At 37.9% G+C, this 275,824-nt stretch overlaps 33 protein-coding genes, 4 long non-coding RNA genes, 1 other non-coding gene and 3 pseudogenes across 51 annotated transcripts; 27 read left to right on the top strand and 14 right to left on the bottom strand.

Moving 5' to 3' along the window:
* Positions 1 to 4,414: 4,414 nt before the first annotated feature.
* LOC145909186 (uncharacterized) lies at positions 4,415 to 5,123 on the top strand. The gene is made up of 3 exons (XR_014403116.1): positions 4,415 to 4,597; positions 4,782 to 4,943; positions 5,029 to 5,123. It is a non-coding gene; the product is annotated as an uncharacterized LOC145909186 (long non-coding RNA).
* A 676-nt stretch (positions 5,124 to 5,799) lies between these two features.
* On the top strand, positions 5,800 to 7,232 carry LOC145909233 (uncharacterized). The gene is made up of 3 exons (XR_014403125.1): positions 5,800 to 5,949; positions 6,662 to 6,773; positions 7,097 to 7,232. It is a non-coding gene; the product is annotated as an uncharacterized LOC145909233 (long non-coding RNA).
* A 2,905-nt stretch (positions 7,233 to 10,137) lies between these two features.
* On the top strand, positions 10,138 to 15,063 carry LOC145909084 (chymotrypsinogen A-like). Its single transcript, XM_082996405.1, has 9 exons — positions 10,138 to 10,266; positions 11,040 to 11,203; positions 11,477 to 11,577; positions 11,985 to 12,118; positions 12,544 to 12,662; positions 12,973 to 13,167; positions 13,324 to 13,424; positions 14,001 to 14,119; positions 14,303 to 15,063. Exons 1-9 carry the CDS (start codon positions 10,168 to 10,170, stop codon positions 14,561 to 14,563), a joined length of 1,293 nt encoding a protein of 430 aa, XP_082852531.1. The 5' UTR covers positions 10,138 to 10,167; the 3' UTR covers positions 14,564 to 15,063.
* An 11,496-nt stretch (positions 15,064 to 26,559) lies between these two features.
* Positions 26,560 to 30,619, top strand: LOC145909103 (uncharacterized). 5 transcript variants are annotated; one of them, XR_014403087.1, is made up of 7 exons: positions 26,560 to 26,784; positions 27,080 to 27,242; positions 27,875 to 28,062; positions 28,427 to 28,595; positions 28,929 to 29,123; positions 29,208 to 29,292; positions 29,852 to 30,619. It is a non-coding gene; the product is annotated as an uncharacterized LOC145909103 (long non-coding RNA). The 5 variants fall into 5 exon arrangements; XR_014403088.1 differs by having other exon boundaries at positions 26,560 to 26,793; positions 27,103 to 27,242; XR_014403090.1 differs by having other exon boundaries at positions 26,560 to 26,793; positions 27,875 to 28,043.
* A 2,871-nt stretch (positions 30,620 to 33,490) lies between these two features.
* Positions 33,491 to 35,238, top strand: LOC145908825 (transgelin-2-like). Its single transcript, XM_082996149.1, has 4 exons — positions 33,491 to 33,617; positions 34,086 to 34,175; positions 34,248 to 34,334; positions 34,411 to 35,238. Exons 1-4 carry the CDS (start codon positions 33,531 to 33,533, stop codon positions 34,501 to 34,503), a joined length of 357 nt encoding a protein of 118 aa, XP_082852275.1. The 5' UTR covers positions 33,491 to 33,530; the 3' UTR covers positions 34,504 to 35,238.
* Positions 35,239 to 35,442: 204 nt separating this feature from the next.
* Positions 35,443 to 37,518, top strand: LOC145908067 (uncharacterized). The gene is made up of 4 exons (XM_082995242.1): positions 35,443 to 36,028; positions 36,239 to 36,485; positions 36,629 to 36,728; positions 36,890 to 37,518. Exons 1-4 carry the CDS (start codon positions 35,647 to 35,649, stop codon positions 36,977 to 36,979), a joined length of 819 nt encoding a protein of 272 aa, XP_082851368.1. The 5' UTR covers positions 35,443 to 35,646; the 3' UTR covers positions 36,980 to 37,518.
* Positions 37,519 to 37,547: 29 nt separating this feature from the next.
* LOC145908066 (alpha-(1,3)-fucosyltransferase 7-like) lies at positions 37,548 to 42,172 on the top strand. Of its 2 annotated transcripts, none has more exons than XM_082995239.1 (8): positions 37,548 to 37,652; positions 37,815 to 38,767; positions 38,878 to 38,958; positions 39,312 to 39,413; positions 39,532 to 39,605; positions 39,770 to 39,886; positions 40,313 to 40,783; positions 41,365 to 42,172. In XM_082995239.1, exons 2-8 carry the CDS (start codon positions 38,606 to 38,608, stop codon positions 41,639 to 41,641), a joined length of 1,284 nt encoding a protein of 427 aa, XP_082851365.1. In that variant the 5' UTR covers positions 37,548 to 37,652; positions 37,815 to 38,605; the 3' UTR covers positions 41,642 to 42,172. The 2 variants fall into 2 exon arrangements, with proteins under 2 accessions (XP_082851365.1, XP_082851367.1); XM_082995241.1 differs by lacking the exon at positions 37,548 to 37,652 and having other exon boundaries at positions 37,895 to 38,086; positions 38,579 to 38,767.
* A 9,968-nt stretch (positions 42,173 to 52,140) lies between these two features.
* Positions 52,141 to 79,564, top strand: LOC145907928 (uncharacterized; annotated as a pseudogene). The gene is made up of 28 exons (XR_014402905.1): positions 52,141 to 52,311; positions 54,732 to 54,890; positions 63,800 to 63,950; positions 64,358 to 64,531; positions 64,857 to 64,957; positions 65,164 to 65,324; positions 65,619 to 65,734; positions 66,219 to 66,320; positions 67,280 to 67,430; positions 68,995 to 69,109; positions 69,760 to 69,850; positions 70,002 to 70,067; positions 70,369 to 70,486; positions 70,869 to 71,029; positions 71,287 to 71,423; positions 71,938 to 72,056; positions 72,121 to 72,246; positions 72,554 to 72,700; positions 73,295 to 73,496; positions 74,091 to 74,293; positions 74,669 to 74,772; positions 75,055 to 75,171; positions 75,434 to 75,598; positions 76,109 to 76,292; positions 76,814 to 76,980; positions 77,254 to 77,406; positions 77,766 to 77,953; positions 78,286 to 79,564. The product of XR_014402905.1 is annotated as an uncharacterized LOC145907928 (transcript).
* On the top strand, positions 55,901 to 59,316 carry LOC145907929 (delta-1-pyrroline-5-carboxylate synthase-like). The gene has a single exon (XM_082995048.1). It carries the CDS (start codon positions 56,450 to 56,452, stop codon positions 58,811 to 58,813), a length of 2,364 nt encoding a protein of 787 aa, XP_082851174.1. The 5' UTR covers positions 55,901 to 56,449; the 3' UTR covers positions 58,814 to 59,316.
* A 166-nt stretch (positions 79,565 to 79,730) lies between the features above and the next one.
* Positions 79,731 to 84,439, bottom strand: LOC145907930 (sialin-like). Its single transcript, XM_082995049.1, has 11 exons — positions 84,257 to 84,439; positions 83,968 to 84,084; positions 82,893 to 82,985; positions 82,513 to 82,746; positions 82,026 to 82,200; positions 81,609 to 81,880; positions 81,268 to 81,429; positions 80,975 to 81,098; positions 80,686 to 80,819; positions 80,370 to 80,490; positions 79,731 to 80,152 (listed from the first exon to the last, which is right to left on the bottom strand). The coding sequence occupies exons 1-11, from the start codon at positions 84,395 to 84,397 to the stop codon at positions 80,079 to 80,081; spliced, it is 1,647 nt and encodes a 548-aa protein (XP_082851175.1). The 5' UTR covers positions 84,398 to 84,439; the 3' UTR covers positions 79,731 to 80,078.
* Positions 84,440 to 85,093: 654 nt separating this feature from the next.
* On the bottom strand, positions 85,094 to 89,653 carry LOC145908351 (GDP-fucose protein O-fucosyltransferase 4-like). The gene is made up of 9 exons (XM_082995610.1): positions 89,420 to 89,653; positions 89,178 to 89,307; positions 88,903 to 89,075; positions 88,615 to 88,799; positions 88,227 to 88,429; positions 87,490 to 87,645; positions 86,976 to 87,187; positions 86,229 to 86,359; positions 85,094 to 86,004 (listed from the first exon to the last, which is right to left on the bottom strand). Exons 1-9 carry the CDS (start codon positions 89,447 to 89,449, stop codon positions 85,845 to 85,847), a joined length of 1,380 nt encoding a protein of 459 aa, XP_082851736.1. The 5' UTR covers positions 89,450 to 89,653; the 3' UTR covers positions 85,094 to 85,844.
* A 615-nt stretch (positions 89,654 to 90,268) lies between these two features.
* LOC145908114 (ATP synthase F(0) complex subunit C2, mitochondrial-like) lies at positions 90,269 to 92,235 on the top strand. The gene is made up of 5 exons (XM_082995301.1): positions 90,269 to 90,387; positions 90,896 to 90,937; positions 91,199 to 91,246; positions 91,596 to 91,741; positions 91,931 to 92,235. Exons 2-5 carry the CDS (start codon positions 90,899 to 90,901, stop codon positions 92,043 to 92,045), a joined length of 348 nt encoding a protein of 115 aa, XP_082851427.1. The 5' UTR covers positions 90,269 to 90,387; positions 90,896 to 90,898; the 3' UTR covers positions 92,046 to 92,235.
* A 433-nt stretch (positions 92,236 to 92,668) lies between these two features.
* Positions 92,669 to 93,462, bottom strand: LOC145909094 (histone deacetylase complex subunit SAP30L-like). The gene is made up of 2 exons (XM_082996416.1): positions 93,262 to 93,462; positions 92,669 to 93,076 (listed from the first exon to the last, which is right to left on the bottom strand). Exons 1-2 carry the CDS (start codon positions 93,387 to 93,389, stop codon positions 92,824 to 92,826), a joined length of 381 nt encoding a protein of 126 aa, XP_082852542.1. The 5' UTR covers positions 93,390 to 93,462; the 3' UTR covers positions 92,669 to 92,823.
* A 101-nt stretch (positions 93,463 to 93,563) lies between these two features.
* On the top strand, positions 93,564 to 94,853 carry LOC145909098 (N-alpha-acetyltransferase 38-B, NatC auxiliary subunit-like). Its single transcript, XM_082996418.1, has 2 exons — positions 93,564 to 94,427; positions 94,662 to 94,853. Exon 1 carries the CDS (start codon positions 94,096 to 94,098, stop codon positions 94,357 to 94,359), a length of 264 nt encoding a protein of 87 aa, XP_082852544.1. The 5' UTR covers positions 93,564 to 94,095; the 3' UTR covers positions 94,360 to 94,427; positions 94,662 to 94,853.
* Positions 94,854 to 95,081: 228 nt separating this feature from the next.
* Positions 95,082 to 98,211, bottom strand: LOC145908829 (tetraspanin-31-like; annotated as a pseudogene). The gene is made up of 7 exons (XR_014403038.1): positions 97,718 to 98,211; positions 97,535 to 97,613; positions 97,290 to 97,382; positions 96,740 to 96,897; positions 96,341 to 96,469; positions 96,044 to 96,196; positions 95,082 to 95,707 (listed from the first exon to the last, which is right to left on the bottom strand). The product of XR_014403038.1 is annotated as a tetraspanin-31-like (transcript).
* A 178-nt stretch (positions 98,212 to 98,389) lies between these two features.
* LOC145909091 (tetraspanin-13-like) lies at positions 98,390 to 101,257 on the bottom strand. The gene is made up of 7 exons (XM_082996412.1): positions 101,118 to 101,257; positions 100,958 to 101,036; positions 100,704 to 100,792; positions 100,417 to 100,497; positions 100,143 to 100,271; positions 99,854 to 100,006; positions 98,390 to 99,436 (listed from the first exon to the last, which is right to left on the bottom strand). Exons 1-7 carry the CDS (start codon positions 101,175 to 101,177, stop codon positions 99,362 to 99,364), a joined length of 666 nt encoding a protein of 221 aa, XP_082852538.1. The 5' UTR covers positions 101,178 to 101,257; the 3' UTR covers positions 98,390 to 99,361.
* Positions 101,258 to 116,134: 14,877 nt separating this feature from the next.
* Positions 116,135 to 118,469, top strand: LOC145909109 (uncharacterized). Its single transcript, XR_014403101.1, has 5 exons — positions 116,135 to 116,210; positions 116,443 to 116,554; positions 116,602 to 116,677; positions 116,833 to 117,266; positions 117,840 to 118,469. It is a non-coding gene; the product is annotated as an uncharacterized LOC145909109 (long non-coding RNA).
* A 5,374-nt stretch (positions 118,470 to 123,843) lies between these two features.
* On the top strand, positions 123,844 to 124,912 carry LOC145908037 (transmembrane protein 60-like). The gene is made up of 4 exons (XM_082995203.1): positions 123,844 to 124,008; positions 124,133 to 124,237; positions 124,338 to 124,409; positions 124,492 to 124,912. The coding sequence occupies exons 1-4, from the start codon at positions 123,919 to 123,921 to the stop codon at positions 124,624 to 124,626; spliced, it is 402 nt and encodes a 133-aa protein (XP_082851329.1). The 5' UTR covers positions 123,844 to 123,918; the 3' UTR covers positions 124,627 to 124,912.
* Positions 124,732 to 130,425, top strand: LOC145908035 (carnitine O-palmitoyltransferase 2, mitochondrial-like). Its single transcript, XM_082995200.1, has 13 exons — positions 124,732 to 125,060; positions 125,115 to 125,218; positions 125,495 to 125,637; positions 125,705 to 125,868; positions 125,989 to 126,119; positions 126,328 to 126,477; positions 126,814 to 126,999; positions 127,247 to 127,470; positions 127,957 to 128,110; positions 128,460 to 128,592; positions 128,782 to 128,920; positions 129,214 to 129,333; positions 129,552 to 130,425. The coding sequence occupies exons 1-13, from the start codon at positions 125,022 to 125,024 to the stop codon at positions 129,884 to 129,886; spliced, it is 2,022 nt and encodes a 673-aa protein (XP_082851326.1). The 5' UTR covers positions 124,732 to 125,021; the 3' UTR covers positions 129,887 to 130,425.
* A 138-nt stretch (positions 130,426 to 130,563) lies between these two features.
* LOC145908036 (uncharacterized) lies at positions 130,564 to 132,525 on the bottom strand. Its single transcript, XM_082995202.1, has 2 exons — positions 132,488 to 132,525; positions 130,564 to 132,457 (listed from the first exon to the last, which is right to left on the bottom strand). The coding sequence occupies exons 1-2, from the start codon at positions 132,502 to 132,504 to the stop codon at positions 130,600 to 130,602; spliced, it is 1,875 nt and encodes a 624-aa protein (XP_082851328.1). The 5' UTR covers positions 132,505 to 132,525; the 3' UTR covers positions 130,564 to 130,599.
* A 1,185-nt stretch (positions 132,526 to 133,710) lies between these two features.
* LOC145908661 (uncharacterized) lies at positions 133,711 to 135,678 on the bottom strand. Its single transcript, XM_082995980.1, has one exon. The coding sequence runs from the start codon at positions 135,653 to 135,655 to the stop codon at positions 133,784 to 133,786; it is 1,872 nt and encodes a 623-aa protein (XP_082852106.1). The 5' UTR covers positions 135,656 to 135,678; the 3' UTR covers positions 133,711 to 133,783.
* Positions 135,679 to 137,742: 2,064 nt separating this feature from the next.
* Positions 137,743 to 144,003, top strand: LOC145908678 (adhesion G-protein coupled receptor G1-like). The gene is made up of 14 exons (XM_082996000.1): positions 137,743 to 137,906; positions 138,577 to 139,094; positions 139,152 to 139,277; positions 139,508 to 139,569; positions 139,627 to 139,753; positions 140,206 to 140,418; positions 140,631 to 140,750; positions 141,127 to 141,258; positions 141,670 to 141,779; positions 142,145 to 142,352; positions 142,550 to 142,679; positions 142,917 to 143,077; positions 143,309 to 143,479; positions 143,728 to 144,003. The coding sequence occupies exons 1-14, from the start codon at positions 137,747 to 137,749 to the stop codon at positions 143,851 to 143,853; spliced, it is 2,364 nt and encodes a 787-aa protein (XP_082852126.1). The 5' UTR covers positions 137,743 to 137,746; the 3' UTR covers positions 143,854 to 144,003.
* A 7,208-nt stretch (positions 144,004 to 151,211) lies between these two features.
* Positions 151,212 to 168,165, top strand: LOC145908362 (uncharacterized). The gene is made up of 4 exons (XM_082995625.1): positions 151,212 to 151,333; positions 157,385 to 157,802; positions 165,582 to 165,769; positions 166,976 to 168,165. The coding sequence occupies exons 1-4, from the start codon at positions 151,325 to 151,327 to the stop codon at positions 167,618 to 167,620; spliced, it is 1,260 nt and encodes a 419-aa protein (XP_082851751.1). The 5' UTR covers positions 151,212 to 151,324; the 3' UTR covers positions 167,621 to 168,165.
* A 1,631-nt stretch (positions 168,166 to 169,796) lies between these two features.
* On the top strand, positions 169,797 to 182,065 carry LOC145908828 (uncharacterized; annotated as a pseudogene). Its single transcript, XR_014403037.1, has 37 exons — positions 169,797 to 169,851; positions 170,297 to 170,391; positions 170,455 to 170,623; positions 170,817 to 170,984; positions 171,188 to 171,336; positions 171,845 to 171,977; positions 172,201 to 172,268; positions 172,435 to 172,512; positions 172,756 to 172,876; positions 173,329 to 173,484; positions 173,580 to 173,739; positions 173,913 to 174,037; positions 174,105 to 174,175; positions 174,336 to 174,456; positions 174,529 to 174,648; positions 174,926 to 175,069; positions 175,352 to 175,504; positions 175,840 to 176,001; positions 176,224 to 176,336; positions 176,616 to 176,704; positions 176,778 to 176,902; positions 177,130 to 177,282; positions 177,467 to 177,679; positions 178,025 to 178,186; positions 178,419 to 178,531; positions 178,743 to 178,842; positions 179,137 to 179,268; positions 179,864 to 180,043; positions 180,122 to 180,197; positions 180,265 to 180,398; positions 180,461 to 180,570; positions 180,634 to 180,849; positions 180,932 to 181,061; positions 181,132 to 181,278; positions 181,396 to 181,512; positions 181,602 to 181,747; positions 181,978 to 182,065. The product of XR_014403037.1 is annotated as an uncharacterized LOC145908828 (transcript).
* A 2,725-nt stretch (positions 182,066 to 184,790) lies between these two features.
* LOC145908085 (uncharacterized) lies at positions 184,791 to 199,395 on the top strand. Of its 2 annotated transcripts, none has more exons than XM_082995262.1 (38): positions 184,791 to 184,922; positions 185,385 to 185,479; positions 185,545 to 185,713; positions 185,904 to 186,071; positions 186,275 to 186,423; positions 186,933 to 187,065; positions 187,292 to 187,359; positions 187,526 to 187,603; positions 187,841 to 187,961; positions 188,448 to 188,603; positions 188,700 to 188,859; positions 189,033 to 189,157; positions 189,225 to 189,325; positions 189,482 to 189,602; positions 189,676 to 189,795; positions 190,073 to 190,216; positions 190,502 to 190,654; positions 190,993 to 191,154; positions 191,376 to 191,488; positions 191,768 to 191,856; positions 191,930 to 192,054; positions 192,287 to 192,439; positions 192,624 to 192,836; positions 193,182 to 193,343; positions 193,576 to 193,688; positions 193,858 to 193,957; positions 194,251 to 194,382; positions 194,976 to 195,155; positions 195,234 to 195,309; positions 195,377 to 195,510; positions 195,574 to 195,683; positions 195,747 to 195,968; positions 196,051 to 196,180; positions 196,252 to 196,398; positions 196,516 to 196,632; positions 196,722 to 196,866; positions 198,672 to 198,718; positions 198,999 to 199,395. In XM_082995262.1, the coding sequence occupies exons 1-38, from the start codon at positions 184,868 to 184,870 to the stop codon at positions 199,340 to 199,342; spliced, it is 5,130 nt and encodes a 1,709-aa protein (XP_082851388.1). In that variant the 5' UTR covers positions 184,791 to 184,867; the 3' UTR covers positions 199,343 to 199,395. The 2 variants fall into 2 exon arrangements, with proteins under 2 accessions (XP_082851388.1, XP_082851389.1); XM_082995263.1 differs by having other exon boundaries at positions 193,576 to 193,692; positions 193,862 to 193,957.
* Positions 199,396 to 200,619: 1,224 nt separating this feature from the next.
* Positions 200,620 to 203,158, bottom strand: LOC145908481 (serotransferrin-like). Its single transcript, XM_082995776.1, has 8 exons — positions 203,030 to 203,158; positions 202,707 to 202,858; positions 202,550 to 202,646; positions 202,211 to 202,369; positions 201,897 to 202,068; positions 201,661 to 201,768; positions 201,399 to 201,522; positions 200,620 to 201,216 (listed from the first exon to the last, which is right to left on the bottom strand). The coding sequence occupies exons 1-8, from the start codon at positions 203,067 to 203,069 to the stop codon at positions 201,037 to 201,039; spliced, it is 1,032 nt and encodes a 343-aa protein (XP_082851902.1). The 5' UTR covers positions 203,070 to 203,158; the 3' UTR covers positions 200,620 to 201,036.
* Positions 203,159 to 203,759: 601 nt separating this feature from the next.
* LOC145908783 (uncharacterized) lies at positions 203,760 to 205,901 on the bottom strand. 2 transcript variants are annotated; one of them, XM_082996114.1, is made up of 5 exons: positions 205,710 to 205,901; positions 205,458 to 205,613; positions 205,179 to 205,376; positions 204,675 to 205,016; positions 203,760 to 204,344 (listed from the first exon to the last, which is right to left on the bottom strand). In XM_082996114.1, the coding sequence occupies exons 1-5, from the start codon at positions 205,877 to 205,879 to the stop codon at positions 203,831 to 203,833; spliced, it is 1,380 nt and encodes a 459-aa protein (XP_082852240.1). In that variant the 5' UTR covers positions 205,880 to 205,901; the 3' UTR covers positions 203,760 to 203,830. The 2 variants fall into 2 exon arrangements, with proteins under 2 accessions (XP_082852240.1, XP_082852242.1); XM_082996116.1 differs by having other exon boundaries at positions 203,760 to 204,341.
* A 1,687-nt stretch (positions 205,902 to 207,588) lies between these two features.
* Positions 207,589 to 211,123, top strand: LOC145908161 (E3 ubiquitin-protein ligase RAD18-like). Its single transcript, XM_082995360.1, has 12 exons — positions 207,589 to 207,771; positions 207,838 to 207,919; positions 208,177 to 208,238; positions 208,295 to 208,365; positions 208,591 to 208,648; positions 208,798 to 209,131; positions 209,432 to 209,564; positions 209,626 to 209,739; positions 209,995 to 210,190; positions 210,407 to 210,476; positions 210,534 to 210,629; positions 210,741 to 211,123. Exons 1-12 carry the CDS (start codon positions 207,742 to 207,744, stop codon positions 210,905 to 210,907), a joined length of 1,413 nt encoding a protein of 470 aa, XP_082851486.1. The 5' UTR covers positions 207,589 to 207,741; the 3' UTR covers positions 210,908 to 211,123.
* Positions 211,124 to 211,323: 200 nt separating this feature from the next.
* Positions 211,324 to 212,289, bottom strand: LOC145908162 (transmembrane protein 11, mitochondrial-like). Its single transcript, XM_082995361.1, has 2 exons — positions 211,996 to 212,289; positions 211,324 to 211,878 (listed from the first exon to the last, which is right to left on the bottom strand). Exons 1-2 carry the CDS (start codon positions 212,198 to 212,200, stop codon positions 211,493 to 211,495), a joined length of 591 nt encoding a protein of 196 aa, XP_082851487.1. The 5' UTR covers positions 212,201 to 212,289; the 3' UTR covers positions 211,324 to 211,492.
* Positions 212,290 to 212,821: 532 nt separating this feature from the next.
* LOC145908452 (ankyrin repeat domain-containing protein 53-like) lies at positions 212,822 to 214,874 on the top strand. Its single transcript, XM_082995734.1, has one exon. The coding sequence runs from the start codon at positions 212,909 to 212,911 to the stop codon at positions 214,280 to 214,282; it is 1,374 nt and encodes a 457-aa protein (XP_082851860.1). The 5' UTR covers positions 212,822 to 212,908; the 3' UTR covers positions 214,283 to 214,874.
* Positions 214,875 to 214,991: 117 nt separating this feature from the next.
* LOC145908827 (E3 ubiquitin-protein ligase DCST1-like) lies at positions 214,992 to 221,288 on the top strand. Its single transcript, XM_082996151.1, is given in 14 exon segments — positions 214,992 to 215,109; positions 215,228 to 215,437; positions 215,872 to 216,047; positions 216,309 to 216,474; positions 217,013 to 217,156; positions 217,298 to 217,422; positions 217,693 to 217,847; positions 218,345 to 218,444; positions 218,498 to 218,593; positions 218,859 to 219,003; positions 219,208 to 219,309; positions 219,797 to 220,053; positions 220,493 to 220,684; positions 221,163 to 221,288. Coding segments are annotated over 14 exon segments (2,112 nt in total).
* A 66-nt stretch (positions 221,289 to 221,354) lies between these two features.
* On the bottom strand, positions 221,355 to 224,662 carry LOC145909297 (heterogeneous nuclear ribonucleoprotein A1-like). The gene is made up of 12 exons (XM_082996688.1): positions 224,597 to 224,662; positions 224,300 to 224,491; positions 224,164 to 224,241; positions 223,846 to 223,933; positions 223,654 to 223,776; positions 223,332 to 223,418; positions 223,232 to 223,270; positions 222,984 to 223,121; positions 222,830 to 222,865; positions 222,521 to 222,655; positions 222,217 to 222,356; positions 221,355 to 221,830 (listed from the first exon to the last, which is right to left on the bottom strand). Exons 1-11 carry the CDS (start codon positions 224,600 to 224,602, stop codon positions 222,244 to 222,246), a joined length of 1,035 nt encoding a protein of 344 aa, XP_082852814.1. The 5' UTR covers positions 224,603 to 224,662; the 3' UTR covers positions 221,355 to 221,830; positions 222,217 to 222,243.
* LOC145909819 (small nucleolar RNA SNORD31) lies at positions 223,492 to 223,559 on the bottom strand. Its single transcript, XR_014403184.1, has one exon. It is a non-coding gene; the product is annotated as a small nucleolar RNA SNORD31 (small nucleolar RNA).
* Positions 224,663 to 225,083: 421 nt separating the features above from the next.
* Positions 225,084 to 227,955, top strand: LOC145908177 (chromobox protein homolog 3-like). 2 transcript variants are annotated; one of them, XM_082995386.1, is made up of 5 exons: positions 225,084 to 225,220; positions 225,657 to 225,802; positions 225,944 to 226,050; positions 226,399 to 226,558; positions 227,369 to 227,955. In XM_082995386.1, exons 1-5 carry the CDS (start codon positions 225,215 to 225,217, stop codon positions 227,493 to 227,495), a joined length of 546 nt encoding a protein of 181 aa, XP_082851512.1. In that variant the 5' UTR covers positions 225,084 to 225,214; the 3' UTR covers positions 227,496 to 227,955. The 2 variants fall into 2 exon arrangements, with proteins under 2 accessions (XP_082851512.1, XP_082851513.1); XM_082995387.1 differs by lacking the exon at positions 225,084 to 225,220 and adding an exon at positions 225,408 to 225,461.
* A 7,989-nt stretch (positions 227,956 to 235,944) lies between these two features.
* LOC145908392 (charged multivesicular body protein 5-like) lies at positions 235,945 to 239,465 on the top strand. Its single transcript, XM_082995667.1, has 6 exons — positions 235,945 to 236,101; positions 237,145 to 237,296; positions 237,564 to 237,729; positions 237,921 to 238,029; positions 238,516 to 238,628; positions 238,886 to 239,465. The coding sequence occupies exons 1-6, from the start codon at positions 236,033 to 236,035 to the stop codon at positions 238,931 to 238,933; spliced, it is 657 nt and encodes a 218-aa protein (XP_082851793.1). The 5' UTR covers positions 235,945 to 236,032; the 3' UTR covers positions 238,934 to 239,465.
* A 1,675-nt stretch (positions 239,466 to 241,140) lies between these two features.
* On the top strand, positions 241,141 to 249,977 carry LOC145909236 (uncharacterized). Of its 2 annotated transcripts, XM_082996568.1 has the most exons (13): positions 241,141 to 241,405; positions 241,652 to 241,756; positions 241,913 to 241,996; positions 242,505 to 242,668; positions 243,762 to 243,857; positions 244,191 to 244,317; positions 246,071 to 246,145; positions 246,357 to 246,548; positions 247,175 to 247,276; positions 247,469 to 247,615; positions 247,856 to 247,921; positions 248,516 to 248,654; positions 248,962 to 249,101. In XM_082996568.1, the coding sequence occupies exons 1-12, from the start codon at positions 241,265 to 241,267 to the stop codon at positions 248,627 to 248,629; spliced, it is 1,413 nt and encodes a 470-aa protein (XP_082852694.1). In that variant the 5' UTR covers positions 241,141 to 241,264; the 3' UTR covers positions 248,630 to 248,654; positions 248,962 to 249,101. The 2 variants fall into 2 exon arrangements, with proteins under 2 accessions (XP_082852694.1, XP_082852693.1); XM_082996567.1 differs by lacking the exon at positions 248,516 to 248,654 and having other exon boundaries at positions 248,962 to 249,977.
* Positions 249,978 to 250,777: 800 nt separating this feature from the next.
* On the top strand, positions 250,778 to 255,079 carry LOC145908072 (tumor necrosis factor alpha-induced protein 8-like). The gene has a single exon (XM_082995246.1). The coding sequence runs from the start codon at positions 252,177 to 252,179 to the stop codon at positions 252,735 to 252,737; it is 561 nt and encodes a 186-aa protein (XP_082851372.1). The 5' UTR covers positions 250,778 to 252,176; the 3' UTR covers positions 252,738 to 255,079.
* Positions 255,080 to 256,133: 1,054 nt separating this feature from the next.
* LOC145908718 (coiled-coil domain-containing protein 43-like) lies at positions 256,134 to 259,013 on the top strand. Of its 2 annotated transcripts, none has more exons than XM_082996045.1 (8): positions 256,134 to 256,224; positions 256,683 to 256,856; positions 257,000 to 257,081; positions 257,188 to 257,265; positions 257,420 to 257,507; positions 257,638 to 257,675; positions 257,780 to 257,892; positions 258,362 to 259,013. In XM_082996045.1, exons 2-8 carry the CDS (start codon positions 256,683 to 256,685, stop codon positions 258,446 to 258,448), a joined length of 660 nt encoding a protein of 219 aa, XP_082852171.1. In that variant the 5' UTR covers positions 256,134 to 256,224; the 3' UTR covers positions 258,449 to 259,013. The 2 variants fall into 2 exon arrangements, with proteins under 2 accessions (XP_082852171.1, XP_082852170.1); XM_082996044.1 differs by lacking the exon at positions 256,134 to 256,224 and adding an exon at positions 256,235 to 256,370.
* Positions 259,014 to 259,285: 272 nt separating this feature from the next.
* LOC145907922 (GTP-binding protein 4-like) lies at positions 259,286 to 263,926 on the bottom strand. Its single transcript, XM_082995039.1, has 15 exons — positions 263,781 to 263,926; positions 263,167 to 263,337; positions 263,006 to 263,109; positions 262,674 to 262,809; positions 262,445 to 262,546; positions 262,221 to 262,313; positions 261,776 to 261,967; positions 261,598 to 261,718; positions 261,307 to 261,452; positions 260,986 to 261,160; positions 260,425 to 260,591; positions 260,224 to 260,322; positions 259,963 to 260,070; positions 259,700 to 259,831; positions 259,286 to 259,502 (listed from the first exon to the last, which is right to left on the bottom strand). The coding sequence occupies exons 1-15, from the start codon at positions 263,826 to 263,828 to the stop codon at positions 259,350 to 259,352; spliced, it is 1,947 nt and encodes a 648-aa protein (XP_082851165.1). The 5' UTR covers positions 263,829 to 263,926; the 3' UTR covers positions 259,286 to 259,349.
* A 1,135-nt stretch (positions 263,927 to 265,061) lies between these two features.
* Positions 265,062 to 267,145, top strand: LOC145908621 (uncharacterized). Its single transcript, XM_082995938.1, has one exon. It carries the CDS (start codon positions 265,084 to 265,086, stop codon positions 266,878 to 266,880), a length of 1,797 nt encoding a protein of 598 aa, XP_082852064.1. The 5' UTR covers positions 265,062 to 265,083; the 3' UTR covers positions 266,881 to 267,145.
* A 218-nt stretch (positions 267,146 to 267,363) lies between these two features.
* Positions 267,364 to 269,794, bottom strand: LOC145908042 (nascent polypeptide-associated complex subunit alpha-like). The gene is made up of 8 exons (XM_082995209.1): positions 269,672 to 269,794; positions 269,537 to 269,561; positions 269,310 to 269,464; positions 268,940 to 269,011; positions 268,735 to 268,881; positions 268,427 to 268,546; positions 268,066 to 268,188; positions 267,364 to 267,702 (listed from the first exon to the last, which is right to left on the bottom strand). Exons 1-8 carry the CDS (start codon positions 269,711 to 269,713, stop codon positions 267,688 to 267,690), a joined length of 699 nt encoding a protein of 232 aa, XP_082851335.1. The 5' UTR covers positions 269,714 to 269,794; the 3' UTR covers positions 267,364 to 267,687.
* Positions 269,795 to 275,824: the final 6,030 nt, after the last annotated feature.

The following is a 275,824-nucleotide window of genomic DNA, read 5'->3' as shown; positions in this document are numbered from 1 at the left end:
CCACCATAACTAATGTATTTGATGAAGTTTTGCAACAACTTGGTCATTCTGAGCACGCAAAAGGAGAGAATTTAGAAAACCTCAAGTTGCCACTTAGCCAAATGGCATATGACGGCATGGTTCGTAAAACCGTTGTGTTCACACATGATGACCTTCAAAAAGTAGGTTTAGAAGATGTAAAAGTACAGGATGTAGTGTTCAAAATGGCAAAGTTCTCCCGGTTTCCCAGTCGTAGAGTCTTTGATGGGAGAGATGCTCTCTTCTACTACCTTCATCAAGTTCTGCAGGAAATGTTTGGTGCATACTACATTTCTATGTTCATGTCAGATGAAGAATTCGATCAAATCGTGGACGATTTGATTAATGAACCCCATTGGGCAATGGTTCGTCGTTTTGTGTGTGGCCTTTTGCTCGGACACAAACCAGGTATGTGCAGTGCATTGGAAAGTTTGTGCTTTAATGACCATTATTTTTATTTTACAATTTTCAATCTAAGCCTCTGGAAGTGGACGTAGTGAAGCCAGTTCAGAATCTGATCCTGTCAATAGTGCTGTCATCGGTACGACAATTTCCAAGATGCATAAAATCCGTCAGTACTATATTTATTTGGTATTTGTGTATTAAAAATGTGTTTATGTTATCTTTTTTTTTTTTGCTGACAAATACTATATATCGTGACTCATTGTTTTACAGCCTGCAGAGAAGGTTTGGCTTCAACAAATGTAAAATCTACTTCATCAAAAACATTAGATGGCGCAACAAATTCCAAGGCCCAACTTTCAAAACAGTCGCCAGAAAATGGTGGTAAATGTTTTTGAAGCGGAAAACTATTTGAGTGAAACATAACCAACAACAATGCTTTCATTTTTAAACTGTGCTGCACAAGATTTGACAGTGTATTATGTGTTAAAGCATGGTTGTGTTGTACTTTGAACTGAATATCAAAATGCCAATTAACAACCAGAAACAGGATTTAATGCCCATTGAAAGTTCATGACACATGTCGCAGCATGCAATTTCACAACGATTGGCATTTTTGGATGGAATTTGTCTATGTTGCAATTTTTTATGCACACCACTCAAAAACCCCTTACAGGTTGAGAACCACTGGAACAATTATTTAAAATTTTACTAGAATTTCAACCAATGTTTGTACGCTGTTTCATCAAGGCACTTGTAAACAGATGGTATCCCAGTATATCTTGTTTATGATTTGTAATACATATGTTTCTACAGCTGGTGAAACTTCCACTGCTGCAGCTGAACTTGAGGCAACCAGAATACCTCAAATAGATGGTGGTGAACTAGGACATGTGAAAAGTAAGTTCTGTCCTATATACGCACGTTGCTTAACTGATTTTTAGTGCAAGTAACGAAGTATACCATTTTTACAACACAAACTGGAGTGTAATGTTGCCACCATGTTTTGCATTCATATATTCCTTGGTATTTATTATAATCAATGTTTTACATAAACCTGTGGTTTAAGGCACATAAATTAATTGTTAAATGGTGTGAATATTACAACACTTCACTAAAGTCTACAAAAAATGGAAATAAATGATATATATATATGCTATACTATATATTTCAACACATTGTTTTAAAGATTTCAGGGATGGTTTGGCTTCAAGAAATATTGAATCGTCTTCATCCAAAACATTAGGTGGCGCAACAACTTCCAAGGCCCAACATTCAAAACAGTCGCTGGATAATGGTGATAAATATATACAAAGCAGATAACATAACATAACAACAATCCTTTCTTTTTTAAACTGGGCTGCACAAGATTTGACAGTGTATTATGTGTTACTGCATTATTATGCTTGACTTGATAAACTCAGTATTTTTGTTTAGTTTCTTCCAATTCTGCCACAAAAAAAAAAACAGGTTTTTTTGCAAGACTTTTTTCAAGACGTTCAAAGAAACATCCAAAACATGCAGGAAAAGGTTAAATTTTAAAATTTTTGAATTTTGTTTCCCTGCTTTTCGGCAGTGACATCGCAGCCAATCTGGGTGTTTCTATTTTGTTGAACTCTCATAGCTGGAAGAACTACGGTTCCTAATGACTAGGCTTATGAGTTCAAACTCCAGTGCTTTTTTATATCTTGAGCTATCAGTAAAAGAAGCTTTACCGGGCTTGGCTGTGATGCCGCTGTTACTTGGTGTGTAACGTTTTAGTGTTGTAAGCATGCCACAGTAGCTCAATCCATTTGTTGTGTTAATCTAAACAATCATGTATTGTTCATGTAAATTTAACACCTGTTTCTACAGCTGGTGAAGCCTCCACTGCTGCAGCTGAACTTGAGGCAACCAGAATACATCAAATAGATGGCGGTGAGCTGGGACATGTAAAAAGTAAGTTCAGCCCTATACACACACGCTGCTTAATTGATTTTTAGTGCAAGTACTGAAGTATACCATTTTTGTAACACAAAAATTCTTTGGTATTTATTATATCCATTGTTTTGCATAAACCTGTGGTTTTGGGCACTTAAGTTAATTGTCAAATGGTATGAATATTACAACATTTCACATATGTAAACATTTTGAGAGCTGCAGACAGGGTGTACATGCACTGTTTCGACCTATGATGTCTCATCAGTGCAGCTGTTGACTGTGGCACTGTGCTAGCTTTTACACTACCAGGCACACTGATTTCCACTTTGTGGTACCTTTCAATCCATTGGGTACCCTATACTGGGTACCAAACAACATAGACAAACCACCAGTGGTTAGGAAAATCAATGTGCCTGCTTGTGTAAAAGCTAGCACAGTGCCACAGTCAACAGCTGCACTTACGAGACCTCATAGGCCGAAACAGTGCGTGTACACCCTGTCTACAGCTCTCAATTATTATGGCTTTTTTTAAACATTTTGCTGTTGCTGTACTTGAAGCAGTCAGTAAAAATATTCATAGATCTCAATGGCTCCAAAAATGCCTCTTTTTTGATTTGCTTTTAAAATGGACTCCCGTTGTGGTTTTAAGCAGTGATTAGCCTATGAATGCAGCATAGCTGAATTAAATCCCCTTTTCCCAGTAAAGCAGGATGCACAACTCAAAGAGTAGTTTTATAAAGTTAAAACCTGTTTGAAAGGTCACTTCAAAATCCACTGGAAAACCAAATATGACATTCGTGTTGTGCATCCCTGCTGTAAAGTCCAACTGGCGAACTCCCACAGACAGAGCAGTGGCCTGGATTGCCCAGGTCCAGCTTGGTTGTTAAGCCACTGTAACCTGATTTATTTATTGTCAAAATTATCAAGTAAGGCCTTTGCATTGGGTTAACCCTTACAGTGTACATAAGTGCCATTAATTTGCAGTTGTTACCTTGATTGTTTTTTGCAGGTGATGGAAGTGATTCCAGTCTAAAAACCTTGCCATCAACCTCAGTCAAGACTGACTCCAGTGATCCAGCATCCTCCACACTTAACAATGAGGAACAAATGCATGGTAGTTAGTTACATTAAAAACAATCATTTCCTTTTTCTCATCTAAACATAATAAAATCATTCTGCTGTAATAATTGTAACCAGCAAAGTAATACAAGGCATTTAGGTGTAAAAAGCTGGGACAAAAAAACTATTGGCAAAGTTAAGATGCTGCTGTTATTTGACATATTTGTTTTGTTGCACTTGTCTGCATTGACAGGCCCTGAACGATTTGCAAAACCATGTTTACAATTTGTTACACAACGTTGCTTTACGCGAAAAGCTTGCTGTTAAACTTTCACATACTTTCCACTACAAGTTACCATTATATTGGGTAAACGGGCATCGTGGTTTCGAAAGTCTCACATCTCATTACGCATCTAATATACGCAGGTTATATTTGTGGAAAACGCACATTGGGAGTTTGAATAATTCTCCCATCCAAATACATGGCTTCTATTTTTGCCGTAAATGTTGATCTTGTTATTTTCAGACAAACGTGCGAAAAAGTTTTTGAAGAAACTTTCGAAATACCTGCGGGAAGAAAGGCCCAATGGATTCTATTTACGTAAATACGAGTTACGAGGTTAGTATTTATTTCCAGTCTGTGTGATGCGTGTTTGTAAACGTAACTGTTACGTCACAGTAAGTGTTGTGACGTCGCAATTCCATTGTTCTTATAGAAGAGAATGGAATAAAAATGTTCAGGTTGAAAGTTTTAAAGGAAGGTCGCATATTTTTTGTCGGATAAAGTTTATGTTTTTCTTCCAGTAATTTAATGTTTTTGTATTTGATTAATTTGTTGGATCTTGTCTTGTTTAAATCCGATTAAAAGTGAAGAAATCTTGTTTGAAGTTTGCAATAAAAAGTTTTAGTGATTTAATAAAACTTCCGCCATGTTTGTTTTAATAAACTTGTCCCTGTTTCAGATTTCCTCGTAGATTTACAGGAAGTTGACGAAATAGTTAGAGATGAAATCGCCCTCTCTTGTCCTCTGGTGTTGAATTTATACGGAATCCCACTGAAGATTTCGGATGTTTTCGCTCTCGCGGATTTCCTCCCACGGATTCGAGAACCCGGTTTGAGGCTGGGGTTGAGGAAATGCGAACTAAATTCCGAAACTTTAAACATGATCTGTGAAGCGATTATGAAGATGGGATCCAAGGTTGGTTTTCATTATTTTGAGAATAAATATTTGTTTAAATCCATGATATTTTTATAAAACTTACTTTTTTTAATCAAAAGTGAAAACATGGAGTTAATTTTAATCCGGTTTTAAGAAAAAAAATTCTGTTTCAAAAAAAAAGTTTGAAACAAAGATTTCCGACCAATCTTTATATTTTAAATAGTTGGGAAATCTCGACCTGAGTTACAACAAGTTTGAACGAAAAAATGTTGGAAATATTTGTCGGATTCTCCCTAAAGTGTATGAGTTGTTGCTGGATGGATGCGGATTCGATTCCGAATCTATTCGAGTCTTGGAAGAAGAGATTAAAAAACTGGAAAACCCGGTAAGAATTTGTTTAATTTATATTTGCATTAAAACATGGTTTTGTTAATTTTGATGAAATTAAAAGTTTTGTGATTTTTTTTCAGCCGATAGTTTCGGGTTTGAGTTATCAGTAAATATTCCTTCCTCGCATCCGATGAAGACTCCAGTGGTCCGGATTGAAACAAAACACGAGACTTCCAGAATTATTTGTGTTTTTTTGCGATTTGTTCAAAATAAATGTTTTTTACTGCAAATAAAATTGCTACGAAATACATAAAGTGAAATATGTCTGGAGCAGAAAGTGAGACGAAAGCTTTCCGACATTTTTATTCCAGTTATCAGAAGAAAGAATACCAGGGGTTGTTTGTGGAATAGAATGTTGTCATGTAGGAACGTAACAGACGGATCTACTTGGTCTTGGAATAAAATTAAAACTTCTACTGTCCCAAAATATCTGATTTTCAAATGTGTTGGTTTTAAATGCAAGAAATCTCATTGCAAATGAAGAGTGAAACTCCCACAAACTGACAACGTCCATGAATCAAGTTCCAAGAGAATATGTTGGTTAATGAAGTAAGTGTATGTCTCGTGTTGGTCTGTTGTACACAAATACTTATTTGCAGTTTAGTTGTGCTCTGTTTAAAAGTTGGTTGCTGGGTTTATTTTAAATGAATCTTCGAGTCAATCCAAATAAAAACAATCCTAGAAAAAATTTTATTCAAAATCTGAATAAAACACACTTAATGAGAACAATCTTATCGGCTCCAAAAACATCACTAATCCACGCAATGAATTGTTGCTGGAAGAAGTCCTGGTCATCATGCTGACCTCAAACTAAATTAATTTGTAACTTTTGTCAACAGAAATCATATTAAGTGAGTTGCAGACTGGACGACTGGGTCAATGTGATGATCTGTTAGGTCTCATCAGTGCAGCTTGATGTTGGCTCGTGATAATCTTTCTCGCCAAACAACCAGTCGAAGATTTTCACAAAATCTGGTTGCAAACCTCCAAAGACAATCAAGGTGAAACCCCATGTCCATGTAAAAGCTAAAACCAGTGGTGCTGTCGGGCTCCATCTCACAGTAAATTATATATATATGCAAAGCTTGTGAATTTTTCTGCAAAATATAGCTAAATTTGTTTGCAAATTTCTAACTTATACCAGTGGTTCTTAACCAGTGTCAGTGCAGCAGGAGTCAGCAACGTTTTAAACATTACATGTTTGTTTTTTAATTATGTATGTGCAAACCAGAGTATATTGCCCTTATCTTGTTACCACTGTGTTGCCACCACCTCATTACCTATATCATTATATAAATTTTATTGTGTAAATTGGGTAATTCTTCGACATTTATCTTTTTAACGTATCTTTGCAACCCAAGCCAATCCCGAACGCATGTAAAAGTACTGAAGTATGAACTAAATCACTTGGCATGTCATGAATATTAAATTAATGTGCCAGGGGTTGCCGACCCCTTCATAGAGCGTTGCCAGGGAGTCTTCCACAACCTCTAAATACTCACTCTAAGTGATTTATAAACCCCTATTTTTCAAAAAAAATTTTGTGTAGTTTACAATATGAGCATGGATATATGCAAAACAGTAGAAGCAAGTAACAACCTGGTTATATGGAAAACACATTGTGACTTTCACCCCGTACTTTAATCTTGGCAGGATCAGATTTACCAAAACATCAAAGAGGTCAATGACTTTTCTGACTGCTTTATATTCCAGGACAAAGAGGTCTAGAGTCACTGAATTAAATGATTGACCAACACAACGGATCCCAGGAAATTTTGATCTGAAAAAGAGGTCGCAAGCAAAAAGTTGGGTTGCCCCACAAGCGGTATTTAACTTTGTTGTATGTAAATTTCAATGAAAGAAATACTGAAAACTTATGTGATACTTTTTCCTTGGTATTGATATTGCTATATTATCACAAGTGTGTGTAACTATGCCTATATAACATTATTTTGCTGAATAAACTTTACAACAGTAATTTCTTGTAGCATTATTAGACAACTATTTTTTTTGTTTTATTACATTAAAACCATGTTATGGTTGGCTGTCATAATTATGCATTTGTTTGAGATTTGCCAAGTTTCAGTGGTACTCTAGTTGCGGGTCGACAGTGGTCCCAAAACCTTTCATTTTACATTTATCCACCAGGTTGCACTGAAGAATAAAACATCACCAAGGCAACATCAAGAATATTCAAATCCCTGCGTGGTCAAAACAAACACACAAAAAAAGAATGTCATGACCTCTAATTTTCACAAGGTCATCAACAACATGCCTGCCCTACATTGAATCCTTGTAGTTGGTGCAAAAAAGGTTAGATTGACTTTGTTAACAAAGAAAGAGCAAACACATTTTTGATTTTATGTTGACCCCTACATATGTTAAGTGGAATTTAATAAAAGTATGTGCTGGATTGCTCTTTATGTAGACTAAAACATATTTGATGAAACAAAGCAGTTTAGATTAAAAAGGTCTGACTGTAGTTGTTGTTTCTCGAATTTATTGACAAAAGCAAAAGAACCATAAAGAAAAACGTCTTTATCTAAAACTCATTTACAAACATTGGTGCTTTTAATTGCAAAGTCATTAAATACCAGTGTTGTTTTTGCAGAGTCATAGCGATGCCAACCTGAGGATTGGAAAATAACGACTGGAAATAATGGAGTTATTGTAAACACCAATACTTCTCTGCAATCCTGGGTAAAAAACACCCAAATTGTAATATTAGAAGTTAAACACACTCCGATAGAATGCAATCTTACTCATAACAGAAAATGACAATGAAAGATGACAAACATACGGTAAGCAGTATTGCTTTTAATCAATGCAAAAAGTTTTGCATAAATGATATTTTATAAATTGTCTGAGACAAGGTTATGTTGTTTTTATAGTTGACCTTCCCCACCATTGATATAAGTCATTGTTATTTAATTGTTACAAAATAATGAAGTATTGATGAATAATATGATTGATTATATTTTAACCCAGTTTAAAAACTAACAAAAAGTTGTTAAAATCTGCAACTTGTTTGTCAAAAATGACAACAGGTTAAAATGATTTAAGTGTTACAACGTCAAACCGAAGAAACACTTTTAAGTTAGTTAATGGTGACATTCTGTGCAAGTGTGCAAGATATGTAATATTCACATAACATCAAGAAAACTAATTTACTTTTATGATTTCAACAGGTTTCCACACATTGGAGACATCTACTAACATGCTGTAAACCCCAAACTTGACATTACGTTCTTACAGCTTCACATTGTGTTAAATTCAGCTCAAATGTAAGTGTTTCTTGTGTGCAATCTGTTTCATAAAGAGCATTGATTTGCTGATATTTTCTTGATAAACTTTTGAAACAACAAATAGTATTATTAAGCTGTTTCCATGGTGACAGGTTAACCAGTGAGACCAGCGATCGGGGCCTGGGGTGGGTGGTTACAGGTTACTACAAATGAAAGGATTCACATGACCTATTTATTGAAGAGGAAAACCTCACTATGTGATCATTCCCAACTATACTGTTGCAAATCATTTAAGTGAAAAGTCCATGGGGACAATGTCGTTCTACACAAGATCTCACTTTTTCTAAATTTGAATATTCTCCCATATAATCAGTATGTCAGCTTGGATTTTAGTACAGAATCCCAATTTAATTCAAATGTAATCCATGTACTTTTCTGTCCCATTACTAACCTATTTCTATGTTTGCAGTTGATTTGTGCAGTCAGCATGTTTGCCTCTTGGACAAAACCAGTTTTTGTCACAATATGAGTATGGAATATCTGGTTGGGGAATGCGGGGTGCAGGAAGTTTTCTATGTTTCTGGATATAATTGTTTATTGGAATAATGCTAAAAGGTGAAATAATACAAAGCACATGTTACTTGAAAACTTTTCGGTGTGGTACAAACTTACCCTATTTCTTTTATCTTTATGTATTAACACTGCACATGATACGAGTGACATCCATGACAACAGTAATGAAAGTGAAAATCGTATTTCATTTTTACAAAAATAAACTAATCACAATTTCCAATAAATTGCCACCAGTGGCGCCAGTGAGCATATTCGTCCATGAGAATTGCAGTCGCCTACTTGGCTGTTTGAACCTGACAATGTTTACTGCAGTAAGAGTGGAAATTTTCTTTTTCCACTTTAGTTACTGTATGGTTAAATCGAGTCATTCTTGCTTATCTAAAAATATTTCCACAAATAATTTCCAATCTTGTTTTTCAGAACGACGGCACTAACAGTGGGGGTTCTTGTCATGCGTTGACCTTAACATAAACCATCACACAATCTGGGATATCACAAGTTGGGGCATCGGTTGTGGAAACGTAAACAAACCTGGGATTTACATGAAGGTGTCAAGCTTTGTTCGATCTTATCAGATTCTTGGTAAATATTACCAACATTATTGATTGAGACTGCACCGGTTTGTGTGTTTTTTTTATATTTTTCATGTGATTTAAACAGTTTTATAGTTTCAAAAACCAACAAGGCATTTAATTGACCAGGATGAAATAATTTTTAACAAATCATTGTTTACAAGGTTTGTAATTGCGCCCTAAAAACTACTTCTGAACATTTCTAAATAATATAACAAAGTACAGTGCAAAGACAGGGAGGCCAAGTTGTCTAAAGTACTGCGACCTGAACACAGCGCGTTTATTATGTACTGTACTTTTTTAAGATGGGCAAAGTTGACCAAAACAGCACAAAATATTTGTTCACACCTGTAACAATTGCTAACCTTGAATGAAAAAGCTTTCATGCTTTCCATTTACTAAATATAGTGAAGGCATTTGTAATACTCAGGAAGAAACAAACCATGTAAAACCAGTTAGTTTAATGCATTCTTTTTCAAATGTACTTTTACCTGAAATGCCGTGTACTTCAGATGTATTTGTGATAAACTCTACCGCCGCACCAACTGAACTATCGAAGGATGTGGCAAACCATCTAACAAGTTTATAAAAGTGCAATTTATCGTATCCGACAATATTAAACCAAACTAAAGTAGTTTTTATAAGACAATATTTTTTTCAAACAAATCTCACATAAATATTTCATTTAACAACAGGTTTTGGACGACGAGGTGGCTGAGTGGTTAAGGCGATGGATCGCTAATCCATTATGCTCTGCACGCATTTCCTGTGCCGAAAGTTCACTAGCATTTATATTACCAGGAAATTTATGGAACAATGCGACGTATGAATGGATTCGAAAATGACGCACTTCAAAACGTTTATTGTTGTTATTTTGCTTGCACGAGTCCGGAGGGGTTTAAACATTTCCCTTGCCTCAAACCTAGCTGTGAGTTGCGGTTCAGTGGCGGTATACGGTATTGTTCAATAGTTTTGTAAATTAATCACGTTAGTTATCTGACTATACATAGTTAGTTATCTGACTTAATCTTGCATGCCTCGTGTTATTACGCTAGTAAATTATTCGCCCGACATAGAAAACATATTTACACGGCATAGAAAAGCAGCGATGTAACGACCGTTAATAGCTTGATAAGCAAACTATCACCCAAACATATCTTTTAGTGGGAAGAAACTCAAACCACCTCCGTAGCGGTACAGTCCGGCGGGGTTACTACAGGTCACTAGTGTCACAACACGGGGCATGCAAGATTAAGTTAGATAACTAACAATGTACTTCACAAAAACATTATTTTGGCATGACCAAACCATTTTCAAAAAGAATCAGCAAGAATTAAAAGTTCGTATGTTTTAGTGCCTTCTTTTGGCTCATCCGCTAGACGGCGCTGTCAAGCCATTCTAATTTAAATATGCCATTGGTCGGTGGGAAAGGTTACAATAAATTGAACGAACTTTCAACTTACTGTAGCAAGTTCTGTAATAAATCCGGAGTCGGTATTTCATAAGCTTTTTAATTGATATATTCATATGTATATATATCGCCTATGCTTTAAACATAAGTATAGCTTATTCAAGTAGAATGTGTTTCTGTTGGGTTTATTGCTATCAGGAGATTATGATATTACAAACTATCATACTGTAAAACATTGAATTGAATAAACTTGCTGGTTGTAATGGTTTCGCTTTGTATGTAACACACAGCTAATCATCAAGAACGGACCAACTGGAAATGAATGGAGTGCAAGGCCCTTTTGTCGTCTGGGCAGGGCAAGATTAAGCAGAGGGACTAAGTTTCAAATCATTATTCGTATTCACACCATATCCATCATGATATATTACAACGGAGCTCTTACCTACGTCTTACCGTAAGCTTACGTTATTTTGTTATTGTAGTGCAGAATAAATACGTATTGACTATGCTTAAATGTTGGGTCGAAAAAGTAATGCATTTGTAACTAGAACAGAATGGATAATGCTTCCTACGAAAAGATAACTGGCTTTGTGATGTGTAAAGACAATTTATATTCAATACTTCTAATACTAATTGCTGAAGATTCAACAATGTTAACTTGTTCGGTAAAAGTTTGAGATTTCAAACAGATTTTCATGTAATTGTGTTGTTTCTCTCTGCTGTTTAGAATTACGAAAAGATTGCCTTCCATTGGAGAAACCAACCACATTGCTGTTTACAACTCGCAAAGGACGGAACATTTTCGGCTTTTAGCTGACCAAGATTTAGGTTAGCTGTGCTAAGTTTTTCACAATTTATTACAGGGATGCACAACTCGGTCAAGCGTGTCATTTGTGTTGTAAACTTTATGATCAAAACTCATAAAAAGTTTTTTTTTTTACAATATTACAACCTAAAAATTACGAGAGGGATTTGAACGCTTGTATCGCTATGCCATGAAACATTTTTATTTATGTAGAGTGTACGTCGTATATCCCCATATGACTTCAAATACTAAAAAACCGTAAGGCAATATGCACACAATACACAGTTGTTAGGAATATATGTTTTGCCCTGTGGGCATCATCAGTTCCCTGAAAGTAAACACAGCAATAACATGATGTAAAAAACGTCTCATCAACATCCAGGCTGATTGTGTTGTTTAAAGCCAGTGCTTTGTGTTCGTATATTCCCAGGTAGCAAACTCCAAGAAGAATCTTGCGGCGAAGTCACCACCGATATTCCTGTTCCGGCTTTCTGTCCTGAGGTCAAAGACGGGTTGAGAATAGTGGAAGGGGTCTACGCTAACCCCGGGAGTCAGTCGTGGCAGGTAAATGATTTTATGGGAGATTTGCAAAGTTATGTTGAAACGTACAATTATAGGAGAGCTCAATTTAAATCCATGTCTTATATTCGTTGTCAGTCAGATGCCGGCTTTCATAAAAGCTTGCTTCCATGTGCACGTGTGTCTGTAACAGTGCTGGTATTTAATGATTGCTTTTTCTCTATATCTGTTATCCTTTTTTTACTTTTTCGGCCGCTTGGCATGACCAATTGCCAAAAACCACACTACACACATTGAATACAGATGATAATATTTCTCTTGTAACTACTTTTGTATATTTCGGTGCTGACTAATAACCCACAAACCCATAATTCCCCCTACTAGTAAATTTTTCACCGGTTAAAACCACTATAAGCTTAATATCGTCGTGTTTACATCAAGTGTTCGAGGTATTTTTGTCATTCTAACAGGTTTCCATACGTAAGAAGTATCCATTAAGAGGCCGCACCCCTCACTCTTGCGGAGGAACTCTCATCAACAGATGTTACGTCCTCACAGCCGCACATTGTGTCGAATCCAGTTCGAAATCGTGAGTAATTTCCGAAGTTCTTTCGTGATGGAATAAATTAGCACAAAGTTCCAGACAGATCCAGGCTCGTAAAAAGTTTGCATTTCGGTGCACGTTGTGAGAATTTGGTGTCGATTTTAAGTTTGATTTCCTACGACAAGGTTTTCCACTTGGGGTCCACAGACCTCCTATGAACAATAATGCTTTCAGCTATCAAGTTCATTTTGTACATAAGGATATCACGAAATAAGGTCTTAAAAAATTTCATTGTTGGTATGAAGTGCCATAGAGTTAAAACAAATTACCATGGGAACCATTTCCATGGTTACAGGTTCACCAATGAGACGATCGTTCGGGTGGGCGATTACTACAACCGTGACGAACTCCAATTCAGCCAATCAGAGGGCGTAGAGGATTCACGTGACCTAGATATTGAAGAGGTTTACAGACATCCTTACTACTCGTATCATTCGAGTCCAACCAACGACTTGGCGTTGATTAAATTGAGACAATGCGTTTCATTCAAGTAAGATAAATTCACAAGGGACCTGGTACATTCCAAATTAGAATGCATTGCCTTGGTTTTTACACAACGTAAACGTAATACGCCCGAAGCAAGGAGTTATTAAATATCATGTGGAGATATCAGTGTTTCATTTTAAACTTATTTCTATGGTTGCAGTCGATTTGTGCGACCAGCATGTCTGCCTCTCGGGCAAAACCAGTTTTCGTCACAATCTCGATGTGGAATATCTGGGTGGGGGGCGCATGGTCCCAGACACTGTAAGTTTTTTATGTTTTTCTGTGCAAGAGTCGCTTTATCAGATGTTTATCGACAGTTACGTCATTAGATACGGGTTTTTGAATAAAACGGTAAAAACTGGAATGCTGTACTTTTTTTCAAACACGTTTCAAAATTGCCTTTCCATCCGCCTGCCAGCCTATGAATGTAGGCGATGCATTCGATACAGCTTATAATCATGTAGTACAGCACTGATGATAAAAAAACATGTTGTGTTTCAAATGTCTGTTTAACAATTTAGGTTTTGGCTTCTAATTCAAGGTTATTCACTTCAGTATTTTGCACCTAGACAAGGGTTTTTGAAAACTTCAAGTTTCTTTTCCCAAATCCTTCCACAAACCGATATGGAAGCATCTCTAACACCTGCGCGTTATGAATTAACTTCTGTATTCTGTCGGTACAATTTCATAGTACAGCGCATTCAATCTACGGTCGGCATATATAACATTTGTCAGTTACAACAACGAACACTGTGATGCGGTGTTGACGAAACTTGCAAAAGTATTGCCAACCACAACCTCTAAGAATCACATCACAACATGCTTGTTGTTCGGCAGTTAACCCCATGGATTATCCACCCTGCCTCCAGCAGGCGCCAGTGAGCATATTTCCAAATGAGAATTGCAGCCGACTGCTCGGTGTTGACTACCTTAAGCACTCCATGATATGCGCTGCGGTGAGAACAACAATTTTTAATACCCATGCTGCCTTTTAAAGTTAATTTACCAAACACCTCTTGCGTTCCTGTTTAGTTTAGAATGCAACGTTTTGTAATTTGTTTGTTGTTGAAAAAAAAAAAAAAGTTTCTAACTTAGAAATCGCATTTTTTTTATAAACTATTGGCACTTTTGTATTCCAGAAAGATGGCACTGATACGTGTCGGGGTGACAGTGGGGGTCCTTTGGCATGTTTACACCCCAACACGACACGTCACACTATCTGGGGTATCACAAGTTGGGGAATCGGTTGTGGAAACGTAAACAAACCTGGGATTTACACGAGGGTATCAAGCTATGTTCGTTGGCTTTACCTCAAAATGCGACTGAGACCAACTGATGAACAGTTTATGAGCGACGTTCGATCTTTCCGAGTGCTTGACAAATATTGCCAACATTACTGATTGTGTCTGTGTGCGTTTGTACTCGTGTATTTGACTTTCATCCAAAGATTTTTAAATGTGCTTTACAAACTACTTTTTTAGTAATCTGTTCTTCGTGGCACAATTTAACGTAACTTTTACTGACACTGAGGAAACCGTGCTGGAAAGCAGATAAAACATCGGTAAATAAAAGTGTACGTTTAATTGTGCCAGAAGAACAGATTAATTAAAACATGTTATGCTTGACAGCTACAACGACATAATATTTACCGAATAAAACCGAACTCTTAAGTCCTGTTTTGTTTGCATTTCGTGTTATACATGTTTAAGCCACAACCGTGATGAAATGAGATCAAAATCAAAGTTATTTGCAAAGGATCCACTTTCTATTCACGTGTGTTCAAAATTTATTGACAAAAGCTTTGTGGTTGAAGATTGGATCAACACGATCTTCTTGTCTGCATTGACACAACTAAACCTGTGTGCACTAACTAACGTCGTTTCGTTGTAATGTTCCTTTTCCGGCAACTGTTCTCTGAATATATGTGGGGAATTTTTGTTGAAACCGACGCGCGTGATGTTGTCAGGATGCACTGACGCGCTAGAGCGCAACTTGACAGACGACCTTCACATATACGTAGGGCAGTGTTTCCCAACCTGTGGTACGAGACGGCATTCTAGGTGGTACGCGAGCACCTTTTCGCAATTTACGGATATTGTTCGAATTGAAAAAACCGTAAATGATCCCAAAATGTTCGTTACTTCTTCCCCAAAGTGGTACGCAACCACAAAAAGGTTGGTAATCACTGACGTAGGGGATCTCTACAAACGTAATCAGACTACACTTTATGCTCTTGCGTGACAAGGCGTGATCGTCCCATTCCGAAGTGCAGCTTGCGATGTGATTTTGCCGGTTAACTAACCAGGAAATCTTCCACTTTGTGGTTCTTTGCATTTGACGTCGATTCGTTAGGGACCAAACTAGGTAGGAACTAATGGTGACGAACCACAGCAGAGATTACATCATGGCCAAGCAAAGCAACTGGGAACCAATAGTGTTGGGTCGGGACGTGATGCTATTTCACCACAAATTGGTTGTTAAAAGAGTTCTGTTTTTGTTGCTATACCTCCAGCAGGTTTAGTCATTCATAGCTTTAACACCCACTGGTAAGCTGATTTCCACATCCTGGCGCCTACGTTAGAAATCGCCCACTATGTTCATCAGCTACAGGTGCTATTGCATATGTTTTCTAACTCTTCCACTGTAGATGTTCTGCAATGACGCATCACAACTAAACTGCCTTACAATTAAAAGTAAACGTAATTTCCGTGTTTTGCACGGGCGCACACAGGTTGACGGATATTTACCACCACAGGTAATTGGAAATACCACACAGGTTAACGGAGCCGTACGTGTTGATGGAGTTAAATAGCAAAAGGTAAATATATCTCTTCTAATATCAACTTTATTATACTCAGACGGTAAAGTATTTTTCGTGGGTTTTGTATTTGTCTGAATCAACACTGTTGATTACCAGTTCAGTAAAGTCATATAATATGAAATCCGTATCTATCTAGTCTGTTACGGTTTATTCGCTGTCATAGGTCGACAAAATAAGCCATGTTTAATTTGTTTCTAAATAAGGCAGGTAACTTGAGGCAGTTGATCACACAGATTACATGTGTGATCAACTATACTGTACTTGCAATACAAAGCTACACCTGCTAATCCAAGAATGGCCGAACAACAAACAGAAAGTTCCACCATTTCAACGCAAGATGCCAAACGGCGGAAACAAACGTTTTTGCTTGCCTGCAATCTTCAATACTGGCTTGAGTAAATCAACCATAGTGTTGCTTACTTTGCCTGGCACTGCTTACTGTAGTGACCAAATATGTGTACTTTAGTTTTTTTCTGTTAACTGCAATACATTAGTTTACTTTTATGTTCATGACATGAGTATGTGTGTTTTAAATACATGCATAAGTATATGTGTGTTTATTTACCAAAGTGTATGAGTATTTCCAACTGTGTGACAAAAACTGAAGCAGAAACAATTTACATCCTTGTTGCATCATAACTGCATACACATTTACACACAGCTTGTATATATGTGTGATATATATCTATACTGTACTTGCGATACGAAGCTAACTGCTAATCCAAGAATGGCCGAACAACAAACAGAAGGAGAAAGCTCACAAAACATTGTTGCCGAGGTAAGCTTGTTGTTCTTGAATATTGAGATTTGCTGTATTGGTGGTAGGGGTTGGAGAAAATCATTTGTGAGTGACAGATTTTATTTGCACGTAACAAAACGCATGTGGGCACTTTAGAAACAGTTTTTTGGTTTCAGAATATTTCAACGACCATGCTGTCTTTTTGGACGATTAATATTAGTGTGTTTGGTAACTTTTGTTAGTTCCATTCCAGAATCTACACCTACATACTGGTGACGTACATCACCATCAGACTGTGGAAGAACATCACCATCAGACTGTGGAAGAACATCACCATCATCAGAATGTGGAAGAACATCACCATCACGCCCATTTTCATGAATCAACCATTACAGAATCAGAAGATAAACGAGGTAGGGAGTTTTACTAGGGAAGGTTGGAATACAAATGCTTGAAATCAAGTCGAAACCCAACAGATTTGGCATTTATATTCGACCAATTGGAGATGACAAAATTATTAGCTTAAATGCGACTCATTTAATGATATCTGTGTCTTGCCCCAGCAACAACATAGAATCGGATTGACCATATTATGTGACTAAGACAGTTAGACTCTGATTAAATGACGTGGAAATCATTACATTAAATTGTCACTACACAAGTTCATGTAAATCGTTGGCTTTTATGTAATGAGTTTATGTAATTTCCGAAATTATCAAGCACCTAAAACTCCATTGCGGAGCATGGGTCAGACGCAGCGCTGTGAACTTTGCTGTCTTATTTAAGTCCTGATCTTCTGGGGCGTGTTCTTAACGATAACTAATTTGACTCCGTGAACAGAATGCGTTTACGAATTATAACACACGCGTCATATCAATGGAATTTAATACTGGGTCCTTAAGAGAGAGCGACTGAGCAAGAGCAATTAACATGTATACCATTGAGATAGAGACTGTCTAAGTTCCAGTTGCGGTAGTTGTTGGGGGCTGTGGGCGTGCATGTCTTGGTTGTCACAACACCGACCTTTGCCTTTTAAGGAAAGTCATATTTCGATTGAAATAAGAATGTGTCTGACTTCAGCATTTAAGACGAAAGCATTCTGTCCGTGACCTTTTTTGCGTGAAAGGTGTAAAAAAGTTTTCAGATACTTTTATGTGTTTAGTAATTTGTGTTTGGATCCAGATGCTCGGGAGCTCTCACTTCCCTTGTAGAATCATGATGATATGCGATCATTTTTGTTTACTTGAACGAATAGTGCACTTTACAGCTTGTCAGAATAATGCATTTGACAGGTTTCGCAAACTGTGTGTGCCGCGAAAAATTAATGAAAGAGTTTCGACGGAGATATGAAACCATTCTTCACATGCGTTTATATGTTACCACTGCAAACGTTTTGATAATGTGGCATCAAACCATGAATTGTTTTAATAGTTTGCTCACAACTCTTAACCTCGTGACATCACAAATAACCTACGTAACCATTTTACAAACCATTTGAGTACAAGTGTTGGAATATTTTGGTAGCTGTGACAAGTGAAACTGTGCAAACATACGGGAAGTAAAAGTGTTTGTGAAAACGTTTAAATCAGTTGGTAGATACGACAGTACAGGGACAGCTATTTCCAATATGGATTACGGTGGACAGAAGATTCCAGTTTTCCGTATCTAGTGTTAAGCCAAACTGTCAAATGAAGCTACGGTGCCTGTAAGTCCAAGGCATTTTCATGCCGATCACATGGACTTAGAAAGTGAGGAATTTTCTTCACGCTTGTTTGGCCAACATGTAAAACAAACACTGTTGCTAAAACACCTACGTTTGTCTACGATGAAGCTTTTTTTGCCGACTGTGGAACGGAAACACTCTCATACAATCGCTGAAAGTTCTTCCTCTGAAAAAACAGAAAATATACAACTTTGTAAAATAACATGACTTGTGTCTCATGTTTTGCTGAGTGATTATGATTTCGATTGAGAAACAGAACTAGTAGAAAGTTTCAACAATGATGAATAATATCACTCACATTAATTAACTTGGCTAGTGTAGTGAACACGCATATGTATTTTTAATATGTATTTTTATAATGTACGTTGTATTACTTGCCGATGTTATGTTTGTGCAAATTTTATACCCTGGAGCGTTTACTCGCGCATTCACGTAACTCTAAACGACCATTTAAAACTTTCACGACCATCGCTCTAAAACAATTAACTCGCTTGCGACCCCGATAAAAACGTGTCAGTGTCTCCGCCTTGTCTGGACGCAGTTACGAATACGAAAGAAAGTTGCAAGCGGGTTTAAAAAGCGATGTAATGCATTGTCTAAAAACCAGTCACCAGTAACCAGTCAACTATTCATTCGAACCAGATTACTCTAACAACTCAACTCAATGCCATTCTGACTATTTCGATACCAAACGTTTAAATTGATAACTGAACTCTTGGATTTGCTGTTTGATGACTGTCAAGTTTTTGCCATCTCAATAAAAGATTGTTATGCTGAAATGGTGTCAGATCTATACGGAGTTTTCTAAAATAGAACACGCATCTACAAATTGGTGCAAAAGCAATAAAAAAGCGGGTTGGAACTGTGGCATTAACAGTAGGCTGCTACACAACATGACTTACTCATGCTTTTAGGATGCGATTTGTCAGTTATAGCAGGATTGAAACATCACCGTCGTTATGAACATTGACTTCCGTCAGACACCATGTTGGCTGCAGGTCCCGTCACCGATGGTGTTCTTGGACCAGAAATTTTTTGTAATTCATAAGTCTTTGATTATTCTGCAGTTATAGCCTCAAGATTAAACCGCCTTTTCAGCTCAATTTTATACAGCACCCGTTACCGCGTAACTACCTGACTTTAAACGCCCAAAACTCTACTTAAAAACTGCCTAAAGCTGGTTCAAATTCGTCCAAGCAGGGACTACTAACTTAGTCCAACAACGGAACATGTGCTCAAACGTAAAATTGAACCCCATGCATCACTGATTGCTTTGTGGCGTCCTTCTTTTGTGACAGAGGATTAAATACAAGGTGCAAATTTTCCGCCGCCAAACATATTTTCACAGAAAAACCAATATGCGTCCTTCAGCTGTTTTTTTAAGCTCCATTAAGTATACTGCATTGTGGGTAAAAATCCAACCAATCAGGGAGTCACAACTCGAAATTTGCCTGCTACAACTAAATATACTCTGTGATGTTTGTGGATGTCATCTGAAATTATGTTTGTTCCTACTCCTACGAAGCAAAGTAGTTCCATAAATTGACGTCAAATAAGAGTTAGATCAACTAAAACTTTGTAAATAAGCAGTTGAAATGAAAATATAATGATACATTATACGGTTGGCTAAAAAACTAACAGCAGACAATTTTCTTCCCGTTTTTGTACTTGGGGATTTTATCATTTTTCTGTGGCATTTGACGTTATCATTACAATATAATTTGACAGATAAACACTAATCCTTAATTTGTGTTTTGGTTATGCAGCATGCTGCACTAAAATTAAACCAGCCAAACATAGATGCTAGAGCTCACTGTTTTGTGTAAAAACCACAGTAACATGGATTTATTATCTGAAAAACCTGTTTAAAATTTGCAGAAGAAAAGTTGCAACAGGCAGTTAATGAAATCAAAAAGTATCAGCTTGAAAATCTTGATCCTGATGTTGTCCCTTACAGTGAAGAGTTGCAAAAGGTTGAAATACCAGAGGTTCAACCAACACTGATAGATACTGATATTTACAAAGGATTTGATACTCAAAAGGAAAATGAGTTTCAGCCATCTACAAGGAAGGGGGGCAAAGCTCGATTTGTTGGTGAACACATCAAATTTCCCCAACTAGTTTCAAGCTTTAAAGAACACAAAAAGCAAGGCTTATTTCTAGCTTTCCTTGGACCGGCTGGATGCGGCAAAACCACTCTTTCAAAGAGATTATGCAGGCAACTAGAAACAGAAGATCACTTAGTGCTTCATCTTCGGTTCATGTATTTAAACTACGGCGATAGAAAGCTTACTTTGCAGGAGCTTCTGCTGGATAACCAGTTCAACCATGCTTCACAGGAAACACTCAGTTTGGTTTTCCAGTGGATGATAAAGAACCCAGAAAAGTGTGCTTTTATTTTTGATGGATTAGATCAGGCAACCTGGACACTAGAAAACATGGCACCTGTAAGTGAGAAGTATTACACTCCCTTGCCAGTACAACAGCTGGTTGCCAACCTTTGCAGCAGGCAATTTTTTCCAAAATCTAAATTGATTTTTACGTCTCGACCCCACTCATTACTATCAATACCATTAGGACTCCGACCTAAACCAACAATTTATGTCAGTGATCTTTCTCCTGAAGATGCAAAGGCATTGTTTTTTGGTTATGCAGGTGATAAAGCAAATGAACTGTGGAACAAACTTGCAACTAAATCTCCGCAATTGCTCGATTTATGCCGCAATCCAATGCTTTTACAATTTATTGTTTATGCTGGGTTATTTGGTGAGGTACACAGTATTTCCACCATAACTAATGTATTTGATGAAGTTTTGCAACAACTTGGTCACTCTGAGCATGCAAAAGGAGAGAAATTAGAAAACCTCAAATTGCCACTTAGCCAAATGGCATATGAAGGAATGGTTCGCAAAACCGTTGTGTTCACACATGATGACCTTCAAAAAGTAGGTTTAGAAGATGTAAAAGTACAGGATGTAGTGTTCAAAATGGCAAAGTTCTCCCGGTTTCCCAGTCGTAGAGTCTTTGATGGGAGAGATGTTCTCTTCTACTACCTTCATCAAGTTCTGCAGGAAATGTTTGGTGCATACTACATTTCTATGTTCATGTCAGATGAAGAATTTGATCAAATCGAGGACGATTTGATTAATGAACCCCATTGGGCAATGGTTCGTCGTTTTGTGTGTGGCCTTTTGCTCGGACACAAACCAGGTATGTGCAGCACATTGGAAAGTTTGTCCTTTAATGACCATTATTTTTATTTTATAATTTTCAATCAAAGCATCTGGAAGTGGACATAGTGAAACCAGTTCAGAATCTGGTCCTGTCAATAGTGCTGTCAGCGGTACGACAATTTCCAAGATGCATAAAATCTGTCAGTACTATATTTATTTGGTATTTGTGTATTAAAAATGTGTTTCTGTTATCTTTTTTGCTGACAAAACTTCGCTGTTTACATAGCATTGAACTTAAATATAACTGATAGAAAAAGAAAGATATATGCTATACTATATATTGTGACTTGTTGTTTTACAGCTTGCAGAGGAGGTTTGGCTTCAACAAATGTAAAATCTACTTCATCCAAAACATTAGGTGGCGCAACAAATTCCAAGGCCCAACTTTCAAAACAGTCGGCGGAAAATGGTGGTAAATGTTTTTGAAGCAGAAAACTATTTGAGTGAAACATAACCAACTACAATGCCTACATTTTTAAACTGTGCTGCACAAGATTTGACAGTGTATTGTGTGTTAAAGCATGGTTGTGTTGTACTTTGAACTGAATATCAAAATGCCAAATAACAACCAGAAACAGGATTTAATGCCCATTGAAAGTTCATGACACATGCCACAGCATGCAATTTCACACGATTGGCATTTTTGGATGGAATTTGTCTATGTTGCAATTTTTTATGCACACCACTTAAAAGCCCTTACAGGTTGAGAACCACTGGAACAATTATTTAAAATTTTACTAGAATTTCAGCAAATGTTTGTACTCTGTTTTATCAAGGCACTGGCAAACAGATGGTATCCCAGTATATCTTGTTAATGATTTGTAATACATATGTTTCTACAGCTGGTGAAACCTCCACTGCTGCAGCTGAACTTGAGGCAACCAGAATACATCAAATAGATGGTGGTGAACTAGGACATGTAAAAAGTAAGTTCTGCCCTATATACGCACGTTGCTTAACTGATTTTTAGTGCAAGAAACGAAGTATAACATTTTTACAACACAAACTGGAGTGTAATGTTGCCACCATGTTTTGCATTCATATATTCGTTGGTATTTGTTATAATCATTGTTTTACATATAAACCTGTGGTTTAAGGCACATAAATTAATTGTTAAATGGTATGAATATTACAACACTTCACTAAAGTCTATAAAAAAATAGAAATGAATGATATAATATATATGCTATACTATATATTTCAACACATTGTTTTAAAGCTTTCAGGGATGGTTTGGCTTCAAGAAATATCGAATCGTCTTCATCCAAAACATTTGATGGCGCAACAACTTCCAAGGCCCAACATCCGAAACAGTCGCTGGATAATGGTGATAAATATATACAAAGCAGATAACATAACAACAATCCTTTCTTTTTTAAACTGCGCTGCACAAGATTTGACAGTGTATTATGTGTTACTGCATTATTATGCTTAACTTGATAAACTCAGTATTTTTGTTTAGTTTCTTCCCATTCTGCCACAAGGAAACGTACAGGTTTTTTTGCGAGACTTTTTTCAAGACGTTCAAAGAAACATCCAAAACATGCAGGAAAAGGTTAAATTTTCAAATTATTGAGTTTTATTTTCCTGCTTCTTGGCAGTGACATCGCAGCCAAACTGGGTGTTTCCATTTTTTATTACTTTCATAGCTTGCTTGGTAGAACTATGATTCCTAATGACCAGAGTTATGAGTTCAAACTCCAGTGCTTTTTTATATCTTGAGCTATCAGGAAAAGAAGCTTTACCAGGCTTGGCTGTGATGCCGCTGTTACTTGGTGTGTAACGTTTTAGTGCTGTAAGCATGCCACAGTAGCTCAATCCATTTGTTGTGTTAATCTAAACAATCATGTATTGTTAATGTAAATTTAACACCTGTTTCTACAGCTGGTGAAACCTCAACTGCTGCAGCTAAACTTGAGGCAACCAGAATACCTCAAATAGATGGTGGTGAACTAGGACATTTAAAAAGTAAGTACTGCCCTATACGCACATGCTGCTTAATTGATTTTTAGTACTGAAATATACCATTTTTGTAACACAAAAATTCTTTGGTATTTATTATATCCATTGTTTTGCATAAACCTGTGGTTTTGGGCACTTAAGTTAATTGTCAAATGGTATGAATATTACAACATTTCACATATGTAGACATTTTGAGAGCTGCAGACAGGGTGTACATGCACTGTTTTGACCTATGATGTCTCATCAGTGCAGCTGTTGACTGTGGCACTGTGCTAGCTTTTACACTACCGGGCACTCTGAATTCCACTTTGTGGTACCTTTCTGTCAACGTCAATCCATTGGGTACCCTATACTGGGTACCAAACAACATAGACAAACCACCTGTGGTTTGGAAAATCAGTGTGACTGCTTTTGTAAAAGATAGCACAGTGCCACAGTCAACAGCTTCACTGATGAGACCTCATAGGCCAAAACAGTGCGTGTACACCCTGTCTGCAGCTGTCAATTATTATGGCTTTTTTTAAACATTTTGCTGTTGCTGTACCTGAAGCAGTCAGTAAGAATATTTATAGATCTCAATGGCTCCAAAAATGCATCTTTTTTGATTTGCTTTTGAAATGGACTCCCGGTGTGGTTTAAAGCAGTGATTAGCCTATGAATACAGCATAGCTGAATTAAATCCCTTTTCCCAGTAAAGCAGGATGCACAACTCAAAGAGTAGTTTCATAAAGTTAAAACCTGTTTGCAAAGTCACTTCAAAATCCACTGGAGAACCAAATATGACATTCGTGTTGTGTATCCCTGCTGTAAAGTCTAACTGGCGAACTCCCACAGACAGAGCAGTGGCCTGGAATGCCCAGGTCCAGCTTGGTTGTTAAGCCACTGTAACCTAATTTATTTATTGTCAAAATTATTAAGTAAGGCCTTCGCATTGGGTTAACCCTTACAGTGTACATAAGTGCCATTAAATTGCAGTTATCACCTTGATTGTTTTTTGCAGGTGATGGAAGTGGTTCCAGTCCAGAAACCTTGCCATCAACCTCAGTCAAGACTGCTTCCAGTGATCCAGCATCCTCCACACTTAACAATGAGGAACAAATGCATGGTAGTCAGTTACATTAAAAACAATCTTTTCTTTTTTCTCATCTAAACATAAGAAAATCATTCTGCTGTAATAATTGTAACCAGCAAAGTAATACAAGGCATTTAGGTGTAAAAAGCTGGGACAAAGAAACTATTGCCAAAGTTAAGATGCTGCTGTAATGTAACATATTTGTTTTGTTGCACTTGTCTGCATTGACAGGCCCTGAACGATTTGCAAAACCATGTTTACAATTTGTTACACAACGTTGCTTTACGCGAAAAGCTTGCTGTTAAACTTTCACATACTTTCCACTACAAGTTACCATTATATTGGGTAAACGGGTATCGTGGTTTCGAAAGTCTCACATCTCATTACGCATCTAATATACGCAGGTTATATTTGTGGAAAACGCACATTGGGAGTTTAAATAATTCTCCCATCCAAATACATGGCTTCTATTTTTGCCGTAAATGTTGATCTTGTTATTTTCAGACAAACGTGCGATAAAGTTTTTGAAGAAACTTTCGAAATACCTGCGGGAAAAAAGGCCCAATGGATTGTATTTAAGTAGATACAAGTTACGAGGTTAGTATTTATTTCCAGTCTGTGTGATGCTTGTTTGTAAACGTAACTGTTACGTCACAGTAAGTATTGTGACGTTGCAATTCCATTGTTCTTATAGAAGAGAATGGAATAAAAATGTTTTGTTCAGGTTGAAAGTTTTAAAGGAAGGTCGCATATTTTTTGTCGGATAAAGTTTATGTTTTCCTTCCAGTAAGTTAATGTTTTTGTATTTGATTAATTTGTTGGATCTTGTCTTGTTTAAATCCGATTAAAAGTGAAGAAATCTTGTTTGAAGTTTGCAATAAAAAGTTTTAGTGATTTAATAAAACTTCCGCCATGTTTGTTTTAATAAACTTGTCCCTGTTTCAGATTTCCTCGTAGATTTACAGGAAGTTGACGAAATAGTTAGAGATGAAATCGCCCTCTCTTGTCCTCGGGTGTTGAATTTAAACCAAATCCCACTGAAGATTTCGGATGTTTTCGCTCTCGCGGATTTCCTCCCACGGATTCGAGAACCCGGTTTGCAGCTGTGGTTGATGAGATGCGGACTAAATTCCGAAACTTTAAACATGATCTGTGAAGCGATTATGAAGATGGGACCCAAGGTTGGTTTTCATTATTTTGAGAATAAATATTTGTTCAAATCCATGATATTTTTATGAAACTTTCTTTTTTTAATTAAAAGTGAAAACATGGAGTTAATTTTAATCCGGTTTTAAGAAAAAAAATCTGTTTTAAAAAAAGTTTGAAACAAAGATTTCCGACCAATCTTTCTATTTTAAATAGTTGAGATTTCTCGACCTGGGTAGAAACAAGTTTGAACGAAAAGATGTTGGAAATATTTGTCGGATTCTCCCTAAAGTGGATGAGGAGTTGGAGCTGTATGAATGCGGATTCGATTCCGAATCTATTCGAGTCTTGAGAGAAGAGATTAAAAAACTGAAAAACCCGGTAAGAATTTGTTTAATTTATATTTGCATTAAAACATGGTTTTGTTAATTTTGATGAAATTAAAAGTTTTGTGATTTTTTTTCAGCCGAAAGTTGTGGGTTTGGATAATCAGTAAATATTCCTTCCTCTCATCCGATGCAGACTCCAGTGGTCCGGATTGAAACAAGACGCGAGACTTTCATAATTATTTGTTTTTTTTGTGATTTGTTCAAAATAAATGTTTTTTACTGTAAATAAAATTGCTGCGAAATATTTAAAGTGAAATATGTCTGGAGCAGAAAGTGAGACGAAAGTTTTCCGACATTTTTATTCCAGTTTTCAGAAGAAAGAATACCAGGGGTTGTTTGTAGAATAGAATGTTGTCATGTAGGAACGTAACAGACGGATCTACTTGGTCTTGGAATAAAATTAAAACTTCAACTGTCCCAAAATATCGTATTTTTGAATGTATTGGTTTTAAATGCAAGAAATCTCATTGCAAATGAAGAGTGGAACTCCCACAAACTGACAACGTCCATGAATCAAGTTACAAGAGAATATGTTGGTTAGTGAAGTAAGTGTATGTCTTGTATTGGTCTGTTGTACACAAATACTTATTTTCGGTTTAGTTGCGCTGTGGAAAAGTTAGTTGCTGTGTTTATTTTTAATTAATTTCTTGAGTCAATCCAGATAAAAAAATCCTAGAATAAATTTTATTCAAAATCCGAACAAAAAAAATAATGAGAACAATCTTAATGGCTCCGAAAACATCACTAATCCACGCAATGAATTGTTGCTGAAAGAAGTCCTAGTCATCATGCTGACCCCAAACTAAATTAATTCGTAACTTTTGTCAACAGAAATCATATTAATTGAGTTGCAGACTGGACGACTGGGCCAATGTGATGATCTGTTAGATCACATCAGTGCAGCTTGGTGTTGGCTCTTGACAATCTTGCTCGCCAAACAACCAGGCGAAGATTTCCACAAAAAACTGGATGCAAACCTCCGAAGACAATCAAGGTGAAACCCCATGTCCATGTGAACGCTAAAACCAGTGGTGCCGTCGGGCTCCATGTCACAGTAAATTATATTTATATGCAAAGCTTGTAAATTTTTCTGCAAAAGATAGCTAAATTTTTTTGCGAATATCGAACTTAGACCAGTGGTTCTTAACCAGTGTCAGTGCAGCAGGGGTCAGCAACGTTTTAAACATTACATGTGTGTTTATAAATTATGTACGTGCAAACCAGAGTATGTTGTCCTTATCATGTTGCCACCACCTCATACTTATATCATTATATAAATTTTATTGTGTAAATTTTGTGCAATTCTTCAACATTTATCTTTTTGACGTATCTTTGCGAACGTAACGCATGGATAAGTACTGAAGTATGAACTGATAAATCACTTGGCATGCCATGAATATTGACCTCATGTGCCAGTGGTTGCCGACCCCTCAAAGAGTGTTGTCAGGGAGTCTGCCACAACCTCTAAATACTCACTCTAAGTGATTTATAAACCCCTATTTTACATAAAATGTTTGTGCAGTTTACAATATGAGCATGGATATATGAAAAACAGTAGAAGCAAGTAACAACCTGGTTATATGGAAAACACATTGGGACTTTCACCCCGTACTTTGATCTTGGCAGGACCAGATTTATCGAACATCAAAGAGGTCAATGACTTTTCTGACAGCTTTGTATGCCAGGACAAAGAGGTCTAGAGTCACTGAATTAGATAATTGACCAACACAACGAATCCCAGGAGATTTTGATCTGAAAAAGATGTCGCAAGCAAAAAGTTGGGTTCCCACAAGCGGTATTTAACTTTGTTGTAGGTAAATTTCAATGAACGATATACAGAAAACTTATGTGATGTGTTTACCTAGATGTTGATTTTGCTATATTATCACAAGTGTGATATCTAGGCATCTATGCCTAGATGCCATTATTTTGCTGCATAAACTTTTCTTATATTAACACAAGTATTAGCCTAATTTCTTGTAGCATTATAAAGACAGCAAATTTTTCTCGTTTCATTACATTAAAACCATGTTATATTTAGCTGTCATTATTATACTTTTGTTTGAGATTTGCCGAGTTTCGGTGGTACTCTATTTGCTGGTTTCCAGTGGTCACAAACCTTTGACAAAATATCATTGTTTTCATTTTTTTGGGAAAAATCCTTGTTTATTTATCCAGCAGGTTGCACTGAAGAGTAAAACATCACCAAGGCAACATCAAGAATATTCAAATCCCTGTGTGGTCAAAACAAACACACAAAAAAAAGAATGTCATGACCTCTAATTTTCACAAGGTCGCCAACAACATGCCTGCCCTACATTGAATCCTTGTAGTTGGTGCAAAAAAGGTTAGATTGACTTTGTTAATAAGGAAAGAGCAAACACATTTTTGATTTTATGTTGACCCCTACATTTGTTAAGTGGAATTTAATAAAAGTATGTGCTGGATGGCTCTTTATGCAGAATAGAACATATTAGATGAAACCAAGTAGTTTTGATTAAAAAGGTCTGACTGTAGTTGTTGTTTCACGAATTTATTGCAAGAAATACAAGAAAGAACTTAATGTTTACAAGTGTTCAAAAGCAAAATATCTAAGAAAAAAATGTTTTTTCTAAAACTGTTTTACAAACATGGACGCTTTTGATTGCAAAGTATTTAAATACTTGTGATGTTTTTGCAGAGTCATAGCGATCCCAACCTAGGGATTGGAAAATAACGACTGGAAATAATGGAGTTGTTGTAAACACAAATACTTCTCTGCAAGGACATCCTGGGTAAAAAACACCCAAATTGTAATATTAGAAGTTAAACACACTCCGATAGAATGCAATCTTACTCATAACAGAATATGACAATGAAAGATGACAAACATACGGTAAGCAGTATTGCTTTCCTTGCAATCAACCAAAAAAGTTATGCATAAATGCTATTTTATAAGTTGACGAAATTTTTATTCCAGTTTTCAGAAGAAAGAATACAATAGTGAAACTCCCACAAACTGACAACGTCCATAAACCAAGTTTCATCAGAATCTGCTGGTCGATGTAAGTGTATGTCTCTTATTACTCTGGTTTACAAAAGTGCGAATTTAAAATTTAGTTTTGCCCATTGAAAAAGTTAAGTCAGGGCCAGATAGTAAAAATGCTATGCCCATGGAATAAAATTTATCAGACATGGAGGCAAAAGCATTAAATAATACAAAACAATTCTCAGCACAAATGTTGATAAACATGTTCACCAAAACACATGTCCAGCAACCAATTTGGCCAGAATGTGTAGACCTGGACCATTTATTTGGCTGTAAATACAGCCAAGTTTCAGTTGCGTTTAGATGCAATTTTTTTTAACACCCATCAGCACCAAGTTACTACCTGACTTAAAACACCCCAAACCACACTGAACTGTCTGAAACATGCTTAACTTCACCCTAGCAGCAGTGCATACATGCTCATTTAACCAAAACATTGATCCCCAGTGCTTTATTATGTCATCTTTGTATTGTGACAAACAAGGTGGTCAATTCCTACAAACAAAACTTATTTTCATAGAAAATCAGATATGCAGCCTTAACAAAAGCTTCAACTAATCCAGATATTTTTGCAGATCTTCATCAAGATTAAAGTTGCTCATTTTCCATCTTGAATTCTGGATTTTTCTGCTTCAACCACGCATTTCTACAATAAACCACTTTCCTATTGCATGTTTGTTCTTAACTGCACTTTTCTCTGTAACATTGTAATTTGTGACATCAGTTAAATATCGTACCCCCCAGTTATGCATTTCCTTACATAAGCTAGCCTCAGCATTGATTTGGTGATGAAGTCCCCGAAGTTTTTTTAACCAATAAGAATAATTGTCCAGGGGTGGGTGGTTATCAAATCCATGTTAGCCTCCAATTCACCCAATCGGAGGATGCAAAAGCTTGGTATAACCTAATTATGGAAGAGATCACCCTTACTATTGAACCTATCTTTATAAACTGGGCAATCATTTGGGTAAAAATCTTCAGTTGTGGAAACATTTCATTCTGCACAAATTTTGGCATTTTTTAAAATAGAATGCTATGAAAGCAATAGGTCAGCTAGGATTTTATATCGCACAATCTCAAAATCAAAACATTTTCTTCACAATCCGATTGTATAGTGTATCTTGTTGGGGCATAACATTGTAAGCTTTTTCTACTTCTGTATGTGTAAGTTAGTTTTTTAGCTGTCTAAAATTCGAAAAGAAATCTCAGAAACAGCGGATTATGGCCACTGACTCGATAATCTTTGCGGTTTTATCAGTGCCCGTACCTTTCTATTTTATTTGTGTATTGTTCATCTGCGAGGTTGTTTTAGCGTGAAATGCACATGATTTAAATATAAATTTACCGTTCTCTAAGAGTAGTCACTACCACCCAGTTCTTATTAGAAGCGACCCTTTCGGATCTGCTTTAAACCGACGTGGCTGGAGATTGGTCAATGCAGGATGATGATGGAAAAGTGGTGACTCCGGAAGAGCCCATGGAAATGTGACGAGAAGATCACAAATGCAACAACTGCTAACTTGCACCCTTGAGACGGGCAAGTGTGTCAAACACTCCAGAAAAGTGTTTCTTAACTGGTGGGAAATTGTTGGGAAATAAAATAAAAAAGGTTAAGAACCACTGCTCCAAAACATATGTGAATCAGTGGCGTGGTATGACACGAGAAGAAGATTAGCTGTCGTTGGGTCATTGAATATAATTCTTTTGTAGGGAAATGTAAAAGGTACAAAATCAATCGATCACAAGCTTACTCTCATTTCTATCCGTTCCAGTTCATAAATATGAACAAGCTACATTTCGCTCAAAACATAATTTGTATAACTGCTCGGAAAGTAATGCGTATTGAATGCCCACATCGCATTGTCAATAAACAATAACAGCCGTTGAATTCTACAGCAACGGCACTGACATATGTGGGAATCGCATGTGTTGACCCCAACATGAACCTTAACACTATCTGGGACATCGGTTTTGGGAATAAAACCAACAAGGAATTTACACAAGAGTTTGCTTTGCCTTAAAAATGATGAAGGAAAAATGTCTGTATTTCTATGAAGAAAAGACGGAATTGCAATTGGTTGTGCATGGGTGCCAGTGTTAAGGTTGAATGAGCACAGATATACGAGTTGTTGCTATGGCGATTTTGAGTGTTCTTTTGGCAGTTTCTATGTGGTTTTGGGGAGTTTTAGTTAGCTAGTCAATGGATTTTGTTGTAACTGCTTAAAACAGCAGCAAAATATTGAGGTGAATTTTACGGAAAAAATAAACAACTGCATCAAATTCATATTGTACATTGTAACATACGTCAGAGAAACCATCAGTACTTATATTGCGCAATGTTTTGTGTGCAGCATTGCACAAGTATTGCGTAATCTATTTTGTTCAGCTTTGCACAAGCATTTACAAGCCCCGTTACCAGATACATTGAATATTTCGCAACTTCTGACCCAAGTGTAAACATAACCCTATAATGTGACCCACATGATTAACCGTCGATTGAGTAAAGTTATTCATTCAACATCCTGTTTACCACATAAAATCTTCTCCTGTGCTTATGTAACACTACACCTTTGTTCTTGTCAGATATTAACGCAAGTGATGTGTAACGGCTCGTGACTAAATCAACCAATAAGCTTCCGATAACCCAAGTTTAAATAGTCATGTACGCCTGTTAATTGGGCTTTTTAAAGCTCTCCATCCTGTGAGCTGATTGGTCAATAATGTCATGTGATATCATGAGCCGCTTGAAGTAGTATAATACAAGAACATAGGTGTGATGTGACCTAAGCATAGGAGAACATTTTATGTGGTAAACAGGATGTTGAATGAATCACTTTACTCGAGAACAGTCGATTGATTAATCATTTGGGTTACATTATGAGGTTATGTTTACACTTGGAAGTTGCGAAATATTCAATGCATGGTAACGGGGCTTGCAAATGCTTGTGCAAAGCTACAAATGAAATGGATTATGCATTACTTGTGCAATGCTGCACACAAAACATTACGCAATAAAAGTAATGGTTTCTCTGACGTATATGTTACAAGATTTACAGTCGTGATATTTTATAACAAATTAATAGCATTTCCTTATTCAAAACCTGCCTCAATGTTTTGTTACTTTTTTAAGCAAACAATACCCAACAAATTTCAACAACACCCAGCACCTTTCTGACTTAAAAAACTGGAAATAATTCTAAAACTGCCCAAAGCTCAATATCGCCTTAGCAACATTTTGTGTATCAGTGCTCATTCAACCTTAACACTGACACCCATGCATAACCCATATGTTAACCAGGTTTCGAAAAGGGTGTTTCCAGCCCCGGTCCTCCATTAAAATGCTTGTGTGAATTGCACGCCAACTTAGTCCATTTCAAACGTTTAGAAAGAAATAATTAACGAACAGTAATTTCCTATGTATTGCCACAGTGGATTGACATTAAATATCCCAAAATATTCTCGCATTCTTAGCTTATGTTTTATCACATTTCAAACGCCCGCATAAACTTCTAGATTACATCTTTCTGACGTCATAAACCACATGTGACCGATTTTAGCCAATCCCATCACGGTTGAGACATGTGACCGCTTTTAGCCAATCCCTTCACGGTCAAGTGCCACACCCGAAGCATTTTTTTGGGGAGAAATTGCGATGGTTTAGGTTGGGGCTTAGATTAGAGTTAGTGTTGGTCTAGAGTTGGGTTTAGCGCTGCCTGTAACCTTTAAATTTAATTTTATGCTTGACATGTTTCGTTAAGTGCGAAAAGCTTGGAGTTAACTAGTCGAAAAAGCCAAAGATAATCATGCTAATGCACACGTTACAAACACTACTGTGCTCTGATGCCACTTCATACATAATTAAACTGATGATTATTACTGATAATTACACATTTACCAGGCTTCGCATTGTCTGACTACTGTAATCACAGTTGTTGTGCATGCCATTCTGGAAATTCAAGCCAGGGATTAATGCAGCTACCTTATCTGTAGCAACCGACTCATTTGTACCTTTAGCCATACGCTAGATAGTAATGGCATTCTATAACCTGTAGTTTAGAGTTTTAATGTGATAAATTTCCGCATTTTGCTGTTGATCAGTTCTTCCTTTGCGAGGATGCTGTGTGTGTTGCACGTAATTTTATGCATGTTTCTTGCAGTATGAGCGTTTTGTTTTAGTATATATGTAAGAGCTTGTTTTTATTTGTAACAGGGGAAGTATTATTAAACATAACATCCTCAAACACTCTTGGTAAAATGGCAAGCGGCAATGAGATAGAAAAAGAAGTTCGGGAATGGATTGAATACAACACCAAATTAACTTGTCCAGAAGCAGGAGTTAAAGCAAGTTTTTTTTTTTTTCGTTGTTACAACAAAAGCCCAAATAAATTTTTACTGTCATTAGGGCAACTGGCATTATACCTACCAGGCCAGCCAACCAATGACTAGATATATGAATCTATTTGAAGAAGAAACTATTCATGTCCATGCACGTGAAATAGATTTTTTAATAATTTAATAAACTAGCCGACTTAATCCGTACAATATACAATTAATATTTTTGTTTGTATTTCATTTAAGGCCCCGCGACCTGCATGACGTAATAATACCAAGTTATGACATATTAATTAGCGTAACTTGTGAAACTACAAAGAATATTGTCTGGTATTCTCGTGAGATACATATTGTTGATGCTCCCGCTTTTGGTAGTTCGAATAGATTATGCTGGGTGCGGTTATATCCGGTCACGTGATATACTGTTTACTAAGGCATCACTTTACGTTCAATATGTTGTTAACACTACACTTGCAGGGAATACAAGCATGGCTCAAAGACGGGACAGTTTTATGTAAATTGATGAATGAATTGCAGCCAAACTCTGTCAAAGAAATCAGCACTGTGGTAAACGTTGTTCACGATGTGTTACTGTCATTTGCCACGTTTATAACGGCCAGTATTTTCTGTTTAATATAGGCAGTTTCTTTCCTGCAAATGAACAATATTAATGCATTTTTGGACGCTTGTGTAAAGTTTGGAGTGAATAAAGCAGATTTGTTCGAGGTATGTCCGTTTGCCTACTTGAGAAAAGTTTACGGTAAATGTGTAAGATTTCTAAACGAAGTGGTTACTTTTGCAGACAGCAGACTTGTACGAAGGCAAAAATATGCCCAAAGTATTTGCTGGAATTCAAAATTTACGTCAGACTGCCATAAAATGTGGTTACATATAATGGACACCAATGTATTTTTATGTCAGTCAGTCATTTGCTGTTGCTGTTTTTTCCTTTGTAGTAGAACAATACTCCGTTAACTAACTAACTTGGGTAAAAAATTCCATGTATTTTATACGTTTGCACTTGACTGCATCGATGTAATTAAACCCTGTTAGTTACCCATGATAAACGTCACAGATTCCCTATATTATGACCCTAAGGAGTTGCGGAAAAACAACCTACATAATAATACACCAAGTTAATCATACAATTTACTAATTGTGGGAGAATTGTATCATGTATACCAACACTTCCTCTACAAATAATCGCAATACCTAAAACTAGAATTTACCCAAAAACGATCTCGTGCATTTGCACAGCATATATACCCTTGTGTAGTTTTATCGTTCTTATTGTTGTAACCATTCAATTACTAATTTCAAAATCTCTTCGTCACGGTATATGCGCCATTTAGTCCGATAATCCTTCGTACGCAAATGTCATCAATCAAACTGTCAACTTATTGCACGATTTCAAGATTTAGATATTTTTCCTACGAAGCAAGACCATGAAGCAGCTCCGACCAATGTTTCGAACGACAATTTTTACATTTTATACTACATGCTGCCTGAAGTGCTTGAATTTGCTATATCTCAATTAATTCCATTGCCTTGTTCATTTTAACGTCATCGTTTATTCTGAGTATGTTCAAATGCCCAACTAATATTAACACAAACCAGTTATTAACCAGTACAGTTTGTCTGGAGTCAGTGGTTAAGTGTCACAGGTTTTGCTTGAGATTGAAAGTAACTTCACTACTAAAGCAAGAAAAGCTTGAAAAGGACCGTGTTTAAAATTATTGTAATGGGAAATCTGAGATTTCTATAGAGTTATTCATGCGCAGACGCTGCGCAATAAAGTGGAACGGTTTTTACGAAGAACAAGTTTGGATGCTGCCAGGATGACAATTGACAAAATCTCAGGTTTATATAAAATTTTAAGCAGTCAAGTCAGTCCCGCATCGATAGTGCACCATAATACAACCATAAACAAGTTTGCAAGAAAGGATTCGTTGGGATGAACATATACTTACTTTCATATCATACAATATTCGACCTTGATCATAAAGTTGTTTGGGTTTGCTAGAGTCCAAAAACAAACATGAAGTCATTACATTGTTTAAAAGTTTTATATAAATGTGGAATCCAATCATTGCCAAGGACATGTCATAGATTCAGTATTTGTCTGCCCACAACAGTTACAAGGACTGTCACCACCTGCAGGTATAAATCTGACAATTTTCACCCTTACGACCCACGTCTTTATTACGACGAAGAGCAAGAATGTGAAAGTCATGAGGAAAATACAAGGACAACTTATGCTGATTTGAAACCACTGTCTATTAACAATGATCTTGTCAAACTGCTTGCAGTAAGTTTGTCTCAAAATGAAGATGGAAATACTTGGAACAGAAACCCAACAAATTATATTCCCCATCGCAAATCTGATGATCTTTGGAACACAACTCCATGGCATTCTATTGGTAAACAATTTTGCTAGATTTTTTTGCATTAGTATTTAGATAAGAAAACAAACAATTTGTAGTGTCTTATCTTAAAAACTTAACTTTGAGTATGATATGCGGTGTTTACAAACAATGTACCATGCTTTGTGTGTATTTGTCTGATTAATGTGCAAGCTGCTAGCCAACCTCCATAATATAAAAATATAATGCAATTGTTATTAATTGTAGTGACAAGAAGCTATAGTACAAATTCCGAGAAACAAAAACAAGATGAACAAAGAGATACAGAAACCTCAACATCAAAACCTAAAGATGACGCCACTAGTACATCTGATGACCCTGAGGCAGACATGCATACCAAGACAAAGAGGGAACAACTTAAAATAATTTTTACTCAATATGGATCAATTGGAGTTGCTTTCCATATAGCCATGTCTCTGTGCTCATTGGGATTCTTTTATTTGTTGGTTTCTAGGTAAGATAGTTAGTATGAAATGCATTTTTGTGACTCTTAACACAACTTTAAAGTTTCTCGTGAATAGTTATAACTTTTCAAAACATGTTTGTATTTTTTTCAATTTATTTTGAGTGAACATAATGATCAATGAAATGTTGCAGTGGTATTGATATTGTTGCTCTCATGTCCAAAATTGGGATTGAAGTTTCTGATTTGTTGAGTGGTGCAAGCACCTTTGCCATTGCATACACAGTACACAAGGTAAGGAAATTTAAGCAACAAAAAACTTGTGATCTACATTCTGTCACAAATTGACAATAAAAATTGTGGTATGTTATTTTGTGGGTATGTTTGGTAGTAACCGAAGTATTTTTTAAATGTTCAATGTTTTAAACACTACTTTGTACTTGAATTATTTGCAGATTATAATGCCAGTCCGCATTAGCATAACAGTGGTATCTGTCCCAATGCTTGTTCGCTACTTGAGAAGAATTGGATTGTTCAAGAAATGAAGGAGTTTGAGTACCAGCTGATAATTTTAATATGAACAGCATTGCAGACCAATATATATTGCTTATAAAGCCTTGTTGGAATTGGTACCATTGTGATTTAGAATGTCAACTGTAACAAATTCTTTTTATGTTGCAATATTTTGTTGCCACAAGTGAATTATGCAGTTCCCATTATTGAGAAAATTTTTTTTTTTTTTTTTTGACCTGTTTTTACTGGATGTGTTGCAATTTCTTTTTTGGTGGGCATATGTATTTTATTGGACTTCACATCATTATCCTTGCAATAAAGGTATTGCTTTAAGGAAGTGTTAAATAAAGGTGAAACCATGCATGTTATACTTTTACCTGCTTTCTGTTGAAGATACACCACCAAATTCTTATCTTATTTCCAATCGTCTGGACACAAGTGGTCAGAAAATTGACTGTCCACATTAAAATTAAAACAAATCATTTTGTTTTATTTAAAACAAATCATTCTATTAGCTAAATCGATGGTTTCCAGTCAGGGCCAAAATCCATGCTCTTCAATGTACTAGCTTGCCATACAATGTTATCCACTAACTAAATCATTTTTTTTCCATTTGTGTTAAAACCTTGTCGTATTTTGTTTAGCAGGGTAAAAACGTTCGGCGAGTCGGGGAGTTGCAAATAGGTTGTTGACCTCACTAACCAGGTAAGATATTGTGAAGAATTGACATCGGTATCCATCGTCAAGACCTGTTACAAACAAATAGAACATTTTTTGTACACCTGCAACTATTGTGATACTTGTTGATATCGGGCGGAATTCACACATAATATGTTATTCTTACGGTACTTTTAAACACGGGTTTAGGCACGTTCTTCAAATGGATTGAAAGCAAATTCAATAAACCTCCTGACGGATTAAGCGAAGCGCCACTGAATTCGCTTCAAATGTTCATGTAAACCGGCTTAATAATGATTCAATGCTCTCAAAGTGAAAAGCGAAGAATCGCGTTTGTTTCTCGCATTTCCCATTGTATTATGCTAAGGAGGCTTGACGTCATATAGTGCGGAAGTCCGTTTGAGCTGGCAGGACTACACCATATTGCTGTGGTATGCACTGTTGCTGTTGTGAATAAAGCGGTAAGTCCGGTTGGCAAAAGATCACAGTCTACTATCCTAACTAACAATAAAAAAAATCAGCCATCTTCGGAGGATTATTATGTCACTATTATGACGTAACAAAGAAGAATGTCATACGTCTTTGTTGAATTGGGTAGGCTTGGTAGAAGCTTAACAGTCGTTTACTAGAAAGATGTTGAGTTTGCTTTGCACTAATTACTTGTTCGAACATTGTATTAGTGCTCTGTATTTCCCAGAATGGTGGATGCTATACCTGATATATTGTTGAGGATGAAATTGAGTGTTTATAAAAGTGTCATAACATGACAAAAGGTGGATCAGTATCCTGCCTTAAAACGTGACAAAAATTGTCTGAGGAGGCCAAAGTTAACTGATGTAGTATGCTTACAAAGTAATTTGAAGAAATTTTTACGCAAGTTTTGTCCAAAACAATAGGATTTTAATTTGTTTTCTGTTTGAATAAAATGCTATTACTAAATGATGTCTGTTTAGGTATTCCACATCCACAAATAAAGTAGAATGAAAATTCGTTGGACAAGATGGGTGTTTGTTACTGTGTTGTTCGTGGCATGTCTTGCCTTTCACAGACTGTGGGTGGATTTAAGTTGGCCACTGTTTACTCGTTCGAAAAATTCCTGGAAGAAAAATATTGGTTTATCAAACAGATCTAGAAGTATGCAGGCAAGTGTTAGCCGTGCTGGTGTGTTTACCAGTGTTGTTTACTAAGACATTACCCTAAAAACTTTTAACTTTCCGCCCTACAATACGATAACCCGTATTAATGTTTTTAGCTACCAGAAAAGTTGCCACCATTTAACGTTACAGATGTGGAAAAAAAATTGAAGATTGCTTTGGAAGCCTCCCGGAATAAAGTATGACAGTGGTTGTAATGTTTTCACTCAACAGTTTTGTGGTGAAATGCCACGTTATTGGTACCCAACAGAGCATATTAACAGTGTTTATAAAGTTTTTGTAGCCTTATACAAACCCAGCACAATAAAACCTACAGGCCAAGTACAATTCTTCAGGTGTCTTTTGTCCAATTGCAATAATGTCATAAGCTTGACGCTAGCGTTTCCCTGCGTGCTGTTTCATAAAACCGCAAGCTGATTCGTTATGTAAACTGGTCCTAGTTATTGACTTTCAGCTGTCATCATAACTTGCGATTGGCCTGAATTTAAATTGTATTCGTTCTTTTAAACGTAAGAATTCCATGTATTTTTAGATAATTATCATAAACTGGTACCCTCCGTTCGGGGACCTCGTGCAATTCGACTTCTTGCCTTATGAATGCGGGAATTGCCAAGTCACCTTGGACCGAAAAAAAGTAGGTATCATAATGCCAAACCACAAGCACGAATTGGGTTGCTGTATTCGTTGAGATATTAAGTTGTATGAACCAAATACAGTCTTAATTGCCACTGGCCACGTGTGTTATTTGCTAGATTGACGATCCAAACGCTAAGGCAGTCGTTTTCCATTTCAACGAACTTAAACTGTGGACAATGCCCCAAAAACGGTAAGTCAGTCTTATTATTATTTTTTTTGTCAAAAAATGTGACTACAGATGACCTTAAAAGTACGGAGGTGCCCAAGTTTGCTTTTAAATTCCTTCAGTTATAAATTGTCATTAAAATATTGCGCCACTATTTCACTGTTCATGGTTTATATTTTCATGCGCAGGCGACTCGACCAATATTATGTGTGGAGGGACAATGAATCGCCCCCAGCCCTTCTTCACTTAAGAAAAATGCAACTTGATGAGTATGACAATGTATTTAACATGACCATGAACTACAGGTATGAATTTTTCTGTTTTTTAAAAATATATATATATTGAGGAATCTGAATCTTACGCAGTAATCGCACGGCTGTTTTTTCCTTTATAGAAAGACACCGTTTCAAAATTACTGCCTCAACCACCAAAAGGTCCTATCATGTTTGAGTGTATAGATTGAACGCAAACCAATTTTTGTGGCTTTTCACAAACACCATACAAACGTTTTTTTACGTAGGCCGTAATCAGTCAGCTTTTTTGCGCAAGACAAATATATTTCGCTAAAATAAGCATCATAAGAAGTGTAAGTCGTCATTGTAATTGTAACAGAATAGGGATTGATTCCCAAAAGTTGCAAAGAATATATGGCAATTTCACATGAGCTGTGTGAAGTTTCTATATATCTGAGCTCATGTAGCGGAATTTTGAATCTAAACAATTTACCCTAGGAGAGATTCGGATATTTGCTCAACCGAATTCAGCATTCCGCGGATATGGGAGCGACGAGGCAGCGAACGCATGACTTTAAACCAGCTGGACGATTTTGTGAATCAAAAAACGGGGATTGCCCTATGGGTGGTTTCCAACTGCGGGTCAACCAAAGGCGCATTGGACAGAATGGAATACATGAAGGTGTTGAGACAGAGTGGCCTTCATGACATCACGCTTGCAGGGGCTTGCTTCGGAAGTCGCAAAAAAGCTATCGATTACTCCAAATACAAGTTCTACTTCGCGCTGGAGAACAACTGGAACTGCAGGGATTACATAACTGAAAAGTTTTACTATAACGGCCTTATAAGCGGTGCTGTACCTGTGGTGATTGGCCCGTCAAAAGCAGAATACGAAGCCATCGCCCCGCCGAATTCATTTATCTACGCATGGGACTTCCCCACCCCTGAAGCTCTCGTAAAGTACTTGAGGTAAAATTTTGTTTGAGAGTTTGCTGAGGTTGTAGTTTGTGCTGTTACGAACTTTTCCATTCGGCAAATAAGCGTTGACAAAAACCCAAAAAGTCTCGTGTCAAAGAAATTCCGAGCGACCACTTTAAAATCTTTAAAATTGGTTTTAAAAAATAAGTCGTTTTGTCGTTTTCGTGTTTTTACTTTCAATAGCGTTTTATTGTTCGTCCGAACATTGTTGATATTGGTGGCCAGTGTTAAGTACGATTCCCTTTGTTGCAAAACAATGGACACAGCAGAATGAGCGACAATGCGGCGTTTTGCTGTTACGGGACAATGCTCGAAAAGTGTTCTGTGGCGGTTAGAATGTCGCGTTTGCCCCCAAAAGCTGTGGATTTGGAAATATTTTAGTTTCCCACTTAATTTTTGCGTGATTTGAAGCCTCTTTCACAGAAAATAGTTGATGTTAATTATTATTCTTGCTGTTGTCGTACTATTCTTACGGGCTGTGGTTATCGTCACGCATGCATTAAGTACCAGGTAAACACAAGTACCTAATGTGTAATAGTAAACACAGTGTAACCATGCTCTTCCAAATGCAGGTATTTGGACGGAAACGACACCGCGTACAAAGAATATCTCAAATGGACCACTGTCGACTTGGGGGAACTACCTCGTCACACGCGACGAACAGACTGGTGTCAACTCTGCAGAATTCTTCACGGAATCAACGTTGACAACTTGTTTAACCCAGCCTACGAGTTGCGCTTTAAGGACATTCCCTTGTTCGGTCACCCGGGCAGACCACGTATTGTGACATCACTGTCGCGATGGTTCTACGATACAGAGAATCTGGAATGTTTGTATCCGAATTCGTGAATTGATTGTTTTACAAAGACACGAGTTTCATGCTGTGAATGATACGTTTATATTTTTTTTTATTGTTGTTGGTTTTGTGCCAACCCGTGCGGACGATTTCTGGACGAGGAATGATCCCTAGATGGCGTTCAACGAGTATTTGTTTTTTGCGATAAGCGGTCGCCTAAAAAGCTTGCGGTTGGAGATTGGCAACATTGTTTAAGAACGCGGCACATGTACAAAGAAGAACCTGTGATCGGGATTCCTGGCCAGGTTATTCAACAATTGGTTGCAATTTTTTTGGGGGGGTCAGGGGCAACTTGATTTCAGTGAACTGTGGAATTGTAAAATTGCTACAATATTCTTTATAGAAACAGGGAATTTCTCTGGTGTATTTAAACTTTATATCCGGTCAAGATTTTGCCTAATTTCTGACCTCGCCTTTGATTTAAACGTTCCACTGAATGTATCCGTGACCACTGTGCTATTCATATGGTGGCTGGAGATTACTTTGCAACTGTGTTTTTACAAATGAAAAATAAACAAAATTTCCTTCGGAAAGAAATTTCCCGCCACAAACCTCAAATTTAAAAACTATGAGTCCATGCGAAAAAAACGTTTTGATATCAACCGCTAGATGGGGTTACTGATCGGCAAAAAGTTGTATCGTTTGGTTCCACGTGTTACAAAAAATGTGTAAAACGGCGAATCTGGAACTTCATTGTTCAATTCAATGCAATATTGTCGTTCTTCAACACGAAACGAAAGTCAGCACGTGGGAAAATGAGTGTTGTTCGCTTGAAAGCAAGGAATTGTGAAAACATCACGCATGATGAATGTAGGGCAAAGTTAACAAAAGCGAATTTGTCAAATCGTGGATTCATTTCAAATATTTTGTGAATGAGGGGGCTTTCTGCAAGGTGCCGTGTTTAGAAACAACAATTTTTATCCTAAACGTGTGAAATTTAAAATACCCATCGAGCATTCGTCATCAACGCGTCACAATCTGCACGCGACACTTTCCAAAATAAAAATGCCGGTAAAGAAACTTAATAATCATTTGTTACGTAACAATCTTCAGCTTACAGTTTGAATAACACAAATAACGAAGACGTGACTAAAAGCCGTGCGTCGGCAGCGGAAACGTTTCCGAAATATTCTGATGTTTTGCGGGTATATATTGACCGATTCAAAGGCGTTTCTGGACATTGAGGTTTTCTACGGGGAAATAATTCACAGTTTGAGAATCCGGACACCTTTTTGCTGTGTGAAAATATTACAACATAGAAATATTTTGGCAAAAAATGACGTGAGTTTTGGTCACTTTAATATTTCATGGGAAATTGTTGCGATGAATTTATGGAGAACGATCGTCGCCGCTTTGTCATTGAAAAAAAAAATACGTTAGAAATTATTTTAACAATAAACGTATTGAAATTGTCTTTACCTTTAAACCCTGCATGAATTTCGCTTAATTCAATGCTTAAATTTTTGTTGAATCAAACTTGTTTTAATTGAGGTACGACTTAAATTACAAATAATAAAATCAATTGAATATTCTGTTGTTAAACAGCAAATACGTGTCTATTTTGTTACATTTCATTTGAAAAAAATATGTGTCTTATTTGTACAAAACGTTTTTTGCATGGCATTTTGTAACACTTGCATTTTTACACAGAATAGAACCTTTTAAACAGCGAAGTCGGTGAAGCAAAATTTACAACAAGTTTGGTAAACTGCTGCAAAAATGTGTTGCGACTTAAAGAAACGAAATGTCCTTTCTATGATGCTCGCTCTAGGTGTTGTCAACGTTTATGCGTTACGCAATGGAATCAACGTCGCCATCTTGGCCATGGTAAGTTTATGTTTAAATAAATTGTATAAAATTCTTAAGAATCCTGTGCTTGATTAGCGCAACCAAAAATGTTGAGGAAAAAATTGAGCACTATCAGTTTTTTTTATCCATCAAACTGTTTCATGAGCTACTGATAAGAGATTGTTTAAGATATTTTTGTTATCCTGAAAGATACATTCTTGTATGTCCGTTCCCAACTGCCAAACTCATTACTTGCTTTTCGTGGAAATCGTGTAACTTAATAACTTTTAACCAGTAATTTCAACGTCGTGTTAATTTCCAACAACGCTCAGCTTACACGGGTAATGTAATACTCGGAACGATCGTCTGCATACCTGATGTACATGACGTCATTGTGCACTACGTCATAGGTTCTAAACAAATGAATAACCGTCGAATCAGGAAATGACTCATGCCGGGTTCATCTATATAAGTATCGTTTTTCGGCAAAAATGCCAAAATTTCCACGGGGAAGTTTCTTAGACTTCCGGCGCAGGTTGAGATTCGGAATTGCGCAATCCACGCATATTTGTGTCCATTGGTTCACACGGCGTGAAAATATAAACATTTCCGCCACGACTGCGTGGTTGCCGTGACCAGAAAATGGACAACAAATTATGCCTGACACAGAATCCATTCACCTTTGCAATTAAAACTTTGTTAACATTCATTTATTGGAATCAAGAATTTTTGGCATTTTCACTCAAACACTTTTGTGAAAAAGTGAAAAATTTGAAATTTCTCGGAATGAGATGCAATATTATAAATTATTCGTTGCAGGTTAAGACCAATAAAGCTGGAAACGACACGAGCAACTCCACTGTCGGAAGCGTTTGTCACGTTACAAACAGAGTCGCGACTGTGGAGGTTCAGGTTGTTTCTGTTGTTCCAACTTTCCCAGTTTTTCCAACTGACGTCACTTACTAAACTCTCCGTTTTCACCAGGATGGTGAGTTCGATTGGGACATGCAAGCCCAAACCCTGGTACTCGCTTCTTATTTCTACGGATACTTGGTCGGAAACATACCTTCGGCGTATCTGCTCCGTCGATTTGGAATCCGGATGGTGTTCGGAATAAACGGGGTCGCGTCATCCGTCATCACAATTCTCATGCCTGCGTTGGCGAGATATGATTTATATCTTCTGGTCGTCGCCAGGATTCTGGTTGGATTCTTCCAGGTAAACTGTGTTCGGGATCAAACAGGTTGATGACGTGTTGAGAATATAGTTGCTTTATGACGGCACAAACTTGGAATTAAAAATACACTTTCAGCGCATGGTTGTTATGTTCCGACTCGTCAGACAAAGTGGTTTTGATCGACTGTTGGTACGAATGATTCGTTTTTATCGTAATAGAGTTATAAATAAATCTTGCCCATCATGACTCCGTCACTTATGGGATTGAAATGGTTGTTTATTGTGTTGCCCGTCTTTAATATCACCATTTTCTTCATTAGGGAATGATTTGCATTCAATTTCGCCCGAAGGCGATTAAAAACTGGATTCGACGAGTGCAAAATGTTTGTCATTAATATTGGCCTAATTTTGTCGCAGGCCGGGACTTTCCCTACTGTGATGCACGCTTTTAGCATCTGGACACCAAGAAATGAAAGAAGTCGTCACGTGTCGCTCGCGTTTTCTGGAATGTCGGTTGGAAACGTCATAATTATGATGGCGGGAGGTGTGATCACTAGCGCCCTCGGGTGGGAGGCAATCTTTTATTTGTCAGGTTGGTTTTTTCACCCGGGTTTTTACTAAGACTGTAAGGTTGTATTTATTTTAAATCGGACATGTTTACTGTTTGTAATATAGTTGGTCAATTTTCCTATTTCTTAAATTTTAAAACCTTTTCAAATATCTTTCGATTTCAACAGGTGCCGTCGGTCTGTTGTGGTCGATTGTGTGGATCGCAATCATCCGAAACACACCGGATGATCATCCCTGCATGAGCCAACAAGAAAAAGAATTCATCAATAAAAACATCGACACCACTAACCATCCCACAATTCCATGGAAAAGTCTGTTGACGTCACTTCCTGTGGTGATTATATTCGCTGCCCACGTGAGCGATAATTGGTCGACTTACAGCCTTACGGCTCTCGGTCCAATCTACATCAACAGGGTGCAGGGATTCGATGTGAAAGCGGTAAGTTTTTGCTCAACTGTGAATTAGATTGATGGCAGTCTTGTGAAATCTTCTGGGATCAACATTTTCTCTGCAGCTTTGTTAACGTGTTCACCGATCCTTTTTGGTTTGTCTTTATTCCCCAATTTGTTTTTGTCGTATTTCCAACAAAATGTTTAATTTATAAGAGTCAAAACATAACGACCACTCAAAGTCATAACCTCAGTCGAACCACCGTATAGAATAGAGTGTTAAGGGTTGAGGCGACCAAACCGGCAAAACCTGAAAATATACAGAGGACATAATAAGTCAATTTAATGCTTTATCAGAAGATACAAAATAAATGTAGAAGCAAAAAAGTAATAAAATATTCATTTTAAAAGTTAGTCCAGTGTTGCAGTCACAAGCTGCACTGATGCGACCAGAGGTCAAAAAAGTGCGCACTACTATCAGCAGCTCTTGTTTTATTGAGTTTTTTATCTTCTGCTCAATGTTCAATTCAGTGTTTCCAGATGGTTGACTCATTTTCTTTAAATTAATCATTCAAATTGTCGCAGTCCGGAGTTCTTTCTGCTCTCCCGTTTATCGTCCGCCTTGTGGTCACTATTTTGTGGGGAGGGGCAGCGGACGGCATTATAGGGAGATATCGCGCAGAAGGAGACGACGAGGAATCGCCACAAAAACTTGAAAAAGAAAAAAGGATGCGATTGATCGTGCGGAAAGTAAGATTTCTATGTTGCCTGCGTACACATTGATAGTCTAGTTTTTTCTAATTAAAACGATTTACAAACAGTCGTATCCGTAAAAAGTTTATCTTTTGCATTTGTAACTTGACTAATAAACACAGTATGTCTTCTTCAAAATTTGTTGACTTGAATCTTGCACATAAAATGTGCATGACGTAAGTGTGGACATTTCATCGAACAAGTTAACTTCTGTGTATTAACTGACGTCACTTCCGCATTATTTCCAGATATCATCGTCACTTCCGCTGACATTAGCAGGTGTAAGTTTATGTCTGGTCGCATTTCTTGGTTGCAACACTTGGCCTGTCATCATACTGCTCACCATATCTGTTGGAATACTAGGAATGACAAGTTAGTCATACTTTTAATCTTTGTTTCATGATTTTGTGATGCTTACAGTCAATATAACTTGTACTAAATTGATTTTGATGATGGCGTCCAAGTTTCTTTGATGTAAATGCAACCGAAACCCGACTGAATATTAACATAATTTACTTTTATTTCAGCGTCAGGCCACTTGGCTTCTTACCTCGACGTCACAGGGGATTACAGTAGCACGATATTCGCTCTAGCGAATACGCTTATATCAGCATTGGGCTTTCTATCGCCTCAAGTGGCCGGAGTTATGCTCCCAGATAACGTAAGTTTTTCCAAAAAGGTTTTAATCCATTGTTTAAAAACATTTATTATTTTGCACGAAAAACGCCCATGCGAATAAATAATATTTCAAAACAATCATTCCCGTCTTGAAACCCATAAATTTTCATATTCACAAAAATACATTTTGACGACAGAGTTTGGAAAACTGGAGAAAAGTTTTTCTTCTCGCGTCCGGAATTTCCTTCTTCGGTTCTTTGGTGTTCGGAATTTTCGGTACGACAGAACTTGAAGGTTGGGCGAGCTCCAAAACACAAGGTAACATACATGGATTTCTATGGTTTCTTGTGAGGTGCGAAAAACCCAATTTCTGACTGACGTCACACTCACAAACTTTTGAAATTTGGCTTCACACCTCAACCCAATCTGTAGTTATGAGGTCACAATACGCTTTGTAGTTGCTCTTTGCATTATAGATTACGAATTGTGAAGTTTATTTTAAAAAATGCACACCTGGTGTTTTTGGCTGGTGTTTTTGGCGGCTACAGATTATACAATAATTTTATTGGTTTGTGACGATTCAATCACATTTTTTAACGAAAAATTTCACCGAAACTCTTTTCAGATGATAAAGAACCACCCGTGCATATTGAACTTGACACAATGAAAGCTGAAAGCGCGGATTACAAACAAAAAAGTTTGACATCGGTCCTCGGAGCCTGAAATATCACTTAGAATATTAATTTTTGATATTCCTTTAAATTCACCTCAAGGTCGGGCGCAGTGGGCTGACCTCATGAATTTTAATATTCCTATTTTGTTTTATTTGCTTTTAGTTCATTTCTCAATGGCTGCAATGAATCATATTTTCCGATGTCAAAATTTTATTTGATTGTTTCGTGTTTGTTTTTGTGACAAGTGACCGAAAGATGTCCACGACTTTTACCTCCATGACGTTTGGCGAAGTGCAAAAATATAACAATACCAAGTTGGTATTTTGAACTGGTTACCGTATATTTTGATATTCTACCTTAAAGCCGCGAAACTCTTTAATTATGCATCGGAATCGTCGAATATTCTAATTTGTAATTTGCTAAAAGGAGGTTGGCAAGTTTTATTCACTCCACTTCAACTTTGAGTGGACTAGAAACAAGCCCGATTTAAAAATTTAACACCAGTCGGTGTGAAAGCCAAAATGAACAACTAAGGATTAGTTTCATCAACTCAGGAAAAATAAGGAAGGGATTCGATTTCAAAAGGAGATAACGCGCGTGATCGCATTGTGCAAATGATAATCAGCTTAGAAGTGACAGTGAGACCTCCATTTACGCCCGATGCACCGATCTAAATCGATGTTGGGTCCTTTTCTGCAAAGCAGCAACGATTTCTCTGCAATCACAACCGTGCTTCGATCTTTTTCATTCGTCTTGATGGACTTTTATTGCATGACTACATTCTCTGCGGAACTAAGTGATTTCGACGAGTTGAAATATAACAACACGACAGTGGAATTTTACAACCACCGCTCGAGAATGACGGCAATAGTTTACTCACGGAATTCACTTTGCTTCACATTCGACTCTTTTTATGTTTCATGCAAAGAGTCCGTCAGGACTGCTAAAGACGACGCAGCTCGAGGTTCTACAATTGTGCGTCGTTTGGAATTACCGAGCTCAGGAGAAATGGAAGCATATAAAAAGTTAATTCTGCGACCGTAAATTGCAAACATTGAAACAGATTGCCCTGATAGATAATTGATTAAGTGCATGGGCCGCAAGTGGGGTGAATCTTTCCCAGTCCGTCGAATGCGTAAAAGTTATACACACGTCTCTAGTTGAGTAAGCTCTACATTTCAAAGATATTGCCATGGGTGGGCGGTGTAACTATCAGCTAGTTCAGATAACAAGTTCTTCTTCGAACTATATCGTATAAATAAATTGTTACTGATGCTGCCAGGCATATTTTATTACATATATCGTATAAAGGTTAAATACATGCACAGAGAACAACTACTTCCGGTAAAACTATTTTATCTAACACATTGCTTTCTTGCGTTCACAATTCATTATCCTTTTATGTCATCGCACAGCAAGCGTTTATAATCAGACTTCTGGCGTTTCAATGGCACCATCTATTTTAAGCCTAACACAATAATCACGAACTTACTTTGTGACGCACCATTCACATTAACGCTTGACTGGCTTTTACCCCAAACCGCCATATATTTCGTGACGTCATTGTGCCCCAATAAAACTATCACCAATGTCGTGAGAAGTTGTGGACGACAACGCGTATGCAGACGTATTTACAAGTCTTCGGGACAGTGTTTTGTGTTGGTAGGTTCTGAAAGTGATTGTAATATGGGTCCCGATGGAGATTCACGGCGTGCTCAAATTCAACCAAATTCCTCTTTTGCACCTTGTGACGTTCAGGATCAAGTTGTTTTCAGATATTCCCAGCTTTGTGAATTGTTTAGTTGATTTTTTGAGTCCCTCATGGTCGGAAGTTTTTGGCTCGGTTTCGGTTCAAACATGTTTGGGAAATTCAACGCCTCGCGGTGTTCCAAAACCATAAATGGGTTCAGCAGCCCGTTCGATGCGTGTGACTTGCTACTAAGTCCTTAAGAAGGGTGGCAACCGAGGTGGTCTGGGAGCATTTGTGTCTTGCCTGGCGAGGGAAGTTGTGGCTTAAAAGGCGACAAATTGGATGTAAACAGTCGTCGCGCAAAGTTACGGTGAGTCAGAATTTTTGACAAGTGACGAGCGTCGACGAAGCGCGATCTCAGACTCTCGAACGTGAGCGTTTGTTTAAGGTGGATATACGGAAAAATTACTTCATCTGGTTGTGGGCAACTTTCTGTAGAGGAAAAATTATGAAGCATATAGCGTTTAATGGCAGTTACAGTCAAGGCAGCTTCAAATATGTTTTGTACTCAATTAAGATGTTTGTGACAACGTTTTAGAAAGTCGATTTAACAGCAGTTTGGTTATGTGTGTGTAGGTTGGTTATGTGTGTGTAGTTTGGTTATGTGTTTGTAGCTTGGTTATATGTGTGTAGTTTGGTTATGTGTGTGTAGTTTGGTTATGTGTATGTAACAATACAGATCAAAGTGTTGAGACTGATATCGTTAATGACCCAACTTTGTCATATATTGACTTGAAGAATCCATAAAACGAATTTCTACTCGGTCATTGTGTGGGTTGGGTTGAAACGATCCAGAACGAGCTCAAACTTCACTGTGGTTTGTCGCGTGAATGTACGCGTAAATTTCGTGGCAAAGAGAGTTGGAGACGAAATTTTGCGAACAGGAAGTTGAAACGAGATGCGGGTAAGCCGCAAACCATCCAATGTTTTTAAATCCTTGCAACATTACGTGGCGTTAATTGTAGTGCGACAGCTAGCATTAGTTTGTTAATATTCCTCATACTGATAATTGGTTTATTTAAAACATCGCGGCGACCATTTGTATATCTTGAATTGTGATAACATATTTGAAAAGATCATCAGGTTTACAGGTTTTAATGCCCAGATATTACAACCTAGCTAGATCTCGAAACGATGGCTGTGATTGTCAAATAAGCACCTGCGCAGTTGGGCGATCCTGCCAATCATGTCATTGCATGAAACATTATACTGCGTTGTGTCAAATATACATTTAAATTTGTTCGCTTGGTATTTACGGTATTGATTGAGGGTTGCAAAGGAAAAACAACAAGAAAATGGATAAATATGCCAGCGTTCAGAAAAAATACGCCTGGGAACGCCCATGGAATACGTCCTCTCCAGGGATATAGTTGACGCAACACATCGAGCGTGCGTCGCTTTGTTACGTGAAAATACTGCCTTTTTCTCGCGTTGGGCAATTGCAAAGCTCCTAAAAGGACGCACGCGCGCTCGCTGAAGCAATCTAGAATGCGTCCACTTGTGTGCCTGCGCCTTGTTGTGTGGCGCTGCACGAGGTTTCATGTTGGTAATTTGTGGAACAAGCAGCTAAACTTGCAAATATCGATTGGGCCGTAGAACAAGAGGTGGCAAGCATGCCAGATGACAAATTCCACCTTTTTTATGAGAGACTCTTGTCGGAAAATCAATTATTACTTCTGCGCGTAATTAAAGGCTGTTAATCAAAATGCTTTGCAGTAAGCCGTACTTGAGTTTTGCATTAGGGCTTGCAAATAATTTGAAATTGACATGCCTTTGCCTTTATATAGCCGGCTTAAAACGGGTTTAATTTTGAAATACAATTGGATAATCGGCCCCTTAGTAAAGCTACTTGTGTAATATTCAGGGATTAGATTTCGTCAGAATGTCGTTGTGCCTGCAGGTAGCATAGCTTTGTTTATTTATGTTTACAGCGTACACTTGTCTTTGCGAGTGCCACAAAGCTGTCTGCATTTAGACGGTCGTTGCTGTACAAACCGCCATCGTTTAACGGGCAAATTAAATGCGTTTGTAAACGTAACTTTTAAAACAAAGAAACCGTCCAGTAGCCCAAACCTGAAGTCATTGTGATTTCCATGACGTCATTGTGGGTTCTATGATGTCACTATGGCATCTCAGGCAAGTGAAGTTAAGTTCTTGGTTAACGCGGCTGGATGGTAGTATTGTTACACCAGGGTCCGAGTCTATTTTAATATTAGTTTTTGGAAGGTGCAAGGGGTTTGATTTTGTGTCTTGCTGTTACGTTTGGAAGTATTGTCGTCTGTGCCTGGCCGTTGTGTTGTGGCCTATTTCTATAAGTAAACAACTTGCTGCTTTGAATGCCACAAACTCTGTTGGCTTTGCGCTGGACTAAGTCCTATTGTTTTGCACTTCACCGTGCCGTATCAAAACAGTGTCACGCTTTCGTAAACACACAACGACTCTCCAGAAGCCCATAACATTATCACTTTATATGTGGCTTGACAATATGCCTGTGAACTTCTGGGAGTTGAGGTCATGGTAAAAAACAACAAGTTAAATTAGAAATCGAATGCTGATATTGCAAAAAGTGTATTACTTCAGAGCAGGAATTCTATTTATGTTGCCACCGTCTGTCCATGTAAGAGTTTGAAATGCCTTGCGTGTTTGTTACAGATATTGATTTTCCTAACATTTTGATGTTCGGTGTTTGTGGCACTTAAAAGATGGTTCAATTATCATAAGCATCATTAGAGGAACTAACTAGTGCCACTAAATTTACAATTGCAATAGTTATTTGTGATTAAAGGGATCAAAAACAGTAACAAATATACTGGTTGATTTCGTTCTAAAGTTCTGCACCTCTGTGACGTCACAATGCTTCAATGGAAGATATGGCGGTATTTTGTTGTTTTCTGGTTGACGAGTCTTCTGACTGCATCAGTCCAAGCTGTGAAGAACGATTCAGGTAAGATTTGACAACAATTGTGGTATCGCATGTCATTTTACGGGTGTTGGTGCGTTTATGGCGTTGTAAAACGATTGTTTAAGTGTGAGTAGTTCTTGGCGAAAGCCCTGGGCACAGCAGTTCACTTTGGCTCCGTGAAAGGTCGTTAATTTTGCAGCAGGTTATGACTCAAAGATATCCGGTGTACAAGGCGTGTGTCTACGGTGATAATTAGTTGCATTATGTTTGTTGGTGTTGGTAACTTGATAAAATTGGCATCTCGCTTTGTCACAACTTCTAATATTGACAATGTTCGTTTCGACTTGATTGCCGTGATTCAATTTAGGAACTGGCCAAGGAGTTTGACCCGAAACACCTTCATAACTTCCATAATGTCCAAAAGCAGTTTATAGTAATATAATTTAAATTAGTGTTTTTGATAATCTCCTGTTACGAAATGATTGGAACCAACAGAAAACAAGAAAAGTTCTGTGTCAATAAAAGTGACTATTAAGTGATTCCCAGTGCGCTGTATGAAAGATGGCATGCTTCGTGTAAAGTATTACAAATTCACGCCTATCCTATGCTCATAAATAAAACATGGCAAAGTTTGCGAAACAAATCGTCTCGAGAAAAGGTGCAAACGACTTAGAAGTGCGCCAACTTTACAAAAAAAAAATGCGTTTTGACGTTAAATGTTAACGTTATTTTAGAGAATTGTTTCATGTTTCCTATTTACATTTGTAAGAAAGATGTTACGCCCTGTGGTAAAGGATGTAAAATAAAAATAATTTCAGCCAAATGTTAATGTTTTCTGTAACATTGAAGACAGCATATAAACATGGTTCTACCATTACCTGTGAAAGCAGGATTCCTTGTTTTGACAAACAAGTTTAGTTAAGATCGCAACGTTTCTGATTATATCAAGTTTCCGATGCATGTTAAGATAAACGGAGAAATTTAATTTGTGCCTTTTGTCAGTTTATTTTGTTAAATTTTCAAACGATTACAATGCGACCGTTATCGTTGTCAGAACATGTATTGCTTATCAGATACTGTCATGAATCAACGCAAAAGTTTCATATTGACAAGAGAAAACAACTTTTGTAAAAACATTTTCCAGTGCATTGTTTGAATTAATGGCTTCGGATAACGCAGTACACGGAAAATGAACTGCGTTAAAATCTCAAACGGAAAGAGTCTGTCAATTTATTTAGTCGTGTGTTTAGTTTAGGGGTCCTTTGTGGTTTTGTTATTTCCGCTTGCCAAATTGGTGAACTATTATGCAGATTCATGATTATATCTGTCGCATCATACATGGGCTGGTAACGTTTTTCGCCCATGCCTGTTTGCAGTGGACATCAGCAAAAAAAAACACAGTACACCGAAAAAAACAACGCCTCAGTATTCGTATTTTTACCCTAACTGCTTTTGATGCTCAGTTATTTTAAACTGCAGAATAATGACCTCATCACAGTGCAGTTAAATCGTTGTTTTTAAATACTTTTACTTGTAAAAGAGCAATAAAACGCAATCACTCTTACATTGCAAAATTCAAGTCTAATTTAACTTTTTTTACTTCAAACACAAAAAAATAACCTTTGCTGCTGCATGGAGTGATGTTCTTCCAAAAAATCTAAATAACGCCCTGAGATTGTAGTCATTTCGCTCGCAAGCTGTTAAACTAATGTAATTTGAAGCCCCAATATCGCAATAATTACAGATCGTGTCGAGTAATTCGTGTTTAAATTATCTTAAAATCTACCCTCGTCAAGATCCACGCGTTTGGTATCTTGTTACGCTTGCAAACCAATCAATGCATCCAGAATATTTGCTCTTTCGGATTGCAAAAGCGTTACCTGTCTTGCGGATGACCTCTGTTACATTGTTTTGCAAAAAGTCATTGTGAAATGATCCTTGCAAAGATGCACAAAACATATCGACTGTAATGGCCACTTTTATGGAACAGGCCATGTTTTCCTAATTCCCCGATCAATGTAATGTCAGGGCGATCGAGTTTGATGAATCGTAGCACAAACGAATTTGTATCGATTTAATGTATTGGCTTCCTTGTACAATAATCTGTTATGGTTGGACAATTCACTTCTGTCTGAAGCGACCTCTATATTTTTGTAGTTGTCTTTTATCATTAGTGCTAATAATTAAATCTATGGCAGAAGGCCTGTATTTTTGTAAAAAAAATTCGATTTAAGTAGTTGTAAGGCAACAATGCAGTTAATTTAGGAACATAACTCTCGGTTTAGTAAATCTTTAAGACAAACATTCATCCCATTTTTTACCAATGGTTTTTACAGCAGCTATTTGGGGTACGTTGTTTGTCTTAGTGCATTGATTATATTTTTCCGAACATCGCGTGGTTCTTAACGATATGACGTAACAATGAACAGAACACTGTGAACAAACTACGTCTGTGTTTTCAGATCCGGAAACTTGTTCGCGTGTCGTGTGGCAATGCGAGTTCTGGGAGTTTCAATGCAGCAACGGATTATGCATCAACATGAGGAAATTCTGCGACGGGATTCCAGATTGTCCAAACAATGAAGACGAGATTCTCGCTACGGATCCAAGTAAGATGGACCGTAAATAATACTAAGCGCTGCAAGACGCCAACAACATAAACGCCAATGAATGCTGAATGCGTTTCGACACTTCCTCGTCACGTAAGATTGACAAATGAAATATTGTTGCCCCAACGTTGCCCTGATGCAACCCCTTACCCGTGTTTAGGTTTGCTTATTTACGTGCAACAATATACCTCCGCGCTTCCATAAAGGAGAACAGCTTCCAAGTTCATGACCCTTTAATTTTCTCAGTCGCCCTTTAAATACTCCATGTCCCCCTTTTTTTCAATTTTTTCATACAATACAATTAACAACGTATGAAGCGTGGCCAATGTACCTTGAATACTTGGAACGAAAATTACAATAACCATGTGAACTTGGGGGCTACCTTTATTCATCTGTGGTTTGTGGCAGAAAGTTCGACTTCCTGCTGTTTGCCCCCCTGCAGCTGTGAATAACTGCCGTTGACAGTCGGATAAGTTATTTCTAGAACTCCATTGATTGTGTTCCGGCTTGACGTGCTTGTGCACTGGTACTCGCCCACCATTGTCTTGCTCCTAATCTGCACGCAAGACATTGGGTTCTCTCTCCGACTTTGCTTGGACCGTAATCTACAAACAAGGCATGGGGGGCATATGATTTCCACGCCTGCCAAACACGGCCAAAATTGGCATGTGGATTATCAGTTTATTGTAATTTGTTTGTTTGCTTCAAAATTGCCATCAACAAAAGTAGGATTTTACCGATTGTTTTTCTCCGTTGAGTTGTTCTTCACGCAATTAAACCGCGTGTTTGTATGAGTTGTTGTGCGACTGCTTGACCTTGACAAGTTCCCATAGTTCTATTTGAAATGCGCAAACATGCGAGGGAGCTGTGGTTTTGACACGAACAGTTTATTCACACTCAATATTGCGTCATACAACCTTTTTCTCCTGCTAAGCGAACTTGCGAATACGTTGGACGCTTTTCAAGTGCTCATTCGATCGACTTCTGTTGCGTGACTTTCAGGATCAAAATATCAAGTCGAAAGTCGAATGTGATTTAAAGAATCGATTTTTTACTCGACTTTCAAAGTTTGTTTCGCGGTATGTGGGTGCAAGGTTGCAAACGTGTTGCTTTCAGCAGTGGAAGAGAAATTCTTCAGCGCACAAGTTTCAGCAGCGAAATTGAATGTTTTCACTACAGGGTTTCATAAATGTTAGGTCACGGCTTGTTGAAGGTTCAAGTGAGAGGGTAAAAAGCACTCACAAACTTTGCTTTCCGTCAAAACACTTCCACCAGCCGCGTCACGGTTGAACGCCCTCGCGTTTGTGACGTCACGTGTACACGCGTTCTCAGCTGATCGCGAGCCGGCGATTACGCGTCATGGTCTGATGGGTTCTCTTGTTGCTTGTTTTGTCAGCATGGGAAACTGGGGATGCTACCAAAGCTGTAGTAAATAATCTGTAAAGCAAGCAGTAAACGTATTGTTACAGTAAATTGTTAAGGTTTGGTGAATTTTTAATTGTGTCTCGCATGTATTTTAAGTTTTTGACTTTTACTATGTTAATGGCCACCTTTAATAGGTCTCGATAAGAATGGCTTTGTTAAGGTTATCACTGCTAAAAAGCAGTTTTTCCATATATGCATGGAGGCATGTGGCTTCAGTAAAGCTCCGATCTCAATCAACCAATGCACAAGAGTCAAGTTTGATGAAACAAACAAATGACTTTTTGGTTGATAAACATGACTCCAAGGTGTCAAAGTTTTTGACAAGAGGTGATCTACATAAAGCCGAAAGAATCGTTGTTAAGCTTGGTAGCGCTGTTCTTACAAGAAGTGACCAGGGTGGAATAGCCCTGGGTCGTCTCGCATCTATTGTGGAGCAAGTTGCTGAACTCCATTCACAAGGCAAAGAAGTCATGATTGTCACAAGTGGTGCTGTGGCCTTTGGTAAACAAAGACTCGGTCGGGAGCTTATGATGAGTCAAAGTGTGAGGGATACAATTAGAAATGGCAACTTGATGAGGTCAAATGCCAAGAAACAAGAAGTTGATTCAAGGTCGTGTGCTGCAGCCGGTCAAAGTGGTCTCATGTCTTTGTATGAATCTATGTTTGCCCAGTACAGTATTTCAACAGCTCAAGTATTGGTTTCCAAACGGGACTTGGACAGAGAACATCGGATGTACCTCCAGTCTACTTTAGATAATCTTCTCGAACTAGCAATTGTCCCAATTATCAACACAAACGATGCTGTTATACCTTTGCCAGATCCTGAAGTTGATGTTGATGGTGCGATTGCTATCACCGATAATGACAGTTTGTCTGCCCGGTTAGCGGTTCAAACTGGTACGGACTTGCTTGTTCTTATGTCTGATGTGGATGGACTTTATACCGCTCCTCCTGGTACAGAAAACTCGAAGCTCCTGCACACTTTTTCAACAAAAGACAGTTCAGAAAAAATTGAATTTGGCAAGAAATCATCAGTAGGCACTGGTGGAATGGATTCAAAACTACAGGCTGCAGTTTGGTCTTTGGAGCATGGAACTTCTGTTGTGATTTGCAATGGCTTCAGTAGAGGTTTGACATTGTTGGATATTGTCGCTGGCAGAAAAGTGGGCACTTTCTTCACAGAGGCTGAAGATGCAAGTGGTGACACTTTGAGTCAGGCTCATGATGCAAAAGAAGGTAGTCGGAAGTTGCAACAACTTACTGCTTCAGACCGCACAGATATTCTCATGAAGTTGGCTGATTTGTTGGAAGAAAATGAACAGGAGATAATGTCTGCAAACCATATTGATGTTTCCAATGCGAAGAAATCTGGTAATTTGTCCCAGTCATTAATGGATAGACTGGTGTTGTCACCGGCCAGACTCAGAGAGCTTGCTAAAGGTGTTCGACAAGTGGCTGAGAAAAGTTCTTCATCGGTTGGTAAAGTTTTATTTAGACGCAAACTAGCTGATAATCTCATCGCAGAACAAGTGTCGGTTCCTATTGGTGTGCTTCTTATCATATTTGAATCCAGACCTGATTGCCTTCCACAAATTGCATCACTTGCCATCGCTACTGGCAACGGAGTGCTGTTAAAGGGAGGCAGAGAAAGCCTGAACACAAATCGATGTTTATTTGATCTTGTCCAGCAAGCCCTAAGTCTTCACCATGCCCCAGAAGCTGCACAGCTTGTTGAAAGCAGAGACAAAGTGTCAAATCTTATTGAAGATGCTGCTGGCTCAATTGATCTAATTATTCCAAGAGGATCATCAGAAATGGTGCGTGGAATTCAAGAAATGGCTGCTGGCACATCAGTACCGGTTTTGGGCCACAGTGAAGGTATTTGTCATGTGTATGTGGATAGAGAATGCAGTGTTGACATGGCAACCAGAGTTGTTCAGGATGCTAAGTGCAATTACCCTGCTGCATGTAATGCTCTTGAAACTTTACTAATACACAAAGACCTTATCCATACATCGGTTTTTAAGCAAATCAATGATGTTTTGCAAGCGGAAGGGGTAAAAGTACATTTAGGACCAAAAATTGCTTCCAGGCTGTTGTTTTCTCCGACGGAACCCGCGAATTTAAAGAAAGAGTATTCAGCGCTTGAGTGTTCTGTAGAAATTGTTGATAACGTCGAGGATGCTGTGAGACATATTCACCAACACGGAAGTAGCCACACAGACACAATTGTCACAAGCAACGAAGAAAAAGCGAACTATTTCCTAAACAATGTTGACAGTGCTTGCGTTTTCCATAATGCCAGCACACGTTTTGCCGATGGTCAAAGGTTGGGCCTTGGTGCCGAAGTTGGTGTTAGCACCACTCGGATCCACGCTCGTGGCCCAGTCGGGTCCGAGGGGTTGCTCACGTATAAATGGATTGTTCGTGGTGATGGACACATAGTACGAGATTTTGCTGCTGATGGAACATTGCATTTTGATCACGTTGATCTTCAAATCAATGAGTAATTTGAAACAATAGCAGCCTTTTTTGACACACTGTAAACCTTGTTTCTGGTGGCTTTTATTTTGCTTGGGATTGCATTGGGCTCTTCAAAGCAATCATGCACAGCAGCCTTGCTAGTTTTGTTATTCTTGTCATTTTCTTGAAGCTTAAAGTTTAAGTTTTTTTGTATAATGTCTGTTTTTTATACAATGAACTATAAGTGTGTCTGAATCCAAAAATAAAATAGTTTTTTTTGTACTTGCACAGTAATGTACTGGCACATTTAAAATATTTTAAATGACTTCGTTTTTAATTTTTTTAAGACCTATTTGCTTGCAGAAAACACCAAACTAATTGGTTTTGTTGATGGTGCAATGATAAATAGACGAGAAAACTTTTAGTCTTTCCAAGATTTGCTTTCTGTATATGTTACCTTAACTATTGGTAAAACACGCCATTTGCTTTTGTAAATTTTTCTTATTTCCAATGATTTTGCAAAGTGAATATCTGCACTTCCAATGCAATACACCTCAGTGTGTGTTTGATTTTTTGGTGCTGCTATATGGAGTCATCACCAGCAAAATTGGCTGCAAAATTATGCAAAAAAATCAGCCAACCTCTGTATAATTTGGGGCATTGTGTAGGTCCAAAGTCAAATAAAAAACAGATTATATAATCAGCCATGCCAGCTTCAATGGCACAACAGACAACTTAAAGATTTGTTTGTGTAAAAAGTTTCATGGGTCACAGCTACTTTCCGGAGAATGTTGTTTCAAATCAACGTTTCTAATGGGACTCTAATCTAATCCACACCTACATCACCTACGTGACGCGTCGCATTCCTTGAAAAACCACAAGTGCGACGGCATGACGTCACCCTTGTTTTTCGCCCCATCATCGGCTCCACCCCGGCTAGCGATAGGGCCGAAGGGCCCGCCACCACAATAAGAGCCAAGACACCCATTCGAAACCGCATGAAGCAATTCGCGGCAGTCAGCAGCGCGAAAATAGCTCCTGATAAAACCGTGTGATTCCCAGTGGTATTGTCAGGCCGCCTTTGAACTTGCAAGCGTTGGGAGTTTAGCAGCTGCCTCAGCGGCCAGTGACGTTTAATATTAGGTACCTCTGCCAATCTGTGCGTAATTACCGCTGTTGTTCGTTTCGGGCCTGACATTTCCAAGCACCCACCGTGTAGGATGCATTTGAATTCATCTGAATAAACATGCGACGAAACATTCGAACGCCTCTTTGTAAAACAATTGCAAACAAAAAAATTTTCCTGGAGATATTGTAGGAATGTATTTGCCTAAACTTCACTTCAAACTTTACAACTTAACAATGTATATCCAGCGTATTGTATAGCAGTTTGCCAATGCAATTGCTGCTGTTGCGCCATCCAAGGATCCGAATTAAGAAGACAATCACTGCCTTCTCAGTACTTCAGGCATTTTAATGCTTGGTGTTGGTATCACAGTTCATTTGCTAACCATATGCTGAACGCCAGTGTTTAGATGTTTGTGTTGAAAATATTATGGAAACTCGAGCATTTGTGCCACAGAAAATTGGCGTTAATGATCACACCCCCAAGGCAAGAATGCAGGTTGGCAAATATCACCTTACACCCTGGTTTGAAACTATCAAACCAAGCACTGCGCCGATCCTTTGCACTAAGTATTGTTATGGCATTGATTTCGTTCTACCGTGATTGCGGTGATTAGAAAACAGATGGCGTTCTCACGGCCGGAGCCAAATTCGTGTTTGAAGCTTCCAAAATACCCCCAGGAGTTCTCTATGATAAACGTCCCACTGGACACCGCAATACCCAAGGGGATTTTTGGTTGTTTTTAAATGAAATGATCTATAAGAGATTTGCTCTAAGTCATCATGTCGGATGGACAGATTGTTGGTTATTTCTGCTCTGTCTGTCCCACCGGGAACTGTTTTATTTGTTACAATTGCAGGTTGATTTGTTGACTTTGTACATGGGGTCGAATGGCGGATGAGAGGATACGGAAGTTCCATTTCAGATAAAATACCACAGTGAACTTTATTCTTTAATAAATTTTTAAGCTAACCTATTGAAGCCAATACAAAGCATCCAAAACATACAACAATGCTTTGTTTTTTCAAGGAACATTCTTAAGCTTGTCATTTTCTTGGGATTTTTCCATTGTTTGTTGGTAAAACATTTTAACGAAGTTATGAGACTTAAATCTGTCTCTTGCAAAAAAGCTGATCAAGTTGCCCCGATTTTTGGAATCTATCCATAAGCGAGGAAACCCTTGTAAAATTCGTCACGTTTCACTGCTCTGCTGACGTCAGAATCGATACGCAATATAATGTCGTACACATTGTTGTATTGCGCTTTGGGAATAAAATATATAACCGTCATCCATGTTGTGACGTGCGTGGCTTACGTCACTGTGGTGTAAAATCGAAACTTTATCTGTGATGACGACAATCCTGTGATAACCTAGGAAAATACTTGTTCCTCTAATTGATGATAAGTTTCAAGTTGAAGTATGTAGGAAAGTTTTTATCAGTCGCTTGCTTTGAGTCAGCCGCTTTCTTGCTGTTATTCCCTGAATCCACACTACCAAGCAAGAACACATGGTTATTTTCAAGTCATTAAATGTTTAGCTTCAATCAAAAAACAAGTAAAAGTTTATCGCGAATGATCAGCTTCTTATTCTCCCTATTGAACTTTTCTACTATAGATAACATACCCGGTATTTATGTGTGATCATTACGATATACCAAGCGAAGAAAGTCGTTCATCATTGTGTTGTTATTGGTTACCCGGTCGGGTAAACGGAGGTTTGAAACGGCCAATTTGCAGTGAAAATGTCACCGAGCTATTACCTGTGTTTTGTAAATCTCCCAACAACGCCTAACCTCGCGGCTGCGGTCAGCGGAATCCATTAGTTTCGATTATGGGTGTTGTTTTTTGCCAAACAAAATTTCACTTCGGCAGGGCGACGTTTCTGTCTGTTTTTGTGAAATAATTAACGTAAAATCTTCATTAGAAATCTGCCTCTGCCGAAAAATCTGGTGCAATTTTTTCAAACCCTGACTTTGGCGATATATCGGTTTACATTTGATTGTGACAATATTTTGGATTGCAAAACTGTTTTTATGCGGGATTAACTCTTTTTCAGAACTGTGAAAAAAACTCGCGCCACCATCTTTGCAAAAGTAGACATCAAATTGTAACACTCTATAAGTAGTGTTTTGTGACTTTGAACATCTTTCAAGGTCAAAGATTCCGTCTTAAGGGAACCTTCAATGACATTAGTCATAGAAAACGAACTTTTGAACGACGAGTCACATTTCACATGAAATCCGTCCCTTGGGTCCAGAGAGTTATTTTTGTTGCATAGAAGATCGGACCACGGATGAAGTTGCAGTTTTGGGATCAGCTTTCTTCTTTGGGAATTGATTCAACTTCTACGTGATTTGTAATCGCTTGGGACAAACTTGTGCTTCCGGTCTGCGTTACGTTAAATGTTTTATGGGAATCCATTTAAACTGAATTTTCCTTTGGGAGATACAAGGAGTTATTATTTCCCAAAAGATCAGCGAACCCTCAGAAAAAAATGCAAATGAGATTTTCTAGACGTCGATGCGGCGTATTTTTAAACGTATATTTTCAATGCAAACAAGCCCTTTTTGACTGTAATTTTTTCCTTTATCGCAATTGGAAATAACCTGCATGTACTTGATAACCGACATCTGGTTGGCGTCCTTGTAGTGGTTTCCACTTCGACCACTTTGTGGCGAGAAACTGGTTTATCTGGCAAGTCTTCGAGGTATTTTATCTTCACGTCGGCGATTCTGGCTCCCGTTTATCGTTAATCTGCTTAACGTAATACAGCTTGACATAAAGTGGTTTTTGCCGACGTGAGATCGAGTTTACGTGGACACGAAGAGTTTGAACACAATTCTTGGGATTCATGACCTTTTCATTCGCCCGCTAACGTTTCCAGGGAAAAGTTGTTGTTTATCGAAGATAACGTTATCAAATTTGCGGCATTTGTTGAGAAAGTTATGCCTAAGGGAGTGGGTTTTCGTAAAAACCAGAACTAAGTGTTTGAGACAAACAATATATCCAATATAGCTGAAGTATAATTTACTTGCAAGCGTTTTAATCGTATCTCTATACAATCATTGTCAATGCGCAATGTAGAAAAAGTTATGTTCTTGAGAATGAAGTGGTTGTTGTTGTTTATCGGCCATAAAATATAATCCTGTATTTTCCGTTTTCCGAATTGAGTCGATTCCTTTAAACCCGCCAACTGCGTTCTTTCAAAACCTGTTGTTGTAACAAATAATCAGTTGGTGCCATTTCTCAAGTGTGCAAGATACTCAACACTGTTAGTTTGAGCCAACGAACAATAAGTGTTGTCGTTGCCTCTCTCCCCCCAAACGTCAACTGATCACGTGTTTACATGTCAAGCTTCAAGGTCAACGGGGTCACGCCATGTGTTTACTCGGCCTCATACGACCCGCTGAATGGCATCTGTGAATAGAAGGAGAGCGTGGCGTTCTAGTTTGCGTTTCGCTAAATTCCAGAGGCCCCATGTCTTTCTTCGCCTAATTGTTCTCTTTAACGATTCCTTGTATATAAAGCATCGTATTTACTTCCAAAACAACTTTTAATTCTGTTGAAAAAGGTTGATGCGAAAATTATTTTTAACTTGGAAATTTCTTTGAGGCATCGACATGATTAGCTTTGAGGATTTGTATTGCAGTACGGTTTACCGTGCTTACTCAGCACTAATATAAGCACAAATATATATATAAAAAAAACAGTTTCCAATACCACGTTATTCATCACAGTTAACTAGACTACGAGAGAGGTAATATCTGCCAATAATTTGCTTCTAAACCTTTCGCAAACACAAATGCGGAGGACTTGGAGATTTTGTCCAATTGTGACGGATGTGGGGATTGACAGCTTTGCAGACTTACTTGCGGATGTAACCACTTTCTTTACTTTTTGTCCGCAGATGCAAACGTAACAGGTGGAATTTCCTGCAACAACATCAGGAATGACGAAAACTTGTCTTGTTTTCTCCCACAACAATACGTGTGCGATGGAATGCATCACTGTCATGACATCCTCGACGAAGACTCGCTCGCCTGCAGGAATCAGAGCTCGTAAGTCCCGCAGAAGTTTGATGAAACTCCCGTTCAATCAACTTACCTGCAACATGTGCCGTGTTGTAAATTAGTTAAAACCATCACCTTTATCGGTGCAGGTCAATACAGCGTACACTACTGTTTGCAGCTCCCATTGAATATAATAACACTTTTTTGTATACATATAATTTGGCTGAAAGCCGAGTCGATAACAGTATTAGGTACAATACAGGCCATAGTGCGTTCCACGGTGGTTCGTGTCTGTTGTTTGTTGCCCAGTACTCAACACTTCGATATTGACCGAAAAGTACCACAAAGTGAAAGTCGCTGTAGATAAAAACTCCTATTAACCTCCATAATTTTCCAGTGTTTTAACAAGTGGAAATTAAATGTTTCGTTTTCGAAATGTCACAAATCTTTTGCAGCTACAAGTTATTGGCACACGAACATTACCGGAAGTACCTCCCAGAATGCCGTTTCTGCGCAAACTTTTTAGTGGAGCAGTGTCCCGGATGTGAAAGTCTGATCGCCTACACAGAGGGGAAATGGTTTTTCAATGGAACCGATGTGTCTCATTCTTGCGCGTCCAACATATTCAAGTAAGTTCTACCTTGGTCGGGGTTCGAACCCGCGACGGTGCAATGAAGCGAAACAATCATAATTTTCACTGAGCTGACAAGACTTAAAAGATCGAAACACTTTGTGCATGACTGGCTGAAGTAAGTGAAAGATAGTAATCTAAATTTTTGGATTTGAAAAACACATCTTATATGTGACGCAACAATCCCAAACAATTGGTTGAGTAAACACGGCCTATTGTCAACCGATTTCAGTACACCCAAAACATAAAGAGCATAAAATAAACTGGTATTCTGTTATTCGTTTTGCCAAATAGTTACTAGAGATGATTGTAATGTTTTGCAGATGTAACAGTGGCGAATGTTTGCCAGCTGAGAAGTTCTGTGACGGCACAATCGATTGTGCGGACGGAAGTGACGAAATAATTAGTCTGCCCTCAGAAAATGGTAAGAGTGACGTCGTTTCACCAACTTCGGGTATATTCACGTTTACTAAATATCCATACTTCATGCTGTATAAAGTTCTTGTATGTTGTGATGTGGGAAAGAAACGAACCAGAAAAGGTTTAACTCGAGACACAGGAGCTCTAAATAATTCACGACTTCATGTGAAACTTGTAATTTTTGATGAATAATTGCAGTATACATCCTAGGTATGATGTGCAGTAGTAAATGGAACAGACATACCGGCAAGTGCTTCTTACCCCAGCACTACATTTGCGACGGAATCGACCACTGTGAAGACAGGTTGGACGAATGTGGCGAACAATGCGAATATTCGTTCATCTGCGCCAACTCAAAGTGTATTCCCTCTGTAAGTTGATATGCGTTATATAACTGGGGCCCCAACCACTGTGAGTCATTTGTAACTGATAATTACAGAACATAAATTGGTCTTGGTTTCATTATGCCATCTGCTTCATGTGCGTAACATCATTATAAATCGGTTACAAACTTAATCAAGTCTTCGTATTAACCAGAGATGGTTTTAAATCCTATGTAACGAGTATTTTAGTTTGTATTCTAACAAAAATTTCATATGACGTAAGGATTTGTCCGTTGGGTCTTAACAGTTAAAACTTCTCATTACAATACGTTACTTCCCTAGTATCTAAGGAAAGACAACAGAGACGATTGCGGTGATTCCAGTGATGAGTGCTTGGATGATGGCCTTCCTCCAACCAGGTTTTATTGTTCCGATGGAACTTGTCTTGCTTATGAAAAGTAAATCACTTAACTTTGATTGTTGTGTTGTTTTTCCAATTTTTAATTTTATGCAAGGGTTTAACCTTCTTTTTGCATTAAACTGGTTGAAAGGTTTGGGTTTTCATATGGTTTGTAACAGATTTCCAACTTTTACGAACCGGTGACGAAATTATTCCTCACAAAATATTGTAACAACGCACTCCTAAAAAAAATGACCAGATATTAGGTGCACAGTTTCAATTGTGGTCGACCATGTTAGAGACTAATTCGTGTACGTATATTACCTTACTTTATGAATTGCCTTTTGATCAGTGCAACAGCAAGTGGGATATCGATGTAACATCCTCCCAAGTGAGCTTGCGACGCCCTGGCGACATTAATATGACGCAATAATGCGGCGCGACGCAGCGCGACGCAGCGCTTGGGGGCAACTAAATTATAAATTTTTAAATACTCTTTTAATTTGTGTTCTTTATCGGATTAAAAATCAGTCTCTTTTTAGATTTTGCGACGGTCGGATCGATTGTGCGGACGGAAGTGACGAAATACATCCTTCCCTGCTCAGCGGGACTTCCCCTATATCCAACACGTCATGTACTAACAGGTTTGACGTCATTCGTTTGTCATACTTATTGCTTGTTATATGGCACTCCATATATAACCTTGAAAATGTTTTCGTTTCTTCGTCGTTCCACTCGTGACCTTGAAAATGCTATTCTTAAAATCACGCGTTTTTAATATTTAGCGAGCTGCGTGCAATTAAATAGACGAGGAATATTTTTCACACAAACGGGCGTAAGTCTGCCATTACTCGTAAATAATTAATGATCATCAAGCACCCAAGGATTAGATCGTTCTAAACTCGATTTGTTCGATAAAAGCGGGCTTTGGGGGGGGGGGGGGGGTTTGCAAAAAAGTTCTGACATTTAGAACTTGTGGGGCCCGAGATAATGGATTTGTACGCGACCTTCTTACATCAACCATAACATCTAACCTGGGTTGCATTCCTTGGCGCGCAGCCGAGACATGGCGACTCCGCAGGGGCTTAAGTGTTACCTTGTCCTTCGTCCAATAAACGTAACAAACGCCATTTCAGTGTCGAGAAAGTGCATGGGCGTGATTATATAATCCCACACCTACTCATAACATAGGCATGTTTTTGATTTCGAATCCAATAGCGTCAGACGATTGTGACGTCACTTGTTGTCTGCGCCGAGGTGCGAGTGGCGTCGGGGAAGGTGTTGTTTTGCCCTAAAGAAGTTCGGGTTCCTTTTATAGTTCTCTGTACTTTATATCAGACGCTTAAATACAATTAGTGGAACCGTTATACCCATGGGACTTGCATTTCGTTATTCGAATCGATTGATTGGAATAAGATGGCAAACAAAATTAATTAACTGAAAAAATTACATTCATGTTGTTTTCCTTGTACAAAAACGCGTCCCCGCAAGCGTGATTGTGGAGATTATAAAGCATTAAGACTGAATACACAATCCACTCGTTCAGTTGTTTGTTGTTCTTACTGTGACGTAACAAAGCCGTGTGTCTTGTGTTTTGCTACAGAAGAAACGCCTTGAATCTGACATGTGTGCTTCCATCCGACCACGTGTGTGATGGTATACGCCACTGTAAAGACGACAGCGATGAGTGGGGATGCGGGAACCCGAAGTTTTTGAATTGTCGGAATGGTAGAGTTGTCACCAATGACCACGACGTGAGTTAGTTCAGTTTGTTTTAAACATAGCACCTTTGTTTGGTACAAAATGTTGTGTTTTTTTAAAAATATTTTGGTGTTGAGATGGAAGTACCAACCAGTGGTATTCAACTTGCGGTAAAACTAACCAGTTTAAAAAAAAGTAAAAAAAGAAAAAGATTAGCGCGGATCTTCCATTATGGACCACTTTTTAAGAGGCGTGTATTTTCAAGGTTGAAATCTGACGGTTTTCTTATATAACAAATATGCTCTCCATTATATCGTCGCTTCGTTGTAAAATTACCTTTGCTCAGATGTTTTTTTGTAGTTCTTCTATTTTTACATAAGAAAAAAAACTGTCCTCAATAATTTGTGCCCCTAAAAGCCCAGAAACACTTTTTTGTGGTTCTTACGTTAGTGGAATGTTGTGCGCCCATTGCGTGCAGGTGAATCGACCAGAAAAGAGGGGATTGTTTGGCAAATAAATGGGAAAAGTAACTCATTTGTCACAAACCCTAGGGTCCACTGTTTAAATATGTAACAACCGACCTTTTTACCTTTACGGGGAGATTAAAACAACAAAGTATTTGGGTGTCCTTAAACCGTCTCAGATGTACATTAATAATGTAGCATGGAGTTAATTGCTTGGCACAGGTGTCTACTTTCCAATACAAAGTTATATTTTTACATCCGAACAAAAATTAATCCAAATCATTAATCATGGATGTGTTTGTATGATTAGAATCGGAACAAGTTTGTATCGATGAAGTAAGCAAAGCAATATATTTGCTACATCGGTGGATAACACAGGTTTAAGCCGTCCCATTGTTACGTCATTTGCGCTAGCAATGCAATAGCTGGTGACTAATGGGAATATAAGGTCAAGGTTTCATTTTGCCCTGAAAGCTTTTTAAACACCTGCTTTTAATCGGGTTCCTTCTCATTCTGCAGCGCCCACACACAAACTAACCTAATAACTACTGTTTTGATCTTAGATTTGTTCAGTAATCCGAGCCCGACTCCTGTCTCCGCTTCCAAACAAGTTTAGGATCGATCGACGAAAATAAAATTTAGCTTAAGAAATGAATTCTTCCCCAAGTTTCCATTGAAACTCAGTTAAATTGCGTTCAGGCATTGTAATGTGACACTCACGTCTGCTAATCTCATTTGAATTGCTCTCAATCAGAAGTCTCTGTTCTATTACTTCCTGCACACATCTTCTGCATTTGAAAGCAATGCTTTGCGAATTTTGCGAAGACGCAACTTTTTACTTCCATTTATGACCTTGTTTTGCTTTTGAACACTTCCATAGACCTACTGTATATGGAGGCTGATGCTTTTTGGATCACAGTTCTTAAAAATGTTGGAATATTCTAAAAGTGAAAACAAAAATGATTATTTTGAATTTCATTTTAACGAACGTAACACGATTTATGTTCAAGTTGCCTTCTCGCAAAAAACAAAAATATTCTTAATGATTTATTTAAGTTGGCGAAATATTATCTTCTGACACTTGGAAATAAATGTAATAAAGTTCTTCTTTCTTTGCATTCACACTTATTCGTCCAGTTGCTTTTATCCACAGCGTTGCGATTTCTTGGATCAGTGTGGAGATTCTAGCGACGAATGTATTTCAAACTGCAGCAAGCACTTCACTTGCCTCAACAAAAAGTGCATCGCCTTTGCAAGATTCTGTGACGGTCAGTTCCTTAAACTATGCTTCCTTTATTGCGTAATAATCAAAACTGAACAATTCACTACAATCACAGAAACGTTCTTATTTCCAGGCTGAAATCTGTCAGTCTTGGTATAAATATTTTGTGATTGTGTTATAATTATACAAGGTAAAAATTTGTGGTATAATTATACATCTAAACAATTCACTACAACGCTTAGAATTTTGGCGGTCACAGCGATTAATATATGTCGTCAAAAGAGAATTTAATTTGATTGTATTCTGGTGTAGCTCCCCTAATAGTTTTAATGACGAAATTTGATTGTGATGTCGGTTTAGCTGATGTCACGTGCTTTGTCACCTAAGCGACTTTGACGACGCGCTTGTTTCATAGTCAGCTTTGATTGTTAAAAAACGCTGTGTTTGACAGAATTAAAAAAAAAACAATTACATTTATTATATTTCTATTAAACCATACCGGGAATTAGGAATTACTCGAGGATTTTTTTGGCTTTTGACGTCGTTTATGGAAACATGCAATTTCCAAGGTTAAGTCTGTTTGCTTGTTCAAATAGAATCATTCCAGATTGTGGACAATTTATAGAGACAACTTGCGACGGCAAGTATCATTGTCAACATAAAAATCATTATTACATGTTGGATTATTTCATGTAGGAGTTGACGATTGTGGGGACGGAAGTGACGAATGGGGAGAAGAAATGCTGGGGAAACATGGAAATCTTATGTGCGGGAATGCTTACAACAAGTAAGTACATTATATTATATTCTTATGCCAAGTAAATTGCCAGAAGAGCCTGTTTTGTGTGTATTGATAACATACCTGGCAACATCAGTAACAAATCGTATCTTCGTCTGTTTCAAATTAAATTCAACGGTGATGAATTTTTCACTTCTAGATGTTCGGGGAAATGTGTTCTTCCATACAAGTACATGTGTGATGGACTTGGTCACTGCACTAAGAGGTGGGGTCCCTTACTGCTGTGGCCTGCCCTTATTTACACTTTTGACATTGTTAGATATGCATTATCATGGGACTTTTTCTACCGGGAGTTTCACACATGTAGATTTCTTGGGATACAATATAAATGTAGATAACCCAACTGTATATTTTATTGTAAAAAGGTTTATTTTGTGTTAAAATGGTTGCAGGATCAAATTTAACATCAGAGATAATTATTTTTTTGTATGAAACACGATACCTACTCCTCATTGTAATTTTACACAGTTTGTTCGATTTTAATACTGTTCATTGTTACGTCACAGAGCCGATGAATGCCAGCGTGGTTGTAGCAAAACATTTGTATGTGATGATGGGCAGTGCATTGAGAGGGGGGAGTTTTGTGACGGGACGCCGCAATGTTTGGACGGAAGCGACGAAAAGGTGAATGTTTGTGTCAGACGTACACAGGCAATTAGTTATATATAATCAGGGACGTTGTTGTTTCTTTTAATATTTTTCCGTATTTTGAGGAAAACGTCTTAAAAAATACATCCTTCACCCTAATATTTTAACACAGCAGGAGCCATAATTTGCTCCTAACTTACAGTGTCTTAAAACCGCATGTACGGCCAAATAAACGATTAATGTCATAACACTTTATGGATACGAAAGCCCCTGCCTCGAACCCACGTTTATCGTGAAATACATCAGTGAAATACATTCCTTCCATTATTTGGAACTTTTACGACACCTTGGTTACTGGGTCATTCATCCATGTAGGACTCAAACACATCACGATTTTAAGCAACTTTGTACTTTCCAGACACTTGGAATAGGTTTTAAATGTCCTGTACCGGATAAAACCGGTGAACTCCGCACCTGCATCGCTCCTCAGTACATGCTGAACGACACCGTGAACGACTGCAAGTCTAACGTTGACGCTTGCGGAAGAAAAACAACCAACAAGACCGTTTACTGCTTCAGGTGGGGAATTTCCGGCCTCAGAACCTCTTTTTATTTATCATATTTATGGTAAGGTTTGTTTCCGAGGGTAAAATCTGTTGATTCCCATGTGAGACAAATTTATTTCGCTAAACATCAAAATACATTTCTGTAAAAAAAACAACGTAAAGGTAGTGAAGCAAACCTAGGAAAAAGCTTACCTCTATCTCAAAGCGAGCCTGGAAACATTTTTCGCACCCAACATTCACGGAGATTTGTAACCACTTGTCGATACACAGATGTTTGAATGATGAGATGTGGGTGTCGGGGGATCAAGTTTGCGACGGGATATTCGATTGTTCCGATTTGTCGGATGAGTGCATGTGTGAAAGCGGAAGACAAACAAAAGACGTTCCAAGCCTTTGTCAGTCCTTTGGTGAGTCGCGTTTGTTTTGTGCTGATCTGGCGTTGAAGCAATTACACTGAACAAGTCTGGGTGTTGATTTATTATTAAACGTTTACACAGGGCAACGGAAAATCAAAAAAATTTCCCATAAAATTACATGCTGTATACTAACTGTATACTAATTGACATCAACACACGGCGTGCCAAATTTAAACAACCAGATTCGGCCCGCAGGTCACACTTTGCCCGTATCTGGTTGTGCGGAATCACATAACCAATATCATCAAACTTGTCGTACTAATGTGTCAGGCAGACAAATAAAAACTTCTTGGCGTGCGGTTATTCAAGAGGTTTGAGACAGAACTCGATAACTCAGACGAAACATTGGTGTAGTATTAATATGTAAGCTCTACTCAGTAGTGAGAAGTACAAAATATAAAAATCCGCTACTTATAATCGAATAAATACGGAATTGAAACAGAGTTTGAGTATGGATGCCGTTTTTGATTTTATCTTATTGCAAATAATTTTTTTTTGCCTCAAGGAAACTCCCATGGAAGATGTTACAATGAACTGTTTTGTGGGGTTTGCGTGGCACCTAACAAAGTTTGTGACAACAATATCGACTGTCCGAATCGTTATGACGAAACCCACTGTATCCAGGTTTGTTGCAAATAAATACACGATTTTTTTTCTTAATCCACCCCCCAAAATTGTTTTTATTTAGAAAAAGAAGACTGAAATCACGAAGAAGAAGGATTTTAAATGTCCTTATCAGTCGATCGAGGCCGAAGAATGTGACGGGATTCCAGAATGTCTTTATAAGTTGATTGACGAATGCGATTACACCGAGGTCAGTTCGAACAAAATACATATATTTTATGGACGCCAGACTCGATAGTCGTTATGGCTTTATCACTGTTCATACATTTTATTTCGTGTGTTTAATCTTTATTTATTCATCCGCGTAATTGTTTTTTTTGCCCAAAATACAAATTATCTGATTTTGATTGGATCCGGAATTTGGATAACTTTGTATTTTTGAAACCTCTTTCATTGTTCAGTAAAATGTTATAATAATTCCTTTTAAAACTGAAGTGTTTTAGAATTCCCATAAAATCGATTATATCGTCATAACGAACTGATAAATTCGCTTTCAGGTGGAGGATGTCCGGGGAAATTCCCCACGCCGAGAATACAAGTGCGGTAACGAGACTTTGGCGATTTGCAAACAACTGGAATTCGATATAACCGGGGCTTTTTACAAATGTCCGGACGACGACACCGTATTCCTGGAGCCAGACAAAGTAAGATCACAATTCCAAATGTTGTATTTGTCAGTCCATAAAACAGAGGACTCAGGATTATTTATAATATTTTGTGCTAATCTGTTACTGAGTCTCCGTCAGCCATAGAGACAACAGGCGATTCAAAGACAACTAACTTTCTTTTGTCAGTTTACCACGTGTTTTCATAGAAACGGCAATATTTTTACATATACGGCAATTTATCCGCTGTCAAGGCAGAATTAGGAAAATCGCCGCCAATAATGCCGACTTTTTTAAATGTTTGCAATCACATGTGGATAAATCCGCTTTCTAACGATTGCTCAAATAATAATTTGTTGTCAAATACACTGCAATGAATATTACAGAACGTAAAATCCACCAAACTGTTGATATTATATGTTGCAATCAACAACCAAACGTTAATTGTGGACGCTTCTGTGTTCAACATAGGGTTATTAGTTGAGTTCGCTATCTTTGGCTTTAACAATTGTTTCCACGCAAGCAGTGTTAGTTGTATCCTGTTTATCGGTTCGCGTTTCAAACAACTTCATGTTGAGCCAAGCCAGGCTTTTAGTGGTGTTGCAGTCATTACATATTGTATTGTGTACACAGATATGCGACGGAATACAAGATTGCCGGCCGCACACGTCTCATCCATCTAATTGGTCCGAGCTTTCGCTGGATGAGCGGCAGTGCCCACAGAGAGTTCTTTGCTACCCAGGTCGACCGCTAGATGTCAGCAAAGTGTCGATCCACGTGTCGAGATTATGTGATGGGACTTCGGATTGTGAGAACGATGAAGATGAAGCAAAAGGTCGGCTTTAAAATAAATGCTTTTAAGTCCAAGAAACGTTTTCTTTTTCAATTCTCATTGTAACTGATCTTCTGGCAGAGTTTTGGAGTTTATTCACCAATTGCGACCAAACGGACAAAAAGTTTGTTTGATAAACATTACTGTTTGCCAGAAGGTTTGTTATACGATGAATTGCGGAAACACGTTTCTTAAAAAACTCCAAATTTCGTAGATAAATTTATCAGCTGATTCTCATATAGTTGACCTTCTAGGAAAAAATTATGGTAGAATGATTAAAACAACTTGTTTCGTTTGTTTGTCACAATCCACAGGCAAAACTTCCCGTCGCAAGACAGATTAAACATTGTTTTGATAAACCCATTTTTTTGCAACGATGTCTGCTGTTTCGTGAATTAGATTATGTCTGGCAGCATTAACGTCACAGTATTTTTTCTTTATGCACAAATCTACAACCCGAAATCTTTTAGTTCTAGGCTAGTCTTATTTTATTTAATTTAAACGGCAAGGTTATGCCATACGTTATATAACACCTACGGCGCCATCAAAATACACTTTCCACAAAATTTGTGACTCCAACACACGGTATTTTCACAGAACTCTGCGCTCACCGCGGTCTTCCGCGCTTTTACTGCGAGAAACGGGCGAGAGATGTGAATGTCACGGCCAAGGACGACCCTTTGTTTGTTCCACGATGTGCAATGTTCGATGGCGTGAGTGATTGTTGGGACGGAAGTGACGAATGCCCGATCGGTTCATTCAAGGAAAACGCGTTTTCGTCGATCCTGTACATGATCAAAGTACGTCTGGGATTCAAATTGTGTTAAACTAAAGTAATCTTACGACAGACGGTGATTCTCCGTGAGGAAATCACTTTCACATGGGCGCCTGACTCGATAACCTTCAAATGGTTTTATCGGTACCCATGTCATGTGTTTAATGTTCATCTGCTTGGTGGTTTCCGTGATATTATCTGATTGCATTTAGTTTCAAGTAATTCTTAACTCTTACATAACCTGCAGATATATTTAAAAAAACATTTATACATTGATCAAAACTTTTATTGTGTGAGCTGCATACAGATGGCCACTGTTTTAACCTTAACTCATCTGCCTGCATCTCATATAATTTATATTATTGACTCAATATTGCTCATATGGATTCTACCTTTTCAGAACAAGGGACTTCGGGTCCTGGTATGGATTATGGCTTTGGTCGCTTTGTGCGGAAACGCTGTAGTTATCTGGCATACTGCAAAAAGACTGGCCAAAATCAAAAGGTGTTGACCAGTTTCTTTATGTAATTATCTGATGTTTATGATCTGCTATATTCTCCATATTGCTAATGGAGACCATAGTTTTGATGCAATTGTGTTCTTCTATTGGAATCCAAGTTCTTTGTAAATATTTTGCTCGGTGGAATGCGGTTTATTGTCTGCAAGATTTGTCAATTAACTCCACAAGTCTAAAGCGTCCCGTTGTTTTGAAATTAACATAAACTTTTACTACCCCAAGTCATAAAGTTGATTGTTACGTGACTATATAACATTATTACGTCACAGATTGTCTCCCATGATGAGAACGAACCTTGTGTTGGTTTTGAATCTCGCCATCGCCGATTTTCTTATGGGATTTTATCTCCTCGTACTCGCCGTGCAAAACTCACTTACATCTGGGGAGTAAGTTACCTTCCTACACGTCACAATATTCCATTACGTGTCAGTGATTCTGGTGTTGAAATCTCAGGGAATTTGATATTATTTAATACACGTTAGATTACTGTTGCGACTAACCTCAGATTTTTTTTATACCTTATTCGATGTTAACATGCAGATCTACAACAAAACAAGTGTCTGCCATCTTACTTATTACTAATCACTGTTTATGTCCAATCACGCTGTACAAGTCATGGGCTAACAATGGGTTATTGTTGCGTCACAGATACTGTCAGAAGGATTACGTTTGGCGGACGAGTTCAACTTGTGAGTCGATCGGCACTCTTGCTATGATTTCTATTCAGTCGTCAGTGATGTTTTTGGTGATTCTCACTTCTTACCGCGTGGTGTCGCTACTGAGACCGTTTAGAGCGGATACAATGTATGCGAGGTGGGTGGTCATCACTAAGTTTTTACCAACACTGGGATTCGAACCCAGGTTATCCTGGGCAAGAATCCAGATCAGGTTCTCTAGTAGTGAAATTAGCGCCATTTTCATACGTTTCGTATTTTTAATCTACTTTATTCTTTAATAGTAAGTAGATACAGTGCTGCTGTTCTTGCTACCAGGTATAGTAATTAATAGGAATTGTTCTTCTGGCACTTAAGTTACGGTTAATAACCCTGAGGATGTTTCGCCGGATGGTGGATGAAACGTTGGTTTCAATAAACAGTGCCAGAAGAACAATTCCTATTAAGTAAGTATATATATTGAGGCCTTTGCGTGCTAATTATAGACACAGAAAGGAGTAACAGCTGATTAATATTTTACAGTAGGACAGAAATAATTTCCCCCATAAGCGCAGTATTTGCCACCAAACTCAGCTTTTATAACTATTGGTAAAAGTCTCTGTTTCTCGTCGCGCATCAAATATGTTTGATTAAAACGTAACCTCTGTAGGTACACGCTGGTCTTGGTCGCCCTCTCGTGGTTGCGGTACTTCCCCGTTTATCAACGTTCGAGGATTATTTCCGAACCGAAGCTTGGATCAAACCGACCGTTGAGTTTCTTCCAACTAATACACCCGACAAGGCAATGTTGATGACATTCACTGACAAATTGAAAAGCATCGCATCGGTAGACGGTGAGCTGGTGTTGCACCGATAACTACGGCAACTTCAGGTTGTTCGCAATCTGCTTCGGTTGCGAGTATTTGTGGAATATTTTCTACCTTTTCCCGTTTTTGTATTCTGTGGCATAAACTGAACAAATGGAGTTAATATAAGGTTCACTGGCATTGCAGCCAAGCTGGATCGGCCACGTTTCCCAAATATAAAGGACCTGCGCAGTGGGGCGATCCCACCTTTAATTGCAAAGCATGTGACACTACTGAGTTAAATTTTGACGATAAAAAGTTTATAGAATAGCTGATATCCCCTGTAGGCAGTGTCAGCGTTTCGGCTCTGGTCTCATCAGTGCAGCTAAGTGGTTGAGAACGATCCTGCAGGTTAACCAACCAAGCAGTAAACGTCGATACGTTAGGTGCCAAACTAGGTACAGTGGCACGGTCTTTAGCTCAAATTACTTCCACACCAGGTCCCTGTTTTTGCCGATTTTTGCGCCAAAACGGAAATGAAAATAAACACAAGCGTTTTTTTCGTCCAGGTCTTCACGGCGCTCTGCTGCCCACTCGTGGCGCACCCGGCACGTGGGAATCGATTCGCGAAATACTCGATAATTTTTATCGTCCCGACTGGCCGAAGCTCAATATCGAGGGTTACTTCGGTTACTATAGCAACAATGCGGTGTGCCTGCCCAAGCTCTTCGTTACCGTGAGTGAAATGAAAATTAATTTCCAGTCATTCACTTTTAAAATCCCACTTTTTACTTATGTTTATCTATAATTCTACAAAATCCTTTAAAAGCTATTTTTGCGATTGCGATCTATATTAGGCTGCAACGACATTATAATTACTAACCTAATTATCAGGTAAATCCTGTTTCCCATGTAAAGCGTTAAAGTGCCAGTTCATGCGTAAATTATTTCTGTTGTTAATATTTATTATTCATTACCAAAGTAACACCTGTTTTCTATTTAATTTCAGACTTCAGATTCGGCCTGGGCTTACTCCACTGGCATCATGACCTTTGACCTCGCTTCCTTTCTGTACGTGTTGGTTGCTTACGTGGTCATTTATCATGACGCAGCAAAATCCGCTTCGGCGAATAGAAATGATGAAGAAAATAAAATCATGCAGGTATTGTGAGTTCGATATCGTGGTTGCTTCACGTTGCTCAATGACAATTTGTGAGAGCTGCAGACAGAAAGTTACACACAGATTCGACGTATAAGGGTCTCATCAGTACATCTGGTGGCGGTGGCATTAATTTGTGATATTTGCGTAAAAAGTTCAACAATATAGGGTTTCAACTTTGCAAAAAGGCTCAAATTTATTTGTATGCTCTGAAAATTTAATGGAATTCGTGAAACAAAATGTTTGTTGGTCACAAGATTTAACTTAGTACTGCCTAAAAATGTGAAACAAAAAACGTCTTTAAATTGTGTCTTGTTAGTAAACGCAGACCAATTTCCACTGATCATTTCCTTCATTCCCAGGCACGCATAACTCGACTGGTTCTGACTGACTTTGCGTGTTGGGGTCCCGTATGTATCATCGCCTTCCTCAGCCTTGCTGGGATCGCCATCCACTCACTTGCTTACAGCATTGTGGCAATTGTCTTTCTACCAATCAACAGCGCCCTCAACCCCATCATATATTCAAACGTACTAAACCTAACGTACAGGTGGGTGAATTATGCTGATTGAACCACAAGGAAAATCACAACTATCACAAACAAGCGTGTTGTCGCTTCGTTTGTGTGATATATGATAAATATTTGTTGTCTAGTTTTAAGATGATGTTTAATAAAAAATTTGGATTTTTAAATTTTTCCTCAAGATCTCAATATATTTTGACGTTTTGTCATCAAGTCTTGTTCTGTAAACTCGGTAAAACGAATCGTTCACAAGAAAGTTAGGTTGTACATCATTTTCTCTACTATATGTCAAAGTTAATGTGGCTTCACAACAACGAAATTGAAATATGTCATTAGTTAAACATGTGTTTTTTTTACAGCTCATGTATTGAACCACTCTGGACGAATGTACGAGAGAAAGTCCGATCGAGCCGCCAGAATTTGTGGCGCAGAAGACAGCGGCCCTACGCAAGTCGGTCGTCCCTGGCCGTCACCCTGAGTACCAACGATGGGCCCCAAACTGACAACGGACTTCTATTGAGTCGCATAGAGGCCAGGCCTGAACTACCCTGAATCACTTGCAGATCGTGTCAGGTTTGCAGTTGAATTGGTTTTTCGTTTATAACTGGAATAGTTGATAGCGGTATGTGATGACGTAATAACAGCGTTGTTTAAATCTGACTCCGTACTGTAAAAACATGCATGTGAGCGCATGGCGAAAGGGCAAACCCTGTTTCGCATGACCGATTACGGTCATTTTGTTGTACGTTAAACCTTGCAGAGTAATTACTCACGCGTGACAGGTATGTCCTTGCCAAGCGCCCTGGAGTCACTTGCCATGTCATGTATCATAGGGGTATGAAGATGAAGGCAACGTTTTCAATGCGTCTAAATCCGCTATGTTAAAGATCAGAATTAAAAAAGCGCGCGTTGTTGTTCATTGATAAATTTGTCGGTACTTTTCTCTATTATTACGTCATATATTCGCGTAATAATCGATTTTTTCGTTTGCGCCGATTGTGGGTGTTCGTTGCATGTCAAAAAAATCGCGTAACTTGATTCAAAAACGAAAACGAAAACGCTCCAATTTCTCGCTTGGACTTTCCTACAATAAATCAACCGATCTTGACGAGCCGTAGCGAAGTTTCGTTATATTCCCGCCGCACTGCTTTCTGATACGTATAATACGAGTCTGTGGGTTTTTGTACTGATACCATTAAGTGTACACATTTTGCTGTAGTTTTTCTTCGTGTTATTTTACCGTGTGTATTTGCAATCGCACAACGATAAAAGGGGAATCCCCCTGAAGAGCGAAATCCACGTCGAACCGGAAGTCTTGCCAAGGAGAATGTAATTATTTATTCGCCGCCATAACTTTCTTGAAGCAAGAAGAAAAGTTCCGTGTTAATACGTAATTGATGCTGTCGTCGTGCTTGTACATGTTGCGTTTATCTATTCTTGCCAGTCGATAGTTCAGCCAAGTTCCTAGATAGTTCTTTTACGGTACCGTTACGCGTTGTTTCATCTTTTTGTTTTATTGTTTCTATGTTACCTCCCACTGAAGACACGTCAGTTTTAATCGAGGTTACGACTCTTATTGTTCTTGAATCTCGATCTTATTCTAGTGTTAAGTTGATGCTGATTACGAAATAAACCATACGTGTGTTAAATGCAGAGCTTTCTGGCGAATCTTTAGCGATAAGGAAGATGTTAAGAATGCAGTTCATCGTATTCCTGTTCACTAAATTTATTTTGTGTAAAGGAGTTGCTTTCCGTTACCGGAAATAAATGCAAGAGGAAGTGGGCATGTGTACAAACCATTGCTATTTTAGGTCTAAACTGCTGGTAGCACATGGCATGGGCACCGATAAAACCATAAGGATTATCGAGTCAGGCGCCCATGTGAAGGTGATTTCCTCACGGAGAATCACCATCTGCCGTAGGATCGCACTGGTGGGTTGCAATAAAGCAGCATTTGACGCTAGATGGCCATCACTCGGTGACAAACAAAACATTAAGGGCGTCGATAATTCTTGCTGTGTGTCGTGATAAACGTTCATTCCTTCACGAAGATTCACGCTACACACGTGGAGGTGTTCGTTAACCCTGTGTAGTTTTTGTACCAAGAAATCCAACCGCTTTCAACTCGGTTGTTCCTCGTGTTTGTCCCAAATCAAACAAGAATTTCAACTGGTTCATTTTCATTAACATTTGAGTTGAGTGGGACGAGCGACAAATCTTCTTGATCTGTGAAAAAAAATTAAACCGTATATTAGGCAGGATGTAATTTACAACATTTATCCATCGTGAAAAAAAACGTAAATATTGTTAATTTTTACAAGCATTGTGACGCTTTAAAATATTATTAACATGTAGAAGTGTTTGATATTTCTTGTGCATCTCTTAGACATTAAAAACGGTTATTCGCACTTCACAAATAACTATAGAAATCCATGTATATTACCTTGTGTTTTGGAGTTCGCCCAACCTTCAAGTTCTGTCGTACCGAAAATTCCGAACACCAAAGAACCGAAGAAGGAAATTCCAGACGCGAGAAGAAAAACTTTTCTCCAGTTTTCCAAACTCTGTCGTCAAAAATACACTTGTCACTCATGGAACAATAAAGTTTGTTTAAATCAGGATTTTTTTGTTTATTTTGTTGCACGTGTTGGCCATAGGGGCACATGATCAATACGTCAGAATTATCTGCCGTTACTTTTCCATCACCTGTTGCAAAATAGTTTCTCAAACCCCAAAAAAGTTTTGGTAAAATATCTTACGTTATCTGGGAGCATGATTCCGGCCACTTGAGGCGATAGAAAGCCCAATGCTGATATAAGCGTATTCGCTAGAGCGAATATCGTGCTGCTGTAATCCCCTGTGACGTCGAGGTAAGAAGCCAAGTGGCCTGACGCTGAAATAAAAGTAAGTTATGTTAATATTCAGTCGGGTTTCGGTTGCATTTACATCAAAGAAACTTGGACGCCATCATAAAAAACATTTTAGTGCAAGTTATGTTGACTGTAAGCATCACAAAATCATGAAATAAAGATTAAAAGTATGACTAACTTGTCATCCCTAGTATTCCAACAGATATGGTGAGCAGTATGATGACAGGCCAAGTGTTGCAACCAAGAAATGCAACCAGACATAAACTTACACCTGCTAATGTCAGAGGAAGTGACGACGATATCTGGAAATAATTCGGAAGTGATGTCATTACTTTTAATTTGTAAGTCGGTACGTGTACAACCATTTAAACACTGGGCTTCACGGCATAATAACACCAAAGAGTTAGACTCCATTAAATGTTTGATGGCACATATTGCTTCACCCTGTGAATAATCTAAATTATATTTTACCTTCCGCAATAACAGCCTTGCTTTCAATTCTCCCGACTCCTCTGATTTGCTCTCATCAGTCACGTGTTTCTCAAACCTTCGTATTATCGGGTCGGCAAAAGTTCCCCAGACAATTGTGACGACAAGTCGGAAAATAAATGGCAGAGCCGAGAAGAAGGCAGCCTGCAATCAACGGATGACGTTGGGTAAACAACTTCATTTTTATGATTTTGAAAATGCATTTTTTAGGTAAGGTTTTAGTCAAGGAATTACGGTCCAATAATTCCTACCTAACACACTGAAAAATGCCGTAGTTTAAAAATGGGTTTCAGAAGATTTGTTAAAGTCTGTTGTCCGCTTACTGATTTAATGTCGAACCCCTGCACTCTGTTGATGTAGATTGGACCGAGAGCCGTAAGACTGTAAGTCGACCAATTATCGCTCACGTGGGCAGCGAATATGATCACAACAGGAAGTGACGTCAACAGACTTTTCCATGGAATTGTGGGATGGTTAGTGGTGTCGATGTTTTTATTGATGAATTCTTTTTCTTGTTGGCTGATGCAGGGATGATCATCCGGTGTGTTTCGGATGATTGCGATCCACACAATCGACCACAACAGACCGACGGCACCTGTTGAAATCGAAAGATATTTAAAAAGGTTTCAACATTTGGGAAATAGCAAAATTGACCAACTATATTACAAACAGTAAACATGTCCGATTTAAAATAAATACAATCCTACAGTCTTAAGTAACAATACGGGTGAAAAACCAACCTGACAAATAAAAGATTGCCTCCCACCCGAGGGCGCTAGTGATCACACCTCCCGCCATCATAATTATGACGTTTCCAACCGACATTCCAGAAAACGCGAGCGACACGTGACGACTCCTTTCATTTCTTGGTGTCCAGATGCTGAAAGCGTGCATCACAGTAGGGAAAGTCCCGGCCTTTGATAACATAACACGTATTTTCTGGTCATGTTAAAAACTTTTATTTAAATTGCGCCAAATATTGACGAAGTTTAATTTTTCAATTTTTTTTTAAATCCAAACAACTGCGTTTGTTATTGGGTTCAAAACACTCCGCGCCAACGTTCAAAAATTCTGTTCACGGTTTTTGTTGCTTGCGGGTGAGCCGCGTGCGTTGATTACTAAACTCATGTTGTGACTACAGTTGAGCTTACAGGGTTGATTGCAGCGTTCTTTGAGCTGTTTGAAGCGAACGTTAAGTTGTCTTGAATAAAGGTTACTTTAACTTACATGAAATAATCCCGTAAGAATCCTGGCGGCGACCAGAAGATAGAAATCATATCTCGCCAACGCAGGCATGAGAATTGTGATGACGGATGACGCGACCCCGTTTATTCCGAACACCATCCGGATTCCAAATCGACGGAGCAGATACGCCGAAGGTATGTTTCCGACCAAGTATCCGTAGAAATAAGAAGCGAGTACCAGGGTTTGTGCTTGCATGTCCCAATCGAACTCACCATCCTGGCATGTATGTGATGATTTAAAATAAACTATCATACAATAAACTATCATACATACAGCAGTTTTAATTGTTTTAAGAAAAAAGTAGTTTATTTGCTGTTAACGACCCCACAATCCGCATAAATTCAACAAAACTTTTCACCAACCTGTGTTCGATCATCCGTGACACCTTGTGTCACGTGACAGGTAGTTCCCCGTGTGACGTTGCTCAGAGCGCAGGAGTTTTGCGAACTTCTTGTCTGTTAACAATGAGAATATTGCGTCAGACCAAATTTATCAAACAAAAATTGCTTTAAGCACTATCTCATGGAACACATAGTTGTGTAATTACAACAAAACTCATTTTTGTGTGAACATTTTGCTTTCACCGTGTATAGTTTTTGTGAAAGGTGCAAATTTTACCAAATTTTCATTATGTTAATGAGATATGAGGTTACTTGGTGGGGTCATGTCAGTGCAAGAGTTGTTTTCGTTGTTCAACTTCTTTCGCAACAGCTGTATCTGAAGTGAGTGGGTGACTTTCGCAATCGAGTTAGAGTTTGTTTGCATACTTTGTCGTAAAACGTGTTTTTCCTTTTGTTTGCTTCGACCCGCTGGGATATTATGTTTATTTGTCTATGTGGGTCCGGATTGAAGGAAAATTTCGGTTCCTGCGGTGCCCTAAGGGACCATGCACTTGTTCGTTACTTTGGGTCTGATGGTTTCAGGTCAAGTCCAAAGTTGGGCGTGATTTAAATGTTTGTAACTGTGAAGGTGACACTAACAGTAAACCTGAAATCATGAATGGGTGTTCAGGTTTTGTGGTTAAACCGTCAACAGTCTAGACATCATGCTTTGCTTACTGTCGTTGTCTTGTCGAAAGTGCGAAAGTTTAACACTAAACGTATAGCTCCACTTCGTACGTCACCTAATTTACATGGAACGTAGCAGAAAACTAATTTGCATGCGTCAAATTTGTCGCATGGTAGTAGACGTTGGTTCCATACATTTGGATCTGACTACTTTGAATAAGAAGGCCAACGCTAAGATTCTAGACCTGAAATGACTGCAACGGATCTACCCACCAACAGTCAGATGGATGCAAAAGACGGCCATTTTATAGCAGTATATTACTGATGATGAACTCAGTTATGTTTGAAACATCTGCTTAGTATTTCCAGTATCTTAGCTTTGGTTTTGTTGTTCAAGTAGCGTTAATTTCACATTGCCAGCAATACCCACCATGGCTAGAATGGCAACGTTGATTCCATTCCTTAGCGAGAAAACGTTGATGACTCCCAACGCTAACATCACAGCCAGAATATCTCGTTTCTTCAAAAAGCAGCACGAGTTGCTCGTCTGTGAAATATCGCGTTTATTTATAATTTTCTGGATGAATCGCTGGAATATTCCGCAAAAAAGATTCAATTTACGTGCTTTTGGCGACTGAATTGCAACATGCGCAACCACACATAAAAAACTACGCCTGTATTCGTTTGTATTAAATCAGCTCATTTACTTTTCCACTCACTGTCAACATCGAACTTGTTGGAATTTCTTCTTTCTTTTCTTCGGTACTTGAATCCATTTTCAAGAAATGTTTTGAACGGAAATTATTCTTACCCACTTTATCCGGGTTTAAATCTTCTATTAAAGCAATACACGATATCATATGAAGTGTTGAAATAAATTGTTTCCGCCACTTTTTGAATTTGCTTCACACAATAAATAACTTAACCAGGTTTAATTCAGCTTGTTTTCCTCGATTTAATTCAATTTTCCATTCAACAGCATTACAACGCTAAAGTCAGCGCTATTTTTCAATCTGCGACTTTTCCATCCTGGCCGGATAATACGTTTAAACAAGTGCGAGCGCCTGTACTCGCTTATATAATGCCCATTATTCAAATTATCACGTGAAACTTTGAACCCTTTAAAATGACGTAATCCGCTTGCGCCTGAAATCCAAACAACTTTTCATGCCATTAAACGCCTCCGCCGGGTTTGCATCGTTATATAAACACCTACCTTGTAAATAACCCACGCACCATGAAGCAGCCATCGGTGGGTCACGTGATACATGTTATAAACGTTGCGAAATTATCTTTTATTGTTGCCGAGTCGCCGCAAAAACAAGTGACGCGGGTCCCTGGGGTTGGTTGTGGGGAGGACACCAGACGATTTCGTTGCAATCCTGACGTCACGCGGGGGGGTGCTTGCTTGCAGTTTACGCAAATCACCTTTCGTTGACTCAATCAATGTAAGAAGGGCGCTATGTTGGGAAACCACGGAAGCTCAATGAATGGGAGAAATCAGTTGGACTTTGGACTTCAACAGGTAACAATGGGGATTAGAATAGTGCTGTGTATGTAGATAATAACCTGTATTTCGAAACACGCGGAAAGCAGCATGAAAAATTTGCAACGCTGAAAATTGTGAAATTAAAAAAAGCAAACCCGGAACACTTCACGCAACACAACGGGTTTCTAGTAAAGTTACACATGGTGTCACGACCGCATTTTAATGTAAAGCAAATAAGTGGACAAAGTGCAGCAAGAGGAAGTGAAAGGTGGGATTGCAACATTTCCACTGCAAACTTGCACAAATTAAGTATTGCAACCTCCGATATTGTAAATCGCAAAAAGCTCAAAACAGACATGAGAAAAAACGCACGAAACTTTGAAAGGTTTGCAAGCTGAAACTTTTCACCATAAATGCAATTCTGACGACTTTTATGAAAACCGGAACTTCACAAACTTTTTCGGTTGCGACCTTTCGTGTTTCCCAGTTACCTACTTTCTAGATGCTTCATTGAAACAGTAATTGCAATGAAACGACTGAAAAAGTTTTATAGTGACCACTTAGAGACGTAGCTTGTGAAATATTACAGTAAAGTATTTTGTGCGACATTGTAATCTCTGCAACCCATAAAGTTCGACGACCAATAAAGCAGTTTTGAAACCCTAATTTAAAATACGAAAAAAAACTTTAATTTACTTGTTTCGTGATGCAATGTGCTGGTTTAAAATCACAATTTCAACTCTAATTCCATCTCTATAACATTTCAAAGTCACCTTGAAGAAACCGTGTGTACTCAACACACGTAACATAGAGTTAGTTTACAACTCCGTATGTTGCATTGCTCCATGTCCAGAGTGATATCGTCGCTCAATGTAACTCCACAAATGCTCAGGATCAGTTACTTGGTCCCTGACCATATCGCGGAGGGCAACGGCTTGATCCAGACTCTGCCAGTAGTCGTTTTGCCAGTTGTGGAACCTGTAATAAAACAATACATTAGTCACGTTGGCATCAAATGTACATGCTTTGCTAAGATACAGGTTTGGTGACGCACAAAATAACTGCTAACGTAATTCAATATTTTGCAGATACGAAATATTGCGCTTCCGGTGGGATTTGAACCTGCAACCCTGAGAATTCTACGTCACTACGCACCACTTCGCCCGTTACAATGCTCATAGTGGTATGTTATGTAAACTCACTGGTTGTTAGGGGGAATATCAGAAATTGTCCCAAAGGAGGGTTCAGGTGGGGGGCAATCCATGTGACTGTGGGGAACCACCTTAGGGTGAATTTTTTCTCCTTTTTCTATTTGATTCTTGAGTTTGTGCATCTGAACAAAGGAGTTGCAATAAAAGATAAAAATGACAGTAATTGAAGAAATAATGTCAGAATACACAGCGGTTGTGACATATATAATTTATATAACAGGAAATAATAACTTTTTGTTTTTAAACAGGCACATTATTTAACTTGCAACTCAATCATGTTGTCTTACATTAAACTTATGTCAAGCCATATTAGTGCAAGAATGCACTTGTTCACTTAATTAAGCCTCCTGGCACACCTGAGCCTTTAAGAGGAAATGGTAATAACAGGTGTGGTCAAAATACTTATTATCTGCCTAGGAGGTCCAAAATGGGTATGATTAGAATAGGACTATTACAGAAACCTTTCTACAAAATTTTTATCTCTATCTGCTTTTTGTGTTTCTGATATCATGTAGTAAAAGTAAAATAGTAGTAAAAAAATACTGAACATATGCCATGTTGTCTACGCTATGTTTTGAAATATTGGGACTTGTTTAGAATCACTTTTCATGACACAAGCTTTTGTTTTGCCCTGGCAATATTACAGGTGCCAATATATCAGAAAAGTAGGAGAAGGATATCACAAATTCTACGATTTTTGTTTTAAAACCAGGGTTAAGCACACAAATAAGCATCTACCTGTTCACAGAGATAACATTCATAACCGCCCACAAAATTCTCATGTTCATTTCCATCCAATGTCCAAGTTCTATTTTCAAGCGTTTCCCTCAGCAAATTGTTTGGAATGACGTCACTGTTCTTGTAATCCAAGTACTTGAGGTAAGCTTCATCGTTGTTGTCTAGTTGTCGAATAAATTCACCCAAACTTTCTGGTGATTCAAAATCATCAGCTGAAATGTGTGCAAGGCAAGATTCAGTTTTCATGTATATTTTACAACACAGCTATTCTGCTGTGTCCTTAAACCAAGTGGATTTGACTCAGAATAAACACTTTAGAACAAACAAAATAGCCCATTTTACATGGTTAAAGTTCATAAAGAATGATTGTGAAACAAAAAGAGTGCCTGTCATTGAATTTTACATTAGCTATATGAGTTATAAGATTTTAATAAAGATTTACAAAACTGTGAGTTATGTTCCAAAACACAGTTTTATAACAACAATATTAACAAACAAACATGGTCTATCTTACCCATGATAACAGAATAAGGTGAAGGCGCCCAATCCCTTGCAGTTGGCGATCCTTTATATATCGGCACTGAACCAACATGAAAAGCTCTTGTAATCTTCTCAGTTATGTAATCATCACAAATAGAGTTCTCAAAAGCAATGTGAAATTTGTATTTGCCTGAACAAGAAAAAGTGAATTTTTATATATGAAAAAAGATTTATCAAATAGTTAGAAATCATTAAAACTTCTCAAAACAATTTGGATACAAATAGTTGTATTGATTTAACACAAACAATAAAATTGCTAATGGTTGTAGGGTAAAACTATAAAGTATTATTTAATTACTACATAATTAACAATGTTCAAAGACTATTGGTTTTCAGTAATAATAGCAACACAGATTTAATTGCATACAATCTAGCCATGCCTGGCCACAACACACACCGCCATAGTCATTAAAACCAAGCCATACATATTTCTCTAATAATGGGTTATTTCATTGCTCGTGTGCTACACTGATAGTTGTGGTACTTAAATCTGGAATAATTGCACATAATTAGCAAACACAGTTTTGTGTTAGGGAAAATACTTTTGGCTACTTCAATGTTTTGATCTAAACCTTCAACAATAATATGTTTTAACCCAGCCACAATACATGCCTGATGTCTCATAGAAAAGGCAATTATTCTATTATTGCTTTACCAAAATATTTGTTACCATTAAATTTCGTACAACATAAAAACAAAACTATTTCTTACTCAACAGATCATAGAGGTTTTCATCCAACATATTACTTGTATCTGTCATTGATTTGTCTTCGAAATCTTTGTTGTGTAAGCAAGCTCCATATGAGTCTATGCTTATATTTCCCATTAGATTGTACACAAACCTATCCCTGTCTGATGGGACATCACAGTGAGACTGAAGATAAACAATCGGAGCCAGACCCTCTCTCCTAAACCTAAAGAACAAATAAAATTCAAAAAAAGATTGTAATCTTATATAAAAAAGTTTTGAGCTATTTTAATAAATATGCACAAGGAATTTTAAAGACAAACTTTGTGTTCTCATTGAAAATATTCTTTAAAACAATGCTCCTAAATTGTGGAACAGAATATGTATTAATCAATGATGTTGTTTACCAACCTGTTCTTTTCCTTGATAGAAACTGGCTTTCTTTCAGTTAAATATTCCTTGTTTGGGAAATGTTGGGTGGTAAGCGGAAAGTCTGAACTTCTCTTGAAAGTTGCAGAATAATTGAACACACTCAGTGCCTCCATATGACACAGCATGTGGTTATTCTGTGGTGATTCTTCATTAAACAATGCCCACTATACAAAAAAACAACATTTAAACTTGATTCAAAGTAATGTCGATTTTAACATAAGCTGGACACAAAAAAAATTCAACTATATACTTGTAAAGTGAATATACCAAATGGTTTGGTTTTCTTGGTAGAGGTGCTTCATACGCTCTGAAGTCAGTCCCATACAAGAATACTGATATAAGCCTGTTGCCTTTTTCATTCAAGACATCACGATTTTGGGTAGTTTGACAAGTTAGACCAGAATTTGGACAGTACACGTCATGAATGTCGTTTTCATTTCCTGCAATAATCAACATGAAAAAAAACAAATTTATCTTTCCAATCCAACTGTTAATTACAAATAGTGTACACCTACAAATATAGCATTTTTTTCCCACAATACCTGACTTTATTACATGAGGAAAAAGCTCCTTTGTCCACCACAGTATCAGGGGAGTGTCAGAATCACTTTTCTTACCATGGGGCTGTCTTGAAAAGAATGCAACCACCAAAATACAAGTGACGATGGTAACCTGAAAACAACATATGTTACGTCTAAGTTTTAACGTTGTCAGTCTAATACGGATGTGCATATCATACTATTTGTAGATTAAAGTGTTCTGAATCAATACACAAACAACATACCATGAGAGCATTCAGTTGAAATCTCTTCATTTCGCCTCTTGAACATGCGCAAAAGTAATGGAAACTACTATGTTCAAGCAACGGTCGCAAAAGACCCGATTTATTTTTGTGGACCTATCAGCCTTAGGCCATAAAACAACCTTTACATTTGAGCAGGCTTAATTAGTGTTTGCAAAACATAACGACGCGGACATGTACGTAATTTCAGTTTAATTTGGATGACATCACGTTTTCTTTTCAGCATTGCTGCAGGCGTGGAAGGGAAAATCCCTATTTGGTTGTAATGTTACGTCACAACCCATCGGGTATTATTGCATTTAATATTTTTTGTTTTTAGCCAAGTAAAGTTCTTTCTCATCTTTTTTGATTAAAAATGTGGAGTTGTTTAGCATTTTTAGAAAGTTCGTTGTTGGTAGGAATGGTTTATCACGCAGCAACTATAATAAATGTGTTGTTTAACACCTTATGCACTTATAAAACACGATTTACGTTATAGCGAACATTTTGTTGATTTAAATAAAACTTTTTTGCACTACAATAACGCTTATATCAAAAGATTCGAAATTATTATTCTTAATTCCCCCTCGTGGTATGGTTTGCAAAATTCATTTATCTTTTGGTGTTTTTGCAAAACATCGTTTCACATCCAAACAATTCAAGTAATTAACTATTAAAAGAATTTGAATACAGACAACATGCTGATAAAAAATGGAACAAACTTTTTAAGGTTATTGTAGCTCACGTGGTCCAAGTCTTCGAGCACTCCTAACGGTTGCGGCAGTTCCGGACTTTTCGACCAATCAGAACAAAGGACGCGTCAACCTCGCACATGCGCAGATGTGAATATCCTTGGAACTTGCCGGCTCGAAGTTTGCTGTTGAATCTTGGTTTGATTGTTAAACAAATCCATTCCATTTCCGACAGAGCAGGATCTTTTGGCCAACAATTTGATTTCTTATAAATAATTGGTAAGTAGTAGCTTTTGCTGAGTGCTTGTGAGTAAATGTTTGGAGGTAGGCCCAGTTGTTCCTATGTTGTTATCAGTAAGGCTTCTTTAACGTTTGCGTTGCATCGCAATGTCATCTGTGTCTGTATGTTATGCCAATTTATAAACCTTTATTTCTCAATGCACGCGGGAATTGTGATGATGCTTAGTTTGGTGAACAAAACTGTAACCTAGAAATTTCCTTAAGTTTTTATAAAGACCGGTTTAATGTAAACTCTTGTTCTGCGATGTATTGTGCTGGGGGTAAAAATTAACGTGCGTGACTTGTACATTGGTTAGGGAACAATGTCAAAAGATTCAACCTTTACGTTAACAGGTGTTTAGAAAGCTTGCAATTATGCTTAATAAGCGAACAAACACCAAACCAACCATTTAGTTTTGTTTTATAATTACCCTATATTATGATGACAGTTTATGTTTACCATTTACATATTGCAGTGAGTTGCACTAACGATGATTTATTTTTTTAGAAAATGTATGCCGCCAGACTCGTAACTGCTTCCTCATGTTTGGTGAGATACTGCTATCTTTTTAAGAGAATAACCTTTTTTATTTGGCAATAATATGCACTAGTTTACCCCACTAGACTCTTAACACGATAGTTTTTGGTGGATATTGTTACTGCATGTATACCTTTTTGCAAAATATTTTTTCTGTGTGGATTATTGATAAAACTTGAAAAAAATCCTTTTTCCGAGCCGGTGTACACTTTGACAAGGTGACTTTGTGTGCCAATATAATAACTATTAATTGGAAGTTTTGTTATATTTTAGTTGAGAAACTCCCGTGCCATCAGGCCAGCCATTGCAAGCTGCATTTCTGTAAGTAGCCTTGTTGTATTTTGACTAAACTTTTGTCAGTTTTAATTGTGCTTTCTTAGTCTGTATATATCATGTTAAAGTAGATTACCAGCAGACAACACAAGTATTTTTGCAAGAAATTATCCATACATTGTCCAATGTGATGTTTATAGCAGTCAGACCTTGCCTCGTTACTTTCGGACCAGTTAGTTACATTACTTAATGTACAGTATCAGGGTGCCCTGATTTTAGGGGACTAGGGGTTTAAATAAGTAGTTTGACTGTATTGATATTGTATACCAATCTTCATATGGCTTAGTTTTTATTCCACATGCAAATTATATGTAACTATTCTGTTTGTTTTGTACAGTCTAGGAATTTGCAGACTTCCACAGTCCAAAGGGATATTGACTCCGCTGCTAAGTTCATTGGTGCTGGAGCTGCCACAGTAGGAGTAGCTGGATCTGGAGCCGGTATTGGATCAGTTTTCGGCAGTCTTATTATTGGTTATGCGAGGTGAGTACTTGTCAAAAAGATTTAATGTGGGGAGTACATATCCACCCCCCACTACCTGATTAAATTAAACATAACTTTTAGTTACCGACCTTCCAGCCACCTGTACCAGAATGACAGATTTAAAAAAATAACATGCCTGCCAGCAACATAAAATAAGCTAATAACAACAGCTATGTCTTTAAATTGCAGAAACCCATCATTGAAACAACAGCTTTTCTCTTACGCCATCCTTGGATTTGCGTTGTCTGAAGCTATGGGTCTCTTCTCCCTTATGATTGCTTTCCTGATTTTGTTTGCTCTTTAGAGGAATTATTGGCCAAAATATTCAACAAAATGAAGATACAGCCCTAGAGTCCTTCAGTTAAATGCGATGTTGTTCCACTATTGCTATTTCGCAAGCAAAATTTGTTTTTCAAACTGTTTCTATCATAATTAAAGTTCATTTATTTAAAACTACAACTGTTGGCCAAAAATAAAAGGTTGTGGACTCTTTATTTGATTGAGTGTAAGTGTCAGCACACCGCACTGGGAAAGAAATGTATGAGAGCCAGTTGCACTGAATCTTTAAATGAACTTTTGTTCAGCTGAAAGCATGAAAATAATTACCCTGCAAAACCTATAAAATAGATTTCATGTATGTGCAATAGAGCCAATAATGTTTTTTAGTGCTAATACCTTTTGTTTGATTTTTGGTGGGTTACACGTAGTTTGGTAGCCAAGGGTCGATGGCACCTGTATAGTCAGCACAAAGTCTTGTTAGCTGATTAGATTGTTGCAAGTCGCACCAAAGCTGCATTGGTGAGACCTGTTAGGTTCAACCAGTGGCCCTGTCTACAGCTTACTGTAAAATAGATTTAAGTTTGTGATGATCTTGAAATTCATCATGTGCTGAGGTATCTGCTAAAAATAAAACTATAGTTTGCAAATAAAAGTGTGTTGTATTCATCACAAATCAGCAGCAAACAAGTAACGTACAAAACTACATTGTAAGATTGCCTCAACAATAGTGTCTTTCCAGGAGACAAAACCTCGTCACTTCGGACAAACAAGTACAAGTGCAATGTTTAGAAAATCCTGTATTGTCATTTATATTCACTTCTAGGTTTACTATCCCTGTTGTTAGAATCTGGCCCATTGTTATTGTTGTTTCCATTTCCATGACCAGTTTCTTTGTTATCCAACCTATTCCTTTTCATTTTAACCATGTAAATAAAGTAGGCAATGGCTTCTTTTTCATTGACGCGCATACTTCGAAAATGTCGTCCAACAGTTTCAGCAAGTTGACCTTTGGAGAGACCTTGTCTTGTCTGAAGTTTGTAATATCGTTTGTATCTCCTACACAAAAAAACCTTCGTATACTTTCCTCATTCATTTGAAACCCGCAAGGTTGATAATTCAAATGGTTTGTTTGCATTGCATATATAAATTGCCATTTTTAACACCAGAATTAGTACAAACATGACAGCAAAACTTGCACAACAACCGCAAATACGTCGGGTTTTTGCACAAAGTAGTAATACCTCAATGTGTTCATTTGCAATTGTTCCAAGGCAACATCGTTGCTATAATCATGAACGCCATCCCGGTCTCCGCTGTCCTTACGTTTCCTCTTTTTTCCACTTTGATTGTGACTGTATTCTAGCGTCATATTAAATGATACTAAGTCAACAATGACAATACAACTAAGCAGATGATGATCCCTGTATCTTTACAGCTTTTACGAAAGTACACAAGTGCAACGCCTGACTGATTTTTAGGCTCTGCTAATTTTCATGCTTGGGTAATTATTTGTTAGAGTGATTTTTGTGGAAAATGACAGGGACTTTTATTTTTTAAGTGATTTACTGTATAAATTGTCGTTAATGTGTTGCCTGTGTTAATGCAAAACATTATGCTGACTTTGATAATGTATTTTAGTGCATAATAAAGTAATTTCATAACAAAGGAAAAAGCTATTTCATGTTTTTGAAATTATAAACTTTTTGTCAGTTTTATAATATATAACCTAGTCATTAATAATTCAACAAAGTTAAGTTGCTTTATATAAAAAGAAAATTATCATAATACAGCTGCCGACAGTGTGCACTGTTTTGACCTTCCTGTCCTCACCCATGTGTAGCTTGGCACTACTTACAATTGGCCAACCTTCTGGCAAGGCATGAAAGGTCAGAAAAGTGTGCACTGTTGAAAGCTCAATTGTTTTGCATATTTAAACAACGTTTGTTGATCAAAGATCAATTTTAAGTAAGTGGTATTTGACTTTCATGATGGCATAGCAATGGTATTGTAATTCTTCAAGAATTGTGTGTCAAAACCAAGAAAACATATTTGTGTTTGTCATATATCCCGACACCATGGCGAATGATCCAGGGGTTGAAAACCCTGATCCTAGAAAAACTTTGGGCAAATGGCTCAGCCGAAGTATGCGCATCAAAATGACTGATGGAAGGACGTTGGTTGGACAATTTCTGTGCACTGACCAAGCGCAAAATGTAATACTCGGTTCAGCGCAGGAATATTTAAACTATTCTGAGGATTTGAAAGATGATCCACGCATGCTGGGACTTGCAATGGTGCCAGGAAAGTATATTGTTTCAATGCAAGTTGACATGGACTAATTTCTTTGCTGTTATTCCACAATCATAGCATGTGTCACTTTGTGTTATGTTGAGTATTTAAAATTCTTGTATCTTATTCTGTGGCTGGAAGTAAGGAGTCAAACTAGTGGGTTTGCTATCTGTTCAAACAATGGTATCATGTATACCAACAGAGTTGCAAATATTTTGGGATTTTATAGCAAGTTGCTTTATTCAGTTTTGTGTGTTTTCTAAAATACACCACAATGAGCTGTAAAGCAGAAATTTCATTAAATATGTTTTATCAGTGATTCTCAATCACCACTGTTGGGGACTACACACAGTTTTCTTATTCTTGTGGCTCTCATTAACCTGTAAAAATTGTCCATAACAACCAAAACAGCATTCAAACACTCTCTTTCATTTTTTTATTCTCTAAGTATAACTTTGGAAATTGGCATTTGGCTTTGTAATTACCATGTTTTTGTAATTACCATGTTTTTGTATGTTTCCTTACAAACTTTAGTTTTCGCATTTTGCTCAAATTAAATCATAACAGGTTGAGTACCATTGGGTTGTGTTTTTGCATAGGCTTGTTCTGTTAAATATGGTATATACTCTGTTGCACACCGAAATTCTTCTCACCTTATATTATAAATAGTGCACAGATGTTTACACGTAAGCACATTTAAACAAACCAGGAACTTTTTTGGACAGTACACGATCAAAGCCACAGCTAACACATTTACGAAGTAATGTCACATTTTAACATTGCGATAATTCACTCACTACCTGATATTGAGAAATATAATTTAAAAGGATATAATTTAAAATTATATGCAAATAACCAATTGCTTGATTTACACTTGTACACACCACACCAGGGAAGAATACACAAAAGCAACAGAAAAAATTACTTGTTTTGGAAATGTAAAAGGTCATCAATTAGTAGTAACAGACTTGTCAACTTAACACAATCTGCAATAAACTGATACACGAAGCCCGAAATTTCCCTACACATGGGCTGGACTTGTAGGTACACTAACACTATTTAATAGTACATGACATGGAGTAAAAAAGTATGATAACACTTGGAAAAACAGAGTTGTAAATTGGAACAAAGATGACAAGGAAGTGTAAGCGTATAAAAAAGTGCAAAAACTTTTCAAAATACACCCAGCACCTTTAGGTAATTTTTTATACTGCACTGTAATAACACCTTTACTATAATATAGGCAAGCATCTATACTGCATACAGATCATTTTATAAGAGCAGTTTTGTGTATTCATCAGGAGTAGCATGGTTTCAGAACAAAATACCAAAGGTGGCTGGGACTTGTTTGGGATACTTCTGATTTTTAAATCTTACAGCCAACCAAACTCCAAAAATCTAAAATTATCTTGCATTACTTGAAATAAGTAAACATACATCACATCACATTGTGAGATTGTAGCATGTTTGAGTTTCTGTAATCTATATTCACCATTACACATATTAAGCCTTAAGTGAGGCTTAGTCTAAACTTTTTGGTTGCAAATAATTTGCAAAACATACTGAACAAAGAAGTTTACTGGAAATCACAGGGGGTTTAATGATAATTTCAGTCAGTCAGTGTATGCATTTTATTTATTTAGTTAAACTCTTCATGACAGTATGCCTAATGGCCAGCCAAATATAGCATGTGCAACTTTGGTGGAGCTTAAATGAAATAAAATGCCACCATACCTCTATAAAGCTGAAGGCGAGTCCAACTGCTCCACAATTCTCTAATGCGTGGATGATTTGGACGGTAATTGCCTCTTTGCATGTTCTGCAGGTGACTTGTTAATCTGTTGTCATGGCAGTGGTAGATGGCATTGGAGGTATACAGATGTTATTCTAAAAACATTTTGCAACTTTATACAGTAAATGATGGGATACAAAATAAGTACAGGTGGCAAGTCAGCAATAGCCACAAATTAATTGTACATTATAGGCAATTCTATTTCACACAAACACATATTGAACAAACTTTTCCCCTACATGAATGCATTCAATGGTATTGGCAGAATCCCAACCACAACATTTGAAATACAGCTGTGCATCATTGATCGTTTTGTTGGTTAGCTGATTTGTTGAATCCCCAGTCCAAACTTTCTCAAGGGCCGACTCCTAACAATCAATCACAAAAAATTAAAAATACAAGATTACAATGCAAAAATTATCCAAGATTTCATTTACACAAAATGCCTTAATTACAACATGGATTTAAAGCTTAATTATGACAATTAATTTTATTTCAAAGCAATTATTCAGTCTGAAATAAATGCCTGCTGACTCGGAGAAAAGGTTTTTGTTACCAAACACATTAACTTCAAAGTTGCTTTGGGTGATACATTTTGACCAAATGCAAGTATAACACATTACAACTGATTCACTCACCACTTGATTTTCTGTCACTGCCAATAATGCTATAGACACTGAAAACTGGACGATAAACAACAAGAACAGTACAACAAATATACTGCAAACAAAACTGTTAAGGACAAAAAACTTCAAAACCATCATAACATTTTGGTTAAAACTAATTTTATTTATTACTGGACGTAACTCATGGTGAATAATGAGCAAAAAACTGGATCAATTTGAAACCAACGGCCCCTGGCAGGCTGTCGATCCCACACCAAATCAATATAATTATATATTAAATAACACCAAACGATCCGTCGACAGCTCAGATGCATTATTGCTGAGAAAAATATATTTCGCCTAAAAAGGCATTATCGGTTTCTCCAACTGCCCAAAAAGAAAAACAGAAAAAAAAGGTTTTGTGTTAGGCATTTAACTTCAAAACAAACAGTAAAGCCCATGTACTTGGCAAGAAATGTATTTTTTAAACAGTTCGATTGCAACACATTTCCAATGTGAATTGGCTTTGGTTTTAAATCAAAACATCTGAAAAATTAATTTCCAGGCAATTTGAAAAGGATACCAACATTAGATAGAATCGCTGAGGTTTCAAGACCACTGCCAGCCAGCCCAATAAATGCGATCAATAACAGAAACGACCCAGAGGCTATAATTCCTGTCAAAAAAAACAAACATTTACAATTAGTTTGTTGTAACATAATCTTTTTTAAGCAAGAAGCTTATCTGTTGATCAATTGAGTTTCTTAAACAGCGTTTGGTAAATTGAAGATTTAAACATCAATATATCAGTTTACAGTCACAAAGTACCTCCAGCAATTTCAAATGAGCTGATTACAGATGCTGCCTTGGCAAAAGCTCCTATTCCAATAAGGATGCACGCCATGGGCTGTAAAAGGCTACTTTATTGGTAAGTTGTTGACATTATTTTACAGAAAAATATCTGATAACGCGACTGTTTGCATTCAGTGTTTATTTGAAGATTATACTCACCAAAAATATGATGTTTAACAAAATCAAACAAAGTCTGGAGTAGTTACATGGCCTTGTTGCTGATGGGGGTAAAAAAACTAAATGAATAAGATTGGGTAATTTGCCCTGTCGAGGCATCAGAATGACCTTTGGCAAAACGCTTGCTGCCAACCTTCCACGTACTCACTAACCTCAGGTTAAAGTCCCAGACGGTTAATCTGTTGGACACAAGCTCCTTGATTTGCGAAATTAATTGAATTCGTCCTTCGAATGCATTTTGTTCCATGCACAATAAACGGATTGATTTACATTTCGTAAATCAAGAAGCATTGGCGTGGTTCAGATGACAATAATGCGTTATGAAATCAACGCGTTCTTTCTAATGCTGATATTTGATGTTTGCTCCAGTATTAGACAACTACGTCCGCAATAAAATTACCTCGGGATTACGTGGCACGTTTGTAGTAAATTGTGGTTGCAAGAGCTTTCTTGCATGTTTTTTATTTCGTCCAGCAACAACTCGTCCCTTGCCAAGGCAGAGTAGGTTGAACTATGCTGTTTAAACAAGAGCTTTAACAAACATAGCATACGCCATGGCACAAAGTCCACGTCCGTCCGTCTTGGCTGGCACTATTGAAGACTCTGTTGTAACTAGCAAATATTCTTATTTCATGTCACAAATAAGCTGACACATCACATTCATCCACATTTAATTGGAGGCACGTTTAAACGAACTAGACGTATATTCGGAAAGTAAAAGATTACAGCCACTATGTTATCTACAAACAGATTTCACTGTTTTAACATTGCATGCAGTTGAGTGGTTACTACCTGATGCTGTTATGTATCAGAAAAGGCAAGTGAACTACGGCCGTTGAAACTGCGCCATAACTTTAATTTCAGATGCATTGAATTGTTTATATATATTGGATGCAAGGATGTACCAACATCTAAAATTGTACAAACGCAAATGGACATAAAATAAAGCTTATGACACTCATAAACACCGCATCTGGAAAGCACATCAACAATAAAACCTACACTAACATATTTACATGCATCACAGAATGGTGCAACATATTTCAATGAAAAGTCTGTCAAAAAGTAAGGCAAAATTTCACACAATGCACAAAACTGAGCAACTAACAAAAGCTTTTGTAATTATTGCCATAAGTTTCATCTTGCTAAAAAGTACAATTGTAAGAATATTCACCGTTTTCTTTGGATAATGTAATTCAACTGACACAAAAAACACATTTTTTAAACATTGTGCCAATGTTGGCAAGCAAACAAAGTAACAATATATAAAACTGCATGAAGTAACTACTGATGACGAAAATGCCTGGAAAACCACAGCGCTGGTTGGAGTTTAAATTTAATAAAGTTACACTAGACGGGTTTACATAGCCTAGGTATACTTGTTGTAAATCTAAAAGAAAAAAATGCTTTCAGAATGCCTTCACAATAAAAGGACACTTAGCACCTTAAGGTTATTATTTATATACTGCATTATAATGTCTTCACAATAACATAAACTTGTGCAGAAAGCCGATTAGGCAACAATTATATTGCATACAGATCTGTACACGGAAGCAGTTTTGTGTTTACATTTTCACATGGTGGAATATAGAATGTTTTCAGCTTCTTTAACCACTGCAGATAAAATCACAGAAACTGACTGGGATTTGCTTTGGGATCTTTCTGGTTTCGAAATCTTACAGCCAACCAAACTCCAAGCATCTAAAATTAACAGTAAATCAATATCTATCAACTTGAATAACAAACTGTTCACTTCAAATTGAAGAAAATAAAGTTCACCAGAAAAAATTTAAAACACTTTTTCACAATATAGTGTATATTGTCATCTTACAATATTGGGCCACCCAACAAAATACACTGGAGCATACAGCAGCCACTTGGTACGCTTAATAGAAGTGAAACAAAATGCAAGGTCTACATTTTCATTGTAGTTGTGGAAATGCATCGTACAGGGAAGTGCATAGCATATTTACTGGAAATGACACAATGGGTTGGCCAAGTTGCCCTTCTTTCTTCTACTGTTTACAATACTTTTTTCTTCACAACTGCACAAATGATGGCCAGCAAAAGAAAACTCATATAGTTTTAGAAATAAATGAAACAACAGATGGAACAAACCTCAGTAAAGCTGAAGAAAAGACCAACTCCCCCACTTGCCTCCAATGCATGACTGATTTGGGTTGGAATTGCATCTTTGCATGTTCTGCAGGTGACTTGTTTATCTGTTGTCATGGCAGTGGTAGATGGCATTGGAGGTATACAGATGTTATTCTGAAAAACATTCACCACCTTATACAGTGAAATGGGACAAAAAAGTACATTAGGACAAAAAAACATTACCAAACTTTTGTACACTTCAAGCAACTCTATACAAACATAGCTGTTATTGACCAATATTATCTCTTACATTAATACATTCTGTAGTGTTGGCAGAATCCCAACCACAACATTTGAAATACAGCTGTGCATCATTGATCGTTTTGTTGGTTAGCTGATTTGTTGAATCCCCAGTCCAAACTTTCTCAAGGGCCGACTCCTAACAATCAATCACAAAAAATTAAAAATACAAGATTACAATGCAAAAATTATCCAAGATTTTAATAATTACACAAAATTCCTTAATTACAACATGGATTTAAAGCTTAATTATAAGTATAACACAATATAACTTATTCACTCACCACTTGATTTTCTGTCACTGCCAAACATGCTATAGACACTGAAAACTGGATGATAAACAACAAGAACAGTACAACAATATACTGTAAACGAAACTGTTAAGGAAACAAGTTTCAAAACTTTTGGAAAGTATTACTCCCATATAACATAATCAAAAATAAATTGATATTAAAGATTTGCGACAGTTTGTAAATTAATTTGAGCAACACAGAATATTTAGGTAACAACTAAAGAGACAGTAAGCTGTAAGGTTTTTTAATGCTGTAAATTAATTATTAAACAAGGATACAAAGAAAAGTAAGACTTGATGATGCTTTACTCCCGCCACTAGACCAAGAAATGCGATCAACAACAAAAATAATCCTGACGCAATAATTCCTGTTAAAAATACAATGCCATTGGCAAATTACATTGTTTTGTTTGCCAGAGATAATCACTGGTTAAAAGTTAATTTTAAACGATCAATTAAGTTTGTGATTTTAGCAAGTTTAGTGAATTGACGGTAAAAACTGACCGATATATCGGGTTAAAGCTATAAAATACCTCCAGCAATTTCAAATGAGCTTATTACAGATGCTGCCTTGGCATAAGAACCCATCCCAATAAGAACACATGCAACAAGCTGAAAATATTACAGAAAATTGAGATGCTGACAAACACATTGCAGTAACCAAATAAAACATCATAATAAAACCACACTTACCAGAAAAAGGATGTTTAACAGAGCCAGAGAGTTTTTGGAGCAGTTAAATCCACCACACATATTTGTTGATTGGTCAGTACAACGTACGAATAGAAAACACGCAACTGTTTACGCTAAGTCAGCTAATTAATAATCGACCTATAATTGTTGATAAATAACAAGTGGAATAAAGTTATGACAAGTTTACAATGTTATTGTCCATAAAGCCTACTAATAAGCTATTTGCCTTGAAATAAACATCATTTCATTTATTGTACATCTCTGAAAAAAGTAAATACACGTAGACTGTTTGTGAGGTCACAATCTTCTTGCTGGCACGTGACTCGACAGTTGATTAATGAAGCGTTGAATTAGAGACCATTGAGTAGTCTCTAGTTAAATCCAGAAGAAAAGTGTTCTACTTATATTGTCGTATTGCATGTCGCAAATTCTTGCCGTAAAAAATGCAGTAATTTTAATTACTGTACCCATTTGTGTTCTTATATTTTTTGTCGGATTTTAAACGACCTCCTAAAAATAATGTCTACTGACGTCATAAATCGACGTGTTTAGTCATGCGTGGAAACTCGTCCTTTTCTTGAAACTTGCGAAATCGGTCGGATGCAAGTTTTATCTCTTCGAATCCTGTTTGAGACACAGGTAAACACTTTTGTTTTATTATTACTATTATTGTTGTTTGACATTGTCCAAAAATGTAACAATGTACGGCGCTTACTGCAACACTTTCCAACGTCGCAACAGTCCAATACCCTGTTTGCGGCTCTAGGTGGGACGGAATAGCATAGTTTTTAGCTGTGAGAAGTTATAATCTATCTATTTTATATGTACAAATTATAATTACGTGTTGTGCTTTCGGCAGTTGTTCATTTGAAGAGAAGGCGACATGTTGTTTTACGTTAGGGTTGTTATTTCAATGCAATCTTTAGGGTTTTTGTTCTGTATTGAACCTGTAATAAATGTGACATTGTATCTCTCAAATGCACTATCCATATGTTAAAAGAAAAATATATTTTATGTTTTAAAATATGTTACGTAATTTAACGCAACATATTGGAGTTAAAGGCCAACACCAAATCGTTTAAGGACCTATATGGGTATTAGATAGGAGAAATCCTGTGTTCAAGGCCCTCAGCTGTAATGCATCTAGCGACTGTTCCGCTTGTTTCCCAATGACCGTTGATGGGTCTTGTGACTTACATAGGGACCTGGAATTCTACAAAGTTGAAAAAAAAAAATTGCTCCTGGATGAGACTGTACAGAGCAAGGACTTTTTGGGCCTCCTGGAAGATCATATGACCAACAGGGGGGTATACCCAGCCCTTGGGGGAGGGCATTGACACTTTTTCAGCAACTAAATTTGATGCCATCGCATAGAGAAGAGTTGGAACTTACAAAAAAATGCAAATGTGTGGGTAGTTGAACGATTCATTTTTCTGCAAAATCCAGTTCCATTTTTGGTTGCTCTTTTAACCAAAATATTGAGTAACCAGGGGGGCAAATGGCCCTAGGGGGGTGGCTAAACCATTTTTTCGGAGACTAATTTTGATCAAAATTTGTAGATATGAAATGGATCTTTCATAAAATCACAAATGATTGGACACTTAAACGATTCATTTTGCCACAAACACAGCCTGATTTTTTTGCTCCATTTTCAACATAAATTTCAGCAGCACCCACCAGCAAGTTACTACCTAATTGGAATAGCTCAAAACTGCCCCAAACACCTTAAAATTCGCCATGACAACAGCACGCACATGTGCGCCCATTCAACCGTAAATTTAACTTAATTGCGTCACTGCTTTGCTTGGTGATGCATGACTTTGCATTGTGACACAGGTCTACACGGTGGGCATTTCCGAGCACCAAAACTAATTTTCATAGAAATACCAATATGCGTCCTTAAGTAGTGTGACTTCGGTTGCCTTGAAAAAAAACAAAAAATTAAGTATGTAGGAATAATGTTTCAGTTAACACGCATAACGGATAATTGATTTTTGCCAGTGCCCATAGGCTTTCAAAGATGTTTGTATATACACCTTGTGGTATGACATACTCCACTATGTGGTTCAGAGTCTCTTGAATATGGCCTTCGTAGGGTAAATTACATTTTTAAGAATATCTATTATTACATAGTAGCCCACAACTTGTCGACCAAATTTCGAGACGGACTTGTGGGTGAAAATGTTCACTTCGGTGAAGTTACTTCACTTGAGCCATGTTTTCGGTGCAGTGACTTCACTCTGTGCAGTGATCCCACTCGGTGCAGACACTTCACCGAAAACTGCTTGCCCCTATAATACATGCACGCCACCAGCTGACGTCACTTCACTGTACTCTGATTTGATTGCGTACTACTTGAACCCATATTGCTTATTTAATACAATTTCCCAAGAAGCTAACATAACAATATCAAATGCAAATCAAGTTTATTTAAATTGTTTGCAAGGAAAGCAACAGAAAGTTCTTTTTTGAGCGTTTGGAGCACAATTCACATGTGTCCATTTCTCGCAAAAATCACATGAAATCTATGAACACAAAAACAGCATGTGTTTTGAATTATAAAAACAGACAGTGCAAACATGTCAAAAACACATATTTGAGTAGCATTTATAATTTTCAAATGATTTTTTACCCAGGATATCTTTTTCCTACGATTGCCAGGTGGAACTGTGCTGTTACAGGAAACACAGAAGTTTGAAATTTCTTTAACATCTAAAACAGAATAAGAGATGTTGAAGAAAAAACTTTATGAGACATGTTTAACATACGTCACAGAAATCAGTGTTTATATGCACATTTTCCTCAAATAGAAAGTAATTTGTCAAATTTAATATTGTCATATGTTTTATACACAGCCATAAACAGTTTGGTTAACCAGAATTATTTAATAAAATATTTCCAGCATCTATCCGATACTGATTGCATGATCTAAAAATTTCAAAAAAGTGGTCACAAACTATTTCTCTGAAACATACTTTTGAAAGTCTTCAGTCTTCCTCTTGGTTGTCATGTTTACAGTATGACATGGGCCAACATGCCATATCACTGTTACACCCACAGAAGAAACAAAATGATCTGCAATTATGTGATAGTTGGATTCCGGAGTCTTCTGTGCTTACCTGCATGATACCAGTATAAACCTCCATTAAATCATTCACTATCTCACATTCAATCCAGAGCAATTTCTCTACCACTGGACTTATTTTAACTATGTGACATCGCACCTTTCATCTTGCACTGATCTGCTAGAGAGCTTTGCCCTTGCTTGCTCCATCAAATTCCTACTTGTAATACTATACTTAGGTTTGACCAAATCTTATTTTTGAAAGATCTCCGTCAGATGGTGCGTTTTTTCTTCAAGAATAGTTGTATATCATACATTGCCTTTCAAAGCAACTTAGCAGGTGAAAACTGTTAAAAAGCGTCATTTTTTTACACGGAAACTATACAAAATAGTCCATTGTAGTAGTTTAATTTTTTGTATGTTATCTTTTCTTTCCATATAGTTTTGATTCCTATTTGCTCCACTTAAAAAATAGAATTTTCTTGTAATAGCCGAAATTTGGTTTTAGTGTAACTCACTGATGACCAACTGCCCTTTGAAGGGTAAATGTGTACCCAAGCCTTGGCATGTTGATGTTTCTAGGCTCAAGGTTTAGATACGTTTTATAAAAAGTAGTATTTTGGATGTCTTTCCCACCAAACAACCACTGCTGTGGAATCCAGTGAGGTTGGGCATTGGAACACAGCTTCCTTGGAGTCACCAACGACTTGTCAATCGTTACCACTTGTCCTGGACCCAAGCCTTTGCATGTTGATGTTTCTAGGCTCGAGGCTGTGGTAGTCTTGGTTAATGCATTTTTTTTCAAAAAAAGTACTCCGTTTCCATGTCTATTCCTCCAAACACCCACAGCTGTGGAATCTTAAATTTGGGCATTTTAACACAGCTTCCTTCGAGACACCAACGCCTCGTCGTTCGCTACCACATGTACTGGACCTCCAATGATAGTTGGATTCCAGAGTCTTCTATGGTTACCTGCATGATACCAGTATAAACCTCCATTAAATAGTACACTATCACACATTCAATCCAGAGCAATTTCTCGACCACTGGACTTATTTTAACTATGTGACATCACACCTTTCATCTTGCACTGATCTGCTAGAGAGCTTTGCCCTTGCTTGCTCCATCAAATTCCTACTTGTAATATTATACTTAGGTTTGACCAAATCTTATTTTTGAAAGATCTCTGCCAGATGGAGCATTTTTTCTTCAAGAATATTTGTATATCAAACATACATTGCCATTTGTATATCATAAATACGTGGGCAAGCAAGTCTTTTAGCTGTTCTTAATAAATCTCAGTGGGTCTCCATTAAAGAATTGTTGTATATCAAACATTGCCAGATTATGTAGAAAATGATAAATAAACTTGTTGGATCACAATTAACAAACTTTCAAAACAACTTGGCAGGTGAAAACTGTTAAAAGGGTGATTTTTTTATACAGAAACTGTTTTCTATCTACCAAATATCCCCCATCAAGCTTTATGACTTTTGTGTTTGATATTTGCACATTGGGAACAAAGTAACCACATGATTTCAGTACTCACACCCTCAATTGCATAGATCTTCCCTCCTATTTCTACACATTGTAAAAGTATGCAGGAATTCATTATGAAATGTTGTTCTTGAAAGATTTGGGTTGTAGAAGCATTTGACTTTTCAGGTCCAAATTTTGTCAAAATAGTCCATTGTAGTAGTTTAATTTTTTGTACGTTATCTTTTCTTTCCATATAGTTTTGATTCCTATTTGCTCCACTTAAAAAATAGAATTTTTTTGTAATAGCCAAAATTTGGTTTTAGTGTACCTCACTGATGACCAACTGCCCTTTGAAGGGTAAATGTGCACCCAAACCTTTGCGTGTTGATGTTTCTAGGCTCGAGGTTTAGATAAGTTTTATAAAAAGTAGTATTTTGGGTGTCTTTCCCACCAAACAACCACTGCTGTGGAATCAACGGAGGTTGGCCATTTGAACAAAGCTTCCTCAGAGTCATCAACGACTTGTCAATCGTTACCACTTGTCCTGGACCCAAGCCTTTGCATATTGATGTTCCTAGGCTCGAGGCTGTGGTAGTCTTGGTTAATGCATTTTTTATAAAAAGTACTCCGTTTCCATGTCTATTCCTCCAAACACCCACAGCTGGGGAATCTCTAGTTTGGGCATTTTAACACAGCTTTATTTGAGCCACTAACAACTCGTCCATCGCTACCATATATCTGGATTCCAGAGTCTTCGTTGCATACCTGCATGATACCAGTATTCTTGACCACTAGAGTGATTTTAACCATGTGACCTCGCAACTTCCATCTTGCACTGATCTGCTAGAGAACTTTGCCCTTGCTTGCTCCCGCAAATTCCTACTTGTAATATTATACTTAGGTTTGACCAAATCTGATTTTTGAAAGATCTCCGTCAGATGAAGCGTTTTTTCTTCAAGAATAGTTGTATATCATACATTGCCTTTCAAAGCAACTTAGCAGGTGAAAACTGTTAAAAATGGTCAATTTTTTACACGGAAATTGTTTTCTATCTACCAAATATACGCCATCTAGCTTTACGACTTTTGTGTTTGATATTTGCACATTGGGAACAAAGTAACCACATGATTTCAGTACTCACACCCTCAATTGCATAGATCTTCCCTCTTATTTCTACACATTGTAATAGTATGCAGGAATTCATAATAAAATGTTGTTCTTGAAAGATTTTGGTTGTAGAAGCATTTGACTTTTCAGGTCCAAATTTTGTCAAAATAGTCCATTGTAGTAGTTTAATTTTTTGTACGTTATCTTTTCTTTCCATATAGTTTTGATTCCTATTTGCTCCACTTAAAAAATGGAATTTTTTTGTAATAGCCAAAATTTGGATTTAGTGTACCTCACTGATGACCAACTGCCCTTTGAAGGGTAAATGTGCACCCAAACCTTTGCGTGTTGATGTTTCTAGGCTCGAGGCTTAGATACGTTTTATAAAAAGTAGTATTTTGGGTGTCTATTCCACCAAACACCCACTGCTGTGGAATCAACTGAGGTTGGCCATTTGAACAAAGCTTCCTCAGAGTCATCAACGACTTGTCAATCGCTACCACTTGTCCTGGACCCAAGCCTTTGCATGTTGATGTTCCTAGGCTCGAGGCTGTGGTAGTCTTGTTTAATGCATTTTTTTTTCAAAAAAAGTACTTCGTTTCCATGTCTATTCCTCCAAACACCCACAGCTGCGGAATCTCAAGTTTGGGCATTTTAATACAGCTTCCTTCGAGACACCAACGCCACGTCGTTCGCTACCACATGTCCTGGACCTCCAATGATAGTTGGATTCCAGACTCTTCTGTGCATACCTGAATGACATCAGTATAAACCTCCATTAAATAGTTCACTATCTCACATTCAATCCAGAGCAATTTCTCGACCACTGACTGAAATTAACTATTTGACATCACACCTTCCATCTTAAACTGATCTGCTAGAGAACTTTGCCCTTGCTTGCTCAAGCAAATTCTACTGTAATATTATACTTGGGTTTGACCAAATCAATTTTTTTAAAGATATTTCGCAGATAGAACATCGTTTTCTTTTATAGAAACTGCTTTTTTGTCTGGCATCAAGCTTTACGACTTTTGTGTTTGATATTTGCACCCTGCGAGCAATGAAGTCGCTTGATTTTAGATCCAAACCTCCAATTGCATAGATCTTCGCTTCCATTTCTACATGTTGTCATAGTATGCAGGAATTCATAATAATTAAAATGTTGTTCTTGATAGGTTATCCCCGTTCCTAAAGATTTTGGTTTTTAGAACAACTTGACTTTTCAGGTCAAAACTCTGTCAAAACATTTCAATTTTTTTAGTTCTTTTTTTAAGTTATTCATTGCTTTAACTAGCTAATTTATATTTTTCCACAAAGTAAACTTTCCTCTTTTTTGGCTTTAACACACTGCAATAAACATTAATCTGTATCAACTATAAAATAATCCATTTTAGTTCATTGAGATTTTTCAAAGTTAAAGGTGGCCTGTAGTGGGTGTCAGAACACCCCCCCTCAGTATTGTGCTATATTGTTTTGAGGGATGTAAAACTGTGGTTAGATTTACGCAAACGCAGGAGCGAACACTTCGGGCCAGTGTTTGTCTCTGCAATTTTTCTGTTTACCAGTCGCGACCGCCGCTTTTGAGACAATTATTTGCTGTGCCGTTGGTACTTGCAACCCATTTTTGAAATAATTATTTCTGTTATGTTGTTTATTGTCACAGCATAAAGAAATCAACAGAAATTATGTGAAAAATGGCTTTAAACAACTATTTTAATTTTCGCCGATTCTTTCGCATATATTTGTCCACTACTGCAGAAACATCGATTTCTTTGTGTATATTAATAAGTGCAAAAACGTTCCTGCCCCATCGTACTTCACAGATATGTCTTTTATCTGCAAAGATTAGAAAATGATTGTTCAGCAGTAGCAGTTTTTACTGGAAGCGCCCAGAATATCTAAAAAGGTAAAAACGGTTTAATGCATTGCCTAACTAGATCATTATGTTACTGTAGTTACCCTTGACAATTTCGTGTTTAGAAACATCTGCGGATGGCAACTATCCAATGTTGTAAGGTTGATCAGCAATTGTTTGCTGTCCACCTTCTTTTGCAGTGTTCCACTTTGAGTGCCAGCATGCAGCTTCCACGAGAAACGTTTCACGGCTAATGTCTCCTGCGTACAAATCGGAAACCGAACGAAAGTTCTTAACATTAAATGTTGTTCTGTATAAAACATAGGACAAATTTGAATACATCATGATTTCTGAATTAAAAAAATTTCATAACTAACGCAGAAACATGGGGATTAGATTGTTGATACGAACAGTGATTTGAAACATTGGGCTAAAACTCGACTCAATTCAATCCTTGAGCGAATTTATGAATGGCTTGAAGGTGTTTTCATACATGTGTTTTTCTTCTTCGTCCAGGCGCCCTCTTTGTCAATATGTTTGCACAGGAATTCAGTGTTTCTCCGCAACAACTTTGGTTTTCTAGAAAATTTGATTGAAATCACCAATTTCAATTTTTTGCATTGATCTTTTTATACTGGATATTTCTTCACAAATAATATCCATGCTCTTTTTTTTGGAGACATTTGCTGACAACATGCAACAACTTAGTGGCCATTCCAAGTGAATGCATTGCCAACAGAAACCAAAATGAGGCGATCCTTTTACGATGTGCTTCTGCTTCTGACGAAACTGTTAAGTATAAAAAGGCCTCAACCTGGAGTAAAGCTTGCAAAAATGCACGGAAACAACTTTATAAATTTTTTACGATTGCCTTGTGTCGCTCTACCCATCTGGTTTAACACAACTTGGTCAGTTTAGCTGACTTCATACTTGGGTCATCAGCAAAATTGTCGGATCGCCGATTCCAAAACTAACTGACGTTTGGCAAAAAGCCTAAAAAAGTTGATGACGTCTGACATTATCTCTAATGCATGTGGCGTCCTGTACCTGAATGCATCAAAGCAAGATTAAGACAGTGAGAGGAGACCATTGTTAACAAAACAATGATACTACAGGAACAAGGAGATAAACTTATTTCATTTCCAATCAGACATTCTCCAGATAAGCCTCGCACATTGCGATTGGTATTTTGTCCTGAATCCAATTTCATGCAACGAAGACGGAAATAATCTGGTGCTAAGGGTTGTTTTTCGTATCCGCCAGATACCTATTTTAGCCTAAGCCAAACTCGATAATTGGCATGACCAAACACAGACACCCCCCTCATTTTTTTTTAGATCCGCCACTGGTTGCCTGGCTTGACTCGCAGTTTTTTCTGTACATTGATGGCTCTCATCCAATCCCACCGGCAATTTCTCTACAGACCAATTTTAACCATGTAACATCAGCCCTTTTCCTTTTGCACTGATCTGCTGAAGAGCTTTGCCCTCGCTTTAGCTGTTGTGGGTTTTCTTGATTTACTAGCTTTCTAAGAAGTTGAAGTTTTTATGCTAAATCATATTTGAATGTTGTGCATACTGGTAGCCAATGACTCAGCACTTTCATTTGTAATAGTGGGTTTCTGATCAGCTTTGTAATTAAGGATTGACTATAATTGAATGAAAATATGCTTTTTTCATAGAATAGCGCAAGGTAATATCCTAGTCATAGTAGTTCAAATGTATGGAACACTGCTCTGTTCATCGTCAGTGCTATAAGGTACTCCCTCAAGTTTTTTCACACCCTCCTGTGATAAGTTTTACACTTTTAACCAAAGTCTATCATGGCATATAAACAAAAGACTCCATAATAGTAGCAAAAGATTGACTGCATGATCTTTCGGTTATCATTTGAACATATGCATGTAGTTTGTATTCGAATTTTTTAACAGTTTTTCTGTAGTTTATAGCACAAACTTTTTGCCTGTTAGTGAACTTTACTTTGACATGGTCTTGCAGCTGCTGCATTGTTAACCGCTATATTTTAATGTTACGACCAGTTAACAAAACATAATTCCCAATAATAATATCCCATAAATTTGTTCTTTTGATGCAAAGCCACCTGGAAAGAAATTGGGTTGTATTTTCTGAAGGCAGAGAATTAGATCCGACCTTTAAAGGTTTTTCATTTTTATTGATAAATATCAACACTTTGCAAATACATCCGAACAATGACTAAGCATTTTTTTATTTGTAACAACTAGTTTGTGTTTCTGTAAATATTCTAACTGATATTTTTGTTTAGCTTGTGGCATTTTCTGCATCTGAATAATGAAGTTGGCAGGTGACCTTCGACAGAATAGTGTAAAATGAAAAAGAGAAATTAAAATATGGTTTATCTAAGAGTTGCCATTATTTCCTGAAAATAATCTAGTGCAAAAAAAATTGTTTAAATGTGGATTGTTAAAGTGTCATTGTGAAGTTGTTAACCAACTAATTGTGACATAACAATCATAAAATATAGAGCTAGTAGTTGTTAAATGTTGTGATGCAAAATATCTCCTGGTGCTTGTTATTGTTTCTTGCTCAAGAAAACACAAGTGGCTGAGGTTGTCTTGAAATGGTGCAAACTTCATGTCCACTTTTAATAACTTGGTCCTTTCGTCTAATTCAAGTAAAAAAAAGTTTGCCAATACCCTTATCTGTACAAGATTTTTGAATGAATTGCCCACCTGTTTTTTTTTTCATTTTTGGGGCAAGCATAATGTCATTTAGCTCAGCTAAATTGTGCTATTGTTATTGTAGGCGTTGACACTTTCACAGCAAAGGGTTGATATTGATAAGAACACCAAACTAATTTAATGGAGTTAAGAGAGTTTTCAGGAATCTGGTGGAAAAACACAACTGGTCCAAGATATTGAGAGGTTGTTCAGCTAATCATCAGCATTTCATGGCGGAGGTCGATTAGTATTGAATGTACAAAGCTTCAGGTACTTACTGGCTTCGTATATGCTGTATTGCACGTGTGCTTTTTTGTTTAACATCAACATTTTTTGGGTGTTTTTAGGGGAAACTCTATTAACTTATCCCAATAAGTTGGACATCTGCTTGAACCAACAGTACTTCTTCCTTTTGCTAGAAAACATGGCACCTTGTCATCATCAGGTACCTGTTAATATAAGTAACTTCATCAGTAGCTATAAATTGTTTTTACGACATGAAATCTACCAAACCAGCAACACTTCTTTCACGTGACACAAGTTAACCTTCAATTCAATTTTAAATGTTACTAGAACAACTTTGTGTCCACGCTTCTGGTTTTAGAAAACATGTTTCGCTTTTTATTAAAGCATCTTCAGTTCTTATCCAATTAAATGTAAATTTTCTATTTATCATCTATGCTAAGGGTATGGTAATAGCCAGTGTATCAATGTGATAAATTTAGTTTGTGGTGTTTATTTTGTTTGACGATAGAACTTACATGTTTAGTTGAAATAATAAAAATCCTTTCCTAGGAATTTCTGCATGAAGTAACCAACTAAGGCATCAGCAGCATCAAGAGAGATCCGTACAAAGTGTAAAAAGCAGAAGAAATGAAAAATATGGAGCTGCCAAAATGGCAATGGTTTAACTTGTTTCTATTTTTAAGGTGGCCCCTAAATTTATCACAAAAAAAATGCATCCTTATTTGTAGCCGAGAACTTTATTTAGGATAAGCAGTTTTAATACGTTGATAAAAAAGTGAATTTCTTTTCGTGTTTTACCCCCAGTGGTTCTCAAACTTTTCACACTTGTACACAGGTAAATTTTCTGTTAATGCCCAAGTCACTTTTTGAATGTAAATTGAAATGATTTACAGATTCCATAATTGTATAATCTATAATCAATAGATTTAAATGATTTACTGATTCCATAATTGTATAATCTATAATCAATAGATTTAAATGATTTACTGATTCCATAATTGTATAATCTATAATCAATAGATTTTTGATTCCTTAGAAAACATTAATTTTGGGGTAGCAATAGGAAGGTTGTTTTTCTTGATTTGTCACCAAACAATTCGACAACACACCAGATTTTCTGTTTCAACATGGAAACATTACAGGTTTTTGGTCTTTGGTGTACTTTTTGTTTCTTATGCTGCCAAGCCCACATTGACCAGACAGGAGGTAAAGAGTAGTTTGACTTTGAAAAGGAAAAAATCTTTGGCAAACTACTGTTCCTTTTTACTTTTAAGTATTCTATGTTGGATGGTCCTCTTATAAACTGTACAAAACCATATTATCATAGGAATCTTTTACTTCAAAAATATATATATATGTTTGGTTGCCCTGGCCATCTGTATCAGAGCAACCTCTTTTCTTTTTAAGTGGTATTTGCAAAAGCTCGAAAATGTTATCGTAGGGAAGCTGTTTTGTTGTTCAGTCGGAAACATATATTTTGCCCAACCAGGCATGGCAGTTTTGGAATGACTTCTATTCTTTTATTGAAGCTTAGAATATTGTTGCAAATAAAAATGGTTGTAGCAAGCAAGTTAACTTGTAGGTCAGTCGGAACCACATTTCTTGTATGTTTTTCTTCAATATGTCATTGAAACATAACACGTTCCATTACTTGGCATTTCAGACTGTTGTCTTCTCTTTGTAAATAGAACAACATAGGATTAATGTGTTTCAAGCATGAATGCTTTAGTTTGTTGCTCACTGTGTATAAGTTTGGTTGCTCTGGTGATCTTTGCCAGATGGAGCCTCTTTTCTTTTGTAGAATATCATACAGTGCTAGATTAGGTAGAAAATGATCAAGTTATCAGAAGTGGTTGTTTTGGTGCAAAATGCCGAGTTGATGAGTCTGAATAGGAAGGCCAAAGCTTATATGCGATTGATCATATTAAGTTAGTAAACGTTTCGAACTCTTACTGGGTTCATTATCAGAACTTTAAGTGCAACTGTTCAAGACTGGATAGACAACCAATATACTTGGGTGCAAAATACCTGGAGTTGACAAGTCTAAATAGGAAAGCTAAATTGCTATTGATCATATTAGGTTATTTTCTTAGTAGAGCGAACTAGTGTAAAAACAAAAACTATGCTTCACATGCAGAAGGCGACATTTCAAACAACACTGTGTTTATATTCAGTGCTAGATAAGACTTGCCATTTTCTTCTGCACAAAAAAACTATTCATTCTAGCTGTGACAAAATCAGTAATCCAGCTTCACAACTTTTCTGTTTGATATTTGTGTAGGAGAATTTTAACTTTTTTTGGTGTCCTTGCACCACAAGTGGACTCGACGTCCAAATATCCAATTGCATAGATCATCCCTCCAATTTCTACACTTTGTAATAGTATGAAGCAATTTTTGCTGATATTGTAGTATGGTCTACTGACCTTCAAAGTAGTGTCTTGTTGATTACAAGGCAAATACATGGTTGAATACAAGAAGATTTTTGTAAGAAACTATTTCTGGTTGTCTTAACTTCAGTTTCTTGTTTTGTTTACTGGTCGTTGGTAGAACATCCAACATTTGCTGTGGTCTCTTTAATCAAACCTTTTTATTCAACAACGCAAAACACTGTTGCTAAGATTGTAAAGGTCTGGAAATGCACAAGCACATGTGATCGTTCTATCTCAAAGAACCATAGTGATCTATTAGAATCAGGAAATAGGTTTGTCATTTGCTTAACCTCCAATGCAGTAAATTGAGTCATTTCTGCATAGTTTTGTCCTCGAAGTTTTCTGGTTTTAAATGCAACTTTCCCAAGATATTTGGTGGAATTTATTGTTCTACCCACACAAAAACTATCAATTATTTTTCTACTTTCGATGTTGGAGGTCTCAAGTTCGAATATTCGACCTTCGCTGCCCTGTTAAACTTTCAGTCCAGAAAAAATGATCATTAGAAAAATTTTGGAACACTGTCCCACCTTCAACATTTCTTAACCTATCATATATTTTACAGTTGCTCAACATATAAACTATAGACTACAAGCATATTTACTAAAATCTTGTTGGGTAATGCGTAACAACATTTAATATATTCGCTCCAAAATAGACCTTTTTCCAACACTGTTTGTTGTGTGTGACGCAGGTGGATTCTATTTAAATAAGAACTGATGACGTTTTTAGCGAAACATGTTTTCTTTACAATAAACTGTTTAAAACAAGGTTATTTATATTGTAATAATTCGTGTCACATTGTTGATATTTTTCTCACCTCGCTGTTAGATTTTCTTTTTTTGTGTTGAATGTATATTTTATGAATTCGGTAAGCACTTGACTTTGAGACGTTATTCAGTGTCTTAGTACATGTACCTTTTCATCAGCAATTTCGTTAATTCCACTTTCATTTACTTATTTTCTAAAATGTAACAACGTTGCATAAAAGTTTTAAATTTATCATTTTAAGTATTGCAAAAACCTCAATATAGTAATAGCAATGTTCCCTTTCATGTTGTCATGCTCCATTTGCAAAAGTTTGGAATAAATTGTGGAGTGAAAATTTAAAGTTGTGTTTTTGTGTTGTGATTTCTGTGCCCATTCCATTCTTCAATTGCATCGATCATTCCTTCAATGTCAACACAAGCCTTGTTGGCTGATAAAATAAACATATTTAATGACAAGTAATTGTTTAAAACCACCTTCAATGTAGTTATTACCTCTTGAACTGTGCCCACAACAAATGTTTTTTGTGTGTAATTTATGTGCTGTTGTGCGTTTTGACTGAAATACACAGTTCATTATTGGGATTGGTGGTTCGGACTACTGCGAACCTGTGACGCTTTTATCAATAAAATATTGTCGAACACTGGAAGACAGTTTTTGGGACCAATTGGATGTATCTATTTTTTTTAATTGTAATAGCTGAAAGGGTCACCACAGTTTGATATTAACGGAAGGCGCGTGAAATTATTCCAAACGTTATACAAAATCATCGTGTGTTTTAGGAGTAATTGCGACACTTTTGAGGATTCGAGGCGTCGCTTTGAAAATTAGTATTTGTATCATGGGTTTGGTCTTCAATAAATGAAGCGAGTCTAATAAGACGTTGAGTGATTTCCAAACATTTTGTGGTTGCGTACCACGTAGTTAATTGTTACAAAGTAACCTAGGGGATAAAGTAACAAACATTTTGAGATCACTTACGATTTTTTAATTCGAATTATATCCGCATATTACGGAAAAGGTGCTCGCGTACCAACGGTTGGGTAACACTGTATTAGTCGAATGATAAAGTCGAAATTTAATGCTTGTGGTAACTCGACAGAGGTAAATATTAAATGCAAGAAATCGCAAATAGATGTATAACAAACCGGTCTGGTGGCACACGAAACTAAAAAAAATTACTTTTGAGTAAAGTTATCTGGAAAAGTCTGCATTCGAGGCTAATTGCTTAATTGGCGCATTTTATTTGATTACATAACAATCACGTGATCACCATAGACTGAAGGACAAACGATGAAGGTGAAAGCGTCATTTGAAAGGTGATCGTGACGGTGGTTGGACGTTTTAATGATGGCTTACATATTTGTTTAGATCTTTTTCAGGTCTCTAGTAGTAATTGATTCTGAAGAAGAGGCTTGTTACCATTTTTATATGAAATGCGCTTGGTAAGTAGCCTTAATTATATCTCACAAGTCATTATATAAATGTATTTTGTATTAATCTTAATTCAGTGGCGATAAGCACTTGAGCATTAAATTCGTTTGCAAATAACGTGTGGTTGCTTATAAATTCAGTAAAAACTACAACCAGCTGATCGTAAGCAAACTGCCTTATGGTTTATACTGTTTACTCTTGCACATAACCGAATACTAGTTTTGCCATATAATTAAAATGTAGGTTCGTCAAACACCGGAAACATGACAGGAACCAGCCTGTTCTGTTGGGTGATACGGATCTATCATTTCTTGTCAGATATCTTTTTGTAAGTAATCTTGAATTCGTAAAATAGGTACGTATTTATTTTCATAAAAACAGTTATTTTCACATGTAAAAAAGTTGTTAATATGACTTGTAGAACAATGCATCCCGACTGGATAATTCAAGAAGGCTGCGAATGTGGTTGTTTCGGAAGGTATTTATCAGGTTTAAAACTGCCTCCGCTTTCCTTTATAAGATATTCGGGCGAGATTTTTAATGAAAATAACTTTTTATATTTGCGATGTTACTTAATTTGACTTTAAATCTTAATCTTGTACTGAACTGAATATTGTTTAAATATTTCGTCAGAAATTTCGATGATGTTGTGCCCAGGTGGAAGATGAACAAAGTCTGAAGTTGCGAAGTCAGGATGGTATCCAATCTCCCACAAAGTAAGTTGCAGAATTTCAAAATATTGACACGTCTTGCATGTGGAATTATAAATTAGTTTATTATGGTCTTGGTAGCGTTGTGATTGTTATTTTTGTGATTATCCTGTTGTGCTGCTTACAATATCCACCCGTGGTTGTTCAGATAAAGGTGTACTAACAAACATAATGGTTATGTGTACCACTCAACTCCTATTTTTATATTAATCACCTTGGACGTATTCGTATTTGGCCTGATACATGTTTTTTCCTTTTCATTGTGAGACTAGCCATACGCCTGCGGATTGTGACAGAAGCAGATTGAACAAGGATGGTTCAATATGAAATGGGCTGGCGTACAACTCCAATACAAAGGTTACTATTGTTCGAAGTTTCAAAAGTCCTGCCTATTATGCTTGACATTTTTCAATGAGTTACCACCTATTGACACCCGCGTCTTGATTATAAACTCACAAAATTCGACCCGATATGATACTTACATGTGGGAATAAAACGCCTGAGCAACTGTTTCTTGCCATAGATTAACCTACAGCTGTTTAAACGCCAAAAAGGAATTTACTCCGTTTTGCTTTCAATGAAAAACTTGTCCGGTTAACACTTAAAAGTTGTGTTTTATTTGCTATTTCTTTTGCACAGACATTGATTCGTCTGGCCTTCTCTTGGTCTGGCTTCACGCCGTACAAATAAAACCCTCTTAAATCTAAAGAAATGCTGTTGTATTAAAACGGTATTTAAAAAAAAAACTTACAAACGTTTAGGATTTCAAATTGTTATTTTAAATTAAATTCATCGCCAGGCTTATCAAACCGGTTAGCTAGATTACAGCGTCATTACGTCAATTTTTTTGTGGATTAGGAGTAGAAAGGAAAGCGGAATTATCTCCTTTTCATATGCGGTTTGCGTTTAACTTGTTTTGTTTTTATTCAGCGAACTCGACACATTGAACTTCAAGAGCAACCGAGATGGAGATATTTCAAGAAACCTGACCATCACATAAAGCTTTGTCACCTCAAACAAATAAAATGGCCAATAAACATGTGTTGTATAGGGAAAGTGTTGGGATTAATTAATTTCACTATGGAGTAACATTGTCGGGAATATGGTTTTAAATGAAATGTTTAAAGTTTTAAATGAAACTTAATAATTTCATGTAAATTTGATAAGCACAAACCGTGGTTTCTGGTTCTAAGGAGTGCTAGTAAACCTATTTTAATTCTGGAAGTGTTTCGTAACAAACTGGTGTTAGTAGTGTAGCTGCACCTTTCAATGAGTAACTACTCTATTTCATTTATCTTCGCATTTGTTTTTCAGGTTGTCTTCCACTGGTTTGACGAACTGTTCTGTATACCGTGATTTCTGGATTGTCGAAGAAGTTAAAGCGATGCTTGGTTGTTACGTCACCTTGGCGGTTTTAATTTGTTCTTTGCATGCCAGACCCACCTTGCTTTGAAGATCCCGATCTGTTCATTTGCGCATCTTCACGACGATCTGGATATTCTTCTTCAACTTGAGCTGTAGCTCAAGCAGAATATCCTCTCATCTCTTACAATGGTTTGGTCGGTCATCTCCTGCAGTTCCATTACTTCTGACCTCCTCCCTGATGAAGACATCCACGCATCGCTCTTCTACTGACCGTTACTTTACTCCCTTCACTCAATAAAATTTTTGAAATTAAATCTTAACGGCCCCCTTCATTCGACAGCGAATCAAAAATAGTGAAAAGGTGGAATGCTGCCGAAATTTTCCAGGATTTGCTAGGAGGAACCCTGCCATAGGGCCTAAGTCCCCTATTGCGCCACCTAGTGGCCAAAATTTTATTTAAAAATAAAACATTTCTTTGAAAATAAAAAATAAACTTTTTTTAATTTAATTTTTGGAAAACCGAAAAAAAAATTGGAAAATATTCTAAAATTTCGGAAAAAAATTGTTTCAGGATTGTTATAACGTGAATATTCTCTAGTGCATTAGTTTTTGAAACAAGGTTGTTTGAAGTTTTTGAACAAACAAGGTTGTTTGAACACGTTAATACTACTGTGAACGACTAAAAAATACGAGATTTGTTTATGTGATCGGTTTATTGGGGGCAAAAATGATGAAAGGAAAACGAAGCAATTGCAAATAACGGGATGCAGTTGAACAAGGTAAACATAGTTTGGATGATTTCATGTTGTGAAGTGGCGATGGTTAAAACGCGTCATCGATTCAGCAAATAGTTCAATGGTATCCGATCCAAATCTAAATCCGGCAGGTGGCGTGGGTTCAACTTGCTCCTGTCACTGTATGATGAACGACACTGCAACCCTGAAACAGAATGATAGTGAGTTTGTAATCACACAGAAATAACGGCAATAGTGTGGAAATGGCACGGACACTTGGCCCCATTGAGCAACCTCAACTAAGCTTGATTTCACCCGGAACCGTTCTACTCACAAGGCATAAACGACCTCACGTACCTCTTCGGCAAAGATGTTACGTCACCGCCGTCTGACGTCGATAATACATCGGTAAACAAGCACGCAGCGTTGATAATTTGACCTGTACGAATGTCGACATCTGTAAAAACAAACCACCAAAAAAAACAATTTAAATTATTAAAAACTAGCCAACAAAGACATACCTTCACAATATTTCCGCTTTGACGAAGATTGAAATTGCTGACGTCATTCCCCACACATCGAACCATGTCTTCTTGCTTGGGGTTGAATTCTTCTTGTTGACGAATCTTCGAATGGATGAAAGCTACTTCCCAACTTCTCACTAAATAGCGCCTTGATTGCCAACGATGCCACAAAAAAGTGCATTTCTCCTCAAATAATTGAGTAGAATTTTGCCGCAGGTCAAAATTCCGATAAATCCTTGCAACTCTGGAGCAAATATCTCGCATTAGAGGTCTAGTTGAGTGAATTTTCAAGCGTTGATTGCCGAACGACCAATCAACGCAGGAATTTTTAAAACGCGTCATCGATTCAGCAACTAAAATCGCACGGTATCCGGCATAAGGATCAAAAGATGGAGACGCTTACTTTTAATTTGATGTTGGCCGCAGGACGACCTGGACCCCCACCAACCGCCTGGAACCGCCAAATTCCAATAGATTTAGCCGAAAAACCAACATTTTAATTTTGGCTGAAATCCGGAAAAAAGGAAAGGCCTTGGTGTTTTTTCAAAAATCTGCCAAAGACTAGGTGTCGCCGATTCTTGTGTTAACTGGTTTGGGAGGGCCCCAGGACCGCCTGGACCCCCACCAACCGCCTGGAACCGCCAAATTCCAATAGATTTAGCCGAAAAACCAACATTTTAATTTTGGCTCAAATCCGGAAAAAAGGAAAGGCTATAGCCTTGGAGTTTTTTCAAAAATTGGCCAAAGATTAGGTGGCGCCGATTCTGGTGTTAACTGGTTTGGGAGGGCCCCAGGGCCGCCTGGACCCCCACCAACCGCCTGGAACCGCCAAATTCCAATAGATTTAGCCGAAAAACCAACATTTTAATTTTGGCTCAAATCCGGAAAAAAGGAAAGGCTATAGCCTTGGTGTTTTTTCAAAAATTGGCCAAAGATTAGGTGGCGCCGATTCTGGTGTTAACTGGTTTGGGAGGGCCCCAGGGCCGCCTGGACGCCCACCAACCGCCTGGAACCGCCAAATTCCAATAGATTTAGCCGAAAAAAACAACATTTGAATTTTGGCTGAAATCCGGAAAAAAGGAAAGGCTATAGCCTTGGTGTTTTTTCAAAAATTGGCCAAAGATTAGGTGGCGCCGATTCTGGTGTTAACTGGTTTGAGAGGGCCCCAGGGCCGCCTGGACCCCCACCAACCGCCTGGAACCGCCAAATTCCAATAGATTTAGCCGAAAAACCAACATTTTAATTTTGGCTGAAATCCGGAAAAAAGGAAAGGCTATAGCCTTGGTGTTTTTTCAAAAATCTGCCAAAGACTAGGTGTCGCCGATTCTGGTGTTAACTGGTTTGGGAGGGCCCCAGGACCGCCTGGACCCCCACCAACCGCCTGGAACCGCCAAATTCCAATAGATTTAGCCGAAAAACCAACATTTTAATTTTGGCTCAAATCCGGAAAAAAGGAAAGGCTATAGCCTTGGTGTTTTTTCAAAAATTGGCCAAAGATTAGGTGGCGCCGATTCTGGTGTTAACTGGTTTGGGGGGGCCCCAGGACCGCCTGGACCCCCACCAACCGCCTGGAACCGCCAAATTCCAATAGATTTAGCCGAAAAACCAACATTTTAATTTTGGCTGAAATCCGGAAAAAAGGAAAGGCTATAGCCTTGGTGTTTTGACAAAAATTGGCCAAAGATTAGGTGGCGCCGATTCTGGTGTTAACTGGTTTGGGAGGGCCCCAGGGCCGCCTGGACCCCCACCAACCGCCTGGAACCGCCAAATTCCAATAGATTTAGCCGAAAAACCAACATTTTAATTTTGGCTGAAATCCGGAAAAAAGGAAAGGCTATAGCCTTGGTGTTTTTTCAAAAATTGGCCAAAGATTAGGTGGCGCCGATTCTGGTGTTAACTGGTTTGGGAGGGCCCCAGGGCCGCCTGGACCCCCACCAACCGCCTGGAACCGCCAAATTCCAATAGATTTAGCCGAAAAACCAACATTTTAATTTTGGCTGAAATCCGGAAAAAAGGAAAGGCTATAGCCTTGGTGTTTTGACAAAAATTGGCCAAAGATTAGGTGGCGCCGATTCTGGTGTTAACTGGTTTGGGAGGGCCCCAGGACCGCCTGGACCCCCACCAACCGCCTGGAACCGCCAAATTCCAATAGATTTAGCCGAAAAACCAACATTTTAATTTTGGCTCAAATCCGGAAAAAAGGAAAGGCTATAGCCTTGGTGTTTTTTCAAAAATTGGCCAAAGATTAGGTGGCGCCGATTCTGGTGTTAACTGGTTTGGGGGGGCCCCAGGACCGCCTGGACCCCCACCAACCGCCTGGAACCGCCAAATTCCAATAGATTTAGCCGAAAAACCAACATTTTAATTTTGGCTCAAATCCGGAAAAAAGGAAAGGCTATAGCCTTGGTGTTTTTTCAAAAATTGGCCAAAGATTAGGTGGCGCCGATTCTGGTGTTAACTGGTTTGGGAGGGCCCCAGGGCCGCCTGGACCCCCACCAACCGCCTGGAACCGCCAAATTCCAATAGATTTAGCCGAAAAAACAACATTTTAATTTTGGCTCAAATCCGGAAAAAAGGAAAGGCTATAGCCTTGGTGTATTTTCAACAATCGGCCCAAGATTAGGTGTCGCCGATTCTTGTGTTAACTGGTTTGGGTGGGCCCCAGGGCCGCCTGGACCCCCACCAACCGCCTGGAACCGCCAAATTCCAATAGATTTAGCCGAAAAACCAACATTTAATTTTGGCTGAAATCCGGAAAAAAGGAAAGGCTATAGCCTTGGTGTTTTTTCAAAAATCTGCCAAAGACTAGGTGTCGCCGATTCTTGTGTTAACTGGTTTGGGAGGGCCCCAGGACCGCCTGGACCCCCACCAACCGCCTGGAACCGCCAAATTCCAATAGATTTAGCCGAAAAAACAACATTTTAATTTTGGCTGAAATCCGGAAAAAAGGAAAGGCTATAGCCTTGGTGTTTTTTCAAAAATTGGCCAAAGATTAGGTGGCGCCGATTCTGGTGTTAACTGGTTTGGGAGGGCCCCAGGGTTGCCTGGACCCCCACCAACCGCCTGGAACCGCCAAATTCCAATAGATTTAGCCGAAAAACCAACATTTTAATTTTGGCTCAAATCCGGAAAAAAGGAAAGGCTATAGCCTTGGTGTTTTTTCAAAAATTGGCCAAAGATTAGGTGGCGCCGATTCTGGTGTTAACTGGTTTGGGAGGGCCCCAGGGTTGCCTGGACCCCCACCAACCGCCTGGAACCGCCAAATTCCAATAGATTTAGCCGAAAAACCAACATTTTAATTTTGGCTCAAATCCGGAAAAAAGGAAAGGCTATAGCCTTGGTGTTTTTTCAAAAATTGGCCAAAGATTAGGTGGCGCCGATTCTGGTGTTAACTGGTTTGGGAGGGCCCCAGGGCCGCCTGGACCCCCACCAACCGCCTGGAACCGCCAAATTCCAATTGATTTGGTCGAAAAACCTACATTTTAATTTTGGCCTTGGTTTTATTCCAAAAATGTGGTGTTGCGGACTGTGATGTGAATTGCAACTAGAAACCATTCAAACCTGTATGTGATGATGAAACTCTCTGCGAACCGAAGTTGGGTTACTGTGGATTTGATTAACCAGCTTGTTTTGGTGCCCGCGGTATTTCTTATTACCTTCGTACTAGTTTTTTTCTCACCTCTCTGCTACTTCATTTCTTATTCACACAACAATACAAGCAATATATATTAAGCACAACGACACAGTAGGCAAAATCGATGGACAAGAAAATATATTTATGGATGTTTTGTGATGGCCATCGAATTGGAGTTCAATTTTCCGTAATTGAAACATGAAAAACAAAAACAACGAATAGTTTAGGGAAGATGTTGTGAAAGTCTTATTGTACACTACTCAAGGGAAATAACCTTTAGGGGTTTTTACAACAAAAATATGGTGAAGAATATTATTCAACTAATATTTCAACAAAATACAAAGCTTAACTGCTGTTATAGTTTTATTTAAATAATGTTGTACATATTTTGCATGATTTGGAAATCACTGCAAACGTAAAAAACAGTGGTTCTTTATAAACTGTGCACAGTTGACATAGAAATTTCATTGCTGTTTGCATTAGTTGTTGTCACACAACAATAATAAAAAGTTTGGCGTTTTTTTTATTGCAGTAATTTTTGATAATTACCAGTGATTCTGGCGACAACCATCTAAATAATGAAGTTAAATAATCCTCATCAGTGTTTATTATCACACACTTTGATGTGTTTTTTTACATAGAAATCTACAAATTGCCGGTGTGTCGTTTACATTATATGTTTATTAGATATCAGTTGTCGTTATTATTAATTATTAGGTCGGAATATATACAGTTTGTTTAACTTCAGAATAATGGTTTTGTTTCCTCAAATGGCGGTAGGATGGATTGCCGCATTGGTGTTTCTTATTTTGCTAGTTTTAAAACTTGACGGAAAAATGAACGTAAGTTGTGAAGTTGTTTACAAACAGTTTCCTGTTTTTTCGACGAATTTGCTAAAAAATTTGGAAATTGCGCGTTTGTGCAACTTCTAGCGAACCACAAATAACAACAAAGCTTTTGTTTCAGGTATCATGGGCGCTAACATCAATACCTTTGTTTATTCATGATGGAATTGAAATGTTTGTCATCACTCTACAACTGATCATTCATTTCAGAAACGGGGGTGTTTATGTAAGTAGAGGTTAGATAAACAGTGATGTCTATCCAACAAATGTTTGCTGTTATGTTGATCAGGTTTGTTTTAAACATGCAAGTAAAAATGACTTTGCAGGATTCCCACAATGTCACAAAAGAGCGGAAGTGTTGGAATTTGTTCGTCTGGTTTTGTATTACTTTGTTTCAGGTAAATACAACTGGAAGGAGTTGGTAAACTTTATGTGGTTTAAGATTTCGCATACTTAGTATTTTATATTATTTACACGTAGATTCTTCTTTGTTTGTACCTGGATAATATCATACCAGGCTTGCGGTTGTACATTGCTTTGATTCCTTTGTGGATTGCCCTTATTGGATACAACGTGGATTTCATGAGATATCAGCTACGTGTGCTTAGACATTGATATGTCTTATCCCAAAGAGTGTGAGATGGAACTGATGGAATAAATGTTGGATGCTGATACTGTGATTGTCCGAGTGAAGACAGAGAGAGACAGCAGTGAATGACAAACTTTTAAATGGTTAAGATTTATTGAAAACGCGTTTGAACTCTGATGGAATATTCCGTTTTGTTTAGTTGTTATGTTTTCCTTAATCGATTGTAATTTCTTTTTTGGATGTAAATTGCTAATATCATAAACACAATAATCTACTTTACAAAAAGTTAGTTAATTGTTTTTCATTGTAAAGCAGCTTTTTGTTAAATTAGGTTTAAAATTTTGATTTATGTTGTAAATACTGGCTGATAACAGAGAAACATTGGTGTACTATATTTTGGATATTCCAAGTACAACCAATCATGGTCTTGCAACTTCGAAATGCTGTTTTAAACTTAAAGGTGGGACTTGCCTTCGCAATGTAGACAATACCAATACATGTGTATTATGTATAGGTGTGCAGGGCATTATGCAGATCAGCAAAAAGATATTCATCAGCACTTGAAGTATTGCACGACAGCCGTTTGCCAACTTATCATTTTCAGAAATGCCTTCCCAGGTAACAATATTTAGTTCTACGAAATGTAAAATAACCAAGAAATGCCCTAAATTTGTTTTGCGGAACTTGTTAAAAAATTATATTAGTATTTTTTGTTGCGGATAAGACTGTTTGATGATATTGATGCTTTATCAACGACTACTTTGTCAGCATTAAAATTACATAAAACTAATTCATTTTGAAAGCAATTGTTTCTCAATAAGAAGGTCTGCAATAAACTCAAATTAATTTTGTTTTACATTTTGACTTCCCAATTCAACTTGATCCATACTTTAGACTACCCATTCCAAAGCTTGAAGACACTTTACAAAAATATCTGACATCACTAAGAGCTTTGGAAGGTCACCCCAATGTCAACGCTCATTCAATCAATGACACTGAGAGGGCAGTGCGTTCATTCATGCAAAACGATGGACCAGGTAATTTTGTCCAAGTGTAAGTCCATACAATATACACCAATTAATTCAATGCGTATGTTTCATGCAGAATTGCACAAACATCTTGTTGCTATGAATGCAGCCAATCCACAAACCAGTTATATTTGTAAACCGTGGTTTGACATGTATTTGGAAAGTAGATTGCCTCTACCGCTCAACTATAATCCATTTCTGGTTTACAAACGAGATCCAAATGAAGCCATGAATGACCCAGTAAGTTGCATCTTGTGCAAAATTTTTTATGTTTTCAACAGTAGTAAAAAGAATGATTGAAGTAATTTTCCAATTTTTAAGGAGTTATTTGAGCAGAAATAATCAGTATATACATCATAGGCTACACGCTGCACAAACATAATTGTCTCAGCCGTTCGGTTTCAAAACACATTGAATGCGGAAATCCTTTCACCAGAAGTGTTTTACATGAAAGACACTGCAAAGTCTGCATCTATGCAAACTCTAGTAAAGTAAGTGTATTTTAAACTAGATCTTTGTGTCTAAAAACTAAAATGCTGATGTAGGATGTGTTCGCTGCTGTATGTTTGTGGATTATGGTTAACTTGGGCACATGTTTGGCTACAATTGGTTTAGTTTAGGAAATATTATTGAATGCTCTTGCTGTCAAAACTTATGTTTTAAGCTTCAGTCCAACCACAACCACCAGTATTATTGCAGATATTTGCCAAATACATTAAAGTTGAGATACATACCCATGATGATGAACGGAGCTTATCCACTCGATATGAGCCAGTTTAAAAACCTCCTGAATTCAACACGGATCCCACTTCAAGACAAAGACGAACTCAGAGTCTACCCAGGGTCCAGGTTTGAAACTGCAACAAAATGTTTGTTATTTTAACTAACAGCCATCACCGAATGTTGCCTGTGAATACGCAACCATTGTAAGTAAGTAGAAGGTGTGTTGCCATGACAACTTAGATTATGTGAATATTGTACCCCTTAGCTTCAGGTTTATTTTCCTGAAATCAACATTTTTCTAACTTGCTGTGTGTAAAACAACATGAAAACTTAAAAATTACCGAGACCTTGTGTCCAAATGCGCTTTGTTTTTTGTAAAAATATGTTTCGCTAAAAACAGCCTTTTGTTGTCTTGTTCTTTTGTAACAAATGCTTATGTTTGCAAACAAAGTTTTCTTTTAGACATATTCTTGTCATTCGAAACGGTCACTTTTACAAAGTTCAAGTGATGAGTTTGAATGGAAGAATTCTCCACCCGAGTCAGATTAAAGCTTCGATCCAAAGCATCCTTGATGACAAAACTCCGCATGACGACAATTCTGTGGCTTATTTGACAACAACTGATAGAAATACATGGGCAAGGGCCAGGTACCATCTTACAATGTGATTTAAGTCTCTTAATTATGCCAGCAGATTTATCTGAAAAAATTTTTCATTGCGGCTCACAAAATTTTTGTTGCTTTAACACATTCCCTCCTACAATTAATGAACAAGTCTTTGTTGTTTGAACAGTTACAGGTTTGTGTGGTTATCAGGGTATGATTTAGAAAAAATAAGTTTGAAGCAGTGAAGTTACTGCCCTTGTTTGACCTCTAAAACATGCATGTTCCTGCAGAAAACATTTGCTTGACACCAAAAATATGACAGCCCTGGCCAACATCGATTCATCGATTTTCTGTCTAGTTCTTGATGATACAAATGTGCCCGATAACCCGACAAAAATGGTTGACACTTTTCTTCATGGTGATGGCGCCTCCCGGTGGTTTGACAAGAGCTTTTCCTTGATTGTGTCGGCCAACGGTGAAGTTGGGTTAAACTTCGAACATGCTTGGGGAGATGGTAAGTTTAATGTTTGTACATCCAATATATTGCAAGGTTTACTTGCTTCACAGCTAAGACATTGCAGTCGATCTGATTCAGCTTGGCTGTGATGCCAGTTTAACTTGTGATTTCGATACAATACCAGTGATAAGAATAGCAACTGCGGGAATATATAGTGCCTGGTGTAAAACCTTTTTATATGGGTTATTCAGTTTCAAGAACTGGATCGCATGAACCGGTTTCAACTGGCTTAATCCCACCACTGCGTTTAGGTTCTCTATTTAGTCTATATCTATGGATGTTAACTGTCAAACCTACAACAAGCATATGTGTAAGCCTATGTTTCACTTCAGACGTATTTTAGTCCATGGTTACTATGCCAAAATATTTGAATCCCACCACTGGGTGTTAATAAGAACAGATCATTTTTTATGCCTGAACTACAAGAAAAATATCTCGTCAGAGATCAAAAACACACTAACATGTATGTTGCTGTGAATGCAGGAGTTGCTGTGATGAGGTTCTTTAACGAAGTATTTGACGATTCAACATTGAAACCAGCGATAAGCAACGATGAAGATGGCGACAACACTTTCATCAGTAATCATGTAAATCGGATCAAGTTTAATCTTGACGAGACTGCAAAGCAAGCAATTAGGTTTGAAGCACTAATATACCTTGACAGTCTCGTTGTTGCTGGTAAAGATCAGTGGTTCTCCACGTTTATCATCTTGTGGCACACAAAAAAACTTCATGACAAAGTTGCATTTTAAGGTCACGCATATTTGCCTTTTTAGGGAAATAGTTGATGGATGGAAATATGTCTGATATCTGAGTCAGATGTCATAGATATAATTACATTATATGCAAACACATGTACTTCCCGTTAATTGTCCAGGGTTTCTCATTTCTTGCTCGGACTTATTGGGAAAACGTGGCGATGCCAGTAAAACAATAATCCCTTGAGATTGGTTGCAAGCAGTCTAAACTTATTTTTAACTTTCAAGCGATGCCCGGAGTCGATACAAAGAAGACATCGGCCGACTGAGAGTTGCTGCTTGCGACTTTCCAAACATGAACAAGGATTACTTAAAGAAGAAGAAAGTCTCACCCGACGGCATCATGCAACTTGCTATACAAGTGGGTTTGCATGGAACAGATTTATCATAATTTGAATATTAATTATTACTTTCCCAAAATGTATCTTGAAACAGAAATGTGCCTCAAGGTCAAGCAACTGTGTTTATTTTTCCTATTTTTTATGCTTTGTGCGAATAAGTGAAACAGAAATGCCAAACAATGTTACATGTTTCAGTTGTTTGTGCATAGGTCGGTCATTACAAGTTGTGCGGTCATCCTGCTGCTACTTATGAATCTTGCAGTACTTCTGCTTTCAAACACGGGAGAACCGAAACTATAAGATCATGTACACTGGAAGCTCAAGAAGCTGCTAGAGCAATTGCACAAGGTAAGTTCCAACAAAAACCTGTACATTAAAACCATCAGACTAACATGATACACATAATGTAAGTCAACACTTTCATGTGAATTGAATGTATGTTATGTATTAGAAAACCATTGCTTTTTGAAATTTATAGCATTTGTGTAGCAGCAAAATAAATATCATCACTGCATATTTAAAAGTTTCCACATAACTGCCAACAATATCATATAAGACATTTTCTATACATAGGACTGCAAAAAGGGGTTGATCTATTAAATTTTTTGATAGGAATATAATACAAATTCATGTTTTTGTAGGATCAGCGTCATCAGTAAACAACAAGCTGTCTAACGACAGTGATTACCGATCTAAAGTGGAGAAACTCATACGAAAAAGTTGTGGCAAACATAACGAACTGACCAAAGACGCAGCAATGGGTTAGTGAAGAAGCCTGTGTTTATCTTGTTGCCATGGAAACATTAATGCAAAGTTCATTGTTAAATTGAAAAACTACACATTAGCATTTCTTCATAGAATTAATTTGTTGCATTTTAGTAAAGTTGGATCGCTGCACTTGTTGTTTAAGAGGACCACCCTGATCCTCATGCAATTTTTTTTAAAGGACAAGTTGTAAGAACCATGCTTGTGTTCACAGGTCAAGGTTTCGACAGGCATATGTTTGGTCTCAAGCACACGGCTGAAAAAATCCTTGAAACTCCAACGCCACCAATATTTAAAGACAATTCTTACATCACAATGAACCACATTGTCCTTTCAACATCTACCCTTGCAAGCCATGCTGTGACTATGGGTGGTTTCGCTCCAGTGGTTCCCGATGGTTTTGGTGTTGGTTACGGAGTTCGTGATCATATGGTCGGGTGCAACATTACAAGTTATGACAACCGCGATGTGAAAGGTTTGGTGGACGCAATCGAAAGTTCCCTACAAGATATCTACACAGTGCTAGAAGGAAATGGAAGTGAAAAGTGATTTACTGTAGTTTATTATTCCTAAATAGTTTCATAATTCAAAGGTTTCTGTTGAGCACTGTTGTAACATTGCAAAAGAAATGTTCTAAATCATCTATGTATGCGATTGTTATTTTGATTCTTCTTTTGTCAATTGCTTTTGCATTGGTCGTAACAAACAAAAAAAGCATTGCAATATTTGGTAATTTGTATGATACTCAAATGATTCCGTAAAGCTCAACATGTACATCGACTAGTTACATTGAAAAAGGATTTACATGCTTTGCTGTAACAATCTTACAAAGTAACCCGGCAGCAACAAACAACAAAAAGACAATTTGCAGAAATTATGATGTTGTGTTGCACTGGACACATATTGTAACATGGATGCTATGAACAACAAAAATATATAATACACTCTGGAAGAAAATATATAAGCCAACTAAAATCATTACATGTCACAATTAATTTGCACAAGTTTTGAATTAGTTGTTGACTGGATGTTAATGTACATGATTACATTCCGGTTTGTAGAAGTGAGATGTAAGTTTTCTTGTTTCCAAACAAATACCTTTCCACATGAACAACAACTGTTTTTGTCTCCGAGCACAAATTGTCCATTTGGTACTTTGCAACAAATGGTTGCCGTTACATTACTGATGATAAAATTAGGGAAGACTTTGTTACAATAAAATTATTTTATGTCAATTGCCTTTGTACAACAGGAAGATTGTTTTAAGTAAATCGGATGGTATCTTCAAGCATTTGTATCTGCGGTTCATCAGCAGTGTATCGAGTCATTCCAATAAGATCATTTCTATCAGCCTGGCTATGATGATGCCTTGGACCTTTTCCTTTCATCAGCTGATAAGCAACCATTGCAGAACCTGTTTGCATTGGAGCAGACATCTGGTCTCCCACACCTCCAGTCAACAAAGCATAGGCACGTTTGTGCCCATCTGTAAGGTTGTTGTATATTGACGCAAATGTCAAGTCTGCCTTGGCGATATCGTTCAAATCCAAGAACCTGAAAGCTAACATAAATGGTGCTAAAATCCTCTCGTGAGGATAGGATTGGTATTGTAGGTCACTTATCACTATTCTCTCAATTCGCGTGACAACCTTTGCAAATGTGAGGTAGCTTTGAACGCCAACCATTTTTTCCAATGTTGAAACCCACGAGCCTTGTGTCATTTCACTGTATTGCACCAGGGTGTCTTTTTGTCCTTTGTTCTGAAAGTATACCTTCAGCCTTACTTCACAAGCAATAGCAAGAACAAAGAGCAAATCTCCACACATTGAATCAGAAATCATTCCCTTTCTTGTAAGCTCTCTTACTTGATTGAAAGAGGATTTGGATTTTATTTTGTTAAACCTGCTAAGGGCGGCGAGGAACAGCGTAGCTGGTCGGTAAACTGTGCGTTTCACATTGATTTCCCCTCTGGGTTGTTGGTCAGAAGCAATTTGTAATGCACTGAATCTATCAATATCCTCAAATAGTTGGTTGTGGAATGTAGGATTGTCGGTGAAGAGTGTGAGGTCGGGGTTGTATTTCTTCAGCAATCCTTTGTCTAGTTTAGTAGGTTGTGTCATGTAATACACAGTTCCATGATCAAACTCATCGTAGATCCTTTTATCACCAGCAACATAACATGTTTTCATCAACATATCAGCCAGGTGGTATCCATTCTTCAAATCAACATCTGACTGAAGATATTCAAGCATTTCGCTTACTGGTTTAATTAATTCAACTTTCCATGGCCTTCTTTCAGTCGAAGGTCTGCCAAGAGGAGATTTGCACGCATATGGAACTTGGCCATCAAAACTTATTCCTCTTGGAGTGAACGCATCATAAAACCAATTTTTTTCCCTATCCATGAAGTTGTTTAAGTACGGCAGATTCATGCAGGGTATGATGGTTTCCCCAAAGTTCACAATAATCAGTTGAAATATGACAGCAATCCATCTAAAGTACTCCAGGATTCCTTTGTAATTTGGACGGTGTTGTATTCCATCTTGCAAGACAATGATGTTTTCAAAATCAGAGTAAGGAGTTACTTCTCTTCTTGCAAGTGATCCCATTCCAACCAGTGCATATCTACACGGAGCTGGTCCTTTTATTCTAATGCAGTATCCCATTATTTCCTTCATAAGTGCAGTGAATTCTTCTGCAATGCCGTTCTGCAATCTTTCAACATCCCCTGCTCTTTGTACCTTGAAGTGTGAAAATTCCCCGTGTGATGTTATAGGTGGAGCAGTGAGTCGGTTTACATTGTGATTGGTGCTAATTCTAAATTGCAAAACTTTTTGTTGCAACGACCTGGATATCTTAACCAAGTCAGATCTTGTATCTTCGGCTCTGGCAAGGTCAAGCACATGGCAGCACAGCTCTTGAAGGTCACTTGTAACTTCCCTGATATTTCCTGGCTTCCTTACTATTGCCGCATTTAACAACACAGCACTTTGAATCAATGCAACTTTTTCAGGGCTCCTTTTTCTATTTATCAACCCGAGCTTGTGGAAAATCCGTGCAGAGTTACTTCGATCTTTCTCAACACCACGGTCACAAAATCTCCTCAGATCATCACACAACCTTTTCTCTTCTCTCAGACTATCACACAACCTTTTCTCTTCGCTCATTTTCGTTGCTTACAATAAACTATAAAATATCACAAAGAGAAAAAAAATTCATTTAACTGAACAGGTAGACAAGAATTAATGGAATTTGTATTGGTTTCCTTGTGCTAAGTCAAGCATTAAGAACATAAATTACACTAAAGACTGAACTAAAGTCTTGCATGTTGCAAAACTCCATGTAATGTCAAACACAATACAAGCAGCACACCTTACGACCTGTGCAAACAACTAATCTTGTGACCACAGCAAAAGAAAGTCATGTTAAACTTTAACCATAGCCAACTTAGGCTGAACAGTAAATATTTCAGGCAAACATTAAACCCCGTAAATGACGATTTAATTGAAAAACACACAATGCAAGTAGGCACTAACTATTTAGTACAACAAAAAATCTTAAATCAAAAACATTGGTTGACTTTATCACATATTTTTGCAGTGTAAACGACAAAAACATTTACGCTGATAGGTACAGATTCTTTTGTGCATATCTACATTAAAGTGACACACCTATTCTTGTGCATTGAAAAGTTATTTAACAAATTTTAGATTAGAAAAGCACAATTGCAAAGTTTTTATCATTATTATAATTCATCAATTTGAGTTAATTTTTGGCCATTTTTTGATTAGGTTCAGCTCTGTTCAAGCCTTAATTAAACCACTTTTAGGGTCAGCTCTGTTCCAGCCTTAATTAAACCACTTTTCTCCAAGAGGGATTAAAAAACATTCAATAAAAACATCATCAATGACTTTCAAACATCTTCAGGTTTTCGAGTGACAGAAAATAAAATTTAAATTAAAATTGTTAAAAAAAATGCAAACAAAGAAGCCAGGAAGGCAAATTCAGACACTAACTAGTCATACAAAAAACTTAGTGTCAGACGAATATTCAGGTAAATACAACATAATTTTAAAAAAGCAGACGAACAAGTTTGCGTATGTTGTGCAAAGTATACATATCCCACACAAGAAAAAACATAAACTGGTAATGTCAACAACAAGTATGACTTGCATGATTTGTGAAAGTAGCTTATCATTTGGAACACTACTCACAGATGTGCTCATAATTCTGAGAATAAAAAGACTGGCCCATACTTTTGTTAACATTGTCATGTTTAATCTGTGACGTCGGTCAGATCAGCTCCATATAATGATGCAGAAACTACACCAACAGCGGCATTTAAACTGATGATGGCATAAGTTCTTGCTGGAAGGTTTTTTCAAACATGACAATGTTAACAACAGTATGGGCCAGTCCTTTTATTCTCAGCTTCTTATTCATTTATTAAAACACCACTGAATCCTCAAGTTCACAAATCTCGGGTTCCTCGGGTGTGTAAGCTGACAGTTCTTGGAGCACATGGGGTTCGGTGAAGTAATGGTTTTCTGAGTAAGCATTTTCTTTAGCCAGTGGAATAAAAGACAAATATGAAGGAGTTATATTTTGGGCGTCAATGCTAAATAGACCTGCATACCCATGCGTCAGAAACTTGAACGCTTGTTTGTGTTTCTCTGATAGGCTGTTGTATATTGATATGAAAGCAGTGTGAGCTTTGTAGTCATCTGAAATATCAGCAAACCAGAACGACAACATAAAAGGATTTAAAATTCTTTCTCTAATATTGGTGACATACTGCACTTTGGTCATTACTACACGTTGCAGTCGAATCACAATCTTTGCGAACGAAATGTAGCTTTCTTGACCAACCATAATTTCAAAACTAGTCAGTCTTACTCCATCTTCTTTTTCAACAATTTTTTGTTCAAAATCATCTCTTTGCCCATTGTTTTGAAAGTAAACTTTCAACCTGACCTCACAAGCAATAGCAACAGCAAATAATATGTCATTACACATTTCTTTAGATATTGCCTCGAGGTTTTTCAGTTCTCTCACTTGATCAAAAGAAGACTTAGATTTGACTTTATGGTGTCTGCTTAAAGCAGCCAAAAACAATGTTGCAGGACGATAGATCTTCCGCTTTATGTTGATCATTCTTTTTGATTGCTTCCCAGATTTTTGCATTGTGCTGAAGTTTTCCAAATCTTCATTGAGTTGTTTGAAAAAGCTTTGCCTTGTAAGGCCATTGTTATACTTCTCCAGCATTTCTTGACTCATTTCTGCTGGATCCTGCATGTATTCCTCTGCCCCATCATTAAACTTTTCATATACACCTTCATCACCAGCAACATAACACGTTTTCATCAACATGTCAGCCAGGTGGTATCCATTCTTCAAATCAACATCTGACTGAAGATATTCAAGCATTTCGCTTACTGGTTTAATCAACTCCGCCTTCCATGGTTTCTTATCAGTGGGAGGTCTGCCAAGAGGAGATTTGCAAGCAAATGGAACTTGGCCATCAAAACTTATTCCTCTTGGAGTGAACGCATCATAAAACCAATTGTAATTGCTATCCATGAAGTTGTTTAAGTACGGCAGATTCATGCAGGGTACAATCGTCTCACCCAAGTTCACAATAATCAGTTGAAATATGACAGCAATCCATCTAAAGTACTCAAGAATGTTCTCATAATCATCTGGATCACATTCAACCCCATCTTCTAAGACAATAATGTTTTCAAAATCAGAGAATGGTGTAATTTCTTTGCGTACCATGGATCCCATTCCAACCAGAGCAAACTTGCAAGGTGGTTTACCCATTGTTTCAACACAATACATCATAAGGTCGCTCATCATCAGGGTGTACTGCGTTGTAATACGAATTTGTAACTTCTCAATTTTGTCAACATGATCTAGTTTTGCTTTCGAATCTTCGTCTACAGACAGTTGTTTTTCAACCATTGGAATCTTATTGAGGATTTCAGATACTTCACTTCTCAATGCAAGTACTTTCTTTGATAGTTTTTCAGCTTGCAAAACTAAATCTGCCTGCTTATTATTTGCGCCAGCAAGTTCCAGAACACAAGAGCAAAGTTTATGGATGTTACTTTTAACCTCCAAGATGTTATCTGGTTTCCTTATTCGGGCTGCATTTAACAAAACAGCACTCTGTATCAGTGAGATTTTATCAGGCCTGTTTTTAAAGTAGATTAATCCAAGCTTGTGTAAACATTTGGCACTTTCATTTAGTTCTCTTTCTACGCCTTCTACACAAACACGTCTTAGTTCTTCGCATAACTGGAGTTCGTCATCCATTTTCGTTGGCCCGTGTTTACAAGGAACAGATACGATATGTGGAAACAGGATTATTTAACGTTCAAATGGCAGCAAGTTTTGAAGCCAGGCGCTCGGCTTTGCATGGGAAAACGCTCTGGGCAAGACACATCTCACGCTACGGAATTTCCCGAAAGGGTAACCCCCAAAGCTATAACCCGACTAGCAAATAATTTCATCCCATTAAACTTTTCTTACAAACGGTAAAAGTGTTTGATTTTAATCAAGAAGGTAAATATCACCATTTTACTAGGGATTTTCCACACTCTCAAAACTCTTTAAAAACACAAAATTGGCTATCTGTAATGGTCAAACGCAACCAGCAGAGGCAGTTTAAACCTACTTACAAACATTTGTTGCAATGAGGAAATAACACTCAAAAATGCATCAGAACTGGAATTTGGTGCAAATGTTTGTTGTTGTAAAGTAAAGGTTATCGGCCCAGGTGACGGAAGTTTCGATGGGTTTTCACGCGGAAAAAAACACGAACACAATTGACGTGGACGCATTGTGCGTAAAACCAAAGGACGTCTCGCGTCAGAGGAAATAAACGTTGATGACATAAATGTTATGTCACGGGAAATTGACCAGCAGTCACGTTTACGGTTTATACACGTGATTTTAATGTTCTATAAAAAAACATAAACCCATGATCCGTATGATCGAAATACACAAATCAAGATCGCCCAAAATAATGGTCCTGGTCAGTGGGGATCTTGCCATGTTGTGTGACAGAACCATATGCTTTAAGTCAACATTTAACCTATAGTTAAACATCACAGAGACTCAACATTAGTTGTTTAAAATGTGCGGATAGGATTATAAGTTATACATATAGGTATTTATTTGCCCACACAAATTGCAAATTTACCATTTATGTATCTACTTCCCCCACAAGTCTTGGCAAAACTCGGAGACACAAGAGCAAAAAAAAGCTGAACTTTTGTTAAACCAAGTGCAACTTAATTCATTTCGAACCAATATTTACGAAAAATAAATAAAGCGTCTTGCATATGATGTCAAAAAATGTATAACGTCATAAAAATATTTCTAAATAAACTACAAGATCAACGTTTTCACAGTTCAGGCGTCTCTATAATTAAACTTCCAGCAAACAATATGGTTTAACATGACATAGGGGATCGCAGCGAAATTACTTTGTGATGTTGATGAGTAAACTTTAATTTACGTTAGACGAGAACCCACTGGACGAAGAGTGAAAACCCGTGGGGTGTTTGATTGATTTTTGCCGTAACTGATCAACGTGGTGTTAGATGCAGAGTCAGAGAAATGAAACAAACTCTAAGGCTATTATAATGTGAAGCAATTAAGTGTGCCTTAAGCATAGAACATCAGTCGTTTAAAGGTACGTCACGAAACCAGTTAAAAACCAGTTAGTTGATCATCAAATACTCGCGCTGGGTTCAAATGAAAACACTATTTATCATCACGTTTTACTGCATTTTGCGTCAAAATTATTTACCGTATTTTACGGACCATAAGGCGCAACTTAAATCCTTTTTTTTCCTCATAAATTGATCGTGCGCCTTATAAGCCGGTGCGCCTAATGTATGGATCTAGTAGTGCTTTATTGCCTATACACTCAAAACCAGTACCGATACTATTATAAATAAACCACCGTCTTACACAATAAACTACGGTAAAAGCAACTAGCAACTGTGATATTCATACTGTTGTGACTTGCTTACATTTATTACGTAACAAGTTTTTGTTTAATGAGCTTTATACGGTAACCCATACTCCTTAAAATACGTTGCGTTCTATAGCCCGGTGCGCCTTATGTATGAACAAAAAAACTAATCAAAGCAATTTATTGACAGTGCGCCTTATAATCGGGTGCCCTTTATGGTCCGTAAAATACGGTAAATAAAACCAGGGTGTACGCACTAGCCGTTGCTCTCTTGTCAAGTGACAGGATGCATTGACGCATGATGGATGGTTTTCGATAGCTTACTACCTTCCTTTGGTTTGGCGAAATTTGATGCTAATTTAATAAAGCGCCATGCTGCAACATCATTCAGTTGCTTACCAGAGAAACAGGTGTTTGAAATCATGAGTTTAAATTTGTACATTTTTGCGCTGTGTGCGATATTGGGAGTCGCAACTTGCCAATGTCCGGCCCAAGTCTTTATCAACCCCGGTCAACCCAATGTGACTTTCCCAGATACACAAGTTGATCAGGTTGCATACTCAAATGAAAGTTGTACAAGCGGTAAGTTTTTTTTGTGGATTTTATGAAATGCTTGCATGCATTTGTGACGATATGTTCAATGTTGATGTTTTTTACGGAATAACGTTGGTATAAATAGAACAGGGTGACAGAGCACATCAAAATATTTCTAAATAACAATCCATTTAAATATAATTGAAGGTTTTGCAAATATAGTTTAAAATGTTGGTGGGTAGCAACTCAGTGGCAGGTATAGCATATGTTGTTTATGACTGCAATAGGGTTTGTGCCCATTTTGATAATTCTATTTTATCGTGCTTGCCATAGAACAGTATTTCGGCCCAGAATGCTTACAAACTTGGAGCGCTCGTAGTGAATTATCCCGGTCATTTCATCACAGTTTTGAATTTTAGTTTTAAAGAAAGGGTTACCAGGAACTTCTGAGGATGTCGAATTATTACTGATTTTTTTTGTGTAATCTTTTTTTTAAAACATTTTCGAATGTATTTCTTAAATAGAGCATGGTCTGACTGGGCTTGACTATTTTATAAATGCGATTCGGAAAGCGGTGTTGCGTCAAATATGATTAATCCAAAAAACAATTCGCAAAAATACAAGAAAGCACTTGGCCCTTCCCTGGTTACGCCAATGTCACTTATCAATGTGTCTTGTGTCGCAACTCCGACAAAACCTGCTTATTGCCATATTGCAGGTGCTCCAATGGCTTCTGCCACATGCTCGAATACAACAATTTTCATCAGTGTTATTTACGACGCTTGCCTGAATGCCACCACTGTGGCTGCTGCTGTGGTCCCAACTACACAAGCAACCACGTTGAACAACGCTGCAACTTCAACACCAACACCAACACCAACAACAACAACAACAACAACAACAACACCAACAACAACACCAACACCAACACCAACACCAACACCACCAACAACAACAACAACAACAACACCAACACCAACACCAACACCAACAACACCAACACCAACACCACCAACACCAACAACAACAACAACAACAACAACCCTAATACAAACTGCTGTGAACACTGTTGGAGCAACGGTTTCGCAAACGACCACTGTAAATTCTTCAGCATTTTCTACAGTCCCAGTTGTCCCTGCAACTTCAGGTGTTCCCGCCAGCAATTCAACAGTGCCGGTTGTTACATCACAAGCCTCGATTGTTACGTCAGCAGTACCCTCTGTCACAACACAAGCGGTAAAGAAGCAAACCTTCCAAACCTAATCATATTTTTAATATTGGTTGGTTTTTTAGAGCACTCTATCACAAATTGACCCAAACATCAGTTCGTTGCTAACTAACATGAAGAAAAACCAAACAAGCCCACAAAATGTTGTTGACATTCTTGCCAATCTTAGCGCTACCCTGGTCAATGTTAGCGTAAGTATCGCCATATTATCCTAACACATGATCATATAAGAAATGTGGTAGTCAAAGCGCTTTTCAAAGCTGTAACAGTAAAGAACTTTAGTTGTTTCAATTTGCATGATCGAGTTTAAACGGAGAACAATATGGTGACAAAGATAAAAAAAATCCAAATGAAAAAAAATCCTCAACTTAAAAAGTGGAAATGGTTATCTTCCCTTATGTTACCCACAATTTACTTGCAGATTTCGACTGTTCAAACAGTCTTAAACATCACTGATACACTAATCAAAAACGCAGCATTAAGGTATGGTGGTCAACTTGTCAGCAATTGGATCGTAATGTTTCACCAAAACACTTTTAGGCCTCGACCAATTGCAAGCAATCAGCCACAAAAGTTATTTAAAACTCTTCAAAACTTCACCAACAATCTACTGTTGCCAGGCAACACAACAAACGTCACCATCACGTCACTCAACACGGTTATACAGGTGGGTTCAAAACTTCTGCTTGTGCAAATGACGTCAAAAAATCAAATTGAATGACGTCACAATATATGTTGCCTTCTTTAAATTACGTTTTCGAAAATACGGATGATCTCAATTATTTGCGAGTGCTTTCATGAATTTCCTTTCTATCTAGTCCGAGATAATCGTTCGTATTAACGACACATGACATGAATTCCGTATAATTGTTCACTACTTACCTGAAGCTTGATTAACATTAATTTAATCAAGCTCAAATGACACGAGACTACTGTTGAAATCAAGAGAAATAAGTTTGTTTATCATTGCAATATTCGATAACTGGAGTCACAACTGATCTACGTCCACTGGAAGTGTTACAAGCCCCGGTAAACAGAAGAGGTCTCTAATACGACGTCTATACTTTGTTACGTAACAGTTATGAGTTAATCACGAACCTCACCGCGCTCACCTCATAGGTCCACGACCCGTTGCCGAACTGTGAAGGTTACTATAGCAACGTGACGTATCGACCGTCCAACCTCACTTCGGTGATTCCTCGTGTAAACGTCACAATACCGGGTCGAGCGCTCGACGTCGCCATGGAAACGGGAGAAGATTCCAAACCTCGCGTGAGCTTCCTCCTCTTCAATACAGACATCCTCTTCCCCTCTCCTGAAACAACAGGACTGGTAAGAGATTGACGTCATTTCCGGGATATAACATTGTTTCCAGTACGGAAAACCAGGCAGTAATTGTTAAAACTCTGGTTCCAAGTTAATAATTTGAGATTACCACGCTGTCAGCAGTATACAAAAAATAAGTTCGATTACAAGTCTGCTTATGATGGATGTTATGAAGAAACCGTGTCAGAAACAACCACGTCATAATGTTATTCAATCAGGTGATTTCCGCATCAGTGAGAGGGTACAACCCACCTACCCTAACCGAGCCCATTGTGCTCGTATTCTCGAACGAATCACGTCACCAGGGAAGTCATCCACTGCCTGGCAACCGGCTAAAGGTAAGCGTGGCGTCATTTAATGACACGAATCAGCTGATTTTGAGCTGGCGGTATAAGAAATTAATTTGTCTAAGCCTAATTGATCGTAACATATTTAGCTTTACAGTGACCACAGGCCTAATTATGCTTAAGCTGGCTAATGTTGAAATGTCACACTATTTGTCTCATTTGTGCGGAGTTGTATACGTCACACTCAACATTAGTTGAAAAAAAACATCCAGTACATTCTGTTGACGATAAACGACAGCTTAAATATACACACAGAATATCCTGGCCACGAATCCCGATCAGGTTTTATATTTGATGCATGAAAAGGGCGCCTTGTCTGATATTGCCAATCGCCCGACATCGCTTAATGTTGTCACTTGAATTACAGAGCGTCGTCACGCGGACGCAGTGTAGTACGTACGGTGTCCACCAGTGGTCGCCAAACCACTGCAGACTGACCCCAGGTTCAAACCCACCGAAATGTGAATGCTATCAGTTTGCCAACTTCGCCATGATTGTGGTAAGAATTTATTTTATTTCTTGGTAAATTACTTCGGATAAAAAGAATTCCAAGCCTTTATTACTAGTTTTTTTTACTTTTAAGTAAAATATTAATGCACTTCAAAGTTGAATACTGCGTAATTCAGGGGTGCACAACACACAGCACGCGTGTCAACGTTGGAACGACAATAGTTGAAAAATATCACGCGTAAAACATTACACAATAAAAAACATATTTTAGTGGATCTTCACTTCCTCAACGTTGCACCCGATCTAAGTTTTGCAAACTTTTCTTCAAAGGTGCAAAAACGGTGTTCTTGAAATACACGCAATTACTTCAGTAATGCCGGATAGTGGAAAACTTATCCATTTTTGAGTTGTGCACCCCTGATTATTAGAGAATTTTTTTTCAATGAGATTTACTTTGCAGTCGACGAAGATCCTCCCCACCGCATACGCGATGGGCATTGTGACGTACGTGGGGTGCAGTTTATCCATTGTGACATTGATAATGACAATCGCAATTTATCTACGGTTCCGGTGGGTAAAAATATTCGAAGAGATGAAACTTATTCCTTGGTCGTTTTACTAAATGAAAAGTTTAAGACACAATACAGTGGCTTTTAACGACAAGATCAGCCTGGCTGTTGTTAGGAATATATTTCGCTCTGTGGGCATCATCAGTTCCCTCAAAGTAAACACAGCAACAACGTGATGTAAAAAACGGCCTGGCTACAGTGTATGGATAAGTTCCCATGTGTTCGTTAGATTTTCACCCAGTAAATATATCTTCCTTTCCCATAATCATATTTACATACGTTAGTTTTTGTCTACATGAGAATATGTTGGGTTTCACGGCTGAAATCTAGAGGTTTACATTCTAGTAAACACATGTTTGTTATCAGGGAATTGAGAAACCGCCAACCAACAACATTCCTCCTTCATATTTGTTTCACCCAACTCATCATCTACCTCATATTCTTATTTGGGATGGGAAACGTGTCACAAAGAACCGCTTGTTACGTATCAACTGCATTTCTTCAGTACTTCCTGCTTGCGAATTGGGCCTGGATGACGGCGAATGCGTACAATATGTACAGAGCCTTCGTTAAGGTATTTTAACATAAATATAAACAAAATTTTGTATGGAAAGAAAATATAAAGTAAAAGTCCATAATAATGCGATTTTCTCGCAGTTTCTGTGTTTTTCTGCTTCTACTAATTTCGCTACAACTAACATTATAAGTTGGGCTTTCTATATAAGCTTTGAATGACTTGTAGTATTTCATAACACTGTTAAATTACTAAAGATAATCGGAGGATTATCAAAGACGTTGGCACAAAACTGTATATTCATATGTTACGGGATTCCCCTTGTTCTGGTTGTTATACATACTGGAGTGTCAGTGTTATATCTGGATCAACACAATTATACACCAGGTGAAGAAACACGTGTTTTACATTCAACCGGAATTAAGGATGTTCATATTTAGATTCATCATTATTAGATTTGCACATTAGAAATATTATATATGTACCTAAAAACATTGAATCCTTTAAAAATCACTGTGAAAGGAATTTCCACCAAGAACAAATATTTAAGGTTGTTTTCTAACAAATACGCTTTCTTTTTCCAATGTAGTAAAATATTTTCGTTCTATTTTTGTTTCGTCACAGATGACATATTGTTCGAGTCTGCTTACCGCGCGCGTCACGTGTGCTGGCTCCATCGCTCCTCCTTAGACTTCGGATTCCTCCTCCCTGTTGGAATCTTGCTCCTCATCAACATCATCCTCTGCTCCATTGTCTTCGCAAGGATCACCTGCAAACGACTCAAGGTGAATAACCTGAACCGATACTGCGTTCTTTAGTTTCAAAATCTTATTTTTGTTAAAATAATGGAAATAATATAACTGTGCAACCGAATAGATGCATAATAATATTAGAGACACGCACTTAATCGAGAAAATCAAGTATTCTTCGAACATGAGAGAGACATCTCCAACGCTATAACATAAACAACACCTGTGAATATACGCATGTTCATGTTCAAATACAATTTGATGCAGATCCAGTCTTCAGCACACAAACAATCAACGACAAAAAATTTCATGATTGCCCTCAGTTTGGTGATAAGCACAGGGATTTGTTGGCTGACCGGATACCTAATGTTGGTGGCGGAGGATGTCGTATATTTAACTATCGTGTCATGGGCGTTCACCATTCTGATATCCACCCAGGTGGGGATTTCCCGAATGTACACTACTTGTATTTAATCGTGTGTTTTTAAACCAAATATTCAAAAAATATTTTTTTTGTGTTTTAATAGACCCACTAGACAGGTAATTTTTGTAGTAAGCTGCATACAGGGCCACTGTTTCGACCTATCATAGGTCTATTACAGCAGCTATGGTGTGACTTACAAAGATATGGCCAATTACATTATTGTAATCGCACAGCGACACAATCTCTTTTTTGTCTCCATCAGGGAATGAGTCTTTTCTTCATGAACTGCGTTCGGCAGAATGACGTCAGAAATCTTTGGATGCCCGAGAAAAAGAAGACGGGAAGTTCAACGCAACTGACGACGTCTACCAAGACCACCAAAGTGTGAGCGCCACCATGCGAACGCGGTATTATTTTACACCGATCGCTAAATGGCAACATGGCGCTTGGTTTCTGTAACTTGAATTTATACGGGTGATTGGTAGCATTGGTCAAGCGCCCGACCCATACCAAGCAGAAAACCTGATTGGGATTCGTGCCCAGGATATCCAAAAACACTTGAATTTATGTTTTCTTTGTGCGTTGTAAGGTACATGGTTAGGCTTTATTGGGAGCTTGCAAAGATTTAACGCAGTTTCTGTAACCCCAGAATAAAAGGATTTCATTAAACTTCCATCACAACTTGTGGTTTGTTGTACACCGGGTTCTGTAACTTCAATAATTGTTGTGGCTTCTCGGGCAGTAACTGGTTTATTTACATGTGAAAATTAACACCGTTTAACACAACCAATGCGTCGTGGTATTACCTGCGCTACTGAAAGGTTCGAGTCATGGTTTTTGTTCAGTCTGGAGTTTGGGGTCCATGGTTGGGTGATCTCCCATTTTCTTAAGATATCACGAGAGATTTCTATGGTGACTTTGAAATATCTCTTTTTCACAAGAAGGAGTTTACCCTGAAGTCGGGTGATCGCGAAGAAATTTTGTATTTTCGTTTACTTTTTCCCGTATTTTTGAAGAGCTTTGCTCACCTTGCAACGAAAGTTATTTATTTTAATGTCAATATTTAACGAGGCTGTTAACCCTGCGTGTTATAACGATCGCAAGTGTTTCGAAACATCAAACAAAAGGAAATTCTCCCGGATAAAATTCAGCAAACAGGAATGTTACGCTTGACTGATCACACTTTGAGTCACATCACCCTTATTCATGAGGGGATTCACCTGACATGAGACAGTGGATTAGGCTGGAAATTCTTGAATTAAGGTAGCTTACAAGATGTAATCCATTGATGACGTTTCTTCGGGGGAGGGTATCGAACCTACGACGTTACGCACAAACTTTAAAACAGAAATTCTATCGAGGTTCGGTGTTCTGAATGTAATTTTCTGGGAATTATATAAAGCCATATTTAGAGTAGCATATTTTCCAATAAGAAAGTGGACATATGGCGTCAGGTACGCGTAAATTGCACTTCGCTGAAAACAGTTGAAAAACTGGATGCTGAAAACAAAGCTTTACAAAAAATTACGTCAAATTGAATTTAGACTAAAATTAAGTCCAATTTTAAACAAATTTTACCGCCAGGAGAGCCCTTTTTATTATTCATGTTCCCGCATCATCAAAATGTGTACGACCTAACTGTGTTGTAAGACTCGGAAACCTGACAGTCTGAGACAGATTGCAAAAAGACAAAACACTTTGTCACATCAACTCAGCACCCACGTCTGAATTTCAAACATCAACACTTAATTTGATACACCTCTATGACGTCACACAGATAAGGTGTGTGACGCGGCGGAGCGTAAACAATTAAGTAGGGATCAAAAGGTTAATTAACCGGGGGCTGCGGATGTGGATGAGGCTGAGAACGAACTACTGACCCCGGCTAAATTGCTTGAGAAAATATTGGATGCTTGGTCTGGTATGCCCCGTGAAGGTTTCATCAAATTCCAACATGGTTGACAGGTTCCTACGGGTCGAGATGGGATAATGGATGGTAGTGACTTGAGTGTGGTTGCTACCATAACCCTTTCCTGACGCTTAGTGAGGCGCTAAAATTTGTGGTTTCAAAGTACGTTCGTTTAGATCGAAAAACGTTTTGCCAAAAATGGCGGCCCCTGTGAGCACGTGCTCTATAAACCCGTCCTAGTCACCATACACAGGTTATATACAAATAAAAATAAGTACTACATAAAGTAACACGAATCGTATGAGTTGTAAGGGACAGTAACCAAACACTTAAAGAATAAAAGCTACATTGGAACGTTTAGGGTTTTTTTATGCGAGTTATTTTAATGGTATTCTTCACGTGTTTTTTTTCACTTTTCGTATTTTTGGTTAAAATACAATTTGCATAATATTTAACCCTGCTAAACAAAACTAAACTGGTTTGCGCAACCGCAGAGGTGAATTCGCTGGTGTCAAATTGATTAAAAATGACATAATATTATCTCCGGTCTGATTTGTCAATTCTTACGTTGAGGCGAGTTAAGTAAATTGATTTCCTTGCGTTTTCATAACATTCCTTTTTTATGCAGACACAAAAATGTTTTATGACATTTAGTTGACAGGTGGAACAAACCTACGTACGACCCCAGGAAATGATAAAATGGCCTCTTCCCGACAACACAACTTGCAGCATGAAAAAATCCAAACGCACGGAACCGAACAAGAGGGTATGGGGTGGGGGGGAAATGCCGAGGGAAGAAAGAATTTGCAGCGGACACCGAAATACGAAGGGATAAAAGCGGCTTAAAAACAAACAATGTTGCGAAGTGCGATGTGGGGAGGGTGTTTAACTTGTCTACCTCAACACAGGTGCTGCTGCCAGACCTCCAATACAATGCAGGTTTAACTTGGGTTAAAGTCGTTTGAAGTTAACGCTTGTTGGTTGTGTGAAGGCTAGGTTAAGGCCGCGCGATCAAGCAAGGCTGAGGCGCAAGATTAAGGCTGAAACTAGGTGGGAAGTTTGTTTAAAAATAATTTCAGCTACTTTTTCCGCCAGTGGATAAATAATCTTTGAACTGATAATTTGTAATCTGTCCTCGTTTTGTCGAAAGTTTTGTTTCACAAAGAATGTTAAAATTGTAATTCCGGTGCTCTATGATGATGTACAAAGGCATCAATGAAACGGCTACATCAAGGATGGCGAAGGTAACACAGTTTCAGAGTGTTTGGTTTCCATGTTTTAAAAACTACCCGGTAAAATTTGAATGCATTTCACAAAACCCCACAATCAATCCGACCACCGTGTCACAAACTGTGTGCTTGCGTTTCCTCACATGTGTACGTTATACTGGTTTCGATAATGTTGATGCCCCAAGGTAAGATCTACATACATATATATATTGATATCCACATTTAAACCCCATTTTCGGTAAAATATTGACGTAATTGATACAAACTTTTGCAAAGGGGTTATTTTTTTTATTTTTAAGATATTAATGATTTAATGGAAATTTCTTGCAGAAAGTAATCGTTAAACTTTACGTCCTTAACTTTAGCAATTTTACATGAAAACTCGATATTTTTACAAGCTTTAAGTGAAAACGCATTAAAGCTCCAGGCGTTGGTTCGGGCACATCGTAGGGCGCAAGATAATATGGGGAAATTTGATCGCCATTTTCATTGCATTATGAGCGCACAGAAGGGGTTTGTTGTGTCATATTTCGGCTGATGTTACCCGAGTCTGACACCGTTTGTGACAAGTTTAATATCTCCAACTGATTTCGAATTTGCTTTGCGATGAACTTTGTGTGTTTCGATATGGATGTTATGCGCGTTTATTTGAACGTTGACATTTGTGAAACCAAACACGAAACACCTACGTTGTTACTTTGATAATTTCCAGGTATTCAACTGTCCAACATAATGAAACTGATAAAGAATCAAATTTGTATTTAATTGTTACACGTATGTTGCTGCAATATGTTTACGATAGCCGGTGTAATTAATTTTCTTAAACATAAATTTAACGGTTAGTGTTAAGTCCTATGAAATTACACCGTACAGCATACTTTAAAACATTAACAAGCTTGTGTTATGCAATAAAAGCAATTATTTCCGTAACAAAGCAGTGACTGTTGCAATGAATTCTATCATGCCCTTAAATATCCTATTTTCATCACAACTATTTTTATGCAAACGAAAAGTTTTCGGGCAAATATGCAAATTTGCTGTAGACTTTATAGATATAACGGAAATGCTCCCACAATGACCTTTAGTAACCCTACAACTTAGACCAACTATTTTGCATACATTCACGCCCGGAACGTTTATGTTGTGATGCAATGATCGCTAATGAAAATGCAAAAGTTGTGTGACATGTATGTATGCAAATTAGCGACACGCCAGAAGCGGCGCTTAAATTTACAGATAATCAGGGTGTGTTCGTAACTTTCTGTCGCTCTCATACGACAAGGGATTACCGCGGATTAAATATTTGCTCAGACAAAAGTTTTTGTCGCAATTTTACGAAGAAACCGTCTTTGTGGCGATCGGTTGTAATCCTGACTCAATTCCTCAGCTGAACGAGCAAATGTCAAGCGATTGTGAGCTGTCAATCAATTGTTGCTCGATTGTTGTAATTATTATCTTGCGACAAATGACACGACAATTAAGATTGTTACATCAAAAATGATAGAAATCTGCGTTTAATCTTGCTTTGTGGTGTGACATTAATAAAATGCGAGGTTATATTTAGAAATCTGGCGGCAATGCTTGCAACACCACAAAGGTTTGTTAATCTGACAGCGAAAACTTGCTTTAATAGATCAAATATATTTCCCTGAAAAGTTTAGAAGTAAAATTTAAAGCCGGTTTAAATTGATCGAGTTCACAATATTGGAGAAAAAATTCCCTTTTTATCGCAAACATGGAGTTGATTGCTCAGTGGTAAAACACTTTGTTCTGTGGCAAAAACAGAGGTTGTAAAATTATTGTGATTCCGAAAATCCTGTCTGGAATTTGTTAAAAAATAAATTTACATTCATGAAAAATAAATTTAGGCAACAAAATTAAATTTCGCGATTTTCGAAAGAAAATCCCTGAAAATGACAAACAGGTTTTGTGAGGTGGGATTCAAATTTAGCGCAAGGGACGAACAGCGAGCGTTACTTGTTCGCTCTCCCCTTATTGCATCACAATGACTCGCCCGCGGGTGAAGCAGCGCTCAGCGGATGTGCGTTACCACGGCAACCGATCCAAAGTGGCGGCCGTGAATTTAATAGCGGCCCGCGGAGGCCTTTAATTTCATCGGCTCCCCGCGTTCGAACGTGATCCATTATGTTGGACGCGCGCTCTTTCGCGGTGTTCTGATTCTGATTGTTGGGGGTGGGAAGAAGAAATATGGTGGAAAACTTGGCAATCGATTCGAGAATCGTGTTGTTATGTCGCAATTGAAAGTTAACCTTCGTTCACTTCCAATCAATCGCCAAAAAGTTTCTTTCGATGTTGGTTCGGTGCAAATTGTTTGAAAGAAAAAAAGTTTTCGTAATTTAAAAAAATCTGCAACAACTTTTGTTTTCGGACAGAATCCTGGGTTTCATTCGAACGCGATTTTCCCTACTTGACAAATTAACAAAACACATTGCAAGTTTGGAAAAGTAACAAACACATGGAACCGAAGTCTAACCTGATAAAATTATTTTCACCATTGGTCAGCCATACCATAGAAAGGTTATTGTTTCTTGAACAAAGAAACACAAACAATAAACAGGGTAAGGGGCTTTTCTAAGGGGTAACGTTCAGTTCCGTATTAAATACATGAAAAGCCTAAAGTCTGGCAGTTCAACAAGATTGGGGTGAACGCAAAAGCCTTATGCAATATTAAAATGCCTTCACGTGACTACCCACTTCCTTGTTCATTCTTTAAGTTGTAAAAAAGCCAACTTTTGTACCAGGAAGTTTTTCTTCCAGAAATGAATGTTCCTGTGGTTTTGTCAAAAACGTGAAACCAAATTTACAGCAGGAGAAAGCATTCGCGAACCCACGCAAAATTATACGTCCAGTCAATGCTTGGGACCGCAACACGGTATAGAACACTCCCCCACATGGTATTGCACACACCTTTTAGGGCTAGCTGGGAACACTGGTAAAATTCGCACAGGCCCAAAACCACTTCTACTAATTTGTTTTTAATAATCACAAAGCTCAAGAGTATAATTCCACTTCAGCACGCGTCGCGCCGTCGATTATTGCCTATTTATTACGTAACAAACCTAACTCAATTACAGGATTCGCGAGGCGGAACTCGATTGCCGTTTCCGATCTTTGTTTCGTCACAGTTTAGTTTTGAAAGGAGCATTATTACCCAATAATTGTCAAATTCAATAATCCGATTAGAGCCTTATTTATTCTCAGCTTTCAAAGTGGAAGCAGTTTTAGAAACAACTTCGCTATCCAACAATGCAAAATGTTGATGTAAAATACCAATAGATTTCCTTTTTAACAAAAAAATCTCTACTTTAACCCGGCAGGGAATAATGAGCCATGAAAGTTTGGCAATAATCAACAATGACATCCTTCATTGTACTCAACACTGGATGACATTCGCATTCAAACAAACGTCATTATACGTCATAAACACTTTTTACAATCAAAACCGTCACGCCGCATTTTCGACAAATCAGCCGCGCCCTCTGCAACCAAATGACACCACAATGCGTTAATTGATTACGTCAACAATGCAATCTTTGGCACGTGTCATAAATTCGTTCGAATATGTTGTGTTTATTTGTTGTGACGTTGACGTTGCAGTAACTGCAGCAACGGCGCTGGTAAAGGTTGCGTCGCACCAAAAAGGAAGCGTTGAAAATAAACAAGGACAAGTGGCATCAGTTTGATGTGACCGCCTGCCCCCAGGCTATTGGAACACGAACACGGGGAAAAAGCATCGCGACGCCCGCGCGATCGACTGAGCGGGGGGGTGGGCAGAACACCAGAACATTCAGGTCGACAGCAACTGAGCTCAGTGTTGCATAAACAGGTTGGGGTAGAGGGTCACGCAATGGCTGGGTTGTGCTGGTGGAGGCTGCTGCTGCTGCTGCTGGTGGTGGTGGTGGTGGTGGATTGAATTGATTCTCTTGCAGTCGCAATTACTGAGGTTGAAAGGTAGTACCTGCACTTTTGTGAGGGTTAATTACTTAAAATTTTGGACCAACTTGGCACAAGTTAAATGTGAACGTGCAGTTGTTACCAATGCATCAATTAGTTATGTGAGCTTGCCAATTAAAGGAAAGTGTCTTTGATGCAAGGTTTTATGAGTTTAACACCAAAAATTTGCAGAAATATTACGACAGAGTATCAATGAAATATCAAAGCAGAAAGCAAGAGAAATTTAAAACGATTTGCATTGGGAGAATATTCATCCATTCGCTTTTATATGCTGGGCGCCATTTTGTATATTGCCGCCATATTGGTTTTCGACATTTGAAAGTGTCACCAATCTGCTTTAAAGAGCTTTAAAAATGCACCGAGGCTTGTAACAACAGTAGCAGAATTGTAGAATTCCGTAATGTTATTTGTTGCACCTCTTCTGACAATTACTTGAATAACACATTGTGAAAGAGCAAGGGTCTGTAAGCTTGGTTGGGAAAAGTGTTTGGCAAAATGCTTTCAACAAGTATCAGTCATTATATCTGAACTTGGAATTTGAAGAAACTTTTATTGTTCATTTTGAGGTTAATTCTATCCACAAGCACAGAAGCACGTGACAAGCTAGGAAATCTCAAACCTCCTCCATTTTGCAGGTTGTTCACTTAGGGGAATAGCTTAAAAAACTTTCTAAAAAGTGTCTGGAAAAATCCAAGTCCACATCAGCAACTACAACAAAACTACAAAGATTTCTACAACAAGCGGGCATGGTCATGGTAAGTGTGTGACGTAACTATACACCCTTGTCACGCAATATAGGAGTAAATATGACGCGACTGATTATGATTCACGTTCGATGTCTGTCGAGATATGATAACGTTTAGGTGGGAAGTATTTTCATGCCGTCTTATTCAGTAAAACATCCCACAATTTTGCTCCAAGCGTTGTGAGTCATTCCACCACTATATGCCACCTGTTGCTTGCATGAAATGTTCGGCCAATGTCAAAACTATTGGGTGAACAAGATAAGCAGCAAAATGTTGCCACTTGAAAGTTCGTTGCAAATAAATTAATGTCCAATAGAAGTGAAAAAAATCAAATAATAAGTTCATGTAGATTTTAAAAAACCTCATAACATGACTACGGGGATGTCACCAAATACACATATGTACAATTACGTCATACATAATACATATTGTGCGCATCGATGCGTTACGCGCAGATTAATCACGTGACTGTACATCTGGTTTCTAATGCATTTAGGAAAAACACGATTATGAACGAATAAAGGTGTCTTGCGAAACGAAAGCGCTTAGAAAAACAATGAAATTCGAATCGGTGATTTTGGCGTGTTGTTACAAGAGCGTCTGCATTGTGACGTCACAAGCGAACGTAATAGTCCATTGTCGTGCATCTGTTAGTCGTGGATTTTGTTTTGTTAATTTCTTGTCCAAACTTCGCGCGTTAATCGGTTGTGCTTCCGTTCTATTATTCAACTAAAGTGATTCTTTCCCTTGAAACTTCAAAGCAACAACTCGCACCGGTTGTTATGAATCCGGTTGAGGGAAAAGTTAATTTGTTTTGTTGAAAAAACAAGCGCGCATTTGAGCTGTTTCCATGGGAACTGGCTGATATTAAATATTGATGGAAACATATTTGTTAATAAATTTCACATTCCTAAACCCTGATTTGGGCAAATTTTACAGTATTTCTCTTTGGAATATACTCAAGGTCATATGTTCATACTAGGACATTACAAAGCAAGTGAGCCAGAATTCAAAACTACCTCGGTTTATATAAGCGATAATTTTCCATTTAAACCTCCATTATAGATGCTTGTGTGTATAATTTACTTCATAAAATTGCCCGTTGTCGATTGAAACGCGAATTTACAGCCAAATGCGCGAATTTACAGCCAAATGCCTGTTAACTGGAATTAGGTTTCTTGAAAATTTTGTTCTGAGTCCTTCTTGTGTGCAATGGATTAGATAAAAAAAATCTGTTATTCATAAAACCCCTCATAATGTTTGTGTTACATCCGCATGGTTTGTAAAACGTTTTACATGGAAATGTTAATGAACAAAGAGGCTATCTCAAAACTCCGCCAGACTTTGTTATGAAGTTTTCAAAATAATAAACTCCACCCAAGGAATATACACCAGCATATAGGGCATAGCAAGCTTATAAATGATTATATTTTTATGAACACACCTGGAAAACAAAAAACGTATGAGCGAAATTTTTACCAACTTAAAAGTTAGTCAAAAATAGGATTCGCAAGTAAGGAGCGAGTACATATTATTATGTGACTGCTGGCAGAATCCAAACAATAGCTTTCATCTCTTTTCATTCAGCCACTTATTCACGTGCTGTAAGAACTGCTCAGTAAAAGTTGTGTGGTTTTGCTCTTGGCAGCAACAGAACAACGACATATTAAATGTCAATTCATCTTGAGCGTGGATTAAAATTAAACCGCAAACCTTGTAATTGAGCTCTCGTGCAAGCTATAGTATGACGACAACTGATTCAAACTCGCCTGTAGTAAAAATAATTAATAGAAAAATTTTGAACTGGCTTTTGCGAGCCTCGTGGCTTTTATTGAAATAAAATAGTGGAATCATCGGAATGAATTGCATGTAATATTAAATTGTTTTAGTAGTTGCAGATAGACAATATATTTCGGTGCAATTTTAAAAACCTCAAACTTTATAAAAGTAGAAATAGAAAAACAAAATTTACGAATAATAAAGGGATTTTTGTATATTTCTGGGGGTGGTTACCAGAGGTCCTGTAGACACTCAAACTTCATTTTGTCACAATTGTGAAGTTATTCGCGTGCAAGAACATTTCTTATATCTGTAAGTGTACGAGTTGCATGAGTAAGCGAGATAAAGACTGGTGTATGCCCCGAACAAGAGACGGGTTAAAATGGTTGCGTGACTACGAGCCACACTGCCCAACGCCTCAAGTGTTTCTCATTGAAATATGATACCGGGTCGTACCGCACGATACAGATATCGTCTCAAGTATATCAAAGTTCCCGTCGCATATCGTTCGCTGTTCTTTTTAACCCGGGCCCATTTTGAACGGAGCTTACATGACAAGTTCGTCGCGCAATAGTTTTTTTCCTTCCAAGATCATGAGGTCGATTAGAGTAGCACGTTTTCTTGCATGTGGCAAAAAGGGTTTCTTAATGCAGGATGGTTTAAAGTTGAACAACACTTATGCTTTAAACAAGTACATATCTGAACTACTGTAAGAACTGAGATATTTGATACCAACATGTTAGAGTGTGAATGCACATGGTTTTCAAATGGTCGAATCCGCATTTTAACATCAAACAAAAAACAACGAACAGGTCCCAAATGTTAAAAAAAACGCGAAAATTGATTTGAAAAATTTTTGCCGGTTATAAACCCACCGCTTAACCCTAGGGATGGGACAAACGTGCGTGTACGGCCAGCGGATGAGCGAAAGGTTAGTTTTCGCGAAGTTAATCTCCCGTAGTGGCGTCGGTGGAGCCATATCAAAGCGGGCCGCGCGATAGAACGAACAAGACCGTCTTCGTGTCGGACATGTCACCGTTACAAGGTCTTGTATCCTTAATCCTCTGCCCTGAGGCGAAACATGATGTAGAGTAACGGTCACGCCTACTCTACACTCGCACAACACACAGTGAGATATTTAACCGTCGTTTCTTCGCCTAATTCACCCTTCTATGTTATCAAGATTTCCGTAAAGGTTGCCCTCAAACTTCGTACGATTCTGAGAATAAATAAGCCGGCCCACAGTGCTGAAAACATTGACAGGATTATAACTGATGATTGTATAAGTTGTTTTATTGAAATGTCTTAAATGAATAAAATATGTCAATGTCCAGTACCATGGGCCAGTTTCTTTATTCTAAAAATTATATCGTCAAGAATTGTGAATATTAATATAACTTGCAACCAAACTTTTTTGCGGGTTTGGGTGGCGGATGAACAAAAAAGTAAGGACTTCTTGGTCTAGTTAAAAGTCGACAGGACATAAAGACAAACTTATATTATCACCAACATTTTGTCAGTGCAAGTTTGAGGTAAAACTAAGAATATATCAACATGCTTCAAGTGGAAGGTTTTTGGCGATGTGACCAAACCAACTAAATAATATGATCTTGCAATATCACAAAGGTAAACCCGTTGGTTTCACAATCGCCAAAATCCGTGATCTACGGGTATTTGTTGAAGCGTTTTCCAACACAAATTTGTGAATCAAGCGACCACCTTTTCACCAAGGCGCCAAAAAATTCACCGAACCGTAAACTTTAACCTGTTCATAACTCCACGCTTTACAACCATAAGCGATCCACACACCAAAAAATCCAGCACCGAAACAGGGCACAGTAGCTGATAAAAAAAGTTTGTAGTTTTATTTGGGAGATCAATATTTTTTTGATTTGCTTCTGGTCGAGCTCGTGTGAATATAAAATAGAACGCACCAATTATCCACAAACTAAAAGAATTTGTAAATTCGGGAAAATTCGAGCGGCACGCGCAGCAGGTGAGAGGGGTGTTATAAAAAACGGCGTGTGTCTCGCGGACATTAGCGCGACAACAACAATATACTGTCGAGCACTAAACAAATAAACAAGAACGTCGAAGCTTTGAAGGGCGGAGTTGGAGTCGCGAGCGATAAAAATCGAAAGGCGGAAAGATGAAAACAATCGCGATTGTTATCGAACAACCGCAATTCGTCAGTTCCCAGTTCGAGGGGAAACCACGATGTGTCCCTTATGATGTCACAATTAATGTTTTTCCGATCGCTGACCTACAGCTTCCGACGCGAGCGACAAAGTTCGATAAGATCTCGGCGTTGTTTATGATGTAATAATGTGCCAGTTAGTGCCACTGTAATAGGTCACGTGGCCTATTCGGTTACAGAAGCAGGGTAAACAATCGGGTCACCTTTAATTTTACATTTCACAGCAAAACAAGTTGTTTGTTGACAGTTCTACAAAAATTTTCCCCCTAATTATCAACAATTTACCCACTTTGCGTTTCTTACACAAAAAGACGATCAGTGGCTTCTAAAGTTTTCGCTTTTTAAAACCAGATCGCGTGTTTTCTTTGAGCATATTTAGTTGAAGAACACTTTTGGTTCAATCATTGCGTTCGGTCATATCCCTGGAGCAATTCTTAACATATTTCCAATTATCGAAACAAACTCCTTCAGAAAACGCGCGATCATTTCGAACAAAAAAAACCTTTGTGGGATTCCGAGTTGATCACAACGGGCGGTTGTCGTGGCAACGGGCGCGCGCGCATCGGCAGGTGGAAAGAACATTCCGCGCACCCTATTATTACGTTGCATCGTCGGGACGATTCGTCCCGTTAGCTTCCGGGGTCCATGAGAAACTGGCGTTAGACGTCGCATACCAACACGACGCAGTGATACACGGCATGGGAAGATGGCGGGCGGGAACTTGTGCTTGCTCTGGGTTGACTATAACTCAATAAACTTGCGATGCTTTAATAACTAAATAGTGGCTAACTTCACAACACCAAAAAATCTATTTTCAATGAAAAGACCTCATTTTTCCGGCGTAAAATCTCGTACTTTTTAGTACAACAACGACCACATTTGCAGGAAGGCAGCTTATGGTATAGGAATCAGTCGCCAAAATCGAATTCGTTTTTTGTTGTAAAGCATAGAGATTTGTTGGAAACTGGTTTTAAAAGAAAATGCGTTACATCCCATTGTAAAATTAATTTCTCCTACATTCATCGACCGTGGATTCCAACGCATACAAGTTATTGTAATGAGAATTTAATTCTATTTGTAATGTTTCCTTCTCGTACAAACGGAAAGTGAACCGGATTACACCTTATGCATAAATCCACAACAACAATACAACAGCACAACAACAATAAATCCACAACAACAATACAACAGCACAACAACAATAGGGTGCTTAATTTGCTAGCACAAGTATTTGTTGCGTTTAAACCTAGTTTATTTTGCACAAGACACGTCAGTAATTTCAGACTCTCCAAACCTTTGCTGGCATTCAAAGATTATTAGAACTTATATTAGAACGTTTAGCGACCTATAACGTTTGATCAGCTTCGACCAAACGTACAAAATCCACAGCAATCTTTTGAAACCCGAGTTTTTCGCCGTCCAGGTTTTCACCTCTAAAAAACAGCTTGCATTAAAAATTAACTGCACCATTTTCTTTTTTAAATATGGCCCCATTTGTACAAAACGTTCAGGAATTTTATTACAAAGGTTTTGCGGCACTTTGACCCAGAAAGTCCACAAGTGCTTTGACATACGAGCGGAAAGTTTGGAGCAGTTGGTTGTAATCAGACAAACCGTTGGTTTCCTGCCACTTAAACTCGACAAATGAACTTGGAGCAAAAAATGCCTGGGAATGATTTGTGAATTGAACAATCCGTTTTGCTTTGTTCCAGTGACAAAACGCAACATTAATTTCGTTTATAAAGGTTGTAAAGGCTTTAAATGTGTCTCCATTGCAAAAATCGAATTTACTTTGTTGGTCATGGTCAGATGTCGCAGGAATGCAACGTTTTTACGCAAAAGCAAAATTTGATATTTCGATATCGGGAAAACATGCGAAAAAACAAGGGTCGTTACTTCCACTAGGGGAATATTTCCGATTAAATCAAGTCGCGAGCGGCGTGTTGATTGTCGCTTACGGCTAACAATCTTTCGCGCCGCCTGCCATTTTGCATGGGCATAATTACAGGGCCGGTGTAGACTGGAAGCGAGGAGTGTGGAAGTGGTAATTTGTGGCTGAACAACCACTTTCCGTGTTTTCGCAGCACGCTGAGAGCCAAATGAGCGCGTACGGCTACAGCTACGAACCGACCCCGGCTTCGGGATATCTGGGAAACGCCCGCGGGCCTTCGAGCTTCGGAAACCCGGTCGGAGGAAGCTATGGAATGCCGGGCTCAACGTACGCTTCACCATACGGAGGAACGAGTCAACACGGGGGTATCCAAGGAATCTCGGCGTCTGTGGCGTCGGGCGTGAGCCCAGTATCCAACCATCACCCCCACAGCATGCAAACTCCAACATCCGGGTATGCAGCAGCACCCCCTCCGCCACCCCTGGGTCCGGGGGCAGGGGGATTTCCCGGGTTTTCGTCGGCATACGGTCCCCCAAGTCATACATCATACGCGGGTCTGATGAACCAGTACCCGAACTGCGCGAGTCTCAGCGATGCCGTTCTACACCAAGGTAAGAAACGCGACACACCCTTTCTATGCGTTTGTGACCAAACAATAGAGACGACGCGATGGGCGTTTTGGAAACGAAATAACGGTAATTTACAAAACCCGCCGGGTGGATGCGATAAAACGTCTCCACAGCTCGTGACTCAATCATCTGTCACCGCCTTCGCGTGACGGCGTTGTTGTTTTAGCTGCTCGCGCGTCTAACACGTCACAATTTACAATATCCAGAACATTAAATTCGGGACCTGTGACATTCTGACGTCACGATCGTCATAATCGAGTTTGGGTTTGAAGGGCGCGCGACCTTTGTGCGTCACAAGCGGGGGTGGGAATTATGGAAAATTCACATTAAAATTTTTACCCTGATTTGGACCCCGTTTTCCCACGAAGGACGGACCCACATATAGAGGGGGCTTGGGGGTAAGATATGAAGGCAGCGATGCGAAACCGCGGACATCAATCGCAACAATGAGTTCTAGAATTACGCGTAACAATGGGAGCGAGACGACGGAAGACGCGCATCGGTGGGCGAGCAAACGAGCGCGGAATATGGAAAGGGAGGTTTCATGTTAAAAGCGCGAGGATCAGCCCAGATCAAACGTTCTTTTTTACAACAGAAAAGCTCCGCGCGCGTTCCCACACAAAACTTGTCACTGTTGCTAATAACAGAACCCTCTGATCACGGTCCATGATGAAGGGGAAAGTCGTCAGTATTTACACACATATATATTTATGTGCAAACCCGGGCTGGAGCTTTCAACTTATTGTTTTTAAATTCACACTTGAGTGGATTGGATCAAGGGCAGAGTTGATACTGGAGTAACTGAATGTTTTTTTTTTCTGGTTTCGTTGCCTTCAGGAATTCACAGATGAACTCCCATTCTCAATACCAAATCATAAATCCACTGCAACAAAATGGGTCTCCCAGCCTTTCGTAATATGTCGTTTGCGTAACAAGCTCTTTGTCAAACAACAAGTTTTTTTCAACAAGATTGCAGAATAAGAAGTATTCTGAAGAAAGTATTATTTAGCGCGATTTAAAAAGACATTAAATACTATTTGAAGCAAATAAGATGGAAATTGAAATGATTTGTTTTTGCACTGCTTACTTATTTATGAAGATTGTTGTAATAGAAAATCTTTACCTGCCAAAAGGAAAACTATACAATTAATTAGGGTTTTCAATCATGTCCCGGCCTAAACCTTATTGTACAAATACTAGATAAAGTTGATGACTGACCATATATCAGCTAACAACAGATTTCTTATTACGGTTCAAATTCTTATCGTTTTTTTGGGGGAAATTTCAGTATTTCATGTTTAGAAACAAATATTGCGCTACAGTTGCTCCAAGGTTTGGTCAAACCAACACATGTAGTACATTTTCCCTGATCCCAAACCTTCGTAATCCCCAAGCGTTCCCACACATACGGAAAATATTACTTCAAGGTCGTTGGAAGGTCGCCGCCGAGTCATTGAAACCCGACGCTCCAATTTGAAATATTAATCTCATTTAGATTCGCTTCCCGAATGCCGAAAACCGCCGAACACTTCGCGTTGGGTTTTGATTGAAACCCTAAACAGTGAAAACGCTTGGGAGTCCCTCGGGTATCCATGCTGGGCCCATTGAAAGTCCATCCGACCGAGTTCTTTAATTATTCATCGCGCTCTGGTTGTCATAGCTACGAATTCTACGCGCGCACGATATTGGAACGTCGCGGAAAATGGGGTTTAGGGTGCCGCCATTTTGTCGCTAAGTCGCGCTGTGTAATTGTGACGCCATAAGGTGTTCGTTGTGTATTGTTGCGTTTCGTAGTCTGGGAGCACACAAACAAAATCACCATCTTCGCTGTAGTTACGATTTATAACCTATAGCAAAAATGACCGAGGAGATTAAATATTTCGGCATCAGTTTTTTTTGCAAACTAGAAGCTTGCTGTAGTTTTAATTTGTTCAGGACGGTTTTGTAGTTCGCTAGTTTTTGAGCAAACACCATTCTTAAATGCTGTCAAGTGCTTTTTTGGATCCTAAAATAAGAGTTCTAAGGCGTATAACTATAACTTTGCTGTAAAATACGCCATATAAGGTGCAGGCAAATGTACAAGCATTATAACTTTACCCAACCTAAGCGTGTCGCGGTTGAGGCAGTGGATTTCATATTGTTTCTCGAACCGTGTAATTAATATCAGTCAATACAACAAACATAGTGCGTTGTCTGCCCACTTAATTGCTTCACGCGTAAACATCTCATTTGCTCACTTGTTAAATGCGCGCTTTGCGATGTCTGCTGTTGTCACCACAAAACCTGTCCCAGCCAAAACCTCATGCAAATATACTAGATTGATGACAGAAAATAAAGCCCAACAACATGTTTCTTACTGTGGTTTCAAATTCTGATTGATTATGAGGGGTGGAAGTGTTAGTACTTTAGTGTTTATAAACGAATGTTGCAATGTTGTTGCTGCAAGGTTTGGCCGAACCAACGTTGGTTGAAAACAATCTACATTAATTTTGCTGTCAACAGGTCATAGTTATGTTGAAAATTATGACGTTGCCATGATAAGTTAAGTGAATAAACTAACAACTAAAATTCATTTGTAGTTGATCACTGACATAACGTCACTCACAAAAAATCATATTTTATTTCTTAATGCTTGAGAATGAAGAAACACAAGCCTTCACATGGTAATAACAGCCCTTATCACAACCTCTAATATCAGAGTCTGAAAACTTGAAGTTAAAACCACAAATTTGCTAGCCGCAGGGATTGCCAGTGGAGGTGTGAAGGTATCGATGGCCAAGTGTGGTGTAAGGTTGCTGGCTTTCTGTGTTTTGTGTTTTTAACGCCACTCCGGGCTAATACGGATTAAACTGTTTGGTCAACTCAACTGTGGGCGGCTTTAACAATGAGCTGACGGCCTGCCTGAATGGCGGCTTAACCTAGCCCGTTGTTCAGGCCACTTAAAGCTACATATACAAAGTTGAACGAGGTCGCTAAGCTTGTGTTTTGTAAGCAGTTTTGGTGTGACACATTGAAAGGCAAAATATTCGTTCAAATCGACCGTAACTTTAAGCTATAGTTTATCCGACGAAATATAGAATGCAAATTTTCAATAGCGGTCAGTGGATAAATGTGGAACAAATTTAACTTTGGTTCCTTCATGAGAGCGGGGAAAATCTACCCCTTTTTTACCGGGCATTTTTAGGGCATGGAGACCGCATGGATACTAAACATTTTTATCGGTGTTTGTGGAACAATTTATTGACACTGAACCACATTAACACAAACACCCACGCAAACAACCAAGCATAGTTCAACAAACTCAAAATATGTCGTAATTTTTCGGTTCATTAACGACTTCCAACCCGCGAATCGGCATTGTGACTCCCGTATGACAAACAGTATCTTTCTGTGTGACGTCACACATGAATTATGAATGATCGAAGAACGTGAGGAATTTGTTCTGGACTGATGGGGGAAAGGCTTGCTTTAAAAACTAGGAACATGCGATGCATCATCGTTGCAGAAGGTCAAAAATCTCGAATGGAATCACGGCGCGTTTCTGCATCGACGAACACGATTGTTACGTCACAACACTGATTCACGACATAAGTGTTGTCGAATCTCGCGCGGCGCGAAAAGTTTTGCGGCGGAACATCAAGTTGTGATGAACCGCCGAACATGGACACAGGTGCGCCGCATCTGCACGACAAGCGCCAGCCACTTAATTCGAGAAGACGCGCGCGCTTTTAATTAACTTGTGATGTCATAGAACGAAGGCGGTTCACGCGGCGTTGAGCATGGCAAACAGCGACATCAAAGATGGGGCCTGCAGGTGGGTGTGTGGGGTTAGTGGGGGCTTGCGGGGGTCACTACGTTCTGCTCCGATAAGCCAGAAAGAAGCACGACCTCTCTTGTGACGTCACAGAAGCATAACGAGCTTGGAGCGGCTATCTTGTGATTGACGCGGATTCGAAAACTTGTAGCGCATCCGGACAAACTTGCAATTACGATCCACCTTAATTGCTGCCTCGCCGCAAACTCCGCGCATGCGCAACTGGTTTCCTAGCAACCATCTTGCCTCGCGGCGTCATCAGAAGCGAACCGGTCCCGAGAACGAGTTCTGGTTCGTCGTAAAAATTCAACCACGCCTGTTACGTCATTATGTTGATTGTTCGTTGGCAGGAAACCGGTCTTCGGGTGGTCACGTGATCCATTAGCGGTGTTTACACATGCGCAAGGTTTGCAAATCGCCGGAGCGTAACGTCGCCCACAGTGATGTAACAGTGTCGATTGTTACGTGCCCACCAACGTTGCGCCCTGACAATATATTGACATTGATAGAAAGCAGGCGCCAAGGACGTTTCACCGCATCCGACGTTCGTGGAGCCAAGCGGGCCCAGGATGAGGGTTAACAGTGGGTCACCCTCGCTTGAGTGACTCATCATCCAGCACTGCCGAGTGCATTTAATCCTCGGCGGCACAGTTATATACCGAAACTTTGCCACAGAAACGAGATTGCATTGGGACCGATTTCAACTCTAGCGTTTTTCTCTTTGGTGTTTATTAAGTTTTTCTCAGATGCGGTTGCAACGAAAACCTAGCAGCAACATTTGCTTAAATTGTGTCAATAGAAAAGCCCTTCCTGACACAGTTAATTATGCGGTCACAGTCGAAAGAGCAACGTCACAATGCCGGTCGAATGAAGTGGCCGCCCGAAGCTTATGGGGTAAACAGGCCCCGCGCGGTCTCTTTGTTTTCACGCCGCATAATCAAAGGGAGGTGGGAGCCGCTAATGCAGCTCACGAGCCGATCCATCCAGTGCGGAGGAACATCAAATAGCGACGCGATTCTGTAACTAAAAACGCGATCGACGCGATTGAGGTTTAAGTGAAACCGCGTCGATACTTCGCGCGTTTTTTATCAGTTAAACTTGGGATTATGCGGGGATTCGAATCTACCCACCAGGATTTCAAGCCGACTTGCACATTTAAGCCGCCGGTGGGCGTCCGAATGACCGCGCTTTTAAGTAGCCGCCGTAGGCACGTGGTGTTCGATTTCAGTTTCGTGTCCGAAATGAAATTTATTTTTCTTTTTGCAATGATTGCTTTTATTTCTACAAATTGCCAGAATTTTTTTGAAAAAAAATACGTCAAAGGACAAAAGTAAGATCGTTCGCGGGAATTGGATGCAGGTTTTTCGGCCAACTAATTTTGATCGTCGTACAAATCTTAGTAGATTCTTACAACAGATTGGACCTGTCATGCACCGTTGCCTCTTTAAAAAATATGCTTCAGACCCATTATAACGAACTATAACTTTAAGGGTAAAACAATGACCATGCATTATTTTTGCAAGAAATTTATTCATAAACAAACACCCCCCCTCCCCCCCAACTCCTAGCAGACTCATTCACAGCACACATATATAGAAGTGATACGATGTGATAGTACATTACTTTGATGCAGAACGAGATATCATGTCGGTGTGGCGTGGGCACCCTTTGTAAAACAAACAATTATATGGCACGGATCACCCCTGCACGGCCCTCCCTCAGGTTTTTAATATGCACTTACAGCCAAGCCCGGGGCTCCCTACTTCTACGGCAATGCGACACGCGCCTTATCAAAGCAAACCATGTCGTTGGTACCGGTTATCGGGGCGATCTAGCAGGGACATAATGGCCCGTCCGTCTTTCCAGTCACCTCCAACACATCGCACTTGCTTTCAAGTATTTTTAATGCCGACATTCTTGAAGCGTGTCGCGATCACAAGAACGACCAGGTTTGTGGTTTTTCGCCGCAAAAGGTTTTCCAGCGGTCGTTCTCTGATATTTATGCACAAGCCGTTTTCCACAAATACCATTCAAGGTGGTTAAATTAATCAAAGAGCATCTTCCCGGGCGTAAAAAATTTCATTAAGTCCAAGAAACGATTTGTTCAAGTTATCAAGAAATATCGTGAAAACGCTGTGACGAGTTGAGACGAATATGGCACAATTTACCACGTGAGGTGTCCTATAGAAGGAAATATAACCCAAAACACAAGGCACAAATATTTACGGAAAATAATACAAACATAGGGAAATCCTAGACAGGTAAAAGCTAGGGTGGGCGGAACAGACAGGGTTTACAGATATATCAGAACAAATAAACAAGTTTGATCGATTCTGTATGCAGAAAATACACTTTCCAAACCGGTACCTTTTTACCCATCTTGTCCAGAATGGGAGAAAGTTCCCCCTTTATTCTGTCCTTGTCTCGTTGTTACAATAAAATAATACAGGGAGGGGAAATTTATTCTAGAACATCGAAATCGCCTTCCCGCGCCGGTAAATCGCAAAAGAAAACATTCGAGTAAATGCGACTCGTCCCTTGTGACCACAATAAGGCATTGCCACGACACAAACGGGCCATTATGTCGTGTGCGTGACGTCACATTTGCGATTCGAATGCGCGCGAGTGGAAAGTGCAGAAGAAACTTGATCCGACGACGTTCGATAACATCTTTCCACCCTTTATGACATCACATAAAGTAAGAGGGTGAAGAGTATCGCGTGACCGAATGAAGAATCGCGATTCTTCATCGAATCGAATTCGACCCTTAACAATGAACTTTGTCATTATGAAGTCATAAAAACAGCTTTTCCCTTTTTATTATTGTAAGATATTGTTTCGTCCGCTTCCGCCGTTCGTTCTTGCGTCAAAGTAACTTCGCATGATGAAGTAATTTTGATTCATCAAGAACAAATCCTTGGCGTAAAATTATTTGAGCTTTCACGATTCAGAAAACTTAACTTCCAAAATGGCCCCGGGTTTGTTAAAAACACCAGCGCAAAGTTCCATCTTTCTTAATTGATACAGCAACGTTCCAATTGTTGAATGAAAATGAATAGACCAAACTAAATCAAACTGTGTTTATCTGCCAAATTGACACAGTAGTAATTTTTGTATTGATCGAGTAATAACCTTTGGCGAATGAACATTCCCACATTTAAAACATTTCGGGATTAAAATTCTGAACAAAATCCAGTGAAATTCGAAATTTCAACAATGACTTAATGATTTTATCGAAGAGTAGCGAATGTTGCACGTGCGTAGATTGCGGAGTTCGTAACTTTTCGGTCACTTGACCTTCGCGGTAAGTTAAAATACGTTCGACGATAAAACACGACCGGTTCGACATATTCGATTGCGGCCACTTGTGTTAATCTCAAAGGCAAGAGTGGATTCGCTTGTTACGTGGCTGCAGAGTCATGCAAAAAATGCACCGCAGCACCGGATATTTCGCGTTCACCTCGTGCCCACAAACAGCCACAAACAACCACAGCCTGCAGCAGTGGTACAGGACCGATGGAAATGTGTAATTAGTTGTGCGTTGTCGGAAACGTGGAAAGTTGCAATTAACCTTGTAGCGGATTTTAATACGTGGTCGCAGACATACGACGGCAAACATATCGAATGTGAAGAGTTGTGATTACCTCCTGAAAACCACAACACAACGCAACGTTTACAATGAGTAATATGCAATGTCACTGTGGGATTCCAAATTTGGAATCGCAACCAACGGTTTATTGGTCGTCATTCAAAGGAATTGAAATTGTTTTTTGACGGAAAAATTTGGCCTTGAAATCAAAAGTCGGGAAAAATTTCTAGCACACAAATTAATAAAGTTTAAAAAAAATTTTGAGAGCAAGACAAAAAAATCTTTCTTTTTCTTTTCAAGAACAATAAATATTTTTTTCTTTTTTTATCATTTGTTTAACGCAAACTTTTCGGCGCAGACTCGAATCACGTGATGGGAAGTGACGTCATGTTGAACAAAGGAAAGAAGAAGAAGATGAGAAAGCCAAGAACAATTTACTCGAGTCTCCAGCTGCAAGCGTTGAACAGGAGATTCCAACAAACTCAATATCTTGCTCTACCTGAAAGGGCCGAACTCGCAGCAACACTGGGACTCACACAGACTCAGGTAAGGCCGTGTGCATAGGAACATGAAACGCTGTGCGTTTTTAGAAGATTGATAGACGTGGGAACAAGCGCAATGATATTGTGTCGTCATAATGACCGGTTTGGCGTCGCAAGGCTGCGTTTCGCGTTGAGAGCTTTAGAACGGCCAGGTTCAGGCGAACGCGCGAGCTTTAAATTCTTCTGGTTGTGTGAAGTGGACTCGAGACAGCTCAAGTTTTCATCACAAATTTGTTGGCGGAATTCGCGGCCTAATTTTATACCAAACTCCTCGCATTCAAATCAACGATTTCGTGCGACTGAAAATAACGGCTTCACCGCAATCCCATCAGATAATTCTGTACATTTGAAATTGTTGTTGTAACTGACCAACAGGACAGGGAAAATTTACGATAAAAAGTTGTCAAACGTAACATGGGTGCCTAGGAACACAGAACCGCAACAAAAATTAATTCCACTGAAAACTGCTGGGAGCGAAACGAACTCCACAGTTTATGACCAACTTAATGCCGTCCAGCCCGGACTGGTCACAGGGCTCATCCGATAATCCCACCGACTCAACCCCCCCTACCAGTGTCTCGCACGCTACAGACAATTACTTCAAAGAAGCAAATATGGGAACCTTAAAAGTAGAATGAAGGCTCCATTTTGAGCAAGTTGACGCATCGTGACTCTGTGAAATCACATACAACCCCAACTCTTGACTATCTTTCATAACTGCGACATAAAAATATTTCTGTGATCAACATTTTTAGCTTTAACGGAGAAAACGGAGTTTAGATTCCATAGTTTGCATCAATGTGAATATTATTCAATATTCTATAAAAAGCTTTTTGCACAAATATAAATAATATGAATTATAATCGGATGATTCTTAGTATCAGTAGTTGTAGGTTTCGTATCAAACAAAACATAAAAACAGAAGCATCGCCACGTCGCCATTATTAACAAAGAGGAAAACCTGTTTGGTGAAGACGGGGTGGAGAGTTATTCCACAATAAACAAAATGGCGCTTCATCTCCATTTTGCGCGGGCTCAACAACGTAACAATCGCACGTCTGTGATTAAATAAACACCGGTTTAATTATCGAGCCGCCCACCGCGATACGTCGCCATTGTGACGTTAGCTGGTCACGAAGGGTTGTATAATGAGGGGTTTGATGAGGTGTCGGTGCCCGCCGGTGATAACAACGCCCTATTTCTTTCCCAGGTGAAGATTTGGTTCCAGAACCGACGTTCGAAGTGCAAGAAACTAATGAAGCAGGGAATCCACGACAAGGACAACCCCATGGTCTCACCAGGGAGTAACAGCAGCAACACTAACAACAACGCCGGCTCACCATCCTCTATAACGTCACCGATGATGTCATCAGCCGCTCCCGCCACTTCGTCTGATCTTGAAACGCCAGGAAGTGTGGGGCCGGCCCCGGTTGGTAGTGAGGGGGTCACGGGGACCATGGGCGGGGGTACTTGGACCCCCAACTCGGCGGACGAACAACCCTCCCCAACGCCTCCTGACGTCATGACCCCGAACCGTGGCATGACGTCACCGCCCATCGGCACATCACCGTACCACATGATGCAACCGCTGCACAGCATGACGACGGCGATGAAAAGCGAAATGTCCTCCCCCTTACCCTCGAACGGGGGAAGTCCCGGTATGCTGCCCCCCTACACTCTACCTAGCAATGGGTCAAGAGATCCGATTCAGACAGGGGGGTACATGCCCCAGGCTCCCCTTCAAATGCACGGGGGACAGAGTGCTATGATGCAGGGTAACTTCTGGTACTCCGGTTCTGAACATGACCACATCGAACCACGTCCAGCCATGAGGGAAACGACCTACCTTAAGTAACAAACACCCCCCACCTATTAATTCCACCCAGAGCCAAGTTTTTTGCACACCCCCTTTTCGTTCTGCATGAGCGAGCATGTACATACACGTCATCTCCGTTATTTATCCCCCAAACCGGAAGCGACCGGACTCGCTTCCGCAACGGTCTGGAATCGTTCCCTTTGTTTAGTCATAATGCGCCTTTTTATTTACGTCACAATTCCTCCTCCCAGTGCGGTGTGTAGTTGATTTATTGTTGACACATGCAGTCGCGCGGTGGCGCCCTCGCGATTGTGTTTGTTTGCTCAAGGGCCCTTTTATATATTGACGTAATAATAGGTTCGCTATGACGTGACTGATAGCATTATCAGGCGAAAGGTTTGTTTTTGTTGCGAAGCTGTTTAGGGGTAACCATGCCAACCCTCACACGCGCGACTGTTCATCGGAATTCTAGAACTTGCGTGATTGTTCGGTAACCAACGACATTATCTCGCATTTCTCAGTTTGTTTTTGGTGCTGGAAGTAGTTGCATTTTTTTGTTTTTGAGCATTTCATTGGTTTTTCGTTGCGAGGCAAATAAATTTTTCCATGGAAACGATTGTTGTTTCACAATAGAACGAGCTACAAAGCGGAAACCGCAATTCCCTGATTGAGGAAGTTGAATCAGAAATCAGGGGCATAGTTGGCATCAACTTGTCATCATATAACAAGTGTAAAAAGTATGCAAAATAACAAAAAGAAATTGACAAAGACCCTGATAAGCTTGCATAGAGAACAGCAGGCAGCAAACCTATCTATACTAAAACCCAGGAGAAAACTATCAAGTTTTACGAGGCTAGCAACGATAAACCTGGGCTGTCTACATGACAAAATTAAATCGAGACCATAAAGCTACGCATTTTATTCACTCTGACCAATGTTGCAGACAAAATGGTTTCCAGAATTGTCTCACAGGGGAAAAGACCTAACTAAACTAATAAATCAGACACATCTGTTGGAAATGACAACGCATAAAACAATAGTTTTACTAAAAATCGCCACATTAAAAAAAATAATAGTCTGTAAGTTAGAATTACGATCACTTTGAACACAAAAAAAGTTTGGAAGCAAAAGGAGTAACAAGACTCAATATACCAAGATCAACTATTTCATCAGAATGCCCCGAACAGGGGAAATAATAATAATCACAAAAACCGCCATTCTCTATTTGACCACAAGCTGTTTTGACAAATCTTAACACTACGTCACCCGGTTGAACACAAGCACGCAAGATGTTGATGACAAGTAGATATTCTAAACACGGCGCCACACTTTACTCTTTGACCAAACGATATTTTGTCCCTGAAACATTCAGTTTTTCTTAAACTTATGTCAGTGTCTATGTTGAAAACGATGTGGAGCAGTTACTGACATCTAGCGGATTACCAATTAAAACGAAATAAAATTTATTTTCTGCTAAATTTGATACAACTGTGTTTGCTCTTTTTTGCCACCTAGCGGCAGTAAAATACCAATTTTAAGTGTCCACCATTGTATCAACATTCATGACCTTGGCAAAGTCAAAGAACCAATAAAACTGCATAAAAATTCCACGCTGTGTTCGCTTCTATGGCAAATTTATGTCGCCAATACTTAAATATATAAACTTGCGTGAATAAAACGAAATTAACCTTTTGGAGGAAACCTTGGGATTCGAACCAGCAACCTTCGTACCACCTCCATTGTTATGTGGTAAGTTGGATCGCCCGGGGCTCAAACCTACACGTTCACACAGGACTCGCCAGACAAGTTTCTTTCAACAGTGCGAAAGCTTTTAGCACTGTAAGATTTTACTGTGAGTTGGAATTTAATTTATCTTCTTGATCGAGAAAATGTAAAAGTTTCCACAGTTCTTTTGGAGAGAATATTTGAGCAGAAATTTCGAAACCAGTTTTGCGACGCAAAATAAAAAGTGAAAAGGGATTAATTTATGTTAAAATCAACGCACAGAATTCTTTTGTTTGTTTTTCTTTGAACTTTGTGACATAATTTGTCATCAAACAAGGACAGAGAATTACACTGTGACGTCACAAAACAGGCGTAGGAGAGGGTTCTGATAATTACACATGCAAGTATGATGATTGGATGAGAAGGTGGTTATTACATCACAATTAACAAAATCCCTTGGAGTCAACTTGGTTTGTGCGCGAAGCCAAAGATGGCTGAATTCTGGAAATTGTTCATTCACTGTTTTATGTTTTTGCTGGCATTCGGTAAGTTTTTGTGAAGGTTTCTTTTTAAACCAAGTGTTTTTTGTTAACGAAACAGTAGTTGCTTTAGTCAGGAGAATAAAGACAGTTTGTAGTGAGGAAATGTTTGCATACGTACGACTTGTATTAATTATTTTAGATATTTTGTCGTATTCAACACAGTCATGTCTTACATAATGCACACAAAAGGTTTGGATTCGAGTTTCATTGAAACACCAGTAGTTAGAAGAGAGGGCAGGCGATAAGCTAGTTAAGACGTTAGAACCCAGCTTGGACATAAGTTGTTCACACATGCTAGTGTTTAACCCATTTAGGCAGTTTGGCCGAAAAACACAAAATAAATTTCACACTTTGTGGCTTTCGTCCAAACCAACTTTCAGACACGTTTAGTTATTTTCCTATAATTAAGAATGAGACCGACTTACTTGTATTTTGTTTCCCCTTCAAGGATCTACGTTCCGCATCACTAACTTCAAATGCAAGGCCAAGAATGACGTCATCAACGTCACGTGGTCAGTTGTTGTCCAATCGCGAGGCGACCTGGTAAACACACATTTAAACTTAGTTTGCAAAAACCCTGAAGTCCAATGCATTTATCACTTACAGAATCAAACAGTATCGAATTACATCATCAGTTGGTACGACCTTGACAACGTGACATCACCGCAATATGAAGGCGAGGATGCCGATGGCAAATCGTTACGTGATCGGTTGTCAGGGCAACTTAACGGTAGCGGATATGACGATTACGGAAACATGATAACGAATATAGGAGGTATGTTTATTCTTGGGTCATTTCAGCTAAAAAACTGCTTTTGTGAAAGTTTCGTGCAGTTTAATGTCGAAATGGTTTCCTGATCAGGAAATATTCAAAAAAAGAAACTTAAAAACCGAACCAACAACTTCGCAAGCCGCCATAAAGCACTCCAAACCCCCACATACTTTGACTCAAAGCTTTCTTCTTTCAGATAACATTGATCACCGGAAGTTACGTAACAAACGGACTTTCTACATTATCAAAAACTTGCATCCGATGAGATATATTAATGTGGGACTACGTGCCATTCCACGCCCTGACGTCACTGTTGATGACGACAACTGGTACAAAACATGCACAGAGGAAACAGATGAAGGAGGTGAAGTGACAAACAAGAGTAACATGATCATATGTTTTGGGGTTTAGTCTCTTTGCGACACATTAACTGAAGTACTTCCGCAAATAAATTACAGATAACTGTTCACAATATCGCGTTTGGTTGATGACAAAATAATTCTTTTGTTTAACTTCCTGTTGCAACTGTGATTAATCAGACATAGATGAAATTGTTTATTTCCATAGTTCCGACCCCACCAAGAAATTTGACCGTCCAAGCAATATCCAAATCCAAGGTTATGTTGAAGTGGTTGATGCCAAGATTCACGAATTCCAGGTTTTTGAAGAACTACATTGTACAACATACACCAATCAAGAGAGACAGGATAGTCAACGTAAGCATGAGACCTACATGGTGGTGTTACATATACGGCAACGTAATTGGTTCAAATAATGGTAGTGGTTCCACATAACTTTTTGATACCAAAATCACCAAACAGTCTCACGGGCAACAAAGACTATCAAACAAAGGACAAATAACTTGGGGTTTTCCCATGTAACTTCTTCAACACAACGCAGATTGCTTGATAAATGTTTTGACCCAACAACATTAGGTTGACCTTGTAGTGACATTCCAAATTTGGAGTTAGGGTTTTGCTTCAATGAAATTGCGCCAGTTTAGAGACAAAGCTGCCATTGCGGCAAGCAGCAAATTCATAGGTGCAGAGAACTGCTATGGAAGCCCTTATTAGATGTTCTACAAAAAGCTCAGTGTCTGTTACGTCATAATTACCAGTCACTAAACATGTAAGTTTTCAAATCATCCCTGTATTAGTCACCGGCCCTACACGTCTCATAAATACAAATCAATTATACGGAAAAAATCGGTAATTGCTGTTACAGACTACAACACGAGGTTCTGTGGGACGTGCCTACGTCACAGATCTGACGTCACATTTTGTGTATCAGTTCCGAGTGGCTGCGGTCAATTCAAAGTTTACCGGACAGTTCTCAGAGTGGGTTCAACTGCCGTTGGGTGAGATTGGTCTTTATTCATTTGGTGATAAAAACTTGTATGTTTCTGTCATGGCTTGTTAAGTCAGTAAAGTGTATTTGACGATATTAAGGTTTGCTTTACTAAAGTTTAAAGTGAAGAGTGACGTCACAAGCTCTTACCACCTAAGGTGTCTCGGTTGTTTTTCACTGAAAAGTCGTTCCTGGGTTGGGAGAAAGTTATTTTTTACGGTTGTTTTTTTTAGACGTGAAGCAAATACATTTTTCTGTTATCTTGAAGAAAAAAGGTCACAAAGCAAAGTTTGAATCATCGGTATAACATTTCCTTATAACTATTGGGTTAACAGTGCATGAGACATAAGAATTACGCAAGATTACAATAATCCTTAAGGAAATTAAATACTTTTGATTAATTTGCCTCCAACAATTCCTTCATCGCATGCAGGTGGAATGTTTTAAACCTTGCTATTTATCAACAGTTGAAGAAGGCGATGCCTCTCTCCTATCTCGGCCATGAAGAAGAAAAAGCTCTGAACCTTAACAACGGGAACACCAAAGTAAATGCTTCACTTACTTTAACCATTCATACAGAGCTTTTTCGAGGACGTTTAATTTAGCCAAAGTCTTCTGCGAGTTAGGTTATTCCCCTCCTATAAACAGAGATGTAGCGTCAATAAATTAAGGTTTATTTTGCTTTTGATTCGAGGAGCTTTACCTACTGGAAATGCAGATATACCATTAACTCGTTATATTAATATAAATATCCTTGCAAACTCGACATTAACATCGTGTTCTGATAGATTTATTACCACTTGTCGTTCGAGATGGGAGTGAACATAACGAGTCGATTGGTTCAGGACATATTTGAACTACAATGGGTGAAAAAACTTCTGTTCTACACAGTCAGAATCAAAACATACGGTGACAGCAAAATATTTTATATTTATAGAGAAATGTGGGTTTTAATCCGGATCTGATACTAAGGGTTTAATATTAGATACTCTGTCCATCTAAATGAAATTAAACGTTTTACTATAACCAACATCCTAAACAAAGAGATTTTGGGACAATTTACCGATATGCTTTACTCTCAGTAAATACGCATGTTCTGTTACTGAATTAAATTTTGAATAAAACCGAGTCATCATTACACTTCTTTAAGAAAAGTCCTACACAAAACCTCTACAAAGCATCGAATAGTTTTTTTGTAATGAAACATTTACGTGCTAAATGGGTCAAAACCATTTTCGTTGAGGTTTCGTTTTCATTTTTTGTTAAACTTAATTGGCAAAGAAAGATTGGAAAACGGTTTCAGTCCGTGATCTTCCACAGTGCAGATTTAACACAAGAAATTATTTTCGGTTCTGATGCAGAAAGCGACCCGTGTGGAAGGAAAGATATCAAATGCGACAAGAAAGCGGATTGCCTCGACATTATCGGGACGTATAGATGTGAATGCCGAGGAGAAACTATTGATGTTGGTGTGACTGGTTACAGGTTTCCTGGCCTCAAGTGTATGCCAAATACAGGTGGGCAATTACACGGGTTGATTTAAAAAATATCTAAATTATTTGTTGTACGTCCAAAGGAGGACAGAAAAAATGTGAATGCGTAACTTTTACAGGGCCGCCAACAAGTGTTGCGTTGGAGGTCGTTTCTTCAAACGTTGTGAAGATACGTTTCCGGCGCCCAATAAATAAGGCGGGAAATATATTGAGGTACGAAGTCGAACGAAGATCGCTCTCGGATAAAGATGAAGAACAACAGATAACAGAGGTTTACGGGTAAATGACGTCACAATATTCAATTATGACGCTTAAAGGCAACGCGCGGAAATGATAAACGTGTTTTCAAGGGCGTATATTTCGGTTTTACTGACCCTTGAAATATCACCTCGCAAATTTTTGAATGAACTATGACGTGATAATCTTTACGCGCGCGTTTATTACTTTCGCAGAAAGAATTCACAGTTGTCGGGTGAAGTGGACGAGTTATCGAGTAACTCGGTCTACGAGTTTCGAGTACGAGCCGTCACTGACGTCAAAGAAGGGACGTGGTCACCATGGAAACGCATCACAACAGGTAACGCGAATTTGTATTGGTTGACATCCAGAGGATAGGAAAACACAATCGTATTTTTCCCCCACAGCAATTTACCGTTACAAATTGACCTTCGATTTCACCTTGAAAGAGGAAATAGAAGATTACCAGAATCAACCAGTTTGTAAGAAAATACGGTTTCCAAATATATCTGGATTGCAAACTAAACTACAACTTTATAAGTCAGACAATTTGTTTCAATAATTAAGTGTTGTACTTTAACTTCATGGTAAGTAAAGCACAATAACATGACGCTTCATGTTTAAGTTACGGTTGACAGGTTTCCAGTAAAACCAACACGATAAGCGGAGTTTCAGTAACACAACACCAAGTGACGTCATCCAACTTCGTGGGTGACGGAAACGTGAGAGTTCAAAGTATCGTCTTCACCAAACCTCCCAGTCAGTACTTTTACACCACATTTGCAATTACAAATCTTTACAAAAAACATTAAATCAACGTCATAACGACAGACGCACGATGGGACGGAAACGATTTGCTTCGAACACTTCAAACATCGTTTGAGAAACTATTGGGTACCGGGTTCGATCCCAGCCTCGGCAAGATCGACAGACAATCCATCTTTGTTACGGGTAAGTAAAAATCACGTGATTAGACGGGATTAAAAGCTAATACAATATCTAATCTTACATACACAAATCCGGCTTTGCAAATCTTTAGGACAAACAATATAGCCAATATAACCGCTGTGAAATTCATCGGCAGACACTTCCAATGTTTCCATAATCATTCTCAGCGAAAAAGAAATTTCACAGCAGTTAAATGGACCGTATAATTTGTCCTAAACACAGCAGGATTACAAACGCAGGGTAGTTTGTTTAACTAAACAGTTGTTCTCAAACGTTCCAGATATCAACGAATGCGGAACACCGATGGAGGATTGCCTTGGCAACCAGTGCGTCAACCTCCCCGGAACGTTCACATGTCGTTGTCCAAACGGAAACATTGACGTCAGCAAAGATTACCAACGCATGCCCGGGCGAAAATGCCTGAGTGAGTGAAGTTAAACCAAAACTTAATTGTGTCTCATTTATTTACCACCTCATGATCATATACTTGTGTGTCTGCTGTAAAATGAACGAGGCCAACTTCAGAAATATTGGTGTGACTAATTTCAATGTAACAATCGTGTGAGCTGCAACATTTTGATTCGATTTTGGAATGTTTTAAACCCCAAATTCTGTGTGGGCAACGATAAGAGCGACTTCCTTCCTCTGGTCCAATATATTTACCCGCAATATAAAATCTATAAATGATAAACGTCACCTTGCTCAGGGTTTGATTCGCCCACGAGTTTCAGCGTTTCTCTCAACGATCCGCGAACAATTTCACTCAGCTGGAAGATTCCGTTCGATATGAAGCAGGAGGAGCTCAACTTCTGGTTCTACATCCAGTGGAGGACAAAAGGAGATCCCTCATCACTTAAATGTAAGTGGTTGACATCAAACACAGGATAACTTACAATGTAAACATGGACAAATGTATTTGGGCATGTGATTTTCAATGTTTTGTTGGTTAAATCACTATTTCCTCTCAGTTTAATGGTGACTATTTAAACAAAATCAGAACAAAAAACAAGATATTTTGATGGTTAATTTAAAACTTCTATTGTATTTTAACGAAATTATTTTGTCATTGTATTGCATGTTTTTTTTGTCTTATACCTTAGCTGGTAGCCGTAGTTGCCTGGAAAGCAAAAATGTTCACGCTTAAATGTTTGTGTTAATTCATCCAAACAAGAAAGTTCGTATATTTTATCTCAGCGCGTAAAGTCGAGATCGGGGAACGGAATTTCACGTCGCATGATTTCGTGATGACCCAAAGAATCCGAAAGTTGAGAATGAACACAGTTTACGAATGTAGAGTGGCCTCAGCTAATCGACGGAACAATGGATCTTTTACAGCTTGGAAAAGCGTCACAACAAGTATGTTACGTCACAATGAATAAGGTTAAAGGTCTTTGCACAAATGGACAAAATTGAGCAAGTAAGAAGGGTCTTTCCCTTCGGTTAAGCTGTGTAGATTAGAAGTAATTAATTTGCAAAATAAACAATGAAATAAATACACAAAATGCTGAGTAAAACGGGTCATAAACTTCGAAATCACACGTGACCTATCTAATCCGCATATTGATTATTACGTCACAGGTAATTTCATCTACGTTGCGACCTTGAACTTGACCTCGGTGATTTACACCGATAACATGAAAGATCCCAAACACCCGAGGGCGGTAGAGGTTGCTGATTTAGTTCGAAAACTGGTTTGTAACTGACGTCATTAATTGGATTACGTAACCTAAAAATTATTGTTAATTTTCTGAAACAAATCCTAAGTCGTTTGTTTTACGTTTACTGGTGATGCTCACAAACATGGGCGAAAAATAGTTAAAATAAAAAACTTGTGAAACAAACGACTTGGTATTTATTACATAAGTTGACGATATTTGCGACTAAGTCGTTGTTGGCCATGAAGACAGGATAGTTTGTTGATACAAACTGTTGCATCGCCCTCATTATTTGAAATGGTTTATCACTTTCAGATGGATCGTATCTTGTTGACTCATCTTCAGCAATATATGGCGACTGGCAGAGTTGAATTTAAACCAGGAAACAAATATGGGACTTTCGCGTAAGTTTTTCACGATTCATTATCGTCGATTACGATATAATATCGAATTACAGTTAGGTATATATATGTTTAGTATCGCCAACCTTTTCTTCGAGTCGAAATCAAGAGTTGAAGCTCAGCAGATAAGTCACTTGTTTAAACATAGTACAGTGTACGAAGATCAACTCGGATTGGACATGGACACAATTCTGATAACAGGTTGGCGATTATTAAACTTCATCTCGTCATAGTTTGTTTTGTGGAGAAAACCCGTCAGCACGTTGACAATTTGCAACAATTAACTATTCAATTTCAGATTTTATGTTAACAAAAACGCTTTCAAACCAAATACTTTGTGCGTTATTGCAACAATTAACTATTTAACCAGTCCACTCACTTCGGTCTAGTTCTATCTCACCTGACTTTCGTTTGTTCGTAAATTCCAGATTTCAACGAATGCAACACCACGTGGGAAGACTGTTCCGCGCATGCGCAGTGCACCAACTTGGAACCCGGGTATAAATGCACGTGCAAAGATGATTACATCGACCGAAGTAAACATGACAAGCTTCCACCTGGAAGAGTTTGCATGACAGAAGGTATCTGTGACGTCATAGTTGCCATATTTAAATGATAACAGTTTTGTTTTTTTTGCAGTTAGGATATATGTCACACGATTCTAACTACCGCTATTATATAAATATGTAGACGTTAAAAACAAAATGATTGAATGCAACTTGGTGGTGGCAAAAGTTTCAGGCTTAATTTACCGGGTTTTCGCAGACGAGCTTACAACCACAACGGTTGGGACGGTACCGACAAGAATGACCTTCAGCACACGGTCAATCACTGAAGCGCCCCCACCACTTCCGGGGGTGGAAATCAAAGCGATTGCGATCGGCCCGAAGATTGCACGGCTGACCTGGAAACGCGTGCTGCCACCTAGCGGTGGAAGCGAGGAAAACTTGAATTATGTTTTCCAATATAGAATTAAAAGTAAGTGATTCGGGAAAAATTAAAGACATTTTAGATAAAACGTCATCACAGGGCGTTGAAGGTTCGCACGAAAATGATCAAACCAACATAAAAGTTTTTAAGTTGATGATGTGGCGTTACGCGAAACAAAACAATGTTAATGCAAAAAAAAACAATTTCTACTGTGAATTAATGGATTGCCGGCAGTTAGTGAATCCATACGATATTTTGGTGGCCAAAAAATCAATTAAATGTATTTTGTTCTGATGTTTTGCCAATTATTTCAAAATTTCTTACCTTTAACAGTGAAAGACGTTTATGTCGCTTCACGTTTAATTTCCTTTACGTTGAATTTCTACGTTGTAGAGATGGAACAATGGTCTGAAGTGGTTGCAGTCGGAAATCTCGCCTACTTTAACATCGCAAACTTGCGAAGGAAATTTTTGTACGAGATGAGAGTAGCCGAAAGATGGAAGGGGGAGTCCCGCATTCACACGTCATTTAGTTTCCCGATACAAGTCAGAATGAGTGAGTTGAGATTCTGGAATAAATTGGGAAATATGAAGATGCTTTGCAGAAAGAAAAACAAATTTTATTGAAGTACAATTATAGTCGCGTGGTTCGGCCGATGTAATAGTTGGAATATTAAACAAAATAAAGGTTAATTCTTTACTTGTCATAAAATTTACCTTCACAAACTAAACCACTGGCATAGTCTTATGTATGGGACCCAGAATAAACTTAATCTTTTACCACGCAGCAACAAAGACCTACCGACTGTACCTCCATCTTCCCTCCGTTGCGTCACCCGGAGTGACGTCATCTGTGACGTCAGAATATTACGAAAACGTGAAGTCGATTTTGACTGACTACGTAAGTTCCAACAGCTGTCAAAAATTGCATTGATTTTGTAAAAGCAAGGAAAGTTTTTAATGAAAACACGATTGATTTGTGGAAACGTGGACATCATCCTTCTAGTTCTTTGTTAATTTACGGACACACGGTCACCACATGTTACACAAATGTTTGAAGGGGGGTCGTGGGCGGAAAATATAAAACTAACCATGGATTTGTTTGTAAACAGGTAGAAAGGGTTTTCACGAACCAGCAAGTTCTACTGAAGCACGCAAGCGTTGAGTTTGGAAGTGTTGGAGAGGTAAAATTGATGCCACATCCAGATAGAGGTATGATTGCCCACTGAACACTGCCACCTGTATTAAGCATACAAAAGTGCTGTCACATGGGTTGAAATTATCTATGTTTGTTTTTAAAGCAACCTCATCTTAAATTGCAAAACGGAAAAGTTTAACCGTAGTTTTTATTTTGCGTCAAACATTAAATGAAAAAAAATCATTCAAGCTTAAGCTGCAGACAGTTTGCACACTGTTTCGACCAACCAGGTCTCATCAGCTGGTGACTGACGTCATTCCTCTTATTTAAGTATTTTCGTGTAACATATGACGTCATATTATATGCAGGATCTTTGGCTTCGATGTTAATATTCTTTACCGCCCGGAGTACAGGGGTTATTAGTTTGATCAAGAGAGCTTATTTAACCGGAGAGGAAAATGAAAAATCTTCATTCTGGATCCGTTTCTTCAACCTAAACGGTTTGTGATTAGGAAGCGTTTTTCGGTGTAAAAATAACTCATTGAAGGTAGGACTTGCTTAATAGCTGTAGAGGGATCTAGCTATCGGTTAGGCATTGTCTATTTATCTGCGACAGCAAATTACTTTAGTTGGTGTATATAATGAAACAACAATACTCTTGATTAACGCCAGCAGATTTTATTGTGGAAAATCGATTTCGCTTATGTAAGTTACCATAAGCATCGTCAGTTGACTATGATCAGAGGCTTGTTGCTTCATTATGTAACTCATTAAAGCATGGTGGCTAAATTGGCTCGGAATAAAGGCGCCCTCAGAAAAAAAAAAGGAAAAATTTGTTTTTAAATTATTTCTGTGTTGCCAATCCTCAGCCCTGATAAGTATGTGTTATAGTTTTTATTTCCACAGGGGGAGCAAATGCCCCCTCGCCCCCCTACGGACGCCCATGACTTGAAGGCTGTTATATTTCATTAAACTTTCACAAACCAAGATTAATTAAAATACGACACCAACTTTACTCTCCGGGGCAAAAATCAAATCCAGTAACTTTTGACGTCATAATGCCAAAATCAAAGTAACAATTACTATTTGTTGCAGACGTGGATGAGTGCATTGTCACGAAATTAAACGATTGTCATTTGTTTGCCGATTGTTCGAACACAAACGGTGATTATCAATGTTCGTGCAAGAAAGGTTACATAGACGAAGGAGGTTTATACTGTCTATTGAGAGGAAGACATTGTGTAGCTATGGAACCCCCCACAAGAATTACACCGAGTAATTTCCTACCACTATAACTTGAAACCTAGAATTTAACTAATTTTATTTGTTTTTGATGTTTTTTTTCATATACAGGTAAATCCCTACCAATGCCTTCAAGCACCATTCAACAGACTTTTACCAATCAACAGCAAATTACCACACAGACAAGGTACAACAGCTGGATAAATAATTACCTACAAACGGTACTCCCGATATAACGTCCAATCCTGTTTCAGGTCAATAATTCAAACGACAACGTTCTCTTCCGCCACCACGCGGATACCCCGAACAACGAAGAAAGCTATAGTTGTGACGTCATCGTCAGGAGGTTGCCCGAAAGATCAAATGAACGTCACAGGGGTTTGCAAAGGTAAACATGTCGTATTATCCATTTATACCATTCGCCTGTTCAATACATCTGTGACGTAACAGACGTGTTGAGGTTCTCCGGCGAGATGGTTGTCATGGAGATAAAAGGTGTCAACATATCACAGAGTACCATTATAGGGAAATCACCGGTAAAACGCAGAATCAGTGACGCGGTAAGCAGTCATTATTCCATTATTCGATAGAATTTGACGTTATGTAACATGATGAATTTTTAGTTGCATTTCGCTTTTACGTCATTTCTTGGGAAGAAAACTGTAGTTGACGTCACAACGGAAAGCCTATTGTTACGTAAGAAACTACGCGCTGTTTTTTTACTTGTCCTGGACGCTTCAATTAATGCAAATCGAGTCAAACGACAATTGGATTTCAATTTCAATGATCTTATGCAACCGGCTCCCGTTACCACAAAGAAACCACCAGCAATTGTACAGGTGGGAAACGTTCTTACATAGAATACATGTTATGCACGATACGTTAATTGTTTAGTGAACCCAAACTTTGTTTGATTTGCAGAATACCAACTCTCGGGCGCTCCAAGCGGAATTTCAATCTTATTTAAACAAATTATCGCCCCCAGGTGTCGTAACACCGAATAATGACTCGCCAAGTGTGACCTTTGACCCCAAGTACGCCATTGTCAGAGGTACTACGTCTTGCAAACGCATATTAAAGTTTAGAAATTCTGTTTTCTGAATTCTGTTCTCCGTTTTCAGACGTAAAAGAATGCAAATCGTTGAAAATAATGACTGATTGTGACGTAAAAATGGCGATTTGTATCGACACAGAAGGTTCATTCACGTGTCACTGTAAACCGTTTATGAAGGACAAAAAACCGGAGAGACCCGGCAGGTTTTGCATAGGTGGGATAATTAAATTAAACCCAATGCTTATTCTTTATAATTTTACTTCGTAAGACAATGAGATATTTTGTAACAACAAAACTCTTCACTTACTTTCTGACTGTTGGATTTGATCAGATCAGTGCAAGCCGAGTCCTTGTTACAACGGAGGAGCGTGCCGTCCTTTGCCGGATGTTGGAGAGCCGCAGTGTATTTGTACGGATGAATACAAAGGAGATTTCTGTCAAATAAAAAGTAAAGTTGTCATTATGACAATTGAGAAAAATAGTTGTTTTGAAGCACGCATCTTACATTATATTGTAACAATGCTTATTGTGTCATAGAACCGGAAGAAAATGGTGAAAACACAGTGATGATAGCGCTCCTAGCGGTGGGAGGGGCGTTGTTTGTGATGATGATTGGTTTAAATTGCGACCTGCTTCGCGCACAGAAGGAATAGAAGGAGGAAACGGCGGGAAATGGAGGAAAGGTAGGAATCAGAGGGAACTGGCATTTAGAAATGCAATGAATGTTTTTTGGGCATTTTCAGTAAACTGGGGGTTTTACGTTTTAAGATTTACGTTTATAAAATATAACTTAACGTTTATAGAACATTTGGCCTGTTTTATTGTTGAAACTAAATCTAAAAACTTCCAACGAGACGGAGCGTCCGCAAGGTTAAAAAAAAATTGGAACAATTTATCTATTGATTGCAAAAAGAGTTACACAGCCGCAAATGATTAAAGTTGAAAATCGGTTGGAGTCTATTAAACTTGCGATAGCTTTGGCATATGCACCGTGTAATTGACGATCAGGATGGGATAGAAACACGATAGTGTGGTGTGGACTATTTCGTTCCTCCATACATATGGCACGGTGTATTATACATTTGTTTGTGTTGGTTGGAATTGGGACTAAACAGTTATACGGACAGGTGCAGAAAGCAGCGGCAGTTGTGACATGATATCTTAAACATATGTTACGTGTGACAACATTACAGCTTTGCCCTCGTATAAATGCTCACACAGCTCAAACAGATTACACTCCGAAGTATATCAGAAATTATGTTTGTCTGAGTAAAGCAGGGTTTCATTAAAAAACTTGAAGTTTGGCTTGTGTTCGCTCGCCATTTTTAGCGGATGAGAGGAGGGGTACAGGCCATTGATCGTTACAGTAGGGGCCACGAAGCACAAAAGTTTGAAAAGCACTGATTTTAAAAGATCGTTTGGTCGTACCAGTTTTGTATAAAACTCCCGCTGTTATTTACATTTAGCAACTTCTTCGATAAGTCTAAATAAAAATGGCAGAGAATGCAGTGTGTTGGGTGCTAATTATTGTTACGTCACTACATCTATTGATGATGCTTCTGTACGTCATAAAAGGGAAACTACACTGGCTCGATTCAGTCTCTTTCGTGTGTCTTGGTGCTACTTTGGTGAGGTTAATTAGCATTGCAACCTTACAAAACAATACTGACGTCACGGACATGGAGTGTGAGACGCATGACGTCATATGGCATACGACAGGTCACCTATGTTCGTTGTTGACTTACGTCAGTTTGTGGCGTCAACATTTCCGTAGAGTGAAAATGGTGCTTCTTTATCCGGGAGAAGAAAAGCTGGTTATCCTGGTGTCGTGGATATCTTGCGCTGTGACGGTCTGGAGCAAGTTGTTTCTGTTTTTGTACACGAGAATGAACGAAGGAATGACCTTGAACGGTGGTGTTTGTGCGCAACGATATTACATCATTGGCTGGGCGTACAAAGAGATTGTGTGGAAATGCATTGCCGGCTTGGTCTACTTTTCAACCTTCTCCCTATTGGCTATTACGTTTCACGTGACAGTTAGCGCGGGAACTCGATTCGCTTCCAACGACATGGCAACCACAGATACGTTTATTGAAGCCAAACGAAGTCGCTATATTATTGCGTCATATTTACTGCTTGATACGTCATTTAACATCGCCCCAATTACGTTCTACAGTGGTGGTGGAGATTTTATACCATGGGCGGTATGGAAGAGCAGTGTTATGGTTGTGAACAACCTAATGGTCACTGCAAATTATGCAACCGTCAAAAAAATATGCACTTCCTAGGGCAGTTATGCAGTGAAAATATTTATGATAAATCCATGCATAGCAGGCTGCGCAACAAAGGTTTCGCATTTCTGTTGCCATGCAACGTTTTTTTTAAAATCATGCGATTGATTCTTGGTCAATTGTGTAAAAACATACAAGGAGTTTATCATGAAATATTAACAACTCTGATCTGCAGCACAAAACAAATCGAGACCATAAAGCTACGCATTTTATTCACTCTGACCAATGTTGCAGACAAAATGGTTTCCAGAATTGTCTCACAGGGGAAAAGACCTAACTAAACTAATAAATCAGACACATCTGTTGGAAATGACAACGCACAAAACAATAATTTTACTAAAAATCGCCACATTTAAAAAAATAATAGTCTGTAAGTTAGAATTACGATCACTTTGAACACAAAAAAAGTTAGGAAGACAATAGCAAAAGGAGTAACAAGACTCAATATACCAAGATCAACTATTTCATCAGAATGCCCAGAATAGGGGAAATAATAATAATCACAAAAACCGCCATTCTCTATTTGACCACAAGCTGTTTTAACAAATTGCAACACTAAACCACCCGGTTCACCACAAGCACGCAAGATGTTAATGTTAAGTAGATATTCTAAACACGGCGCCACACTTTACTCTTCGACCAAACGATATTTTGTCCATGAAACATTCAATTTTTCTTGAACTTATGTCAGTGTCTATGTTGAAAACGATGTGGAGCAGTTACTGACATCTAGCGGATTACCAATTAAAACGAAATAAATTTTATTTTCTGCTAAATTTGATACAACTGTGTTTGCTCTTTTTTGCCACCTGGCGGCAGTAAAATACACATTTTAGTGTCCACCATTGTTTCAACATTCATGACCTTGGCAAAGTCAAAGAACCAATAAAACTGCATAAAAATTCCACGCCGTGTTCGCTTCTATGGCAAATTTATGTCGCCAATACTTAAATATATAAACTTGCGTGAATAAAACGAAATTAACCTTTTGGAGGAAACCTTGGGATTCGAACCAGCAACCTTCGTACCACCTCCATTGTTATGTGGTAAGTTGGATCGCCCGGGGCTCAAACCTACACGTTCACACAGGACTCGCCAGACAAGTTTCTTTCAACAGTGCGAAAGCTTTTAGCACTGTAAGATTTTACTGTGAGTTGGAATTTAATTTATCTTCTTGATCGAGAAAATGTAAAAGTTTTCACAGTTCTTTTGGAGAGAATATTTGAGCAGAAATTTTGAAACCAGTTTTGCGACGCAAAATAAAAAGTGAAAAGGGATTAATTTATGTTAAAAGCAACGCACAGAATTCTTTTGTTTGTTTTTCTTTGAACTTTGTGACATAATTTGTCATCAAACAAGGACAGAGAATTACACTGTGACGTCACAAAACAGGCGTAGAAGAGGGTTCTGATAATTACACATGCAAGTATGATGATTGGATGAGAAGGTGGTTATTACATCACAATTAACAAAACCCCTTGGAGTCAACTTGGTTTGTGCGCGAAGTCAAAGATGGCTGAATTCTGGAAATTGTTCATTCACTGTTTTATGTTTTTGCTGGCATTCGGTAAGTTTTTGTGAAGGTTTCTTTTTAAACCAAGTGTTTTTTGTTAACGAAACAGTAGTTTCTTAGGACAGGAGAATCAAGACAGTTTGCAGTGAGAAAATGTTTGCATACGTACGACTTGTATTAATTATTTTAGATATTTTGTCGTATTCAACACAGTCATGTCCTACATAATGTACACAAAAGAAAGTTTTTAGCGTAAGGTTTAAATTCGAGTGTGATTGAAACACCAGTAGTTAGAAGAGAGGGCAGGCGATCAGCTAGTTAAGACGTTTGAACCCAGCTTGGACATAAGTTGTTCACACATGCTAGTGTTGAACCCATTTAGGCAGCTTGGCCGAAAAACACAAAATAAATTTCACACTTTGTGGCTTTCGTCCAAACCAACTTTCAGACACGTTTAGTTATTTTCCTATAATTAAGAATGAGACCGACTTACTTGTATTTTGTTTCCCCTTCAAGGATCTACGTTCCGCATCAGTAACTTCAAATGCAAGGCCAAGAATGACGTCATCAACGTCACGTGGTCAGTTGTTGTCCAATCGCGAGGCGACCTGGTAAACACGCATTTAAACTTACAGTTTGCAAAAACCCTGAAGTCCAACGCATTTATCACTTACAGAATCAAACAGTATCGAATTACGTCATCAGTTGGTACGACCTTGACAACGTGACATCACCGCAATATGAAGGCGAGGATGCCGATGGTAAATCGTTACGTGATCGGTTGTCAGGGCAACTCAACGGTAGAGGATATGACGATTACGGAAACATGATAACGAATATAGGAGGTAAGTTTATTCTTGGGTTATTTCAGCTAAAAAACTGCTTTTGTGAAAGTTTCGTGCAGTTTAATGTCATGGTTTCCTGATCAGGAAATATTCAAAAAAAGAAACTTAAAAACCGAACCAACAACTTCGCAAGCCGCCATAAAGCACTTCAAACCCCCACATACTTTGACTCAAAGCTTTCTTCTTTCAGATAACATTGATCACCGGAAGTTACGTAACAAACGGACTTTCTACATTATCAAAAACTTGCATCCGATGAGATATATTAATGTGGGACTACGTGCAATTCCACGCCCTGACGTCACTGTTGATGACGACAACTGGTACAAAACATGCATAGAGGAAACAGATGAAGGAGGTGAAGTGACAAACAAGAGTAACATGATCATATGTTTTGGGGTTTAGTGTCTTTGCAACACATTAACTGAAGTACTTCCGCAAATAAATTACAGATAACTGTTTACAAATTCGCGTTTGGTTGATGATAAAATAATTCTTTTGTTCAACTTCCTGTTGCAACTGTGATTAATCAGACATAGATGAAATTGTTTATTTCCATAGTTCCGACCCCACCAAGAAATTTGACCGTCCAAGCAATATCCAAATCCAAGGTTATGTTGAAGTGGTTGATGCCAAGATTCACGAACTCCAGGTTTTTGAAGAACTACATTGTACAACATACACCAATCAAGAGAGACAGGATAGTCAACGTAAGCATGAGACCTACATGGTGGTGTTACATATACGGCAACGTAATTGGTTCAAATAATGGTAGTTGTTCCACATAACTTTTTGATACCAAAATCACCAAACAGTCTCACGGGCAACAAAGACTATCAAACAAATGACAAATAACTTGGGGTTTTCCCATGTAACTTCTTCAACACAACGCAGATTGCTTGATAAATGTTTTGGCCCAACTACATTAGGTTGACCTTGTAGTGACATTTCAAATGTGGAGTTAGGGTTTTGCTTCAATGTTATTGCGCCAGTTTAGAGACAAAGCTGCCATTGCGGCAAGCAGCAAATTCCTGGGTGCAGAGAACTGCTATGGAACCCCCTTATTAGATGTTCTACAAAAAGCTCAGTGTCTGTTACGTCATAATTACCAGTCACTAAACATGTAAGTTTTCAAATCACCCCTGTGTTAGTCACCGGCCCTACACTTCTCATAAATACAAATCAATTATACGGAAAAAATCGGTAATTGCTGTTACAGACTACAACACGAGGTTCTGTGGGACGTGCCTACGTCACAGATCTGACGTCACATTTTGTGTATCAGTTCCGAGTGGCTGCGGTCAATTCAAAGTTTACCGGACAGTTCTCAGAGTGGGTTCAACTGCCGTTGGGTGAGATTGATGTTTCTTCATTTGGTGATAATACTTAAACTTGTATGTTTCTGTCATGGCTTGTTAAGTCCGTAAAGTGTATTTGACGATATTAAGGTTTGCTTTACTAAAGTTTAAAGAGAAGAGTGACGTCACAATCCCTTACCACCTAAGGTGTCTCGGTTGTTTTTCACTGAAACAGTTCCTGGGTTGGGAGGAAGTTATTTTTTACGGTTGTTTTTTTTAGACGTGAAGCAAATACATTTTTCTGTTATCTTGAAGAAAAAAGGTCACAAAGCAAAGTTTGAATCATCGGTATAACATTTCCTTATAACTATTGGGTTAACAGTGCATGACACATAAGAATTACGCAAGATTACAATAATCCTCAAGGAAATTAAATACTTTTGATTAATTTGCCTCCAACAATTCCTTCATCGCATGCAGGTGGAATGTTTTAAATGTTGCTATTTATCAACAGTTGAAGAAGGCGATGCCTCTCTCCTATCTCGGCCATGAAGAAGAAAAAGCTCTGAACCTTAACAACGGGAACACCAAAGTAAATGCTTCACTTACTTTAACCATTCATACAGAGCTTTTTCTTTTAATTTAGCCAAAGTCTTCTGCGAGTTAGGTTATTCCCCTCCTATAAACCGAGTTGTAGGGTCAATAAATTAAGGTTAATTTTGCTTTTGATTCGAGGAGCTTTACTTACTGGAAATGCAGATATACCATTAACTCGTTATATTAATATAAACATCCTTGCAAACTCGACATTAACATCGTGTTCTAATAGATTTATTACCACTTGTCGTTCGAGATGGGAGTGAACATAACGAGTCGATTGGTTGAGGATATATTTCAACTACAATGGGTGAAAAAACTTCTGTTCTACGCAGTCAGAATCAAAACATACGGTGACAGCAAAATATTTTATATTTATAGGGAAATGTGGGTTTTAATCCGGATCTGATACTAAGGGTTTAATATTAAATACTCTGTCCATCTAAATTAAATTATACGTTTTACCTTGAAATGGGAAATTAACTATAACCAACAGAACATCCTAAAAAAGAGATTTTGGGACAATTTACCGGTATGCTTTACTCTCAGTAAATACGCATGTTCTGTCACTGAATTAAATTTTGAATAAAATTTGAATAAAACCGAGTCATTATTACACTTCTTTAAGAAACGTCCTACACAAAACCTCTACAAAGCATCGAATAGTTTTTTTGTAATGAAACATTTACGTGCTAAATGGGTCAAAACCATTTTCGTTGAGGTTTCGTTTTCATTTTTTGTTAAACTTAATTGGCAAAGAAAGATTGGAAAACGGTTTCAGTCCGTGATCTTCCACAGTGCAGATTTAACACAAGAAATTATTTTCGGTTCTGATGCAGAAAGCGACCCGTGTGGAAGGAAAGATATCAAATGCGACAAGAAAGCGGTTTGCCTCGACATTATCGGGACGTATAGATGTGAATGCCGAGGAGAAACTATTGATGTTGGTGTGACTGGTTACAGGTTTCCTGGCCTCAAGTGTATGCCAAATACAGGTGGGGAATTACACGGGTTGATTTAAAAAATATCTAAATTATTTGTTGTACGTCCAAAGGAGGACAGAAAAAAATGTGAATTCGTAACTTTTACAGGGCCGCCAACAAGTGTTGCGTTGGAGGTCGTTTCTTCAAACGTTGTGAAGATACGTTTCCGGCGCCCAATAAATAAGGCGGGAAATATATTGAGGTACGAAGTCGAACGAAGATCGCTCTCGGATAAAGATGAAGAACAACAGATAACAGAGGTTTACGGGTAAATGACGTCACAATATTCAATTATGACGCTTAAAGGCAACGCGCGGAAATGACAAACGTGTTTTCAAGGGCGTATATTTCGGTTTTACTGACCCTTGAAATATCACCTCGCAAATTTTTGAATGAACTATGACGTGATAATCTTTACGCGCGCGTTTATTACTTTCGCAGAAAGAATTCACAGTTGTCGGGTGAAGTGGACGAGTTATCGAGTAACTCGGTCTACGAGTTTCGAGTACGAGCCGTCACTGACGTCAAAGAAGGGACGTGGTCACCATGGAAACGCATCACAACAGGTAACGCGAATTTGTATTGGTTGACATCCAGAGGATAGGAAAACACAATCGTATTTTTCCCCCACAGCAATTTACCGTTACAAATTGACCTTCGATTTCACCTTGAAAGAGGAAATAGAAGATTACCAGGTTATTCGGGAGGAAACTCACGGAAGAATCAACCAGTTTGTAAGAAAATACGGTTTCCAAATATATCTGGATTGCAAACTAAACTACAACTTTATAAGTCAGACAATTTGTTTCAATAATTAAGTGTTGTACTTTAACTTCATGGTAAGTAAAGCACAATAACATGACGCTTCATGTTTAAGTTACGGTTGACAGGTTTCCAGTAAAACCAACACGATAAGCGGAGTTTCAGTAACACAACACCAAGTGACGTCATCCAACTTCGTGGGTGACGGAAACGTGAGAGTTCAAAGTATCGTCTTCACCAAACCTCCCAGTCAGTACTTTTACACCACATTTGCAATTACAAAGCTTTAAAAAAAAAAATTAAATCAACGTCATAACGACAGACGCACGATGGGACGGAAACGATTTGCTTCGAACACTTCAAACATCGTTTGAGAAACTATTGGGTACCGGGTTCGATCCCAGCCTCGGCAAGATCGACAGACAATCCATCTTTGTTACGGGTAAGTAAAAATCACGTGATTAGACGGGATTAAAAGCTAATACAATATCTAATCTTACATACACAAATCCGGCTTTGCAAATCTTCAGGATAAACAATGTAGCCAATATAACCGCTGTGAAATTCATCGGCAGACACTTCCAATGTTTCCATAATCATTCTCAGCGAAAAAGAAATTTCACAGCAGTTAAATGGACCATATAATTTGTCCTAAACACAGCAGGATTACAAACGCAGGGTAGTTTGTTCAACTAAACAGTTGTTCTCAAACGTTCCAGATATCAACGAATGCGGAACACCGATGGAGGATTGCCATGGCAACCAGTGCGTCAACCTCCCCGGAACGTTCACATGTCGTTGTCCAAACGGAAACATTGACGTCAGCAAAGATTACCAACGCATGCCCGGGCGAAAATGCCTGAGTGAGTGAAGTTAAACCAAAACTTAATTGTGTCTCATTTATTTAACACCTCATGATCATATACTTGTGTGCCTGCTGTAAAATGAACGAGGCCAACTTCAGAAATATTGGTGTGACTAATTTCAATGTAACAATAGTGTGAGCAGCTGCAACATTTTGATTCGATTTTGGAATGTTTTAAACCCCAAATTCTGTGTGGGCAACGATAAGAGCGACTTCCTCCCTCTGGTCCAATATATTTACCCGCAATATAAAATCTATATATGATAAACGTCACCTTGCTCAGGGTTTGATTCGCCCACGAGTTTCAGCGTTTCTCTCAACGATCCGCGAACAATTTCACTCAGCTGGAAGATTCCGTTCGATATGAAGCAGGAGGAGCTCAACTTCTGGTTCTACATCCAGTGGAGGACAAAAGGAGATCCCTCATCACTTAAATGTAAGTGGTTGACATCAAACACAGGATAACTTACAATGTAAACATGGACAAATGTATTTGGGCATGTGATTTTCAATGTTTTGTTGGTTAAATCACTATTTCCTCTCAGTTTAATGGTGACTATTTAAACAAAAACAGAACAAAAAACAAGATATTTTGATGGTTAATTTAAAACTTCTATTGTATTTTAACGAAATTATTTTGTCTGTTTATCGCATGTTTTTCGTTTTGTCTTATACCTTAGCTAGTAGTCGTAGTTGCCTGAGAAGCAAAAATGTTCACGCTTAAATGTTTGTGTTAATTCATCCAAACAAGAAAGTTCGTATATTTTATCTCAGCGCGTAAAGTCGAGATCGGGGAACGGAATTTCACGTCGCATGATTTCGTGATGACCCAAAGAATCCGAAAGTTGAGAATGAACACAGTTTACGAATGTAGAGTGGCCTCAGCTAATCGACGGAACAATGGATCTTTTACAGCTTGGAAAAGCGTCACAACAAGTATGTTACGTCACAATGAATAAGGTTAAAGGTCTTTGCACAAATGGACAAAATTGAGCAAGTAAGAAGGGTCTTTCCCTTCGGTTAAGCTGTGTAGATTAGAAGTAATTAATTTGCAAAATAAACAATTAAATAAATTACAAAACGCTGAGTAAAACGGGTCATAAACTTCGAAATCACACGTGACCTATCTAATCCGCATATTGATTATTACGTCACAGGTAATTTCATTTACGTTGCGACCTTGAACTTGACCTCGGTGATTTACACCGATAACATGAAAGATCCCAAACACCCGAGGGCGGTAGAGGTTGCTGATTTAGTTCGAAAACTGGTTTGTAACTGACGTCAGTAATTGGATTACGTAACCTAAAAATTATTGTTAATTTTCTGAAACAAATCCTAAGTCGTTTGTTTTACGTTTACTGGTGATGCTCACAAACATGGGCGAAAAATAGTTAAAATAAAAAACTTGTGAAACAAACGACTTGGTATTTATTACATAAGTTGACGATATTTGCGACTAAGTCGTTGTTGGCCATGAAGACAGGATAGTTTGTTGATACAAACTGTTGCATCGCCCTCATTATTTGAAATGGTTTATCACTTTCAGATGGATCGTATCTTGTTGACTCATCTTCAGCAATATATGGCGACTGGCAGAGTTGAATTTAAACCAGGAAACAAATATGGGACTTTCGCGTAAGTTTTTCACGATTCATTATCGTCGATTACGATATAATATCGAATTACAGTTAGGTATATATATGTTTAGTATCGCCAACCTTTTCTTCGAGTCGAAATCAAGAGTTGAAGCTCAGCAGATAAGTCACTTGTTTAAACATAGTACAGTGTACGAAGATCAACTCGGATTGGACATGGACACCATTCTGATAACAGGTTGGCGATTATTAAACTTCATCTTGTCATAGTTTGTTTTGTGGAGAAAAACCTTCAGCATGTTGACAATTTGCAACAATTAACTATTCAATTTCAGATTTTATGTGAACAAAAACGCTTTCAAACCAAATACTTTGTGCGTTGAATATTGCAACAAAACTATTTAACCAGTCCATTCATTTCTGTCTAGTCGTTCTATCTCACCTGACTTTCGTTTGTTCGTAAATTCCAGATTTCAACGAATGCAACACCACGTGGGAAGACTGTTCCGCGCATGCGCAGTGCACCAACTTGGAACCCGGGTACAAATGCACGTGCAAAGATGATTACATCGACCGAAGTAAACATGACAAGCTTCCACCTGGAAGAGTTTGCATGACAGAAGGTATCTGTGACGTCATAGTTGCCATATTTAAATGATAACAGTTTTGTTTTTTTTGCAGTTAGGATATATGTCACACGATTCTAACTACCGCTATTATATAAATATGTAGACGTTAAAAACAAAATGAATGAATGCAACTTGGTGGTGGCAAAAGTTTCAGGCTTGGTTTACCGGGTTTTTGCAGACGAGCTTACAACCACACCGGTTGGGACGGTACCGACAAGAATGACCTTCAGCACAAGGTCAACCACTGAAGCGCCCCCACCACTTCCGGGGGTGGAAATCAAAGCGATTGCGATCGGCCCGAAGATTGCACGACTGACGTGGAAACGCGTGCTGCCACCTAGCGGTGGAAGCGAGGAAAACTTGAATTATGTTTTCCAATATAGAATTAAAAGTAAGTGATTCGGGAAAAATTAAAGACATTTTAGATAAAACGTCATCACGGGGCGTTGAAGGTTCGCACGAAAATGATCAAACCAACATAAAAGTTTTTAAGTTGATGATGTGGCGTTACGCGAAACAAAACAATGTTAATGCAAAAAAAAAACAATTTCTCCAGTGAATTAATGGATTGCCGGCAGTTAGTGAATCCATAAGATATTTTGGTGGCCAAAAAATCAATTAAATGTATTTTTTCTGATGTTTTGCCAATTATTTCAAAATTTCTTACCTTTAACAGTGAAAGACGTTTATGTCGCTTCACGTTTAATTTCCTTTACGTTGAACTTCTACGTTGCAGAGATGGAACAATGGTCTGAAGTGGTTGCAGCCGGAAATCTCGCCTACTTTAACATCGCAAACTTGCGAAGGAATATTTTGTACGAGATGAGAGTAGCCGAAAGATGGAAGGGGGAGTCCCGCATTCACACGTCATTTAGTTTCCCGATACAAGTTAGAATGAGTGAGTCGAGATTCTGGAATAAGTTGGGAAATATGAAGATGCTTTGCAGAAAGAAAAATAAATTTTATTGAAGTACAATTATAGTCGCGTGGTTCGGCCGATGTAATAGTTGGAATATTAAACAAAATAAAGGTTAATTCTTTACTTGTCATAAAATTTACCTTCACAAACTAAACCACTGGCATAGTCTTATATATGGGACCCAGAATAAACCTGATCTTTTACCACGCAGCAACAAAGACCTACCGACTGTACCTCCATCTTCCCTCCGTTGCGTCACCCGGAGTGACGTCATCTGTGACGTCAGAATATTACGAAAACGTGAAGTCGATTTTGACTGACTACGTAAGTTCCAACAGCTGTCAAAAATTGCATTGATTTTGTAAAAGCAAGGAAAGTTTTTAATGAAAACACGATTGATTTGTGTTACGGAGAAACGGCCACCACATGTTATGTTTGAAGGGGGATCGTGGGCGGAAAATACAAAACTAACCATGGATTTGTTTGTAAACAGATAGAAAGGGTTTTCACGAACCAGCAAGTTCTACTGAAGCACGCAAGCGTTGAGTTCGGAAGTGTTGGAGAGGTAAAATTGATGCCACATCCAGATAGAGGTATGATTACCCACTGAACATTGCCACCTGTATTAAGCATACAAAAGTGCTATAACATGGGTTGGCATTATCTATGTTTGTTTTTAAAGCAACCTCATCTTAAACTGCAAAACGGAAAAGTTAAACTGTAGTTTTTATTTTGCGTTAAACATTAAATGAAAAAAATCATTCAACCTTACGCTGCAGACAGTTTGCACACTGTTTCGACCAACCAGGTCTCATCACCTGGTGACTGACGTCAATCCTCTTATTTAAGTATTTTCGTGTAACATATGACGTCATATTATATGCAGGATCTTTGGCTTCGATGTTAATATTCTTTACCGCCCGAAGTACAGGGGTTATTAGTTTGATCAAGAGAGCTTATTTAACCGGGGAGGAAAATGAAAAATCTTCATTTTGGATCCGTTTCTTCAACCTGAACGGTTTGTGATTAGGAAGCGTTTTTCGGTGTAAAAATAACTCATTGAAGGTAGGACTTGCTTAATAGCTGTAGAGGGATCTAGCCCTCGGTTAGGCATTGTCTATTTATCTGCGACAGCAAATTACTTTAGTTGGTGTATATAATGAAACAACAATACTCTTGATTAACGCCAGCAGATTTTATTGTGGAAAATCGATTTCGCTTATGTAAGTTACCATAAGCATCGTCAGTTGACTATGATCAGAGGCTTGTTGCTTCATTATGTAACTCATTAAAGCATGGTGGCTAAATTGGCTCGGAACAAAGGCGCCCTCAAAAAAAAAAGGAAAAATTTGTTTTTAAATTATTTCTGTGTTGCCAATCCTCAGCCCTGATAAGTATGTGTTATAGTTTTTATTTCCACAGGGGGAGCAAATGCCCCCTCGCCCCCCTACGGACGCCCATGACTTGAAGGCTGTTATATTTCATTAAACTTTCACAAACCAAGATTAATTAAAATACGACACCAACTTTACTCTCCGGGGCAAAAATCAAATCCAGTAACTTTTGACGTCATAATGCCAAAATCAAAGTAACAATTACTATTTGTTGCAGACGTGGATGAGTGCATTGTCACGAAATTAAACGATTGTCATTTGTTTGCCGATTGTTCGAACACAAACGGTGATTATCAATGTTCGTGCAAGAAAGGTTACATAGACGGAGGAGGTTTATACTATCTATTGAGAGGAAGACATTGTGTAGCTATGGAACCCCCCACAAGAATTACACCGAGTAATTTCCTACCACTATAACTTGAAACCTAGAATTTAACTAATTTTATTTGTTTTTGATGTTTTTTTTCATATACAGGTAAATCCCTGCCAATGCCTTCAAGCACCATTCAACAGACTTTTACCAATCAACAGCAAATTACCACACAGACAAGGTACAACAGCTGGATAAATAATTACCAACAAACGGTACTCCCGATATAACGTCCAATCCTGCTTCAGGTCAATAATTCAAACGAGAACTTTCTCTTCCGCCACCACGCGGATATCCCGAACAACGAAGAAAGCTATAGTTGTGACGTCATCGTCAGGAGGTTGCCCGAAAGATCAAATGAACGTCACAGGGGTTTGCAAAGGTAAACATGTCGTATTATCCCACATTTACCATTCGCCTGTTCAATACATCTGTGACGTAACAGACGTGTTGAGGTTCTCCGGCGAGATGGTTGTCATGGAGATAAAAGGTGTCAACATATCACAGAGTACCATTATAGGGAAATCACCGGTAAAACGCAGAATCAGTGACGCGGTAAGCAGTCATTATTCCATTATTCGATAGAATTTGACGTTATGTAACATGATGAATTTTTAGTTGCATTTCGCTTTTACGTCATTTCTTGGGAAGAAAACTGTAGTTGACGTCACAACGGAAAGCCTATTGTTACGTAAGAAACTACGCGCTGTTTTTTTACTTGTCCTGGACGCTTCAAATAATGCAAATCGAGTCAAACGACAATTGGATTTCAATTTCAATTTCAATGATCTTATGCAACCGGCTCCCGTTACCACAAAGAAACCACCAGCAATTGTACAAGTGGGAAACGTTCTTACATAGAATACATGTTATGCACGATACGTTAATTGTTTAGTGAACCCAAACTTTGTTTGATTTGCAGAATACCAACTCTCGGGCGCTCCAAGCGGAATTTCAATCTTATTTAAACAAATTATCGCCCCCAGGTGTCGTAACACCGAATAATGACTCGCCAAGTGTGACCTTTGACCCCAAGTACGCCATTGTCAGAGGTACTACGTCTTGCAAACGCAATATTAAAGTTTAGAAATTCTGTTTTCTGAATTCTGTTCTCCGTTTTCAGACGTAAAAGAATGCAAATCGTTGAAAATAATGACTGATTGTGACGTAAAAATGGCGATTTGTATCGACACAGAAGGTTCATTCACGTGTCACTGTAAACCGTTTATGAAGGACAAAAAACCGGAGAGACCCGGCAGGTTTTGCATAGGTGGGATAATTAAATTAAACCCAATGCTTATTCTTTATAATTTTACTTCGTAAGACAATGAGATATTTTGTAACAACAAAACTCTTCACTTACTTTCTGACTGTTGGATTTGATCAGATCAGTGCAAGCCGAGTCCTTGTTACAACGGAGGAGCGTGCCGTCCTTTGCCGGATGTTGGAGAGCCGCAGTGTATTTGTACGGATGAATACAAAGGAGATTTCTGTCAAATAAAAAGTAAAGTTGTCATTATGACAATTGAGAAAAATAGTTGTTTTGAAGCACGCACCTTACATTATATTGTAACAATGCTTATTGTGTCATAGAACCGGAAGAAAATGGTGAAAACACAGTGATGATAGCGCTCCTAGCGGTGGGAGGGGCGTTGTTTGTGGTGATGATTGGTTTAATTGCGACCTGCTTCGCGCACAGAAGGAATAGAAGGAGGAAACGGCGGGAAATGGAGGAAAGGTAGGAATCAGAGGGTACTGGCATTTAGAAATGCAATGAATGTTTTTTGGGCATTTTTAGTAAACTGGGGGTTTAAGATTTACGTTTATAAAATTTAACTTTACGTTTATAGAACATTTGGCCTGTTTCATTGTTGAAACTAAATCTAAAAACTTCCAACGAGACGGAGCGTCCGCAAGGTTAAAAAAAAATGTTTTTTGGAACAATTTATCTATTGATTGCAAAAAGGGTTACACAGCCGCAAATGATTAAAGTTTAAAATCGGTTGGAGTCTATTAAACTTGCGATAGCTTTAGCATTTGCACCGTGTAATTGACGATCAGGATGGGATAGAAACACGATAGTGTGGTGTGGACTATTTCGTTCCTCCATACATATGGCACGGTGTATTATACATTTGTTTGTGTTAGTTGGCATTGGGACTAAACAGTTATACGGACAGGTGCAGAAAGCAGCGGCAGTTGTGACATGATATCTGGAACATATGTCACGTGTGACAACATTACAGCTTTGCCCTCGTATAAATGCTCACACAGCTCAAACAAATTACACTCCGCAGTATATCAGAAATTATGTTTGTCTCAGTAAAGCAGGGTTTCATTAAAAAACTTGAAGTTTGGCTTGTGTTCGCTCGCCATTTTTAGCGGATGAGAGGAGGGGTACAGGCCATTGATCGTTACAGTAGGGGCCACGAAGCACAAAAGTTTGAAAAGCACTGATTTTAAAAGATCGTTTGGTCGTACCAGTTTTGTATAAAACTCCCGCTGTTATTTACATTTAGCAACTTCTTCGATAAGTCTAAATAAAAATGGCAGAGAATGCAGTGTGTTGGGTGCTAATTATTGTTACGTCACTACATCTATTGATGATGCTTCTGTACGTCATAAAAGGGAAACTAAACTGGCTCGATTCAGTCTCTTTCGTGTGTCTTGGTGCTACTTTGGTGAGGTTAATTAGCATTGCAACCTTACAAAACAATACTGACATCACGGACATGGAGTGTGAGACGCATGACGTCATATGGCATACGACAGGTCACCTATGTTCGTTGTTGACTTACGTCAGTTTGTGGCGTCAACATTTCCGTAGAGTGAAAATGGTGCTTCTTTATCCGGGAGAAGAAAAGCTGGTTATCCTGGTGTCGTGGATATCTTGCGCTGTGACGGTCTGGAGCAAGTTGTTTCTGTTTTTGTACACGAGAATGAACGAAGGAATGACCTTGAACGGTGGTGTTTGTGCGCAACGATATTACATCATTGGCTGGGCGTACAAAGAGATTGTGTGGAAATGCATTGCCGGCTTGGTCTACTTTTCAACCTTCTCCCTATTGGCTATTACGTTTCACGTGACAGTTAGCGCGGGAACTCGATTCGCTTCCAACGACATGGCAACCACAGATACATTTATTGAAGCCAAACGAAGTCGCTATATTATTGCGTCATATTTACTGCTTGATACGTCATTTAACATCGCCCCAATTACGTTCTACAGTGGTGGTGGAGATTTTATACCATGGGCGGTATGGAAGAGCAGTGTTATGGTTGTGAACAACCTAATGGTCACTGCAAATTATAAGGACTGGAAAGTTAGGTTTCTTCCGCTTCTGGAAAGGGTACAGTAGCCGTTATTTCTGCACTCATAGTTTTAGTATTTTCAAACCCAAATGACAAAACTACAGTGCAAATGTATATTTACATTAATTTACTATAACGGTTGACACGTGGCCTTTTGAGAAACTAAATCTTGCTATTGCAACGTTACTTCCCCTACCAATAGCAACTGAACACGTTTTTATTTATTTCCAGTAATGACGGGATTGGAGATCCAAGCGACAAGGGACAACCATACATAAGTAAGTTCATTGTGCCGATAAGTTTGCTCAAGGGTGTTTGGTGGAAGTACCCTTGCCTTACGCGCATATAATGCAACCGTCAAAAAAATATGCACTTCCTAGGGCAGTTATGCTGTGAAAATATTTATGATAAATCCATACATAGCAGGCTGCGCAACAAAGGTTTCGCATTTCTGTTGCCATGCAACGTTTTTTTTTAAATCATGCGATTGATTCTTGGTCAATTGTGTGAAAACATACTAGGAGTTTATCATGAAATATTAACAACTCTGATCTGCAGCACAAAACAGACCCAAAAGACCCTACCTTGCAAAAACCGAAGTCATCCGAACCAATCCGATCAGAACTGACGTCATGCCGAATAACGTCACGAATCATGAAATTCCGCCTTTCATTCCGACGCGCACGACGTCACTGAGACCCAGACCGGCCCCAAGACAGCAATCGTTGACGTCACAAATTCGTCCAAGTGCAAGGTTGCCTAATGACGTAACAAACAAAAGAACTACGTCATACGAAAATACAGTTCTGACGTCACGAAACTCTACGTCACGCTTAAGCAGTATCAGTTCGTCATCGTTCGAATCGGATTACGAAACTGATTATGATGACGAAACTAAATAAACTCATAAACTTTAATGCTTGCAGTGAATTCTGCGTTTTTGTGACGGTTGTAATCGAACTCCCACAAATAAAATATATATTTTGTACCAAATGTTGGTGGTTGGTTTAAGACAAAGAACGATTAGTGCTCGGTCAGTCGGAATGAATTCCAACGTGCAGAATGTTTTAACGTCAAATATTCACAGGAAGAATATATGGCGGCACTCGAAATGAAAATGCATAATTATTGACAACAAAAACTATAACTACGTTTGGCGTGATTTGGACGGTTTTCTAAACCTTAACAACTACACTGATTTCTTGTACACATAGAGATTAACACTTACTTGTCTGGAGAAGAATATCATACTTGACACGAGGTTGCACTGCAGTTAGTCGCAATACATGCGTTCCTTACACCACAGCTACAAACAACTGCTGCCTACAAAGTTCGATAAAACGAGAAACTATTGTTACGTAAACAAACACGTATTGATCAGAGAGTTTTGCGTCAGAGCAACACGTTTATCTGACTATTGCAACAGGAAAACTGCAAGCTATCGAAGAATTTTAGTCAAACCAACTAAAATAGCAAACCTACTGCTGAAAAACAATTCCACTGCCCAGTACTAGAGGCGTCTGCAGCCCTGTAACCTTCGACGAACTGCTAAAAGCCAGACAAACTGATTGCGTGGATCATGCTAAAGGCATCATTTGCACGCTACACCTTTACTTGGTCTTGCGACACGGACCAATTCCAATTTTTTTTTAAACAAATGGATTTGCATTAAATCTTTGTTATTCAATGTTATTTTTCGTGACGTCCCTGCAGGTTTAGTGAGGTAACAGTTATGTATTTGATGCTAGACAGGTAAAAATCTTGGTTATTATTATGCCTTGAGAAGGTTAAAGGGTCAAAATACTTACGGTTTATTCCACGCTGCTAAATTTCCTGAAAAATTGCAACACTTTATGATATTCACAACTGTCACTAAACTTTGTTTCAATTTTTCCAAATTTAGTTCAAACACAAACAAACTTTTCTCGAAACTTCTTCGCTCAAAGCGGGCAATTTTAGAAACACCTGTGATTGGCTGATTTTGTCACGCTTCGTTAAACGTCATGAAAATAATTAAAAAAAAATTATGCGAAGAAAGGTATTCGTAAAAAAAAGTTATAATCACTTTTCAGTCGTCCTAATGAAAAGCGCAAAAATTTACCTATTGGTGAATAGTGTAACCGCTAATAACCGTAGACGTAAAAGTATTTTTACATCTTGCATTTTACCGCACTACAAATTGTATGTAAAATTTTATTCTTTTGAAGATGACGCAGCAAGCATAAAGAATAGAATGCCAGGCACAACAGTCGCAAAAGCGAACAATGGTCAGATATAAGAGGAAAAGCCAGCGGAGGGTGTGAACTGAATTTGAAAACACTACACTGCCCTTAAGCTAGCGAAAAACACTTTACTGCATGAGTGATTATAGATTACTCACAAAAACTTTACTGCATGAGTGATTATAGATTACTCACAAAAACTTTACTGCATGAGTGATTATAGATTACTCACAAAAACTTTACTGCATGAGTGATTATATTAAAGTTATATAAGATTAAAGTTATTGACAAGTTAACCAACAACACATTAAAAAAGACTGATGAAAAGTCGTGATATGGGTTTTCCATGGCGAGCACAAACGTAAAAAACCATTTTAGTTGCAATCCGGGTGGTTTTGGTGGTTAGGGTTTTGCAGAGCGTAAATGTTGCAGAAATATTCGTGGCCCACAAACTCAACCGGATCCACTATCCCCGTGTTCATGAATTTGATCATCTTCGAACCCCAGAGCAGGTTTTTTCCTCCGAATGTTGTGAAAAGAGTACCAAGGGCTCTCTAGCACATAAATATTCGTGTTGAATAATTTTCCATGGTGGTTTATACTCCAAGAAAGCATATTATTAACATAGATTACAATTCAAAAACAGGAAATTCAATATCTTGAATAATTTGGCCAGAGGTTTCGGTAACACAAAAGCTGATAAAAAGGTCTTGCTTTTACAACATTCCAAGATTACCTGTGCATTGTTAAGAGTTTGATAAACAGTTAATGCATCGTCGGCACTCGTTTGTTTTCTCATCACCACAGCGTGAGACGGTACTTTCCCCATGGTGCAACCTGCCCATTCTTCGATATGCGCGCTGAAAAATAACAAGAGTTTAAAAATATAATACATTCACCCTGATCAACTACGGTGCCTCTTTACATGGGCAGGCCCCGATTTAATCATATCGAAAAAAAGCACTTGAAAAAACACAAACAAACCGCAGAACTCTCACCTTTTGGGGTTCCCCGGGCAAAGCAGCTTGTATTCACTCCTGTGTTGTGCTTTGAGGGCGGCGAGATGGCTGACAAACGCAACCTCGCCCTTGCCGTCTTGCAGGCACCTGGGATTAACTCGCGGGTATTAAAATAAGGTACAACATCCAAAAAGTGTAAAGTTTTCACAGGGGGTCTTGTGATTACGTCATTCACCAGCCTAAAAACTTAAAAACCTTAACACCGTTAATTGTACCTCAGTGCACCGTCGTAACCATAGTAACGTTCGTCTTGGTCACGTTCGCACACGTGACCACCTTTTGTATCACCGACGCATAGTTTGCACCATTTGGAGAATTCGCTATCAGGCAGAAGTGTTTGGTAAGTGGCTACGTTCGCTCCAGGGGCGCAGCTAGCATTGAAGAGAGCTAAAACATAAATACGATTTCAAACACATACGGTTTTCGCCCCAGATTCTATTTATTGAGTTGAAACTTTTTAACAACTGAATGAAAAACAATTAAAAAACATTAATATTTTTCAAACCCCGATGTGGTAAAAAGTACTCACCAGGATCATGTTGATTTCTATAAAGCCATCCGATTGGCATATTCCAACCAGCGGTCTTACCAACTCCTGTATGACATGTTTTAGCGCCGCCAAGGTTGTCCAAGGTCAAATTTTCTCGGGCAGTCATTTTCGCCACAGCAACCGCATAATAACTTGCGTCTGGATGATAAATATTTGTTTTCTGTTCTTTTTGTTGACCTCACACATTGAAAGCAACGTAACAAGTTTCGCTTTAAAGACTTGATGTATACACACACATTTATATGCATTACAATACATGTGCTAACGTCCAGTTATAAAATCAAATGACAAAATAGCAGAATGCTGTCCTTTACTTACCGCCATTTCCATAATCTTCCGCTGCAACAACATTGATTACATCACGATATGCAAATACGTCACCGCCGTCAAGATCGATAACGTCTGCCTGATTATTCTGTTCAAAATTTGTTGGTGTAAGAAAATAATTTTGTTGATGAAACAAACGGTCAAATACCTCAATTTTAATCATGCAGTCGTGTGTTCCTTCTCCAAGCACGCAATCGAACTTAAAGACAATTTGTCCCCGGACTCTATGAAAACGAAATGTCCGGCATTTTTCAAATTCTGCGTTGGATTTGCAGCACCATCGATATGCAGAAGAAATGTCTGGAACGAAGAAATTAATTATGTGCCGTCCAACAACGACAATTATCATTTATTTGCCACGTTTTCCAATAATTACATATTATAACAATAGTAGCATCACATAAGGTTTGTAGCTTCTTCTTCCATATATGTTTATGAAAAACATGTACTGTAGTTTAAACATTAACCCACCACAAATAAATGCCAGTGTGATCAAACACAGGAACTTCATCGTTGCTTTGTTTCGTCACAGATAGAAGACAATCACCAACTAATGGTTTGGTGACCTACCCTTCCACCATTTAAAGAAATCAACGCGAAAACACAAAAAAAGTCGTACCGGTTCGCCCCATATATGGAAAGAACTTCTGCAAATCGCAACCTTGTTTCCGAAATCACATGAAATCATCTCGTGTTTCATTGATTGCCTGCAATTGCCCATATGAGTTTCCTGTAGTGCTGAAAATACGAAACCTTGAAAGCCGACCATGTGAAATTGCATGGAATTTTGTTGGTAGAAAACAGAAGTCCCTGCATCTCGTTTAATTGTTGTAATCGATTGCTAGCAAGAGAAACTAGTTGCTGCAATAGATGATGGACTTTGACAATCGCGGCAGTTGTATATTTTAATGTGTTTGTTACGTCATCATATGTTGCTATCATATGCTGCTTTGCGTTCACTGCCATGGATGAACCCACATGACCCTATATTATAAATCACCCCCTGTCTACCGACTCTTGCCCTGCATGTTGAACTTCAGACCCTCGTTGTTTGTTCAACAGTGCAACCCTGCAGGCCATACGCTTAACCCGGGCTGCAACAGTTCAACCCGAGCCATGCGCTTGAATACAGGAAACTATTCGAGTCGTTTAAGCTTCCTGAAAATCCGTTTGGAACAAACAGGAAAATATAAATCACGAATGACGCCGGCAATCTTGTTTCGATTTCAAAACTGGGAAACTTTGGCGAAAAACAAAGAAATGGCGATCGTTCTAGAATCGGAGTTGTTCGTTTTTGTTGTAAATCGCGTATTTCACTTTGATGAACGCGATCCACCTTCTACGCGTGCAATACAGAATGATACCAAACAACAATACTATTGTGACGTAAACAAAGCCAAACAATGCAGAACTACTATGAACAACCAAATCACGATAAGCGTCGACTTTTGCCAAATGCTGGATTTTCATTTTTCCAGAACTCGCCGATTGGCGATTCCCAAGACTTGTTACCGCCCTCACGCGGTGATTATACTGGTCAGTGACGTATAACATCTTGTTGACGTCATCGAATACGATGTGTGTGGGGTGATAAAATTGAGCATCGAGACCCACGGCGTCGCGGGTTCCATAGCTGATTCCACCGGCCAGGACGTCCAGGGAGAAGTCTCTTAGTGACAACATGCTGATGCAATTGTTCCCGAACTCGACGATGTAAAGCACTTTGTTGTCCCGATCCAACGCCAGGCCCTCAGGGTAGTGAAGTGCAGCAGCATGCGGTGACCTTCTAGATATATTCTTAACGTTAGTAGCGCACAAGAGCACACGGCATAGTATTCATATTTGTTTGAGGAAATTTGGTGGACGACCGATCAATATTCCAAGATGAAAACGTTATCGGGATTTCCGGTCTAAATAACATGGGTTCGAATCCCGGTGTGGTCAAAAAGCGGAAGTTAAGCAAAAACTTGAGCCAAATCTACAACTTGCTTCTGGTTTTTACAGCGAAGTGACCGCTTTCCTTTCTTTTTTTATGCACGAGACGAAAATATGCGGGTTGTGGTTGCACAAGTATTTTATCGTAATCTGCGCGAAGCTCTGATTGGTTCAAACTCACCTGTACGCCACCTTCCTCTCGGAGATCGACCCCGCCTTTCCGTTGCCAAGCAACGTTTTAACAGTGCCCTTCTTGTAGTCGATCAAGCGTATCGCGTGGTTGTAGTGATCGGAAACGTACATGACGTCATCGATGGCGTCATAAACAAGACTGGTGGGATGCTTCCATTTCGCTGTAGCGAGCGGGCCGTCCTGTAACCCTTCCATATCCGGACCACCAGTGATTGTGACGGTTTTTTTGGTCCTCACCAAAGGAATTAAGCGGATTGCATGATTATCCGTGTCGGCAGCGTACAGTGCGTTTTTTGAAGGTGCGATCGCCAGGCCTTGTGGATTGTTGAAACTGAATAACAGATTACGTTGGGCGATATCAAAATTGTTAGAAAACTTTCCAACTTTCCATTCCAAGTTTGTTAACTGTTATTTTATCATGTTTTATAATGAAAATACAATTTACCACCAGCATTAATTATGTATGATCAAATTAAAAGCTTGAGGTGCTTACAGAGCTTTTGCAGGAACATTATCCACATGGCCGGAATTTCCATTTCCAGCGAAAGTCGTCACCAGGTTGGTGAAAATATCTATAACCCTGATTACGTTGTTGCCACTATCGGCGACAAAGAGCTTGTTTTCATCAGAGTTCATCACCATTCCAGCTGAGTGGAAAAAGTTGGCATCCGTCCCTTCTCCGTCTTTGTACCTGATAACACGACCATGCTTAGATTACAATACAAAGGTTAAATGGAAATTAAAGGGAATTGTAGCGAATTATTGATCTCACCCTTGAGTTGAGCCAGCTATGGTTGTGGCCATGTCAGATTTCATATCGATTTTACGAATTCTGTCGTTACTTCCGGTCACCTCCGGACATCCGCAATCGGCGACGTAGAGCGACTTCCGCTTCCGGTCAAAGGCAATTCCCCAAGGATAATTAAACCTGCACCAAATAAAATCGCACAGAAATATTATTATAATCTTGACTATTTGTACGCAATATTCTACATCTTAAACACATAGTCTGACGTCACAATACCGCGATTGTCCAAGAGTTCCGTCGACTGACGTTGGTCCTTCCGTGCACGTGTCCACGTGACCAATATGGGGAAATCCCCCGCCCGCTACGGTTGTGACAATTCCTTCCATTCCTGACGTCACAGAAATCAACAGGCAGCACGTGACTGCTATTACTATGGCAACTGACATTTCTACACGTATTGATGGCAACCTGTCTGAGAATAAGAGGCACGGTTTACGCACAAGTCATCACTACTATACTTGCTGATGGACAGGCGCTTAATACTTGCCGAAGGTTAATATAAAACGTGGAACTGCCCACACATTAGTGGTATTATTTTAAGCCTTGCCAAGTCTATATATGGTTATCATATCTGCCGGGTTTCAATCCTAGAGAGCTGATTAATAACAGTTACCAATCATTGAAGTCGTTTTGCAATGACATTACTTAATAACTTGATTTTGCGTGAGAAAAATGATGACTTTTGTACAGACCAGCACGTCGCGAGATTCCCTATTTTGGAAACTTTTAATGTAGCAAAACGTAAAAACTTTTCAAAACCCTCAATTTCTGACATTTCTCGACGAAGATTTCAACACTAAAATCCGATATATGCAAAAGAAAATGCTGACGTACGGTTACCCTATAGCTTGTGCTTCCCGTTGGTTTTATACAGGATGCAAACAACTGTTGAGAAATTGTCAATCTAAAATGTTGCGACAAAATGCTGAACACTGAGTAATTCGCGCAAGGCGGAAACACGCCAGCTTAACATACGTCAAGCTGTCTGGTCCAAGAATTTTCTCATCTGGAGTTGCTTTTCCGCTTGAGGAAACGTTCTGCAACTGAGAGCGGATCTAATTTCTATTGCCCACACATACTGAATTTGGTTTGAACGACAATTACTCCGAAATAATATTGTTGTTGGCTGTAGAAAACTGTTGTGACAAATGTACGCTCAATAGTTTGCATGCATGGCAGCCAAGGTACGCTGTCTTTCTGCAGTTAATTTATTTCACAGATACATCTTTTGGTTACGCTTCGCAAAGTAATAATATTTTGTTCAGATAAAACCAAACGCAGGGCTTATAATGCTTGGGAACGCGTCAAACAATTAATGGAAAAGAATAATTTCCTGTAATCTGAAAGCAATCCAGCAACGCCTTGTCCATTCCAACCACACAACTACACACATACACTGTGGGGGACAGAAGCACAACAACCACATAACTGCGACCTATAGGAGTTTCTTTTTCTTTCCCCGGGGTGCTTGCGACAAAATTTCAAGGAGATCTAGAAGATTACCTCAAGTAACTGCTTTCAATAGGAAACAAAAACTGCGCTTTGATTTGGTTTTCACCATTTTCAGTCTTTCGCGATTTCACTCTGCTTTCATTTGGTCACAAAATAACTAAATGTAAGAACCTTATAGACATTCCCGCGAAGTAAATTCACTTTACAATCTGGCTACAAGCAACTGCTTGGAATGCTTCTACGACAAATCTTTTTCCTGTTTCCTTTGCTTGTCTTCTTTGCATGTTTCCTGTTTGAGAACGTATATTAATCAAAACTTTTTATTTTGAACAGTTTTCCCAGAAAACGATTTTGTAGAGATACGAATACAACTTCAACTCCAGTATTAATCAGAAAACAACACCTTTTTGCGCTTTTTGTCAAGTTTGCTTGCTATAAAATTATGTTTCCTTAATTTATCACCTATGAGGCGTAAATGACATTATATATCCAAAGTAACAAATGCACTAAATATATTTTCTTGGTTATTCAGGAAAAAACTCGACGCTTTTGCGCAACCATGTGATTTTACCAAAAAAATTCCCTAGAGGTAAATTTTTAGGACGCTTTTTTTGTTTAATAATATTGTCATGTGTAAGAACGCTGTTGTAGTGATTATGCTTAACATATATTTTGTATATTTGGTTTTGCGACGGTTTATGTTGCATAGAACATCCGGTTGATTTTAGTGAGAAGAATGACTGGTAATTGCTAACAGTTTAAAATATCCCCATCAAGTTGCAAATGAGCACTTGCCATGAATACCAACATTTTAACCTGTTTAAAGGTATGATGAATGTATTAGGTATAAATGATGTAAGTAGTTTAACACTGTTGCTATATTTTACTTCAGCTGATAGATGAATCACTTTGCTGTCCAATTTGCAAAGAACCGTTTAAAATTCCTGTAGTTATTGTTACATGTTCCCATAACTGTAAGTAGACCAGAATGGTAAGATTGTTATTTCTTTCCAGACTACTAACATATTAATTTGTTTTTAACCAATAGGAAAAGTGACTTTACTTCAATCTGTATGAAATAAATTTGAGAGATTAACACTTAGTTCCAAAATGTGGTGAATTAATGAGAAATGCTTTTTGTTTCTGCATATAACTCTTTAATATACTTTTTTAATAAAACTCTTTAATATTTATTGTAATGATTTAATTACTGCAACACAATTTTTTGCAGTCTGTTCCTTGTGTATTCGTCGATATCTTTCAATCAAGCAGGAATGTCCCATTTGTGGAATTGTAAGTAATTTCTTTTCATCTGCCTCATTTTTATTAATTATGGTTTTTATTGCAAGGACACAACACAAGGCAACTTGTGTCCAAACTGGATTATTGATGGACTTTTGGTCAGGTTTAATGAGCTAAGGTAATGTTAGGAACGTAACTGACAGTTTTGAAAATCTTAAATACAAACAAAATAGCCAATGCAATAGTTAAGAATTCCATGATACAGATGGTTTGATTTTTGTACTACAATCATTTTCAATGTAAGATGCAGGCAAGCTGGTTTGGTATTTTGTTTGTATTTAAGGTAATGTTAATTCTTGTGGTTTGGAAGTGGGACCTGATCTTACCACACATAATGTTGCAGAGATCATGTAAATCAAATCACTTGGAAGGAAAATGAGAAAAGGGACACCCCCATTAATGTAAGTGGTTATTTCATTTTTATTGTCAGGCATTTCTAGTTTATTGATAAGTGAAATTGAAATTATTTGAACCGATTTTTCTCAACAACCATCATTGGACCATAATTTATTTATTTTTTTAACATTAGTTTTCTTTGTCATTATTAAAGGCAAAATCAACACTGCTTACGAAGCAAGTACAGACAGACAGGATCCCTTTGTACCAAGACAACTCAATGACATCCAGCATTGATGTAAACGACAAACAAAACAGTCCAAGCTTACCACAGGCTGATATTACTATTGTGGAAAGCACACCTGAATTTTCACTGGGTTTAAAAGACTTTTACACCCAATCACAAGGATTCAGCTTGGCTGACATTTCCTCCACAAGCAAAGAATTGTTTAATTCTGAGCTCCAAACTAATGACGAAGAACAAACCAGCTTTAAAGCTTCAACTTCAGCTGAAACGAGTGGAGTTGAAAGCCCCAACAGCATTACAGGTAATAAATGATTAAATATATCTGTTTTATTGCTTTGGAACTCTATTCACAAATTTACTCATAATTCTGAGAACAAAAAGCCTGGCCCATATTGCAGAAAACCTAGACATGTCTATTCAACTGATGATGTAATGAGTTTTAAATGTAATACGAGTCAACCTTTTTGTATTCTGAATGTTTCTGTTTTGATTAAAGTCTAAAAAAGCTGTTTAAATTTGCAACACTTCAAATTCAAGTAGTTTTAAGTTTATTCCTGGTGTTCAAAATATTTTTGCATAACATAAAACATTTTGTTCTCAGACACAAAGGCAGACTGTCCCGTTTGTGGACTTCCTGTAGTTTGTACAAAGATGAACTCTCACCTTGACAACTGCTTGGCCCGAGAAGAAAAGAAAAAGTCTCTGAGACAGAACACTCCAAAGCGTCAAAAACTGTAATTATTAGGGTCTTCAAATTACACGTTTATATCAGCATATAAACTGATTTTTCTTCAGTAACAACCCTCCAATCACAAAACTTGCGTACAACCTTCTTTCAACAAAAGTCCTAAGGCAGAAAATGAAGGAAATTGGTCTCGTTACTTCAGGAAATAAACAAGAGCTTGTCAGGTGACAACATCCTTGTGAAATATTTAATAAACAGTTATCGAGAAAAAATATGGGCGGGTTTTCGGTTACAGTAGCTAATTATTGAAATCCTTGAAATTAACCGCACTTTCACACCCCTTAAAACAATGTGCCAAAATGCTGAGGAGTGTTCTGACACCAACCCCCATAGATCTGCCACTGGCAGACTGTAAACTCTCACATGCTGAAAGAGATACTACCTTCAACGTTGTTCTCATGAAACCTCACAAATTACAGAAGACACAAAGAATTTTTGGCCAAGTTTCACTCTGAGCAAGACAAACGCAGGCCGAGGAGATTGGCAATTGTAGTGGAAGAGTTTGAACGCGAGGAGACCGAGAGGAAACTGGCAAGTGATAGAACAACACGAAATACAAGAAAACGAATCCTTTTTGGGCTCGAATCTTCAAATACTGATAAACTGGATGGAGAAGTGTGTTATAAAGCCATTTCTTTTGTGTGAATTTTTGTAAAAGCATAACAGTGTACTGCTAATAGTTGGTTTAAAATTATGTGTAGAAGTTTTGTAAGCAACTATGCATAATGGCAATTTTTTTTTTGTACTGTAAGTATGCTTTGCCTTTTAGAATTTTAATGTTGAAATGGACGTGGTTGCAATCATAATCATTTAGCAACACTTTTTTCTTAGAGTCATATAAAGAAATATTCCAAACAGTTTAAGGAGCTTGAAACGGTTGTTAGAATTAAGCTCAAAGGAGGTTTGTTGTTTGCCAAGTCAATTTTGTGATCACCAAATGTTGATTCTTCTTTACCAGGCCATTGTCAAACCAATATTGAAACTACAGAACAAATTTCATCCACAGACAACAGTGGCGTTCTCCATCTATCATGCGAACCCACAACATCATGTGGTAGCTATAACTTTATTGACCTATCTAAATTGTTAAGTTTGCATCGAAGACAAATAATAAAGACAGCCAAAGGTATCTGTACGACATCTTACACAAAACATTTAATTTTAGAGGAAATTACGGAGCCTGGGTCACCAGAATTGTATGTTGGCTCAACCCCAAGTGAATGTGGCATGCACGTTATTACTCATAATATAAGAAGTGATTTGAATGACGCGCTGGCAAAGGACAGTCAAGCTGATGAAGTCAGGAAGTTCATTGATGCTTCTTTAACATAACAATTAAACCTTTACAATAAAATTTAAATGCCAGGTTTTAAACCCTTTCTCTCATGATTTCATTTGTTTTAGCTGAGCTGTTATTTTTTCAATATTTCAATGGGAGTCGAGTATTATTGTGTCCAATTTCTGGTTGTATTACAAAAAGTATTATCCAGCAATAGAATGCAAATTGTTTCATGCTAACACATGACAAGGATCGACGCTATGTTATCGACATCATTAGGTTCACTGGCATATTATTATTTCAATTTGACATTGTGTGAATGTAGATTTTTCAGGGTATGGATGTTGGTTAAAACATCGGTTGATTAAAAGTACATTAGACTATTTGCCACAAGGGCAGTACTTATTTACATGGAAATAGAGCCAGATTCTTGAAAGAATAAGGCCAACTTTCCTCACCTTCCTGATACTGAAAATCAAAGCAAAAATAAATGGAATGACCTGTTTTTGCATAAAAACATATGCACCACTTAAATCAACACACATGGAGTTAATTTGCTAACAGGACAAAATAAAACTAAGAAAATGGCAATAGTTGCAGGGGGGCTATGTAAGCAGCACAAATTACAGAAAACCTGATCAACTAAACCAAAAGTCATATATTGCTTTGGTCACATATAATCCAGCACAAAATGCCACGCAGTTGTGCAAAGTCTTTCTGTATCGGTCATCTCTTCTTACCAAGACAACTGGAGAAGGATTTGTCAAATTTTGCACATTGAGCTGTGAAAGTTCTCTACTGTCCACGGTAACTTGATACTTGCAACAGGGATCAAATTGCCATGAAATCCCATAAAGTGCTGCACAGCCTAAACTAAGAGCTGCGGTTGGAAGACCGATGTACACACTTGAAGGTGGCGATCCCTCCGGGAGAATTTGTGGAAATATGAAGGCAGAAAGACCAGAAAGGACTGCAGTTTTGTGCAAACAATTCCCAACCCTGATCCATCTGCTGGTTTCCTCACCTGTGAACAAACAATGCAGTTTTTACATTGAAGTAATACAAAATCTAGTTTTACATAAATTTAACCTATAAATGGGTAAAATATATTAAACAACACTGTACAACAGGCCAATCTTACCTAGTTTTGTAGGTTCAATGACAATGTAATCAATGTTTTTCTCTAGGGCACATTCAAGTTCAAATTCAAATCGTTCTTGTGAATTAATTCCATCATAAACCTCACGAATCACTGTAGTTTTGCTTGCAGATGAGTTTTTCACATTTTCTTGGCTGCTCATAACGTAGTCGTCTTGAAGCAATAATCCATACAAAACGTTAGTCATAATATTTAGTTCCGCTCAGTGTTAAAGCATGGTGGCAAGTAAACCGGTCTTCACTGGCAAGATATTTACAAAAACACATTTATACATAAGATTCTACAGCACAAAAATAGAAATATAACATTAACTTTCCAAAATTGCATTAAGAAAACAACACAGAAACCCAATCTAAAGCTCAAATTTAAAATATAAACAAGCTTTTATCGATCGCGGCTTCTTCAATCGAAGGTGAACTTGTGACAAAATGTTCTCAATTTAAAAGAACCGGTAGAAATACTATTTTGTTGTTGAAAAACAAACGGGCATTACAACATTTCAGTTAATAATTTCATTTTTTTGCATCATAAAATAAGGAAAAAGAATATGCATATTTGTTTTATATTATTGTACCACCAATGTTGACATTGGTAATTCCTATTCAATGTATAAAGTTGCGTTCGAAAGTGCCGAGAACGATACTAGTTAAATAATATACAGCTAATAATCGTACATGTGGCTTAAACAGATCATTTCTACGCCTAACGCATTTTTTCAATGGTCTGTTTTTACCTTTTTCAAAAAAGAATATGCTGCCACAAGGTGGTGATAAAGTTAAAGGCTTCCCCTCACCATGGTTTCGTAAAAAGAAATTGGAGCGAAAAAATTCCTAAATGCGCGAAGTCACAGAATGTAAAACTCTTTTTTCAGTTAATGATGAAATGATTGCAAAAGATGAGTACTGATATATTTGTTGCTGCTAAAATAGGAGATACTGAATGGCTCGTCCAAAGCATAAGTAGCCCAAGTCATGCTTCCCGTTATGACAAAACGGGTTATTCGGCTATTCATTGGGCTGCATTACACGGTAGAATTAATTGCCTTAAAATTCTGGTAGAGAAATACCAGGTCAGCGTAAATCTTCCGACCTTGAATGGCTGGTACGCTCTGCACTTATGCATCAACAAAGAAAACCGTGACAAATCTTTTCAATGTGTTAAATATCTAGTAAGTTGTGGGGCTGACGTCACAGCCTTGACAAAAGAGGAAAGCATCTCTGTGCTTCATCAGGCCGCCAGCGCCGGGCTTTTGGACACTCTTAATTTCTTGCTTGATCACAATGCACCTTTGTATGTGTGCAATTCTGATGGACACACAGCTTATGACACAGCAAAGTTGTGGGGCAACAGGCAATGTGCAAGGTTCATACTGGATGCCATTTGGAAGCAAGACAAGATCAATGAAGGGAATGAAGAAAAAAAACTGAGGCTTCTACGAAAGCGTGTTTGTGAACTGCAGAAGACAGCGGTTCACCAACTTCAAAACGAGAGGGATTTCTTCAGCGACATTACTTTCAGTAACTGGATGGAGGATAAGGGATATTTTGATTATCCTATCACAAGCATGAATATGGGCAGTGGATATGATGGCTTGTATAAAAGATTAGATGCCAATGGAACTATTGATGACTGTGCAAAGAAGATGGATAGGCTCTCCAAGCAGTTCAGTGTTGCAAAAAAGCGCCAAAAAGACAAACGAGCATCAATTTACCCAGTCAAGGCTAAACTTGAAGGGCATCACTACAGGTCCTTTTCTAAGGGCAGAAATGAGTTTCCTGGACATGCAGGCAAAGAACCTTTAATAAGCGACAAACTGCCAAGCAGAAAGATGTGGAATTACAGCACTAATCTCAATACACACCCAAGTACCAATATAAAACAACCCGTGTCTCAATCTCTTGGCATAGATCCAGATGAAGAACAATACAAACTTTTACCTCTAGATGCAAATTTACCTGTGAGAGTGGAGAAAACCAGTATAGGCTTACCCACTGTGAAACTAATGTTGCCTGGAGGTGAAGTGCAGTCTAATGCAGTTGAAATTCCACGTTTGCCTCCTTCAACAGTTTGGAAGGCATTATCCAGAGGTGATCAGGACAGATTTCAAGCTGCTTATTGCTCGAAACCTGCCCACATTGCAGATGTTCACCACAAACGAAAAGCAAAGCAACCTCCATTTGAAGAAATTGGTCATCACTTGGCTGTGATATTAGACAAGCCAGTTAGAGGAAACTGTTCAACATCATCTGAGCTGTTATCTAGCAATTGAAAGGACTATTTTTTATAGCAGTGTTGTGCATGCAGTTTATCTTTTCCCCATTCTTTAACAGTTTTTATACACAATAAGTTAAAATTTTATTTTGTTACCTACATGATAATATTTGTCTTGCCAAAAACACAACCTAATTTAAAAAAGTTTCTGTGCAGTGCTGAAGTTCAAACAATTTACTCATATCCTAAAGTGTGTAATTTTAAGTTTTAATTTTAGCATGAGTAGTAATATCAAGTATAGTTTTTCTCTTGATTTCAATTTCATATGTAGTATATCCACGTCATAGATAAAAATGACCAACCATGGCTACAAATGTATTCCGTTAGAATGAAGTTCATTCTAAACCAGAGTAAAATATTTTTTGGGGTGTAAGGTTTCAAAATATTTGTATGATTATCTAAAATTGTTTGCATTTTAGTAAATACGTTAATCGCAGACGTGATTTTGACTTTTCCTTTTGCTAAAAAACAATCCGCACCAGTGCAGCGTTTCGGCGGGAATTTTGTGCCAAAGTCGATGCAATGTTTGAAAATCAATGGTCAATGCAACGAAAAGGCCGAACTGAAAAAAGTCGGAAAGTTGTATTGAATGCCGCGAAATAAACTAAAACTAGTGTTTTGTGTTCTTTCTTCTTGAACTATTGGCCTTGTTGCAAAACAAAGAGCTTGAACAATTCCTTTTGACAAAGACACAGAGATTGGTTATCATGGACAAAAGAGAGCGTAATGACAACATTTTTTCCAAATTTATCAGAAGTGAACCAACTGAGTATTTCGGAATTAAGTTTTTGTTGGGTGCTGTGTTTGGAGTTTTCGTTGGACATGGTAAGTCAAATATACTCGTTGTTTTTTGGTGCAAATAGATCAAAATGCGGATTGTTGTGCTGAAATTACTTCAAAACAATAATTTATAAGTTTAAACAGCCAATCAATGAATTTTCAGGCTACTACCAGTTTACATTTTCGGGCGTCTTCAAAGAGAATGAATTTCGCATAGCGCAAGTGCTCTACTGGTCTGTAGTTGTTTTAACTGGACTTGGATGCTCCATTTCTGTACAATGCAGATGTGTTGCAGTGTTGTGCCTTCCAACCATGCTGGGAAAGACTGGCAGGAGCGTACTTCATGCCTTGGTTGCCACCTGGATTTTAGCCGGTATAGTATTATATGAACTCAGTGTTATTGTACTGTATCAATTCTGCCATGCAAAAGTAACATTATACCAACTAACAGGATGTTTTATGAGCGTTGACCAGATTGGAAAGTTCGTAATTTGCGCGGAGGATTTTTTTCAGCCTGCGTTAATTGCGCGGATAACTAGAAGGGTTTTTTGCGTTGATGTTGCGTTCGTAGTCGCGGAAATCAAAATAGCTCCTGTGGTGGAATCGTTTTATTTGATAATGACTACTATGAAACTACAACATTTGTAAAAAATCACTTTCGTGAAAGCTCTCACAAGGCCTGTTATCGTATGCGAAATTTCGTGTGTAGAATGTGTTACGCGTTAACATAACGCCAACACAGGTTAGTTATTATGTCTTTGCTATAAATACACAAGTGTGTAGTGGAGCTCGTTGTAAAACCTTTAGGTCCGATCTCCAATATCATGCACCACAGTGGCGAGGTCATTCATAGCATGACGTGCATAGCAAAAATGCAAAGCCGCCAGATGTCGCAACTGATGAACATCTTACATGCTCCAGTAACCGCAGGTCTTTCCCAACTTGTGGTGGGTATGACAGTATAATTTGCACGAATAATCTTGGTTAGCTTTACATGTTATTGGACATATAATGCGACAGTGGATTTGCCCGAACTATAGTTGCTATGGAACTGCCAAAACTTTAATTATTGTTCTATACGATATTCTAGAGTCTGTAATATTAAATATCCCAAGACATGAGTTAAATAAGGAACACTAATAGCAAATTTACTCATCATTCTGAGAATAAAGTCAATTTTTTCGTCGTTCGATATGACACCGATTTATTGTTAGTAATTTTAAAGTGATGCTGTTTCATCACAGGATGACGCAGGTGCGTTAAACGAAACAGAGAAGATGCTGGTGATGAACATGGATGAGATGAAACATGAGTTATGGAACAACGAGCTTCAACGTGACTCGGATTCATTCCAATCCGACGGAGACATCGCTGGTAAATTGAGAACAGACGCCGTGAGACGATGTACAGGTGAGCATAAAAATTATTCGAAGTTAAAGCAACAGATACACCTAATAGTTCTCATCAGTGCAGCTATGGTGTGACTTTCAACGACCTTGTCAGCTAAATAGCCGACAAGTCTTCCTTTGTGAAAGTTTTAGCAAAGTTCATGAAACTAAAATATTACCATAGTATAGCGCTTGTTCTGAATCAGTTGCGTGATAAGAGCTATACAGCACTGCTATTGGTTTCATATATGGTCGCACGTACTTCTTTTGTGATAACCCGTTGCAAGTATTTAAGTAAAGTTACCACGTTTTGTTTCCCAGCATAAACCTCTTTCAAATAATCCAGTTTTAGCAAGTTATATTATGGATGGTTTGTTTGGTGCTTCAGCTTATCCTGATGGACCGGATTAAGAAAAGCCCAAGGACTTTGATCTGTCGTCGTCAAATTTAACTCGTTACCTTATAACAGCGCATGAAGGATGTATCTGTATGTTGCCCCACGCGCTTATGTTGCTTACTTGCTTATTCTCACCCTCTCTGTACCGATCTTACATCCGCAGGTGTATTCGAGTTTGGAGTAGCAGAATGTGTGAGGCTTTTCCGCCAGAAGGAACAAGACTGCAGAGAAACCATTGGAATACCGATATTGAGGGACATTTTATGCTTTGTGATGAAAGCGACGTTTCTTTGTGACGTAGTTGGCTGTAAGTTTGTGATGACGTAAGATTGACTGTCTTTAAACCTCGTTTAAGTTCTTCTCGTATAACGTTTGTTCAAATCTTGGATTTTTTTATGTTTTTAACTCACTTGCTATGGAAGTTTCAATTTTCCCTGACTTTCCACAGACTTCGACTCCATGTGTCGGGGAGTCCCCCATGTTGACGGTCAGTCAGTGAACCGGAACTACAGCGACATGAACCGAATCAACCAACAGTTGGGGGAAGAATTTCAACTTCGCATGAAATGGAAGGTATTGCAGTAATAAACACTGGATCTTCTGGCACCAAGATACCCTGGCAGGATGTCGATTATGTAGAATAGCGCAAGTAGTATTTCTATGTAAGCTCGAAGACACGATTACAGAGACAGCTCATGTTTTGTTTATTCAGAAAAATACTTTTTAATAGAAGGTTTATATACTTTTAAAACCATTACTGTTGAAATCGCGACTGTATAGTGATTACCTGTCGCCATGGCAACAGTATATGAAATCATACAGTGACGCATTGCTTTCCTTCAGATTCCACATCGTGACGAAACAACGGGGATTGTGACGGTTGAAGAAATCGTAGAACGTCTCGAATCGGAATACGAACAAAAAAAGAGAATATTCGATTTTTCAACTTCTTTGATAAAAAAATTCGTGGCCATCTCATTCGTTTTCGTGCTTGCAGCGTAAGTAATATTTTGTGTAGGGCTTGTGCTACTCTATTGACAATGGTTAACAAACCGTTAAATTCAGGGCACTTTAAAGAGAAAAATGTGACGGTGCGTTGACCTTTTTAATAGAGGACCTTATATTTACGATAGAAATCAATAGATTTTGAAGCAACCAATGGTGCCCATGGCCCACTTTTGCTATTTATGGCCCCTTCTGGACTGGTATAGGTCCGTACCGACTGCACCCTCCACTCGTGGGGCCTGGATTTATTCTGATATAATTTGTAGAGAGTAATATACTGTTGTGTTTTTTTTTGCGTTAAGTACTCAACTGTTTCGTTTCTTTTTCACCTGTGGCAGAAACTGATGATGGCTTTTAGGCGAAATCTCTACATTAACCAACTGAGCGGTCTGCTATGGATCGCTGTATAGGAATTACAAATAGGATAGATATCCTGTTTACATACTGCCAAGCTGAACTAACACTCCACAACAAATACTACTGTACTCAGAGCTTCGTCGTACAACCGGAAATATCTAACAGACATCAGATTCGACAACCTTTATGTGACGTCATACTTTAGACGCAAAGATATGGAAAGAAAGATGAAGGTTAGAAAAGTTTGGTTTGATTTTAGGAGGCGTCACTTTATTGAAATGTGCAGGGGAGGCGGAGTCTACTCCCGCTCACTAAACTGGAGAAGAAAAATGTTATTTTTCCTTGCATGCTGAAACTTACTCAAGCTGAGAAGAAATCCGTGGTAAGTTAAATAATATGGAGAAAGAAACCAATACACATTATGCAGGTTGTCTTGTTCATAAAGCAGGAGTTTATCAACCTACGGTCGGCTCGTAGCCTTCTTATTTGCAGTAAATATATAACTTGCCCAAAGTGCTATTTCGTTGTAGCAAAAATTAGGAAGATAATCTGACTAACAATCCCCCTATTTGCAAGGTTTCACACTAAACAGTGACAAAAAAGAAAACGGTTTATAATCGTTGGATTAAATTAAATATTGCTCTAAGGTTTTTAAAGTTCTGAAGATACTCGGTAACATTCTCTTCACCATTCTCTTGCTACTCTTCGACCACGTGATCTTCACAGTCCTGGATTTGGTTCGAATACATGGCAAGGTTGATACGAGCGTCAGTGCCAGGCACAAACTACAGGGTGGGTGTGATTTCCTTTAAACGAAGCAATTTTTATTACCACTCACAATAATATTATAATTTAGGTGGTTCATCGAACTGTTAGCAAAGTCCCTTCAAAGATGTGAAACTTTGAATATTCCAGTATTTTTCAGTGAAAATTTTTATATTGTGCTCTTGTTACTCAGGACATTAACGTTTGGCAGAAATGTTGTTTTTACTGCAGTGAACATTGAAGGAAATAAAACAGTCGCTGTGCTTCTCCAAAGATTGTTTCTTCCGTTCAAAGATAACGACCACATACTGGAAAGCAAAACAACAAACTTAGGTAAGAAACAGACAAGCATTCAACGTTACTTATTTAAAGTTAGTTTGTTTGCCACCTTGACATCTGTGTAAGTGGATATTTCTTACATTGATAAAACAGGATTTATATTTTTTGTGATTCAAGCAGTTCTCTGGCAATGCAGCCTACTTCGATAGCTTGTATCTAAAAATAAACTGTATAGTGTTGCTTGTCAAACACTGACCTGATAACCAGTGCTAAAAGTAAACAGGAATGATAAAAAATTTCTTGTCGGTCCGTCGTTTCACTTAGAATTTAACGGCTGGTGTGTCTTAAATAGTTGCAAGGAAGTTATATCAGTAAATTTATTCGCATTTTTAAACTATGAACGAAAATACAACGATTTAATTTTTCCTCTTAATCCAATCGTGCCGTTAAGTCGTTCATTTACTTTTCACCCTGCTGATAAAACTCTTTCCTGACCTGATAACTTATAGTTAAGTTAAACCTTCCTTCCATTCATCCCCAGCCTGTCTTCCCCGTTCACGCAAACTGCCCGACTCCGATATTGCTTGGATCATTTCCCTTTACGTCATCCTGCTCTTCACCGTCCTATTGGACGCCTACGCCCTGCGACTGCGTCACGTGATCGCCTCATTGGCCTATCGGCGTCGAGAAAAAAGTCGGATCGTCATGCTGTATGGCGACCTCATGCGGCGGAGAAAGAACTCCCTCATGCATGTGAGGTTGGCGGTGCGAAAGTTGGCAGGGAATTACAGACTGCGGGTAAATTTAATATAGACTGCAGAGAAAGGAGCGGTTGTGAGTTTTTTTACCAACCCGTAAAGTGAAGCCTGAAAAGGGGTCGGGAATCTTTCCCCAAAACAGTTGACCAAAGTTAGAGTGGGATTTCAGTGGCTTATCGAGATTTTAGTTTCATCCACTAACCATAGCGTAATCTCCTCAATTTGTATTTCGCACTTAAAAAATAGCACTTAGAGCGCTAAACACAACCGAAATAGCACTAAACAATAGCACGTATCATACAGCTGCTAATTTATTTGTGAAAAAAAAAACAGTTTGTAAAGAGGCTGCGATCTAGGTGGTTTTCGTGGAGGCCCCTGGTTCTAATTAGTGTTGTTTTTTTTTTTAATGTTTTCGTTAATGTGTTATTGATTAAGGTCAAAACCAACCGAGTTTTAACTCAAGGCTGTCACGTTTGCAGCAAAAATATTCATTTCTTGAGGCTTTGCAATTCAAGCTCCCTTTTCTCCAACCTTGTTTACGTGTGATTGGAGTTGGGAGAGTAAGATGTTTGATCTGCGAGGAGAAAGAAACAGAGAAACGGCCACTTGTTAGTTGCGAGGAAACGAAATGTCGGATCAATTATTGTTCGGTTTGCTGGGAAGAAGTTGGGGTAAGAGCGGTGTGCGAAATGTCGGGAAAAACATTTTTTTTTTCTATCTTGTCCTGTTGAAGGCCGATTGAATAACAACTGAAACGTTGATGAAATAAGTAGCTTCTGGTCCTAAATGCTTGTAAATTGACTGGGCATTATGCCTGTCATGTTGTTTCCTGTAATTGTTTATGTTAAATTAAAGCTTTGATTGCCTCAACTGTGGCGTTTAACCGCATTTTTACTGTTGGCCCCTTGACCTGATTAACCTACTTCGTAAATCTCGCCCGAACGTCAAACGATTATCCAGTAATCTATCAGTGTTGTCAACTTTACGACAGCGATTTTATATGGGATATATATCCAAATATACTTGCGTCTTTTAACATTGCCTATTTCAAGAAATTGTACCGTTCATGAGGGCGCCACAGGGTATATGTATTTATGTGGAAGTTAGAAAACGTAATCCTATATTGGTTTAATCCGGTTACTTACGCAGGGGTGTTGCTGGGCTTGCAAGCATTACGAACCAACATCAGCTGAACAAGCCGAGATGTTAGAAGGATACGAAAGCACGACATCTAGCGGAGATGAATATTTTAATTCGGAAATCTCGGATAACTAAATTGTCAAGTAAACCTGTCGAATAACTGGCGATGTTTGCTGGCATTAAATATACTCCACACAGAAATCACTTTAAGAAACATTTAATGAGAAGAATTACGAAGGAAAAAACGCATAGATCACAATTGAAATAATAAGAGATGTTTGTCAATATGAATACTAACGGCCATGTAGTCGCCATACAGACAAAGACACTGTTTTGAGGCAGCAATTTTATGACACACAAGTGCCTTGGCATCATAGGAGATTAGGGGGGATACAGATATTAAAAAACGTCATTGCAGCCAAATCTTAGTCACCCAATCGGACACTACAACGATTACGTATCTAGTTCCTATGTAGAATTTTCATCATGGTTGGTCGTCCTATTCATTCTAATCATATGCAGTTGATCCTATTCTGATTCCAGAACTGAATGACTAGAGTTCTTAGATGCTAGAAGGTTGGTGAGGAGGGCCTAATCTTTCTATGGTTGAGATTGCGGCCCTAGTGCCTATGTATTATGGCACCTATTGTTTCTATGTCTTCTGGGCCCTAACCTACCTGCAAAGACAAGAGTTTATGCTATCAGCTAAATTTATAATGACAACACCTAGGACTTCAGTCACCCAAGTATCTTAGTGGTTATCTAGGAACATTCATGTGGTAATAATTTAAACAAAATTGTTGCTGTTGTAATTGGTGCAGTATTCAAAATCATAACTTTGTTTCTCAGTCCCCGTGTATCCAAACCCATAATATACTAAAGTCAAACAATTACTATTTTATATATATTGCAGCACAATGAACCACATAAAGATTGTCACAGTGTTAATACTTACCATGTTCGAACAGTTGGGATTAACTCACCCAAAATTTTCTTTGCCCTTTTACGATCAGCATGACATCAGCACAAACCACATCATCAATTTTATTCGTAAAGAACTTACCGTTGATACCAAGGCCTTGTTCACTCTTCAGTACCTCTGGTTCTGGTTGTAACTTCCCCCACCGTAACCACCATATCCCCCATAACCGCTGTTATAGTTACCACCACCACCGCCGCCGCCTCCTCCGGATCCATAACCACCTAAAAATATGGAATACAAAGTATTGACCTCCTCATTCTGTTTGGTAACTTTTGGTGCTCATTTAAATTAATTTTTAGCACTTTATAATCTGCCAAGAGATATATATTAAGCATAGAGCATTGCAGTTGTAGCAGTATGAACACAAGTTAAAACTATTTGTCACCTCCATATGGCCCTGACGATCTCTGTCCATATTGACCCTTCATTGGTCCGTAGTTGGATGCATTGCTACCATAACCACCTCCATAGCCATCATCATATTCATTGTATCCACCTTGGTCATATCCTTGGCTGTATCCTGAACACACACAATGGTTTAGGCATCTTTTTACTAAACACGTTGGTGAAGATTTAACTTGATATATCCTGGTATCAGCAAAGACCGTCAACATTAGTTTCAGACTGGGGCGGTAAAAAATCATCATGTAACAGGATAACAACCACAAACTGCTTAAACTACTGCAAGACTTACCACCATATCCACTGTTGTCCCCATAATCATCATAGCCTGAAACAAATCAAAACATTAAACCTTAACTAAGATCAACGGAACAAACAAAACATTTTGTTAAAGATTATCTCCTAGAAAAGATTAGACTATTCTAAGTTACACAGTTTGTACAGACCTTGGTTATTTCCATAACCATGGTAGTTGCCAAAGCCACCATCATCATAGTAACCACCGCCGCCACCACCTCCTTGATTATAACCACCACGACTTCCCCCTCGGCCACGTCCACCGCCGCCGCCGCCTCTACTACGACCTTTAAAACAAAACTTTTTTTATCAGTTGTTGTCTAAAGAGTACAAACAAGCCAAGAAACCAACAAATGTTGTTTAGGTTGTGGTTAATCGATTGTTAACAGACGTTTACCTCCACCTCCATAATGTCTTGATTGCTGTCTTTCCTCCACTGTACAAATGTAAATGTAAGAAGATTTTAAAATTTAACAAAACTCACAAGATTGGCTTACATTGTTGCTTTGCTTTTTCCATTTCCACCTTTGATAAAGCTTTTTTAACTTCACACCTCATCCCCTCAATGGTGTGATGTCTTTTGGCTACGAGTACAAGTCAATCTTGGTCACAATGAATATATTATATGAGAAACAAAATTTTAGTGAACATTTGTTTAGTTTCTCAGGTTTGACCAATCAACACAAATATTCAGACTGGGGCGGTAAAAAGTCATCACTGAAACCACAATAAGATGTCACTGCCATAATTTTTAATATGGACTATATACCACGCTACAAAACCAGGATTTTGGAGCTAGTAAAACCACTTGTTTCTCACCAACAAGTTTGTCAACGGTATCAAAATCACTGAAGGTGATGAAACCAAATCCTCTTGGCTTTTGTGTGTCACGACTCAAAGGAAGTTCCACACTTTCTATTGTGCCATGCTCCTCAAAGTATGCTGAAAATAAATTAAAATTGGCATGTTTTAATGGAGGTTAAGTGTGTGTCACAATGTATGCTTCCACACCTTTTAGCATATCTTCCGTGCAGTGTTCTTTAATTCCACCAACGAAGACTCTTTTCACTTGGACATGTGCACCAGGTTTTGAAGATTCCTGAAGAGATGATATGGTTTTACAAAAGTTCCACATTGGAAAGTCTATATCCCCCCACACACTTTACAGCTAAATTTACTGTCATTTAACACTACAATGTATTTTATAATTTATGAAAAATGTTCACTGGTTCACGCAATCAACATCACCCCTAAAAAAAACATAAATTATAAACTTTCCAATCCAGCAAAAATATTTAATAAGATACTGTTTAGTGCAAATTAACACACCTCTCTTGACACAGCACGTTTGGCATCAACTTGTTTGCCATCAATTGTGTGTGGTCGTTCCGACATGCAAGCATCAGCCTAAAATGGAAGTTTATAATTACAGAAAAGTTTTTTGTTTTAAATATATATCCTTCACCTCTTCTTCTGTTGCAAATGTCACAAACCCAAAGCCCTTAGAATGACCTTTGCTTGGATCCTTTATTACAACACAATCAGTTATGGTTCCATATTTTTGAAAATAATCAGTCATTGATTCATCTGTGGTGTCCAACGATAGACCACCCACAAATAATTTTCTGGACTGTTCTTCCTCTTTTCCATTTCGGAACTACATTCAAAAGAAATCATCCTCATAATTACTAAACAGCACACAAATGTTTAGAAAGTATCAACAACTGTGCAACTTTAAATAGGTCTACAACGAAAAACTTACCGGCATTTTGCTGCAGCCTGTTCACCTTGCCTCTGTGAAAGAACCAAGATGGCGCCCCAGGAAAACTGAAAGGCGTGCGTATAAGTTTCACACAGATTCGATCACACGTTTCTCGTTGTTGATGTTGTTTTTTGTTTCCATTTTTGCGTTAATTCTATGCTGAATAAGTGAAAATAATTGTAAATTTAATGTTTTCAAAACCACACAATATGTTGGCACGATTATTCGACTACAGTGCGATGTAAATAAATGACCCTGGAGTTCTTGTGATGCGAAGTTCAGTTTTCACTTGGGGTTAGTACAGTATCGATCAATGATATGCAATTACGCAGTTTGTATACGGTATCTAGTAATGACGTGAAAATAGTTAAGAAGCATAATTGTAAGAGGACATGCAAATTTACAAAGCTGTTCTTTAAATTGCCGCGAAGACGCAAACAAACGTGCAGCGCTTTTGGGGTCCCGGATGAAAAAATGGGCGCGAAATAAACTCCTCCGCTTCTTTCTTTTAAAAAGGGTCAAAGGTTATTTGCCTTTCACGTTTTTTGGAACAAAATTTACTTTCTTCTTGTTTCTGCTTTATAGAAGATCTGTCAGCACAGTTTGCATTTATTTGCTATGCAGGTAAATTTGGCTTACTCGTACAGAAAAATTGCAGGGTTGTTGTCAAATATTTACTTAAGTTCACACAGTAAAACTCACAAAAGCATCTGTATTATTTTTTTCTGCTTGTGTGTCTATAATTGTGAAAAGCTGTACACTGTTATAAACTTTTCAATCATGCTTAGAATAGTTATTTTCTGTATTCAAGGTCTTTTCTCATTAGATTTTATAAACTGTGCTTGTGTGTTTTACTTTTAACCTGGTAAGTCTGTTTGTGTATGTGTCATTGATTGCATTGTTTTCATCAATTAAAGGTTGTTGCAAGGTAAAATTAGGGTTTGTTTATGTCTAAACATTGCTTATTAAACAGCCACTCATGCTTGTTTGTTTTATTAGTACAAGTAAACATGTATATGTAGTATTGACTTTATAAATTGATGTTTATTTACAAATTCAGAATATCATGGGAAAAAAGAAAGATTCGGAACCTGAAGTTGAAAACGAAATGGACGGAGAAGATGAATATGAAGTCGAAAAAGTGGTCGACAAGAAACTTGTGAAGGGAAAAGTACAATACCTTATTAAATGGAAAGGCTTTTCAGAGTAAGTTTCTGACTTTTAGATTGGAATCCTTCCACTTATCTGTAACTGTGCAAATATTAACTAGCTTGTCATGATGTTTTTTAAAAAATGCCATTTACCATTTGTTTACGTTATTTTTAAAATGCCGAAATGTCTCCACAGTTCAGACAACACATGGGAACCTGATGAAAATCTGGACTGTCCTGACTTAATAGCAGATTTTGAAAACAGAGCAGTGAAAGACAAGAAACCCAAAGAAGGTGTCAAAGGTATATATGGTGTATTCATCTGGAAATTAAACGCTGGTGTTAATTGGCTTAGACCAGGGGCCACCAAACTTTTTATATAAAAGGCCGTATATATGTGAGTAGTGACGATTGGGGGCCAGATAACCATCAATATTATACTAACATTGTTGTTTTGTAAATGGTTACTTAATAGATAACAAAAGTGCCTAACATGTAGTGATTTACAAAATAAAACCAAGATTTATCTGACAGTGGGGATTGAGCCGTAAGCAGTAGTTTGGTGCCCCTTGTTTTTGACAATTCATACAACCTTAATTTGTTTGAATAAAGTTTTTGTATTGAATATAACAAAAGTATTTTTACCAATAGTTGACGACAAGAAGAGAAAGCTGACTGAAAAGTCAGAGTCTGCTAAAAAGAGCCGCATATCAGAAGAATTGAGACCCCGTGGATTTGCAAGGGGACTTAAACCTGAAAAAATCATTGGAGCAACAGACTCTGGTGGTCAACTAACTTTCCTAATGAAATGGTATGTGTAAATGTATATTAATTGTACTCAAAACAAACTGGCTTTTATCCTTGGACATTTTGCTTTGAAGTGATGTCCAACCCTGGGGACAGCCTCCTGATTTTTCACATGTCAAAAAAATTTGATGCCAAAAAAACAAACAAAATGTTTGCGTTATCAGTTATAAAGTTTGTGAATGAAATTTTGGCCCAGCAATGCATTTTGGTTAGAAACCACTGTTTTAAACAATTAAAGTCCTATCATAATAACTCGCTGGTATCTGGTCAGGACAATGCTTAATTTGGGGCTAGATTCTGTCACAATTAACGACCAATCTTACCTTTTTTGTATGTTTGTGTAGTTACAAAAATACTGCCATTATTTTTGCAGAGATGTAAACAAAATAAGTTTGTTATAAAAAAGTTATGTTTAACCAATTGGTATTTGTTTTTTAAATTAAAATGCCATACATACCCAGAATATTGATGCCAGAAAAAAACAGTGTGGCAAGTTTAGACTTGGGCACATGGAAGCAAACAGGAAATTACTCTATCCTAGGAAATGACCAGCTATGTTTCAGTTGACCAATTACCAAATAAATGCTGGTAAACTGCAATTGAGTAATATTGTATGCACATGTGCAATGAACATTTGTTGAACCTTATTTTCTGTGGGACAAAAATTTTCTATTTATTGTTAAACTATATTGTGAACTTGCCTCAGTATCATTGGTCTATTTGCAACATATGTACTGTTTTGTTTGTGCTGCAGTTAATGTATGTCGACTTTTGCATCCAGTTCCTTGAATATTATGTCTGTCATTGTTTATAGGGAAGGAAGTGATGAAGCGGACCTTGTGGCATCAGAGGAAGCCAATGTAAAGTGCCCTCAAGTGGTGATAAAGTTTTACGAAGAGCGACTAACATGGCACCAGAGTTCGCCCGATGAACAAAGTTGAACATATTCTTCACCACCGTTGAAATATTCCTCAAAAGAAAGAGACATCAGTCAGTGGGTTGATGTCCACTAGATGTTTTCTCACAGAAACACTCACTCACATTTTATGACTGCCTTACTTGTTTTTATCGTACCAACAACATGAATCTGCTGCAAACAGACTGCCACAAATAGCAGGAGGCTGCCACCCCACTGGTTGCTAGTAATTTGTATATTTTTACTGTCACTTTTTAGACATGGTACATATCACAATTCACCGAAGGGCAATTACCTTATGTTATATATATGTACCTACAAAGCTGGATCAGTATAGTCAAATGTTATGGAATAAACCTTGTGAATGCCTGCCATGTGCCTAAAATTGTGCAGTGGAATTACTGTCCACCCCCTTTAAAAGTAGCACTGAAATTTGGTTGCGATTGAGGTTTCTGTACATTTGTGAATAAATCTTTCTTATTTCACCCATGTTGTTTTGGCTGCAATTTATGGGAAAAACAAAGTAATCACATATTAATGGTTCAATTGCTTGTAAAAACAAAAATTATGTGCTGTAATTTTTGCATTTCGCCAGCCAATGGCCATGAAATCTGCCTTGGGGATAAATGTTTAAACAGTGCGCAAATATTAAGGATATTTAGGTAGTGCACAATGTTCCATCTTAAAGTTGCTGATGGCTGTGCTCGAATACCTGGGGCGCCGCGACGCACTGACCAACAAAGGTATTGGTTCTGTAGTTATTGCAAAACGGCGGGATATGTGCCTAGATTTCAAAATTTATGAGTTACCGTAAATGTTTCCGTTGTAGATTGTGCCTTATCATGATATTGAAACTCAGGGTTCGTCCAATTAACCCTTTAACGCTGTTTTAAGTAATCAGATGTAAGTCGGCCATTGAGATGACAGGCTGATTCCATTTGGTAAAACGTTTCATCCAATATTTATTAGATATTGTAATACCATCAATCAAACTTGCTGATAATAAAGATTTACGATGCAGTCTGGTCGAAGAAACGAACACAACTGTTATACATAGACCTTGTGATGACTGCATATCTGTGAATTGCAGAATGGCTGTCGGTCACTCGGCTGTTTTAAACAGCACAAACCCCGTTGTTACGTCATATGTGAGCAATTCTCGAATGTCTAAAGGTTCATTGTCAACGCCCATAAACCTGTCCAAAACATAGAGTGTGCTTACACCTTTGTAAAGTAGTTTCTAATACCGTGCAACTGACAACGAAACCGTCTCAGCATGGGTTTGCCTATTGGTCGTACTACTTCTCGGGAATGTCAATTTTCTAACGCGCTGAATTAGAAGGCGTTGCGGTCAAGGTGATGTGTTTTAGAAGCAGCCAACATGAAGAATATTACAGGTAGTCACGTTGCTTGAAGGGACATAGTTCGGAAATGAAGTGAAAGTGAGTCGAGTCCAAGATAGCTCAAAGTTAGTTGTAGTTGGTAGCATTGCAAGAGTGTTCAAGAGTTACAACAGATATCTCGTTTTTGTGCTGACAAGGAAGTGCAATGAAGGATGTGTTTTAACATAAGTTAAGATTAAGCATTTTGAGAATTATAATTAAGCAATTAAAAAACTTTTTTAAACGTATAGAGTTTCGCAGTTTGAATTGTTCGAAATCTAAACATATTTTTTCTATTAAAAAACAGGTTCGTTTGATCTTAGGAATATGAATCATCAATTACTGCCAATACTTTTTCTTTTGGGATTTGGGTTCGTTGCAGAAGGTAAGGAAACATTTAGACAACACCGCATGTAATAATTACCTCAAGATTTAATCATTAGACTGTTGTTGTATTGGTTTGATTGTTGTTAAAAATCAAAAGTCGTTTTGTAATACGTTGTTTATTTTGTCTGGTAAGCCATTGGCTGCTCACATCATCTTAGTTACACTGAACTTTCATCGAGCATTTACGCCATATTTGGCACAGGAACGACCAAAGTCACACCCCTAATTTCTACGTTTTTTCTTTAGAATGTACAGCCCGATTCAACTACGTCGTATCGGGTACGATTCGTGCAGCTTGGGAGAGGGAACGATTTAAAAACGCCTTTACATCGGATGAGGTGGTCGTTGAAGAAACGGAAGAAGAAACTGAAATGAACGACCCTCTCATTCGAGGACCCTGTTTTACGAAATGCTCCATTAATGTAGAAGACAGACGAAGGTACGAATACTATTCCAAATCTTCTTGTGCAAGTCATGTAATACACCCAAAACGTTGTTTTATGCTTTATATGTACAGTTTCAGGAAGGTACAAAAATAGTTTGGCATTGCAATTCTTGTGCATGAGCCATTGAGCGTAAAAAAATTCATCACTGATTCTGAACAAAGGCAATCGTTTTGCAAACACTTTAACGATATGGTTTCAAGCAAAACGGGCAGAGTTGTGTGTAGAATGTGCTGATTTACCATAACAACCACCTTATGATGCAGATGTGATTACACTGGAAGCAGCAAAACGAAATGTTTGCGAAAAAACTGTTGCTGGGATGACGACGAAGCTGTGGACGCCGACAAGAGGTGTTACAGAAAAGAAAGTGAGTATTTATAGAAATTTGTGAAAGATTGTGACATTGAGAGGGTAACTTGTGTAGTGCTTTACCGTAAAAACAGACACAGCCTTAAATTGAATGTGGGCAACGAAATACATGGGCCTGATTTGCTGTCTTGCGTAGCCATATGACGCGCAAAATTCTGTTTAAGTGCGTACATCTTGTGTCCTATTAGTAAGTTTACGTGTAAAGTGTCGTAAAGTTTTAAAGTGAAATATTACATTATGCATTTTAAATTCACAAAAAATACGACCTACAAAGTTAAACATGCGACCTAATAACGTTTTGCTACTTATCAAATACACGATGATCACTTTTCCTACAATTAAAATCGTTCTTGTTGCAGTCGGTATTTGCCCGAACCCACAGTGCGCCACCATCCCAGTGACGAACCGGATCACGTGTTTGGTCGCCCCAACCAATCCGATTGTGACACACAGCAAAGAGGCGTGCATAAGAGCACAATGCTGTTGGGATGAACACAGAGGATGTTACGATATGAGTAAGACGTTTTTTACTTATCTGTTTGTTTATTGTTTAAACAAGACCCATGCTTTGAGGCAAAAAATCCGCTATAAGTGTTCGTGGAATAAAATCTTTGTCATATTTAAAATATCCTTTCAAAAGCTGGTTTGCATTAAATCGTTTAAACCGGATCCTGCATGATGTTTTCTCAAAACTATCTCAATAATTTTTTATTTCGCCACAGACGCAACAGTTGCTTCGTTCTTGTCATCACTGACGTCAACAACCGCGAATGTGACGCCCGAAATCACCAGCACCGTTGCTATGACGACTACCGCTCCGATCCCCTCTAGCGCTACCTCCCGAGCAGTAGTAACTGAGGCCCAAGATTCCGTCTCCACCTCGTCGGAAATTGAAACAGTTACAAGTAGCGTCGGGAACGTCGAAACAGTCGCAGCTACAACTTCATCCGCAGACCTTTCAAGCACTGAAGTTCCAGCAGTTCAGTTTATCTCCACAGTTGGGGCCACATTTGTCTCAACCACGCGACCTGAGACTTCGTCGCCTGCGAGTTCTGCCTCCACCTTTGAACCGACAACGACTCTGGCCGTCCAGCCAACAACTGAAGTAATCTTATCAAGTAGTGAGACTGTTGATACATCGGAAGAAGCAATGACGTCAGTGGTCACCACGTCATCACTTACCACAGAGAGTTCAACTGAGTTTAAATCAATGTCCAACGTTGTAAGCACGACCACCGCTCCCATAACCAGCGCGAACCCTCCGTCTACGTCCCCGTCTTCAACGCTCCAACATCGCGCAACTGTTTCTACCCTCTTCCCCGACATAACTTCGTACAAATTTCACCAGTTTGTTCCCCATCGTGGCTCGCCAAGTCCGACACACAACTCGGTTTTATTCCAACGTCAAACCACGTTTTCGTCACCAAGCAACGCAGGAATCACTACCGCACCGCTTCCTACATCCAGATACAATTCTGGCGAAAGATACACAATAAATTCAAGCAACAAGCTGCCTTCCTTTGCTCAAGACAAAATTCCTCTTCCATCTGGTCCGCACGCGACGATTATTCCGGGCAGCCCAAAGATCGAGGAAGTGGATGGAAACTCTTCTGTAAAATCAAGTTCCTCTGGGAACCCGGAAGCCGGAAGTTGGTGGGAATCCGAGAATTCGCAACCCGCAGCCAATATGCCATCTCCTGTTATGCCTGGACCTTCGACTGAAAATATTGTCATTTCCAGCGATTTGGTTCCAACATTCGGGTAAGACTGGCAATTTTGATTGTGCCCATGTCAGTGATTGTACAAATATTTGACGTAATTGACCTTTTTGTCACCTTAAAGTGAAAATTGTTATTGCTTGGGAAAAGGTGGTTTAGCTTGTTCGTACAGGACACTAACTCTTACCATTATCCCGCCAGTATTTGGTGTAAAAGTAACACTTGTTGTTTTCAGACAACCAGACATCGCATCTTACCAGCCCGTTCCCCCTGTATCTGACAACGATAATTCGGACAACTATGATGTGAGTGTGTGAACATTGTATAGTATTACGTCGCCGAGGTTTAATTTATACTAACGCTTGCTGACATTGATGCAAGTTTGAAGCTCTAAGTTGTCCGTTTAACCAGCAACCATTTTACTGTTAAGTATGTTTTAAATGGCATTTTATTGACAGGTTTATCAGCAAAACAATCCTGCATCTCAAAATATTTTGAACCGTAATGTCGTACTCTGCTGGTTCGGATCTGCCAAACTGTGCAAGCTCTCACTCTTACAAAGTATGTCCACCGCTACGACCAATCAGCAGCCGAATATGGTAACCATGGCGCGCAATCAACCAATCACAAGCAATCAAATTGTTCCTGTAACAACCAACGTGCTAAAGAAAACCACACAATCCAAACCAGTAAGTATTTTTCTCATCAGTTCAATAAAATAAAGTTCAGTCACCTAACAGTATGAGTCTTTCCTCTCATTCTGCTTGGGTCGTGTCAAATGCAATTGCCTATTTGTGACATCACAAAAGAACTTACCCCTTACATCGTTCAGGCCGATGACGTAGCCACGGAGCTGGATATTATGACGAAACTCTGTCAAATTGTTAATGAAGCTGGACTTGATCTACCTGCATGGAAAGTTTCCTGCAACGCGATGAAAGCGGTGAGTTACCGCAGCATGTTAATAACAGGAAAACCCACGATATTGAGTGATAAATAATTTTATTCATAATAAGCACATTTAAAACCACACACCCATATGTTTTGCTTTACAATCTTGTCTATTTAAGATAAACAACTTCCTGTTTATCTTTGTTTTCGCTACGCTGGCACAGTTTTTGTGTAATTATCTTGAATAGACATTGGGCGATAGCATTGTTTACGTAGCCGGGATATATTTACATATACTGCCGTAAGTTGGTTGGTTGTGTTCAAATCTTCCTCCACCCGTAGGTGAAAGAAACCACCAAGAAACCACTGCCATCTGTGGACGAAATTGAACGTGGAATCATTTCTGCCAAAATTCCAGGATCTGTTTTGCCAAGTAAGTGATGAGTTTAACTTTAAGAAACTCAATCTTAATGGCTAATTGCGTTTTTCTTTATGATATAGCTCAGAGCCAGCAGACAGGCGCTAATGCACGTAAACTGGTGGACTTTATTCAGCTTGCAACAAACCAAGGTACAAGAACAGTGTTAAAAACATTTTTTTTCTGTTTTTTCGGAAGACTTTTATTCAATCGCAAATCCAATTGTTAATGTACGTTTTCTCAAAACGATTCTGATCGAATTCCAGATAATACGTGCGGGTTCCAGCGAATGTTTCAAACGACAATAAAATATTCAGTACCTTGTTATTCGTCTCTTTACAAGAAAATCGAATCCGAAGAAGAATGTTTGAGCCACGGATGTTGCTGGACGCCAACGTTTGAAACAGGTAAGTTAGCAATGATGCAGATTGTGCTCATAGATTATTACGGGTTTTAGTGGAACATGTCGGTTGAACTGCCTTTTATATTGCTCATTAATGCTGTAATAAGTCCAAGTACCTATGTTGTTATACAAGATTTTAGTTGATATCTGTTTCGCCTATATGTTTGTAAGTTTCATCAGTAATTTAATACAATCTATCATAAATAAGCGATCCTGGTGATGTTTGCAAGCGTAGCCGGAATATATTTATAAATTAAAAAGGTTGAGAACAAACGACTTGCGGTTTAACATAGAAGCTGTTGAAAATATCTGCTGCTAAGTTTTCGTTGCTCATTACAGCTGCCGGAGGATGTTGATAATCTAAACTCACAGCTTCTCGTTGCTGGTTATTATTTATTTTATTCTTGATATTTTGCCCGACTGGTGACAAAGTTTTCGCATCCACTTGATTGTAACATTTTTTTTGCAAATTTTCGGTTCAGTGGTGATGGATCGTCTTAACGTCCAGCAAAACTCCATAAGTTCCTGGTTAATTGCTCAATCCCTCGGTGACTCATCAAGCGGGCATGTCCACTGCATCAGACCGCTGAATGGTTTAAGAGTAGTAGCATGTAAGTACCAACATTTCTAATGATTGTTAATGAAGTACAAGAAGTTGTAAAATTCAACGACCGAAAAATATCAAGCCCTGCATGATACAGCACACAAAGCGGCCTTTGGTTTTGGGATTTCCCCTTGGGCTTTGCAATGACAAAATTGATTTTTCTAAGTTTTCCTTTATATGTGAACGATATATGAAGGTACATTTTGTTTACTATCATGCTCTTTATCGTTGGCAGTATATGCTGCTTCTCTTTATAATGAACAACAAGCACTCTTTCAAACACAAAGTCCTGTGAAGATTACCACGTCACAAGAAGAAACCAACCGGTTCCAAACTCAGGTAAAAGATTTTATTGTTACGTAAATACTTGATGACGTTTGCTTAATTGTTGTAGCAAGACACAATTATTTAAATTGCTTTTAACTCTATACGAAGTTGCACACAGCACTGGGCTGTACCTGTACGCAGTTAAAAACAAAATTACCAATTTTGTTGGCCAAACGAAGTACTGTTTAATATCGTCTAAACCTGCGTAATTTATTGCGAAGAGTGGTGGTGTTGGATGTGGTTATTCCCCTGATGGAGCAAGTGTATCTTGTGGAGATCACGTCAATAATATGGCCGATTGTTTGGCAATGGCGTGTTGCTGGCTTGCACAGAGCTATGGTGGATACTCGAAATGCTACCTGCCCAGTAAGTATATCGTTGATAACGCGTAGATTTAGTAACACACGGTTACAAATATGATTAAAATATGCTGACGTTGTTTTTGTTGTAATGGAAACCACGTGGTTATCTCAGTACGTATAATTTCGTGTTATTTTTTTCAATTTTTCATTCATTTATTTATTTTCCGCAGGGGATATTTCGCGGTAGCTGGAATAATTGACTTTTTGAATGGGAAATCATGGACAAGCGTTTATTTTTATTTTTCCGTCATTATAGTTTCTATATTATTGTGCGTCGTTTTGTGTAACTTGCAACGTGCCTTACTGTTCGTACCATACATTTACTGCTTTGCCATGCCATGCAATAAACTACATTGCCAATTACTTGTACTGTGGTTTCTGTTTGCATTAAAATAGCAATATTCGATGGAATAAAATAAGGCAACACTCATTCTCAAGATTCCACCGATGAATGTGATTTCCACGTCATAAGTTCCGAATAAGTTAGGAAAGGCGTAAAGGGAGCTTCCGGTTGGACATAATTTGATGTTAGAATCGTGCTTTGTGACGACCAGTTGGCCTTGACCATGCAGCGTCACCACGTGATTCGAATCAGTTTTCACAGAGTGAGCGAAAAATGTCAATTATTTTGATGCCTGTTTTTATGCGCTGAATTGTTCTTAGAATTTGTGTTCAAAGCGGGTTTCACAGGGACAAAACAACCATCATTTAATGATCCACACTTATTACAACTATTTGTGCTTGCTGCGCTAGTATTGGGTGTTTGTCCACAAGCATTCACACTCATATTCGTCATGTGCCCCGCATGACGTCACGTGGGTACATGATCTACTATCACGTGAGCGTGATCTCACGCTACAATGATTACTGTTTACCTTTTATTCTGTGAACGACAAAGCGTGAATGAAAGTTTGGTATTCCTGAATATTTAGTGGAAGGTTCGTGTTAAAGTGGCCGATTTTATACTGTATTTATTGATGATCCTGCTTTGTTGTGGTTAAATTATAAAAATGAATTTTGCGAAATTGTGGTACGATTACATTATGTAATGAAGAAGGAAGCTGTTGTTGTATGTGTAATTGTTGGTTCATTTTATACCTAACATAGGTCGACCAGGTGGTCTTCGTAAGTATTGAGTGAATAAAGACCATATATGACTGTAATTCAGAATATATTATATGTTTTCAGAAGGTGTACTTAGCATTAAATACAAATTAAGTGTCTTTATTATAAAAAGTTACAATAAACAAATAAAATGGATAGAATTTTTGGAAGATCGAAGGGTAAACAGCCTGCACCCAATCTCACTGATTGTATTTCCAATGTAAGTATGAACCTTTTGGATGTAAAATGCTTTGTTATGTAAATGTATAAAAATGACAGTAATGCGGGTAACACCTTCTTGTATTTAGAACAAAGTGATACTTGTAGTCCAAGCACATTTATTGCCAATAATTCTGTTTGTTTGGTTTTTGTTTTAACAAACAATGCACAATTCTGAGTATAAAGAGACTGGCCCATATTGTTATTAACACTGTTATGCTCCTTATAATTAGGGATGCACCGAAAGTTCGGTTTGCCGAATTTATTCGGCCGAAACCAAGGTTTTTATAATTATTCGGTTTCGGCCGAATATTTTTGCAAAATTTGGCCGAAACCGAAACTTTTTTACTGCATGCAACACTGGTACGCAAAGTTTAGTATAGTTTAGAATCATAGTTCAAACTGTACTAGTGTGTTTTATTTGTTAATTGTCACCGAAATCAACTTTAAGCAGTTGGTACAGCATTCTTTAGGTGCCAATAAATAGTTGTATGATAGGATCAGATGCATTCCAGCACATGTTTTGTTTAAATTTATTGCGATTTTAAAGAGATGGATGACAAATTAGTTTCAGTTTATTCGGCGGAATTTATTCGGCAACTTTTGCCGAATATTCGGTTTCGGCCGAATAAAAAAAATGCTGTTTCGGTGCATCACTACTTATAATGATGGAGCTACACCAATCGTGCAGTCAAACTGATGATGACATAAGTTTTTGTCGAAACGTCTTATTTTAACATGACAGTGTTAATAACAATATGGGCCAGTCTCTTTATACTCAGAATTATGAGAAAACCCGAGAGTTGTGTTCCTAAACTATGCACAATTATCGCATTGGAAAATATTGTTTATAATAACTGTGTATTTATGTTAAATCAAATGATTTTGCACAAAAAACTTGTACTCACATGTCCGCCGTATGATCTTACGACAGACTGCACCGGATGTTAGCTGGCCAACTGGTCATTTTGTTTAGCAATTAGTGGAGTTTCAACAATGTAATGTTTGGTACAAAATACGATCAAACTACTGTTACATTTGTAGATTGACGATCGCACAGATTCTGTTGACAAAAAGATTGCAAAACTTGATGCAGATTTACTCAAGTATAAAAATCAGATGAAGAAAATGAGAAATGGGCCACAGAAAAATGCAGTTAAACAAAAAGCTCTGATGATTCTGAAACAAAAGAAAAAGTAAGTTCATATTTAATTATAGTTTCAATGAACACAAATCAAAAGGATACAATGCAAACACTAAATAATTAATTAACTATTTAGTGTATTGTATAACCTGAAAGAAATTCTTGTCTAAATGACCACAAATTTTGCCCTTGGGCACAGTTACTTTTGATTGCTGGTTGTGTGAAAGGATAAGATATATGCTAATTTCAATTCATTTCACTTTGTCCTCCATCATCAAAATGCTAAATACAAAAGTCTTTTTGTGATGTAAAACATCAGGTATGAGCAACAACGTGGCAACATGATGCAGCAAAGTTTTAACATGGAGCAGACAAATTATGCCATACAGACCATGAAAGATACACAAACTACTGTGTCCGCCATGAAGACTGGATTGAAACAAATGAAAAAAGAAACTAAAAAGATTGATTTGGGCAAAATTGAGGTAAGGTTTTAAAAAAATGAAATATTTGTTCTCATGATAATATTACCAGAATATCCAAATTGTTGTTGATGTTGTTGTTGTTTTTTCAATTAACTGCTGATGTTCTTCCCAGAAACAAATGTTAATGTTCTTCGTGCTGATAGCAACAGTGAAAATTAGGTCAAATATAAATGCTCTCTGTGTTCATTTAGGATCTTCAAGATGATATGGAAGATATGCTGGAGGATGCGGATGAAATCCAGGAAACTCTTGGGAGGAGTTATGGAATGCCGGATATTGATGAAGCAGATCTTGATGCAGGTATTTAACACATTGGAAGTTGTTGCATGTGTTGATCATTAATATTCTTATTTTTTGTGTGTTGTACTTTGTTTTCAAGTAGGCTGAATGAAATACTCTGTCTAGTTGTTATAGGAATGCTTGTAAAATCATACAAAGGCACTTGAAAAAATTTGTTTGCAGCAAATGTTAAGTAAGGGCAGATAAAAAGTAAAACTATATAAACAAACAACTATAACACACAAAACTTAAAAATCAAATTAATTGCTACTGATGCTGCCAGGCATATTTATTGCTGAATACTGCCCTTCTGGCAAACTTTATTACATTGATTTTTTCAACGTTTTGGCTGTTACGCAACATCTTAAAAATCAACTTACAGCATATCAACTGCACAAGTTGTTTGTTTTATTTGAACTAATAGATATATAATTAATTGTTATAGGCTGCACACAATCATGAAATTGAAATCTTGCGTGTTTTACCAGATTGTTGTTTTAAATTTAGAACTTGATGCACTTGGTGATGATCTGTTTGAAGACGAATTCCTTGATGACGCTGTTTCTGCACCAAATGCACCTTCCACTGAGATCGGTGGGGAATCAGTCCCAGCAAATGCTGTAAGTTTCGTGAATATCTCTTTTACTGAGCTTCTCTAGTGTAGTATGAAAATATACACAATTAAAAACACAAAATCGTTTTGTTTATTAAAATTCACTATTTAAGAGGTTGTGTCTTAGTGTTCAGGAATTTTTCAACATAATGAATATTAGCCGCAAATTCCTATTTTGTAACCAGTAACAAACAAAAAGACGAAAGGTGACACACACATGATTGCAGGTGATCAATGTAACCTGTTTTATTGTGTATTTTTTAGGAGGGAGTCGCGGTGGATGAATTTGGTCTGCCACAACTACCAGCATGATAAATTCAAGTAATGAACTGTCAAAATATGCCAGAAAACACTGCTGAATGCCGACAACATACTTGCACTTTTAGGATCTGGATCACCTGAAATATCCAATGAGCGTATCACAGTTGTTTTTTACAGTCGAAAGTAACAACTATGATTTATGTGGTCAACATACTATTAGCTTTGCATTTTCATGTAATTGAATATCCATGTTTTGACCATACTGCTGCTGTTACATCAACAAAACACTTTTGATGTTCAACAGAATTAGGTTTATAATCAACAGTGCTTTAAAGCAAGACGTTTTGGCATTCTGGTACCAACAACAATTAACCCTGTTTATTCATTGTATTTGCCTTATAGCCGTTATCTTTTTGAAGTCTTTCATATTCTGTTTCAGGGCACATGTTGGTAATGAGCATGTGATTTGGAAAATTTACTGAAACCAAATTTAAAGTTTATACGGATGTCGGAGCTCATTTAGAAATGTTGAAATTTTGTGTAATGCTTTTTGTTTTGTGTATTACAATGTAAAGTACTTGTAGTTTTGTTTGTGCGTCAGAAAACGGCATTTTTTTGTAGAAAAGAAACAAACTATCAGTGAAAAACCAGTAAAATTGTGTGAGTATGGTACCGAAAGAAATATTCTACATCATACAATATTAATTAACATTTTCTGCAATAAGTGGACCACACAGTTTTTGGTGAGTTATATTGAGCAATAAAGTAACACACATTCGGGAGTTAAGTAAACTTGATAAAAAAACAATACAAACAAAATTTGAATGTTGAGAAAATTTATCCAATACATTTCAAAAAAAGCACCCAAAAATATCAAGCTATGTTACGCATGTAAATGCGGTTTGTTTCCGTTTCTGGTTTGATCACAAACAATTTCTAAAAAGTCTTTGTTCGTCTGCACGTGGCGGAGGCTAACGGCCGGTATGATTTCTGTGTAAGCTAGTTTGTTATTGTTTTGCTGATCAGCTGACAGTTGCGGACAGACGGATGGCGAAGGCGTTTCGGAGAAAAAATGTCTGTCTCTCTGCAAGACGGACAAAGAAACGCCCTTGCCCTATAGCACGTGGTGGTTAAGAATATCTACAAACCACCTTAGATAGATTTGCTAAATTTTTGTCGTGTGGTTTTTGTGAAACTGATAATAATAGTTGCCGATATCGGAAGGCGATATTTTGTTTTCGATCGAGAAAAAGTTTTTAATTTTTACAAACTATAGTTACCCATTTGGTGGAAAATTAATATTAACGAGTTGTTTGACTTTTCTGATCGTTTAGTTTAAGGTAATTTTAATTATCCAACTGACTATTGAATGTAAATTCATAAATTACTTGGAATCATATATAAGGTAGGCCTATGTTTTCTTAAAGGCAATTTTTTTTTATATGACAAATAGGTAGTTATTCTTGACTTGTTGGCAGTCATGAAATACTCGTGCTTGCTGTATTAATTTTTCTCACCCTAAAATGCAAAATATTTTTTTGTACTGTAAAATTTGTAGAAACAAAAAAAATTATTAAGTTCTAACCTGTCTATACAGTAAGATAAAAAATATGATCCATAAATGAACAATTACAATGCTGCCATTCAGTATTTTGTCCCAGTGTAGGTTGCAAATACCATCCATGGAAAAAAGCAGTATTATTAATTGCACTTCACACTTGTTTTAGGAAATTTGTTTTTGTTTTGTTGATTTACATGTGTCAACAAAGATCATTCTTTATAAGGTCCAATCATTCGCCTGTAATTCTTGAAACCAACCAAACCTGTTTTAGGAAAAATATTGTCTGGTCCGTGATGAATGTGTAGGGATAGAAAGTACTACAATCACATTGACGAATATTTTCCTTGTCATGGTTGGCATGACACTGCAACAATGAATGCAATAGTAGCAACACATTCCGTCAAAGAGAATTACCACTGTTAATGGTGAAGCAAAATATTATTCTTAAATAAAGTGTTTTGTCCCAAACCGTTTGCATTGGTATTTGTTTTTTTAACAGAGTTGTAATTTTGATTTTGATGGGTTTTGCTTTGGCCAGCCTGCAACTCCATGACAGGGACCTGACTCAATAACCTCTACAGTTTTACCAGTGTCCATGCTATATTTTGACATTTGCTAGTCTTTTGCAGAAAATAAAAATCATTTCATTTGTTTTTCTGAAATAATTGTTTCTAATGTATTTTTTGATCATAGCAATCTTCACTTGTTTCATGCTTATGCCTTACTAACAAATAGACTGTAAACTTGTAGACCTTATGTAACTTGTGCGATATTGAATGTTGTGCTTGATGCTACTGATGATGGAACTAGCAACAGAGTAAATGTTTGAACCACTAAAGAAAAGGAAACGTAAAATAGAGCCTTGTGATAACGTACCAGTGGAAAAAAATAACGGCAGTTCCTGCAACTATTCAAGCTCCTCATCGATCATGAATAGTGGCAACTTCAAGCAAAAAATTGAGGCAAGCAACTTGTTTTTCAGTTTAAATAGCAGCACTTGTATAGATTGTCATGTGTCAAATTATAGTACATACGTTGCTTTGTTATAATATCAAGTTGAACCTGTTGTATCATATGATACGTTTACATATTTACATTGTTTTAATTATTGTTCCTAGAGGCTACATTGTTACTGTATAACTTTATTATGACATATATTTATCAAATGATCTTTGCACAAAATTGATTATTTAATAAAATGTTTGAAGGCATTTCTTGAACCAGAGGCCAACATTAATCAAAAACTCCCAAAAGAACTTCTGCTTCGAATCTTTTCCTATCTTGATATTGTGACTCTTTGTAGATGTGCTCAGGTAACAATAAATAACATCTGACAAGAAATTTTGTTAATAAAATCATGCACCAGCCACAGTAACATAGCTCTATGTGGTCGGTAACAACTAGAAGGTTTCCTTATCACAACATAAATTATTTCCTTCTTTCCATGCTACTGTTTGTCTTGTTGAAAGGTTTCAAAACACTGGAACTGCTTGGCTTTGGATGGAAGCAACTGGCAAAGTGTGGATTTGTTCAAGTTTCAATGTGTTGTTGAGGTATGGAATGTTCACACAATAGCTCACCATTTTTTTATATGAAATTTGAATAATGATATTAAGTCTTACTTCCATACTTCCAATATCATGTAATGCAGGACAGCGATGTGAAAATGTGTTGAGACCCTTGAAATGTCTGAAAGTGACATGTCAATCTTACTTGGGATAATAACCCTTTTGTCACAAGCCCTGTTTGATTAGCATACAAACCATGGTCATATACTCTGGGTTTACATTTATTGCAATGGTTGTAAAATCTTTGTACATTGTAATGCTGGTATTTATTATATGGACAAATTTAATTCAGACACGTAAATTTTTGTTAATTCAGACACATAAATATTTATTATGTTTTAATAGGCCTTGTTGGGAAATTACAAAAATACTTACACAAATTTTCATAGTTTAATATATTTAGTAAATATTTCCTGCTGTAAATGTCTTGAACATGTAGCACCTGTTTTATAGTAGGCAAAAAAACTTGCTTAAATGACCAATGTGTTTACAGGGAAGAGTGGTTGAGAATTTGTCCAAGCGATGTGGTGGATTTTTAAAGCAGTTGTCTCTTCGAAGTTGTGAGAATGTAGAGGACAAAACATTGAGGGTCTTTTCACAAAACTGTCAGAATCTTGCCCAGTTGAATCTGTTCAAATGCAAGAAAATAACTGATCAGTAAGTGGTCTTATTAATACATGCTTTATACATGAGAAATTATGGTTGATGATACAGCTGAAACTTTTCACAACTGTTATTAATACTTTCAATTATTAATAAGGTGAAAATAAAATAATCCACACAAAAAATTTCAGTTCATTTGTTACTTTTATCAAAACACATTAATATAGCTTGTTACCTATCAAAGCTAATTGACACAAACTTGGCACAAAGCATTGTTAAGTGAAGTTTAATAAGAGAATTGTTTGTTTGCTTATTGTTCTATTATAGGCAGTAAAATTCATGACTAGCTCTTTACTGTAACTGATCTAACCACGAGTTCGTGACTTTGTTTACACAAGTTCAAGATATTGTGTGGTTTCGGTAATGCCAATGGAATTCACATAATTACTATTTGTTGGTATAAGTGTAGTTTTAAAAGACACACATTTCAATTTGTGGTTTCCTGTTATTTCGCATAAAGCAACCCTGCGTCATTCCTACTGCTGGCCTTAAATGAGAAGGTCACATTCTTGCAGGGTCCAAGGACTGAAACATCGATATAACTCACTACTTACTTTTGCATTGTTGCTGATTGTAACATACACTTTGAGAATTTATAGAAATAAGGTGATAAGACATTTCTTAGTATTGAGGTAATGTACTTAATATGACTTGACTATGGTATGTGAAAATGTCTTTTTTTGGGCACTACAAAATTAACCACTTCTCCTGTCTTGAGCATTGGGTTAAATGATATTGTGTAACATAAGTATGTTGCGGTTAGTACTTGAGAAGTTCTAATAGTTTCATTTTTAAACACAATGCTGCCATTGTGAAAGTAGGGTGTGTGTATTTACCAGCACTGATGTCATGTCATTCCTTGATCTTTGAAGCATAACATTCTAAAATCCCCAAGAAAAGTTTATATAATCCCTTTTGTTATAGGCTTTAATGTAATTGTCAGTCATATTTTTCCCTGCATGGGACAACAAATGCGTTCATAAAAGAGATTATCCTGCTTTAAACCAAGACTTACGTAGCCTCCACCACTAATTACATATATACCTAAAACACGCTGTTGTTAATTCTCTAATATTCTCTCATACAGAACCCTTGTCAGTCTTGGAAAGAACTGTCAACTTCTGCGACATCTTGACATATATTCATGTCCACTAATAACAGATCAAGGCTTGAAACAACTTAGGTTTGTTGCCCAACATAAGTTTGCATTATTTAAGGTTCAGATAACTTACCTGTATATACTTACTGTACAAACTGAATTCAGTTTTGTTGTTTTTGACCAGTTTTCTTTTATTAAATAATCTGTTGACAGAACCTGTGATTATCTTTTAAAATCTACCTATTTGACCTTTTGACCCAACATATTAATTGCTCTACTCATGTTGATGTGAAACTAATTTCAGTTAAAAATAGAATTCTTGTTATATCTGTGTTATATTTTTCAACCAACAACATCAGACCAGGTTCATTTTTGTTTTTGCACTGATTAAGTTCAGCACTGTTGCTTGCATTGCAGTGAAGGATGTCCCCAGTTGGGCCACCTGGACATATCTTGGTGTGATAAAATCTCTGATCGTGGAATTAAAAACATCGCCACTGGGTGTCCAAAACTTAAACACTTATATGCAAAGGGGGTCAACAAAGTGAGTACAGCAATATTTTTGTCCCCCTACTGCAGTGATTCCCAACCTTTTTGTGGTTGCGGACCACTTGGAGATAAAACAATTTCGACGCGTACCACCTAGTTGAGTGTTACAAAGTAACCTGGGGGATGGAGTAACAAACATTTAAACAGTTTGAGATCACTTCCGACTTTTTAAATTCGAACTATATACGCAAACTACGAAAAGGTGTTCGCGTACCACCTTTATTGCAGTCGGATACCACCGGTTGGGAATCACTGTCCTACTGTGTTGTGTGAAAAGAAACGAATTGTTTTCTAAAGTTAGTAACTGTTAGTAACTAACTTGAGTTAGTAACTGTTAGTAACTAACTTGAGTTAGTAACTGTTAGTAACTAACTTGAGTTAGTAACTGTTAGTAACTAACTTGAGTTAGTAACTGTTAGTAACTAACTTGAGTTAGTAACAGCGCACTGTTTACTTAAATGCTGCCATACAAAGCATTTTTGTGCTAATTCAGCTTAATTCAAAACTTCCATTAATAATTATTATTTACATCAATTTCTATTAATATTTTATGTGAATGTTAGAGAAAATCATTGCATCTTAGCCTGGGTTTCTCTTTTGTGTGTCTTGAAATGGACTCTAGACGTCCCACATAAGTTTCATTAATTATAAGTTTCTACATGTTTTGCGAAAAGTCGTGATTTTTACAATAAAAATGCAAGCAGCTGTGTGTAACCATTGCAATTATTACTATTTGTTCCCGCAAAAAAGGCTCATGTTTTGTAATACATGCTGTTCCATATGTATGTGGGTAGCAACTGAGTTAAAAGTAACTTTTCCTGGTAGGTTATTTATTTATTTGTAGTTGACTTAAAAACCCCTGTACCACAAACGAATTCTGAAAATCTAAGAAGTATGCCTAAGACCCCTAAATGTCTAAAAACCAGCTGCCTTAACCCATAACTTTTACCTGATGTTGCTCCTTTAAAGCTCCTATGGATGCTTTATATTGTGAAAAGAAAGTGCATAACATTTTGTTACACAACTTTACAGCTGATGTTAAATCATTTATGATTGTTTAAGATCAATACTGATGAACAAATAAGGTATATAAACAATATTTGCACACAATTGTTGACACATGGTTTAACTTTACAAATCCCCAACACGTTAAAGTAAGCATCTTATGGTTGAAAATGGAAAGCAAGATCATGAGATATCACTTTGCTTGCGAATATGAATAATTAATCAGCCCAATTGACTTAGACCATCACTTTTAATGTTCAAAAAGATGGGTTTAAGGCCAGTTTATAAATTTTTTACATTTTTCCATTGGATATGATCTATAGCATTGCTAACTCACTGGCTTGTTTATCAAAAATTTTCTGTTTTTTGTTGCGTTTGGTTTTTAAAAATCAAAAAAATGTGTGTTCAATTGCACTTTTATGGTCCTAAATACAATCCTTATCTGTAAGATATTTTGGCACGGATATTTGAAGTATAATCATTACATGTTAGGTATTTAAATCACACATTTTGTTTGTTTACTGTGTTACTGTCTGTGAAGCATTTCTTATAGTGGGTAAACTGAGCTACATTCTTCTTATCCAAAGTAGCTGACACAACGACATTTTTCATCAGCTGTCACTAAACCACAGATTTTGACATGTCTTCATTAGTGGGACACCAAACAATTCAGTGACCCCCAATTAGCATTGAGTGGCATGAAATTAAGGGGGTATTGATTGTATTCTGTTTTGTTATTGCAGATCACCAGCAGCTGTCTGGAACACATTTCTCAAAATTGTCCCAGTCTCGTTGTGTTAAACCTTCAAAAATGTGGGGTGAGTTAATGACCTCTGTTACTTTAGTAAAAAAACTTTTCAGTTTCATATCTTGTGTAACTTAAAACCTAGCTTATGTTTAATGCTCTTGTTCCAAGTGAAACATACCATCTCTCTGTCATGTAAAAATTTATTTGAAAAAGTGTCCCATCAAATATGGGATAGAAAGTGTTGGTGTTTAATTTGTTTTGTTTCTTTTTCACATTTGCAGAATATCTCAGATGACGGAGTTGTTCGAATTGCAGAAAAATGTCATGACCTTGAAACGATATCGCTGTCCGAGTGTAACATCACAAATGATAACACACTTAAAGAATTGGCACAAAATTGCCCAAAACTGAAAACTATCGAAGTTGCCTCATGTGGAAATTTAACAGATGAAGGATTTGTCGCCCTCGCAAAAGTAAGAATATCTTGAAATGTTTCATTTGTTGTACAACTTAATTTCAAAAAATTCGGTCATTTTTATTTGCATGCAAAGTTACTATGCACATGAAAGATATAATGGCTTTCAAATAAGACAAGTTTACCAAAGTTTACCAAAATCATCCATAACTTTTGTATAAAACAACAAAACAAAAAGAACAAAGTAAAAATCATATCTTTTTACAAACTGCTCTGTGTAATTTTTTATTAGATCTTCAATATTTTGTGGCACCATATTAGTGCCTAAAGAGAAAAATCAATAGAATTTGACCTTTTATTTTATGTTACTTAAAACATGGCACACATGGACTAACAATGACCTTACACATCTCAGAAAGAATTTGCTTTTTTTATTACCTAAGTCTAATTTACATCGAACAAAGCAGGATTGCTCTATTTGACTGTTTTGTATTATACTTGTATAATTCGATGCTTCCATATTCCTTTCTATAAAATTTGCCGTAAGCAAGTACATGTTTTTTTTTTATGGAACTGCTCTGTGTTGTATTTACATTTTTTAACATTACTTAACTCTAAAATTTATCCGTCATTATTTTATTCTTTACTTCAACGTGTTAAATATGTGGTTGTTTCCGTGTTTAGAATTGTCCTCATTTGGAAAGACTTGACCTTGAGGAATGTGTCCAAGTTTCCGACAGAACACTTCGCTATCTATCTCTGCACTGCCTGAAACTTACTGAACTGGTAAGATGCCGTCAGTCACCTGAAGTTGGCAAGTTGTACATGTTAACAAAAAAATCAATCTTAAAAATTTAGAATAAAATAAGTTAGTTTTTTTGATTGTTTTATACACATGGTATAAATGTGTTACACCAATGTAAACTCTATTTTATTTAATCTATTTTCCATCAAACTTTAAGAACTTGCATTATGCAGACCTTGTCCCACTGTGAACTCATAACGGATGGAGGAATCCAAGATCTTGGATCTGGGTTGTGTGCAACTGACCACTTGGAGGTGCTAGAACTCGACAATTGTCCACTGATTTCCGATTTAAGCCTCGACCACCTTGTTGGTTGCCAGGTGTGAAATATTTCAAAACTACTCCTTGGTTTTCCCAAGGTTTTGTTTCTACTTCATGTCACGGGCATCCAAACTTTTTAATGGGGGAAAATTTGTTCCTTTTAACTCTAAAATTAGTGTGGGTGTTTTCTATTGTGTTTTGATGGGTCAATAATAAAGTACCATGAAAAGCTTTTACATGGCATTGCAAGTCATTTAAACCCAATAAGTTGATCTTGTGATTTAAATTTTCAATTTCAGAATCTTAGTCGTCTTGAACTTTACGACTGCCAGCTGATCACCAGGGCCGGGATCAATCGTTTAAAGGTGGGGGTCGTTTTGTTAAACACTACATTTGTTATTCAGCATCTTTGTTTGGAATTATACTTGTATAATTCCGTGCTTTTATATTTTGTGCTGTGAATATTGCCACATACAGGTACATATTTGTTTTGTTGATGGTGTTGCGTTTGTTAACATTCGTCCACTGTAAAACATATCCTCTATGAGTTTAAATGTCTTTTACCATTGGGTTGTTGATATGTTTGTGGTTAAAATATGTTTGTGGTAGAATTAAGCTATAAAATGAGTGTAAGGAAATGAGGGTTTTGATTAATTAACCAGGATAATTTGTCAGCACTCACAAGATAATTCCGCCCACGCACCAAAACCTGTGTGCAACAATTGCGTTTTACTAACAATCAATTTTTTATTTTCTTCTTTTCGGTGATGGTTGGCTGGCTTTCCATTCGACCGTGACGCATCCTCTGCATGGCTCAATAATTGAATCCCAATTCCCATCCTGCTATTCACCGAATCCACCCTTCCTGTTTGGTTTTGCGTGTTTCCCATCGGGGATTCCCTTAATGTGATCATTTCATTATCCTTTTTGAATCTTGATTATTTTTTGTTACGAATCAGGAGCACAATCCTAAACTCGTGATTCATGCTTATTTTGCCCCAGTCACGCCACAGCCATCTGTTGCACCACCCCCTCAACGTTTATGCCCTGATTGTCGTTGTACTATATTATGATGTGTTGCTGCAAGGCTGTAACTAGGTACAATTGGGTTTGCGGCGCTTGTTTTTTGACATTGTTTGTTTCTTTGTTGTGTTTTTACTTGCAAGGCATTGTATTTGCTGCAATTATGACTTACAAGGGGTTGTTCCTACTGTTCCATTGTAAAATTTTGTTTTATTTGGTAATTCACCGTAAAAACTTCCAGCTATATTACCAGAAGTAAGGACTTATTGACCTTTAACTTTCACTGCATTCGTTTTTTTATCCAGTAAGTATGTTAATTTTAAATAGCACATAATGTTCTATTTTAAGTGTGACGTAATACCTCTACTTTGTTACATCACAGAGCGCCTTGCCTGGGATTGAGATTCACGCTTACTTTGCGCACCAACCGGCGAATGCTTCCGCTCCAAACCGGTACAGACGCGGACGCAGACGATACTGCCGCTGTTGCACTATCTTGTGACCGTTGTTGGCGCTATGTGCACCCGCGCGTTGGCGCTACAGAGACAGTGAACATGCACTTGCAAAGAACGGCGTGAAAATATTGCGTTGTTGAGCATTTGTTTTCCACGATGGCACAGAATGTTGAAACATTCCTATTATTCCACAAAACAAGAGTATTGTTTGTTTTACTTCAGAAGGTATTGACAAAAACAAGTCAACCAAACCTTATTAATTCTGTTGTTGATATTTAAGGTTTGAAATGTTTTCAAACCTCGGTTTCCGATTTTTGATAAAATTCGTGATATTTCTTCTGTACCTTTCCAAGTACAAGCCGCATCAAAACCCTATGTTGCAACCCGTTATATTCGTTGAATCGTGTACCACTATATGTGTTTAGTACATAGGCAATATGTACACATATGCCTTCGCATGCGCAATGCTTTTGTATAAGCCTCTTATATCGCCCACGTGCGTTTGTTCCTCACAATTAGGTCCCACGTTAGAAAATTGTCCGCATTCAATTCATCACAGTGGACTTACCCTCGAAATTTAAGCATCCACTTTTTTCATATGTGATAAGAAGGAGAGTTATGATAAGGAGTACAGCATTGTAGGGTAGCGTGATGCATCATTTCAGAACATCTTCCGCTAATCATAATCACATGTTTTTGTAGCATTTTCCTGTGTTGTCTTTGCTTGGTTTCTGTTGCAGCTTTAAGCATTTACCATTTGCGTAGTTTTTCTTCTTCCCCACATTCTGTACAATAACCTTTGCACGCCTGTTTTCTCTCACGTGCCCTGCTGTAGAGGATTGTTTGTATCTCCCCTTTTCTTTTCTCGCATTCTCCCCCTCTCGTTTTTCTTTGCTTCGACACACGTTGTCTGTGAGTATTAAATACATTGATCCGTAAAGATTGTGTTTGTTTGCTATACCAGCACGTTTGCTAATACCGAAGGTAATTTTCACGTGCTGATATAATCTTTGTGGATTACAACGGATCTCAGCAATAAAAAACAATTTAAGCGTCCCCGAAAATTGGTAGTACGAAGGTTTCCGCCTTTCGCTTTATGCAACAACCCAAATATATTCAATATAATTTTTGGTACGTTTTGATCAGGGGTTTTGAAATTCCTTACGGCGGTTTCATGTCGTTCTAAGCTATTAAGTTTACAGTGCGTGCAATGACTGCTTACAGTTGCCATTATGTGTTAAATGTGTAGGTTTACCAAATGTAAACGTGGAGGCGGTATGCGCCTTCATACCTGTGGTCAAAAGCGCATAAAAATATACCCACTCTAAATGTCACCCCTGGCTTATTCGGGGATTTTTGCAAGAGAACCCAGGTTGTGACGTATTGGGAAACCACCCCGGCGTCCTTTTTTTCTTTTTCGAAAACCGCGTAATTGGCGCAGACGCAGACAAACAAAACCGATGAAGCGTTGTTTTCGAATGCCGTTGCTTCGCGGAGAACGCTATGCAGTGGAGCTGCACAACTTCGCTGTGATGATTTTGCTTTTTAGGACGTCCTCCATTGACAGACATGAGTGTTCCGCTGATACTGTGAGCTGTGGTTGTCATCCCAGATGTCGAATGTCAGCTCAGTGCTTGCATAATTTGCAGTATTTCGCTTATGCAACTTGTTTTTTTCTTTCTTTGCACTAGAAAGATAACGTTAAATAGTTCATGTTGCTTACATTATGATTGTTGCAATCTCAAACAGGTACTTGTATTAGCTGGTAAACTCACATTGTTTGAAACCCCGACTCTTTATAAATTTGTGTAATAGTGTATACACCATAGATTCTATAAAAACTAGATAGATACAGGGAAGCTTAATTTTTTGTTAGTTTTAGATTAAATTAGATTTTGTCGATAATTATCTACAATTATAATGTTAAATTTGTTTTTTAACAAATGTGTGTTTTGTTTTGAATACAACCAATTCCACTTGTAAAGTAATTACATGGTTTTAAATGGTTTTCTTTTAAAGTTTGACCTCTTAATCTTGCTGTGTGATGCAACTGCAGGCCTGTCACTAATGACAAATCAATCAGTTATATTATGGCTTAACTATGATAACATGACTGCTACCTAATATAAATCACCCGGTATAAATGACTGACGGCTACTTGAATAATTGCCCATGTGAAAGTGAATCATTCAAGATTTGTTTAAGGATCAGAGGTTTGTCAATCAAGTTATTAGTAATGTCTGACATGGTGCCTTTATAAGGAAAGCTGGAATACTTGCTACAATTACCTTGTGTGCTTGCCTTTTGTGGCCTTTTTAAGTCTTGATGCAGTTTCCATCATGCATATTCAGTGTTTTTTTTGGTTACTTCACATTTATTTAAAGTGGTTCTCTGATATTCTATGCAAAGCATGCAGCAAATTACATAAACTCTTACAATTAAAGTTCAACTGTTTTTATTTAATTTATTTTTAGTTTTAAAAAAGGATGTTGGCAAGCTCTCCATTGTATAACTATAAGTGGAATTAGAAAATGCTGAAAATGCCTGTGATTATAAGGTGTAAGATTGTAATCTTTGTGAAACCACTTGTTTAAACCAAACTCAAACACTGTTTGCTTAAAGTGACATTAACATATTTGTCTTGAGGTATTTAAGGCAAGTGAATGTGTGTGCTAATACAACACTAAACTGCAGATTACAACTTTTGTCACCTGTTGTTATCCAGATTAAGCTTCTCCGTGCTTGGCAGTAATTTTTTGGTCTCAGTTGCATAATTGTTCACCACTAAAATTGTAGTGTTTTTAGTAAAAACTTGCATTTTTTTCTTATTATACGAGGACTGTATTGGGTGTGTGGGCAATGCATTAGCTTAATGTTTCATGGGTGAATAAACAGCAGTCGTTTGTTTCGTGTATGGTTAAAGGTGCTTGGGCTAAGTACAAAATGTAAAAGCTTAAAAAATGTCTGGTTAGTGTTGTGTTTTTTTGAACTTATAAAAAGTATTTAGCATGTTTAACTGCACAGGGTGTGATTTGTAGATTTTAGCATTTAAATATTTTACCGGTTGGTGATAATTTTTGTTGGTGCTACAAAGCACATAAACATCATCAATAGTGAAGTTCTGCAACTGGCACCGTTAACCATGGGTGACGAAATTAAATCAAAGGACCTTGGAATGAGGGCGCAGAAGAAAATTCTGGGTAAAATGGCCAACAAAAATCTCACCAAGAGGCTGATAGATGAAAAAACTTACGACGTCTTGGATGAGTTTTACAAAGTTCAGAAGGCGAGGACCAATAAAAAAGAAGCAGAGAAATTGTTGAACAATGTTATCAAAATTATGGTGAAGATTGCCATCTTGCACAGGAATGACCAGTTTACTTCTGAAGAACTGAAACTTGCCGACAAATTGCAGCAGAAAATCAAAATGACTTCGATGACAATAGTCAGCTTCTATGAAGTTGATTTCACATTCGACAAATACGTGCTTTCAACCCAAATCAATGAGGGGCGCGTAATTATGCAGCAACTTGTGGAAAAACATGTGACAGAGAAAACTCAGAACAGAATAAACTCCGTGTTCGACATCCTTGGGGACACAGAACTACTGGAAGCTTTATTTGAATCTGGGGGACCCCACACCAATTCACTGAAAACAATCGCAACCCGCATTAACGAACTCATTGATGAGGGAGTTATATAAGACCATTGTACCTACTGTCTGGTATAGTTTGTTACCAAGAGGCAAAATATTTTGGAGGTTATACTTTGAGTGAAAAGTGAACCTAACTTAAAACTTATTTTACCATTAACTTCCTCAGTTGTTGGGGCTGCTTTTCGGCAAGTATTGGACATAAGTTGCTTTTTTTCATTAACACTGGAAAAAGGTGGAAAAAGAACAATCTCTTTGTTAAGGGGGTTGGCAAGTTGCATATTCAACGCTAAGACAAGAAGCGAGGAAACTTATTAAAAATTTCAGTGTGTTTGGCTGGGGTCTAATTACTTTGCCGCCGAAGCAGACTTGCCCATTTACTTCCTTGCCTATGGTACGTGCTTTAATGCACACGCACACGTGCATATGACATCGTATTGTATGAGCAAGCACGCGGGCGTTCAATCCTTCGTCGTCATTTCCTGTGAAATAACAACGAGTCCGAAGCGAAGTGCTGACACCCTTTAAAGTTGCTTGAAACAATCTGTTTATCCACGCCCTCTCCTCCTGTTTTTCATCAACTTCTTCAATAACTGGCTCTGTTTGTTCCCCGCGCTAACTTTCGTTGCGGAAGTTTGACCAAACCATCGCTTTTGTTTATTTATTCGACTGGAACGATACGATCTCTCGATGCTCCACTTGTTACCATTCCTAAACACCCCGGCTGTGTCACTTGCCCAGGGGAGAAGAACTTGACGAGTGAATATGTCGAATTCGTGTTTATTAACACCCAGATGCCGTTTCCCGATTCCACTGAGGAGTTTGTACGCTCCCACTTTCCGCTTTTCACCGAAACCGAGTGTACCAAAGTTGCCTTTCATCTTAGTTATTTGTGCATTGAAACCCTAACACAAACGCCTTGAAAAGAAATTCACAATCTCTTTAAGATGTAAGTTTTTATTATTGCAATAACTCTGTGTAATTTGTATGCGTTAAAGCCTGCCTTTAAGATTAATGTTTTTGTATGCGTTTACTTCCATGTTAACCGTTGCAACAGCGGTGTTGGGTGTTGCGTTCAAAATAATATCTGATTTATTGAAGCATTAATGGTTGGCATAAGGAAACGGGCAGTAGGCATTAAGACACTTCAAATGTATCGTAATTGGCTCATTAAACAGGTGTTTGACAGTCTGGCCAAGCACCACTCCTTGCAGATTCGGGTTTGTGTCTAATTGCTGTATCAATGTGGCCTTACTCACTGTAACTGGTAATTGCCGCCTTAAAGGCCATTAGGGTTCTGTTTAAACGATCAATTGGAAAGAAAGTATGAGTAACCTCCCCATGTGTACCATGATTCAAGCTTAAACAATTTAAATTGTGTATTTACTTCGTTTTATAAAGTTGCCATGGAAGAAATAATGTAGCCAAAAACCTGGCCACAATTGCACGGTCCAAGAAAAACTGCTTAGCGAAGCACATGCCGCTGTTGCAATGGGAAATGTGCCTAAATTCCCAATGTCTTATGTCAAGAGATTAACACTTAGCTTGCCCCCATAATGTGATATGTGATTATTGCCTTGCAGTAACTGTGTCGGTGTTCTTCCTGTGCAATGTGACTGTTTTCCCGTGTTCTGTAGGAACTAACTGACTTTTCACAGACAATCAACTCGATGATGACCCACGTAGTAACGCCTGTAGTCTCGCAGCCTTCTCAGAATTGCTGTTGTACAAAAAGGTCAATTGCCGAATCGCAAAATTCCAGACACTAAATAATGCAGTGATTAAGAATAGAATTTCACTCGTCGAGTACACGGAGCGTTTCGTCTTGTTGTTTACGTGAAAACTTGACTTCCTCGTGTCATGGTGTCTCAATAGATTTGGTTTCATTTCTGCTCTTTTAACAAATCTTGGTGTTGCGTTATTGAGTTTTTAAGATGTCCTTCCTTTTAATTGAGTCCAACTTCCACAGACCATAATTTTCTTCACCATGCTTACTACTGTTGTTCAACAAAATATCCCAACGGTTTGAGGCCAAAATTGCCATATGCGTTTCTTTGCATTGTGCAATAAACATTTTGATGCATCCAAAACCCTGCTGTAATGCTAATGTGGTTGTTCGTTGCAAATATTAAATGCCACTTCTCCCCCACGATCTTGCCCTACGATATCAAACTTCCCACCAGCACAAAAGAGATTTTGTCATACCTCGTTAAGCAACCAAAACCACGTGACATTCTGTATCTGCTGCGATTGTTTTTTAAACCGCTCGACCTTTGTTGCTATGTTTTTGTAATATTGCAAATCTCCGTATTTTTGTTTTATTGGTTTGCTTCATGTTCTTAATGTGCGGAAGGCAGCAGTCTCTTTTACCATAATAAATTACACTAACGTTTTGTTCCTGTTATTAAACTGTTGATCAACTTTTCGATGTTCTTACTTACTAAGGCAGCAAAAGGTAATGTTTAAGTTTCTCAGAAACTAATATGATGTTTAGACCAGTAAGAAAACCTATATTTAGATTGAATGTAGAAAGAGAAGGTTCCCTACAATGGGATTTTACATGATTTGTGATTCAACGCGCATCATAAAGCCGACAATCAAGCGACGCAGTGAGAAGATACAGTGATAGCATGGTGTGGTAGGAAACTGTTGGTTTGTTATGCGAAGAGCGTGTAATGCAGCGAAACACGACATCGTGATGTGAAACGAGTGCTGACAATCATCACCAGTTTGCGGGTTTACGTTGCCAGGAAGACGTCAGTGTATTAACCCATCACCGTTTTGTCCTGGCACACACCGCAAGGATGTTTTGGTCGTTGTTTCATCGGCAATGCATTGATAGTAGACATACGTCTGAAAATGCCGTTGGTTGCTACTGGTTTAATTGGCAGCAAAAATAAAAAAAATCACTGAGCAAACCATATAGCATCGAAAATACAGAAATCGAACAAAGCTGTTATTGTGTGCGACCCCTTAAAATCCACAACGTTCAGAAACAAAACCCATGCATGTCCTAAATTTTGTGGTTTTGCATTGCATTCATGATGTTTTGAATTGCATACATGATGGACTTAACTCACCACATAATCAGCGAGCAATAAGCGACATTTGGGGGCGTTGTTTGCGGCTTATTTCTGGCATTTTGTGTGTTTGCTCTGTTGGTTCGCCGGCGTACAAATTTAGCGGTTTTAACCAAGGTGGTTTTGAAATGCGGTTTCATGTACATACAATAATTGCAAATGATTTTTATCCATTTTTGTTGAAATTTGTCCCAACCACACTATTTTAACGTTCAAAGTTGCGCAGGAATCTGTTTTCAACAAAACTGAAAATCACGATAAATCCCTGAGGTTAGTAATTTATTTTAAGATGTTAGAACTCTTTTTCGCCACATAGCGGTTATATTATTCGGGAAAGAACCGCGCGGTTATTCACCTATGCTTTACACGTGATAGTTACTAAGGAATGGAAAGTTTTGTGTTTGATTTCTAGAAACTCCTAATTATCATGCAGTGAAGCGAGTTCAAGCAATTCCCTCGTAAATAATGTATTGTGTTATTATGTTGGAGTGGACAACCTAGCAACGCAAATTAGATTCTTGTTTCTCGCACAAAACCTCCCAAAACGAGCGAAAAATCGCACACACAAATGGAGCCACAATGTTTTTCAAAAATATACTGGGAGGTAAATTGCCTCCTTGCTTTGTGCACCCGGCTATCACATTCTTCATCAATACTATAATCTGACAGTAAAGCTTAAAAAAATAACAAAATTATTCGAAAAACTTTGGCTAGGCCGTACATTGTCATTAGTGAATTATAAACTTTCCAATCACGATTCAAAGAGTTTTATTATATTTTGAACTTGTGCTATATAAACACATTGTTTTTTTTCAAATTTTCGCCATTTTCAGCAAAATACTCAATACAAATTGCAAAGTAGAAATAAAGACAGAAGTTTCAACTGTTGTTTAAACAATGTATTGTTGGATAACAGATGGCAAATGGTGGGAAAATGAACTTTGAGGGCTGGTTGTGCTCCAAACTTACTTCTCTTGGTATTGATGCGGAAGTTTATACTTCGTACATCACTGGAATCCTTGATGAAAATGATGAGGAATCTGAGAAAAAAGAGGCTTTGAATGAGGTCCTCGGATCGATGTTGGAAGAGGTAAATTTTTAGTGCTTCCATTTCAGATTTTAATGTTTAGACCTCAAATATTTGATAAAAGTAACTCAATGTCGAATTTGTAAAAGGTATCGTTTTGTGGTGCGTAATTGATCTGATTTAGGACTAATTTTTGTTTGTTTCAGGATGTGTGCGATAAATTGTCTGATGAATTAATCGACAATTGGGCCAAAACACAAGACAACAAGGGGGGAGAACTTAAAACTGGTGCGAATTTATATTTTTTGGTTTTTGAATGCTCAGCAATATTTTGTTGGCTTTAAAATGTTAGATTCAAATGTTGTTCTTTAATGTTTATGAAAATGTTGTGCAGCTGATAAACAAGGAATTGATGATATCCTCGCAGCTCATGTTGAAGCAAGCCAGCAACAATTCCGTGTTAAAGAAACAAGTAAGTCTTGTATTTGTTTGAAGTATGAATGTACTGCACTATCAGGACAACGCTTGAAGAGTGACAATGCAAAAAACCTAATTTTGCTAGATGGTATGGAAAATTTAATGGCTGCACTACTTACAAGCATAATGTTACATTTCTTGTTTTGCAGAGCCATCCACACAATCTAATGCTGTAAAGCAATCTGTTATTGCCATGTATAGCTCGGTTGATGATGAAGCTGCAGAATCCACAACACAATATCCTTAAACCTCTGGCAGCGTGAAATTAATTTTTTTGAACATTTATTGACAAAAAAGCAGAAGACCTATGTAGATTTAGGTGTCAGCATATAATTGTTTTTCTTAGCGAAATTATTTTTGGATAAACTGCTGCAACTCAGAAAGAATCAAAAGTCAAATCAGTTGGTAAGTTCAAACTTGTTCTATTAAACTGTATTGTTGTGAGGCTTTTTATTGCCGACTTTTAATTTGTGTTAAAATTTTTACTTAATCCAATTTAATTATTGCAGATGATGCTTTGGAAGTTTTCAAAAACACCAATGCTGCTTCAGTTAGTCAGGCTGAAAAACATGAAAGAATCAAACAAAAAGATTTGGCGGAGAAGAAGAAGGAGAAAGATAAGGTACAATATGTGGTGCAGAAAAAAGTGGCTGGTCCAGCTAGGCTGCAATGCCTGGGCTGCCAAGCCTGTAAACCCTATAATCATGATACAATACCTGTGATCGCCAAGCAAGGTCCTACGCAGTTGGGTGATCCTGCTAATCATGCCATTGTATGAAATGCTACTACAATAAATTTACTGTATATATTTATTTGTAAAAAAAAACAAGCAATGTAATTTATGTACATGCTAACAATTACATGCCTTTGGTTCTCATGCAGTTGCTTGGACATATTGTGTTCATCTTAGGATTGTTAAAGACTTGTTTTACCTAGTTTAATACCCAACAGATTAACATCAGCAAAGTCACCACTTTGGCTAGTTTTCCAAATGACCGTCTTTATTCAACTAGTTGCACTGATGAGACCTGATAGGTTGAACCAGTGGCCGCTCTCTGCAGCTCAATAACAGAAACAAATTGACCTTTTAGCACGACAGAGAACTTCAAAAGATTAAGAAAAATGAACGCAAAGACAAAGAGAAAAAGCGAACACAGAAAAAGGAGAGAATGAGGTAGCGCAAGAAACCCCAGTGTGAACTTCATGTGACATTTGTATCAGCTGTTTGATTACAAACAGGATAAAAATGTCACATCCCACAGGTATGGATGGGTGTTGCATGCAAACAATCTTGTAACTTCACCAGATAATTGCATCACACTGTTTAGTTCATATTATTGAAAAAAGCGACCCCCAAGCTAAAGAAAAACTCTTAACACTTACGTCATTTTATGTGCTTTGTTTAACCTAGTTCATCCATGTTGGGCTTTCATTGTTTTTTTTGGGCTGTTGTGTTATGTATTGTATTTTGTTGACTGTTCTTGCGTCTGTTTTAAAACTTGAGTATTTATTGAGCTCCTTATACTAAGTACAAAATAAAACCAGGCAATAATTTCAGTTAAATGTTGACCTCTTTGCTTCAAATGTATTCTGCACAAAACAAGTTTTAATTGGTTTGCAGACTACTCTGTGTGTTTCAAGTGTGCTGTGAAAAAAAGTTCTGTATCCGACTTCTAACTAACCAAAAAAACTGTTTTTGTGCCCTGTCATTATTTTTGTGCTGTTCATTGATTAAATGCAAATCATCACCAGATGCAATTTGTGTGAGTGAAAATTGTTCCATTGAAAGTTGCTAAACTGTAACTTTTTGTAACTTGTGGTTTAGTTCAGGGAAGAGTCTTACAGGCAGTACTGTCATAACACAACAGAAACTTCGTAAAAATTATAAATTTTTTTTGGCCTGTTATTTACATGACAATTTATCTCATATACTCCACATGAGCTGTAGGCACAGACTATTAAGAGATGTTACTTCTGACTAGATGGTGGTACATAGAAAGCATGTTACACTGGCATTCAATTCCATCCACCAACATTTTTATTCCTTCAAAAACTCAAGCAAGCAACAGAAACAACAGATCAGCGACGTTGAGTTTTTCCAATTCCACGTTTTCCGGTCATCAAGTGCTTTGGTTTGGCAGTCGGGATGTGACGATCAGACTCCCCTGCTTTTCCCATCCTTATCATCTTACGCTGGGAAAGTTTGGCCATCTTTCGTGCTTTCTGTTGCATCTGTTACAAATATGTTCAATTATTAAAGGATTGTTAACATGGCGAGTCTTTTTGCTTCTAAAATGTGTTTGGATGAAAACAGAAAATGTGGTTCACACAAATAATAAAAATATTCCCATATGGTTGTACAACATATCATGTTCTTTACTATCATTCACACAAACTAAACCAATTACTGTTTGGTTTGAACAACTAACCTGTTCGTCTCTGACTCCACTTTGTTCTCTGTTTCGTGATTGACTGCGAGGTCTCGACACACTGGTATCCATGGAAACATCACGCTTACGCTTTAGTGACTTCCTGGTTTGGCTCCGAGATCGGAAATGTCCCTGTGTAGTTTTTGCATGATGGTTAAGATTTGCACCAACCACATTAACACTCGAAACAAACATCCAATAAGAGAAGCATATTTTTCAAACTTGTAAGATAACCTATTAGAGCCAGAAAAATTTTCTCCCACCTCCTTTGCCTCCGATAAATCCACTCCAAGTTCACCAAGTTTGCCGATCATATCTCGAGGCTTCCTGCCTTCTGCTGCCACTTTGCCTGGGAGCTTAGGCTTTTTCACCTAAAAAAATAATATTTGGTGAAAACAAACCTAAATATACATTTAAATGCATTAAACCGGGAGTCAGCTTACAAATCAGGTCAAAATGACGCTGATTTTGTGTGACAAAACGTTTTTTTCATTAACCACATGTGTTGCAATATCCAATCATACCTTTCTCCTCATGTGACTCTCAGCCAGTCTTATTGCCTTTTTCTCTCTAATTTGTGCTGCAAGTTTTCGGATTTCCTTTGTTTCTTCATCTTCAGAACTCTAAACAACAAAACAATTTTAAATACTTCATATTTTTTTAACCAAAATTTCCTTTTCAATAGTCAATGTGAGGAAATGAAAACTAAAACTGAGGAAATTTACCTCTTCGTTGTTATAGAAACCAGCCTCCTCCCTGATTTCTTCTTCCTGCTCAAGTTCCTCCAACTTGTTGAAGACTTCCGGATCGATGTAATCCGCTATATTTCTTCCGTTCCAAATCTCTGGGATCGTGTCGTGTTTCTCGTCTGGATTTTTAAGCGACCACCATTCTGAATAATACAACATAAGATTTAGGGAACTTAAAAATGTTCAGGATTATTTCAAGGACCAATACATCAACTACAATCACCATCGCAGTAACTTTTTCAATTCCTCTGGCATTTTTTTGAAAAGCCATTTCAAAATGTTAGATATTATATTGACCTTATTTTGTATCAATGATTCCGAAAGTGGTTTCAAGTATGAAGGATTTGAAAAAAAATGACGTCAATCTAGTTTTATGCAAAACTGCAGAATAAGCCATCTGGCAACAGGCACATGGGAATAAAAGCAAAACAAAAAAATACTGACGGTAAATAACAAATCAATCATGTCTACGTGACATATTTTTGGGGTTTCTAATCAACTTAAAAACCTGGTTTTGAATTAAACACATGTGGTTACTTTGTAAGTCCAGAACATATTCATCGTCCATCTCAATTTCCAAATCTCGCTCAGTCTTCTTTCTCTCCTCCGTATCCATGGCAACAGATCCATCCTCAGCAATCTGTGGGTCACCACCGGTTACCATGGCAGCACGTTTCTTTAGCACAGCCTCGGGAATACATGGAGGTCTCGCCTGTTTATGAAGAGATAATTCATTTCGAATTTACATTTCTTTCTGAGAAAATAAGTCAAAACATGAAGACTTTGAGTGAAATGATGGTTTAACGATTTGCATGCAATGTTTATTTCTGAAGGTAATCTTAGATATTTGAGACAAACCTTTTCATCTCTTGGTTTAGGAGTCGTAACCCTCAGTCGATTGAGAACGTTGCCAACTTTCTTTCCTCTCATCTTAGCATCGACACGTTGCTGCAACAGTTTGTCGCATGCAGCTTGCCGAAGTTCCATAATTCCGTCCCCACTCACTATTGTTAACAACATTTTGGAGAAATTAAATATTTGTTTACAGCATTTGACTGCTCTAGTTAATGGTTGGGTAAAGTTGTTCTAAAATTAAATGATGCCTAGAATTATCAATGATGATGGTTGGGATTATTAATGATGACATACCAGTACTTGTCCAAAACACTGGAACACCTTCCTTTTCAAGTGTTTCAAATATTTGTTTGTTTTCTTCTGATAAGTCTTCTTTTGCAATTATGTCTGTCTTGTTGGCCATCACATACAGCGGCTGAAATGTATTTTAAGACCGTGTAAACAAAAATGCAACTGAGACTTCAGACTTTACCTTATTAGTAAACAGTGGTTTGATGTTATTGAACAACGACAACTGGGACTCCAATGATTCACCACATTGTTCAGAAACATCCATCACATAAACGACTGCAGCACGAAGATGGGCTAATGCTGTTATTGATAACATTTCTATGGTGTTCCTGTCTTCCAAAGGGTGGTCCAGGATTCCAGGGGTGTCAATCACCTTTTTACACCATGTTGTTTTTAATATTTCATCGCGTATTTGTATAATCACAATTTACCTAACTATAATCAAAATGGTTTCAAAACTAAATACAATTGAAAATCTTCAATGTTTTTTTTTATATTTGTGTAGCCTACAGTATGAAATTGTTTCCATTTGGTATTAAGTTCATAAACATTAAACTACAGTTTTCCAAATCATACACCAACTCAAACTAAGCCTCAACTAAGCCTGATAAAATCTGTTAAATTACCTGCCACCGTAGATATCTATAGTCCATGTGTCCAACAAATAAAGATTTGGTTGTGAAAGCATAAGGTTGCACTTCCACCTCCGCCCTCGTCAACTAACAAAATCAAACACAACATATTTGTAATTTCACATATACACATCACAGACAAACAAAAACCATACTGCTTTAAATTTGGATTGTTTAAATCATGTAAACCATTCAACTAAACCACCAGTCTATTGTACCTTGTTTATGAAACTTGACTTGCCAACATTTGGAAATCCACTGATTAATAGAGTTCTTGTGTTTGGATCGATGCTCGGCAAACGAGACATGTGTTGACGAACCTGAATGTAAAAACCTGCTTTATGTGGTTTGGACTTACCAGAAAGAACCAAATTGAACTTCTGAACTAAAATGCTGACACAGGCACAATCATGTCAGCACTGGTTTCATCAAAAACATTTCACAAACCTCTTCAAGATATTCCAAAGTTTGTTTTTGTCTTTTCATGATAGTGCACATTCTTCCAAGAGCGGCTCTCTTTAGCATTTTGCAGCGATACAACGAGTCACCATATTTCATCAGACGAGAATAATCACGACCAACACTAAAATCCAAAAGATTCAATGGTAAGGGAACATTACATTGCATTTATCTTAATACACTTTAAATCTCTTTGGTAAATTTGTGCAATTACACATTTATATTGCTGTTTTGTTTAGCAAACAGTAACTTATCGAAACAGGAGAAGACATCTTTGTTTATATTTCAACAATAAAATCCAGAATATCAAATGTACTTACTTGTCAATCAAATGTCTTGCTGTGTTGATTTGGCCGAGGGCCAACTTGTAATGATCTTTGTCATAAAGTACATTCATGAGGTCAGCGTAAAATGGGTGAACATCCTAAACAAAAGGGAAAATGATAACTCTGGGATAAGAAGCAGAGGTTGAAAGCTTTACCTCAAGTTTTGGAAATTCCGAAATTATTGTTGAGAGACGATCGTGATAATTTTGTTGGGTGAACTTCACTTTCCGACAATAAAAAGAGCGAATTCTACTGATGTGATAACTTTTGTGAACGACTGTCGGAGTCTTCCTTTGTGTCTTGGAAAGTGTGATGTCAATGAAATCCTGTGAATAAAAGTTATTCATCATAAAGTTTGTATATATGTTTTTTGTGTAACATAATAAAAATTCCACATTGAAATGTTCATAATTTGTTTGGATAATTTTTTCGACAAGCACAGATTACATGGATTTTACACAGACTAAAAAAAGCTTTGTACAAATAATTCGTAAGCATTGAATAGGGCAATATTTGTCACTAAATATTGAGTTTAAAAGATAATATCCAAATCCACAACCCAGATTGGAAAGTTTGTTTTAGGCACGGAGGATTATTGCGCGGACGATCACAACGTTTTTTCGTATGTTAATGCATTAGCTAATTAATATTGCGCGGATTATCGGTAAATTTTCGCAAAAGTGCGCGGCGCACAACATTTTTTCCAATCTGGCACACAACAGTATACCAGAGTACGTGTTTTACTGGATGATTAAACACTAAAAATTACCTTTGAAGTTGGCACAACAGTAATTTTCTTGAAATTGTAAAGCGCCATATTAAACTTTTCTTCTCAAGTACTTCTGATGATAGCAATGAAAACAATTAATAGACAAATTGACACGACTTGTAACATGTGGTGGGAAATTTCCCTAAAATGACCCGGTTCTGGTATTAACTTGGGTTCGTGTAATGACATAATTTTCTGAACCGTATCTTTTTCTCAAATTGTTTTGGTGCATTTTTCACCAAGAAACCACCACTTTAAAAAATTATAAATTAGCTTGATATAAAACAAAAAAAGGGTTCACGCCGATGTGTTGTTAGTTAACGTTTGCTTTCGGTTGTTTTTGTGACATGAATAAATCGTTGTGAAAATAAACAAAGCTTATTTTCACATGGACAAAGTCAAAATTAAAGGTATTTGTAAAATTTGGAACTAAACTATCAAGAAACATATTTTAATAGTAAATTTTACTTTTACAGAGATGTAATTGCTTTATTTAAAACATTTCTGCTACGTTTGTATTCATGTGTACCACAAAATAACACAAATTACTGTATTGCACTCTAACCTTTAAAAAAAGTACCTGTCGGCCATTTTGAAAGAAACTTTATCTTTTTTGTTTGGGGACTACATAAATTAAATACCTTGATGACGCAAGTGTGCCGTAATTATTTAAGTGGTTCGTATGTAAGCCTGTTAGGATACAAAAAAATTAAACAATGGTACTACGCGTCAATAAAAGGAATAAAATAAATTATTGCGTTTGCTGGCGGTGGCCATTTTCCCAATCCTATTGAAAGACCCAGCGGATTCGTAAAACTGAGCTCTGTTCCTAAATTTTGGTGGTATTTGTCTCTGTAGAATAAACAGTAAGGTTTTGTTGCAGTATTCACGGTGTAGGCTAGGTAGTTTGCACGAAAACCCCCAACGTTTTTTAAAGGTTCATAATCTGGTGCCGCTCAGCGATAAAATGCGCCAAATTTAATTTAAAAGGGGACGTTTTCGAATAAACCCGGACCGACTATAAAAACAAGCGCCGTTATGAAAAATGAAATAAAAGGTAGTGATTTGTTTGTTTCAAAAAGGTTGTTTTGATAAAAATGTCAAAATACTGATCAGAACAGTTCTGTCTCTAACACATTTAGGTAGAAAATATCACAAGTTCATCTTGTTTTGTTGATAAATTGGCAATGCCACATTAATGTCTCCTTGTGAGTTTGTGAGTGCATAATTATTAGTAATGAAAAACAAACTTAATCATGTTCAAACCATTTGTGTAGATACGGTTTTGGTAAAAAAATTTACAATGGTCAAGCGAAGGTACAACTGCAAGACTTGCGACAAAACTTTTCTGCAAAAGAAGAGATATGAAGATCACATTGAAATGCATAATAAATCAGACAACAATCTTTTAAAAGCAGTTTCAACGGACCATATTAGAATTAAATATCGGTCTGCCAAAGTGTGTAAAGATGGAGACTCAAATGAATACATCTGCACTGTTTGCTCAAAAGTTTTCAAGTCTAAATTTAAGCTGATCCGTCATACATACATTCATATGGAAACCAAACCCTTCAAGTGCGACATTTGTGGAAGAGGTTTCACTCGGAAAGACCACCTAAAAGTGCATTACAGGTTACACACTGGAGAGAACAGATCCTACTGCAAAATATGTTGCAGAGGCTTCAGCACTGATGCCGGCCTTGAAAAACACGTAGCAACTGTGCATAGTGTAGAAAGGGAGGACCTTTCTTGTCCTTACTGTGAAATTGACTTTCCAAATAAGGGGCAGATGAAGAAGCATTTTGACTTTGTGCACAGAACCACATACATGTGCTACATCTGTGGATTTAGTTCTTACACTGTGGAGGCAATATCACGACACGAAAGGACACATTTGCTTACAATCCCATATTACTGCATTAATTGTGGTGAAAATTTTGATGCAGCGAATGTGCTACTTGCTCATGAATGCAAAGCAGATGCAGCAAATTCTTATCGTCTTGTAATAAAGGTGGTGCTGGATGAGGATATGGAGTTAGATGAGGATGTGATTGATCCGGAAGATGTACTTAGCACCACTATGCTTCTCAGAAAGTTTGATGGCAGAGGCAGGAAACCTAAGAATGCAATCAGAGAATCAGAACCAGTGAAAACTCTACCAAGTACTGAAAACCTTCGGTGCAAATATTGCGACAAATTGTTCGACAGCCAAACTGAGAAGTTGGCACATGAAGTTAGCCACTTGGGTGGTGGACTGAAGTATAGTTGTTCTATTTGTCAGACAACTTTTCCTGCAACTGCCCAGCTTATGATGCATCTACAATCACACACTGGTGAAAAGGTCTATGTTTGTGGGGAATGTGATCAATTTTTCATTCAAAAACCTCAGTTGTTGTCTCACATGAAAGTACATGGTGCTTTAAATGAGAGTGAGACACGTTCTTGTGAAGAATGTAACATATTATTTGCATCAGAATTGTCCCTTGAAAACCATGAGAGAAAAAGTCACCCAAACATTGAAGAACATACATACCAGTGCACTATTTGCAGCACAGTGTTTACCAAGTTGGAGGACCTGACAGTGCATAATTGTACTTCAAATTCAGTTAACACCCAACAAATGTGCCCATACTGTGGTGAAATTTCTGAAACCCAAATTAAAAGCAAGCAGCATGAGTTAATATGTGCCAATAACCCAACGCTAAAGCCTGTATTACCCCCAAGGAAACACATTCTGTCTGACTTTACCCAGCTGGCCGTCGACGCTCAAGTGCCCGATAGTTTTGAAGAAGAACCTGATGTGAAACCATTTGCACCAGAAACACTTTTGGCACAAAATTCCAATGACGGTGAAACAGAACAAATGATATTTACCGCTCAGAATTATGCCCACATTTCCGCAGAACATCAATGCCCGCATGGTGATAAAACATTTACTGATGATTCAAAGTTGTCAGAACACATGGTGTCCCACAATGTGGCAAAGCAAGGATGCGTTTTATGTGACCAAACATTTACCTCTACCGAAGACCTACATGAACACCTTAATACAAATCACAACAATGGCGTCCTTGATGTCGGAGTGCCTCTTAGTATGTAGCTGTGCCAAACCACAAAAATTTGTCTTTTTAAAATGTGATGAATTTGTTATTGGTTTGGTATTGTGTATGTTTGGCAGTAAAAGGAGATTTGTCATAGAATTTTTTTTTATTATTTTGGAAAACAAACAAGAGTGTCAAGTTGTGGTTGGTGTGAATACATGGATTGACAAATCAAATAATTTGTTTGCAAAAATTTGTTGAAAGTTTTCTGTCACTTGGTGGTATTTCAATCCTTTTATAATGCTACCTTCAAAACACGAAAAATGTTTTGAAAAACCTTGCAAAAATGTATTGTCTTGTTGAAAAAGTTAGTTTTAATTTAGTTGCATTTGTAAATATTGTTGCAGTGTACTTTGTATACAAGAATGCATACTAAATTGTTGTGAAAAAGTGATGGAAGGGAGATCAAACTAACAAGACTTTCAAAATTAAGTTACCAATACAATTTGCACCCTCCAATGTAACTAAAAAGCAGTCAGAAATAAGTTGTTATGGAAAGGTTTATTCTCATGGACCACACTTCTGTCGTCATGCCATGTTTATAACAAAATACAGAAACACAAAAAATTATTCTGAAATCCCAAGTTTTGCATACACTTAACTGTTTTTACCCAAAAACTAGTTAACTGTTGCACAAAATCAATCACTAACTTTTTAAATTGAACACCGTGGAAAAAAATAGCAGCTTTTGACAACTACAAATTAAGATGTTTTTTGTGGTTGAACCCAGAGCTGCAACGTTGGTGGAATCCTGGTAGATTTTTTACTGTGTAAAATCCACTTTCGGCAGCTGGGTGAAGGTTGTGCTACATGGTCAGTTCCTGTAAAATGAAAAACTATTTTTATACGGTTTTACCAATATTTTAGTGATTACAAAGATACACATAATATATTTGCTACAATCAATTATTTTTGCATGACAGACATCAATTTGATTTCAAAAACATTAAATACTGATAAATTTGATGTGACACTTATACATCCAGGGTTTAGCATTGATTCCTACACTTGTGTGTTAAAATTGTATTTTTGTGATCGTGTATTTAAATAATTCCCCTTACAAACTTGAGGCTTCTTTAAAGCTTTTGCACAAGACTCAATATTTGACTTGATTATGGGGTCAAATGGCAAATAGCAGAAACAAATGATTTAATACAAATATTTGCACTGCATGGTAAACTTACCATAATGGCATTGACAATATCATTATTGTTGTTTTTGAGGGCCTTCACTGCTTTGCTGCGACTGACATTGGCTTGTTGCATCACAAGTTCCATATCTTTGACTTCTACTTCACCTTCATCAACCTACAAAATGATGTGGTTGAAGTTTAACCAGTACATTTCACTCAAGATAATAAAAAAATGTCTTTTGACAAAAATATATGATGAAAACATCGCAAAGAATATCGATTTTTTTCCCATTTCTCAGCAATAACCACAGATCTAAAAAAATACCTTCACCCACTTAATCTAAATCACCACCAATTATTCAGCAATAAAAACCAGTAAATGCGAATGCTTGATGACTTAAACATACAATTACCTCTTCATCACTCTCTTCAATAACAGTGGGAACTGTGGTTGCTGTTTCAGCAGCTGCCGGGGCTTTGTTCTTGAACTTCTCGGCAGCTTGGAGTTGTGCTTGTTGAGAAAGATCTTCGATCTGACAAGTCAGCAATTAGCTTGTTAATATAACAGAAAAATAAAGACTAAGTGTTGCAAGACAATATTGTTGGTTTAAATGCCCATGACTAGAATTCTGTGTCATTATCATTGAAGGTCAAAATACCAGTATGGGAATTACATATTTTTTACTGGAAAAAACAGCTTTGTACATCACATGAAACTTACCTTTGCTTCACCGAAAACGATATATGTGTCAGAGGCTGGGCTTTTGTACACATCGGGTTTGCTGATGACAAACAAGATATTTTTTGACTTTCTGATTGTCACTCTATTGATTCCAGACACGGCTTTTAAACCTAGTTTTTGCATGGCCTGCAACAAAGCATATTTTACAACTAATGTGAGTGTGAAATATTCAAGTTTGACGTACTTTTCTGGCTTTCTTCTCACTTCTGGTTTGCTTCGATTTCCCAGTGGCTATGTCACCTGCTCCACCCATCATCTGTCAGCAAATTAACTTAAATCACATGCAACAAGGAAAAAACAATTTCTAGCACATACAAAATTTAAGACAAACCAAAAACATTTACAAAGAAACGTAAAACTTTAAGAATCAAACATTTGAATATATGAATGTGGTTGGTAAATTTGTAAAACTAATCAACCATGGAAACCAAAGATTTAATGTGTTATGCTTCACATGTAATTGCCAGCAATTAATGTAATTCATGAATCCAATGTTGGAGCAAAGCAATGTTGGAGTACAGCACATGATACCAAAGCTAGTACACAAACATTACCTCTTGCATGTCAGGCATTGCTGTAACTTGCGCTCCACTAGTTGAGGTGACTTGTGGAGTTCCGTTGCTGTTGGCTGTTGTCGTGGTTGGCTCAGCATTATCGTCCAATTCGGGAATTGATTCATCATCACTGTCCGACTCAGTGGCGGAGTCATCTACAATTGGTAAATAATTAAAAAACAATAAAATACCGACATAAAAAAAACACTGGTTAAAAATAAACTCACCAACAGTTTCTTCAATCACATCTCCCTAAAACACAAAGTCAATAAAAATATGTTTTGGCATTTCCAACTTAAACTAGCACAGTTAACAATTTTTTGATCAAATAAGATGATGTATTTAAAAAACCTATGGTTTACCTGTGCTGCAGCATTTTGCTGTTCTACTTGTACATCCGACATTTTACAGCAGCTAGTTGTTAGAGTTTGACAAAAATTTTAGTAAATTTATGGGTTCCACTTCTGAAAATATTCAGTAACATTACGAACGCAATTTCCGATTACGTAATGGCGTCACAAGCCAGATTGGAAAGTTTGTTTTTTGCGCGGAGGATTTCGTTTCGGCGATCGTTAATTGCGCGGACGATCGCAACGTTTTTCGTATGTTAATGCATTAAGTCGTTAATATTGCGCGGATTATCAGTAAATTTTCGCAAAAGTGCGCGGAGGATATATCCTCCGCGCACGACATTTTTTCCAGTCTGGGTCACAAGTATTTCGTCTAAAAGAAAACATTCCCAAACCAATCTTTTGATTAATTCACTAAGCATTATTGTGGTTTGTCAATGCAATCTAGATTTGATAAACAGCTGCTTGCCGTTGGCATTGTTTAGCGCGTAATTAACGCGAAATTCTCAAACATGTGCTCGCGTTTCATTTTTCGTTTTCGCCAGTTGCTCTGGCACCCACGTGACCCCATTTAATGTGACGCAAAATTAAAAAAATCTTTAGGGACTAAGAGTAAAAATTTAGCAAAAAGACAACTTAAGCAATATAACTTTCACCTATGTACACTTTTTCACAATCTAACTAGAAAAAAAACTTAAAAAGTTTTACATTTTGCGCCATGCACATTTTTTTAAGCAAAATTATTGATGTTAGGTTCGCGAAAGATCACTAAAGTAAAAAAAAAAACAACATCAATAAATCAAAGTTTGAAACGGCCAAACTCCATGAGATTAATGTAAGAACAGAAAATAATTAAAACAAAAACACAGAAAACTTATTCGCTGCGCTTGAAGGAATTGAAGTTGTTCTTTTTTCTCATATTTTTCTTCTGGCACAAACGGGCTGATAATTGCAATTGGCAACGTGCACGTTTCAAAAGAATCAAATGGAATGGAACTGGTTAAAGTAACGTAGACCAAACTTGGTGAGTACAAGTAATTTTCTATTTTGTTTTTTTAAATTGGTGCATCATGTTTACTGTGGATAATGTGTAGGCAAATTCATTGATGAACTTGTGTTTGATGCAATGTTTGTAACACCGATTGTGTGTAAATATAGAAGTTAAAAGGTTATATGAGTTGCGCAATTGCAGTGAAATTGTTCCACAGTTTTACTCGTTTGGAAAACTTTTAACGAGCTTCTGCCCTAATTACTCTTTACTAAATGTACGTACGATGCACAATCTGGTTCACTTTGCTTTGCATAAAAGCATAACCCAACAATATCACACAACGAATATCTTGCACGCTATTTTAATACAACGAAGAAATTACTTCGATAAACATAACAGTAAATATTTCTCCCACATTCAAAGGTGATTTATAAATAAACTACAAAAAAAACACCAACCACTTTATTGGGTAAATGTATAAAATCTAAAAAGTAATAAATAAAATAAAAAAACGCATTGCATTGTGGGTCAACTGCACAATCAATTATTACAAACTGTAGTAAAACTGATTCAAAATTTGAAATATCCTTGGACTGAACACGCTGCATATTGAGCGCACATTTTGTTTATGTTCCTTCACAACGTGTTGAAAATCGGATAGAAGGTCTTTCACCTGTAAAGTATGGTTACGTCAAGCTCACGTGATTAGACCAAACACGTTCAAATTTCTCATCAACTTGCAATGTACAGATCGATTGAACTCTGTTCTTATGTCAAGTAACTTTTCCTAAATTGAATCTTTAACAACGAAAGTGAAACCATCCAGAATTTTTTGTTTTGGGTGAATGTCAATTGTTAAAAAAGACGTCACCGTGACGTAAATTACGTCACAAAGACGACACTATGATGTAAATTAAGTCATAATTTACCTTTGTGTCGTGGGTTTCTTCTGTTGTGTTGAGTACGGTTTTGAGTAAAGTATTGGCTTCGTCTTGCAAGTCTTGCAGGCAATCGTCAGTGACAGCCTCGGGATCACAAGACTGAAAAATATTGTTGACACGGATTAAGTTGACTGAATTGATGTAGTAACAGCAGTATATGCGACTTGTCGATTAATGGAATGTATCGATGTTCTTCAAAATAAGGCAAGTATATTTAGGTGTTGAAGATATTCCTTTTGGTTAATTGGAAATTTGCGCGTTTTCAATATGGGTTTGTTTGTTTCGATATCTTAATCTACAAATGTGCTTTAAATATCGTTGCTATACTTACAGTGCTATAATGGGAATGTGTGTCAGTGGATAGTTTGAGGTGTCCCGCTGTGCAATCTACTTGACTCCACTGTAAAATATGCATAGTTACAGGGGTAGGAATCAAACAATGCTTGCATAAAGGACATAAATTTACATGCATCTCCATCAACCTGTGTTATAGATTTACTTTCAAAATGGCCCATTTTTAGTTGCAAGAGCATAGCGCAGTGTTAAACTTACCATGCCGACTTTCTTGGACAATCTCCTGTACCACTCCTTCAATATGTAAGCGTTGATTGCCAGCACGCGTGCTTTGCCGAATTTCTGGATGATTTTTCTTGAGCGGTTGCATTTTTTATAGATAAAAACCTTCTTCGTCAATTCTCGATCCACAGCGTGTCTTAAATGTCTGGATAGCTATTGGAAAAATTAGTTTTCTATCAAACAAAGTTTTCATAAAACGAGTGAGGTTTTAAAAAACTTTGCGACGTCAAAGTGTAACTTTGAAAACTTTGTTATATTTTCCATTTTTTTTTCAGAAATTTGTTTTTATAGGCAGTTACATTGTAACATATCTTACCTTTGCATTGGAAAGCCCGGTAAAAGACAACCTTTTCCGTTGAAGCAGTCTGTTGTATTTTAAGACGCTTGGACTCGAAATCTCTGTAGAAAATCGTTTTCCTTCTGATTTTCTATCAAGTAATGCGAATACAACAACAACTAAAATCCCGGTGAAAGTGAAACGACGCATTGTTGTGATATGTTGTTTCTGTGTTCTTCTCGAGTCGTCCGAACGCTGATGTAGATGGTGTGGAACATCGCGGCACGAGCGCTTATATAATCTTTCGATTCTAATTTTCCCACTTGTCCATTGTTTGAACCCTGGCTCAACGTTAAAATTAATTTTTACTTTTTGGGAATTCCAAACAGAGTATTGCTGTATTTTTTGGGGGAAAACATGCGGTCACGATGGAAATACGACAACGTGATGGACGCTATACAGCGTGGACCCGGGGTCATACATAAACGGTTTTACAATGTCGTATAATTGCGTAAAAACAATAAAGATAATCAATAAATGTTAGCGTTTGGAGAACAAACAAATAATCCCAACTGCGTCCACATTTGTGGCGTATTTCCTTCTTCTCATAACTTCCTATATTTCTGGTACAAACCGATATTTTATTGGTAGAGAAAGTTAATACAAAGGAACCTGCATTGGGAAAAGTAAGCATGGGAATTACAATTAATGGTTTCAATTAAAAGCGTTTCTATCGCGTCATCGGTTTTGAATATTCTGGTACAAAGTGACATTTTATTGGTAGAAAAGTTTTAATGAAAACCATTTCCGCAGCAGTTGAAGGGTTTTACAGGGGTCATTATTATCATGTGTGACGTACATATTCCAATTTATCATGAGAATATTCAGTCGTCATTTCCGTTGAATCGTTGGGACGGCGGCGCATGCGCACTAATGATAAAATTTGTATCGGGGAAAGCATAGCAAGGGGGTGTCCCCTCTGTGGCAACGAAAAGTTGAATTTAGAAATGGTTTATGGGTCGATGTGCGTCTTTGCCTTCTTAGAATTTTTTGTTGTTTCAACCGGAATTAGAAATTGAAAGCTGTTGTGCGAGTCGTTAATCCCAAAATGGTTGTCAACATTTTTAGTTTCCTAATTTGGTCAAGGATAGAAAAGCAGCTTGCTAACGATATTCGGCGAAAATAAGTATTGGTACTTCCATAAAAAACGTAAATACTAACAGATTTCGAGCGAACACAAACTAAACCCAGATTTTTTCGAAAGCACCGCCTTGGCATTTGCGATGTTTGGTACCATACTTGTGCGAAGTTAGCCGTACTGCTGTTGCAGGAAATGGGTATGAACGAAGCAAGATGTCACCATAGAATACACGTGAAATAAGTTTTTTTTGTGCCACCTGTCTCATGAGAGCTGGGAACAACTGGCTCAATGAAAACAGGTTAAATGAAAAACTTGTTGAAATTTATGATGTAGGAGTGCAAATGGTTTCAGTTTCATTGCCAACACGGTTTTATGTTTATGACCAGAAAAGGGGATTTACAAAATTGCGTCGGTCGCTAATACTCGATGTTTCCTTATGACGTGGTATCAATAAAATGTTTAGATCAATATTAAAGAATGAAGCATGAAAAGTCCTCACAAAAAATGACCCTTCAGATAAGTTACCTCCAAAAAAAAAGTCTGTAAGCACGCACAGACCCCCAAAAACCATCCCACGCACCCTAAGGCCGTATCCACACTCACGCTTTGCGCCGGCGGATTCTTTGTTTGTTTCAATGTCCCGAGCGTACGCACGCACGCCGGCGTATAATGAAACAAACAAAGAATTCGCCGTCGCAAAGCGTGAGTGTGGACCCGGCCAAAGGGGGCGTAAAAATGTATTTTTATTTTGCACTCAGCATGCAAAACATGCAGAATTACAGAAGGATATCATAGACTGGTTATACAACAAACTAAAGTGAATTGTGGAGTGCACCTTAGACTTAAATCTCAACAGACTACATATCAGGTGACAAACCTAAAGCGGTCCACAGCTATTGTGACAACATCGAAAGGGGCCGGACAGGACAGAAAGTTTGAGAAACACTGATCCATGGTTTATATAGAAGGATTTTTGGGGTGTTGTTTGCATGTTTATATTTTTTCTTAAATCACCTTCTTGTTCGATCTTTTCAACATTCCAAAAGGTTCTGTGATTGCCAAGAGAGGAGCTGTGGGGCGATCTTGCCAATCATGCCATTGCATGAAACATTGCTTTATTGTCTGATTATAGTAGTAGCGATACCCTACGTTTCTGTTAAGGTTGCCTGCCAAGTTGTGCGCTTGCGCACCAGTGTAACTTGGCCACAGTGTACACAGTGAAACCGCTGTGCTCCTGTAGCTCCAGTGTTGCCAGATTTTTTTTACCAAAAGCGCCTAATTTTTTGGTTTTCACACGCCCAAAAGCGCCAATTTCTGCAAAATCAACACGCCCAAATGCGCCCAATGTTAATGAAGTTTACACATATCAATTATGTACACCAATGGTCATTTTTTGTTTATGGTTCAACACTTAAAACGTAAACTAAGACCGTGAGCAGGACGCTACACCTGTAACACTCATTATTTTGATCACAGTCGTTTTTGCCATAAGATTATGACGTCATATTTCGTTGTGTGGTCAAGTTTGCAGGCTGTAAAGCGCTGGTCCTGGTAAGCCGAGGGGCGGGAGTTCAAGCCTCACCGGGAGCTTAATTTTTTCGATCATTAAATGATGTTTTGCATCGTTAGAATGAATTTTTGGATAGAATACAATTGGGAAATTAAATTTGCAACAGGCAGAAAATTAATCAAGGCCTGAAATTTGTATTTTGAAAAAATAACGTCAAGTTTTTGTTCTAGGTCGTTTACCACGTAACTAAGGTACAACAATCAATTGTGGTCTGGTTTACCATAGAAATAAAATATAATTCATCAAAAGAAATTAATGATCTAATTTTGTATCCTAAGTAACACGTGCCGATACCATTTCCATGTCATCCAAAAAAATTGTGAATACATTTCCCCCAGAATATCAAGAATCTTGCAAATTTAGGAATATACACATTTAGTTGCCGATTGAGACAATTTCGTTTAGGAAAGTATTCAGTCATCTAGTCAAGTTTTTTTGAATCCACATCTTCTTCATTTCAGAACATTTAAAAGCTTTATTTCAATTCCGTATAAATTTGTTTCGCTGACGACAATTTACATTTGAAAACAGTGCACTCATCCACCAAGGACATATATTCATCACGATTAAGGCAAACAAATAACAAATAATAAATAATGTTTTTGAGGGCACTGGTGATTAACAGAATGTGTATCATTAGCTAATCTTTATAACAATATAACTGCACAA

Source organism: Ascidia mentula, chromosome 7 (assembly GCF_947561715.1).
Source record: "Ascidia mentula chromosome 7, kaAscMent1.1, whole genome shotgun sequence".
Taxonomy (NCBI): Eukaryota; Metazoa; Chordata; class Ascidiacea; order Phlebobranchia; family Ascidiidae; genus Ascidia; species Ascidia mentula.
Note: the sequence above shows the minus strand (reverse complement) of the source record. Positions and strands in the feature narration are given on the sequence as shown.

Bases quoted from the DNA above. Each gene is read 5' to 3' on its own strand.
- LOC145909084 (XM_082996405.1), top strand. From the start codon at position 10,168: ATGGATTCGAAAATGACGCACTTCAAAACGTTTATTGTTGTTATTTTG. The intron at 12,119-12,543 runs GTAAATGATTTT...TCATTCTAACAG, and splicing joins CCGGGAGTCAGTCGTGGCAG to GTTTCCATACGTAAGAAGTA. The intron at 13,425-14,000 runs GTAAGTTTTTTA...GTTGTTCGGCAG, and splicing joins GGCGCATGGTCCCAGACACT to TTAACCCCATGGATTATCCA.
- LOC145907929 (XM_082995048.1), top strand. From the start codon at position 56,450: ATGGCTTTGTTAAGGTTATCACTGCTAAAAAGCAGTTTTTCCATATAT.
- LOC145908067 (XM_082995242.1), top strand. From the start codon at position 35,647: ATGAAGTCATTACATTGTTTAAAAGTTTTATATAAATGTGGAATCCAA. The intron at 36,486-36,628 runs GTAAGATAGTTA...GAAATGTTGCAG, and splicing joins TTTTATTTGTTGGTTTCTAG to TGGTATTGATATTGTTGCTC. The intron at 36,729-36,889 runs GTAAGGAAATTT...AATTATTTGCAG, and splicing joins TTGCATACACAGTACACAAG to ATTATAATGCCAGTCCGCAT.
- LOC145908678 (XM_082996000.1), top strand. From the start codon at position 137,747: ATGAGTTTAAATTTGTACATTTTTGCGCTGTGTGCGATATTGGGAGTC. The intron at 139,095-139,151 runs GTAAAGAAGCAA...TTGGTTTTTTAG, and splicing joins CCTCTGTCACAACACAAGCG to AGCACTCTATCACAAATTGA. The intron at 139,570-139,626 runs GTATGGTGGTCA...AAACACTTTTAG, and splicing joins ATCAAAAACGCAGCATTAAG to GCCTCGACCAATTGCAAGCA.
- LOC145908035 (XM_082995200.1), top strand. From the start codon at position 125,022: ATGGTCTTGCAACTTCGAAATGCTGTTTTAAACTTAAAG. The intron at 126,120-126,327 runs GTAAGTGTATTT...GTATTATTGCAG, and splicing joins TCTATGCAAACTCTAGTAAA to ATATTTGCCAAATACATTAA. The intron at 128,111-128,459 runs GTTTGAAGCACT...TTAACTTTCAAG, and splicing joins ACTGCAAAGCAAGCAATTAG to CGATGCCCGGAGTCGATACA.
- LOC145909236 (XM_082996567.1), top strand. From the start codon at position 241,265: ATGTTTGAACCACTAAAGAAAAGGAAACGTAAAATAGAGCCTTGTGAT. The intron at 243,858-244,190 runs GTTTGTTGCCCA...CTTGCATTGCAG, and splicing joins CAAGGCTTGAAACAACTTAG to TGAAGGATGTCCCCAGTTGG. The intron at 244,318-246,070 runs GTGAGTACAGCA...TTGTTATTGCAG, and splicing joins ATGCAAAGGGGGTCAACAAA to ATCACCAGCAGCTGTCTGGA.
- LOC145908718 (XM_082996044.1), top strand. From the start codon at position 256,335: ATGGAGCCACAATGTTTTTCAAAAATATACTGGGAG. The intron at 256,371-256,682 runs GTAAATTGCCTC...GTTGGATAACAG, and splicing joins TTTCAAAAATATACTGGGAG to ATGGCAAATGGTGGGAAAAT. The intron at 257,676-257,779 runs GTAAGTTCAAAC...TAATTATTGCAG, and splicing joins ATCAAAAGTCAAATCAGTTG to ATGATGCTTTGGAAGTTTTC.
- LOC145908162 (XM_082995361.1), bottom strand. From the start codon at position 212,200: ATGACTAACGTTTTGTATGGATTATTGCTTCAAGACGACTACGTTATG. The intron at 211,879-211,995 runs GTAAGATTGGCC...GTTTGTTCACAG, and splicing joins CATTGAACCTACAAAACTAG to GTGAGGAAACCAGCAGATGG.
- LOC145908066 (XM_082995239.1), top strand. From the start codon at position 38,606: ATGAAAATTCGTTGGACAAGATGGGTGTTTGTTACTGTGTTGTTCGTG. The intron at 38,768-38,877 runs GCAAGTGTTAGC...TAATGTTTTTAG, and splicing joins ACAGATCTAGAAGTATGCAG to CTACCAGAAAAGTTGCCACC. The intron at 40,784-41,364 runs GTAAAATTTTGT...TTCCAAATGCAG, and splicing joins GCTCTCGTAAAGTACTTGAG to GTATTTGGACGGAAACGACA.
- LOC145909297 (XM_082996688.1), bottom strand. The intron at 223,122-223,231 runs GTAAACGTCTGT...TTTGTTTTAAAG, and splicing joins AAGACATTATGGAGGTGGAG to GTCGTAGTAGAGGCGGCGGC. The intron at 222,357-222,520 runs GTGACAAATAGT...CCATATTTTTAG, and splicing joins ATCGTCAGGGCCATATGGAG to GTGGTTATGGATCCGGAGGA.
- LOC145909098 (XM_082996418.1), top strand. From the start codon at position 94,096: ATGGCGAATGATCCAGGGGTTGAAAACCCTGATCCTAGAAAAACTTTG.
- LOC145908621 (XM_082995938.1), top strand. From the start codon at position 265,084: ATGGTCAAGCGAAGGTACAACTGCAAGACTTGCGACAAAACTTTTCTG.
- LOC145908452 (XM_082995734.1), top strand. From the start codon at position 212,909: ATGAGTACTGATATATTTGTTGCTGCTAAAATAGGAGATACTGAATGG.
- LOC145908825 (XM_082996149.1), top strand. From the start codon at position 33,531: ATGGCAAGCGGCAATGAGATAGAAAAAGAAGTTCGGGAATGGATTGAA. The intron at 34,176-34,247 runs GTAAACGTTGTT...TGTTTAATATAG, and splicing joins TCAAAGAAATCAGCACTGTG to GCAGTTTCTTTCCTGCAAAT. The intron at 34,335-34,410 runs GTATGTCCGTTT...TTACTTTTGCAG, and splicing joins ATAAAGCAGATTTGTTCGAG to ACAGCAGACTTGTACGAAGG.
- LOC145907930 (XM_082995049.1), bottom strand. From the start codon at position 84,397: ATGATATCGTGTATTGCTTTAATAGAAGATTTAAACCCGGATAAAGTG. The intron at 82,747-82,892 runs GTTGGTGAAAAG...CATACATGCCAG, and splicing joins TCACGGATGATCGAACACAG to GATGGTGAGTTCGATTGGGA. The intron at 80,491-80,685 runs GTAAGATATTTT...TTTTGACGACAG, and splicing joins GAATCATGCTCCCAGATAAC to AGTTTGGAAAACTGGAGAAA.
- LOC145908351 (XM_082995610.1), bottom strand. From the start codon at position 89,449: ATGAAGAGATTTCAACTGAATGCTCTCATG. The intron at 89,076-89,177 runs GTATTGTGGGAA...TGATTATTGCAG, and splicing joins TCCTCATGTAATAAAGTCAG to GAAATGAAAACGACATTCAT. The intron at 87,188-87,489 runs GTAAGATAGACC...CACACATTTCAG, and splicing joins ACCTTATTCTGTTATCATGG to CTGATGATTTTGAATCACCA.
- LOC145908085 (XM_082995262.1), top strand. From the start codon at position 184,868: ATGGCTGAATTCTGGAAATTGTTCATTCACTGTTTTATGTTTTTGCTG. The intron at 195,511-195,573 runs GTAAACATGTCG...GTGACGTAACAG, and splicing joins CGTCACAGGGGTTTGCAAAG to ACGTGTTGAGGTTCTCCGGC. The intron at 196,633-196,721 runs GTAAAGTTGTCA...ATTGTGTCATAG, and splicing joins AGATTTCTGTCAAATAAAAA to AACCGGAAGAAAATGGTGAA.
- LOC145909091 (XM_082996412.1), bottom strand. From the start codon at position 101,177: ATGTGTGGTGGATTTAACTGCTCCAAAAACTCTCTGGCTCTGTTAAAC. The intron at 100,793-100,957 runs GTATTTTATAGC...TATTTTTAACAG, and splicing joins CTCATTTGAAATTGCTGGAG to GAATTATTGCGTCAGGATTA. The intron at 99,437-99,853 runs GTTTGTTCCATC...TGTTAATTTTAG, and splicing joins TTTTCTTCAGCTTTACTGAG to ATGCTTGGAGTTTGGTTGGC.
- LOC145908114 (XM_082995301.1), top strand. From the start codon at position 90,899: ATGTATGCCGCCAGACTCGTAACTGCTTCCTCATGTTTG. The intron at 90,938-91,198 runs GTGAGATACTGC...GTTATATTTTAG, and splicing joins TAACTGCTTCCTCATGTTTG to TTGAGAAACTCCCGTGCCAT. The intron at 91,742-91,930 runs GTGAGTACTTGT...TTTAAATTGCAG, and splicing joins CTTATTATTGGTTATGCGAG to AAACCCATCATTGAAACAAC.
- LOC145908072 (XM_082995246.1), top strand. From the start codon at position 252,177: ATGGGTGACGAAATTAAATCAAAGGACCTTGGAATGAGGGCGCAGAAG.
- LOC145908042 (XM_082995209.1), bottom strand. From the start codon at position 269,713: ATGTCGGATGTACAAGTAGAACAGCAAAATGCTGCAGCACAG. The intron at 269,012-269,309 runs GTAATGTTTGTG...ATTTGCTGACAG, and splicing joins CAATGCCTGACATGCAAGAG to ATGATGGGTGGAGCAGGTGA. The intron at 268,882-268,939 runs GTACGTCAAACT...GCTTTGTTGCAG, and splicing joins GTGAGAAGAAAGCCAGAAAA to GCCATGCAAAAACTAGGTTT.
- LOC145908177 (XM_082995386.1), top strand. The intron at 225,803-225,943 runs GTAAGTTTCTGA...ATGTCTCCACAG, and splicing joins AAATGGAAAGGCTTTTCAGA to TTCAGACAACACATGGGAAC. The intron at 226,559-227,368 runs GTATGTGTAAAT...CATTGTTTATAG, and splicing joins CTAACTTTCCTAATGAAATG to GGAAGGAAGTGATGAAGCGG.
- LOC145908392 (XM_082995667.1), top strand. From the start codon at position 236,033: ATGGATAGAATTTTTGGAAGATCGAAGGGTAAACAGCCTGCACCCAAT. The intron at 237,297-237,563 runs GTAAGTTCATAT...GTAAAACATCAG, and splicing joins ATTCTGAAACAAAAGAAAAA to GTATGAGCAACAACGTGGCA. The intron at 237,730-237,920 runs GTAAGGTTTTAA...GTGTTCATTTAG, and splicing joins TTGATTTGGGCAAAATTGAG to GATCTTCAAGATGATATGGA.
- LOC145908661 (XM_082995980.1), bottom strand. From the start codon at position 135,655: ATGGATGACGAACTCCAGTTATGCGAAGAACTAAGACGTGTTTGTGTA.
- LOC145908783 (XM_082996114.1), bottom strand. From the start codon at position 205,879: ATGTCAGTTGCCATAGTAATAGCAGTCACGTGCTGCCTGTTGATTTCT. The intron at 205,017-205,178 runs GTAAGCACCTCA...TCTGTTATTCAG, and splicing joins AATGTTCCTGCAAAAGCTCT to TTTCAACAATCCACAAGGCC. The intron at 204,345-204,674 runs GTGAGTTTGAAC...GAATATATCTAG, and splicing joins GAGAGGAAGGTGGCGTACAG to AAGGTCACCGCATGCTGCTG.
- LOC145908362 (XM_082995625.1), top strand. The intron at 157,803-165,581 runs GTAAGAAACGCG...TTTTCGGCGCAG, and splicing joins CGATGCCGTTCTACACCAAG to ACTCGAATCACGTGATGGGA. The intron at 165,770-166,975 runs GTAAGGCCGTGT...TTTCTTTCCCAG, and splicing joins TGGGACTCACACAGACTCAG to GTGAAGATTTGGTTCCAGAA.
- LOC145908037 (XM_082995203.1), top strand. From the start codon at position 123,919: ATGGTTTTGTTTCCTCAAATGGCGGTAGGATGGATTGCCGCATTGGTG. The intron at 124,238-124,337 runs GTAAGTAGAGGT...ATGACTTTGCAG, and splicing joins TCAGAAACGGGGGTGTTTAT to GATTCCCACAATGTCACAAA. The intron at 124,410-124,491 runs GTAAATACAACT...ATTTACACGTAG, and splicing joins TTTGTATTACTTTGTTTCAG to ATTCTTCTTTGTTTGTACCT.
- LOC145909094 (XM_082996416.1), bottom strand. From the start codon at position 93,389: ATGACGCTAGAATACAGTCACAATCAAAGTGGAAAAAAGAGGAAACGT. The intron at 93,077-93,261 runs GTATTACTACTT...TTTTTTGTGTAG, and splicing joins TTGCAAATGAACACATTGAG to GAGATACAAACGATATTACA.
- LOC145907922 (XM_082995039.1), bottom strand. From the start codon at position 263,828: ATGGCGCTTTACAATTTCAAGAAAATTACTGTTGTGCCAACTTCAAAG. The intron at 263,338-263,780 runs GTAATTTTTAGT...TTTTATTCACAG, and splicing joins CTGTTGTGCCAACTTCAAAG to GATTTCATTGACATCACACT. The intron at 261,453-261,597 runs GTATGTCATCAT...TGTTAACAATAG, and splicing joins AGTGTTTTGGACAAGTACTG to TGAGTGGGGACGGAATTATG.
- LOC145908481 (XM_082995776.1), bottom strand. From the start codon at position 203,069: ATGAAGTTCCTGTGTTTGATCACACTGGCATTTATTTGTG. The intron at 202,859-203,029 runs GTGGGTTAATGT...TCTTCGTTCCAG, and splicing joins CACACTGGCATTTATTTGTG to ACATTTCTTCTGCATATCGA. The intron at 201,523-201,660 runs GTGAGAGTTCTG...GTTATTTTTCAG, and splicing joins TGCCCGGGGAACCCCAAAAG to CGCGCATATCGAAGAATGGG.
- LOC145908161 (XM_082995360.1), top strand. From the start codon at position 207,742: ATGAATACCAACATTTTAACCTGTTTAAAG. The intron at 208,649-208,797 runs GTAAGTGGTTAT...TCATTATTAAAG, and splicing joins AAAGGGACACCCCCATTAAT to GCAAAATCAACACTGCTTAC. The intron at 210,630-210,740 runs GTAGCTATAACT...ATTTAATTTTAG, and splicing joins CGAACCCACAACATCATGTG to AGGAAATTACGGAGCCTGGG.